At 36.2% G+C, this 257,382-nt stretch overlaps 2 pseudogenes; both read left to right on the top strand.

Moving 5' to 3' along the window:
• Window positions 1-14,090: 14,090 nt before the first annotated feature.
• LOC132674194 (protein S100-A11 pseudogene) lies at window positions 14,091-14,400 on the top strand (annotated as a pseudogene).
• Window positions 14,401-19,693: 5,293 nt separating this feature from the next.
• On the top strand, window positions 19,694-148,111 carry LOC132675910 (atlastin-1-like; annotated as a pseudogene).
• The last annotated feature ends 109,271 nt before the right edge of the window (window positions 148,112-257,382 follow it).

The raw sequence follows: 257,382 nt of genomic DNA, 5'->3' as shown, positions 1-257,382 counted from the left end.
GAGCTGAAATCAAGAATCACATGCTTAACCCACTGAGCCACCCAGTTGCCCCCTAATGCCCTCATTTTAACTTGATGACCACTGTAGTAAAAAATCTATCTCCACGTTAGGTCACACTTAGAGGTACTAGAGGTTAGGACTTTAATGTATGAATTGGGGAGGGGCATAATTCAGTTTATCCCAATGGCCTTGACCTCTCAGAATTTCCTGCCTTCACCTCTTTCTCTAGCAATCCTGAAGCACTTGTAGTCCTCACACACACCACTCACCACCATCACCATTCTGTTTTCACTATCTGATGAGACTGAATTTTCGGTCAGCCCTGCACTATGTAGCAGTCAGTCCTCCATCATCCTTTTGATCTGCTCAACTCCTATAAATTCCTAACAAGACTTTCTTGAGGCTTAGGATACCTGAACGCCCCTGTAAAGCCCAGGGCTTGTGTCTGTCACAGCATGTCCCACATCTAGGAATTAGGGGCTAACATTTATTTGCTAAAATCCTAAGTTTGGTGTATAAAAAGCAAATACTCAGTTTATGTATGAAGATAGAGCTTCTCAAGATATTAATTGGCCTGAGCACAGCAATTCTTCCCTCAGAGCAGGCCTGTGTACAAAGACAGAAAAGAAGGTTGCCTCATGAGCAAAGAGTCAGAACTGAGTGAATCAGATGATTCAGAGTTAGATGGCTCTGGGCTTGGATAGTCTGATAATCCTTTTCTATAACAGAGATAAGGACACCAAATTTGATAGGAGTGGTAGAAATAATAATTGTAAAAAGTATTAACATTTTACATTAATTAGGTACCATAGGCATTTTATGTAAAATGAATTATGTTATATAATCCCTACAGTAACCTAGTAAAATCGATGCTGTTATCTCCAAATTAGATCTAAAGAAATTAACATCCAGAAAACTTAAGCAAATTCTCCAGAATTTGAACAAGTAGTGTCTGACTTCAGATTCCTCAATCTTACCACCTCACTCTGCTACTGGAAGCTCACTGGAACTCTCTTTCTACTGATCAGAGTTTACATGGAAACTTCCAACTACTTCTTTTACGGATCTACTCCTCTAATACTGATCAACACATCTTTTGACAAATGCATGTTTTTTTAGTTTTCAGTTATGTCTTAACGGCACAGAAGCTGTCCTTTGTCTATCATACATAGTTGCATATCTGTGCTATTGTCTCTTAAGTTTTGGGTTTAAATTTCAGACAGCAATTCAGGGACGCCTGGGTGGCTCAGTTGGTTGAGCCTCTGACTTCAACTCAGGTCATGATCTCATGGTCTGTGAGTTCGAGCCCTGTGTTGACAGCACAGAGCCTGGAGCCTGCTTCTGATTCTCTCTCTCTCTCTGTCCCCTCCCCTGCTCATGCTCTGTCTCTCTCTGTGTGTCAAAAATAAACAAACATTAAAAAATTTAAAAAATAAATAAATTTCAGACAGCAATTTAGAAAGTAGAAATTTTAGAAAGACGCCTAACAGTTGCCTGCGGGGTCTGGCACCATCACATTGTATTATAATGATATCTTTTATTTATGTCTATCTCCTCACTAACATGACAGTTGTGTATTCAGAGGACTGTAAAGTATTCATTTTTATGCCCCTAAGTCTAACAGAATTCCCATTGCATGGTAGATATTAAATAAACAATAGTTGAGAATATTAGTTATATGTGCATTCATGTGTATGTGTGTGTGTATTTGTTTGCAAGGAACATAAACACTCTGGCTGGCATAAGAAGAAGAGGATTGATTGGAAGAATACAGAGGAGTCTGCAGACTCAGAGGGGAGACGTGAAACAGGAGGCTTAGAAAAGACATGGGCCAGTGTAGCTCGAGGGGTCTATAGGTATTGATGGACTATCTTTCTCAGATAAAGTATCTGGAAGGAATCAACTCCTACTATTTCTAAGCTTTGTGTCAATCAGATCAAAATGGATGAATAGGGGTCATGCAGCAACCATCTGGCCACAACAGGGCTGATTATCTGGACAGACATCCTGCCAGACTGTAGCCAGTGGAGACAGAATTAGTTTCCTCAAAGCTGGAGCTATTCTGCCTAAAGGTGAGGGAATGTACACTGACTACCAAAGGAAAAACAAAAACGAACACCACTATTCTAACTTATTTAATGATATGAAACTTTCGGAAACCTGAGCTTGGCTGGCATTCTTAGAAGTTATTAGGCATTTGGGGGATTAGAGATATGAATCCAAGAATTATTTACCTATGATTGCTACTTAAGGTTTTGACAAAAAGGAAAATCACAGAAGAACTTTAAAAAATAAAAATACAGAAAGTGAGGAAACCACTAATTTTTAGGGGAAAAGAACAGAAGGTAGGAAACCTTCAGAAAATGATATAACCTTTCTAAACCCCAGTTTATTTTGTTTGGTTTGGTTTTTGTCTTTAGCAAAATGCAAATTACAATATGGTCTACTTCTTTAGTGAGTTATGAGGATGAAATAAGATAATTCATGTAAAGCTCTCACCAAACTGTGCACCTGGTCAATAGATGATAACTCTCCTCCTATCAGTAAAAGGAGAAAACAGAATGCCATGTGTTAGAAACTAAGGAAGTTGGGGAGCTCAGGAGGTTTCATGCTTCAGAGCAATTGAGAAGAATAAGACTGGGCATCTGATGGTTACCTAGTCATTGGAAATATTTAGGAAATATTTTCAGGAAATGAGAAAGTATTAAAAATTGAAAGAGTGGTAAGACAAAGAAAGCATGGTTAGGGCAGACTTTCTTCCAGAAGGCTGAAATCAAAGGAAAAAAGCTGGTAATTAGTCAGATTCTCCTGGCCCGCTGCCAATTTGAAATCTGTCCTGTGATCTGTACCAGGCATTTGGAATATGGATGTCCCCCTCTCTTTCTGTGCTAGAGCCTTGGAGAGGACAATTCTGAAATAAACTCAGACTTTAATTATCTGCAAACAGGTGTCTATTTTTGGGTCTCAGGAGAGATCTTTCTAACTGAAAATTCATATTCAGGCCTAGTTTTTTTAAGTGTTTTTATTTATTTTTGAGAGAGAGAGAGAGAGAGAGACAGAGCACAAGCGGGGGAGGGGCAGATAGAGAGGGGGACACAGAATCAGAAGCAGGCTCCAGGCTCTGAGTTGTCAACACAGGGCCCTATGTGGGGCTCAAACTCATGAACTGCAAGATCATGACCCGAGCTGAAGTTGGGCACGTAACTGAATGAGCCACCCAGGTGCCCCTCAAGCCTAGTTTTTAAAAAATGAAACAAAACAATTACAGTAATAAAAAAAGACAGCTGACAGAAAATAATATTCTCCTCTCCCCCAACACATGTGCCTCTGAAACATCTACTCACAGAGCTCAGGGAGCTTCAATAGTACTTCCTGGTTGCAAGCCAACATAGAATCAGTATGTTGCTTGAATTTCCTTCAAAACAGTTCATCTAGGGCCCCCACCACCCAAATTTTTATTAAAGTGGTGTGTGTGTATGTGTGCGCGCGCGTGTGTGTGTGTGTGTGTGTGTGTGTGTGTGTTTACTGAATTTGCATAGAGATCAAAACCACTAATTGGAAAAAAAGAAATCTTTCCTATTCCTACTACATTTTTGGTGACATAGGGGAGTTTTTAAGCATAGATTATTACAGACACCCCATTATTTAAGCTGAGCTCTATGTATACATTAATGATAAGTGTGGTTTCCTTTTGTGCTTACTACTCTCCTACTGAAATTCTATACATTTTTATCAACTACTCAAATACTTTCTTTCCTTAAATTCTGCCCAAGTCTTCCATTTGCAATTAATCTCTTCCACATAATGTTTTTTTCCCCTCCAAGTCTACATTATCTTCTAGTGAATTTCTCTACACTCCACCAGCTAAAAGTTCCTTGGGGGAAGGTACTTATATTTAGGTTAGTCTTTACAACAGAATCTAGCATTCAACCTAGCAAAGAATCTAGCAACATCAAACCCTTGCTCTTAGTACAAATTCAATAAACACACATGGAATTGAATTTTACTGATGTGTATATTCTTTCTAGATCAAGGACATACTGTTGTATTTATTTTGTTAAGTTCATTTTCCTGAATACTCAAAATTCTATTTACACATCAACTGATGGTAGGGGTGTTGAGGAAATATTCTCCTACAACTCAAGTGACTTCAAATCATTGAAGATGTAAAGCACATGCCTATAGTTATTCCTTCCTTTTTTTCTTCTTCCTCACACCTATTCAATCTAACTACAGTTTGTTGAGCAAGAAAGACCTCCCCCTCCCGCCGAAAGCTAAAGTACTGTGCAAATTAACTTCAGTAGCAGTCAACATAGAATACAAAAAGGCTACTGGAATTATGTTTCTAACAAACTCAAACATGGTTTTAGTGAAAGCCCTTTGTTTCTGTGTTGAAGAAGGGCTACCATATCTCAAAATGTAGTAAAAGCTCTTTATCTTACCATTTTGCCATGGCCTCTGGGACTCATAAACTTTGAGAACACAAAAGAATACTAATTCTCACTAGATCTCTTGCCCATTTTACAGATGATGAAACTGACATACATAAATATTATGTAACTGTCTACACACATAACTACTTATCAAGGATATATTTGACATAATAGCTGCAGTAGCAGAAAACTCACAAACACATTCACAATGTCTGCCCTTAATGAAGGGCACTGATCAAGCTATCTCCCTTAAAAGTGATGGAATTACTTCTGCTCCCCATGGCCAAGTGTCTACTGCTCATCTAGTGTAGTTTCTGCATCATTCATCAACACTAGACTGAAATGGCCACCACCTCCCTGAGAGCTGTACAACCAGAAAAAGTCAAATGGCCCAATCATTGACCTAACTCAAGTTGTACTCATGCCCCTATATCTTCTGTCTATATTGATAAGAAGATTAAACAGTACCTTTTGCTAGGAGAATTATGTCTCCCAGATCCCTTGTCATTGTTTTACTGGTTTTGGGGTGTCAATCTATTTTTGCTGGAATTTCAGGTCAATTATGGTTGCATATCACAATTTTCACACCCTATAAATGTTTTTTTTTGCTGACAATTGCTGCCTCTGATGTTTGTTTTATGAAATGGGTCAATGCAGTAGGATTGAGATATCAGGGTATCAATAGCTGATAGCACAATTACGTGTAGCACTGAAAATTCCATGTTTCATGTAATTCACTACACGTTATCAATGCATCTCAACTCAGCTTGAAATAGTCAACAAGTGGAGAGTGACAGTGCCCATTGTGATACTCTGTCACTGGAACCATTTACATTTTTCCAGAGGTAGTTACCACTTGCCTCATTAGACATTTGTTTAACCAGTATCATCAGTTCTCTGTCTCCAACTTAGCATCGGAAACTAAGGCTTTAATAATGAACACAAAGCGGTTGAAGACTGGCCCAATCTATACTGATCACTAATGAAATACTGATGCTTTCAAAAACTCTTCAATACTTAAATTGGGGAACACACAAACCACGTTTAGTTTACAGAGTACTTAAAATAATTGAGTAGGATAATTGATGATTAAAATACAAAGGATCTGCAATTTGTTCCCTAGAATGGAAATTAGAACAGTAAAGACAATGCACAGATTCCTAAATGAATGATACAGTACACATGAGAATGGGTTTTTCAAAAAATCATAAAGGCAATTCATAGCACAGATAATCCAGCAAAAGGTTATAAAAGAATCAGGACTTTCTTCCCTCTCCATTGGGAAGAGTACCATAGAAGAGAAACATTAGTTATCTCAAAAAGCTATGTAATACCACCAAAAGAAACTGAAAACTGTGTGAGACTCTTAAGAGTAACCAGGGAATACAGTTTCCAGTCATATTTCCCTCCCATGTGCATTAGATCTTAGTTTAATAGAGTATCATGACTCTGTGATATTTCTGGAGCTGGCTTCCTCAGGCAATCACATAATTTAGCTTTTTGAGAAACTCCATATGGGACAGGAGGCAGCTAAGGGAGTAGAAGGACATGAGAATGGCACTCCATGGCATTTCCACAATGGAAGAAGCCATTAACTACCACTAACATAAGGATAAAATCCCTTGCACATGAAACATAAATACAACAGCCTTGATAGAAGACTGCAAACTTATAGTGCTGAACATAATAACAATAGAAGAAAACGAAACTTGTTTTGCTCACTAAGATGACACTACTAAACCATTAATAGGTCAGATACTTATATTTTCTTAACGGAAATGGTGATAAGACTGGACTCAGCTATACAAACCCTGTATCCCATCTTCCTTGTGATAAACAACAATTATTTGTAAGATAATAGCCACCACTAGGTAAAATGCTAACTGGAACATCCAGAGACTAAATTCACATCTGTGTTCTCTTTACCATCGGGCACTTAATAGATTAAGCTATTTCATAACTCCAACATACACATGTATTTTACCTGAAGCAAACTTACTTTCATGCAAAACAGGTCCCACTATTCTCCTCTGTTACCACTCCTGTTTTAATTAATTGATTACATATGTATTTACTTGTTCTATTGTCTTTGTAATCTTCACTAGGTGATAAACTCTGAAGGCAGAAGCTACAATTCTTTTGGTCATCACTCCTTAGTGCCTAGAAGAGTGTCTGCTATAGGGTAAGAGTTAATAGATAATTGTTGAATCAACCAATCTGTAATCAAAAGAAAAATAAATGGTGAAGAGGTTAATTCTAAAATTATTTCCCAGAGGATAATGACACATGAAAAATTTGGTATTTTAGCAATAGATCTAAAACTGAAAAAGAAATAAAAGGAAATCAGTAAACTCTTTAGCAGAGAAAACAAATTTTCTAACTGTAAGCCAGGGAAACCTTGGTTAAGTTTCAAACTAGAAATCACCTTTATACTTTATCTGCAGCATTGGGCTGCATATCATGATGATCAGTAGCCTCCAAAGGCTTTTGAAATATATACCAGCTCCAAACTCCTCAGCACAGCAAACCCCAAATTTATGTCCACTTCAGTCTTTGCCATTTCAGTGATAATTTACTACGTGGTCTGGAGATAATAAGCAAATCCTATATATTTCTACTCACTTACATGGACAAGTGCCTTCAATGACTAGCAAATCATTTATTTTATAATACTGTAGCTCTAGCCAAACATGCTTATTCTCTCATACCACATTTGCATTTGGTGACTTAGTATAATCAATATTTTTTTCATTGCCCATTACTTTTGAATTAGAGTGCTTACTGATGATTTTATTTTTCTGGAGGGAGGTTGAAAGTTGAAAAGTATATGTGTTGAAGTATGAGACGCATGTTTGGAAAATGGAATGTGAAGGTGAAGATAGGTAAAATGAAGAGCTTTTGACTGGGCCTTATAGATTACAGAAAGTATGTCACTTGATACACATTGCTTCCCTAATAGTTCATGCTGTTAAATGAATAATATTCCTTAAAATGTCCCATCTACAAATCATTTGGTGGATGCTTCTTTGGAGGTGATATCACTCCAATATGCAAACAGACCAAGGCAGGAAAACTTTTATAAAAGCCACAGGAAGTTGTCACCTAACCTTAGGTTGAAAACCTCCAGTAAGGAAAAGTGAAGGAACAAAATGTTGTTGTTTCATCTGCAACACATTCCATCCCTTAGCAAGTTCCTCCCATCCTAGCCCCAAACCATACCTCTAACTTACTTCATCTCCATTGCTCATGGCACCCTCTGTCCTTACCAAGCCACTACCAAGCCTCACCAAGCCCACTGTATTTATCTCCTAACTTGTTTATTTACTTCTTTATCCAGCAATTAATTGCAAGTCAAACTAACATTTTCAGAACATAAACTGTCATATCCCTTCCCTGCTTAAAGGTTTCCAGCAGCTTTCCATCTCACCCATAATCAAATTCAAATTACTAAGGACCAACATATCGGTCCTGACCACAGGCTTTGCATGTTTAGTTTCTTCAGCCTGCAAAGTTCTCCCCCTTTCTTCCATTGGCTGAACCCACTATTCCACCAGCATCATCAGCTCTGTCTAGTGAAGAAGAGCATTCATTCACTACCTATTAACACTTGTCTTGCTTGAGAAAATCACATGTGAACCAATGAAATTTAGCATAATACTGACACCCCCCTACTTATCAATCATATATGAGCTAATTTGAGTTACCAAAACACGCAGAATGGCAGAAGAGGCATGGTGGTAGTTGAAACAGTGATTTGGATGACAAACATATTTTGGCTTAAAGGGCATCTTCACAAGTTTTCTTTGGCAGTCAACACTATTTGGAAAAGAAGAATATTAATTGCTTTACCTCAGGATAATGAAGCGTGGTAATGGACTTATGATCTATTTCACTTGGAGGATGCATAACATACTATCTATCTTTCAGGAGGCCTTTTTCTCTATCGTGTTGACATTCTCATGAAAAAGTTTGGACCCCATAGAGGCTTGCATTTGATTTTACACTTCTAAAGCCTAATCTTAGTGATGTTAATATTTAAGGAGTTTTGTTCTTCCTTTAGAAAATGGCATACTTCTAGGTAATTAATGCCATGAACACTATGGCTAGTGATGGTCTTAGAATACAAGCTTAAATGTTAGGAACTAATCCTTTTGTGAATGTACTCACTTGTTTTTGAGTAGCTCTTAATAAAAGATGACTGATGAAATCATGATGGATGCTGGCCCTTTATTGTTGACCTTTCAAATTATGAATCGGTTTCACATTCAACACGTTGATTAAACATCATTCTCCATTGTTAAACATTCCTTTGTAAAGTCTATGCTATATTAAATCAATACCTAAGCTTTATGATTTAATAAATGAATTGTCTATAAGCTAATTAAATATGTGAAAACCTACATAGGAAAAATAAGATTAAAAAAAATTAGGTGTAGGTTTATAAATAGCCACTACTCATTCTTCTAGGCTGAGTGATTAATATTAACAAGTGGTAGGGATGGTACTGGAGCAAAACTTGTCAATCATTGCTGTGTTTTAGATGAGAGATTATGAACTAATAGAAAACTAAATGAGGATGATGGCATTTTCTCTTCATCATCTTGAAGAAAGCTACGTACAGTCAGGTGTTTGGAGATATAAATGTTGAAGTCACCAATGATGTACCATTGAATCATAGATTCTCTGAGTTGAAGGAAATCTTTGAGAATCCACTTATTGGAACTCTATATCTGATAAATCACACCCATTTATAAACCAGCTAATATATTTGTTTTTCAGTTCTCCTTGGACATCTCTTGAAACAGGATATTGATTATAAAGCAGCATATTCCATCTCTGAATACCTCCATCTGTTAGAAACATTTTTCTAAAGCTGACCAGAATCTGTGAACCCACAATTTCCATCCACTAGCAGAGTCACAAAAATAAACTGAATTTCACTGAAGTATAACAATTCTTTTTATGAGTATTTATCCCAGTTAGGAAGTACCCACTGATTTTTCATTTTTCTCACACATAAATATGAGGTCTCTATTTTTTCCCAACTATAGCACTTGGTGGTTTACTAAGTCTCCAAAGTCTTCCTGGGGATTTTCACCCAAGTATACTCAATTTTTATGTATTTTACTTATGTCCTCCCTAGAGCTAAACTCAGTACAGTCTACTTTCATTAAGCTAGAAAGTTTTAGTTCTGGGAATCACTGTATATATAATTGTATATAAAAGGGAACACATATAAAATGTATTTCTCTACTTTTTACACTGTCAAAAATAACAACATCACCAATTATCAACAGCCACATGAGACCAGAGAGTAAGAAAAACATAAATTAGAAGAGAGAACACTATAAGCACATGATGAATGAGCAAATGCAGTAGTGCCCAAACTCTCAACATTGAGTTGCAATTGTATCCAGGTGAAGCTTAATCAAAGGCATGGAAAATGAAAACATATATTGCTCAAGCTGACTGCACTCCCGGGCATGAACTCTCCAGTCTGGACCGGAGTACTGCTAGTAGAAGATCTCACCTATATTTCTCAGAGGAAGGCAAGATTCAAAATGTTCACATTCATGCTCTTTGTAGTCTTGTCCCAATAATGACTCATGAAGAGCTTGAAGCCAACCAAAGCCATTTTTCACACAGAGTGCTATCACTATTTGATCCTATCTGCCTCTTCCTGGATTTTAATTTTTTTGTACTTAATTAGGATCAAATTATCATTTCAATAGGCTGATATGGAATTGGATCTCAACACTTCCAAATTTTTATTACCTTGTTTTGAACCATTTAGGATATAACATCGGTCTTAGGAAAACAGGTAAAATTAGAATTACATAGGAAAAAGGAGAGATCTTCAGTCAGCAACTGTATTTTAAAGTGATCAATTTCAATTAATCACATCACATTTAAGTACATGATGTTGATATTTCTAAAAAATGGGGTCATCTGGAGAACGATAAATCAAAGTAAGGTCAAATGTAATCTGTTAATTATCCACTAGTGATAGTGCCATTATGAACCTTATATCATTTTATGTCTAATGTTGCCCAAATTTTGTAGACACATTTGTTGCTTAAAGGATTAAAAATAATACCAGTCCTCTAATTTGTTCCCACACACAAAAATCTTCATATGTGGTTTCCTATATGAGGTCATGATTCTCACACCTTTACCCAGTGTACCACAGTGTATCAGAGACAGCTGACCATCACTGGCTGTCACACAAATTATGCATTCTTATACACACTTCCCAATGAAACCATTTGCTGTATGCTTTTCACCAGGCATGTTAGAAATAAATGCTTTTGTAAGCTTTTAAATGAAGCAAAGAGAGAATTCCTGAAGGGTAAGATGGTTTTGACAGTGTGATTCATTTTTTTGAAGCCATAAGCACCAAAAGAATAAATAAACAAATAAACAAAACCTGTCAGGTTGGCTGTCAAATATAATTAGACTGTAATGGCTGCTATGAGACCTCCGTTTATTTCTAGCACAATGAGCTGGAATAGAACTTCACTGTGCCTGTGCCGGTGGTGGATTTAAAAGGCCAAGCACAGACACGTGATGAATGGGATAGTCCTTTCTTTTCACACCCAAGGAATGTATCAAAGACTCCCCTGATAAAGATGGTCCAGAATTAAGGTTTGGTATAGAGCAATGTGAAAAGCATGACCTTCCAGTCAGGAGGCTAGAGTTCTTATCTTTTCTCTGTCATTACCTGGTAACTTGAGACAAGGTAACCAAACATGAGGTATGTCCATTTTCAGGCATATAACGGGACTTGGAATGAATTATCTCCTTGCAGGACAACTTTATTTTTTTTTATTCCATTCATTATCTAGGAGGCTTAAAATCAATTAGGCATTAAAAAGAGAATTCAATTGACTCCACTTTTGTTTTGCCTTTCATTGACATTTTGTCTGTGTTGGAAATCAATATTATATTTGCTCTTAATCTATGGAGGTAAGGAAGTGGTAGGAAAAGTTGGTGAGAAAAAAAAAAGATTCAAAGATGTCCTTTTCCTTATTGAATCTAAAAATATGGAGGTGCCCATTTAAGTAACAGATCTCTAATTATTATACATAATTGGGAGTGAAAATACTCCTACTGTTGTACTTTAGTGAATTATGATGTTTTAAATCTGTTCTTCACAGATCTAGAAAAAATAATCCTAAAATTTATATGGAACCCCAAAAGACCCAGAATAGCCAAAGCAATCTTGAAAAAGAAAACCAAAGCAGGAGGCATCACAATCCCAGACTTCAAGCTCTACTACAAAGCTGTAATCAAGATAGGATGGTACTGGCACAAGAACAGACACTCAGATCAATGGAACAGAATAGAGAACCCAGAAATGGACCCACAAACATATGGCCAACTAATCATTGACAAAGCAGGAAAGAATATCCAATGGATTAAAGACAGTCTCTTCAGCAAGTGGTGCTGGGAAAACTGGACAGTGACATGCAGAAGAATGAACCTGGACCACTTTCTTACACCATACACAAAAATAAACTCAAAATGGACGACAGACCTCAATGTAAGACAGGAAGCCATCAAAATCCTTGAGGAGAAAGCAGGAAAAAACCTCTTTGATCTTGGCCACAGCAACTTCTTACTCAACACATCTCTGGAGGCAAGGGGAACAAAAGCAAAAATGAACTACTGGGACCTCATCAAAATAAAAAGCTTCTGCACAGCAAAGGAAAAAATCATCAAAACTAAAAGGCAACTAACAAAATGGGAGAATATATTTGTTAATGACATATCAGATAAAGGGTTAGTAACCAAAATCTACAAAGAACTTATCCAACTCAACACCCAAAAAACAAATAATCCAGTGATGAAATGGGCAAAAGACATGAATAGACACTTCTCCAAGGAAGACATCCAGATGGCCAACTGACACATGAAAACATGCTCAACATCACTCCTCATAAATACAAATCAAAACCACAATGAGATACCATCTTACACCTGTCAGAATGGCTAACATTAACAACTCAGGCAACAACAGATGTTGGTGAGGATGTGGAGAAAGAGGATCTCTTTTGCACTGGTGGGAATGCAAGCTGGGGCAGCCACTCTGTAAAACAGTATGGAGGTTCCTCAAAAAACTAAAAATAGAATTACCCTATGACCCAGCAATTGCACTACTAGGCATTTATCCAAGGGATACAGGTGTGCTGTTTCGAAGGGACACATGCACCCCCATGTCTATAGCAGCACTATCAACAATAGCCAAAGTATGGAAAGAGCCCAAATGTCCATCGATGGATGAATGGATAAAAGAAGATGCGGTGTGTGTGTGTGTGTGTGTGTGTGTGTGTGTGTGTGTGTATATATATATATATATATATATATATATATATATATATAATGGAGAATTACTTGGCAACCAAAAAGAATGAAATCTTGCCATTTGCAACTACGTGGATAGAATTAGAGGGTATGATGCTAAGTGAAATTAGTCAGAGATAGACAAGTATCATATGACTTCACTCATATAAGGACTTTAAGGCACAGAACAGATGAACATAGGGAAGGGAAACAAAAATAATATAAAAACAGGGAGGGGGACAAAACAGATGAGACTCATAAATATGGAGAACAAACTGATGGTTATGGGAGGGGTTGTGGGGGGGGGTGGGCTAAATGGGTAAGGGGCATTAAGGAATATACTCCTGAAATCATTGTGGCACTATATGCTAACTAATTTGGATGTAAATTTTAAAAAATAAACAATAAAACAAGTTAAAAAATAAAAAAAATTAAATAAAAATAAATGTTTAAAAACTGCAAACTCGGGGCGCCTGGGTGGCGCGGTCGGTTAAGCGTCTGACTTCAGCCAGGTCACGATCTCGCGGTCCGTGAGTTCGAGCCCCGCGTCAGGCTCTGGGCTGATGGCTCGGAGCCTGAAGCCTGTTTCCGATTCTGTGTCACCCTCTCTCTCTGCCCCTCCCCCGTTCATGCTCTGTCTCTCTCTGTCCCAAAAATAAATAAAAAACGTTGAAAAAAAAAATTAAAAAAAAAAAAAAAAAAACAACTGCAAACTCTACAACATCCCCTTCCTCCTTCCTTACTGGTGTTATGTCTTGGTTGTGGACCTGATCCAAAGAGGCCTGTGAGAGCCAAGTGTTCAATTTCCAGGAATCTTGCAAACTGGTTATTAAACACAGACATCAAAAATCAAACTCCATAAACTCACAATTAAATTAATTGCATTAAAAGCATTATAGTAAAAGCTCAAAACTTCTAATTATCTTACCAGTGAGTACTATTATCTATTATCTTGAGTTTATTTACATTTATTGCATGTGTAGAGTAGAAATCCTACAGAATGGTATGTCACTGCACACTTCAACTCTATATTTAGGGTTGTCATGTTGGTAGCATGAAACTGGCAATGTTGAGAATAGTTCCACCAAAAAAAACCCAGGCAAATGCTACAACTCAAAACATGATTCGTTGTTTTGCCAATTATCTAGGAGTAATGTAAAAATGTTAATAATGTAGATTAAGTCACAAGTATGTCACATCAGTGCTGTTGCGTTATGAAAAGAACACACATTGTGAACTATTTTTCTGGTATTCGAAGATCTAGCAAAGCAGCACCACAGAGGGTAACAGCCTCCATGCCTGCTTCATGCAGACATGGCAAAAATGCCCAACCTTGCCGAGACTGAGCAGTGCATCGAGTCTCTGATTGCTATTTTCCAGAAATATGCTGGAAAGGAGGGTAACAATGGCATGCTCTCCAAGGCAGAGTTCCTAACCTTCAGGAACACAGAACTGGCTGCCTTCAGAAAGAACCAGAAGGACCCTACTATCCTGACCACATGAGGAAGAACCTGGACTTCAATTCTGATCACAGATAGATTTCCAAAAATTTCTTAATCTTCTTGGCAGCATGGCCAAACCTTGCCATGACTCGTTTACAAAGTCTACCCAATTATGGAAGTGAATCTGAGGGGCTCCTGGGCCTGGCCTCCAGATCACTCCCTTTCCTTCAAAGCAAACTCCCACTGCTCATCTCCTCCTCACATCCTACGCATACACTGAGCCCAGAGCATCCAATGCCCCATGCAGGCCAGTCCTGCTGGTAGGTAATAAAGCAATAGTGTTTTTCAAAGTGCAGACACACACACACACACACACACACACACACACACACGCACGCACACACACAAGATCTAGCAAAGATGCCCTCACATTAATGATAAATAGGTAAAATTCTGACATGCATCTTCACTGTTGTTTGACTTTTGTCTCACTCATTAACTCATATGAAATTATCAATTGACATTCATGCTGAACTATGCTTATGAGCTGCAAAAACAGTGTGATACAAAGCTACAGATGCAAAGTTAAGAAAACGCTTATTGGACATATTATGTATAAATAAATAAGATATAGGAAAGTTATCATAAAGCATACTATATATACTATGGTTATTTGTGAATATTGTGCTACATATCCCTTACAGCAATGAAATTTATAACACCCTTATAAATGTACAAACATGTGGCCCCTCCCAACAGCCATTTGTTAAATATTTACCAACACACGACAATTTTGCCTTCAAACTTGAATCTCAAATCATCTGAAACGTGGATTTCCAACTTCCATTGCAGCTAGGAAGGGCCAGTGATGCTAGTTCTGATCAGGTACGCTGAAGTGAACTTGGCTGAAAGCCGCTGAGAAATATTTTATTAGTTGATAGAAAGGAAGAAATATGTGAGAAGAAAGTCCTTGCTTCTTTCTTGCCTTAGAAATTTTTTGTAGTGGTTGCCACTATGAGCTGCAGCAGCCGTCTAGTGAATGTGGAGGGGGAGATTAAGAGGGTCCCTATAGAAGTGATGTCGAACTCTGATATCATGAAGTCACTACAAACTTCCTTGGAATTACCTCTCACTGCACTTATTTTTGAGATTTATTAATCAACTCCTAGTCTGTAAGTCACATTTTTATTAAGTAACTTTCTTACATGCAGCCAAAAGCATCCTACCTGATACAATGGGGTGCACTTCTCATCTTTGGTGGTTCTCAAGAATCTCCTCCTAAACATACACAATCCTGTATCTAAGGTGCCACACACATATACTGTGTGTGTGTCTGTGTGTGTGCATGTGCGCAACCTTCTTCATCCTTCATCACCTCAAGATCATTTCCTTGGAGGATTCCTGACCCTATGTCTTCTGCTGTCTCTATTGTTATTATTCATTGTTATAAAATATCATCTTTTCTTTTCCAGCATTTATCTTAGTTTTATATTTTACTTTGATTTGTGTAAGTATGAATAGTTAATAATTGGGCTTAACCATTCTTTTTATTAGTAATTGTATTCATTTTATTAATAATATGTCTAATCGTATGTTCTCTCCACTTATCTCTGAACTTACTGATCACTCTGCCATCCCTGAAACAACTTTTGACTTGCCTTCCAGAACACCATCTATTCTTCATTTTTTCACCAACTGACCACTCCTTTTCAACCTCCTTTGGTGGCTTCATTTCAGCTCCTTGACTTCTTAATATTAGTGTCTCATTCATCGCACAATACTTTCATCTCCTCATTGCTTATTATGTCACCCATTCCCTGTGGGATCTCATCCTACATAATTTCTTCAAATAGTATCTATGATGACAACAGCCCAGACTTTTCCTTCCAACCATAGCCTAATGGAAATCTCCACCAGGAACTCAAAATCAACATACTCAAACACAATTCCCAATCTATTCCCACTCCCCACCCAACAAAGCCTTCTACATCTACACTCGTTCCCAACCCAAGTAAGGGCAGTTTCATTTGTCCAGTTTTTCAGGCCAAGTCCATTTGACTTAACCTTAACTCATCTCTTACTGGCTCATTCTAGGGCCTATTGATAAGGAAAATCTATAAGTCTTACCTTTTTTTTTAATTTTTAAAAAATTTTTTTAACATTTATTTTATTTTTGAGACAGAGAGAGACAGAGCATGAATGGGGGAGGGTCAGAGAGAGGGAGACACAGAATCTGAAACAGGCTCCAGGCTCTGGGCTGTCAGCACAGAGCCTGATGTGGGGCTTGAACTCACGGACCGCAAGATCATGACCTGAGCCGAAGTCAGCCGCTTAACTGACTGAGCCACCCAGGCACCCCTATAAGTCTTACCTTTAAACCAGTCAAGAATGCACCCACATCTCCCCAACTCCATCATTACTATCCTATTCCAGTCCTCCATTATCTCTCCCCTGGATTACTGCAACTGTCTTACAACCAGTTTCCCTTCTTCCTCTTTACATGTCTTTAGGCTCTTCTCGACATAATAACATTTGGCTTTTACTTTTCTTGAGAAAGGAAGGCTTTGGGGCATTATGACAAACTTTTACAACAACCTTGATTAACTGCTGCATGGTTCTCTTTGACTGTCCAAGGTGATTCTGATGTAGGTTGAGGATGGTACACTGGGTGAAAATCAGAGAGGAAATAAAGTTAAAAGAGAGGCAATCCCCTTTGTGATTTTTGTCATCTCTCTTTTATTCTAGAGTTTCAACTTGAGTTGCAACTCAAACACATTATGACTATATACATCAGCAACATGTGTTTTATATCTTGCATATTATTTCTTAGCAACATATATGACACATGGCACACAAATGCATGGTGTCTTCCCTACAAAACAACAGAAAACCACTTGAAGCTTTTTATCTACCATCATTCATGTCCAGGGCCAGTTCAATACAGCATCAGTTCTAATGTCAGAACAAGAATTTGTGTTTTGTTTTATATAACTATATTTAAAGGATACTGATTTTATATTTGAGTATGCTGTATGCATTTCCTTAAATTGTCAAAATAACAACGGGGTATCATAAAATATCTACACTTTTCTTGTTGAATTATAATCTTTCCCTCCCTTCTTTCCCCATTTTCCTTTGCTTTTTTCCTCCCATCTCTCCCCCTCCCTTAACTCTCTGTTTGCTCCCCTCACCCCTGCCTGCCTTTCTTTCCTCTCTTGTTCTCTTGTGAAGCTGTGGACATAGAGTGCACAGATGACAGCAGGCGCCAGCATCTTCCCTGTTATACATGGGGTTCTGAGCACAGCATGCCTTTGGCCCAGGCAGGTGGGGGAACTGAGAGAAGCAGGCTAGCCATCTGGAGACAAACATATGGGTGGTGTGGCATACGTTCTCACGATTGGCGGCTGGGAGGATCAGAAATAGAACGAGGAGGTTTTACTCCTCTTAATCAAAGAAACAACAACAACAACAACAAAAACTTGGAAATCAAGGGGGCTACTAATACAGAGGGATCCCAGCTTAAAGGAAAAACATAGTTTTCCTAAATGTTCATACAGTGCTACCTACATAATTAAACTTTTTAAAAATTAGCAGTGTTTCATTTTTATATAAGTATTGAATGGCATTTCTCTCTTGCATCTAATTATTAGCAACAGCACCATTATCATTATTTTAATAGCAACTATAATAGCAGGTTACTAAAATACAAACCATTGGGGCACCTGGGAGGCTCAGTAGGTTGAGTGTCTGACTACTGATTTCAGCTCAGGTCATGATCCCAGGGTTGTGGGATCAAGTCCCGCATCAGGCTCCATGCTGAGTGTGGAACCTGCTTAAGAGTATCCCTGCCCCCTCCCCCACTCATGCTTTCTCTTCCTCTAAGAATTAAAAAAAAATAATAAAAATAAATACTAGTTGTTTAATACATTAGCTACATAAATTGTAAGATTAAAAGAATCACCATGGGATTTTTTCTTCCTTCCTGCTGATAGCCAAATTCCATTCAGATAAAATGAAACAGAATCTTGAATAGTAGGTATAAAATAGGTACAAAATAATGCAAAAAATAGAGTTTTCTTTAAAAGGCTCTCCCAAGATGTTATTCCAATCATTAATCAACATTGGTATATCTTTACATTTTTCCTAGGCTAGGAGTCAGGAAAGCTGTATTCCAGTTCTAACTTTGATGTTTCCCAGGGCCTTGGGCACATAATTTTGTTTTGGATTCCATTTCCTCATCTCAAAAACAAAGTCATCAAAATAAATAATCTTTACATTCAGATATTTACGATTCTAAGTTCACTATAGTTTAAAATGAATAAAGTGAATAAGAAAGAACTATTGTATTGTACACTAAACCGAATTGGGAATTATGTCAAAAATATTAAATAAGTTGCCTCAAAAACAGATTAGGGTGGCTAGTCTAATAATGGTTCCATGATGGCTACTTTATGAGCTAATCTTCGATTCTCTATAAAACTGAATGAACAGGGAAGGTGAGAGACATATGTACAGGAAAAAAATGTTACATAGAATATTGGGTTCATTTCTGGGCATACCACTTCCAGAGTTATCTATATTTCATCTAGACAGTGAAAGGAATACTCAGGGAGGGATGATCAAGATTGTAAGGGGTCACAAAAGCATTTAATATAAAGACTGATTAAATAAATGAAGGAAATTATTCCTGAAGAATGTCCAAGTCAGAATGAGAAGCATGGTGGTTCTCTTCAAATACATGAAGAAATGTTAGGTAGAAAATGAGTTGCACTTCTTTTATGTGTACTAAACAAAGGCTAGTTTTTTTTCCATACATATTTATGGAGTAGATATTATGTCAGACAGTAAGCCAGATGTCAAGGATCGGATATTAAATGAAAACAAATATGGAGCCTACCGTCATAGAAATTTCAGCCACAACCTAATTAATCCTAGAAATAAATGTAAAATGAAACATGAGCTAAGTATCACATAGGAGATAACTGATATAGTTAGTAAGGTTAGGAAGTGTTGTCCATGGAAGAAAGCATTGTAACTACAATCTAAAACATAAATAAATAAGAAGGAAATAATTTTGCAAAAACTGATTTTATGTATGTACATATGTATGTGTGTCAGAGGGTACCGATGAAGATAAGAGTTTTCAGTAGAAGGAACAGTATGTGCTAAAGTCTTATAATAGAAGGGACATGGTCTAATTGAAAAACCAAAAAGGTGTTTGGGACATATAGGTTGAAATGAAGCTGTAAAAAGGAGCGAAAACAAACAGGATTTTATAGATCATATTAGTTGTAACGAGAATCCATGGAAGTGTTTCATGTACGAGATGAAGCATGTGATATCATTAAATATTTATTCAGATAAATTCAGTGTTATGGCAATTAAAAAAGACCCAAAAGTGACTGTGGATTAATCAGTTAGGAAGTTTCCCCCTCCAGACAAGAGATAGTAAACACTTGTTCTAAACTAGTGGTGATGGCCATGGAGATGGACAGAACTGGGAAGAAATGTGGCGTGTTTAGGAATGAACAGCGACAGAATTTTTTGTTGAACTTCACAGTGAGAGAAAAGAAGGATAGCAAGGATGACTGCTGGTTTTCTGGCTTGTACAAGGAGTGGATGGTGATGTTCTTGTCTTTCAATGAGATTACAATAGGGAGACCAGGTTTGGGGACTTGCCCATAGAGATTATGGGTTGAATCCTGTCATAGTGAATTTCTGTGTCATGTTTAAATGTTTAAAACCACTGAGTCCTTACACACACAGAGTGTAGAGAGTTAAGACACAGCTCAGTATTCATGAAAGCGAGAGTGGTGAAAAAGTCTGGGAGAGAAAGGGCAAATGAGAAAAGACCTTTTTGAAAGCAGTTTGGCGATCCTTTCTCCTGATGTTGTTTTAAACCAAGGCTGAGACAAGCATAAAAGAAGCCCTCAGCAAATATTCAGCAAGAATCCCATGTGACATTACCCAGAGGTCTGTACTCAAGGTTAAAAGTGGTACTGGATAAAAAATAAGCTCGTCTGTGTGTTCTTTACTTGGCACTAAACCTCAGTGCCTGCTGATAATTCAAGCTGTTAATAAAAAGAGGTCAATCTTTCCCCCCACATCAACAGTGAAATAAATAAATAAATAAATAAATAAATAAATAAATAAACCGCCATGTGAAGAAATGCATTAAGCAAAATAAGTAAAGAAAGAGCTGAGAAAGGAGAAAACAAAGTCAATGAAAGCTATCGATCAGCGATGCTTAAAGAATGTAAACATTCAATAGTGAAAAGAAAACAGAAACATAATTGTAGAGGCTGTTTAATATTTGCACAGCCATCATTAGAATGCTCACTACAGTTAACATTTCTTGGAGAACCTTCTTCATAAACACAGTATGCCTACAATTTAAACGATGCTTTTTCCAGTTGTCTGAATCACTGAATAAAATAGTTCTGAATTCCCATTGACTGCTAGGATGTTTAAAAGTTATTTTATTCAAAATAGAAACCATAGGACATTGGTGAAGTTTTACTGTTGGTACACAATTCTCCTTTTAATACCTTCAAGTTTTTAAGATGTTGATATCTGGCAGTTCACTATGCTGTGGAAAAATTATAACATGTCTTTCTCAAATATCTTGGGTTTATGACAGGAAGATATCACTAAGAAATCAATCATTCTCCAAGTTGAATCTTTTCCAATTTTCCTTCAGAAAGAGTCAGCAACATCAAGCTTTTAAAACGATTATTTCTCTGGTAGCCTATGGGCTGTTAAATCATGCAAATAATTAAATGATGTAATTAAACACATAAAGCAACACTGGCAAAATTTTGTACAGTGAAAATTAACTAGACTTTTACAATAAATAGGCAATTAATGCAAAAGAAAATAGAAATAAACAAGTACATACTGAGATTCTGTTTTATGTGTGATATTACCACCACCAGGGAGAATTTTTTTAATTGTCCTTCTTGGTGGAAATGAGAACAAAGTAACATAAATATTTATATTACTAACTGATCAGTTTGGTATACTTGATGCTGAACAAAATTATTAAGTCCATTTTCTGACACATCTTCCATTAAGAAAAGACACCCACAATGGACTGCACAGAGAAAGAGGGGGGATTTCATTGGCAAAATAAAGGACAATCACAGAGCTGAAGACCTTGGCTTTAGGCAAACTCTTTTTCAACCTCTGAGCACTGGGAGATAAACTAATTGTTACCTGTCCTAGATCTTCCCCTGACCTCCTGTCAAAAGTAGCTCAGCAACCCTACTTGTTTCTATCACTATTTTACTATCCTCCATTCTTTTTTTAATCTATTTTTTAATGTTTAGTTTTGAGAGAGAGACAGACAGAGACCAAGTAGGGAGGGGCAGAGAGAGAGGGAGACACAGAATCCAAAGCAGGCTCCAGGCTCTGAGCTGTCAGCACCGAACCTGACATGGAGCTGGAACTAACGAACCACAGGATCATGACCCGAGCCAAAGTCGGATGCTTAATGGACTGAGCCACCCAGGTCCCCCCTTATCCTCCATTCTTAGTAGCAGCCGTCCTGGTTGATATTAAACTATGTGTTCAAGATCCCTTTCCTCCAAAAGAACTACATTCTTGTCATGTTTATGATATGTCCTGTTTCCTAGAAAAATGATCACACTTTGTAGGAATCAAGTATTTCCGAAAACAAAACAAACAAACAACAACAACAACAAAAAAAACCCACTCATTAAGTGCCATGCACTGGGCAAAGTGCTTTATATGCATTTTTTCTTATAATCTTTTAATATGCTTAGCTTATAATAAAACACCCAACAAGACTCATTGCATTCGAATGAAACACTCTTCTACTATAAAGCTTTGTTTATATCCCAAATAAGTCCACTTAACTCTACTGGTTGAAATAGTTCCAAATGACTAATTTATCAATAAATGGCTATTTGACCAAATTATTTGACTGTTTTTACTGCTGAATCTGATCAAACACATTAGCAAGAGAATAGAGAAGCAAATATATTTTGATTATACATAAGAAATATGTGTTAAATTAAAAAATAGTTACCACTGCTTTACATTTGTGGTTGTAGGTATATAATTACTCAGCCCCATGAGAAGAAAAATATCTAAATTATACTTGTGCTTATTGCTTATGTCTGGAATCAGAACTCTGCATAGATGCTCATTAAATGAGTCAGTGAAAAAAATGTACAGCATGCCGAAAACAGAAGTGACACAAATAAATAAATATTTCAAATGACAAAGCAGGGGTTATAGACTAGATTGTGTTCTTTTCAAATTTATGTATTGAGCCCAAACCTTCATTGTATTTGAAGACAGGGAATTTAGCAGACAATTAAGGTTAAATAAGGTTTTGTAAGGGGAGATTGGTAATTCTATAGGATTGACGTCCTTATATGAGAAAAAACATGAATAGAATATCTCTCTCTTATCATACCCACCCTGGGATGCCCTGGGAGAACACAGCAAGAAAGGGGCTATCTGCAAGGATATCTGTAAGGAGGTCTCACCAAGAACAAAATCAGTGGACATCTTGATCTTGTACATCCAAGCTCCAGAAGTGTGAGAAAGAAATCTCTGTAGTTTAAGTCGCTCACTCTGGCATTTTGTTATGGCAGCCCAAGTAGACTAATACAGTTGGTAGTATAATCTTCCCCCTCATATTGATGAGACAATTGAGGCACAGAGAAGTTAAGTATTTTTCCTGAGGTCACAAAGCTAGAAGTGGCAAGGCCAGGACTTGAATTTAGGAGACTATAACTCCAGAGCCTGTGCTATTAACTATTTAGCATGCTTTCAGGCAGCAAGTAGATAAAGGGATGCAGATACAACGAAAACATGCCATGAGGAAGAATCATAAAAAAAAAAAAAAAATGAGTATGAACCTGGAGAGGTAAGTAAAAGCCAAATCAGGCAGAAACTTTTTTTTTTTTAAAGTGTCCTATTGTCCTAACAGCACAAGGAAGCCATTGAAGGGGTTTAAGCAAGAAGGACGGTGGGGAAGGATGGGGAAATGGGACCTTGGATGAGATGTGGATTCTGAAAAGGTCACTTTGGTTACAGTACACTAGTTAAAAATATTTAAAACACTTAATCTTGACAGTAAAATAAAAATGGTCATTTAGAGTCTACTTGGCTTTTTTTTTTTTCTTTTCAATGAGTCAGTTCACTGCCTGACACATCGCTAAAAAGGTAGAACTGTGCTAATAAGGCGAAGAGGTGAAACTTCTCCAAAGTGAGTTAGCAATGTGAGGTTTGCCTACTTAAGAATCTCGGGTGCAGGTAAACACAGTGCATTCTCCCCCCATTGTTATCAAAACAAATCACCACAAAATTAGTGGCTTAAAACAAAAGAAATTTATGAGCTGACTGTTCTGTAGAATCCCAAGGCCAGTAAAGTATGTCTGGGCTAACTGCATTAGTGCCATACGGTCATAGGAATGAAGTCCCTACTTCACTGCTGGCTGTCTGACATGGGTCATTCTCACCTTCTAGAGACCTTATTTCCAGGCTACTTACTGACTCCCTTAAAAGCCAATAATGATGAATCTTTGAATCTCCGGATTCTTTTCTCTCTGCCTCATCTTTCTTCCCTGTGGGGAATAAGCTTAGGAATCCCCTGGACTTACACCAATGGGTTGTTAACAAGGCACCTTTTCTTTTGTTAATCATCTCTGCTCTAGGCAGCATACAGCCCTATTTACCTGCTTACCTAATTTGGTCCTTCCTTCCTGTGAAAGCCCCTTTCTATAGTACTAAATTGGGGGGCATTTTCACCCTGAATGCCTAATCTTGCTTACCTCATATATGTTTGTATTGGGGGACTTTGCCCTGTCTCTATCCTGGGTGTCTTTGCACCCCCTCTCTATCCTGGGTGCCTTTGCACACCCCTGTCCATCCTGGGTGCCTTTTCACCCCTCTGCTGTATCTTGGGGTCCTGATCTTGTTTACCCAAAATCAGGTGTGAGCATCCTATGGCTTTGTACTTCTTTATGCCTTGTTAACCACTGGTGTAAGCCTGGGACATTCCTAAGCTTATTCCCCACACTACCCCACTCTTCTGCCTAAATATTCTGCAGTGGTCCTTTGCTTTTAGGGTCCCCATGTGATTACAGTGGACCCACCCTGATAATCTAAAATTACCTCCCCAAATTGAGATGAGTTGGCCAGTAATCTTAGTTCCGTCTAAAAAATCGCTATACAGCAGTACCTAGATTAGTGTTTGATTGAGTAAACAGAAAAATAAATCTAGGGGAACATCTTTAAGATTCTGAATATCATACATGGTCCCCGTTTTCTATACACGTATACCTTAGAATTAATCATATAAGCATGGAGGATGTTCTTGGACTGACCTTTTGCTTAATTTTAGTTATTCTAAATACATATATTTTTTTATTCTTTCTTTAGTCATAAAACGAGAGTCATAGAAAAACATATTCCCTTGAAAGAAATCTAATGCTAGGGGAGTATATGTCATTACATTTGGAGCCAGTATATATGAATACAGATTGAAAGCATAGAAATAAATTTCTTAATATGATAAATTAAGATATTCTACTCATTCCAATTATCTTTCCAGCAACTCATCATTCCTCAGGATTTCATTTTGCTATTTCAGATACAAATGACATATTTTAATTCAGTCAAACCAGCATTAATAATATCTTAGCAAAATATGACAAAAATCAAATACACTTTAGATGATGGATGATGGAGCCTGGCAGTACAAACAAATTCTGATTTCACTTATTTTACTATCTATGGCAATACCTCTAGCAATGAAGGGAACAAGGGTATGTCATGGTAAACATCTGTGTCCTAAAGGAAGGAATAATTAGTCAGTATTGGTATTTTGTGTGAGTATTCATGCTTCATCTAAATCAATCTTTGCAAAAATATTCGGTGCTTCAGAGATGCCCTTAAGGCAGCTACCACACGATATCTCTGATTTTGAAGGAGTTAATGTGTATCCCTTAGAAAATAGCTTATCTGAAGGTAACTGAGGTATTTGAGAAAACATTGCTCTCAAATAGAATAAATATGGATAAAAACCAAAAGTGACATTTAATCCTAAATTCAGATAAAAGAATAAATTAAGTATTATTTAATGGACTTCAAATCTATACTACTTTCCCCCTAGGAAAAAAATAATCAGGTAAGATTTAGTAAACAACTAAATATCTTTCTAATTTCAAGCGGCTTTGAAAAATAAGTGAACACTACAACAACTAATAGGAAACTCATTTTTCTTTCCAAAAACAGAAACAATAAATCTAGGAGCCAGTATGAATTGTAATTTTTCAATTTGCCCTATCGTGCTCCCAAAGTCATATGTCTCCATGTTCAAAGCAATCAACATCTCTATGCTCTCTTTAAGGGGTCAGAAATAATGCAGAGGGCATGCTAATTACATGGTCATTATAGAATGTACAACATGTTGATTGATTACTAGACACTATTGTCTATGCAAATAAGGAGCTGAAGGCCAGAAGTTATGAAACACAAGAATGAAAATGAGGTCAAGAATCCCACATGAGTCTCCTTAACTCTGACTCTTTAACCAGTAAGTGGGGAGGTTATGGATTGAGATGTGTTTCATTTTTGAGTTCATGTTAAATACACAGTGTAACTAAGAGAGCACCAACTTGTTTCTTACATATTATTATGAACATTGTATTTAAGAATAAATATTTATAAAGATGTTAGTGGTAGCATAGGAGGAAAATGTCTTTATCCTCAGCCAAATCCTTGTTACTTCTATGTTGCTTTAGAAAAAAATCTGTAACTTCAACCATCAACTCCAAAGTCTATTTCCAAAACAGCAGGTGGTTTCTGAGCATACATTGCCTACAATTCTTTTAGAAAGTCCAAATGCAGTCACATCTACCTTGCATTTACAGACTCACTCATCTTGCATAATACAACTACTTAACACTGAGAAATGCAAGGATAACTGACAATATATGTTTCCTGATACACACTGAAGTTTATATTTTTGAACTTAAAAAATGTAGGTCAATTTACCAATATTTTGATGAACAGTGTACATCCAATATACCTCACAGACTCTATCTATTAGGTGTAACGGAAGTTGTTTGTTCCAAGTCTTACCCATGAGGCTGAAATTATACATAAACATATATATGCGTGTCATTTAAATGAAACTCAAACACAAGAAGACCCAATGAGCAATGCTTGCATCCTACAAAGAATTTAATAACACCACTGGAGCCAACCACTTTATAATGTATATGGGCCTCAGTTGTCTCAGAGTTCAGAATAAATCAAGGGAGTAGACTGCTATTTATGCCTTCTTCAATCTTCAGCCACGCTGAGGAGAATAGCTACCTTTACTCAGACCATTTCTCAAGCTGTTAATTCCCTTAAAAAACAGGACTGTGAAAAATGATACAGCACGTGAATAAGCACAATCCTGCAACACCATTTTCTAAAATAGGACTGCATTTAAGGAGTAAAAAAGTTACAGTGTGTAAGTCTCCTCTAACGTTTCCAAATATGACATCATTGCTTATTAGTGGATTAAATAAATTTATGGCTATATCACTAACTGGGCAAAATTTTGTAGGAAATTATACAAAGGGGAGGTAAAGGTGTACTTGTTAGAAGAAAATGAAAAGAAATGTGTTTTCTTAGTTTTAGTGTAAAATAACTCAGATTCCTAAACATTCTCTGTCAAAGTTTGGGGATATATTCTATATATGCTAACAATTCTAAAGATAGTTTGATGATGTCATTAAGCAAAACCTCTTTAGAGAAAATCATTTTTTGATTTAAATCCTGGCTTTACCATTTACTAAGAATGTGATATAAAGCTGTAAATATGGATAATAAAATATTTGTTTGTGGAACTCTTTAGGGAATTAAATTAGGTAATATACAAGGAGAATTTAATAGAATGCTTGCTATATATTAGGCATGCAATAGTGTTAGCTAGTCATATTGAGAGACGTAGAAACAAAGCAATTTTAAGACAATAATAGCTAGGTACTAGAGTCGACAGCAAAATTTCACATTGATGCTATTTTGTGTGTGTGTATTTTATATTTATTTCATTTAGGAATTATAAGCTGTATACCCTTGAAAGGACTTTAGACAAATGAGAAAATAAAACAGGAGAAGATAGACTCAATATTACTAAAATTACAATGGACTATTCTTTCTTTCCTACTTACCTTTGCACATAGTATATAAGTGTATAGTGTATAAGTAATCCTTGATTAATAAATAAAGGGATGAAAAAGTGAGTGGATGTATGTATGCATAAATTAAAAACATTCTGGATCATCTGAAAGACACAGAAGGATTGTACTTTCAAGAACTAGTGAGCAGATCGTCATATTCTGGCAATAATTCTAAAGGTAAAGAAAAGTAGAACAACAACAACAACAAGAATGTTTAGTTATCTGCTTTTCTTTTCTTTTCTGCTACAGGAAAGAAAACAGTTAATTTCCCCTGGCATTAAATGTGAACAGAATTTAGAGAGCAAAAGGCTTCTAGTTTCTTCTCCTGGTTTTGCCACTACATAACCATGTGACTTCAATCTCCTCCCAGTTTTAGATTCCTCAGTTGTAAAATGAAAGGGTAGGACAAGGGTACTCCTACAGTTCCTTTTACCTTCAATTTTAAGTAACTTAGATGAAAAAAACCAAAACTGTCTAAAGCCATTGTATCCGGTAGTAGGAGTGGATTGTCTTGTTAAAAATGCCACCTAACTAAGTCAAATCTATTGTACGCTAATGGGATATAACTTGTGATTCTGAGACCCTGGGCTCAGCTAATGACACAGGATTATTCACTCATTGGTTAACTGCAGGCAATGGAACTCAGACTGGATACAATCAGACTGACTTCAAATCCCAGCTCTTGCTACTTACTAGCTGTGGCCAGATAATCTATCTGTTCCTCCTCATCCTCATCTCTTAATAAAGAATAATAATAGCATATATTTCTTAAGTTTGTTTTAAGGGTTTAATGAGTCATTGTCATGTGTTCAGGAATTAGCACGTTACAATAGTTATGTGGCGTAAGTTAGCACCAACAGATGCTACTAGTAAGGAAGCTCAGAGTTCATTAGAGGAGTATTCCAGAAAATGGATGGACAGCTGATTTGTGTCTTTAAGCTTATCCTATTGGACAACTCCCTTGATGGCATGAACTATGCCTTTATTTGCTTTTAAACACTAATTCACAACAGATATTTTCAATGCTACATCTGTGTCCCAGGAATGTATAAAAGCACAGATGATGGGTTAGTAAGCAAATTAAATATGGACCCTGCCCTCAAAGATCTTGAGCTGGATAGAAATGAACAAAATAGTCTATGGCCATACCACCCCGAATGCGCCCGATCTTGTCTGATATCGGAAGCTAAGCAGGGTTGGGCCTGGTTAGTACTTGGATGGGAGAAATGCACAAAATAATCCAACAGGTAAATGCCTTAATTACATTAGATTACTTCATTTGTTTTACATGAGTAGTAAATACAGGAGATTATAACCAATTTTCTGCTTATAAATATTTAAGAAGATACACAGTAAAAACAAATTAATTCTTTAATACGGATACACGTGTCACTTAAACTAATACAATGCATGGCTCTGCCCTCTGCCTTCATATTTTTTCTAAGGAAGTTAACTTGGGCTACCTCCTTCAAGATGGCCTGGGAAAACCACTTTGGAATACTAAAGTTGGGTATTTTTCCATTCAAACAACACTACTCAGCACTGTTCTATATACTAGGGATACTTAAATGAACAAGTCAGAAAAGATTCTTATTCTTGAGAAACTTATGTACTATTTTGGAAAGACAGACAATTAAGTAGTAAATAAATAAATACATAAATATGAAGAGCTACTTATAGTAAACGTACTTTGCAATTTAAAAATAGGTCATTGATGATACAGAATCATGTGCATTGGTAGCTGTATTAGGTTGAGTGGTTAAGAAATAAGTCTCTTGAAGGAAATGACGTTTAAAATGGAAGCTGACTGATGAAAAGCAGCTATTAGTGAGAGGCACTCAATGAGGAAGAAAATCCCAGACAGAGAAAGAAGCTAGTGCAAAGGCCTGGAAGTAGAAATAGCATGTTGTAGCAAGAGAAAACTCAGTGAGGCTGGAATGCACTAGTCAAGAAGTAGGAAGAAAGCGGTTTCTGGTTGTGCCACCTGCTCCTTGCCAGGTCTGGTCCCCTCTCTGCCTGGACAAAGGTAGGACAAGTGCTAGGACCCAGCACCCGAGCACCGCTCCCACCATTAGCATGTTCCCCACTACTGCCTCTGGAACTTCGCCCAATCTCCTAACATCCCCATTCTTTTAGGGTCCTATCTCCCTGAACCCACTGCAGTGCCTATATCCCCTGCACCCCCAAAGGCCTTGCCTACCGCTGGTGACTTCCCAGTGGAAGTTCTTTCCCTCCCTCCATGTCCCACACAGTGATGAGGGTCTCCCCTGGGAGTGCTAGACACTGAAATAACCAAAGGACAGTAGGGTCCCCTAGACTGACCCCTGAAAATGTCACTGGCAAATGGCAGGGGAGATATGCCAAATGTCCTGCTTTACCCTATGCTTTGTTATCTTCCAATGGCCAATTGCCAAATGGCCTCCAACTAGACTACTTAAACAGCTGAGTTTGACTTTCATCAACAGAGATTTCCTGTAGAGATCCCCAAATCAAACTCAGGAAGGCCCTCCTGAAAAGATACCAGCTTAAGACCTAAACAACACTGGGAAATGTGACTTTCGTCACAATTTTTCCAACTATCATCAACATTTGCGATCACTGCCAAGACCACAGTGGTATGTACAGTGTGGAGATGCCCCAGAGACATACAACATCAGCAGGCATCAACCTTAGGAACAGACCGCAGTAACAGTGGGTGTGGGGAGAAGAGAGCTTCTTTCTACCTCATGGCTCCAGGTCTTGCTTCTTAGTACTATGGGGACCTCAGGATAAGGTGTCATTTGTATTCTGCACAGTGTCCTCTGGCTGACTTCGAGATCTTCAATTCAAGGTGAAGATACAGCCTAAGCTGCAAAGAACCACCCCATGCCCGAGGTGATGGTTTCAGAGGGAGTGGCAGTTTCTAATGCACACAAAAGCCTTGGCATGAGTAGCCTGAGACTGGGCTCAGTTCTTCCTCTCCTACCACCTGCAGCTGTATAACAAGCACAAGCTGCCTTGTGGAGGAAGAGGGCAAGGAGACAATGTGCAAAAGAATGGACCAACTACTTTTGCAACATGGAGAAGAAATATGCCTTGGGCTTTATAGAAGCAGGAGACTGTGGTCCTTCCTGGAGCAAACATGAAGATCAGAGAAGAGACTCGCTGAAAGAAAGAGGGGGGGAGAGAGAAAGAAAGAAAGAGAGAGTGAGAGAGCGAGAGAGAAAGAAAGAAAGAAAGAAAGAAAGAAAGAAAGAAAGAAAGAAAAAAGGAAAGGAAGAAATAGATGATAGATATAGATATATAGATATAGATATTGATATAGATTTTTTTGAGAGAGAGAGGGAGAGAGGAGGAGGGGCAGGGGAGAGAATAATCTCAAGCAGGCTCCACAAACAGCACAGAGTCCACTGCAGAGCCCTACTCTGGGTGAGATCTCAAGACTGTGAGATCAGGACCTGAGCCAAAATCAAGAGTCAGAGACTTAACAGACTGAACCACCCAGGCACCCTAGGAAATACCTTCCTATTATTATAAACTCCTAGATAATCAGGATTATTATGTGTAATAAGTACCCCACTCAAAGTGACTTAAGAAAACCTACAGTGGAACAGGCTCATATGCTTAAAATCCCAGAAGTAGATTTGGGGGCGGGCGGGGGAGGAGAAGGAGAATAAGAAGAGGAGGAGGAAGATGAAGAAGTTGTTTTTTAAATCTTTTTTTTTTCTCCAGATGCTCAAAGAATGGTAAGCCTCCATTTCTCTCCATATTGTGGCTGTGCTTTCATTGTATTGGTTTTCTTTTCTCTAATCAGGGCCTAGACTGACAGCTGCAGCCTTACTTTCTGCTCCAACCTCCTTAGCAACTGATCCCATTAGCAAGGAATGAGTTATTGGACTAACTTGGATCCTACACTCATCTCTGAACTAAGCATTATAACTGTGGGTTCAAATATGCCCTTCAGATTGGGGTCACTCGACTCTGTCTGAAAAAGATCAAGAGAACGTTCTGCCTCCCCAACACACATCTACATCACATGAAGTGAGTGGAAGAAAGGAGGTTGAATGTTGAGTAGGTAAAGACCACAGATGATCCACTCCCCACAGCCCCCCATTCCCGACCACACACATACACTCACACGCTCACAGCCCCATAGGAAATGACTACCTCTCTGGGTCCTTCAATAGTCTCAGGACCAGAAGAATGCGATTTGACCTCAGAAGCGTTGTGAAAGTGCTCGGTGACGTTTAACAACCACTTGCAAACAAATGGTGTCTAAGGAGCAGGAAGAGAGCTGGTAGCAATAGAAGGAAAAATAAAAATGATACAAAAGCTGTATGAGGTAGGGACACCTGGGTGGCTCTGTCAGTTAAGCATCAGACATTGGCTCAGGCCATGATCTCATGGTTCATGAGTTTGAGCCCTGCCTCTGGCCCTGTGCTGACAGCTCAGAGCCTAGAGACTGCTTCGGATTCTATGTCTCCCTCTTTCTCTTCCCCTCCCTGACTGGTGCTCTGTCTCTCTCTCTCTCAAAAATAAAGAAACATTTAATAAATAAATAAATAAATAAATAAATAAATAAATAAATAAATAAAAGTTATATGAGGTAGAGAGTGTAGATTTATTCTAAGTGAAATGCATAGCCACCAAAAGTTTTTAAGCAGAGAAAGGACTATCTGATATGTGTTTCACGAACACCTTTCTGTGAATTAAGAAAGGATTACAAAGTAGGAAGGAAACCATTAGCAAGTTGTTTTGGTGCTTTAGGCAACTTATGGTAGTGATTGTATTGGAAATTTTGAAAACAGAAAGATTTGGGATTTATTTTAAAGGTAAAGTCCATAGGAATTGCTGATGCATTGAATGCATGTGGTAAGAAAAAAAAAGAAATTAAGTGTAATTATGAGAATTCTGCTTAAGAAATGAAACAGAAGATGTTTTTATCCAATTAGATAATGACTTACTTGGAGAGGAACAGATTGGATATATAGACCAGCTGCTGACAAGCTTTCTGTAAAGGGCCAGACAATAAATACTGCAATATTTGCAGACCATACAGTCTTGGTGCAACTATTAATTCTACACTTCAGTGTGAAATTGTCTGTAGACAACATGTAAACAAACGGTGTGATCATATTCCAATTTTTTTTTCTTAGAATTATTTGGAAGGTCAGATTTTATTAAAACTGTAGTTTGCCAAAACCTGATATAGACAAAAAAATTGTTCAGGTCATATTAAGTTTGAAATGCCCACCAGACTTCCAAATGGAAGTGCAAGGCTGGGTATATAATTTTAGAGTTCTGAGGAGAGGTCAAGAATTGAGGCCAATAATTGGGATGTAGCAGCAATTCAATGTATTGAATTAGAGTCCCAATGGTGAACATACAGATGAGAAAAAAAGAGAGCGAGAGAGACTCAAGGATAAAGGAAACCCTCCAATATTTGAAATGTTGAGGTCAAGAAGAAGAGATCAGGGGCACCTGGGTGGCTCAATTGGTTAAGCATCCAACTTCAGCTCAGGTCATGATCTCGCGGTCTGTGATTTCGAGCCCCTCATTGGGCTCTGTGCTGACAGCTCAGAGCCTAGAGCCTGCTTTGGATTCTGTGTCTCCCACTCTCTCTGCCCCATTCCCATTCATGCTCTGTCTCTCTCACTCTCAAGAATGGCTAAATGTTAAAAAAAATTTTTTTAAGAAGAAGAGATCAAAGAGATAGGAAGAAAACCATCATTAAGTGTAGCGTCCATTAAACAATGGGAAGAAGTGATTTCCAGAAGATGGTGTAGTTGACCATGTTGAGAACTGCTAAAAGCTTTGGTAAAATAAGAATAAAGATGAGACTACTCATTTTGGCATATGGAGGATATTGATTACTAATAAATGAATCTCTGGAATATGGGAAATGGATATAGCAATAAAAGACAATTTTTTCACAAAGTTTGGCTAGGAAAGGAAGTAGAAAATTTGGGTCACGGCAAAATGTGGGATCAAAGGAAGCCTTTTATTTAAGAATGAATGATGGCATGTGCTAAAGTCCACTTGAGTCAGCTAGAAAGCACCAAGGTAAAATATTAAGGAGTTTTAACTTTTGATAACTTGAAATTGGCCATGCTGTATTCTCTGCAGAGAAGTAGGTAAATCCTACAAATTGGGACTTTTTTTTTTTCCCCAAAGAATACGAGGTGCTGTTATAACTGTTGGTGGCCTGAGGCTATTATAATGCTAAGAAACTATTATAGTAATCCCTTCAAGATGTCCTCATACTTAAGTTTTTCTGTCCAAATCCCACTATCCAACCACTGTGGGCTATTGCTGGAAACTGGTACAGAAGGAAACTCTGATACCAACACAAGAACTAATTCTTGGAGCACTGACTCTTCATGGTTAATGGGAATGTTTTGATACAATGTGGACCTAGAACCTTAAAAACAAGTCAGGACTATAAAAATCTGTGTAGAATGGGAATTAATCAGATGCTTACTCTCATGACCATCTAACTTTCACTCAGTGTCTGGGCTTATGACCTCCAGTTGGTTCATGGATACTAGGTTTCCTGCTTGTGTTGTTCAAATATGACACTTCTCATTGGTTGCTGATGCTGATGCCTTCCCTGACCCTACCTCCATTTGGCTTTCCCAGTGGAGGTGGGGCAATATGATCATTTTTTTCCCCAACAGTGATCCCTGGTTTCATCTCTTGGTGGGCTTTGCAATTCTCATCTTGATGTTGATGACCTGTTAGGGACTGAATATGTATGTTCCTTCAAAACTTTTATGTTAAAATCCTAACCCTTAATATGATGGTATTAGGAACTGGGGCCTTTGGTAGTAAATTAGGTCACAAGGGTAGAGTAGTCATGAATGGGATTAGTGTCCTTATAAGAAGAGACAGAGAAGAGCATGCTTCTACTCTCTGCTCTTCATCATACAAGGATTCAAAGAGAAGATGGTTGTCTATAAAACAGAAAAAGTCCTTGCCACACAACGAATCTGTCAGAACCTTCATCATAGACTTCCCAGACTCTAGAAATGTTAGAAATAAATGTTTGTTGTTTAAGCCACCCAAGCTATGTTATTTTTGTTAGAACAGCCCAAAATGACTAAGATTCAACCTATATCAACAGTGTTTGAGCCACAATTACCCCAGAGAACTTCTGTTTTACAAATGAAAATAATGGTATATACGTGAGACAAACAGAAAATCAAGCTCATTTTCATTTTTAATTACTAGAAAACAGACTAAAACAAATTGCTACCAAGTCTTCAAACTCTATAAATGAAACTCATGCCAGAATAAACAGATGGCCTCCAAGCCTCCTTTAAGAAGCACATCCCAACACAGGCAAGACTCTGTAGCATCCAAGTATGTGCCATAAGGAAGCTTCAAAGAAAACATTTAGGTCTGTGATCCTACCCATTATGGGCTTGTAGGTTTAATGAGTTTGGCATGACCTGTGCATCAAGTCAATTATACTTCTAATAGGGTAGTGGGGAGAAACAGGAGAGGCAAATTAATTTTCCTGAAAGAGCCATACTCCTCTAATTTTTAATGGGTTTCCATAAAATTTCACCCTCACTAAATACCTGGTTGAGATAGAGAATAGAGCAATTTAGGAAGACAGATATGTTATCTCTTTTCTCCAAAAGATCTTTCGATTTCAGGTGAAAGAAAAACCTGCAATGCAAACCTAAGTAATTACCATTATATGTTAATGATTCTAATGGTCAGACACTGTGATTGGATAATGAATAAATTTTCCTTGCCCATTAACCACATCACTCTAATAACTAACAGTAATCTTCAAAAGTGGTAAAAAAAATGAGCGGGGGAGGGAACCTGTTTTCTTTAATTTTATTTTTACTCTTTCCATACGTTTTCTCATTAACCAAGTGCACTAAGTTTATATTGCAATTTCATGTTCTTTAAACTATTGGGGAAATATGAAAATTAAGAGGAATGGCAAGAAAGACATTACCAAGGTGAGATGTAAAGAGGAAAATAAAAACAGATCACAAAGAGTATATTTATTTTCATTGATTTGATCTTGTATATCCTCTTGGTGAAGGATTAGAAGTCTACTAAAAAATGTGAGGATCTAGGAAATTACCTGTTTTTAAAAACTTAATCGGTTGTTATAAATCATGACACTTTGTATTTGTACATGACTTACATCATACAATATGCATGCATTCAATGCATTACAGTTCACATGCATTACATTTCCATTATTTATATTTCACAAACGAGGGATGATATCCAGAGATATAGAACTTACGTTGGATAGAAAACAAGAATGGCAAAATCAAGACGAGAAAGATCTTCTCAACCTGTTATCACTGCTCTTTCCATTAATTCAACTACCAGTTAGAGATTCTAAGCACTCATACTGGCACATATTTATTTATTCAGTTTATACTTAAGAAAAGTTTGAGGCGTTTCTTGGATCCATTCTGTGCTAGTACTGGGTATATGGTGGTGAATAAAACACGAATGGTCCTTCCCTTAGGGGGACTTAGAGCCTCCTTACCTGGAGAGAAAGCAATGACGAATAAAAAAGCATCCAAAAAATAACAAAATATTTAAGATAAATGTCATTTAAAAGTGACCAAGGTGCTCTTAGACAATGAACAGGAGCAGGTCTTATTTGAGGTGGCCAGTAATAAGGGTAGGTTTCTCAGACGATGTAAAATTTAAGTAGAGAGCTGGAAAATGCAAAGAGCCAGGTATGTGAAAAGTGGGTAAAAAATACTCCAGGCGGAGGGAATGTGTGACAAGGAGAGGGTCTGGTATGTCTGAAAAGCCAAAAGTTGTCCCTCGTGACAAGAATGGAAAGTATGAGAGGGAGACTGTTAGGAGAATTTGGAAAGGCTGTCAGGGGCCAGAAGAAAAATAGTGCTGGATATGGTAAGGAGTTTACATGTTACTGTAGGTTCATTGGGAAGTCAGGGCACGGTTTCCAGGGAGAATGGTGTCATTATTTTATGTCACCATCTTAACATTGCTATGAGGTAAGTAGGACAGGTATTAGAATAGCTACTGGACCAGGGCAGGAACAGATGCAGAGAGTTTTTACTCATATGCTAAAATGGCACGGCCATTTATTCATGAACACTCATCCAGGTTTCCCCGCCTAGCCTGGTAGAAGCAGCCAAAATAAACTTTGAGAAGAGAATGAACACCTTCTGGTTTAAAAATAACTAAATGCTTTCTGAAACTCCACTGTCAAAATACATAAGTCCCAAGCAACAGAGAAAAAGTCAACTTTCAGCAGTGGATTCACAGTGCTCTTAGCTTTAGGGAATTTAAAACCAAAATACTTATGTGGATTTCTGGCAACGGACACATCGTTTACAAGGATTGTCATTGCTTTAAAAAGAGCATGCAATGTTTAATACATAAGCTTTATCCACTGCTTAGTATCATGAGGATTAATTAGTTAAAGCTAAACAAATACATTGAGGATAAAGAGTGCTAACATGTCAATACATCATGTTCCTGCTGCTGTAAATCAGACACTCTAAGATTGGAATTTGTTTAGAACCTTTCACTTCCCTGAAGTCAAATTTAAGTTTTGTCTGCTTTTGTTTGCTGTTGTATTCTGAAAGCCTGTAACAATGTCTGACTTGAAATAAATTGCTGGTGCTCAATAAATTTGTGTTCGAGGAAATAAATTAAAATGTGGCTCTAAAAATCCTTTGAAAAAGTGACATTAAGATACTTATTATTTTGAATTTAATTGCTTTCTTATATCACTGATTGTCATTTACACGGCTAGTCCTCTGCATATAAACTAGTGAAAATTAACTGAGTACATATGGATAAATGTGTGCGTGCATGTGTGTGTCATTTATTCAGCACATCGTGAAACAGCGGTAGCATGGCTGGGGAGGAAGGTGTCAAAATGTCAGTGTTTTATTCATGGTCCTTTCTCACCGCACACGAACTTGTAAGGCCAAAGAGAGAAACTCCTTAGAACATGCTTTAGAAATTTAGGATGCATGTTCTAATGTTTATTAAACAGAAATCTTATAAGGATCCTCTTCCTGAAACCTTGATAATTCTATGCAGGATGGTTTTCCCATTTATTGTCTAATTCCTGTGACCGTTTACCTCACGGCAGTGTTGTAAGCTATAAGTAAATTATTTATTTGTCTCCTTTCTGTCTGCCCCAGCAGAATGTAAGCTTATCTTAAAACTAGCACAGATGCTTATGCTCAAGGTGCTGAGGAATATTTGGAGAATGAGTACACTAGGTTCAGATATGTAACTAAGGATTCTATTGTATAAATCCTCATACCCTTTCCATTTAATATTTACATCATTCATTCTTCAAGGCTTCATGTGTCAGATACTGTATTAGGGTTATGTATCAGGATGCAAATCAATGTGGTTCTTGGAGGAAGCAGACTGTTAGGGAGGCAGGTCAAAAATAAGAAAACACACATGAGCACAATAATTATAAATTTTACAAATAGCGTATGGGAATCACACTAAATAGGACAGAGGAGGACCTGGGAGTCAGGAAAGATTTGGAAGAAGACAAAAACTCAGTTACGAGGAGATCCTGAAAACAAGGTCAGGGGTAAATGAGAGGCTCCAAAAAGAGAATCCTGAGATTTCAGAGAAATATAAAGAAGGAAATGAGTTTGAAGTTATTAATCAATCAATACACAAAGCAAAGCATGGTAAGCCTGGCTAGGTAAAAAGCTATCAGATAGGGATGCCTAATAAAATATAGGAAAATCAGTTGATTTCAGATAAACAGTGATTTTTTAATACAAGTACATCCCAAATATTTTGTGAGACATATTTATACTAAAGATTTGACATTTATCTGCAATTCAAGTGGACATTCCTTTGTTATTTTCATACATACAGTTGACCCTCATCATCTATGGATTCCATATTTATAAATTCACCTTGCTAACATTTAATTGTAATACCCCAAATCAGTATCTGCGGTGCTGTCACTGTCACTGGTGATAATCAAAAAGTTTAACTCCCGAAACAGGCACTTTCCTAGCTAGAGTTAAACGAGGCAGTGCTCTGGTTGGAACTCTCATACTGTACATGTGTCCTTCTCATCGTCTATCTAGTGTCACTCTTATTTTTGCATTTTTGCATTTAGTGCTCTTGCTGCTGATCTTGCTATTTAACACAGTCCTCAAGCTGAAGTGCTGTCAAGTGTTGCTAAGTCCAAGAAGGCTGTAACATACCTGAGGAGAAAAATATTTGTGCTAGATAAGCTTCCTTCAGGGATGAATTATAATGCTATTGACTATGAGTTCAAATATTGATGAATCAAGAATATATTTAATAAATATGGATATTTATAGGTAATGCTATAAAATGTTATATTTAATTAATATATAAATAATATAATATATAATTCATAAATGTATAAAATATAGCATTATGTATGTATGTTATATATATTCACATATGCATATATATTTATAATTCATAAATGTATAAAATATAAGTTTTATAGCATTATATATAAATATACATATTATATATATGGTATATGGGGTTTTTTGCTTCATCTGACACCCTGACATATCCTGTAGAGCTTCGGAGAGCATGGTAAGGAGTTCAGGTGCCATTCTGTTTCTAGGTTTAATAAGAAGCTATTGAAGTCTAAATATGGAGAATATGTTGGGGAGGGGTCAAATTTGGAAGCTGAGAAAACAATTAATTGACTATTGTGATAGCCAAGAGAAAAAGTGATGATAAACTGTCTTAAACAATTGTTGGCATAGATGGGAAATAATATACATTTTTAAAGTTTACTTTTAAGATAAAATAAAACTGCAGACATTGAATAACCATATTCATACATGGTCATAGACAGACTGGAGTGAAGGTTCCAGATGGAGGCGGTAGTAGCTATTGTTTTAGCGCATCATCATGAGATCAAAATGAGATAATACACGGAAAAACAGCTGGTATAATATACACACATGGGAAATACACAGAAATGTTAGCGCATTCTCTCACTGTTGTTACCACTCCACAGACTCATCTTATATTTTGCCATAAATTATTAGCCGAGAGGATTTCTTTTTCATGAAAAGTGAGTTCCAGGATAGTTATTTTTAAAGAGCTCATCTGACATCTTTTTAGAATCAACATAGTTTTCCCATCCATGCAAAGCTATTTACAAGTGCCTTGGATGTTCCCTCAGGTTTAGCGGTATAGGCGCATACTGTCAACTGTCCAAAGATTTCTTAAAATTCCACAGGAATAAACATATAAATATTCAGATGCTCCTGTTCTTGGCCAGCATCAGCAGCATAAGGCACTGAAGTCTGCTATGTGATCCAAACCCTGTAGTCTTTAATTCAACACTAATGGGTGAGATATAAGAACAAACACTTGTTCATGTTCCAGAGTCATCTGCTATGAAATCCACTTGGCAGGTCAAGTTGGAGAAATGTTGACACACAAAATGTTAAATAAAGGTTTGCTTTAAACCTCCATACTTCACAGGGCTCAAGTTGTTTCTGGTTTATGAGTGAAAAATACTACAGGATCAGATGTTATACAGACCCTCCCATTGCTAGCAGGCAAATGTTGCAAGAGTCCAAAGAATATAATATGATGGAACCCTTTCCAGATGTCAAAATAGGGGACAGAATGTCAGAAACTAGATTATTTCGGTTTGGAAATAGCTCTGTGTTAAATGAAATTATCTTAATCAACTAGTTCAGTAATTCAACAACTGAATACACATGAACACACGCACACACACACACGTGTGTGCACATACACACAGACCCAAATCCGTTGTATGCATGAAATGGGTAGCTTAATGTAAAGCAATTTTGGAACATTAAGGGGTGAAAGAAGACACAATGAAAAGGAGAAAGAAAACTCTCGGTTCTAAATATCTGCTCAAAGTTCCCAAAATAAGAAATCTATAACAACTCAAGGGGAAAAGAAAACATCAGTCATGTCTGCTAATCAAATTATATACTCAATTAGGAAAAGGAAGAAGGAAAAAGATTAAAATTCAATTTGACTTATGTGCATATGGGCACATGCACCTGCACATATAAAGGGAGTGAGAAATTGTGGATGGTAGGGAGGGTGACAGATTACATTCCTACTTGAGACATGGAATGCTACTTCGGGAGCCACCAGGGTCATAATCTAGTACCCACAGTGAGATAAAACGTCATGCAGAGTGACTCTATGTTCGTGAATAAGAGTATGTCAGTAGACTTAGAAGGGCAACATCATCCCCTTCAAGGTTTTTGCAAGGATGTTTAACATTTTTATTTAACCCAAATCCATTATCAATAGATACAGTGTCACCTAGAGTAAATTTGTGTGGATTGAGGAAGCAGGGAGGAAACATGCAAGACGAAAGCTTTGTTAGGCACAACATCTATACCTCAAAGAGCTTCTGGGATTACAAACTTTTTAGCTTCTTCTGACCCTCTCCATCAAAGTGTTCATTCACACTCAAAAAGCTACTTTCTTCTCATTAAGTATTATTATTTTTGTGATCATTACATTTGAACAGAGTTTTGAGGTTTCCAAGAAATTCTTTCAGATACTGCCTCGTTTTATTTTTCTGCTCTAAATTCATACCACTAAGCATGACCGTAAGGTTCTTTATCACCTGACTTCTACTTTATCCCTCTCTATCTTTCCTCAACACTAATAGCATGTAATCCTTTACTCAACCTTTATTCTTTGCCAGTATTTAGAACATTTTTCTCTTTCATCTTCATCCACACGAAGCTTAGGAATTATAGAGGAACAGAAATCAATGTCTCTAAAATGGGACTTCTCAAACTTGGCACTAATGACATTTGGGGCCAGCTAGCTTTGTTTGTTTTGGTTGGGGGCTGTCCTGTGTATTGTAAGATGCTTAGCAACATCTCTGGCTTCTACCTACCTAATGCCAATAGCAATCCCATCACAGTTGCCAATCAGTCAATATGCCAAATTGCCAAATATGTCTGCAGACATCACATTATACAGCCCTTTTCTCTCATCCACTCACCTCGCAGTTATAATCTATACAGAAATGTTGAAAATCCCTTTACAACAATTAGAGTATACTATAAAAACTGAAAGCCAAGAAACATCTCCCAGAGAATAAAACCATAAGTGTCAAAAATTATTATAAGACTTTTAAATAAAGTTAAATAATTCTCTTAAACCATGAAGAAAGCAAAAATCATTAAAAAAAAAAAAAGACAAAAACAGGTTAGAGTGGGAGAGAGCCAAAGCATAAGAGACTCTTAAAAACTGAGAACAAACTGAGGGTTGATGGGGGGTGGGAGGGAGGGGAGGGTGGGTGATGGGTATTGAGGAGGGCACCTTTTGGGATGAGCACTGGGTGTTGTATGGAAACCAATTTGACAATAAATTTCATATATTGGAAAAAAAAAAAACAAGACAAACTCAGAAGATCCACTGTCTGAGATAATGGAAATAAAGAATAAAAGAAGATAATGAACACAGACATAGTTTGAAATTTCTACACAGTAAAAACAGAAAGATACTCCCACAAGTATCCTGAGAGAAGAAAATCAAGTTTATGACTAATGAAAAGAATATTAGGTTGCTCATCATCTATTCTGTATGCACAAAGGCAATGGACAGATACTACTTTTGGGAAGACTGAGAAGGAAATGAAAGGTCAAGGAAGGGAGGAAAGAAGGAAAAGATATTTTCAGAGACATGACTAAAAAGAAAAGAATCTCCTGTTTGCCCAATCATTTATGGAGGTAACACTCATAAAAACTAATATCGGAAGACTTTGTTTCTGGGGAGAAAAATCAGTGGGAAAGAAATTATGGTTACAGTGAGTGTTATTTTATTAACAACCCCACTGCAACCAATGAATTTGCAACCAGTGTGAAATGTGTCTTGATTCAAGGAAATAATCATTTAACTAATTTGACTAAAAATTAATTTTACCTGAAAATGTTCAACCTAATAGAAGCAACTGATTTTGACTCATATTTATGCAATTTAGACGCATTTTGATGGACCATTTAACTGTGTTACTCTCTCTTGGTTGTCTCTAATGCCAGTTCTGATATAAAAGACTCAGAGTAGTTAGTATGGTTCATAATAAATCCTTTTCTGGTTTGGCATAAATTCTTTCCTGTGGGATACAGTTTCCCTCTCAAAACTGTATCCTAAAGATACCCTCTTCATCATATCTGATGTGTGGCATCCATGGCTAGTATGAGAAGACCACAAACAAAATATGCATAATAAAGCTTGTGGGGAAAAATTTTATTTGAAAAAAATATATTTTATCTTCGCAGGTGGCTGGTTATTGCATCTTGCCATAAAATCTAAATGATGCGCCTGGTGTTAGAGTGTATTTGAAACGATAAATGGACTTGTACAGCCATCAAATACCATGTTTTGCTTCCTCATTTAACTGACTTCCAGAGTGACTGGTAACAATCTAAACAAACATGTTAATATGCTGTTGTTATATAAAAGTACCTCTAATGGAGCACAATTACAGTTTTCTTATTTAATCTTGGATAGGCCATTGGGATTATATAATCCAATTAATTTATGTATCTCTTGCCTAAACAACTGACTACAGAATCAGACTTAGACTTTTGAAAAAGAGCATTAAATACAATGCTGCCCAAGCTGAGAATAACCAGCTTGGAGCTCCTGGGTGGCTCAGTTGGTTAAGTGTCAGACTTTGGCTCAGGTCATGATCTTACGGTTCATGGGTTCAAGTCCCATATCGGGCTCTGTGCCCATAGCTCAGAGCCTGGAGCCTGCTTCAGATGCTGTGTCTCCATTCCTCTCTGCCCCTCCCCCACTCATGCTCACTTGCTCTCTCTCTCTCTCTCTCTCAAAAATAAATATTTAAAAAAACAGCTTAATTATTATTTGAGCTGTGTACAAGGCATATTTTTGGCTCCCAGGATACAGCAGTGAACAATATAGATAAAGTACCTTCCTTCATGGAGGTTTCAAATTCTACTATTTTGGTTTTGCAGAATAACAAAAACAGAAGAGGAAAACAAGAGCAGGGTGTAAAAGTAGCCCGTGTTCAAAAACTAAACGCATCTCATTTGTATTTTTGAAAAAGAGCATTAATCAGGTTAAAAGAAAAAGGATCTCAACTCCTGATTTTACTTAAAGAACACATTCAGGTTTTTCCTCCAGAAAGAAAAAAATATACTTGGGAAAATATTTCTCTGAACAATGTCATCAGTCTTAAGTCTCCCCTTCAATCTCTAGAGGGGAAAGTAATTCATGAGAAATCCTCTCTGTTTCTTTCCACTATATTCAGAGATGGAAAAATGTGTCACAAAGCCTTGAGAAGATGAAGAGTATGTCAGGAGGAAAGAGGATAAACAGAGATGCCCTAAAAGATGAAGGAAAGTAGCTTTAACAAGAAAGAGGCAAGACAAAGTATTTACTCCAGATATCCAAATTCAACAAGAAGCCAACAGGAAGCTGCTGCACGTCTGTGGAGACAATGACAACTCCTTTTTCCTTGACGCCTTCAGGCTACCTATGCCTCACTGTAACTACGAGCCTTAACCTCACTTTACTTTCAGATGTCCATCTAGAGCTGAAGCACTTCATTCCCTTCTCAATTCCTTTTATGTTGATGGACTCTTCCAATCATCAGAATGGTTTTGTACAATTTCTTGCTCATGTCCTTTCTTCTGCTCTGAGAGTCTAAAGCTGAGATGCCTAGGCACTGAAATCCTAAACATTCATGGGTCTCAGATCAAATTCCACTTCGTCTTTCCATTTTCCTCTTTGTGCCCTTGATCCCTCCAGCTTAAAGGATTCGTCACTCATCCTCATGCTTATGTCTTGTCCCCGACAGCAATATCTAGTAGGTATTACTAACAACTTTTCATCTCTTTAAGCTATCAAATTTTCTTGAAGTTCAGAAGTATGTTTTGTTCAGAATGAAAGAGGCCAGATAGAGTTTCAGGAGTTCTGGACTAGACTATGAATGTTGATTGTCATTAACTATCTTTATGCTCGTAGTTAAAACTCTTAATGAATCTAATTCTCAATTTCCAATCTATAAAAGGTGGTTCATCAAAATAACCACATGATCCTACTTCTAGTCTATATGATATAGTGCCTAATATCATACTTTTATTACAGTAGGCTTTTATAAACATTTGTAGAATACTGAATGAATTTATTTCAGAAATAAAAACTACAGGATGATAAAATGGAAAGGACTATATAAAATATTGTCCCAGAAGCATGTGTTTCCAAGTCTGGCACTGACACTAACAGCCTCTGTGGATTTCATCAAGTTCCGATGTATTTTTCTGTAAAGTAGGGTAGGGGAAGACCTAATTACATTCCACTGTGTAAATCAAATGAAGTTATCTATGGTGGGATTACATTTATGTATGTGTGTGTGTGTGTATATATACACACACACACACACACACACACACACACACACACACACACACACCTTATAGATATAGATATCTTATTTTTCTCTCTCTGTATATTGCACTTGTCCACTCAATGAGCTTGTGCTTGCTGGCTTAGTAGATGGATGTAGCTGAGAACAAATCTGACATAGCCCAAATGGTTTCCTGGCTCTTTCTAAGCCTTACTGAACAGAGGCAATGCACTGAGCATAAACAAAGTGCTTGTCTCTGAAATAACGACATAGCAAAAACTATTGGAAATGTTGAAATCACATAATAGTAGGGCCAGGGAAGAGACTCAAAAAAGGCATGAAGACCTGACAAAAAGGGTAGATAGTGCATAAAGATAGGTAAAGGCAGAAGCCATAGATAACTCAGAGAACCAGAAGCCCTGATGTTATTTCTCATATTTAACTGGTGCCAATGACTCACTGACCAGAGCCCACGGTTAATCTTGGCACTATTTAACATTCCATACATATTCACAACATATTTTAAGTTTGGAGAAACCCTGGAAAAAGAAATGAGGTTAAATTTTCCAAATTCTTGGTGGGATTTAGATATGAGTAATATAAAAAAAAGTATGTCACTGTTTTTGCTCGTTTGTTTGCTTTTTGCACATCAATGTACATGAACTTGTTGCGATTCACATCTTCAAAACATGTGAAACGTCTTTATAAACTGCAAATTGCTACTGAGCAAGAGTTACTCATAAAAACTATGACTAGATGGGTACACTGGATGTAACTAGAACACTACCTGAATTAAGGCAAGCAATTAATAATTATTTTTGCTTTTTTTTTTTTTTTTTTTTTAAATTTTTTTTTTTACGTTTATTTTTGAGACAGAGAGAGACAGAGCATGAACGGGGGAGGGGCAGACAGAGAGGGAGACACAGAATCGGAAGCAGGCTCCAGGCTCTGAGCCATCAGCCCAGAGCCTGACGCGGAGCTCGAACTCACGGTCTGTGAGATCATGACCTGAGCTGAAGTCAGACGCTTAACCGACCAAGCCACCCAGGTGCCCCTATTTTTGCTTTTATTGTCACCCCACTACCACTAAACACACACTGTAGATGGAGAGGCTGCACAGACACAAGAAATGATAAAATCAATGAAACATGTATTTCTGGTACCTGCCCGTGTAAAGCTAAATCATAGTATCACTGATTTGAATGTTAATTACATTCCATCCTTACTTGCAAAGAACTAATGAGTCCTAGATTGAAATAAAGGTGGCATTAAAGTAGAAATCAGTCTGGGGCAAACTGTAACCTGAATGACTTTTCTAGAATTACTGTAAGTTTACTGGGGTAAAAACATGCTCCAAATTTGTATAAATAACTTATTTATAAAATGCCTTAAGAAGTGCTGTAGCCTCATTTGGGTGCACATCATGTCCAACTCCAAATTAACATTGGTAGAGACCAAAAATTTCAGTGACAATGACTTGCTGATTAATTTCAAGTTTAATAAGCAATGACTCAACTCATGAAAAACACTTGCTCTATAATATGGCACCCTACTGTTTGGCACAATTTAATTCCAAATTAAATACTGAATTTAACAAAGGAATGTTATAGTCTAATAGATTTCTGACATTCATAGACTAAAAAAGGAAATTCTTCTGTTGAATTCTATTGAATTATATTAAATATATAACAGGCATTTAGAATTTCTTACCCACCCACCTGTGCCCTATGAGGAACACCATAAATCCATAACAGCTTCTCCCTAGGCATTTGTATTTTATTTTTATTTTCCCCTCAGTTATAGTGTCCTTACATCAAAGGTTCCTAGCAACTCTAGCTCTTTAGATCTGTCAGTGGGATCTTTTTGAGTTTTGCTAATCTGAACTGCTTCACCCCATGCCTAACATGATTCTGAGGTATGTGAAAGACTCCCTGTCTACTGACTTATTCAATTCTTATTCTTTATATTGCATTTCTATCAGCAATCCTATGGATAAGCAATGTTGAGATTTGTAGTCAATTCTCTGTAAATCATGCTTACTAATCTTTAGGTATGTTTCCAAAATATCACATTTGCATGGCGGCTTCCCACTTAGTGTGGTTTAACAATGACTCACTTTCTAATTTAACAAGAGGGTGAATTAGTATTTAATTTTGCTTTTAAGTGCACCCAGGCATTAATAGTATTTCCAGTGCACACACAAGTAACATGAGGCTGATGCTACTGCTGGTGAATGGCAAAACTTAGTCGACCAGAAACCCTAAACTAGGCTTTTGTCTGTTAATCCTAGGCTCCTTTTAACTGCATATTATAGCTTAGAAACCAGTCATAGTTTCTCATCTCTTTTTTATTGTGCTTTTAAGAATGGAGTATTCCAGAAGCCATCTAAACTATCCCTAATAGTCAATGCCAGAATGATTTAACATTATAATCCTAATTATAACAAATATTCATGGATACATAATGAAATAAGTGTAGTAAGGAGAAATTTAATTATATTTAATAGATCAATCAATGAATAAAGAGAATAAACATAATCTACATAATTTATGTAGATACTTTCCGCCTACACCTCAAGAAGGTGGCGCATAATGCCCTACTCCTTAAATGTGGGTTGTGTATAGTAACTTCCTTCCAAAGTGTACAGTGAGTACGGAGGGAGGGGGGGAAGTAACTTCACCGTGCAGAAACCTGACAAACATTACCTCAGTCAAGTGACCAAAGTCAAGATAAAGAGTGATGTCACACTGATAGCATTTAACCTTGGGATGAGGTGATGAGAATGGCATTTTTATCTTTATCTATCTCAAAAACCTGGATCTCCGTTTAATCATGTGGAAAACATTACATATACCTCAAATAAGTAATATTCTACAAAATACTTAACCATTCTTACTCAAAAATGTTAAGGTCATAAAAAACAGGGGAGGTACGAGAAATACAGTCAAGAGGAGCTTAAGAAGCATGACAATGAAGGGGTGCAGGACAGCCTCCCCCAGACTGTGTCACTTTGACATGTGGGTTATTTTAAGCTGATGGCATTTGAGACCCTATTGGCTCAAGATAAATTTTTGTCCCTCCTTTAACCACACAGAAGAATCAAATTGGGGGCCTTTCCCAGAATAGGGGTTATTAAGAGAGAGAAATTTTATCTGAGTGACCCGTCTGTAATGGCAGGGCTAACATCTAATTACCAAACATCTGCTCTTATCAACCTGTGAAGTATAGTCCTTTCCTCTGAAATCCCAGACCACTACTCCCTTCTCCTTAGTTCAGGATGGCATATATACCTCATCTTGCGTGACTACCTTTGGAATTTCCATGTCTACGTGGATTCCCCATACATACATGTATTAAATTTGATTTTTTCTTGTTAATCTGTCTCATGACAATTTGATTCTTAGTTCAGCTAAAAGGACCTTTGAGGGAACAGGAATTTTTGCTTCCCAACAACAAAATGTAACATATCCTGAAAGAGAAAAATGACTAGGTTAAAACCAAAGAAATATGAATAAACTACAGCCTTTGTTTACTAATAATGTACCAACACTATTTTATTAATTGTTAACAAAAGCGCCATTCTAATGTCAGATGTTAATAATAGGGGGAACTGGTTGGGGGAGAGGAACTCTCTGTATGATCTTTGTAATTTTTCTAAAAATCTAAAACTACTCCACAGGATGCCTAGGTGGTTCAGCCAGGTAAGCATCTGACTCGGGATTTCAGCTCATGTCATGATCTCGTGGTTTGTCAACTCAAGCCCTGTGGAATGTTCTCTCCTTCTCTCTGGTCCTCCCCTGCTCATGCTCGCTCTCTCTCTCTCTCTCAAAATAAATAAACATTAAAAAAAAACTATCCCAAACATGAAAAAAATATTAATATGGGACATTCCTTTTGTGCAAGGGTCTTCACATCCTCTTTCCACTCTTATGTCTGCTTGGTATTCTATACAACACTTCCTAAATTTTCATTCTTACTTTACTCTTCCTTGTCCTTTTTCTTCATTTCCTTTAGTCGTGACATGCCATGAAAGCCAAAGAATCAATTCATTTTTTAAAAGATGTTGAATATGTGAGGAAAGGACCTCGGGTCCATCTTGCTTTCCTTCCAAGCAATAAAATGCCACATCTTGACAATCACCAAGTACAACAGCGACTCCCCAAAGAAAAAGCAAATCCTTTTAAAACCTTACATATTTGTTTACAAAGCAGAAACCCAAATCCCCTTCTTTCTAACTGCTCCAAGCCACAGAGCATTACCAACAGAGGGCTTAATCCCCTAGCAATCTAATCAATTCCAAACTGAAAACTTCATTTTGCTCTCAAGAGATTAGCTCTGCCCAATTTTGCTTTCTGCCTACACAGATTTAAAATAGATACTACATGTCCATGTCATTCAATTGATTATTAAATTAATCCATGTAAAGGGGACAGGAAAGTGAGTTTGAATGTACTTTTTGCTTTTTAGAGGAAACTCTGGATATAAGATAAAAACAACATCCTCAGAGATTTGAAAATGTATTCAACAGGGCAGAGAGTGGCACAAAATATTATGATCTCAAGAAGCATGAACAGCCTCCTTTTAACACGTTTTCAGAATATACTTTTGCCTCTGGGAAGACAAGTCTTGGTTATATTCAATCCTGTCCCAGCCCTACTTTAGAAATGCAAATTCCATGTGGAAGTGCAATAATAAATGGAGTGTCTTGAAAGATTTGATGATCAGTGTCAAGTCACTGGCTGTTTTGCACAGTTTTGAGTCCCCTCTGATCAAGTAGATGGGGGAGCAGGTAACCAAAGAGATGGGCTGGGATGGCCGGACTCACAGCCTGTCAGCCAGCACAGCTCAATCATGCAGGAGGGAGTTTTTGAGATCCTCTCACAAGTTGCACTACAAAGATTCAACTGCCAGAGAGAAATGGGTTTTAAAGAACAGCTTTCTAACATTTTTAAAAATTGTGAAAAGAGGTGAGAGTTCAAGAACTGCCAGTTTTCCTGTCCTCTTTGCCAGCTTCCTTCAGTGTGCTCTTTATGTAAAACTGCTATTATCCAGGCTTCAGGGTTCTTTTTGTCCACAGTCAATATATTGACAGAAAATAAAATGGTGAGGATAGTCAGCAGTACTGTGTCTTGGGCCAAAAAGTCTATATTTAGACCTGTAGTTAGCTCTCTATAGTCTAGCTTAAGGCTTCTCCAATTTAATGTGCACAAGGATTACCTGGCATCTTCTTAAAATGAAGATTTAAATTCAGTAAGTATGGGATAGGGCCCAATAGTCTGCAATTCTAACAAGCTCCAAAGTAACACTAATGCTGATGGTTTACAAATCACACTTTGAGTGACAAGGGTCTAGATAACATATTTTTATGCACCAAATAAAGACACAGAGTTTACTATTTAACGTTTGGCCATGTGTGGAGAGCATCCCTCAGCGACAACTTGTCTTCTCCACCACACACACACACACACACACACACACACACACACACAGCTTGTCTTTTTTGTGAATCTCTTCTCTTCTCGAGGTCCATCATTTTTTTTTTTTTTAATCCTCTCCTCAATGTTGCTTTCTTTTCTCCTGGCCTGAGCAGTTAATGCATCCCTAGCTTCTCCTTTTATTTTAGAAAAGTGCTTTCATTTCATTTGAATTGTTAAAAAGAAAACTACGGGCCCAAAGTGGAGTCACCTGCCCCCAGGACCGCACACCTATCTTAATTTCAGTGAGTGGGACTTTATACCAATTAATCTGGAATTTCTGTTCTGTACCAATGAGGTAATCATGGGCCTTTTCCATCCCCCAAAGGAAATGAGGTAATTTGCATGATATGACCTGTATCTTTTCCCCTAGGGAAAGGTGACTGTCTGCAACAATCCTTTTTTTTTCTTTCAGTGATAATGTCTTGCCCCACCCTCCTTTCTATAAAATGCTTGTTTTGTACAGCTCCATAGATCACCCCCCTCTACTTGCTAGGTAGGATGTTGATTCCATGAATCATGTAATAAAGCCAATGAGATCTTCAAATTTACTTACTTACTGTATCTTATCTTCTACCTAATATCAGGGCTGTATTACAAAGTATTCTTCCATGAGTCAAACATCAGTAGGTGCCCCTCCTAATTTTCCCTTCCCGCAGTTACTATAATGGCTATCAGAGCAACACAAACATGGTAAGTAACTGAGAGCTACACACACACACACACACACACACTTTCTGGAAAGCATTTATAAATAGGTGGCTAGGTCAGCTTTTAAAATTTTTTCATTTAACATTTAAAAATTAAGGCAATGGGAGGTGTAAATGCGTAGGTATATGGAAGAGGGTGAGAAGAGATAAACAGATTTTACTCTGAAAATATAATGAGTAACTTCAACAAAATTATTTTAAGAAAGAAACATTTAAATTTTTTTGCCCTAATATTTTGCTCTTGGAAATGAGAATAGGCAAGTATAAGTGAAGGATAAGTAAATACCCTCTTCTTAATGGCCTATTCCTGTTTTTCATGACTTTATGGGACAAAAGATTTGAAATCATACTGAGAACATACACTTCTATATTCTGAAGAATAAGATACAATTTCCCTCATAGCATATAAAGAAAGAATGAGAAAACCTCACTATTTTGTGACGTCTGCTTCCATGCAATGACTCCTCATGAATAGTAAAATAAAATAGCCAATCATATCAATTCTGGTCTTATTTCCATTGTTTTAAGTGGTTCCTTCTTTGTGGAAGTTATTCAAATAATGGAAAGATCCCACAGGCAGAATGGATTGTTCTGCATTGTGAATGTACACAGACAAATCACTGTGCAGTGGTAGCTCTTTACCTGAAAAACTGGTCTCAAATAAACATGTAATCAAATCTGCATATTAACTGTATAAATAAATAAAATTCATGGATCTATTATTAGATATGGTTCTATTTGATGATGGTGTTTGAGGTCCTGCTAGTAAGTCAACTAACTCTTCTTACATGTGTTTACTGTTGAGTGGTTTTGTCTCTTAATTACATCTTGCAGCATTTCTTCTGAAGATGAGAGAGCTCACACTGCCTACTGATAGGATCTAAATAGGACCTCAAAGTTGCTTTGATTGGCTAGCACAATATTTTAGAGGTTGGGGGGAGAAAAAGGTTTTGAACACCATGAGAAGGAACTTCCTCTTTAGATCATCCCATTTTCCCCCATATGCCCCATTTTTTCAGATTCCCACATTTCTACTCCCCCATCCATCAAATTTATTCGTGTATCATAGCAGAACTGGTTTCAAGGTATTTCAAGTTGCATCTGTGTTCTGGAGTTGGTCTCAGGAAAGAAATGGAATAAACGCCAGCACATCTGCTGAATAGCATTTGCTGTCCTACCACGATGCACACCAGAGTTTTTAGTTTTTGTTTTTGCTTTTTTAAATTTTTTTTAACGTTTATTTATTTTTGAGACAGAGAGAGACAGAGCATGAACGGGGGAGGGTCAGAGAGAGAGAGGGAGACACAGAACCTGAAAGAGGCTCCAGGCTCTGAGCTGTCAGCACAGAGCCCGACGCGGGGCACGAACCGCGAGATGATAACCTGAGCTGAAGTCGGACGCTTAACCGACTGAGCCACCTAGGTGCCCCCAGAGTTTCTAGTTTTAACTATTTTTCAGTATAAATGTCTATTGTGTTATTCAAGCAATTTGCCCAAAGCCACATAGTAACTTTTCAGTGGTAATGAGAACACCTGATAGAAAAACTGATAATTCAGTTTGGTTTTTTATCTTGTTAATTTAAAATGAAAACACATACTTAGTTAAAAATTTCTTCATATATCTAAAAGATAGGGCAAAACCAATCTCTGAAATATCCTAAAAGACAGAAATTTGTTTAGCTTATCTCTCTTTTCATCCACATATGGACACATTAACCGAGATATACTTAGTACTAGCAAGTTCCACTTTATTTTGACAATTAGTCAAATAACAGTAAAAATGTTCTTTCCTATTTATAATTTTTGATATGAGAAATTTCTTTCTAAACTGAAACTGTCTGTATCAGACTCATCTTAATAATTTTATAAAGTAAGGCAAGATGGTGGAAAATCTACATGACATTTCATATTCCAAGTAGCTAACATTCATTCAACAAATGCCTATTACCTGCTCTGTAAAATGCAGTGTGAGAGGTTCTAAACAGCAGTCACCTCTTTTGCTATGGACTTATTACTTGTTTGGTAGGTTTTTCTTTACTTACATTAGGCAGTGACTCCACACTCAAGCAACAGAAAACTGTTACCAGCTGCAAAGAGTGAAACGAGTAACTCATCTTTGCTTGGTATTCCGGAGATGGAATTTTGTTTAAATACTGGCTCTGTTACTTGCAATACTATGCAAATGACTCAACATATACACATTTCTTCTCTGAAAAATGTGAGTGATAACAATTTCATACAGTTTTATTGGCTGAATTTTGTCCTCTCCAAAAAAGGTATTTTGAAGTCCTAACCCACAGTACTATAGAATGTGACCTTATTTGGAAACATGGTTGCCGTAGATATAATTAGTTAAGATGAAGTCATGCTGCAGTAGGGAGGATTCCTAACCTGAAATGACTGGTGTCCTTATTTTAAAAAAGGGGGGGAGGGAGGGGGGCACCTGGGTGGCTCAGCCAGTTAAGCATCTGGCTTCGGCTCAGGTCATGATCTCACATTCCTGGGTTGGAGCCCTGAGTTGGGCTCTGTGGGGACAGCTCAGAGCCTGGAGCCTGCTTCGAATTCAGTGTCTCTCTCTCTCTCTCTCTACCCCTACCCTGCTCATGCTCTGTCTCTATCACTCAAGAATAAACTTAAAAATTAATTTTTTTAAAAAATGTGGTGACAAGGAGACAAAGACACCCAGGCAGAACTCCAGGAGATGCTGATGGTAGAGAATGGAGCTACCAGCTTCAAGAAATGCCAAGGATTGCAGAGCTTCATTCAAAAGCTATAGCGATCGAAGGATGTGCTCCCCGAAGGATTTCAGAGGAACCACGGCCCCAAAGACACCTTGATTTTGCACTCAAAGCCTCCAGAAACATGATACAATAAATTTCTCTTGTAAGTGGCCCAGTTTGTGGTACTCTGTTATACCAGTCCTAAGAACCCAATATATATACAGTTAAATCAGATAATGTTTTCAGGGTGTTAGGCAAAGAACCTAACACTAACTCTCAATAGAAAATTGCTACTTTATATTTGTAGTTATTTTATCTTTCACATGAGAAACATAATTAACCAGAGAGATATGCCTTACGATTTGAGAAGATTGTGCTAAGTATTTAAAAAAAATCAATTTAAGAAAAGCAAATGTTCTGTTCAAAATGTAATTGGGAGGAGAACGCAAAAAAATAGTAAAAATAGATTAAGAAACAGCTTTTACTTTCTCTGTAGCACAGTTTTTAAACTGTAGGTTGTTAATTTTCTCTGAAGAGAATCTACTTCTAATGTTGACCAAGTGACTGACTACTGATTGATTGAATAAATCAATAGATATACCCAAGGTCCCTGCCTTTGGAAAAATCTCCTCTCTCCCATTTCATGTAATTCATGACATTGACTCTGCCCCATGTATAGTCATGTCACCTAATTTGACTTTACAGGCCATGAGCAGTCTTAGACTAAGAGCCACTAAGACAGGAGAGGTGACTGGTCACCTCCAACCACATGCAGAAAATTATTTATAAAAAAGAATGTAGTCAACATGCAGAGGGAAATGAATCATAAAAGAAGATAAAACATTCTAACATCATGATTGAAGGACTGGATCTAGTTAGGCCTGAAACCAACTGGACCATCGCTGGGACATTTTCATCATTATGGCAGGAAATACAATTAATTTCTTAAGCTAAATCAATGGTTGTTTTGCATCAGAATCACCTGGAATTTGTTTCCAGATTTTATTTTTGTAAGGCATTGTGACTTGGGAACCTCCCCTAGTAATTCAAGTATGCAACAAGGTTAAGAATCACTAAACTAGTTAAGGAGCATTGCTCTTACTGGGAACCTACACAATCCTGAATAATTAAACATCTTAATAAACGGCCAAGTGTAATGTAGTAAAATGTAGTGAAAATCACCAAATCACACGAAAAGAATTCAAAAGTTTTAAATCTTTATATACCCACCTACCCCTCAACCTCCAAAAATTAGATTCCTCACAAAAATTGGATTCTACAAACAACTTTTGGTAAGAGGGGCATTTAGAAGTTTTTAAAGAATACAACTCGTAGCCTATTCACATAGCTGCACAGTGATATTATATTGTGACTTTAATTTGCATTTCTCTAATGGCTGACGATAGTAAACATTCTTTAATGTGGTTATTTATTATATATATCATATACTCAAGAAATGTTTCTTCAAATGTAATCAAATGCTTTAATAAAAATGTAAAGAGACTTCTCTAAGAGGATTTTACTTCCCTAAGCATGAAGCAGAGGGAACAATAACCTAGACCTTCTAGAGTTTTTTTCTAGAATAAACATATATGTCACTGATGCTATAATGGAATGAAGGTCATACAAAAGGTGGGGTGAAGAAGGAGATAAAGAAATAGAGAGGAAGGGAGAGAGGGAAGGCGAGCAGAGGGGAGAGGAGGGAACAGAAGAGAGAAAGGAAGAAAAAACCTGTTACCTTAGTTAAGCTCAGTACCTGCATTTTGACCAAATTTTTGAAGTTCAAGTTTCATGTTGTATTAGATTGACCTTTGAAAATTATGCAAATGCAATCTTCTTTTTTGAGTACATTTCTTGTTCATTTTCCTAACAAACACTTTTTTTTTGATTTATGATAACCCTTCATGGTATGATAAATAGGCATGGTACATTTTGCAAAAATTCTTATCTGAACAGCACCTTTGATTTTTTCAGAAATCTTTGCACAATAGGCAAACTGTTTAGAAGATCAAAAAAAAAAAAAAAAGGAAAAGTAATCACATTTTGTTGTGAAAGGTCAGAAAATGTACTGCAAATCTGGTTAAACAACAGCTTTTGAAACTTAGAAGTCAGGCAGATATAGATGATGTCGGAGAAGATTAATTATTTAAAAAAAAATTTAATGTTTTTTTTTGAGAGAGAAAGAATGTGAATGGGGAAGGGCAGAGAGAGAGGGAGACACAGAATCTGAAACAGGCTCCAGGCTCTGAGCTGTCAGCACAGAGCCCGATGCACAGCTCGACCTCACAAACTGTTGAGATCATGACCTGAGCCAAAGTAGGATAGGTAACCTACTGAACCACCCAGGCGCCCCATGGCTAATTATTTTTTTTAAAAAGGACTCAGACTAGCCTCAGGCCTCACTCTAGCCTTTTAATGTAAATTAATTCCTATCATTTATATATACGATTTTGAGCTTGTGTCTCTAATAGCTAAATTTTCTAATCCTGATAGAAAAAGAGGGCTACCTGTAAACCGTTTGTTACTTGTGACCAGACTGGCTACATAATTTGTGCAGCCCACTGTAATAAAAATGTGCACACATTGTTCAAATATTCTTAAGAACTTCACCATGGAGCCGGAGAGCACTAAGCCAAGCACAGACTCCTAGTGTGTGACCCTGTATATCACATACTCATGAAGCCTAATTATAGCTAGTAAAAATTTAAATGTAGGGGATAAAAATAGAAAAGTGCTAGTGAGAAACCCTGGTTTTAGTGGTTTTTTTTAATTAAACTTTTTTTTTTTTGATCATTCATATGCAGTTCTAAGAATGAATGCAGAGAGCTCTTCTGTATCCTTTAGACCGTTTCCCCCAGTGGTAACATGTTGAAAAACTAGACTGCATTATCACCATCAGGATCTTGGTACTGATACAGTCAGCATACAGAGCATTTCCATCACCGGAAGGAGGCTTCATTTTGCCTTTTTATAGCCACACCCACTTCTGTCATGGCAGTCACTTACCTGGTCTTCTTTTCTATAATTCTGTCACTTCAAAAATGTTACATAAATGGAATCCTACAGCATGTAACTTATGTGATTGGCTTTTTTTCCATTAGCATAATTCATACTACTGAGTAGTATTCCAAATTAATGGATGTACCAGTTTGTTTAGCCACTCACCAGATGAAGAACAGGTTGTTCCCAGTTTGGGGCCATTATGAATAAAGCAGCTATGAACATTCCCATACACATTTCCAAACGAAAATAAACCTTCATTCCTCCGGATAAATGGTGAGTTATATAGTAGTAGTATGTTTACCTAAGAAACTGCCACACTGCTTTCTTGAGTGGCTTTCCTTTTTAAAATTCTCATTAGCCATGTAAGAGTGATTCATTTTCTGTGCATATTTCCCAGCATTTGGTTATCTACCTATCTATCTACCTACCTACCTACCTACCAATCTACCTATCTAAATTTTAGCTATTCACATAGTTGTGTAGTGATATTACGTGACTTTAATTTGCACTTCTCTAATGGCTGATATCAAACATCCTTTCATGTGCTTATTTATCATATATATCATATAATCAGTGAAATATTTCATATCTTTTGCTCATGTTAATTGGATTATATGCTATTTGAGATGTGAGTACTCCATAGTATTCCATCATTTGATATATGATTTGTAAATATTTTCTTCCCATCTGTAACTTTTCTACCTTATTAACAAGAACTTTTGCAAAGAAAACTTTTTTAATTTATCTATTTTATCTTTTATGGATCATAATTTGGTATCAAGTCTCAGAATTCTTGGCCTAGTTCTAGATCCCCAAGAATTTTTGCTATATGTCTTCTAAAAGCTTTATCATTTTATATTTACAATGAAGTCTATGATCCACTGTGAGTTAATTTTTGTAGTGTAAGACTTAGGTAGAGACTTTTTTTTTTGTCTGTGAATGTTCTATTTTTCTAGCACCCTTTGTTGAAAAGGCTGTCTTCTCTCCTTCAAACTGATTTGCACATCTGTATAAGGTCAGTTGGATATGTGAGGGTGATTCAGACTCCAGGTTTTCTATTTGATTCCACTGACCTATGTGTCTACTGCTCTGCAAATACCAAACCAATGTGGTTATTAAGTCCTGAAATTGAGTAAACTGATTCCTCCCACTTTATTCTTCTTTTACACAATTGTTTTGTTCATTTGTCTTTTCACATAAATTTTAAATCATGTTGTTGTATCTACAAACATCTTGCTGGGATTTTGATAGGAATTCTATTAACTGATATATATCTTTTTGAAAAAGTGACAACTTTCCTATGTTGATTCTTTAAATCTATCAATACAGTATTTCTCCATTTTATTTAGATTGTCTTTGATTACTTTTACCAGTATTGTGTAGCTTTCACATATAATTCCTGTATATGTTTCATCAGATTTACACCTAATATTTTTTTAAATTTTTTTTTAACATTTATTTATTTTTGAGACAGAGAGAGACAGAGCATGAACAGGGGAGGGGCAGAGAGAGAGGGAGACACAGAATCGGAAGCAGGCTCCAGGCTCTGAGCTGTCAGCCCAGAGCCCGATGCGGGGCTCGAACTCACGGACCGTGAGATCGTGACCTGAGCTGAAGTCGGACGCTCAACCGACTGAGCCACCCAGGCGCCCCCCTAATATTTAATTTTTAATAGATGTTAGTGATATTAAACTTCTAATGTTGGTGTGCATATGTTCTTTGTTAATTTTTTATTATTTTCAAAGAATCAGTTATTTCATTGATTTCCTCTACTCTTTTTTCTGTTTTCAATTTCATATAGTTATTTTCTTGATTTTATTATTCCCTTCCTTCTGCTTGCTTTGGGTTAATTTTGTTTTTCTTTTTCTAGTTTCTTGAGTTTGTGATCTTAGATCATTGATAGGAGACTTTTATTCTGTCTCTAATACATGTATTTAGTGTTGTTCCAACAAATTTTGATATGTTGTATTTTGATATTTATTTAGTTCATTGTTTTGTTTTGTTTAAATATTCTTTACAACCTCCTCTTTAACCTATGGATTATTTAGAAGTGTGCTGTTTAAGGGCTCCTGGGGGTCTCAGTCAGTTAAGCGACCGACTTTGGCTCAGGTCATGATCTTGCCATCCCTGAGTTTGAGTCCTGCTTCAGGCTTTGTGCTGACAGCTCAGACCCTGGATCCTGCTTCAGATTCTGTACCTCCCACTCTCCCTCTGCCCCTCCACACACACACTCTCTCTCTCCCAAAAATAAATAAACTTAAAAAAAAAAAGAAGTGTGCTATTTAGTTTCCATGTGTTCAGAAATTTTTCTTTTACATTTCTGTTATGGACTTCTACTGTGATTCCATTTTTTTGTCAGGGATCATTTCCTATGATTTCAATTCTTTTAATGTTGTGGAAGTTTGTTACATGATCCAGCATATAATTTATCATGTATGTTTTATGGACAATGGAAAAGAAACTTTACCTCACATGCTATTGTTGGGTTGAGTTTTTCGTATAGATCCGGTTGGTTGATGTTTTTGCTGAATTCTTCTATATCTTTGCTAATTTTACCTGGAGTTGTTCAATTGATGAAAAAAGGAAATTAAAATCTCTGATTATTATGTGGATTTACCTAATTTTCCTTTCAGCTCTACTGGTTTTTGAATCATATATTTTGTAGTCCTGTTGTTTCATGCATACACAGTTTTGGATTGGTAGGCCTTTTCTGTAGGTTGACACATATATCACCCTGTGTAATAATTTTCTTTTCTCTGTAATCTATTTTGTCTGATATTGATTTAGCCACTTACACCTTCCTTTGATTAATGTTTGTATAGTGTAAAATACTCCTTCCTTATGTTTTCAATCTACTTCTGCTATATTTTAAATTATTTTCTTGTAGACAGAATATAGCAAGGTGATGTTTTTTTTTCAATATATGAAATTTATTGTCGAATTGGTTTCCATACAACACCCAGTGCTCATCCCAAAAGGTGCCCTCCTCAATACCCATCACCCACCCTCCCCTCCCTCCCACCCCCCATCAACTCTCAGTTTGTTCTCAGTTTTTAAGAGTCTCTTATGCTCTGGCTCTCTCCCACTCTAGCCTATTTTTTTTTTCCTTCCCCTCCCTCATGGGTTTCCGTTAAGTTTCTCAGGATCCACATAAGAGTGAAAACATATGGTATCTGTCTTTCTCTGTATGGCTTATTTCACTTAGCATCACACTCTCCAGTTCCATCCACGTTGCTACAAAGGGCCATATTTCGTTCTTTCTCATTGCCATGTAGTACTCCATTGAAGGCGATGTTTTTAAATTGACTTTGGTATTCTTTTAATTGGTATTAGACCATCTGCATTTAATGCCATTACTGGTATGTTAGGACTTATGTCTGCCATTTTATTTTTAGTTGTCTATTTTTTCTGTGTACAACAGGGTATAAAATTCTTGGTTAAAACACCTTTTCTTTCAGTACTTCAAATTTTTGCATCACTTCTTTCTGGCTCTCATCATTTCTAATAAGATATCTGTTGTCATTTGCACTGTTCTTCCTAAAAGTAAGGTGTTAGTTTTTTATGGATGTTTCCAAAATTATTTTTCCTTATCTTTAGTTATCAGTGTCCTAAGTGTGATGTTTCTTGGCATAGATTTTTTGGTTTTATCCTGCTCAAGTTTCACTCAGTGTATATGTGTGTTTATAAAATATTATTATGGTATTATTAGAGTAGATGGGGAAATATTTACTTCATTTGTCCAAGGACTGATTATTTAACCAAATGAGAATTGCTCTGTAATATTGTATATAAAGGGCCCATGCAAATACAGAAAACATTTAAGTGTCTATTCAATGAGAAAAAAAAGGGGTTATTTATGGCCTATGTTATTCAAAATAAAAGAACAACTGGCAAATTAACTGTATATAAAATTATTAACCTAGTTAGTACTATGTTTTTTTTTTCTATTAAATTGGAAAAATTGGGAACATTTAAAAGTAAATAGGAAAGAAAGTGATACTGTCTAGTTTAGTGAAGGGTATACATTTTATGATAATATTGTGAATGTAAAATAAATTTGGGTCATGATCTCACCATTCGTGAGCTCAAGCCCCACAGCAGGCTCTGTGCTGACAGTTCAGAGCCTAGAGCCTGCTTCAGATTCTGTGTCTCCCTCTCTCTGTCCCTCCCCTGCACGCTCACTCTCTCTCTCTCTCTCTCTCTCTCTCTCAAAAATAAAATCTTAAAAAAAAATTTAAAAAGGAAAAGAAAATAATTTTAAATAAAATTACACTTTATAAATGTACAGTGAAAGTTAATGCAAAACTCATCCATTAAAAGTGCATTAAGGATCACAGAACTTCAAAGTTCCTGGGCTGAGTGAATTATAAATGGTTTGAATATAACTGCTACATAGCTCTGGCTCCTTAATGAGTGAAAACTAATAGCTACCATTTTTATCAGCGTTAGCCTTGAACAACACAAAGATTGAATTACGGCAGTCTTTCAGAAAGTCCCCTTGGGCCGCCTGGGTGGCTCATTCGGTTGAGCATTCGGCTTCGGCTCAGGTCATGATCTCACGGTTTGTGAGTTCGAGCCCTGCGTCGGGCTCTGTGCTGACAGCTCAGAGCCCGAAGCCTGCTTCAGATTCTGTGTCCCCCTCTCTCTCCACCCTAACCCTGATGTGCTCTGTCTCTGTCTTTCAAAAATGAATAAACATAAATTTTTTTTAAAAAAAGAAAGAAAGTCCCCTTAAACATTCACACACACACACACACACACACACACAAACACACACACACACACACACACACACACACATCGTATCTGTTATACTATGACATAGGTCTTCATAAAAACTGCCATAAGTATACAAAGTCATGAAATAAAAACTGCAGAGCTTATGGGAAACATGGAGTTTCAACAACAAAATACTTACGAACTTTGTGAGATAGGAAACTAATAAAAGTGTTAGCATATGTATGCATGTTAAATGGCTAAGAAATACATAATTAAAAAAATAAATAGGTACTTCACCTTAAAAAAAAACACAGAAATTTTCTTGTGTCAGGTTTCAGCTTATGAGGAACTATGAAATGGTGGGAAAAGGATGATCTGAAAAAAAGATAGAAACACTAGATATTTAAGCACATACCACTTGTGCTGAACTGAAGTAGCTGGTAGATGTTTGAGCCATGTAAGGTTTATGTTGTGTATATTCCCACAGATCTTCAACCAGATGCTGTTTTCTACATCCACATAGTATTTTCCAATGACAAAGTAGCACATAGAAAAATGTGGAATTTATGTTATGTTCAAATTGTCCCTTAATGGGTCAAAAGAAAGGGAATAAATTCACTTCTTCAAAATAAGTGATTAAGGAGAACTGACTGGACCTATGTTCATAATCAGATACATGTGTTTGCAAAGGCTCAAGCGTCATAGACATTCTGTAGTGTAATTTAAAACAATTCCCTTTAATATCAAGTAAATCCCATAAAAATCTGTATTTCATTTGATCCAACATAGTAACTTGTGAAACTTGATAAAGGAAGTTAGAAACAACTTATTTCAAATATATTTACTATGACGCATAAGTGGAAAGACATATGTTTATGGATTGGGAGAATCAATATTATCAAAATGTATATACTATCCAAAATAATCTACAGATTCAATGCAATACCTATCAAAATACCAACAGCAAATTTTCACAGAACCAGAACAAATAATCCTAAAATTTATATGGAACCACAAAACACCCCAATAGCCAAAGCTACCTTGAGAAAGAAGAACAAAGCGGGAGGTATCACAATCCCACATTTCAAGATATACTATAAATCTCTAATAATAAAATCAGTATGGAACTAGCACACAAATAGATACATAGATCAAAAGAAGAGAGAGCCCCAAAATAAAACCAGGCTTGTATGATCATTTAATCTATGACAAAGGAGACAAGAATATCCAATGGGGAAAAGACTATCTCTTCAATAGGTGGTGCTGGGAAAACTGGACAGCTATGCAAAACACGAAACTAGACCACTTTCTTACATCGTATACAAAAGTAAACTCAAAGTGGATTAAGTACTAAATGTGAGACCTAAAACCATAAAAATCCGAGAATAAAACATAGGCAGTAATCTCTGCGACATTGGTCTTAGCAACATATTTATTGATATGTCTCCTCAGGCAAGGGAAACAAAAGCAAAAATAAACTACTGAAACTACAGCAAAATGAAAAGCTTTTGCACAGTGAAGGAAACAATCAACACAACAAAAGGGAAACTTAATAAATGAGAGAAGATATTTGTATATGATATATCTGATAAGGGGTTAGTATAAAAAATATATGAAGAACTTATAAAATTCAACCCCCAAAAACCAATGATCTGATTAAAAATGGGCAGAAGATCTGAACAGGATCTGACATTTTTCCAAAGAAGACATACAGATGAACAACAGACACATAAAAAGATGTTCAATGTGACTAATCGTTAGGGAAAGGCAAATCAAAACCACAATGAGATATTACCTTACACGTGTCAGAATGGCCAGTATCAAAAAGGCAAGAAATAATAAATGCTGGTGAATATGTGGAGAAAAAGGAAACCTCTGCACTGCTGATGAAAATGTAAACGGGTGCTGCCATTGTGGCAAACAGTATGTAGGTTCCTCAAGTAATGAAAAATAGAAATACCATACAATCCAATAGTCTTACTGCTGGGTATTTACCCAAAGGAAACAAAAACACTAAGTTAAAAAGATATATGTGGGGTGCCTGGGTGGCTCAGTCGGTTAAGAGTCCAAATTCAGCTCAGGTCATGATCTTTCAATCCGGTCCATGAGTTTGAGCCCTGCATCGAGCTCTGGGCTGACAGCTCAGAGCCTGGATCCTGCTTTGGATTCTGTGTCTCCTCCTCTCTCTCTCTGCCCCTCTCCTGCTCACACTCTGTCTCTCTCTCTCTCTCTCTCTCTCTCAAAAATAAATAAACATTAAAAATAAAAGGCATATGCATCCCTATGTTTATTGCAGCATTATTTACAAAAGCCAAGATAGAGAAGGAATGTAAGTATCCATCAACAGAAGAATGGATAAAGAAGGTTTGGTATATATATGTACATACAATGAGATACTTCTCAGCCATAAAAAAGAATGATATTTTGCCATTTGCAACAGTATGGATGCACGGAGAGGGTATTATGCTTATTTCTGACTTACTTCACTTCAGTCAGACAAAAAAAGAATTCCATATGGTTTAAGTTATATGTGAAATAAAAAAAAATGAATAAACAAAAAACAGAAACAGACCCATAAATACAGAGAACAAATTGATGGTTCAAAGGCAGGGGAAAACAGGCAAAATGGGTGAAGGGTAGTGGAAGATACAGGCTTCCAGTGATCAAACAAGTAAGTCATGGTGGAGAAAGGTACAATATAGGGAATATGGTCAATGGTATTATGTACTGTTGTATGGTGACAGATGATAGCTACACTTGTAGTGAGCACAGCATAAGGTGTAGAGTTGTCCAATCACTACACTGTATACCTGAACCAAATGCAACACTGTGTGTTGACAGTTCTTTCTTTTTTTCTTTTTCTCTTTCTTTCTTTCTTTTTTCTTTCTTTCTTCCGTCTTCCCTTCCTTCCTTCCTTCCTATTATCTATCTGTCTTTAGTGTTAGTATAATTTAAATACACAAGAGTTAGACCCTCCTTTAATGTCTAAATAAGTCTTTGGTTTAGTAAATTATGGTAAACTCATATAACTGCCATGCAAATATTAAAATACCTTTGTAAAAATTATCTTCTGATTTTTAAATATCCATGGCACACAAGTAGAAAGGAAAAATATTAAAATAATACATATGATGACATATAAGTTGATAATATACACAAAGGTATGTAAAAGAATATCAATAAATTGCTGCCTTGGTGGAATTATAGATTTTACCTAAGTTTTTTGTTGTTGTTCCTTTTGTTTCTAAATGTATAGTGATTGTTTTCATTCTGTAATCCATATACAATTAGCAGTATAATAAAAACATATTATATGATATGTAACTTACAGTGTGATTTCAAAATATTCAATGATTCATTTTTATTAAGTGATTTGCCCATGGCCCAACATTTTGCCATGTACGATCCCTGTATTAGAGTCAGGCCCTGTGACTCTACCTCATTCCCCTCCACCAGACAGCATATCATATGTCTCTACTTGAGTCCCTGGCAGACATTGCTAAATGATCTTTGACTCATAACTTTTATCAACAAAATATTGATATGACTGTCCCTGAGCAATCAGAACTGGGACATAAAATGAAATCTATTGGCTTCCTCTTTATTTCCCCACACTGGTCAAGAGCACAAGTATTATATATTCCCACTGGAACACCCATCATCAGGGTCAGTTGTAAGAAATTTGGTTTGGTTATTTTTAGAGATGGCTAAAATGCACTATATATACACTGCACTGTAATATGTATATTTTTGAAACAAATGTGTCCTACAGAAACATCAGGAAATGATGTCTTTTTTCCAACATATAATACTTATATTGATCCTAATGTATCCTCAGAGTATTCATGTTTAGACTCCACTCATAGATAAAATATTGTGATTGTGGTGCTCTTCTTCACTGATGACATTGAAATAAAACTGATAAGAATCAAGGGGTAGAGAAATAAATGCAGTATATTTTAAAGAAGCTACTTTGACAGCAACTGGGAGGAAACACTGCTATGCCAATGTCAAAAGCAGTCCTTCCTCAAATCCCATCCTTTTTGCAGTGCAGAACAACCTTCATGAGTTATACTTTTCTCAAGTCCCAAGCCAAACTTAAAAGTTTAATCCCACATGAGCTAGAATGAAATCCTTTATAAAAATAGCTCCTGGCCAAAAAGCTCTACTTAAAGGAAGAAAGAAAGAAAGAAAAGAAAAAGAAAGAAAAGCAGGCAGCAAATGGGATAATAAGCCAACATAATTCTAGCACGGTAACCTTACCACCTAGCATTCAAAGACTCTGGGCAGCCAAGTGTCAAGCTATGTTGAGAAGAAGCATGAGTTTCTGGCTCTTACAAACTCAACTTCATTAAACAAATATTTATTGAGTGTCTTCCATGTGCTCCGTAATGTTTTAGACCCCATGGAAGAAACAAAGGAAATATAAGACAGTTACTACCCTGAAGGTGTTTGCAAACTTGTTGAAGAGCTGCCTCTAAAAAAAAAAAAAAAAAAAAAAAAAAAAATTGCTGCTAATGAGTAAGAAATACACGATTCAAAACACCCTGTGGACAGAAAACCCATTCACATGTCATACAGATATCATTTTAGTGGAAGTTCAACCACCCCATTTTCAGTTTACCAAAGGAATCAACCCAGAGCATACGTACATCTTTAGCCTTGTCCGCATTTCAAGTGGATTATTCCAGACAAACAAACTCACTTCCAGGCCCAGAATGTTCCTCATGAGCTGTGTTGGAGCTGCCTGAATTTGCTCCTTGACCTTGTCTGTCAAGTATGCTAGCCATTTTTTTTCTGGGTAATGCATTATCACTGCATCCCATTTTGATGATGTATTATACTTACACATCATTGAAGAGGCAATTTGCTTTGATGATGTACGGACATGCAATATATCACAATGCTGAAAAAGCAAGAGGAGAGCACCCTGGAGTCTATAACTCAAGTAGTGATGCCCTCCGTGGAAGAACAGGGAGACGATTAATTTAAATTATCTGGACAGGAACTGGGCTGACAAAAAGACTTTTGACCCTTCCCTAAATGTAAAATGTAAAAATAGTTACACTAAAAATGCTATCACATGGTTATAAAATAACAAGATCAGAGATCTTGTGTTTATGGAATTTTTCAATGTATTAACTATGATGGTTGGTACACAAACCTATACAGGTGACAAAAATGCATAAAATTTAACACACACGTAGAGTACAAATCAAACTGAAGTAATGTGAGTAAGATGAAGGAATGTCAGTGGATTGTCAAAGTCAATGTCCTGATTGTAATATTATACCATAGTTTTACAAAATACTACCATTGAGGAGAACTGGGTAAAATATTTACATGATTTATATTATTTCTTACAAATTATTCTATAATTTTCTCAAGAATTTTGGTAAAATGTCTTAAAATGTTTTCTCCAAGACAAGAACAACATTACATATGTTTACAGAATTGATTTAAAAAGCTCACTTACCTTTTTGTTAAAAAAATACATTTTAAAGGGAGTTACAAATATTTAATATTTAACTGTGACTCTTCTATTCACATTAAAAACTAATGTTCATTTTATGGAAAACGTTTTATTAATGAAAGAAACTAATAGTGTTTAAATGATTTCAGAAAGGTACATGTATAAACGCAGGAAATTTTAGTGACATCTTTTATTATAAAATAATCAACTTATGTGAATCAGGTCTATGAAGGCACATTTAATTAATAAGTTTATATAAAGGGATGAAGGTGAGATCCATGTATAAGCTCTTCTAGAAGTAGGGATCTTTAGATAGAGCATGTATCTACTTGACATCAGAAATGCCCTTTGGTAAGGAGATGTTTCCATTGTTAGTCACATTTAGCTGCAATGAAATTTATTTTTGACTGAAATTGAAGACATGGTTATGCATAGCTGTTAACCTAAGGGAAGGGTTTGCCTACTAGGAATAGAACACAGATGCACAAATACAAGAGAAAGGAATATAAAAGGCAAAGTGAGGACTGTCATGGGACCCAAATGTAAACAGAACTTACTATAGGCAAATGGAGATGCTAAGCCTGTGAGGAAAGGAAGATACCAGGAGACAAAGACAGACACATTCTCATTAGTAGGAACACAAATGACATCACAGTTATGAATGATCCACAATGCTCAGAAAACCATTCAGAAAATAACAGTACAGATAAAAGTTGCTCACAAAAGAGCCCTTGGGAGTTAGTTGGTGGTAGTTATGAAGATCAGAGATAAGTATGTAAGTTAGTTAGGCTGCTTTCCCAGCTGTACTCTGTAGTAAAGGTGTTCTCTCATTCACTGAGGCCAGAGTAATAGCATATTCCAAAGAAAGTGATCTATAAACTTGAGGTAGGGACTCCCAGAGTGGGTGTTATATCACGGAAAAGAATCAACATCATTTTTACTTGAAGGAGAGAAGGCATGTGACTACTTATTCCCTGCTCATATCCCTAAAAATAGCAACTGCCAGTCATTGGTGACAATGTCTCTTCTTGTTTTTAATGTTTATTTATTTTCAGAGACACAGAGAGGAAGAGAGAGGCAGAGAGAGAAGGAGAGAGAATCTCAAGCAGGCTCTGCACTCTCAGTGCAGAGGCTGACACAGGACTCAATCCCACAAACCATGGGATCATGTACGTGACCCGAAATCAAGAGTCAGATGCTAAACCAACTGAGCCACTCAGGCGCCCTGACAATGTCTCTTCTTGTTTAGAGGTAGAGGCCACTATGTAAAGAGAAAACACACAATAGCTTCCTAAATTTGTTCAGCTACTCATTCCTAAATATAAATAGAGAACTAACAGTAAATTTGAAAAAAGGCAGAGAAGAGTTACACAAATAAACTTAAACTGGGTTGTTAGATTTAAAATCGTTCATCCATCCATCCATCTAAAATTGATATGGTGTTTTTCATTTTAGTTCCAGCAACTGGAGGTTTAAAAAATATACTACATGCTGTTACCATTAATGAGCATAAAAATGAGATACATTAATAACATCTCCCAAGATTCTGAGAGGCAATATGGCCTATAAAGGAAAGATACAGACTGTGGTTAACTCAATCAGCATTCACAATAGGGCTTTACTGAAGATCTTTAATATTTGCTTTAGTATTTGAAAGGATAACATAAATACATCCTTTGCTTGACACAATAAAATAAATGGAATTGAAAAGTATAAAACACAAGAATATTAAAAGCAAAATCATTTATAACATTAAATATTTTCAAAAATGTTATAGAGACTAGTTGGTCTAAATTTTGACTAGTGCTTTACTTTACTTGAATAAAGATTATTACACTAATAAATAAGAATATTCAAGTGGAACGAAGTGTAACTAAAGAGAAGGTTCATTAAAAAGGTTTTGTACAAATGTAAAGATGTGTGTACATAATATATGTGTATATGAATGTGTGTAAGAAACAGTGATTCTGCACGTATACCAAACTTTAGTTTATGCTGCTGTGGAGAAAATTATTAATGAATGATGCAAAGCATTTCATTTCTAAATCCAAATGCTATTGGAATTGACTGGAGTGAAGTAATTTTGCCAGGGACTATCAGAGGTAATAGGATGATACAACAATAGAGAGTATTTTTTTACAGTTTAGTAATAGCCAGGAGATCATATTTCTTGATTTTAGAAGTCATAATCAATTAACCAGGGAGATAGATTAAAGGCAAAACAGAAAGAAGAGTCAAGGAAAAGAAAGGAGAGGCCATTTCTACTAGAGGCTGATACAATTCAAGGTTTCCTTACAACTTCAAGAGGTACACTTTCAAAAAAAATGAGAATAAAAATAACACACAAAAGAGAGAAATATGCATCTGAAATGGCAACCAAAGTGAACAGAGCCGACAGACTGTGTCAGGATATGAATGATTTATGAAGAACCCTGGAAAGGTCTAAATCTAGAGACAAATTAATCAATTCTTTCATCGATTCCCCAATGGAAAAACTCATCTGGGTTTTGTGCTTTAGTTTACTTGGACTTTACATATTTGTTTCTTTCTCTTTGTTGTTGTTATTTCTCACTCTTTTGCTCACTGAGTTTAATTTGCAGGTTAAATAAAGAAATATGGTGGCAGGCGCCTGGGTAGCTTAGTCGGTTAAGGGTCTGACTTCGCATCAGGTCATGATCTAGTGGTTCCTAAGTTTGAGTCTGGTGTCAGGCTCCTGTGCTGACAGCTGAGAGCCTAGAGCCTGCTTCAGATTCTGCGTGTGTGTCTCTCTCTGCCCCTCCACGGCTCATGCTCTCTCTCAGAAATAAAGAAACATTTAAAAAAAAAAAAAAGTATGGTGGCATTAATCCATGAAGACCACTGAATTCTGAGATATATTAATAGAAGTATAATTTTAGGAAGACATTTTCTCACTATAACCAACATTACTTGAAATTGGAAATCAACCACAAAATTGCCCAAAAGAACATATGTTCTAGGTAAGTTATATATTTATGTTTACTGTTCAATCTTCATAATATAATTAGGGATTCTTTCCTCTCAATTCCTTCCCCTCAATGTCTAATAAAGACATTGTTAGCATTGGATTAATTGTTAAACAACATAAAATGGAAAAAAAAAAGAGAATTATTAGAGTCACAGAGGATGTGACATAAAATGCAAATTCTGGTTAAGATTTTTCCGAATAAAAATTAAAGACATGGTAAATTATTACTATCTGGTTCTACATTAAGAATCTCAATCTTAGGGCACCTGGGTGGCTCAGTCAGTTAAGCTTCTGACTTTGGCTCAGGTCACAATCTCACAGTATGTAAGTTCAAGCCCCTTATTGGGCTCTGTGCTAACAGCTCAGAGCCTGGAGCCTGCTTTGGATTGTCTCCTCCTGTCTCTGCCCCTCCTATCCTCATGCTTTGTCTGTCTCTCAATAATAAATAAACGTTAAAAAAATTCAAAAAAAAAAAAAGGATCTTAATCTTACAAAATAATACTCATTTTTAGAATTCATGATTTTTTTTTAATTTTTGTTTTTGAGAGTGAGCGAGCAAGCACGAGTGGGGGAGGGGCAGTAAGACAGGGAGACACAGAATCCAAAGCAGGCTCCAGGCTCTGAGCTGTCAGCACGGAACCTCAAGTAGGGCTCAAACTCATGGGCTATGAGATCATGACCAGAGCCAAAGTCACATGCTTAACCAAATTAGCCACCCACATGCCCCATGACATTTTTAAAAGTTTATTTATTCTGAGAAAGAAAGAGCACAAGGTGGAGGGAGAGGCAGAGAGAGAGGGAGAGAGAATTCTAAGCAGGCTCCACAGTGTAAGCACAGAGTCTGATGCAAGGCTCAAATTCACAAACCATAAAATCATGACCAGAGCCGAAGTCAAATGCTTAGCCAACTGAGCCGCCCAGATGCTCCTAGAATTTATGACATTTTAAGATTGCATAATTTGGGAAAAGCTACAAAAACTGGAGTAGTCAAGTTTAGGCTAAGTGTCAGTGATTCTCAATCACTTTTGAATGAATGAATGAATGAATAAACAAACAAACAAATAAAATTATAGCAACAGATAATGCTAAAGACACAGGTTCTTTAAAATGGAAAAAAGATAACTGGCAAGAGAAGTAGAGGAAAGAGGAATCTGTTGTCAAATATTAAAAGCTTATTACATAGAAGACAGAGAACTCTAGTATAATCTCAGACACAAGAATTAGACCTAAGGATAGAAATGCAGGGAGGTAGTTCCTGAAGATCTTTTTTTTTTTTAAATGGAAAAGATTTTCTCAGATTTTGTTTAGTTTCTGGCCATGGAAGATCTGAGGGGAACTTTCTAAAGGTGCTTCAATCATTTTGTAGGTCATACACTTCCTTATAAATCTGAGACCTTATAATATGATAAGCAATGTTATATTGTTTATTTTTTTAATGTTCATTTATTTTTGAGACAGAGAGAGAGAGACAGCATGAGTGCAGGAGGAACAGAGAGGGAGACAAAGAATCCAAAGCAGGCTCCAGTCTCTGAACTGTCAGCACAGAGCCCAATGCGGGGCTCAAACTCATGAAGGGTGAGATTATGACCTGAGCTGAAGTCAGACCCTTAACTGACTGAGCCACCAAGGAGGCCCTGAGAATCATTGAAGAAGCACATATTTTACAAAAATGTAGATGACACAATTTTAAAAAATTGAAGATTAATATAAGGTTCCAGAATAGCTGGAGATAATTCTTTCAAAAATATTGTACTTTTTTTTAAGCATTCAAATTCCAGTTAGTTAACATACAGGATAATATTAGTTTTAGGTGTACAATTTAGTATTTGAACACTTCCATCCAACACCTGGTGCTCATCACAAGTGCACTCCTTAATCCTCATCACCTATTTCACCCATCCCCCCACCTACCTAACTCTAGTAACCATCAGTTGGCTTTCTATAGTTAAGAGTCTGTTTTTTGGTTTGCCTCTCTTTTTTTCCCCTTTGCTTCTTTATTTGTTTCTTAAATTCCACATATGAAAGAAATCAGAGGGTACTGGTCTTTCTCTAACTTATTTCACTTTGCATAATACTCACAAGCTCCATCCATGTCTTTGCAAATAGCAAGATTTTATGGCTGAGTGATATCCCTGTGTGTGTGTGTGTGTACTTGTATACACTTGTATATACTTGTATACACACACACACATACACACACATGCACACAACCTTTTCTTTATCCATTCAATCCATTCATCAGTCAATGGATATTTGCTCTGTTTCCATAATTTGGGTATTGTAGATAATACAGCTATAAACACCAGGGTGCATGTATCCCTTTGAGTAACTATTTTTGTATTATTTGGGTAAATACCTAGTAGTGCAATTGCACGATCATTTTATTTTTAACTTTTTGAGGAACCACCATAATGTTTTCCAGACTGGCTGCACCAGCTTGCATTCCCATCAACAGTGCAAGAAAGTTCCCCTATCTCCACATCCTCACCAACATCTGTGGTTTCGTGGGTTGTTGAATTTAGTGATTCTGAGAGGCGTGAGGTGATACCTCATTATAGTTTTGGTTTGTATTTCCCTGATGATAAGTGAGTGACATTGAGCATTTTTTCATGTGTCATTTGGCCATCTGGATGTCTTCTTTGGAGAAGTGTCTATTCATGTCTTTTGCCCATTTCTTCACTGGATTATTTGTTTTCTAGGGTTGAGTTTGATAAGGTCTTTATAGATTTTGGATACTAACCCTTTATCTGATATGTCATTTGCAAATATCTTCTCTCATTCTGTAGGATGCTATTCAGTTTTGTTGATTGTTTCCTTCACTGTGAAGAAGCTTTTGGTGTTTATGAAGTACCAATAGTTTATTTTTACTTTTGTTTTCTGTGCCTCAGGAAACATATCTAGAAAGAAGCTGCTATGGCCAATATCAAACAGGTTGATGCCTATGTTGTCCTCTAGGATTTTTATGGTTTCAGGTCTCACATTTAGGTATTTAATCCACTTTGAATTTATTTTTGTGTTTTGTGTAAGAAAGTGGTCCAGATTCTTTTGCATGTTGCTGTCCAGTTTTCCCAACACCATTTGCTTTAGAGATGTTTTCTCCCCCACTGGATATTTTTCCCACTTTGTCAAACATTAATTGGACATACAGTTGTGGGTTCATTTCTAGATTTTCTATTCTACTATGTGTCTATTTTTGTGCCAGTACCATAGAGTATGATTACTACAGCTGTGTAATATCACCTGAAGTCCAGAATTATGATACCTCTAGCTTTGTTTTTCTTTTTCAAGGTTTCTTTGGCTATTTGGGGTCTTTTGTGGTTCCATACAAACTTGAGGATTGTTCTAGTTCTGTGAAAAATGCTGTTGGTATTTTGTTAGGGATTGCATTAAATGAGTAGACTGTTTTGGGTAGTAGTATAGACATTTTAACAATATGGAAAGTCTTTCCATTTCTTTAAGTCATCTTCAGTTTCTTCCTTCAGTGTTACACAGTTTTCGGAGTACAGTTCTTCCATGTCATGGGTTAGGTTTATTTCTAGGTATCTTACTATTTTTGTTGCAATTGTCAATGGGATTGATTTCTTATTTTCTCCTTCTGCTTCTTCATTATTGGTGTATAGAAATGCAACACATTTCTGTACATTGATTGTTTTTATCCTGTAACTTCACTGTATTCATTTATCAGTTCTAGTCATTTTTTGGTGGTCTTTTCAGTTTCCTACATAGTGTATCATGTTATCTGCAAACAGTGTAAGTTTTACTTCTTCCTTATTGATTTAGAATCTCTTTATTTCTTTTTGTTATCTGATTGTTGTGGCTAGGCCTTCTGGTTCTAGATTAAATAACAGTGCTGAGAGTGGACATCCCTGTCTTGTTCCTGAATGCAGAGGAAAAGCTTTCAGTTTTCCCCTTTGAGGATAATAGCTGTAGGTTTTTCACATATGGCCTTTTTTTAGGTTAAGTTATATTCACACTAAACCTACTTTGTTAAGGGTTTTTATCATGAACGGGTGTCAAATTTGTCAAATACTTTTCCTGCCATCTATTAGAATGATCATATGGTTTTTATCCCTCCTTTCAATGTGGTGTATCACAATGATTGATTTATGAGTACTGAACCACTGATGCAACCCAGAAATGAATGAATGAATGAATGAATGAATGAATGAATGAATGATGGAAGGAAGGAAGGAAGGAAGGAAGGAAGGAAGTTGATCGTCGTGAATGATTTTTTAAATGTTGGATTCACGTTGCTACTATTTTATTGAGAATTTTTGCATCTATATTCATAAGAGATATTTGCCTGCAGTTCTCCATTTTATTGGAATCTTTATTGGGTTTTGGTATCAGGGTAATGCTGGCCTCATAGAATGAATTTGGAAGTTTTCCTACCTTTTCTAATTTTTGGAATAGTTTGAGAAGAATATGTTTTAACTCTTTTTTAAATGTTTGGTAGAATTTGCCTCCAAAGCCATCTGGTGCTGGACTTTTGTTTGTAAGGAATTTTGTGATTACTGATTCAATTTCTTTGTTGGCTATCAGTCTGTTCAAATTTTCTCTTTCTTCCTGTTTCAGTTTTGGTAGCTTATATGCCTCTAGGAACTAATCCATTTTTTTCCCAGAGTGCCCAATTTGTTGGCATAGAAGTTTTTATATTATTCTCTTATAATTGTTTGTATTTTTGTGGTGTTGGTTGTTATTTCCTCTCTTGTTTGTGATTTCATTTATTTGGGCCCTTTCTCTTTTATTTTTGATAACTCTGGCTAGAGGTTTATCAATTTTATTAATTTTTCAAATAACTGGCTCCTGGCTTCATTGATCTCTTCTGTTTTGTTTTTAGTTTCTATATCATTTATTTCTGCTCTAATCTTTATTATTTCCTCTCTTCTGCTGGCTTTAAACTTCATTTGTTGTTCTTTTTCTAGCTCTTTTAGGTGTCGGGTTAAATTGTTTATTTGAGATTTTTTTTTTTTTTTTTTTTTTTTTTTTTGCTTCTTGAGGTAGACCTGTACTGCTATATACTTTCCTGTTAGGACTGCTTTTGCAGTATCCCAAAGGTTTTGGGTCAGTGTGTCTTCATTTTCATTTGTTTCCATGTTTTTTTTTTTTTATTTCTTCCTTTATTTCCTGGTTGACCCATTCATTGTTTCGTAGCATAGTATTTAACCTCCATTTATTTAACCTCCAATTTTTTTTGTGGTTCACTTCTACTTTCATAGCATTGTGGTCAGAAAAGATGCATAGTATGATTTGAAACTTTTTTTGGGGGGGGACTCTTTTGGGATATCATATGTGATCTATTCTGGAAAATGTTCCATGTACACTTTAAAAGAATGTGTATTCTGCTGTTTTAGGATGGAATGTTCTCAATATATCTGTTAAGTCCATCTGGTTCAGTAGGTCATTCAAAACCAGTGTTTCCTTGTTTATTTTCTGTTTAGATGATCTGTCCATTGATGTAAGTGGGGTATTAACTGCCCTACAATTATTGTGTTATTATCTACTAGTGCCTTTATGTTTGTTATTATTTTATATATTTGGGTGCTTTCATGAGGAGTGCATAAATATTTACAAAGGTTAAATCTTCTTGTTGGACTGTCCTCTTTATGATTATATAATGATCTTCTTTTCTCTTTTTATAGTCTTTGTTTTAAAATTAGCTTTGGATTTCTTTTGACATCTATTTGCATGATAATCCTTCACACCCCTCAATTTCAATATGCAGGGTGTTTAGGTCTAAAATGAGTCGCTTGTAGGCAGCATATAGATGAGTCTTGTTTTTTTTTATCCATTCCATCACCCTGTATCTTTTGATTGGAACATTTAGTCCATTTACCTTCAAAGTAATTATTGAGAGAGATGTGTTTATTGCCATCTTATCACTTGTTTTGACATTGTTTCTGGAGATTTTCTCTGTTGCTCTCTTGTCTTTGTTACTTTTGGTCTATCCTTTGTACTCAAAGAGCCCCCTTTAATATTTCTTGCAAGGCTAGAGTAGCGGTCATGAACTCTTTCACTTTTTGTTTGTCTGGAAACCTCTTTATCTTTCCTTCTATTCTGAACAGTAGCCTTGCTGGATAGAGTATTCTTGGCTCCAGATTGTTCCCATTTAGTATTTTAAATATATCATGCTGCTCTGGTCTGGCTTGCCGAGTCTCTGTTGAGAAATAGCCATTTAGCCTTATGGGTTTTCCCTGGTAAGTTAAAGACTTCATTTGTATGTTCCTTTTAAGATTTTTTTATCACTATATTTTGAAATTTTAATTACAATAGGTCTTGCGGTGGGCATGCCTTATGTTGATTTTGATGGGAGTTCTCTGTGCCTCCTGGATTTGCATTTCTGTTTCCTGCCCCAGATTAGGAAAGCTTTCTTCTATTATTTCTTGAAATAAATTTTCGGCCCCCTTTTCTCTCTCTCTTCTTCTGAGACTCCTATAATATGAATGTTACTACATTTGATAGAGTCACTGAGTTCCCGAAGTCTATTCTCACATTATATAATTTTTTCTTTCTCTCTTTTGTTCAGCTTCATTATTTTCCATTATTTTGTTTTCTAGGTCATTAATTCATTCCTTTGCTTTTTACACTCTGCTGTTTATTGCATCATGCCTATTTCCAATCTCCTTTATTGACCTCTTCACCTGATTCTTTTTTAACTCTTTTATCTCTGTGGTAAGGTTCTCATTGATATCTTCCATTCTTTTCTCAACCCCCCTCCCCTCCCCACCCCAGTATCCTTATGATTGCTGCTTTAAAGCCTCCATCAGGCATGTTACTTATATCTGTTTCACTTAGATTTCTGTCCTTGACCTTATCTTGTTCTTTCATCTGGGATAAATTCCTTTGTTTGGGCATTTTGTCTTATCTCTGCCTTCTTCTCTGTTTTAGAAAAGCCAGTTATATCTCCTGCTCCGGAAAGCAATGGCCTTATAAAGAAGCAGTTATGTAGTACCTAAGGCCTGGCACTTCAAGGAGTATCTCGAGTGTGTACTGCATGTCCTCTGCTATTTTGTTCTGGCTGCTCTATCCTTCAGGACAGTCATCTGCAGAGGCCCTCCTTACCTGCTGTGAGCAGTGTTTGGTCCCTGGCCTGAATGTGGGGAGTTTTAACTAGGTTTGCTCTGGTCTCCTTATGAAATGAGGTCTCACACCAATTCTGTAGAACTCTCTGGTCGGGAGACATGGTGTGGACAGGGGTTTGTGCTGGTCTTCCAGGGGAGGGGACTGCCATGCTGGAACTGAGGCAAGCTTGACTGAGAGGGGCAGTCCCACCAGAGCACAGGGAGGTATGGCTTAATGTAAGCAAGTTAGTCAGCCAGTAACCATGCTAAGCTGCTTCCTTCAGGTGGCTGTGTGTTTAGGCTAAGGGCCAGGGAGTGGGGAGGTGTGGAAGGGAAATGGTACAGGCCAGCTCCTTTGTTCCCAGAGAAGTGTCTCTGTAAAAGCTGCATCTCAGAGACATACTCTGAGAAGAATGAATAATCTCACTGTGTGCCCCAGGCATTCTTCAGTTAGTGGTTTTCATGCTGTCTGGTCCTGGGATGTTTGCCTACCTTCTATGAAGGGAAGCACAGTGTCCTCTAGGCTCTATGCCAGCCAAGTCCACTGAACTTTAAAACTCTATGCTTTAAGCTCTGCTGGTTGCAAGAACTCACAAAATTCAACCCCTCTCATTTTTCAAACCAACTGTTTTGGGGAAACGCTATCCTGTGTGTTGCCCTGTGTGCTCCTCTTTCTCTCTGTCTTATCCTTCTCTGCAACCATGGCTCCCCACCCTCTCCAGCCTCTTTCATTCTCTTCCCTACACCACATGCCTGAATTTCGCCCTTCTTCAACGTTGCCTCTTCCCTCCCTTCAGTTGTGGAGTTTCTGCTGTCAGTCTTCAGGTTGATTTCTGGGATATGTAGGTTGATGTGATGGTTATCTAGTTGTGTTCCTGGGACCAGAAAAGCCTAGGGTCCTCCTATTCTGCCACCATATTCCTCTTCTCTGATTTTTCTAGACATTATTATTAACCACTGAATTTGAAGTCAACTACAAAAGCTAAATCTTGGTATTTAAGAAATCTAAATGCAGCTGGACAAGTCTTCAGTTAGGTCCACCTTTGCAAATCTGATATTACTAGGATAATGATAGGATTTTTAGGATAATGAATATATTAGCTTTTCTTTTTTTTTTAATTTTTGTTTTAACGTTTTTATTTATTTTTGAGACAGAGAGAGACAGAACATGAACGGGGGAGGGGCAGAGAGAGAGGGAGACACAGAATCGGAAGCAGGCTCCAGGTTCTGAGCCATCAGCCCAGAGCCCGACGCGGGGCTCGAACTCACAGACCGTGAGATCGTGACCTGAGCTGAAGTTGGACGCTTAACCGACTGAGCCACCCAGGCGCCCCTATATTAGCTTTTCTAATGAGAGAATCAGCATGAATTGCAGGAGAGATGGCTGAATCAACACTCCCATGTTCCAAAGAGTGAAACGGTTCTAGAGCTTATTTGGAATCCACCAGCTAAACCAACCCCAATTTACTGCGATTTAATTTAATGTGCCTTAAGCTCTCCCTTTCTCTTTAGTTTTCAGAATTTAGAAATATTTCCCTTCCTAAGTGTGATTCTCTACTTTTCTCACCGACATGCATGATAAATGCCAAGGCCAGAAAAACTCATCCTATTCAGAATGAAGTAGTTAAAGCAATGTTCGTCTGAGACCTATGATATACACAACAGGTTTCCAAGAGGAACTTATTTATTTATCCCTTCCTTCCTCTCTTCCTCCCTTCCTTATTATTTTCATCTCAACATGATTGTTTTGAGTGAAAAATTTAAGTACTTTCATGTAACATTAGCTTGCCTTCTGTAGATAAAGTCATAGTATACATAGAGATGAAAAAAAAATCTTTTTGCTAGCCAAAAGTGTTGCTTTAAACAATATGCTTTTAAAGGCCAGTGGCAGCAGCATTTATTCTAGTCTCAAGATGCTCATCAATTCAAAGAACAAAGGTCCCTATTTGTTGTTTCAGTAGTTCAACACAATAAAGTAGAGCACTATTTTAATAAAGCAAAGTAAGATTAAATATTTCTTCACTCTTGCCTCAAATTCAGTTAACAATAGCATTAAAACTCCCAATTTTTCTATATACACTAGAGATCATCTTTTAATTAAAAGATAATCTATGTTTAATAAGTCAAATAAATAATAACTATATACTCCCAGAAAAGCAGAAATTAAAACCCAAGTATCCATTTTATTATAGATTTACCTTTATTTTCCTATTGAAAAAACTGCTAAGTTGCAAAAGAATGGTATTATGATATGAATTCATACGATATATGTTAATGTCTTATGAGTGACATCTAAATTCTCAAATTTATTTTGAAATTAATCATACCTCAGTAGCTCCAGGATATTGAGAGTCACTGCATCTAAGAAAATCCTGAGGTTTTTTATCTCTTTAGAAAAAAATAAAAATGGATTGAGCTCAAAGATGCCTATCATATGTACAAAGCGATAGACTTTTATACATGTTTTGTGTTGGGTATTTATCCTGGGTTTGTTAACAATGGGATGATGTCTACTTAGATTTAGTTTAGCTGGAGTAATCACTTAGGAGTTAGGCCATTCCAGTTTTGGTTTGTTGTTGCTGTTGTTGTTTATAGCACTGCAAGCTAAAGAAACTGATTATTGAAATTCAAGTATCTTGAAAAAATGTAATATTATACACAGAAATAATAGAATCACAAGTACCTAGATTATTCATATCAATTTTAACATGACAGTTTTTAAAGAGATAAAGACAAAATGGCAAATATTTCATTGTGGTAAGTAATAGGATGACAGAGGTTTCAGAGACTTGACATGTTAGTAACTGCTGAAAGAACTCAGGTTTTAACCTAGCATCCAGATGACTCTGGCATATATTTGAGTAATGTATACAGCACTGAAGAAAGCAACTGGGCCAAATATTGAAAAGCTGCCTGAGGAACTTTTGGGCCCCTATAAAAATGGAAATACTAAACAAAGATATCATAGACTTCTCTAGAACATTTTTGCTTGTTTTATTTTTAAGTTAGAGTTACTTTAAAAACTTAGCAAGATAACAGTTGTCAAGGAACATCTAGAAGAGCTGGTCCTTATAATTCTTCATATCCATGATTCTGAATAAAAATAAAACTGAATGATACCAGGTAGAGGAATGATTGTATATTAAGATAATGTAGCATCAAAATATAATTTGGCTCTAGGGAAACTGATTCCTTAAACTATATTTTCACAGATTTCAGCTAACATACTTAAGTATACATCGTGAATGAAGCTTCATACTAGATTCAATGGAATACACCACATCCTCAAACATAGTGAATATGTACTATATACATAGTACATGTACTCTTTTTGTTATTAGTCCTAATAATAAAATAAATGCAATTCTTATTGACTAATACTAATGCCCTATGTTCTCTTCTAAATACTTTCATCCAATAATGTATTGAATCATTTTAATCAGAGTATTAAAATTCAGGTGATTGTTTAAAGGTCACCCAGTGAATTATAAATGAAAACCCAAGGTTCAGTTTCTCTAAAATGCACAGGATATTTCTCTATTATTTGACAATTGCAACCATGTTTATGTTTTATTTCACTTACACGATTCCAATAATTATTTTCATATCTTTCTTCTGTACAGATAAAATATGAAGGGATTTATCTTAAATATATGTATATAAAGTTTAATATATAAAGTAAAATTTTTATTATACACAATTTTATATGTACATTATATAATAATTTTTTCTTACAATAAAAATAACAATAACCGTTAAATAAGTTTAATCAAGTCTTATTGGGACACATGTATTTATTTTGTTAACTTTTGCTTTCCTTCATGCTTGAATGGGGCACATTTGAGTCACAGATATTTTGGCAAGGTCTATGATGCTTCAACTGGCATGATGAATGAGGCCTTTGAAGATAGGAGGCAATCGCCTCTGACTTTAGACCCAGGAAAATCTATGATCCCTGACACTGTCTGCCTTTTCTAGGAAGTGAGTTTTTCCTTGAGACCTTTGACCCCAGGTAAGTTAATTTGCTTCTCTTTCTTTGCTCCCTAGTGTCTTCTCTGGTCAGAAAACTAAGTCTTTCTCAGTCAAAAAACAGAAGACCATACATGATGTGAAAAGTTTGTTATAGTTTCATATAGGCACTGGATGATCCAGATAATGTAATCTTCTCTGCCTCCATCCATTTCCACACATAAAATGAAAGGGGATTATTGAGATCATTATCCAGGTAACTCAGGCAAATAGTTTTATTTGCAACAATTAGGGCTCTGTGTTAGTTAGCAAAACATATTTAAAGTGATGATTAAATTGGTCAGCAGATTAACCATCTGAGTTGCATAATCATAATTCTCTATCTCCCTCTTTTTTTTGCCTCTCTGCCTTATAGATGAAACTAGCTAAATTTTGACACAAAAAAGCAAAATAATAAGGTACTGATGGTGATGAAGAATTATTCCCTAGCTAGCAAGGGAGTTGCATAGGAGCATTAGCAAAATCTAGAAAAATTACAGTTTCCTGCAAAGAGAAATAGAGACAGTCAAGGAGCTGACACATGTACAGCCTAGACAGCTGAGTAGTGTTAGGGCAAAAGCTTGTCTATGTGATTTCCCCGAATTGGAATTCCCCAGGAATAATAGCTCAGTGATGTGCTGTTCATGGGAGACAAAATGCATATGTTTATTCCACCCTTTTAAACTTCTTCTGCCTGAGGTCAACCATAAATACTATAATTAAAGCAGTTTGAGAAATATAAACTCAGAGAGGTAAAAACAGAGGACTTGCACAGGTAGGGAAATGCCCATAAGGTCGTACTCCAAGAATTTGCAGCGTGACAGCTCAATGTATTGAGTCTTAGCCATCTGAGCAGCTCTGCACCTGCTGAAACACGCCAGACATACTAAATGAGGATGATTCTAGGTAATGCTGAAAACTTGTAGCTTTTGATAAGAAATGGATTTTGAGGTCTCATTTCATAATTTAAAAGTAGCTCAGAAATCAAGATATGCCTACCATCATAAATAATTTGTCATTAAGTTTTTATGTTGGCCACTTGTCTTTAACTCTTTATCAGGATGGCCTAGAAAAAGTACCAGGTGGTCAAAAAGATAAAGTTCATTCTGTTATGTGCTTTCTCTGTCCTAATCTATGTGTTGAACTAAAACAAACACACTAAAAATGTCCTATTTTGTAAACAGTTATGATAGCTCTGCTGTATGTACACAAGTATGACTAGTATTCAGTATCTTCTCTCAAGTCTTGGTGTGAACTTTGCATTATTTATATGGCTATCAAATAAAGGTATTATTTGTGTGCCTGCCTATTTTAGATCAAGTATTATTGTCATGAGTTAATATTTTTTGGTGTCATGTAAATTCATGGAATATAGGAAAGTATTTAATAAATGGTTTTCAAACAACTGAATAACTATTAGAAAATGAATATTTTTTAATATATATTTTGTCAAGTTTATTTCTTTTGAGAGAGAGAGAGAGAGAGAGAGAGACAGCATGAGCAGGGTAGGGGCGCAGAGAGAGAGAGAGAGAGAGAGAGAGACAGAGAATCCCAAGCAGGCTCTGTGCTGTCAGCATGCAGCCCCAGCTGGGCTAGAACTCAAGAACTGTGAGATCATGGCCTGAGCCAAAACCAAGAATTGGACGCTTAACTAACTGAGCCACCCAGTTGCCCATAGAAAATAATGAATCTTTATTCTTATCTCCCTCTATAGACAAAAATAAATTTGGGCCAAATCACAAATCTACATGTAAAAGTTTAACGATAAACCTTCTAGAAGAAACTACAAAAGAATAGCTTAGTGACATTGAACTGTCAGAGTGAAATTTGACATTATATTATTAGTGACACTGAGGTGGACACAATTTCATATGACATAAAATACTATTCACAAAAGAAATTAATATGTATTCAGAATTTAACCAAACTAAAAATTACAGCTAAACAAAAGACAAGTAAATGAATAAGTAAGCCATAAGTTGGAAAAATATCTATAACACATATACCTCACAGAGAAACAGCATCAGAAATATATAAAAACTCCTGTTAATCAACAACAAAGGGAAAGCAAGATGAAAGGCTACTGAAGAGACTTCAAAAAATACTTCACTGAATAAGACAGACAAATAGTCAAAAAGTAAATGAAAACATGTTCGATGTTATGAGTCACTGGAGAAAATCAAGTTAAAGTGACAATGCCAAATCATTTCACACTCACTAGAATGGCAAAAATTCAAAGCACTGACAACATTAAAAGTTGGTAAGGATGCAGATTGTTATTAGTTTCTATTGCTCCTATAACAAACTACCACATACTTAGTGACCTAAAACAATATAAGCTTTTTATCCTGTAGTTCTAGAGGTTCAAAGTCCTAAATTCAGGGTATCAGAAGAATTGTGTTTATTTTGAAACCTGAGACAAATGTATTTCTGTGCCTTTTTCCATATTCTAGCGGCTACCTGCCTTCCTTGGTTCATGGCCTCTGCCTCCATCTACAAACCAGTAGTAGAGCACCCCTACTTTCTCTCCCTCTGTTTTCCCATCCTCACCGTCTCTGAATCCACCATCATATCACCTTCTCTGACTCCCCTCCTGCATCCCTTTTATAAGAACTCTGTGATTACGTTTCATTTACTGGACAAACCACGATAAGTTTCCTATCTCAAGATCCTTAAATTAAGACATCAAAGTCCTTTTATTATATCACCTAACATATTTATAGGTTTTGGGGATTAGGACATCTTTGGGGGGTCATTGTCTTGCCTTCCCCAAAGAGCAACTTGAGGTCTCAAAAACTGATGGTAGTAACATAAAATGGTACAACCTCATGGAGGAGCAGGATGGCAAATTCTTATACAGTTAAACATACAAAGTTAACCTTTATGACCAGGAATTCCAGTCAAGGTTATTTACTCCAATAAAAATAAAACATATGTCTACAAGTAGACTTACTTAAGAATGCTCATGCCAGTCTTGGGGCACCTGGGTGGCTCAGTCAGTCAGTTAAGCATCTGACTTTGGCTCAGGTCATGATCTCACAGTTCATGATTTCAAGCCCCGCATGGGGCTCTGTGCTGACAGCTCAGAGCCTGGAGCCTGCTTCGGATTCTATGTCTCCCTCTCTCTCTCTCTGCCCCTCCCCCCACTCATGCTCTTTCTCTGTCTCAAAAATCAATAAGACATAAAAAAATTTTTTTAATGCTCATGGTAGTCTTAATTACAGCAGGCAAAAATTAGAAACAATTCAAAATCTCTATTAATTGCAGTGAATAGATAAATACATTTTGGTATATTCCTACAATGGGATGTTGTTAAGTAATAAAAATGAACAAACTAATGATACATGAAACAATATGCATGGATCTTAAAAACATTACATTGAGTGAAAGAAGCTGGACAAGAGACTACACATTGCGTGATTCCATCGGTAAGAACCCAAAACAGGCAAAACAAACTGGTTTTAGTGGAAATCCAAAAGTAGCTGCTGTTTTCAAGTAGAAATTGAATACAAATACATAGGAAGGAACTCTTTAGGGTGATGAAAATGTTTTGTCTCGCTTAGGTTCTTGGTTACATGGACACGGAATTTTTTAAAACTCATCAAAATGAACAATTAAGATTTGTTCAATTTTTGAATGAAAATGATATGGCTATAAATAGCCACATTTATGGCTATGATATGGCTTAGTTTTAAAAAGTAAATATGTTCAAAAATTCTTGCCTTGACAAAACTTTAAGACTATGGTTCATTTTTCTTCTACAGGTCTTAATTCTGCCTAAAGATGGTATAAAAATTTCATGATATTGCATCTCTGTAAAGAAAACAACAAACACCATCATAAAACTTTATTAATTGTCAACACACATGTATGAATGGTCTATTTTCCTCTTTCTTGATTTCTTCTCTCCCTTTTCCTGGATAATTAACTATTAAAGTGAGCCATCTGACCTAATAGTAAACTGAGAATTTTTTTTCTTTATTTTAATATACCACTGAGTTCTCCATGGCTAAATATTTTTATTACAGCCAATAATAACAATATTTCAGTTCTGATATAATATTCCTTGCTTCCTTGACTGATGATTTTATTTTATGTTAACTCAAACAAAGACATGTGATAGACCTAGGATCAATCTTTAACTGTGTTCTCTGTATCTATTTACTTAGCTAGCTATCTTCCTATATATTTTTATGGAAAGCATAGGTTATTATGTGTCCCCATTTTTATATTTTCACTAAACTTTCTATTAGTTCCTCTTAAAATGTTCCTTTCAGTATTCTATTGATTGATCAGTATTCTATTTATTGATCAGAATGATTGATTCTGAACAAAGGAACACATGAGTAAAAATCACACCAACTGTTCTCTAGATCCTTGTTGAAAACAACATACAGAGATTTTGTTTCTCTTTAACCCACATGTGCTTCTTACACTGAAATTCTATGGCATTTTGTTCACTAAGGCAGGCAGCTGACATATTCATGTTCATCATTTCAATAAAACCAAAGCAAACATTGCAGTTTTCCAAGAAGACTTATTGGAAATACTGATAAAGGTAACAGTGATGTATAGGCTTTGCATGCAACTTCTTCTTAACTCAAAACCTGTCAAAGTAACAGTGGCTTTTACTTGTGTTTCAGCAAGCTACTCTAGATAATAGTGCCTTCATTGATTCTGAAATTATCTTTCAAAGATGATTTTCTGTGGCATCAGTATAAATCCAGAGAGCCAAATCACCTTGTGAATTATATCTACTTGTTCCCAAGGATTTAATTAAGAATATCAAAAGCTGGCTAATAAAAGAAAAAAATGTCTTAAAATTTTTCACTAAGGGCAAGGTTTGCTTGATGCAGGTACCCTTATTAGGAGTACAAGGAAGATCACTTAATTGGTTAAGATTGATCCTAATATCACAACGCAAGAGAACAGAGAAAAGGGAAGGTACGTAGTAAAGGAAACGTAACTACTGCTGATGCCTCTTACATCTTTTAGACTAAAGATGTGTGGTCTACATTTCACTGGTAGACTGCAAGTGTTTTTCAGAGAACCTAAACTACTACATTTGCTCACAACCACAACTGTGGCCATAAGCTCATTTTATTCATAAATGACCTAATTTTAATCAAATTATTTGCACTAATTTTGGTGATTTTATTAAAAATTTAAAAACTGCAAAATCAGAGCAACTAGATTTCAGATATTTTACATTTTTAAGTTTATTTATTTTGAGAGACAGAGAGAGAGAGAGAGAGAGAGAGAGGGAGCGTGCAAGAGCAGGGGAGGGGCAGAGAGAGAAAGGAAGAGAGAGAGAGAAACCACAGAGCCCACACTGTCAGCACCGAGCCCAATGCAGGGCTTGAACTCACGAACTGTGAGACCACAACCTGAGCCAAAACCAAGATGGATGCTCAACTGACTGAGCCACCCAGGTGTTCCCGGATATTTTATACTTTTATAGTGGGCCAGAGACATAAAAATATTATGCATATTAAATTATCATATTGACATCAAAACATAAAGATCTTCACAAATATTATTTTGAGTCCAATCCAAGCATTTTATAGTAAATACAATGTCTGTAATTATTCCTATTATATATCATAGGAAAAATAACAAAAATATACCATTGCTGAAAAAAAAGGTACAGAGTATTTACCAACTAATCAGATGATGTTACTTTGGTTAACTATTTAAAATGAATTAATAATCACTCAAATTCACCTGTTATTGAAAAGATTCAGCCTGACTGACAAAGTAATCCCTTGGGTTATGAAATGTGAAGATATAACTGATCCAGCTGAAGAATTAATTACCATTCAAGGCTAGATTTCCTAGCTGGTCCTAGTGAGGCCAAAAATCCCGGTTTTCAATCTATGCAGGTTTTGTTGTCTGCCTTAAGATTCTGTACGGTGAATTTAAATTACCTCATTCTTGAGAGCCCATTCATCAAAGACATTGTCCATGCCATTATCAAGATATTTCCCACACTGGCCATCTTTTTAATGAGGGCCTTAACCGCCAGAGAAATAGAAAAGGAAAACCTGGATAGATCAGTGAAACCCTTCACCATTAATGGAAAAAAAGATAACAAAGATTGCTCTCTAGGCTGGGTCCAAAATAGTATGTTCATCCACTGAGGGCATTGCATGTTTAACAATAAATTGTATAAGTCATCATTATCCCTCAACTACAAAGCTGAAAGAGCCTTTTCTCTGGCCTACATAGTTATAGCTTTTCACCCTTCAAAATTATCATCTTCCCTACAACTCATGCTCTCTCTCATAAACAAATGTAAGAATGTAACTTCCTTAAATAAAAGAAAAAAAAAACCCTCTGTATTACTGTATGCTAAGAGCTTCTACTCCTTCACTTACAAGCACAAGGGCCATTTTAATCCGACTTTGTCTTTCCCCATAAGTTCTCCACCTGTTCTGACAACTCTAAACACCCTTTCTTAAGCGTGGTGCATTTGCTTCTTAGGGCTGCTCTTGCAAATGACCACAAAACTGAGTTGTTTGATACAATAGAGATTTATTCTCTCAACATTGGAGGCTAGAAGTCTGAAACCTAAATGTCAGCAGGGTCGGTTCCCTCTTGGAGGCGATAAGTGATAACCTGTTCCATGTCCCTCTCTTAGCTTCCCGTGTATGCTTACCATCTCTGATGTGTTTGGCTTACAGCAGCAGTCTCTGCCTCCACCATCATGTGACCATCTTCTCTCTGCATGTATGTGTCTTCACATGGTGTTCCTTCTGCCTCTGTGTCTCTCCCTTTTCTTATAAGGACACCAGTCACATTGCTTTGAGGGCCCACTCCACTCCACTATGACTCTATTTTCCCTTAAATCTTCATCATCTCTGCAAGATTTTATTACTAAGTCATTTTCATAGCTCCTTGGAGTTAGGTGACAACATATTGGATGGTGGGGTGGACACAATTCAATCCAAAACAAATGGGATATACATCATGCCTCCCTGCTATTTTCATTACTCTATCAGGTCTTTCTCCTTTACTATTTGGAAAAGCTTCTTCTAATTTTAAAATATCAGTTCATATATCCACTCCCTTGATAGATGTCCATACCCTTCTTGAGGAAGCCTTGTTCTGTACTCATTGTAATTTTCACACAAGTCCTTAGAACAAGAGTCACAGCACCTTGTCTAGTACATGGCATGTCCTAAATAAATGGTTTTTAAATGAATAAGTGCTACTTAAATTTTGTCATACTTATAATAATCTATTAGGCTAAATATCTTTGAGCATATGAAACTATATATTATAAACTCATGCTAGTTTTTGATAATATTTATCCATCTGAATTAAATAATTTTGTAAAAAATGAATACTGAATCATTTATCTGGATGTTAAATATTTCTGAATCATTTAGCCTCTTCCTCTCATTTCTAGAAATAGACCAAAATCACCTCTCACAAATAAAAAGGCATAATTTCTAGGATCTTTCCCTTTCCCTATTTGTTTTAATATATTTTCCTGAAGATACACAATGAACATAATGCCTATTGCAACAGAATATAATATGGAAAAATGCAAAATATTTTACAAGTATCTTAGCACGTGACAAATAGTATGATTACTGTTAAACACAGAAAATGATTAGAAGTTCATCAACAACAAAATATTATTCAGAAGCCATTATGGTCATTCCCTGGGTGTGTCATCCAAAGACCAATTCCATCATTAGTATGCCATTAGACATTTAGCAATTTATGAGGGAAGGTTAGAAGGTCCTGTTCAACAATTCTGTGAAAAATTTAAGTTCCACCACACTTAAGTTTACAGAAATACCTTCTCTGACTGGTTTACATGTTGACACAAAATCAATTGGTTCCACTTACAATGCCTGGGAAGTGTGAAGGAATTAAATAACCAATAGTAATGTTTGTTATTTAAAAAAAAAATCACTACATTTGATATAAAAACAGGTAGCAGTGTTTTTCACATTAGTCTAATTGGCATGAATTCAGTTTCCAGCATCTTAGCCAGCTTTTCAAAATTGTAGGCAATAGTACTAGCCATATTTTCAGCCTACTGGTATACTACCTACTAGTCCATATAGATACATTATACTATAATAACATCAACTCTGACATGTAATTATACTTTATCTACAGGAATGGTTCAAGTGTTACTTTGGTGGCTACACTTGCCATAGAGTTTTTTTATATTTATAGCACACTTGAAGATTCAAGGAACAGATTTCCTCCAAACTTACCAACTATAATCCAAGTAGTTTCTTCTCATTTAAATTATTAGCACACTATATGTATATAAATACATGCATATATATATATATATATACATATACATATATATATTAGTATATATGTATGTGTGTGTGCATTATTTTCTAAAAATATCTTTTTTTTTCTTTCTAAAATCTACTGTTGACAATTTTTATTGGTCTTTAAGACTCCACAACTCACTTTATCATCTCCTATTCTCAGAATTGCACTCCACGCTTTACTTAAACAAACACTCCCTTTCCCATCTCCTTCACTTTGCATTCATATCCACCAAAGTTGAACTCATCCTCAACGGACCACTGCCAATGTTACCACTTCCCTGAAATTTTTATTAATCATCCTAATTAGAATCATTTTTTTTTCTTTTAAATGGTCTCAATGCTTTCATCTCAGTGCATGAAAAACAGTATCTGCTTTAGATTGTATTAATGATCATAAAGACACATCTCGGCTGTTAAATTATAAACTTCAGGACAGCAATTTTCCAACTCATCTTTACGCTCTATATGGTAGCATATGCCTGGCCCAGAATGGATACTGGATATTCAAAAAATATTTGTTGGATTGAACTGGATAGAATTATTTAATGCAAATTCTGAAGTTAGCACTTATTAGTAAAAAGCTGTGCCACAGAGAATCTGCCTTGAGTTAATGAGATATAATTTTATACACATGTCCAATAGTGAACACAAACAAAAATTGCAATTAGAAATTAAAACAGTATTTAATAAAGAGTGACAATATAAATTATTTATCTTTCCCTAATTTACTTAACAGATAAAATCAGTATTTTATATTCTGGATTCTAAATTATTTTTAGTGTCATAATAGACAAATGTAGCTCTTATACTCTATAATTATGGTACTGGGGAGGCTTCACACAGGAAGAAGAAAGCAACACCAGCTCACAGATGTTAGATTTTCATAAAAATATAACGTCTTAGATTATACTCTACTTACTCACCTACTATTCCCTTAGACTAGAACCAGTAATTAGAATTACTAAATATTAAATCCAGAGACCTCAGAAAGGTATTTCTGACATATTTTTATTTTAGCAATAACAACAACAAAAAGTAGACCACAGCTTTTTAGTAGCTACTCTGACTTAGGATTTAACAAAGGCATAAAATCTGTGATTAAATCTACAGACACAGAGTTAGTGCCTTAGTTCTCCTTTATGGCAGAATTAACCACTCTGTTATCCAGATTATTTTTTTAAGCAAACAGATTATAATAATGAGGAATCCAAAGAGAACAACAAATCTTAAAAAGTACTTCCTCCTCATTTACCAGAAACAAGAGATATTTTACTAAGCTCATGTTAACACATGTTAGAGACATTTAGGTAATTAAGTATATAAAGCCTCTGGACAAAACAAAACCACCCAGGAATTTGGCCAATATTTAAGTAAAAGAAAGGCAAGAATATCTATAATGACAAGTCACTAGTAATGAATCATAATTCAAACAAAATTGAATAACTGAAGCTATGCAAAGAAATTAATGGGCTAAATGTTTTTCTTAATACGTAGGTTATTTGAAAGGCTAGTAACACTGTCCATTATTTAAGGAGGAAGTCTGGCTCAATTTGTAAAGTTGCTGATATTTCTTTTATCTTCCTCCATATAAAGTCACACATGTTACACATTTTCCATAGATGAATTGCAAGTAAACTGAATGATGATATCAATTAAAATGAATCTGATTTAAAGAATATATTTAAAAATTTTTAGAAAATGTAAAAATGGGGCACCTGAGTGGCTCAATCAGCTGAGTGTCCAACTCTTGATTTTGGTTCAGGTCATGATCCCGGGGTGGGATACAACCCCGTGTGATGCTCTGAACTGAACATGGAGCCTACTTGGGATTCTCTCTCTCTCTCTCTCTCTCTCTCTCTCTCTCCCTCTGTCCCTCTCCCCACTTATTCCCTCTCTTTCTCAAAAAAATAAAAATAAAAATAATGTTCAAGCACAGTGTTCTTCTGCATAAGAAAAAGACATACACATTTATTTGAAGCAGAAATTTCTAAGTTTGTTTTTATTTTAATTACACTTAGTTCACATACAGTGTTATATTAGTTTCAGGTGTACTATATAGTAATTTAACAATCCCACACATCACCTAGTGTTCATCAGAACAAGTGCACTACTTAATTCCCATCACCTATTTAACCCATTCCCCACTCACCTCCCCTCTAGTAACCATCAGTTTCTTGACTATAATTAAGGGTCTGTTTCTTGGTTTATCTTTGGCTCTTATTTTTTTACCCTTTGCTCCTTTGTTTTGTTGCTTAAATTCTACATAGGAGTGAAATTGTATGGTATTTATCTTTCTCTGACTTATTTCACTTAGCATAATACTCTCTAGCCCTATCATGTCATTGCAAATGTAAAGCAGAAAATTTTAATGATAGTGACATTCATTCACTTCAGTAACCTTGGCTCCCAGTTGGACACACAAAGCTTTTTTTTTTTTTTTTTTCTCCTAGCAGAACTAGAGAAAACTAGAAACACTTTTCACTTTTAGAAGGTAGATGATATACCAAAGAATGCTCTTTCGAGAAACTTACTCATGTTGAAGACAATGGAATGATTAAGTATCTCACGATCATAATGTTAAACTATATTAACATTTGTTTTATTAGACATTATTTTTTCTTAAAAGGCCTTAATGTCACAAGTTGTTTTTTTACCATTATGACTATATTTTAATGTACATAAAATAAAACTCATCTTCTGATGGTATCCAGACCTACAAGTTTAAACACATACATAGATTCTTGTAACCAGAACCAGTAAGAGGATAAAGACCAAATCCAACATTCTGGGGGATTTGAGGATGCTACCCCTCCCCCAGTCAGATGCTCCCTCTAAACCTATCTGTTTAGACAGATAGAACCAATCTGTTCCCTGTTCCTAATAGTTTTACTTTTTTTCATACTGGCTCTATCTACACAGAAAACCAAGTATTGGAATTACATTAAATCTAAAAGCAAATTTGGAGAAAACTGCATCTTAACTTTATTGAGTCTTCAAATTCATAAGTATGGTATTATCTATCCATCGGTTTAGGTTTCTTTTGATTTCTTTCATCAGCAATGTGGTTTTTTATCAGATAGATCTTGTACATATCTTGTATATTTATGCTTGAAGATTTCATTTTTGAGAAACTATGATGAATGGTATCTTTTAAGATTCTGGTTTTCAATTTTTCATTGTTGGTACATAGAAAAAGGTTTTTCTATGTTAATCTTGTATCTTGCAAACATGCTAAATTAGGTCTAAAAATGTTTTTGTAGATTCCTTGAAATTTCCTACATAGACAAGCATCTTGTCTATCACTAGGGATATTTTTATTCCTTGCTTTTGAAATTTCATGCCATTTATACATTTTTCTTGCCTCACTATACTGGCTAGAACTGAAAGCATTATGATACTGAGTGAAAGTAGTTGGGAATGTATATCCATCACTTGTTCTAATGGGGAAAATCATTCAGTATTTGTCCACAAAGTATAATGTCAGCAATTTTTTAAATATATATTTTGTTTTTCAGATTGAGAGTGGCAACTTCTGCTCTTAGTATGCTTTTGTTTTTTGTTTTTCTCAGTCACAAAGGGATGTTGATTTTGTCTAATGCATTTTCTTCACTTATCGATATAATTATGTTTTATGTTTTTTTTCTTATTTAGTCTGCTGATGTGATGAATTATTACAGTGATTGATTTTTGAAAGTTAAGTCAGTTTTGCTTGCCCCAGAATGTGGCCTATTTGGTGAGTACTGCAAGTGTGATTAAAAACCTTATGTATTGCTAGGTGGAGGGTTCTATAAATATTAATTAGGTCAAGTTGATGGATAGTGTTAACTCTTCTATCTCTTTGCTGATTGTTCTGTTTGTTTGTTCTATCAATTCATGAGTGGAAATCATTGTACTTATCAAGACTAATTGCGTATTTATATATTTCTCCTTTTAGCTCCTTCAGTTTTTGTATCATGAACTGGAAAGCTTTGTTGTTAGATGAGTACTCATATAATTACAATACAAAAAAAAAAAAAAACTGAAAAAGAAGAACCAAACTGGAGGATTCACACTAAATTATTTCAAGATTTACTAGCAAAAAAGCAGTCAAGGATATTAGTGGTACTGAATATAGACTTCAGGGATAGGCCCATCCTTTTATTATCAATTTGACAAAGATAGAAAGAAAAATCAGTAGAGGAAGGACAGTCACCCACCTTTGGTGCTGAAACAATTGTTCATGAAGATGCAAAAAAAAAAAAAAAAAAAAGGAAGAATAAAGGGAAGGTAAGGCAAGGCAAGGCAGAGACAAGACGAGAAAATGGTGCTCCACACCTCACATTACATACCAAAATTAAGTCAAATAGACTGTAAACTTAAATATAAAAGCAAAAAATTATATAACTGCTAGGAGAAAAGTTAGAGAAAAATCTTTGTGACCTCATTCCTGGCAAATAATTCATAAATATTACAGAAAGAATATGATTCATAAAAGAAAACATTATTTGTTTTTATTAAAATTTAAACTTTCATTTCTTAAAAGACACTGTTAACAAAAGATGGCAAGTCACTAAAGAAAAATATATTTAAAAATTCACAGCTGATAAAAGACTTCTTCTACAAGGCATATTCAAAGAATTTAAACCTCAATAGTAAAAACATAACCCAATTCTTAAAAATGAGCAAAATATTGGAATATATACCACACCAACTACATATATATGTGTGTGTGTGTGTGTGTGTGTGTGTGTGTATGAATAAAGAAGCATATGAAAAGATCTTCAATGCAAACTATAATCACATTAATATCTAGGAGATACCCTTACAGACCTGCTGGAAAAGCTAGACACACACACGCATACATACATTGGTGCAAAGGTGTGTGTGTGTGTGTGTGTGTGTGTGTGTGTGTGTGTGTGTGTTTATAATACCAAATTCTAGTGAAGATGTGGAGCAACTGGAAATCTCATACACTGTTGATAGAAACAGAAAATGGCAAAACGCTTTAGAAAAGAGTTTGGCAATATCTTAGTAGATATACATTTACTATACACTCCACAAATCACACACTTAGGTATTTTCTCAAGGGAAATGAAAACTTACATTTACAAAAAATTCCGCATATCATTTTTTATCAGTTTTATTCATAATTGTCAAAATCTGGAAAAAATAGTCTTTAATAAGTGAATGGATAAACAAACTATGGTCCATCCACACAAAATGGTATCACTCAGCAATAAAGTTTAAAAGCTCAAACTACTGAACAGGAAAAACATGGATAAACCTCAAATGCATTCTGATCAGTGTAAAATGCACATTCGGGGGCACCTGGGCCGCTCAGTCAGTTAGTCATCTGACTTCTGATTTTGGCCCAGGTCATGATCTCACTGTTGGGGCGATGGAGCCCCATGTCCGGCTCTGTGCTAAAGGCACGGAACCTGCTTGGGATTCTCTCTATGCTCCACTCTCTCTGTCAAAATAAGTAAATAAGCATTTAATAAAACGCATACTCAAAAGGCTACAACCGGTATGATTCCATTTACACGCACTTCTGGGACAGTCAAAATTAAAGGAACAAAAAAACCCAGATCAGTGGCTACAACTAGGAAGTGACCAGCTGTAAGAGATACAGAGGGCATTTTTAGGTGATGGAAGTATCCTGATTATAGCAGTGGTTCCTCATTATCAAACACATAAAACTATTCACCCAAAAGAATACATTTTATTTCATATTATACATGAAACGACCAATTGTAAAAATGAAAAGTGGTTGAGAAATGAGTTGCCAAAGAATTTGAGAAACAGAAAAACCTGTTTTGCTTTTTATTTTGTAAGTTCTGGCAACCACTTGAAAGCTGTAAGGAAAAGTTAAATGAGTAGAAATGTGCTGAGTAATGGTTTCTCTGTATGAAGCATGTAGGATGGATCATTCTATAGATTAGAGGGAATGCCTGTTATAATTTTCCTGTGGTGCTGTTGCTAAGGAAACATCATGCCCGATAAAGCTATTTACTTTTCTGTTCTGGAAGAAAGTGGACTTATCAAGGAATGGATCTATCTATCACCTATCTATTTTAGCTTATACCATTTGCAATTTAGCAAATAAAGAAGGAGTATTTTATTTTTATTAACTACTTTTATTTACTCTATAAAATTTCAAATATAATACTACAGTGTATTATTATTACTGAAATTATCCCTTCATACCTAGAAATAGAACCATCTAATCAACATTTTAAGAATTCAGGTCTTAGAGGGAGGTAACTGGACTTATTGTACAAATTATGGACAAGGGAGCAAAACGACAGGTTAAATAAGAGTTCTTTTCTGCTCTACTGATTGATTTTGTGTAACTATATGTAGCTTATTTGTCCCACCCTATAAATAAATCATAATAATGTTAATAAATTTTCATCCCATAGGTTTGTCTCACTTTATCCACAAAACAAACCAGTGTGGTGAGAATTATTACTATATGCTAAATATGTATGTATATCAATAGAAACATGTGGAGAGACTACTCAATATACTATTTATCCTACATTACTCCTTATATGTCAACTCCTTCCCCATCTCCTAAGCCTCTTTGCTAACCAGGACAACTAAGAGGGTTTAATCCTATTATGTACTCTCAAAAGTCACTTATTTGACTCAATTCATTGCTAAGAAAGAAACTTAGTAATTAAAGTCTACATACTATGTTCCATATTTTTAGGAATTAAATTTTACATCTGGACTTTAATACATTCATTTATAGTACAACTTATCATAGATATTTGCAAATTTTATATCTAATAAGTGGTAAATGTTCAAAATACATGAAGAATTTATATAACTCAACACCAAAGACACCCAAATAATCTGATTAAAAAATGGGCAGAGAACCTGAATAGACATTTTTCCAAAGAAGACAAACAGATGGTCAACAGACACATGAAAAGATACTCAACATCACTAATCCTCAAGTAACTACATATCTAAACCACAATGAGATATCACATTACACCTGTCAGAATGGCTAGTATGAAAAAGACGAGAAATACCAAGTGTTGGCAAGGAGGTGGAGAAAAAGGAACCCTCCTACACTGTTGAAGGGAATGTAGATGGTGCAGCCACTAGGGAAACTATATGGAGGTTCCTCAAACCGTTAAACATAGAACTACCCTAGGATCCAGCAATCACACTACCATATGTTTCCCCAAAGAAAAAAAAACACTGATTTAAAAAGATATATACACCCTTATGTTTACTGTAGCATTATTTACAATAGCCACGATATAAAAACAACCTAAAAGTCTATTGACAGATGAATGGATAAAGAAGGTAAGGTATATGATGGAAACTTTTTCTAAGACTCAAGAAAGTGAGAGGTCAAGTCAATTACACTAAGCTGGATAGGCTGTGGATTGCCATGTCCCATCACTTACGATGTTGAAATTAAACCAACATAGAGGAAAACAGAACTTAGACACAATAAAAACTAGGTGATGATGACATTTTAAGCTCCTAAAACTAGTCCTGCCTGGAGTTATTTTACATGAGAATTGTTAAGTTCCATGCAGCAGTCCATATATATATATATTTTTTTTTTCAATAGATGAAATTTATTGTCAAATTGGTTTCCATACAACACCCAGTGCTCATCCCAACAGGTGCCCTCCTCTATACCCATCTATACCCATCACCCACCCTCCCCTCCCTCCCACTCCCCATCAACCTTCAGTTTGTTCTCAGTTTTTAAGAGTCTCTTATGCTTTGGTTCTCTCCCACTCTAACCTATTTTGTTTCCTTCCCCTCCCCCATGGATTTCTGTTAAGTTTCTCAGGATCCACATAAGAGTGAAACCATATGGTATCTGTTTTTCTCTGTATGGCTTATTTCACTTAGCATCACACTCTCCAGTTCCATCCACGTTGCTACAAAGGGCCATATTTCGTTCTTTCTCGTTGCCATGTAGTACTCCATTGTGTATATAAACCACAATTTCTTCATCCATTCATCAGTTGATGGACATTTAGGCTCTTTCCATAATTCAGCTATTGTTGAGAGTGCTGCTATAAACATTGGGGTACAAGTGCCCCTACGCATCACCACTCCTGTATCCCTTGGGTCAATTCCTAGCAGTGCTATTGCTGGCTCATAGAGTAGGTCTATTTTTAATTTTCTGAGGAACCTCCACACTGCTTTCCAGAGCGGCTGCACCAATTTGCATTCCCACCAACAGTGCAAGAGGGTTCCCGCTTCTCCACATCCTCTCCAGCATCTATAGTCTCCTGATTTGTTCATTTTGGCCACTCTGACTGGCGTGAGGTGATATCTGAGTGTGGTTTTGATTTCTATTTCCCTGATAAGGAGCGACGTTGAGCATCTTTTCATGTGCCTGTTGGTCATCTGGAAGTCTTCTTTCGAGAAGTGTCTATTCATGTTTTCTGCCCATTTCTTCACTAGGTTATTTGTTTTTCAGGTGTGGAGTTTGGTGAGCTCTTTATAGATTTTGGATACTAGCCATTTGTCCGATATGTCATTTGCAAGTATCTTTTCCCATTCCGTTGGTTGCCTTTTAGTTTTGTTGGTTGTTTCCTTTGCTGTGCAGAAGCTTTTTATCTTCATAGGGTCCCAGTAGTTCATTTTTGCTTTTAATTCCCTTGCCTTTGGGGATGTGTCGAGTAAGAGATTGCTACGGCTGAGGTCAGAGAGGTCTTTTCCTGCTTTCTTCGCTAGGGTTTTGATGGTTCCTGTCTCACATTCAGGCCCTTTATCCATTTTGACTTTGTTTTTGTGAATGGTGTGAGAAAGTGGTCTAGTTTCAACCTTCTGCATGTTGCTGTCCAGTTCTCCCAGCACCATGTGTTAAAGAGACTGTCTTTTTTCCATTGGATGTTCTTTCCTGCTTTGTCAGAGATTAGTTGGCCATACATTTGTGGGTCTAGTTCTGGGGTTTCTATTCTATTCCATTGGTCTATGTGTCTGTTTTTGTGCCAATACCATGCTGTCTTGATGATTACAGCTTTGCAGTAGAGGCTAAAGTCTGGGATTGTGATGTCTCCTGCTTTGGTCTTCTTCTTCAAAATTACTTTGGCTATTCGGGGCCTCTTGTGGTTCCATATGAATTTTAGGATTGCTTGTTCTAGTTTCGAGAAGAATGCTGGTGCAATTTTGATTGGGATTGCATTGAATATGTAGATAGCTTTGGGTAGTATTGACATTTTGACAATATTTATTCTTCCAATCCATGAGCAGGGAATGTCTTTCCATTTCTTTATATCTTCTTCAATTACCTTCATAAGCTTTCTATAGTTTTCAGCATACAGATCTGTTACATCTTTGGTTAGGTTTATTCCTAGGTATGTTATGGTTCTCGGTGCAATTGTGAATGGGATCAGTTTCTTTATTTGTCTTTCTGTTGTTTCATTGTTAGTGTATAAGAATGCAACTGATTTCTGTACATTGATTTTGTATCCTGCAACTTTGCTGAATTCATGTATCAGTTCTAGCAGACTTTTGGTGGAGTCTATCGGATTTTCCATGTATAGTATCATGTCATCTGCAAAAAGCGAAAGCTTGATTTCATCTTTGCCAATTTTGATACCTTTGATTTCCTTTTGTTGTCTGATTGCTGAAGCTAGAACTTCCAGCACTATGTTAAACAACAGTGGTGAGAGTGGGCATCCCTGTCGTGTTCCTGATCTCGGGTAAAAAGCTCTCATTTTTTCCCCGTTGAGGATGATGTTAGCTGTGGGCTTTTCATAAATGGCTTTTATGATCTTTAAGTATGTTCCTTCTATCCCGACTTTCTCGAGGGTTTTTATTAAGAAAGGGTGCTGAATTTTGTCAAAGGCCTTTTCTGCATCGATTGACAGGATCATATGGTTCTTTTCTTTTCTTTTATTAATGTGATGTATCACGTTGATTGATTTGCGAAAGTTGAACCAGCCCTGCATCCCAGGAGTGAATCCCACTTGATCATGGTGAATAATTCTTTTTATATGCTGTTGAATTCTATTTGCTAGTATCTTGTTGAGAATTTTTGCATCCATATTCATCAGGGATATTGGCCTGTAGTTCTGTTTTCTTACTGAGTCTCTGTCTGGTTTAGGAATCAAAATAATACTGGCTTCATAGAATGAGTCTGGAAGTTTTCCTTCCCTTTCTATTTCTTGGAATAGCTTGAGAATGATAGGTATTATCTCTGCTTTAAACGTCTGGTAGAACTCCCCTGGGAAGCCATCTGGTCCTGGACTCTTATTTGCTGGAGATTTTTGATAACCGATTCAATGTCTTCACTGGTTATGGGTCTGTTCAAGCTATTTCCTCCTGATTGAGTTTTGGAAGAGTGTGGGTGTTTAGGAATTTGTCCATTTCTTCCAGGTTGTCCAATTTGTTGGCATATAATTTTTCATAGTATTCCCTGATAATTGTATCTCTGAGGGATTGGTTGTAATAATTCCATTTTCATTCATGATTTTATCTATTTGGGTCATCTCCCTTTTCTTTTTGAGAAGCCTGGCTAGAGGTCTGTCAATTTTGTTTATTTTTTCAAAAAACCAACTCTTGGTTTCGTTGATCTGCTCTACAGTTTTTTTAGATTCTATATTGTTTATTTCTGCTCTGATCTTTATTATTTCTCTTCTTCTGCTGGGTTTAGGCTGCCTTTGCTGTTCTGCTTCTATTTCCTCTAGGTGCGCTGTTAGATTTTGTATTTGGGATTTTTCTTGTTTCTTGAGATAGGCCTGGATTGCAATGTATTTTCCTCTCAGGACTGCCTTCGCTGCGTCCCAAAGTGTTTGGATTGTTGTATTTTCATTTTTGTTTGTTTCCATATATTTTTTAATTTCTTCTCTAATTGCCTGGTTGACCCACTCATTCGTTAGTAGGGTGTTCTTTAACCTCCATGCTTTTGGAGGTTTTCCAGACTTTTTCCTGTGGTTGATTTCAAGCTTCATAGCATTGTGGTCTGAAAGTATGCATGGTATAATTTCAATTCTTGTATACTTATGAAGGGCTGTTTTGTGACCCAGTATATGATCTATCTTGGAGAATGTTCCATGTGCATTCGAGAAGAAAGTATATTCCGTTGCTTTGGGATGCAGAGTTCTAAATATATCTGTCAAGTCCATCTGACCCAATGTATCATTCAGGGCCCTTGTTTCTTTATTGACCATGTGTCTAGATGATCTATCCATTTCTGTAAGTGGAGTGTTAAAGTCCCCTGCAATTACCACATTCTTATCAATAAGGTTGCTTATGTGTATGAGTAATTGTATATATTTGGGGGCTCCGGTATTCAGCACATAGACATTTATAATTGTTAGCTCTTCCTGATGGATAGACCCTGTAATTATTATATAATGCCCTTCTTCATCTCTTGTTACAGCCTTTAACTTAAAGTCTAGTTTGTCTGATATAAGTATGGCTACTCCAGCTTTCTTTAGGCTTCCAGTAACATGATAAATAGTTCTCCATCCCCTCACTCTCAATCTAAAGGTGTCCGCAGATCTAAAATGAGTCTCTTGTAGACAGCAAATAATTGGGTCTTGTTTTTTTATCCATTCTGATACCCTATGTCTTTTGGTTGGTGCATTTAATCCATTTACATTCAGTGTTATTATAGAAAGATATGGGTTTAGAGTCATTGTGATGTCCATAGGTTTCATGCTTGTAGCGATGTCTCTGGTACTTTGTCTCACAGGATCCCCCTCAGGATCTCTTGTAGGGCTGGTTTAGAGGTGACAAATTCCTTCAGTTTTTGTTTGTTTGGGAAGAACTTTATCTCTCCTTCTATTCTAAATGACAGACTTGCTGGATAAAGGATTCTCGGCTGCATATTTTTTCTGTTCAACACATTGAAGATCTCGTGCCAATCCTTTCTGGCCTGCCAAGTTTCAAAAGAGAGATCAGTCCCGAGTCTTATAGGTCTCCCTTTATTTGTTAGGGCACGTTTATCCCTCGCTGCATTCAGAATTTTCTCTTTATCCTTGTATTTTGCCAGTTTCACTATATGTCGTGCAGAAGATCGATGCAAGTTACATCTGAAGGGAGTTCTCTGTGCCTCTTGGATTTCAATGCCTTTTTCCTTCCCCAGATCAGGGAAGTTCTCAGCTATAATTTCTTCAAGTACCCCTTCAGCACCTTTCCCTCTCTCTTCCTCCTCTGGAATACCAATTATGCATATATTATTTCTTTTTAGTGTATCACTTTGTTCTCTAATTTTCCCCTCATACTCCTGCATTTTTTTATCTCTCTTTTTCTCAGCTTCGTCTTTTTCCATAATTTTATCTTCTAGTACACCTATTCTCTCCTCCGCCTCTTTAATCTGAGCCGTGGTCATTTCCATTTTATTTTGCATCTTGTTTAAAGTGTTTTTCAGCTCCTCCTGACTGTTTCTTAGTCCCTTGATCTCTGTAGCAAGAGATTCTCTGCTGTCCTCTATACTGTTTTCAAGCCCAGCGATTAATTTTATGACTATTATTCTAAATTCACTTTCTGTTATATTATTTAAATCCTTTTTGATCAGTTCATTAGCTGTTGTTATTTCCTGGAGATTCTTTTGAGGGGAATTCTTCTGTTCGGTCATTTTGGATAGTCCCTGGAGTGGTGCGGACCTGCAGGGCACTTCCCTTGTGCTGTGGTGTATAACTGGATTTGGTGGGCGGGGCTGCAGTCAGTCCTGATGTCTGCCCCCAGCCCAGTGCTGGGGCCACAGTCAGACTGGTGTGTGCCTTCTCCTCCCCTCTCCTAGGGGCGGGATTCACTGTGGGGTGGCAAGGCCCGTCTGGGCTACTTGCACACTGCCAGGCTTGTGGTGCTGGGGATCTGGCGTATTAGCTGGGGTGGGTAGGCAAGGTGCTCGGGGGCAGGAGGGGCAGGCTTAGCTCGCTTCTCCTTAGGTGATCCACTTCAGGAGGGGCCCTGTGGCAGCGGGAGGGACTCAGACCCAATGCCGGAGGGGTGGCTCCACAGAAGCACAGTGTTAGGTGTTTTCGCAGAGCGAGCAAGTTCCCTGGCAGGAACTGGTTCCCTTTGGGATTTTGGCTGGGGGATGGGCGAGGGAGATAGAGCTGGCAAGCGCCTTTGTTCCCTGCCAAACTGAGCTCTGTCCTCCCCGGGGCTCAGCAACTCTCCTTCCCTTTGTCCTCCAGCCATCCCGCTTTCTGAGCAGAGCTGTTAGCTTACAACCTTCCAGAAGTCAAGTCCTGCTTGCTGTCGGAACACACTCTGTCCGTCCCCTCGGCTTTTGCAAGCCAGACTCGGGGGCTCTGCTTGGCCGGAGGGCCGCCCCTCCGCCCTAGCTCCTTCCCGCCAGTCCCTGGAACGTGCACCGTCTCTCTGCCCTTTCTACCCTCTTCTGTGGGCCTCTCGTCCGCTCTTGGCTCCGGAGACTCCGTTCTGCTAGTCTTCTGGTGGTTTTCTGGGTTATTTAGGCAGGTGTAGGTGGAATCTAAGTGATCAGCAGGACGCACGGTGAGCCCAGCGTCCTTCTACGCTGCCATCTTCTGCCGGTCTATTTTTTTTTTCTTAGATTAATGTATTAGAGTAGTATGGAATATGTATATGTGTATATTTTTAATTCACAGCCGAGGTCCACTTTTGCAGGTTTGGACCAGACAATCATCCAGAACCCTTCCCACTCTAAAATTTTCTATTTTTTCTAAAATTTTCAATGAAATTCATCAATTAATAACCAAATGTTCATATGTATTAAATGAAAAGATGGAATGTCCTTTTAATGGCTAAATTACCTAATATATTTAAAAACTTGTGCAGAGAAGGAATAGCTTCCCTTTGCAAATTTGACAATTAAAACAACAGGCTAGACATCTCACCAAAGAGGATCACAGAAGGCATATACACGTATGAAAAAATGTTCCACATTATATGTCATCAGGGAAATACAAACTTAAACAACAATGGGATACCACTACATACCCTGACACACACCTTGGCCAAAATCCAGAACCGTGACAACACCAAATGCTAGTGAGGATTTCAAACAACAGGAAGTCTCACTTATTGCTACTGAGACTATGAAATGATACAGTCACTTGGGAAGACAGTCTGACAGTTTCTTAGGAAATAAAACATACTCTTAACTATATTAACCCAGAAAACACACTACTTGGTATCTGCCCAAACTTGTTAAAAATGTATGTCCACATGCACAAAAAAATAAAAATAAAACAAACAACCTGTACACCTTATTTTGTGGCAGTTTTTTTTCATAATGAAAAAAATGAGCTATCATGTCACAAAAAGACATGGAGAAACTTTAAATTCATATTACTAAGTGCAAGAAGCAAATTTAAAAGGCTACACATTGTATTATTGCAACTATATGACGTTTTGGAAAAGGCAAAAATATGGAGACAGTAAAAAGATCAGTGGAGTGGGGAGGAAGATGAATAGGCAGAACACAGAGGATTTTTAGGGCAGTGGAAACACTCTATATGATATTGCAATGATAGATATATGCCATTATACTTTTGTCCAACTGTACTGAATATAAAAGATTGAAAAAAGAACCCTAATGTAAACTACAGAGTTTGGGTTATTATATGTAAATGTGTAGGTTCATTCTTGGGGAAAAAAAAAAAAAAAAGAAGTATTCTGGTGAGTGAGGTTCATAATAAGGGAGACTATGTGTGTGTGTGGTTGGGGGGGTGGGGGCAAGAGACACATGGGAAATTTTTGTACCTTCCAGAATATTGTTGTAACCAAATTCTAAATACTTTTTAATTTTTAAAAAATACACTAAAAACATGTTTCCTTTAATTTATAATGTATTTTTCAAAACGGTAATCATACAAAAGGATTGCAAGATTCAAATCTCCAATATTATCTGAATTTAATAGGTGTTTCAATTGCTGGGAAATAATCATGGCATGTGTTAAGCCTATGACTTAAAGCAGTAATCTAAGGCATAATGATGGACTCTTTAAAGATCATCTTTAAAGATCAGAAAATGTGTTTACTATGAGATTTTATGTCAGCTTTTATTCTCTCCTTATCCATGTTTTGGAAATGTGTTGGAAGATTTTGGCGAAGGGGGAAGTGGCGGGAGGTCAAAGCCAAGATTTCTCACACAAGGCCATTTTGAAACTAATTCTAATATTTTTTTCTGAAAAACTTAAAAATGAGGAAATTAAATAATCTGGCATATCTTCACCCTTAATAAGCTTTTATATATTTTACCTATATCTCTCTGGGAGGTGGGGTGGGAACTAAGAGTCATTGTAGATACATGCATACATGATTGTTATTTCATATCCCAGAACAGGCATTTTGTGCTGAATTACTTGATTTTCTGGTCTGGCTGACTGAATTTGTTGCATCATTGTAAATTCATTTCCTTAGACAATGTTTAAATTATACTCTTGTAAAGCCTGATTGATTATAATGCTAAGCTCTCATGATGGGTTTAATAAATACATACTCAATTGAATAAATACTGACCTGCATAGCCCCACTGATGGGATAGTGACCTACATTATACACTTCATTAGGAGAGTGGCATGAGTAATCCTCCAATTATACAGGGGCCAGCAAACCACGGCCACATCAAGCCAAATCCCAATCTCACTTGTTTTTATAAAAACAGATTTATTGGAATAGTGACACATTTATACCCATTTCTTTATACGTTGTCTGTGGTTATTTCCACCTTACGGTAGTTGACAGAGTTGAAGAGTTGCAATAAAGACCATAAAGCCCAAAGAACTGAAAATATTTGCTATCTGGCCCTTTACAGAAACAAAAAATCACTGTCCCTGCCTCAATATATTTATTTCTCATATCGTCTATCATAATGAAAACTTAACATCATACTTTATCCATATAAGCTTAATTTTTAAAAGATCAGAACATAGGGAATAAGCATCAAATGACAGAGTAAACTACACAAATGGAAACTCTATGTGTTTATTTTTTTTACTTTAAAATCATATTATAATCACATTATAATTTAAAGTATGAATACCTAGTGGATTGTACAAGATTTTTTAAATTAAGTGGTGTTTTGCCTAGGCATTAAAATAATGATACCATCTTTAAAAGACATGTAGTAAGGAATGAACCCCATATATTAAATGAGTTCTTTGTAGCTGGAAATATTCAAACCCAGTGAGATGTAGAAGGAGTATTAATGAAATCGTTCCCCATAGGGTTAACAAGATTGAAACTAGCACGAAGTTTAAAGCTTGTTTTCCATAGAATTGTTTCCCCCTCATCAGCTATTATGTCTTTTCAGACCCTGCTAACAAATCCACTAAACTCTTCTACAGAAGCTTGGACTCAAGGTTAACTGAAAGGTTCTAGCCTATGAACAAGCCAGGCCTGATACTCATCCAAGATAACTATAAGGAGCTCAAGAGCCCATCCAGTTTTTACTGGCTCTCAGAGCATACATATAGCCCCTTCCTTCTTGTCCTAAGATAACCTCCTGGTGTCAGGGGATAAACACTCATTCTGGTGTCAAGTCTCCACCCCAAAGTGAACATGGGACATATGTTATGTATATGTTTGCTCAATGTACATGCTCCATCTTTCCTCATGAATAGTCATAAGGGATGCCTTTTGTATCATTACGTATGTGACCTCATTCCCTATAATTACAAAAAATTTGTTGTGTCCCTCTTCAAGGAGGTGGATTTGAAAGTTGTCCTCCCACCTTCTCTTGTGGAGGCCTCTTTTAGTAAACCCTTTCCTTGCTACAAGACTGATGTCTTAATGATTGGCTTTGCTGCATATCAGGCAAACACAGATGTGGATGCAGCTACATTATGAGAAGATTACAAAGATTCTCTAGATTGCTTTCAATTGAGATTTAGTGATGTTTGGGCAAAATAAATAGGACTGAAGGGCCTCCACTTAAAATTAAAAGCTTGGGTGCCTGAGTGGCTCAGTCAGTTAAGTGCCCAACTCTTGATTTTGGCTCCGGTCATGATCTCACAATTTGTGAGTTTGAGCCTTGCATCAGGCTCTGTCCTGGGATTCTCTCCTCTCTCTCCCTCTATCTCTGCTCCTCCCGAACTCACTTGCATGCTCTCTCTCTTAAAATTAGTCAATAAAGTTAAATAAAACAAAATGAAATAAAATAAAAATAAAATAAAATAAAATAAAATAAAATAAAATAAAATAAAATAAAATAAAATAAAATAAAATAAAATCTTGTGTGGGGGCGCCTGGGTGGCTCAGTTGGTTAAGCGTTGGACTTCAGCTCAAGTCATGATCTCACGGTTCGTGAGTTTGAGCCCTGCTTCAGGCTCTGTGCTGATAGCTCACAGCCTGGAGCCTGCTTCAGATTCTGTCTCTCTCCCTCTCTCTCTCTCTCTCTCTGTCTCTTTCTCTCAAAAATAAAAATAAACATTAAAAAATTAAACAAAAGGTCAGGCATGAAGATAAAAAAATCAGAATTCCTTAGAAGAACTAAGATTTACACAGGGAGAAATGGCACAGGAGTAAGAAAAGGTATATTACGTTTCTAGAAGAAAACAATTCAACCACTTGGGCTGAAATCAAAAGAAGTGAACATGTGGGACACGTGGAAAACTACCATGTAGTAAACAATCTGTAGTCATACTTTGGTATCTGAATTTCTGGTCTTTTCTTGTATCTGTACACTTCTACACAATCAAGGCTTACTGAATATACAATTAAGTCACTTGCTTTTTCCATTTAGTAATCAAAACAATGACCATTTTCCCGTAATATTAGATACTCTTTTTAACAGCATACTATTACATCTTGCATCATTGAATCACAGTTTATTTAATACCAGCTTTTGCTATTTCCACTAAGATGGTCAAAGAGGAACATGATTTATTTTTTTTAATTTTTTTTAACGTTTATTCATTATAGAGACAGAGAGAGACAGAGCATGAATGGGGGAAGGTCAGAGAGACAGGAAGACACAGAATCTGAAACAGGCTCCAGGCTCTGAGCGGTCAGCACAGAGACGATGCGGGGCTCGAACTCACGGACCGCGAGATCATGACCTGAGCAGAAGTCGGTCACCCAGCCGACTGAGCCACCCAGGCGCCCCAAGAGGAACATGATTTAAACAAAATTCTATTGCCAATAGATTAATCTGATATTTGAAATTTAGACGGTCACGGACAAATTTTGCAATGAAAAGGGAGAAGGGGTAATGCTATTTGTGAGACACTGATACTGCCTTTAAATTTACCTGACGGATTTGGTTAAGGAAAGAAACTAAGAAAGAGGATCCATAGACACATATACTATGCCGTGTTTTATATTTGAATACCAACTGTGGCATATTGTGTTAAATGATACCTTACAAGCATTAAGTTTTCCTTTTTGCTGTAAGCCTATGACAGAATTCACTTTTTTACTAATGTGTGTCAGAAGAGATGGCAGAGTCCATAATTAGCCAAGCTTTCTCTGATTATTTCTGGATATTGAGGGGATAGTTCACTTTTACATTTCCTTGTGCCATTAATATTATTTTTGTCTGAAGAGAAGGAAGATGAGTTGTATGCCTATAACTTTGTCCAAACTTGTCTCCTATGCCCCATTACTGGATTATCAGCTTTCCTTTCTCTTCTGTACTTTTCTGTGAAGATTTCATATCTTGTGTATTGGGAGAATAATATTTCTGGAAAGAGTTTTTTATTTCTATTTTGTATAAAGAAATACAAGAAGAATTCTGTGTTGCTTAAATATGTATATCAATAACTTAACAGAGAATGATACAAGATAAAATTACTTTTTAAAAGAATGTGGTGGTCCTCAAAAGAAAACAATTCAGAGTTAAAAAAAAAACAACACATTTTTTATTGAGTCTATTTCTGTAGCACTTCCATGTTCTTTAATCTCTTTTCCTTTCTTTTTATCACTTGGTTTTTGAAAACTTAATTCTCTGTGCTATACTTCAGGCAGTAAAAAGTATATCCAGAATGAGAAAACTTCTTAAATTTTGGTTTTTACTAGAGCAAAGATCCTTGAATGGAACAAGAGAGAAACAAACCCTATAAGATTGATGGAAAGAAAGAGAAAAAGAAGTTGAAGAAACAGAGGTGCTAGTAATGAGGATTTGTTTGGTCCCAAATGACAAACTATTCTACCAGGCAAGCACAAATATCTCATCCTCATATGCTAGGTCAAAGAGGCTCCTCTTTTTTAAAAAAAAAAATAATTATGTTTATTCATTTTTGAGAGCACGAGAGAGAGACAGCATCAGCAGGGGAGAGTCAGAGAGAGGGAGACACAGAATCTGAAGCGGGCTCCAGGCTCTGAGTTGTCAGCATAGAGCCTGACACAGGCTTTGAACCCATGGAATGCAAGATCATGACCTCAGCCAAAGTCAGATACTTAACTGACTGAGCCACCCACGTGCCCCTTTAAAGGCACCTCCTAATCCTACTATTGGTTCTTGGCAGTTGTAAACACAGTGTTCTATCAGGAGATGGGAAGAAATTATTAAATTACAAGTGAAATTTCTGATCAGTTTTCCTGAACTCAAAAAGATGTTCCTGACACATGGCCTTTCTTAGTAAATTAATAACATGCGATCTTAATTTATTTTCTGGTATAACTCACCATATATGTGACAATTTGATTTAAAGTCAGTTTTTAAAAAAGTAGTAGGTTAATTATCTAGATAAAATTCACAGGGTAGTGATGTGCCAAATCAACGTTGACTAAGAATCACCATGCATATGTTTGGTGAACTGTATTAGATCAGAAAGCCATGCTCCGAGTCGTTCTCTTACAAATACAACATTTTGGAATAACAGGTTCAGTGTGAATTCTTCTACTAAGAGTAAATCAGTGATAGTCGATATGAATTATTTAGTCAATTAGTCTATCTACTTGCTAATAGGTTGCTATTTCTTTCCTAAGCACACAAAATGGATTCTGAAAAGCACGCCTCTTTCTGTGGGTCTCCAATGCCCTGCTCTAGCTGCAGTGCTCTGTTAATGGTTGTGCAAAAGCAGAAGGATAATTCAGACCAGACATTAAGGACTTAATGCTTTAATTATGTGATTATTTAACATAGTGTTTTTAAAAGAGATTTTCTTATTGAGCAAATAAATCACAATTACTAGGCTAGTGTCAGAGGAAATATTGTAGCTTTGCGGTTTGGGGTTTGGATTCAGATGTTAAACCTGTGTTTGTGGATTAAGAATGTTGTTGTGTTGGGTAAGTCAATAACTTCTTCAACACCTGGTGCCTCATTTATAAAATGGAAATAATGATATCTAATGTATATAGTTGTTATTAGGAGTAAATAAGATAATACCATGAAGTAACTTAATCTACAGTAGCTTAATGCATAAGAGGTCTCAAAATCCCCTCTTAAAAGCTCCTCAAGACCATAAGTTCTAAATTTTTTCTTAGGTTTATTTATTTATTTTGAGAGACAACATGCACAAGGAGGGGAGGGGCAGAGAGATGGAAAGACAGAATCCCAAGCAGGCTCCACACCATCAGCACAGAGTCCATTGCAGGGCTTGAACTCACAAACCCTGAGACCATGACCTGGTATCATGAGTTGGATGCTTAACCTACTGTGCCACCCAGGTGCCCCAAGGGCGGAGGTTCTATCACACTCCTACAGAAGTATGTAAAGAAGAAGCTTCCTTTAGAAACTGCCCCATATAATGTCATACAGATTAAGGACAAGAAGGCTAATTTGTCAGTACGAACACAAAGAAAAATGGGAAGATAAAGATTTATTCACATCAGGTTCTGCTCATGTTCCAATCCTTAGTTTTATTTTAAATCCTTTAAGATTTTATTTATTTCAGGCCTCACAGCTGTTATCTTAGGTAGTACTGCAAAAACTTTTAAAAACATCATTAAATTAAGTTAAATTTAGAAACAGTTACACATAACACTTTTCCAGAGCTCACTTGCTCCTTCCTTCTTTTCCTTCCTCTCTCTTTTGCTCATGAAAATGTGCATATACATATGGAGAGTGTTTCTTTCTCTCAATCTTTATCTGGTATTAAGTATCTTCAAGTAAACAAAAATATATACGATTCTCATCAACCACTCTAAATATGTGACAAATTGCAGGATATGGCACTTACAATTAAATCATACTTGAGACTTTCAAACAAAAGTAGAAAAGTAATACATATATTACTATTACTAATAGTCCATATACTGAAATGAAATCTGATCTGGTGAACAGTAATCCTGTGTGTCAAAATGTGGTATTTAGAAGATAAACAGACCAATAGAGTTGCTCTCCATATGTTTGTTAATTTGTTTTCTCTTGTATTACAAAAATTGAAGCAGCTTTTAAAACATATATGTCTAATACTCATGTTCTATATTGTTTAGCCAGTCAAATTACCTGTTTTTAATAAGCATGAAAGTCTAGTCTGCACTGAAAGAAACCATGGTGTAAAATCTAAATCTTGGGAAAATTATGTTTATGTCAAAATAATTTTAGATTATTTTTAAAATGTGCTTCCTAATGCAATGACAATTCCATAATTAAAAATAAAAATTATATCTATGGGTAATTTTCAGAAGATTTAGCAGGTTTTAAAATTGGTGAAAAGCTAATGTAAGATAAGTATAAAATAATCATTTTCCAAATCCCAGCTAAGGATGAGTTACAAGGTTTTCATCTCTTTGCTAGGAAGCAGAATTATAATAGAACAAATTAAGATTATTTTAGGTCAAATTGATCAATCTCCCTTCTCTGTCACAGGTTGTATTTGGGATGCTCTATATTCTAGGTCTCTGTTGATTGGGCCATTTGTAGAAATCCCATTACATCTCATTGATGTGTTCAACCAAGAGTTCCAGCTAAGACACAGCCTAGATCAACTAAACCATGATTTTGCAATATTCAGCTAATCTTAAAACTTATAAAACCTCTTGGATATTAATACAATGCTTCTGAATTCCTGACTCCCAACTTTTGCTTAAGGATTGTGTTGGAGAATAGGGAAAATCCTTTGGTACAACCTGGCTAACAAGTGTCCCAACCCGAATAGAAAGTTAATTGTCTGGCCCATGCTTCCTTTACCAGCAATGACAATACAGTAAATATCAGCCAGGTTCCCTCATCATCATGGCAGCCATTCATGTGGCTACATCTTAGATTATAGTCTTTCCTTTGAGGAAGAAAGAGACTGTGGGTATGAACTTCTGTACTTTGAATCAAATATTCAGACTCCTTATAAGACTGCATGGCCTGACCCTTAGCATTCTGTCCAACTTCATTTTATACCACTTTTCCTTTTATTCAAACTCTCTCTGCCAGTGTTCTCTAGGTTCTTAGAAAAAAAACAGCATGTTCTTGCCTCAGGACTTTGCACATGATGCTAAGAGAGAAGAAACCAGCAAGAGTGCCATTTCAGGTCAAGGTCTATTGAAGATAGCTTCACCCTGATCTCACAGGATGTGGGGACTTCATACTCCCATGACCAAGGACCTGGGGTGACATGGGATGTAAACTCTAAAGGATTCTTGATCTCCATGTCTATGGACAAAGTGTCTCTGACAGCCTTAGGAGAGTCTGCCAAGTAAGATTGCAGGTGAAGGGGACTGAAATCAAAAGCACATTGAAGATGGAGGAGAGCCACTCAGAAACAAGAAGAAAGAGTCTGGACAGTGCACCAAAGGGGTCTTATGACATTCATCACATCAACAGCGTTTTATCTCTAATAATGACCTATTCGTTTTTTGTGTTATAACTCTTCTAATCCATACTTATGATTCTGGGGCTAATTACTAAAAGGAAACGTGTTACACATCAATGACTTGTCCAAGTAGTATTGGTAATTGGCCTCAGAGTTCCAAATATGGAGTAGAAGGTAAAGGATTAAAATACAAAGGAGGAAGCAAAATATTATCAATTTCAACAACAAAAGCAAAAGGTTATATAAAGAACAGTGCAACTAAATCTTCTTAAAAATCAAGGGTACAAGAAAACAGAACTGATGGGGGTAAATGGAAGTGCACACCACATTGATTCTCAGCTTAGCAGGCCTTTTCCTCTGCTAGAGGGAAAACTCCTTAATCATATTGATAGTCCTGCTAGCAAGACAGATATACTAATTGGATGTCTGGCCCAGTTGTGTAAGATTGAGGAAGTATTTCATTTCATAAACTTTTTCAAAAGAAGTCTCCATAAGCAAGAAGAAAAACGACACTATTATATATTCCAAGTAGGAACTTAGAATGTAATAGAGACTTGGTAACATATACTGCAAAAAGGTAGAGCCCTGGTTTAAGTAAATGGATGGGTGATTTGTTTTGTCATTCCACATTCATTCTGCCTTCTTTTGGTGACAGCACAGTAATTTCCTGTTAAAGAATTACTTCTCTTCCTTTGTAAGCAATATGGTGGAACTGCCAGTCAAGGTGATGCACTTTTCTTAACCAAGGAATGAATATGTGATGCCTGTCAGGTCAATCCAACATTCTCTTCATATCCTGCTGGCCTACGAGTCAAGTAGAGGAACACAAGAATGAATAATAACTCAAGTTGATACATTCTATTGTCAGTATTCAGGTAAGTTGGAATCCTGGTAGCGGAATGAATGGAATAGTCATTGTTTTGTCTCATCTATGGTACCCTAGCCATTTGTTTGATTCTGTGACCAATGTAAACTTATAATAAAATTAATTGGCATGAGTAGCAAGGGATGCCCACCTCCTCTCTGCTAAGGTACAAACTTCAGTATCAAAGCTCTTTATAATTTGATGCAGTTTAACTTTAAATGGCTTGGATTCTATGTGACTCCCAGAATACGTGTCACTGGAAGTATTCTTTATGACTGCATTACTCTGTACCCAGAGCTTTATAGGCAACTGCTTTTTAGCAGGTGCTTAATAAGCATCACATTTTATAATAGTAGATTGTGAAGATAAATGAAAATTATATAAATTATCATGAATATGTCATTTAATGCTTTGGAAATTTTTTTCTCTCAGCAATGAGATGAAAAGACTGGATTTCAAGGTGTAAAATCCTATAGGCTTCTTTAAAATTTCTTCCTCTCCCCCGTGTAACCAATAATTATTGCTTAGTATGTGCTGGTTTCTCATCTTAATTCTTTATACACATTATTTCATTTAATCTCTATGATAACCATATGAGAAAGACATCAATATCACTTGGGGAATTCATTTGGTCACAAGTGGCAGAAAACCATTTACAATGGTTTAGACCCAGTAATTTATTTACTTCAGACACACACAAAAATCTAAGCTTAGGCAGCTGGTGTCTTGTTGATGTCATAATTAGAACTTTTGAAATGCTCTTGGGTTTTCTGGACATGTTCACAAGACTGCCTACCCAGCTCCTTGCACTGTGATCCTGTTCCAGGCAAGTCAAACAGAGAAAGGCGGGAATGTCCAGAACTCAGATCTCTTTCTTCCTGCATCTAGAAGAAAAAACATACTTTCTTCACAACCCACAGCCAACTTCTACTTACATCATGCTAAGTAGAACTGTTATGAGGCAACTCTCAGCTTTAAGAGAACTAGATAAACAAAGTTTTTAGCTGGAACTATTTCCAGACCTCAAATTGAAGTCCTGTTGGCAATGAAAACAGAAAAATAAATGTTTGGAAGACAAATGATATTGTCAGCTGCAAAACTTTCTCCCCCTTTTATTTTTTCTTATTTTTTTATGTTTGTTGAGGTTTAGTTGACATATGTATTATATATGTTTCAGGTGGACGACATCATGATGCAACATTTGCATATATTGCAAAATAATCACCATAGTCAGGTTAGTTCACATCCGTCACAATACAGAGTTAGAATTTTTTTTCCAATGAGAACTTTTAGGATCTACTCATTTATCAACTTTCAAATATGCAATACTGTGCTATTAACTATAGTCACCGTGCTATATATTAGTTATTTATTTTATAACTGGAAGTCTGCACCTTTCGATCCCCTTCTTCCATACTTTTTGCAGAACCTTTTTAATTTCCATTTTACGCTTGAGGAATGAGGGCGCCAAAAGGAGAACAGCAATCTTTCACAGATAGTAAAAGGGGAAAAGAGGAATTGGAAGCTAAGAAGTCTGACAGAGAATCCAAACTCTAAATAATGGTTTTATCAATACAGTATAGAACCACAAAGAGGCAGCCAAAACTATTTAGAATGTCAAACTGTTTTAATAATTAAATGTTCAGAGACCAATTGGATCAATGAGGCCAGATTTTTAAATGATGACTTATAAGTCTGTGTTAATTACTGCAAAACTATTTTTTGTCACCTTCTTATTGTGTATATTGGGTCGTAAGCTTCCATTTAGGAAGCTGCATTAAATCTTTCAGGTTCTTATATTTTAAGAGCATATGCCACATCTTTTATCCACCTATCTATCTATCAGTCATCTATCCATCCATCCATCCATCCATCCATCCATCTATTATCAAACTTTTGAAGAGAATGTGGGTTGATATAAACAGGTTCATTTGAGGAGACCAAAACGAAGGCTTAGAAGCATGACCCAAACTTATGTAAGCTAATAAATTATGAGACACAGTTTATTCGTGTGTGAAACAAACTGATAGTAGATAAACCGTTTTTCAGAACAGATTAAATGCATATAAAACTTCTAGCAGAGTACAAGCCACAGTTAATGTCTATTAATTTATTTTGCAAGAAAAAAGGCATGAGCGGGGGAGGGGCAAAGAGCTAGGGAGAAAGAATCCCAAGCAGGCTCTGTGCTGTCAGCGTAAGGCCCAATGCGGGGCTCAATCTCATGAATCATGAGATCATCACTAGAGCTGAAATCAACAGTCAGAGGCTTAACCAACTGGGCCATCCAGGTGCCCTGGCACGTATTATTTTAATGATTTATGAATACTTTGGAGTTTCTCTTTTTTCCTTACCAAAAAATATGTATACATTATATCAAATGTTTTAAAAATAAGAAGTAAATCAAGAAAATACAATAAAGACCAACATGATCCTTACATATTCTATCACATTTTTCCTATTTGATTAGTTAATAGAGTAATACAAGTTCCTGGTAACTAATCACATCGTACAGAAAAGCCACGATCTATAGTCCCACTCCTCCTCAATCCTAGTTTCACTTTTTAATGAAAACTCCCAGCATTTAGATAATATAAATCTGCAACTATTTCTTGACCTATCAACTGTAGAAAATTTCTATGGACTCCCCCAATGTGAATAATAAAGATTAAACTAAAACTACTGATACTATCCTTTATTTTCTCCTTCGATACTGCATAATAATTCTTCTATCGATTATATTTTCATCTTAAATAATATACTTAAACCTCAACTTCTTGTTCCATTAAAATTCAGCAGTATTTTCTGGCATTTTAAGATAGAATTTTCATTCCCTTAGTCTTGCTTCCACTTTTCTCTGTCCACTCTCTCTTCTAGGTTAATGTACTACCTTCTGTAAGTTAGGTTTTAATTTTAACATTGTTGACACTTTTAGTATTAATATTTTATATTGCACCTTCAACAAAATGTATCACACATTGTCCTTAGGGTGATGTTAAAAAGTAGTTTCGCATTTTATGATTATATAAATATGTTTTGGTTATCTAAAAAAGTACCATGGAAAGACTGTGTTTCAAATCTTTAATTATAAACTGGGTTATTTTAAGTTCTCTTCTGTTCTGTGAGTTACTTATATTTGCTCTTAGAATAGATTTTATATCTGAGTTTCTAATTCTTCTTTTTGATTCTGCTAGCTCTCCTCAGAAGCATGCTTTAAATTTAAGAAATAATGATGCAGGTAATGTGTTCTATTGTTGCCTGATCATTAGTACAGTTTCCTTTTGGTTTTCCCTACTGATTTGGGACTATGACCAGAATGTCTACATGGGGTAAAATAAGGTCCAACCTGCTGGCTGGCTGACTACAGAGCTCCTTCTACCAAATGCCAAATGACCATGATCTTGTTAGTAATACTGACAGCCACATTTGGTGCCTTAACTTTCCTCAAACTGTTGCTTGGCAGAAAAACCCCACTTGGGGTCTTATCTCAGGGTAACTAACAGATGCCTATGGCCTGAAACTAAGCATAGGAATGCTACTTGGTTTAGTTCTGCATAATGACCATTTGGGATCCCATTTGCCCTTTGCCCTTGACTGTGCCTACTGTCTCTGACACCACAGCCTCTAGAGACCCATAAAACAGATTGGCTCAAAAATCCTCCACCTTCCATATTCTGGGATGTGCAGCTTTCTTTGTATTCATCCTCAACCCACTCCTTTGTGATTTTTAGCTCTTAGTCAGTTATAAATCACCTCCGTTTATCTTCCTTGTATATATTAACTTGAATCATAGGAAATAGCCCATGTTTAACCCTTTTTAACTAACAAAAATGGCAATATTCAACGGTTCAATCAAGGCACTACATTCTGTAAGCCATGCTGTTTCTTCAATTTTTTTATTTCACTAAGTTCTCACAGACAACGAGGCATAATGATACTAAAACCATCCAATATTGAATTAGAAGCTTATATTATTTTCATTTTTTATTTTTTTAATGTTTATTCATCGTTGAGAGAGAGAGACAAAGAGCGCAAGTGGGGGAGGGGCAGAGAAAGAGGGAGACAGAGAATCTGAAGCAGGCTTCAGGCTCTGAGCTATCAGCACAAGCCCAGACACAGGGCTGAAACTCATGAACTGTTAGATCATGACCTGGGATGAAGTCGGATGCTTAACTGACGGAGCCATCCAAGTGCCCTACGAAGCTTGTATTATTTTTAATAGGAATATTCACAGGGATGTAAATTAAGTCCTGCTGGATTATGGACCTGCCAGAGCCAATTCTTTCTAACCTAGGAAGGCTGAAATGGTTTACAATAAGAAAGAGGTCTTATTCTACTCAGCATTTTTCCACCTAAGACCCTGAACATTTTACAAATCTTACTTAAAATGATAATGGGTAATTTTGGTCTGGTAATCCTTCTTCACTGAAAACAAAGCAAAACAAGAAAGCCCCTCAAACACAACAAACAAAACTCTCATATACTTCCAATACATGATTTTTCCACCAAAACTTAAAATCAGATTAAGTCCAAGGTACAAAATATAGACTCTCTTCCTTGAAGGAGCGGCATAAACTTAGCTGAAGGTTCTCTTGAAAAGACACAGATAGGAAAACACACTACGATGTAACCGTGTGGTTAGAGGCCAGGAACACAAAGCAGACGGTCCCTGTTTCGCTTCCCTTTTCCACGTGCTGGACAAGCTGCAAAAGCAGTGAGACCAGCACTGACAGGCCAGAGTGTCAGATTTAGGATTCCCACACGAGGCTGCCCTGCCATCATCTCCAGATTGCTGTACAAGATTTGCAGCCCTGCTCTGCTTTCTGCTGCCAATAAGAGAGACATCAGGGAGGCAGCTCTGAAGAAGACAGGATATGTTTGCATGTTTACAACTTCAGATACTGCAGTGGCCTCTCGAGGGGCATAGCAACAAGGCCCGGATACTCCTCAGGATCCTCAACACTCGTGCCCTGGGAGTGCGAGGTGTCTGAAAGAATGCGACTGACTCCATGTGCCAGGAGAAGGATGAGATACTGTGCTCTCATTAATGCTTCATTTATGGACCAATTTATGTTTTGTATAGAGCTGATGTTTTCCCTTTCCTTTCAAATACATTCTGCAAGGTTCAACTCATTTTTTCTATTCTACTTGAGATGGCTTAATATCTCATTTTAACCTTTATTCTGCCAAAATAAAGGGATTGTCTTAAACTGATTAACTTCCTAAAGTGGGAACGGATATCATATTCTGATTTTTAAAAAGGTGTGGTGGAGTGTTGGATATGTAGATCTAACTTACACTACAACAGTGTTGTAGATTGAACGCCCTTTGTAATAGGCTATTTTTAAACTGCTTACCTTTATAATATAAATTTGCTGCTTTTGCCAATCCACATCAATTTTCCTGTATTCTGGTAACAACTCCCAATTTTACACTGATGGATTGGTTATTTTGTGCAATTGTCCATCATGGTATCCTGCAAGTATGTGGGCACATACTCCACAGTTGTCGTTTCTTGCTCACTAGAGAATCTCAACCTTGAGCACAGTGATCAAAAAACTGAAGATGGGTTTCACTGATTCATCCCAGGAGTAATGCCCTGAATAATCTGACCAAAATTTCCTGTTCCCCAGACCACTGGATCTGTCTCTATTTTGTCCATCCCCAGCCTTTTTCTTCAATACTTCTTCAATTTTCTGAACTACCCTTATATGTCAATAAATTTATCCATCTATTTATCTATCCATCTATGTATGTATGTAGGTATGTATGTATATATGTATGTATGTGTCTGTCTGTCTAGCTAGCTAGCTAGCTAGCTAGCTATTTTTGCTTAAGAAAACCAGAGTCAGTAACTGAGAAACTGTTAGGAAAAAAAATGTAATGATCTATTTAGATTAAAGACATGCAAAAATATCCAGAAAACATAGTGGCAGATCTGGTATACAAGTCTTTTAATTAGTAGAATCTTTTTTTGGCCAATTGTGACACTGTCAAATGAACCATGTGGTTCAACATTGCTAATTCAGGATTAATTCTTCCCCAAGAAACAGCCTGTTCTTAATGAATTGTGGCTCACTCAACTCAAATGCAACAGATTCAAATAAACCTGTGACAGGATTTTCACATCACATACATGGTCAGATTGACACAAGGTCAAGAGAAAAATAACAAGAAAAAACAAGGCTTCAGAACAATGTTACCCTATTTCTTCTTTCCTCACTCCCTGCATAAAAACATTATAGTGATATTGACAGTAAAAAAATGACATCATTATGCAAACGCTGCAGCTGAGGAAGGAACAATAATTTTAAAGAGGGCAGAGCTGAAGCAAGTGCATATGTGTTAAAGAAATGGGGAAGGAAAAGTATGTGTGCTTCTCCAGGGAATGAGAGTGCATCTGATTTAAAGCAGACCTTTAAAAAGAAAGCAAGACCTGTCCATCAGCTTTGGCTTCAGGAGAGGTATCCTCTCTGGAGAATATGTTCTCTGGTAGGAGAATGGTTAGGATGTCAGGTGCTATATAGACAGAAGGAATAGTGTACAGATTCATCAGTTGTTTGGGGTAGGAAACTAAGATGGATTAAACACTGTGAAACATATAATTAATTGCATTATGAAAACAACCTGAGGATCTGACATTAACGAAGTGGGGAAAAAAGTTGTATTCAGTGAATTTTGCTATTTAAAAAAATTTTTTAATGTTTATTTTAGGGAGAGAGAGAAAGACAGAGAGCAAGTGGGGGAGGAGAAGAAAGAGAGTAAGACATAGGATCCAAAGCAAGCTTCAGGCTCTGAGCTGTCAGCAGAGAGCCTAACACTGCACCTGAACTCACAAACAGTAAGATCATGTCCTGAGCAGAAGTCAGCACTTAACTGACTAAGCCATCCAGGAGCCCCAGTGATTTTTTTTAATCAAAATCTACCAATAAAATTTCATTGAGCTCCCTAAAACATGTTCTTTATTGACATATATACATTACCATATTAACACACATATGATTATTCTGTATACATATAACATATACACATTAATATAACATATACCATAAATCTTAATACACATAAAATGTATACAGCTTGCAACTGTGTGACCTTGGGTAAATATTTTAACTGTTCTGATTCCTCATCTGCAAAATAAATTTAAGTATAATACCTACCACATCTAGTTATCTTGAGGATTAAATAGGGTAATATATGAAAAGTACTCAGAAAAATATACATGCTATTATATGAATGATAAATCTCATTTTACTTTGGTAGAAAATGTCTCTGATCCCTTTATTATCCTTGCAATATTGTGTGATAGAATTAGTGACAGGAAAATTATCTCATCAAAATTCTTCTGAGTTTAAGATGTAAAATTTTGGGTTTTTTTTTTATTTGTTTTGTTTTTTGAGAGAGAGATAGAGAAAGAGAGAAAGAGAGAGTAGCACAGGAGCAAAGGGAGAGACAGAATTCAAGCAGGCTCCACACACAGCATGGAGCCTGATGAGAGGCTTGATCCCATGACTGTGCAATCATGACCTGAGCCGAAATCCAGAGTCTGATGTTTAACAAATTGAGCCACCTAGGTGCCCCCAAAACATGAAACTTTGTATTATATAGCTTTTGATATGGTAATGTGCTGACCTATTACTATAAGCTGTCAATCATTCTAATAAATAAGTTTAAGTAAATATTTTGTGCCCAATTCTGTGCTCTGTAAAGCAGATGCAAAGACGAAAACAAGTGCATCTGCTACAGAATCTCATGATCATACCCCCATTAGTTGAGAAAAAAGCTTAAAAGATTTAGATGAAAACTCTCTGTATGCTGTGTGAATATAATTTGTGTGTATGACATGTTGACAATGAACACATGAAGCTATCTATCCCAGGAATAGCTTTGGTTCTTTAAGATACACTTACTGCTCCTTTCTTTGTACCATTGTTCAATTATTTATATTAAGAATTGGCATTAGGGGCACCTGGGTAGCTCAGTCAGTTAAGTGTCCAAGTTCAGTTCATGTCATGATCTCATGGTTTGTGGGTTTGAGCCATGTATTGGGTTCTGTGTTGACGGCTCAGAGCCTGAAGCCTGCTTCGGATTCTGTGTCTCCCTCTCTCTGCCCCTCCCCCTCTCACACTCTGTATCTCTGTGTGTCAAAAATGAATAAACACTGTAAATATTTAAAAAAAGAATCAGCATTAAAAATAAAGCTTGACTATGTGAGTCAAATGAAGAACCATGGAGCCTGGGTGGCTCAGCCAGTGAATGTCTGACTCTTGATTTTGGCTCAGGCCAGTATCTCATCGTTCGTGGGTTTAAGTTCTGCATCAGGCTCCGTGTTGAAGGTGTGGAGCCTGCTTCAGATCCTCTGTCCTGTCTCTGCCCTTCTCCTACTTGCTTTCACTCTCACTCAAAGTAGATGAATCAACATTAAAAGAAAATCATGGCATTTGGTTCCCAAAATATTATAGGTAAGTTGTAAAGAACTTAAAATGAAGTGGGTCCACAGGTAAGACATTTGTACTAAACAAAAGCATTTCTACTGTCTTTCCAAAATATATTCATTATTCTTGTTAATAACCCTCTCCCTTTACCAGATAGAAGGTATTTAATTTTTCCTCTGTTGTCAATGACTTCCCTTTAGATTTCCTTTCTAATCCTAGAAAGCTGCTCACTTCAACAGAAGGGAACTACCAATCATCTTAGTCCAAAATGTTCAATAGAGAGAGTTTACTATTTTGATCAACAAAAGGTTTGCGTTCTCCAAATTGACTATTTATACTAACTAAAATAATCTTTGACCAGTCAAATTATATAAACCATATAATCATATCCTCTAATATTTAATGGATATTGATTAGTTCTTGTCGTTGCTGAATATCATTTTAATTGTTTTTTTTTTTTTTTGTCACCCCAACAAAATTGTATTCTTTCTGTGTTTGAGGATCACCAAAAATTTCTAAAGACTTGGTAAAAAAACTGATGTCACTGAGCTAAAAATATAACATACCTATTTACTGCCTGTTTCAGGAGCCACATTCTCCAGGCTTCCTAATAATTCCAAAAAGCACCTGTATCTATTTAATGAATTCCTCCTCCACCTAAATCAGCTAGAACATATTTTGTTTAGTCACAAATTTAAAAAAATAGGACTGATACTGAAAGAAACAGATGTATTCTAAGTCCCCACTATGAGTTAGGAACTGGTGAAATTCTTTTGAGGCCTATTAATGACAATAACCAGTAATACTTTGTTATTTGTAAAAATTGTTCATTTCCACAGTGCACAAACTGAAATGACAGGAACTTACTCTAAATCTTAAAAAAATGATTACAAATGATAGAATATCCCCTATCATCAAGCACAACAAAGCTTTTCGTTCTTTCCAAATGAATGAGAATATACCAAGCTTTGCCCAAGTTATACTAATGAGGAAAGGAATTTTTTTCCCCAATGAAGCCAAATCAAGTCCACTTGTTAATATTGCTACAAGTTTTTTTAGTCTTTTCAGCCAATTTCCATTTATGATTCTTCTTAAAATGATGGCTGGGAGGATGTGCCTAAGTGGCTCAAGCATCCTACTCTTGGTTTCAGCTCAGGTGATCTCATGGTTCATGGGTTCAAGCCAATGTGCTGACAGCAAGGAGCCTGCTTGGAATTCTCTCTCAAAATAAGTAAATAAATATTTTAAAAAGAGAGAGAGAGAGAGATGACTGGCAAATTTTTGCAAGACTTCATCATTTTTTCATCTTTTTTTGTACGTCTCAGTTATTCTGAAAAGTTAAAATAAAGTAGATCCTTGGGGTTGCTGCACAAATATCCAACCTGCAGTATTAGATGCGGAACAATTCTGGGCCGCTTGTGTTTTACATTTGTTACACATTTCCAGAGCCTGACCTCGGCTGATACGCTGATAAACATTTTTCACTTTTAGTTGAAAGTAAAGGAGCTAAAAGAAGGCTAGTCTCATTTGGGGGATGATACGGTCACAGCTACTTAATGTTCCCAGTGCCTTTCTTCACACCTAGAAATGTGTGAAGCTACCTTGAGAGTGTGCTAGATCCTTTCATTTACTTATTACTATTCTTAACCATGAGTTTTTCCGTCAATAAGAGAAAGAATTTTGCTTGGAAATCACCAATAAAACAGAAATCTCCTCCTAATCATCTCTTATGTTAAAGCGAGTCAGAGCTATGATTACAGGAAGCTGGTGGTTTGTTCTTGAGATTTTTCTTCTTTTTATTTTATTTTATTTTTTTTATTTTGGCTTCTTTGTAAAGGATTTCTGAATTAGGGCTTAGGTAACCTTTTCAAATTCAGAATCTAATTCCAAATAGGGAGAAACCAAATCAAGTACCCGGCAGGGAGAAGAGAGAGTTTGTTTCTCAAGGCTAGGCCACTGACCCTCAACACCTCACTCCCATGTTTTTCTTAACCTATTACTTTCTGTTGATGGAGGAGCATCCTGAGAATAGAATGAGACATTCTTGGAAAGTGTCAATGTTTTTGCAACTGCAGTAGTAGTATAAGATAAAAAAAAAAAAAAAAAAAAAAAGGCCATCCTAGAAAACTTCAAATTATACCTGTGACTTGTTTAAAACTGTTATTCAATTTGTGGTGCTATTTAACACCTGCACTTAATCTCAGTTCATTCTGCAGTGAACCTATGCTTTCAGAAGGAAAAGCCTCTCAAGCAAGACAACAGAGAAGAGAGGTAAAATCGACAGCAAGCAGTCTGAGGAGCGTATATCTTCTTTGCAATATACAGGAACCATGTTTTAAAAGGCTATAAATCTCCAAATCACCCATGACATACTGCAGTATAAATCCAGTCCAGAGTAAGCAGAGGTATCAATGTGAAGGTCAGCTTTTTTTCCTTCAATTTGTAAGTTTATTTTTTTGAGAGAGACAGAGAATGAGCAGAGGCAGAGAGAGAGATAAACAGAGAGAACCCCAAGCAGGCTCCATGTTGCCCAATGCACGGCTTGAACCCACAAAACCATGAGATCATGACTTGAGCCAAAACCAAGAGTCAGGCATTTAACCAACTAAACCACCCAGGCACCCCTGTGGAAGTCAGTTTTTATCTAATATCAACTTGATGGGATGGGGAACACATGGCATTTAGAATTAACATACTTCTTTATGACCATGAGACCACAGAGGTGGACAATGAAGAACTAACAGCAGATTTCTCCACAGTGAAAAAAAAATATCATTTTGCTAATCAGTTCTAGACTTTGGGCAGTTCATCCTTTGAGCAACAAGAAAATAAATTTTTCATTATCTTAATTAGAGGGTGATCATTGCCAAAAACAAATGAATACTTGAGTCCAAAATAAGGTGACTTAAATCATTTCAAAACATAATTGTATAATAAAGAATGTAAGTTAAAGATATCTTGAAAAGCATAACGAGATATCACTATATCTCCACCATAATGGTAGTTTATGAATTTAAAAATTAAAAAGACTGACATCATCAAGTTTTAGTAAAACTCCACAGAAAATGTCAGCCTTATAATAGAAAGAGTAAAATAATCTCATGATTTTAGAATGTTAGCCATTTTTTTTTACTGTATGACCCACGAATTCCACACAATATATAATGAAAATAAATACATATGTGTATGCATCAAAAGACATACACACACACATAAAATTCATGGTAGCATGATTTGTAATAGCCCCAAACTGACAACATCCAAAGTTTCATCAACAGTTGAATGGATTAAAAAATTTATATAATATTGTAAGGAAAAGGAAAACAGGTCCCAAAATAAAATATATTCATGTTTTCATTTATAAAAAGTTCAAATTGAATAAAAAATTAACTGGCTTAAAACAACAAAAATTTATTAATGGTTTTGGAAGTTAAAAGTCCAAAACCAAAGTGTCTTAAGGACCATACTCCCTATACCAAAGTGTCTTAAGGACCATACTCCCTATACCGCTCCTAGAATAGAATCCTTTGCCTTTTCTAGCTTCTGATATGTGCCAGGATTCCAACATATCTTTTTGGAGGGACACAACTAAACTCAGAACACACCGGAAATTCTTAGGGTAAAAATGTTGAAGTGAATTGAAAAATAGCTGGGATTGGATACAAAGCTTCATGCATCCCCATGTAATATATACCTACTGCCTTTATGATGCCATGTTGGTCAGTACTAAATCAGGAGCCAGCGTTCAAGGTAGTTTCTCTGAATACAACCATATTTGGCTTTCCAACCGTCTATACTAGTGTATAAGGAGATAAAACGGCCCAAGTCTTTAACGTTATTAATATTCCTGGTTCAAGTATTAAACAGTACAGAGTCAACCCATGTTTTTTTTCTGTCACAGAACTGTAAGTGAGTCTATGATATCAAGAGTCAAACATCAAGCCATGGAAATGTTAACCTAGTGCAGGGGTAACACATATGTGGATCCTGTAGATTGTTATAGTCTACATCCATCACAGACCTTGATAAGGGAGAGGAGAGTATAAGTTGGTATGTGAGATGAAATATGATTAGCGCATACTAAATATGGAAAGACCAGCCCTAAGCTACACAATCAGGCCAGGCAAGTTTGACTTCTGCAACATCTTTCACTCCTTCCTTTTTGGCTCCTTTTTCTTCTCTTTTTATTCTCAGTGTTATCTGGATGTCTCTAGTTTTCCATGGCTCAATGGTTTGTAGTCTCAAAACAGACTGCTCACCTTGGTAATTAGCCACATGGACTATGTACATGCCTCCACTCTCAGCTGCTAACTTTTGCCACTTCTGGATTCAATTTTTCTGCTTATATGATAATGTGTACATAATAACCATGAATGCTAATGGAGTTGTTTAGGACTGCCACTATGGAAAATTGCCTTGACCTCAAGGCATTTGCTCGATTTGATAACAGAGATGTTGTATTATAATGGTTGTAATGGTTATGGGCTTTGACTCTTGATTCAATCAGTCTGACTCAGATGCTGATTGGGACTCATTCACTTTGGGCAAATAACCGTTCTGTCCTGTACCTTCGTTTCTACCTTTGTGTCATGTGGACAAATAAAAGTGCCTACCTCAAAGGGTTGCTGAAACGAATGAATGAATTTATACAGAAATCCTTTGGCATCCCTTTGGCATATGGGAAGCAGTTTACACAAGTTAGGTGTTTTAATTGTATAATTAGGCAAATCTGAGTTTTAGATTTGATGATTAAAATTTAAAGGTTAAAAACAAGAAGAATTTCTAATTGTTTTTCACCTATATATTGGGCATTGGGTTAGATTCTGGAGATATAGAGTTGTGTCTTTAAGGAAAATTTAATAAAGACACAAAAATAGAAATTAAAATGGAATATGGTAGGTGCTGTAATTATTTACTGCTTATTATGAGAACATGACGACATGATTTCATTTTTTCTGTTTTTTCTTTTTTTTTTTTTGCGGGGTGGGGGAGCTATTTGCTGTTACTAGGTGTGATATTTTCTTTGATACTATACAGGAGAGAAATTGTCCACTTAAACCAATGAAGTACTTTTTACAAATGTCTGATTATCCTGTCTTCCTGTCTCCTCTCTATCCTATTCTTTCCTACTCTATGCTTTTCTACCCCAGATTACTACATATTCTTGGACTTATACACTTTATAGATGAGTGAAATTCTTTAATATTTGACATTTGGTTTCTAAGAAGCTTCCCTGTAATTCAAAGTTAGGTTTGTTTATGAGAATTTATGAGGTTTTGCATTAATTCATTTATACTTTGAAAAAAATGCATGTATGTATATGTATCATTTTTATTTTGGTTTACAAAAAAAGGACATCTTATTAGACATTGTAGGTACTTTATTACAAGCATGATATATTTTTTCTCATGCTTTAGCTCTGAAACTCTATTTTTCATAATTCCTAAATAAAAAACATCGGGTCAATTTTCAATGATTTTTTAAAATCCAAAATTGCTTTCTAGTCGGTGAAGAAAATATAAAGAAAAATATCATGAAGGTGTTTTTCATATTTAAACTTGCCTTTTTAATCTAATAATGAAATACATGCATTTTAAATTATCACTTGATAGTCAACCAGATCAAGAGGTCCAGGTAGAATAGCATGTCTTGGGCTCTAAAACTTGGGCTCTAACTCACATACACATCATCATTCATAAATAAATTTCAGAGCATCCAGTTGTGTGAACATTTTCTAGAAATATCTTTAAGTTTAAAGTCCACACTTCATTGCTTTAGGCATTAGCTAGAACTCTATGGTGACAAAAAAAAGTGTAAAATACTCACGGTATAAACTAATATCCGAAAATATTTTCCAAATACTCCACCAGGCCTAACACTATGTAAAATATTGATTTCAATTTCTTAACAACAGACCTATTTCTGTGATTAATATGAAAAGAACTTTAAACTTGCCATTTGCTCTCTCATTACTGGAAAGTCTTAAAGAGTTCAGGCTGGAGCCATGGATCTGTAAGTCACTCTAGTTTCATCCTATTGACAAAATTATTCATGCAAGTAGAGAATGAGTTCAGCACATTTCTTCCAAATATAATCTCTTTAGCATCCCTATGCTTGTCTAAACCCTTTAGCTATCTTTAAACTTAGCTCTCTATAAACTTCTTTATGCACAGTTCCAACAACAGATGTTGCCCTTTGAAATCTGCTTTGAAATCACTTCCAAGATGTAACCAAAAGTAAGCAAGTTAGGGAAGGAGGGCTGACCTTAGTTTGCTTTTTATTTTGCAATAGCATCAGACTATTATAAAAGCAAGGTTTCTTACCCTGTTTTGTTTGAGACACTGACCTCTCTGTAGCAATTAAAGCAGAGTATGTGGTTTCTACTGTGTAGAGTTTTAAATTCACTCTTTATGTGTGTTTGCTGAGTACTTTCAGGACTGGCCTGTGCTATTTTCAATTTTATTTCAAGTTAATGTAAGAAGGTCTTGAGTCAACCTTTAGAAATAAGGATGTGTTATAATAAACAATACAAAATGGTATTCAATAACCATTCGGAGTGAAGAAATAAGTAACATTGAGCACAAATACCGTTTGTGAATAAAGGATGTCAAATGTTTTAATACTATGTAATGAAGGTAAGAATGTTATTATGTTGAACATAATAGTTTTCTTATACTGAAAATATTTGAATCCATCTTGGATTCACCTAAGCTTAGATCAGTTTTGTACTGTTGTCATCATTGAAGCCATGGTTTAAAAGCAACCAAAAATCAAACAGTGTCAAATAATGTCTACATGTAAATGTTATTTTTCATTACTAGTTAGAAATTTTGGACTAAACAATATATATTTCAGAAAGTATAATACTGTCATGAATCAATAGTTTGGCAGGGCTACCTTGGTAAAAGATTTTAAATATCTCAATATTTTTTCCAAATATAGTAATAATTCAGTACAACACAAATTTTCAGAAGTAAGGAAACACAAGCTATAAGGCTATTTATATGTTATACTATTCAGTATCAATATTATGAATACATATGTTTTATATAAGGTGATTTTTTTTTCTATTTGGATCCCTCTTAAAACTGTACACAAGGGAAAATAATAGATTTTTGTTTTGGGATTTTGCTTTCTTTTCATGATTTTCATAAATGTGACTTTCCTTTACACATACTTTAAATGCCACCAGAGAATGAAATATGCGTGGAATAAATCCAAAGAGAAATCTTTTGAAAGGTCTGACATCATACAAATTGTATAGAGAATTGTGAATGTTTGGACAACAGAAAACAGAAAGGGATAGCAAAGGTTATCTTCAAAACTAAAAACTGCAAGAAAAGATTAGATTCCAGCTACCACAAGAGTTGCAGAAAGGGAATGAATGTATCTAAGAACGCTGTAATGATTAAAGCTCTCTGGAGATGCTATGTGCTGCCTCAGTAGGTAGTAAGTCCCTGTGACTCTAAGTATTCAAGTAGATATTGGATGGCAGTGATTAAAGCTATCTGATCTTCAAGGAGTCTTCCAGCTCTAATGACCTGTGTTTCCCTAAGTGAGTCTAAGATATATATGGCTTAATATTTCAAATGTTTCCAGTTTTAGTGAGATAACTGATGTATAGCATTGTATTAGGTGTATAAGGTGCACAACATAATGATTTGATATATGTATGGATCGTGAAATGACTACCACACAAAGTTTAGTTAAGACCCATTACCTCACATCATTACAAGTTCTTTTTGTGATGTGATCTTTTAAGATCTACCATTAGGTATAAGTTGTACTTATTTACTGATGTCTGTTTCTCATTAACACTTTGAGGAGAGGAACCATGTCTGTTTCTTTCAACAATGCACACGCAAATGTAAGATAGTTCCTGACATATTGGGCACATATACATAAGCAGTTTTTAATGATTTTTAGTATTTTTACAGCTTCAATGAGATACTCACATACAGCATACATAAATTTAAAGTATACAATGTGCTGAAGAGATAGTATATATATTGCAAAATGATTACCGGTTAGTTCACATCTCTCTCCCATCACATAATTATAATTGTGTGTATGTAGTGGAGGGGGGGATAACATTTAAAATCCATCCATAGTCTTAAAAACTTCCAAGTATATGATACAGTGTTATCAATTATAACTACCACATGTGCACTAGATCCCCACATCTTATTTATCTTATACCAGGAAGTTTGTATCCATTAACCAACTTCTCCCCATTTTTCTCACCTCCTAGCTCCTGCTAACCACCAATATACTCTGTTTCTAAAGTATGGCTTTTTTAGATTCCACATATGTGAAAACATATAGTATTTGTCTTTTACTCTCTGATTTATTTCATTTAGCATAATGCCCTTGAGGCCTATCCATGTTCTCCCTAGAAAACATAACCAATTTAAGAAAATGACCAAATTTCATTAAATTGATTAAAATTAAGTTCTTAAAAAATATTTATTTTTGACAGAGAGAGAGAAAGAGAGAGCAAGAATGCAGGGGAGGGGCAGAAAAGGAGAGGGGGACAGAGAGAGATTGAATCCTGCAGAATCCACAAACCTTGAGATCATGACTTGAGCCAAAATCAAGAGTCTGATGCTCAACCACCTAAGCCACCCAGAGACCCCAAAACTAAATGTTTTTTTAAATATCATCCCATTTTGGTATCAAAAAGGCACAAAAGAGTAAAGCGATGTTAACTGGTCTCCCTCCTTCCCTCCCCCATCTCTATGGAAAAGAGAAAAGTTAGGTATACAGAGCAAATAAAAGACTGACCCTCACAATGCCCAGAGGTCCTTCAAGACCTGCTGTCTACCAGTTTTAAGCAACAGAATCATTCAGAAGCTTTTCTCATCCTCTGCTTCTCTTTGTTCCTGTAGACACAGACTTAGGAAACCCACACTGCACAACACTGCATCCAACTGAGAGAAGTCTGCCTTCCACCAAGGCATCGCCCATAAAAAGTGGCACATATGTGTATGATTTTATTAGCAGGAGATGTAAGTATTAAAATAAGCCTTTCATAGTGAGATCATACTCCCACATATAAAAAGCACTTTAATACATATAGCTTTTTGGTTTTACCTTCAGTCTCTATGAAGAACTAATGTGTGACAATGACATCATATGGTGTAGAAATCCACAAGGAGAATTTTGGCATTATTTATTTTCATGTCTTTTTGTGTTTTTCTAAAGGACCTAATCTGGAAAATAGTGAATCAAAGTACCCAGAAAAACCACCAGAAGACAATAATGCATTGTATGGAATGAATGATGAATAAAGTTCTTTTATCTCCTGACTTTTTAAAATGACACTCTATTCTCTATTGGCGATTCATTGAAATTCCCTACCTCTTCAGATCTTCTCAGAGATTTTTCATCAGTTAGAAAAGGAATAAATACCGGAAACAGTAAGGATTGAGCTAAAACACATTTAGAACCAACAGAGTCTAATATTTGCTTGTGTAAATTCACTATCTTTAATAGCAATAATGAGGTTCTTTCAACTTGTTTCAAGGAATTCTCTATATTCTAAGATTAATGACTATGTAGGCAGGAGCTGGTATATTCGTTAACTAATAATGTGCTTTATTGTGTTATGGGTTTAAACATGGTGTTTAATTTTTTTTAATGACAACATTGTTTCAAGAATTACAATTAAAAAGCCCTTCAAAACACGACAAAGAATTCATTAGTCTAGTACACTATATTTTTGTATAATTGATGATAACTGTGTAATGATGTGGTAAGCTGGTAATTAGGCATAATTTGCTTATGCAAGTGAGTCTAAAAAAATAGGGATCAATATTCAATTTACACCTATGTGAAAAGCAATTAGTTTAATTGATGGGGAAAAAACCCTCAACAATGGCTAATTATTCCAAAATGACCTGAAACACTCATACAAATTATTAGAATTAATTTTACATGAATGATTAGATTATATAAATCATTTTTAAAGACTTGAAGTTTCTTTAGTTAATCATTCATAAAACATAGTAGAAGAGGTGATTTCCTAATATAATGGATACAATTTAGAGAATAATCACCAGGTTTTCCCTACAATGCTGGCACGATGCCACCTCAAAGTAGACAATAATGAATATAAACAAAACAGGTGCCATTATTTCTCACTCAGGTATAACAGTTCAACAAAGAAACATTTACCCAATAAAACACTATTTTGTATAATTATTATTTCTCTCTCAAGTCCTACTGAGCGTCTACGTGAATTCCTGAGACAGTTGTAACATTTTATATTCCTTTCAAAAGTAAAACTCAAGTATCATGGATTTACTTATCATCAATCCTGGTTTTTGTTTATGAAATAGATGATTTAATCTTCTTATTCTGCATTCTATTCTTCACATAACCATGCCATTCTCATCATTACTTCTATGGAAGAAACAGTGTTTCATAAGTATCAGGAAACAGCATGTTTAATGTCCATCTGAAATTTCTTTCACTTTAGGATGGATTGTCATTATCAGCACATCAATCTATTATTGAAACACATATAGATTCATTACTGACCTTACTAATCTCCAAGTGACATGATAAAATTTAAATAAATTAGGGGCAGTGTCACAAAACAAAAGCGAGTACTTAGGTCTGATTTCATTCTTCAGGACAAATTTATAAAACTGAAGTCCAGTTGACACAAGAAATTTGTTTCAGCTTAAGTTGTTTCTAGCTTATAAAGGTAATATTTTTGAGGAAGGAAAACACACACATATGGAAGATGGGTGATGTTCTAACTCAGGCTGCCTATTTTAGTAGACACTTCACTTTTTGGAATATATACTGATTTCAATGTCTTTTCCTACAGCAAGTCAATAAACATCTCACACAATGTTTGTTTCTTGTTTTTGTTTTTGTTTTAAGCTTGCCTTGACAATGCAGCTTGAATATCATTCTAAGACAGGCCTAGACGTTTTTAATATTTTTAATTTTTATCACTCTACCCCCAAGTCATCAATGGCCTCTATTAAGCCTTGTTTTTTAACTTGCAGTTCTCGTCTTCATCTTTGCCTTCGACATCATAGCTTTGTCCTTATGTAAGTGGGAAGTGTGGTGCTGCACGGCGGCATAATACAATGTTATTAGCATGCTATAAGGACTCTGCACACATTCTCACAAATTATAAAAAGGCATTAAGCATGAATCTCAGAATGCCCAAGTGGATTTTATAATGGCTCTGATAACACTCTGAGCTATATTACATTTTTGTTCTGAACAGGAACCCCTCAGAGAGGAGGTAAAAAGTTATCTGCTGTCAAAATGCCTTGATGTGTTTCCAGTCATGGAAGTTTCACACTTGAGAACTGAACACAGTTTTGTATAGAATATTCTGACCTTCTCTAGAGAATGAACAAGTATGAACACAAATAACAGAAGCTGTTGGGCTCTGAGCTCTGCTACTGGCTCCTGACCATTGCAGGCCTTTTCATAGCTAGTTATTGAACCCATAAAACTTGCAGTTATCAACCTTGTGATTCACCAGAGACATGTAATCTGGACCTTGGAGAGTGACTAGGGGCACAAGTTTCTTACTTAAGCATTGCAATAAGAATTTCAAATTTGTGACCACCTTTCTGAATTTGAAGTGGAAGTCATAAGCCCTTTTATGTTTTTATAGTAGGTTTTTATTTTTGTATACTTTTATTTTGATTTTCTGGTACTGTCTTTATCACAACTATCTGACATGAGTATCTCAATGTATGTATGTTCTGTTGAGTAATAGATGGAAAAAGAAAATGAGACCCAGAGTAAGAAAATGACTTTCCTGGGTTACATAAAATATTTGCCCTAGAAATAAGATTAATCTGTGATACTTTTTTAGATTGGGTAGACACCTAAAGAGTTGGTATGATTTGTTCAGCTCAGCAAGCAGAGGTACAAAATTAATGCTTCTGCATCAATCCCAGGTCCCCATATAAAATTACACACAATTTACTGAACCTCTCCAATCTTTAGGAGAATCAATGTGAGAATTCTAAGAATCTTAGAATTTATGAAACAGGAGGTATTTTAGAGAATATCTAAGCAGTGATCTTCAACAGGAGCTGTGCATCAAAATGCCATGGAAGATGTAAATGCTAACACCTGGGTTCCACCCTCTACTGTAATTGGTCTGAAGTGCAGCTGGGAGATTGAGATTTTTAAGATCTCCACAGAATTCATCTGTATATCCAAGGCTGGGATCTCATCAAGATAAAAAGCTTACACTTATCCTTTGCACTGCAAAGGAAACAATCAACAAAACTAAAAGGCAACTGACAGAATGGCAAATGATATTTGCAAATGGCCTATCAGATAAAGGGTTAGTATCCAAAATCTATAAAGAACTCACCAAATTCCATACCTGAAGAACAATTAATCCAGTGAAGAAATGGGCAGAAGACATGAATAGACACTTTTCCAAAGACATCCAGATGGCCAACAGAAATATGAAAAGATGCTCAATGTCACTCGTCATCAGGCAAATAGAAATCTAAACCACACTGAGATACCACCTCATGCCAGTCAGAGTGGCTAAAATGAACAAATAAGGAGACTATAGATGCTGAAGAGGATGTGAAGAAATGGGAACCCTCTTGCACTGTTGGTGGGAATGCAAACTGGTACAGCCACTCTGGAAAACAGTGTGGAGGTTCCTCAAAAAACTAAAAACAGAACTACCCTATGACCCAGCAATAGCACTGCTAGGAATTTGCCGAAGAGATACAGGAGTGCTGATGCATAGTGGCACATGTACTCCAATGTTTAGAGCAGCAATTTCAACAATAGCCAATTTATGGAAAGAGCCTAAATGTCTAACAACTGATGAATGGATAAAGAAGATGTGGTTTATATATGCAATAGAATACTACGTGGCAATGAGAAAGATTGAAATCCTGCCATTTGCAGCAACGTGGATGGAAATGGAGGGTATTATGCTAAGCAAAATAAGTCAGGCAGAGAAAGACAGATACCATATGTTTTCACTCATATGTGGATCTTGAGAAATTTAATAGAAGACCAAGGGGGAAGGGAAGAGGAAAACAAAAGATACAAACAGAGAGGGAAGGAGGCAAACCATAAGAGACTCTTAAATACAGACAATAAACTGTGGGTTGATGGGGGTTGGGGAAGAGAGAAAAATGGGTGATGGGCAGTGAGGAGAGCACTTGTTGGGATGAACAATGGGTGTTGTATAAAAGCCAATTTACTAATAAATTATATTTTAAAAATCTTTAAAAAAAATAAGAAAAAACCAAAAACCAGGAGATCTTTATGGTCCAAGTGACGTGTGGAAGGAAAACAAAGTAAATGAATATCTACTCCAGTCTTTTTTAAAACCACAGGTTTGCAGTGGAAGTCCAGGTTCCATGCATTGTCTCCACTGACTACAGTGGGAGAAAGAAGCTCATTACTGCCTGACATGGATGAGAGATTCAATTTCCTACTTTATCGCCTCTGACACTACCCTGGTGGGGGTCAGAGAACCTCATTACTACCTCATAAGGTAGTGGTCTGGGCTCCCTGCTTGGCTTTTGCTGGTGGGGGTGGGACTACAGTCTTTCTGGTGGTGTCTGACCAACTTAAAAGTTTTCTTTCTGGGGTGCCTGGGTGGCTTGGTCAGTTAAGCATCTGACTTCGGCTCAGGTCATGATCTCACGGTCCGTGAGTTCGAGCCCCACGTCGGGCTCTGTGCTGACAGCTCAGAGCCTGAAGCCTGTTTCAGATTCTGTGTCTCCCTCTCTCTGACCCTTCCCTGCTCATGCTCTGTCTCTCCCTGTCTCAAAAATAAAACATTAAAAAAAATTAAAAAAAAAAAAAGTTTTCTTTCTCGTTAGGCTCTCCTTTTACTACTCCTCTGGCCAGAGAGAGAAGGATTCTAATTAGCTATTCCTCCCCCAGCCCCCTGGATTGCTGACCTTCCTGGATTGCTGTATTCTTTACCTCTAAGTCTCAGTGGTGAGATTCATAAAGAAAGCCCAAGGCTAAGCGAAATGAGTCAGTTAGAGAAAGACAAGTATGACATGATTTCATATGTGGAATTTGAGAAACACAACAGATAGGGGAAGGGAAGGAAAAACAAGATAAAAGCAGAGTAGGAGCAAACCATAAGAAACCAAATCCAGAGAACAAACGAAGGGTTGCTGAAGGAGAGGTGAGGTGAGGGAATGGGCTAAATGGCTGAAGGGCTTCAAGAAGGGCACTTTTTGGGATAAGCATTAGGTGTCATATGTAAGAGATGAATCACTGTGTTCTACTCTTGAAACCAAGACTACACTGTATGTTAACTTGAGTTTGAATTTAAAAAAAAAAAAGATGAAATAAACAAATAAACACAAATGTAATTTAAAAAAAAGAAAACCAAGGAATTCACCACCATGTTTTCCCCTGGGTCCCAAGATCCTCAGCCAGTCTGCCTTCTTCCCTCCACTTTCAGAGTCTGATGTTTATTTTGTATAAAATGTCCAGGGTTTTTGGCTTTACTTAAAGGGAAGAAAAGTAGAAAGTATGTCTATTCTATGTTTCTGGAAATGGAAGTCTGTTATAATATGATTTTTTTTAACTTTTTAAATGTTTATTTATTTTTGAGAGAGAGACAGAGTGCAAGAAGGAAAGGGCAGAGAGGGAGACACTCTGAAGCAGACTCTAGGCTCTGAACTGTCAACATAGAGCCTGATGTGGGGCTTGAACCCATGAACCATGAGATCATGACCTGAGCCACAGTCAACTGCTCAATTGACTGAGCCATCCAGATGCCCCTACAATATGATTTTTAAAGGGGATTCTAGAATAACATTTAGCAACTCTTATAATATCTAGTAGCTCTGTTAATAAAAAAAAAAAACATATCTTTTTTCCTAAACAAGTTGGTTTTTTTCCCATTAAAAACTATATTATCACTCCTGCTGGTGGCTATTATTTGGGGCTTATAAAATGCAATCCTTTTCAGTGCTTTGCTTTTAGTTCTATAGTATGAACCTAGTAGCCTCACCTCACTACTATGGTCCTTGAGAAATTTAGCATACACTACTTTCTGTTAACAAAGTTCAATGACAGGATTAGCCTGGCTCTACTCAGTTGGATTACATTAAAAGTTCTGCATTTCTATGACATTCTTACAGATTTCCCTTCCAGTGACATCTGAAATTTTACCCAGAGCAAAGAATCTGGAGGAGAACCAATTAGAGCAAGTAAAATATAAATTAGGGTTTAGTCGCTGGATGCAAACCCTAGAAAAGCTGGCAAATGCAAGTTCTCATTGGTATTTTTAAAGTTATAAAAAATGTACACCATAAAACAATCTCATAAAACTTTTATAATCATTATTATAAAATGTATTTTCTAGTCAATAAAATAGTTTAGATATAAAGCCCTCTTGGAACTTCAAAATCAGCATACTGTGCCTTCTTTATGATCATCGTAGTATTTTAATAAATTTGTGGTTATGCCATTGTCTAAAATTGTGCATTGTGTACCCAAAACATGCTACCAAAACATTTCCTGTCTCAAAAGAAGGAAGAGATAAATGCCTGGTGACTGAATGTTGGATGAATTAAACATGCATTGTTACCCCAGGTTCTCATTCAACTATTGAAGAAATGTCCCCAAAATGTCCCCAACATTCTCGAATAGTACTACTCAGATTCTTGTAACTGTAGAAGTTAGTAAATGCTTTTCAATGCCAATATATGTGCATATATACTATTTAACTTACAGAGTCCCCATCTTAATTTCCTGTCTCATTTTGACATCACTCTGGATATGTCAATTCCTTAAAAAGCTACATTCTACACATGTGATTTGACTTTCCTCTTGATCTTATATTTTATGACTCTGCAAATCAACATCTGCCCTCATCAGTTTTCCATTACCATGCAAACTGTCAAGATTATTTCATTCAGCCATCCCCATGTGCCACCATGGGTTAAGAAGTATATTGTAGTAGAAGACTACCAAAATCTTTTGACTAAAGCTATCCCTTCAATGTCAATGGACCAGGACCAAATCTCTCACGATATGTAAAAATACAGCAATCAAGCAGCTTCTTGATGTTGTAAGGGCACAAAGAATAAAAACAAAAACAAAAACAAAAATATAATCCTGTCGTAAGAAAATCAATGATAACCTGATTAAGCAAGTCAAAATATGATGGTATTCTTCAGTTTCATGAGGTGACTCCACTTACAAAAAGGCAAAAAGGTCTATCATAAATATGCAAAGGACTGTCTTGTGAAAAAGGAATGAGACTCAGGCTAAATGTTAACACAGGTAGAGTTTATGTCAACATTTAGAAACTCAGGTGGATAAACTGAGTCTCCAGTTGAGGAATAACTGACCATGTTGATTTGTTGTAGAAAGTCCTCCCTCAGATGGTAATGAGTTCTCTCACTAAAGCTATTTAAGTTCAGAAGAGGTTTCAAATTCCAGAAGTAAACCTCAATTGATTCAAAGGGGAAAAAAAGTCTTAAACAGAAATTGTCAAGGTTAGGTTAAAATTCCTCCTAACATGAGCATTCGGGGACTCTATCACAGATGATCTCAGACAGTGCTGTTTGACGGCAAACTCTCACAGAAAGAAAGAAACAACGAAAAAAGCCAAAGCATAAATAACTGAAAATAGATGCTAACATAGAAGTAACACCTACTCTACAACTAATTGCTGGTGTGATTCTCCTCTAATTGCATAGCTGTGAATGTGTCTTTTCTTTTTAAATCTTCTGCCAAGATGGCTAAATCCAAGCATAGTTTATAGCAGCTCTTATAGGGGAATATATTTTGGAGTAGAATTTGTAGAATTTCCATCACAATACCTGTCATTATTCTATTTGATCTTATTGACTTCAGTAGCATTCTCAGGTGATACTTTCCAGATTCATGAGTGGATTGTTTGCAGAGAGGAAAGTAAACACTTTTCTCTTAATGAAATGTGTTAAAGAATTAACTTTATGTCTGCCCATTTTATAGAAGTGGTATTTCTAAATCCTGTTAAAATTGTTTTATAGACTTCCTAACCGCTGTAACACATTAGGGGGTAATCACATTAGATGCTGCTTGCCGAGCCTGGCAAGACTTGGTCAGTAGTTTAAAGGGACTGTTCCAATAATACAGTCAGCTCACTAGTAGCTGGATGACTCTAATTGAAATAACTGGACTGTACCATTAGTCCAAATAAGCCCTTCAATACCATTTTTTGCTTCATTTGAAACCAAGATTAAGAAGATGCCACTTATAAAAATGATCTTCATTATAATGTTTTCCTCAAGTGTCAGGATAGTTGGAATATATTATAAGTGAAACCTCATATTGATACAGATTTTTAAATCATTTGTCTGTTAGTTTTGATTATAAGTACCAATTACCCACACAAATTGCAGAAATTCCTATTACATAATAAATCTCAATGTATTCATTTCAACTGACCACTATTAGATGAAGATCCAGCAGACTTCATGTTGATAGTCTTGACAAAGCCCAATCGCTATGGTGTTGATGGAGATTATACCTTAATAGCTGTAGGAGCTAGACTCAAAGATTCCCTTATCCCACCTCTTGCTTCTAGACCCTTATGAAGTCATCTCCTACACGGTACTAGGATTTGTCTGTGTGACTATAGAATACAGCAGAGGTGATAGCATATCACTTGAAAATGACGTTAGGTCCTGTCTTTTGGATCATTCTTCCTGAGGGAAGCAAGCTAGCTGCCATGTTGTGAAGATACTCAGAGCCAACAGAGAGGGCCATATGACAAGGGAGTGAGTTATCCAACCCCAGCAAAATTATAAATGTTTGTTGTTTTAAGCTACTAAATTTGTGATCATTTTTTCATGAAATAATACGTAGCTAAATTCAGCAGTAAGAAATGGGATGCTACAATGACAAAAATTCTAAAATAGGAGAATGACTTTGGAAGCAAGCAGAATGCTGGTAAAAGTTTAAAGTGCCTAGAACACAAAGACTTAAAGGAAAATGAAGAAAATCTTATGCAAAAATTGAGCTTAGCAATATGGTTGCCTGTAGTAATGTGTAAGACAAAAAATGTGCTAAAGAATTTTGCCTAAACATTTTCCATTCAAAGTGTTAAGAATATCCCTTGTTTCTCCTTGCTGTATATGAGAAAATTTATCAGGAAAGATAAGCTAAAGGAAGAACTGCTAAACAAAAAGAGGTCATTATCATTGCTACTGATATTCTATTAATAAATATGTAAAAACGAGATGACATAACAATTTCATCAAATATTCAAACAGAAACTTTGAACAGATTAATATAAAGTAAATTGGAATGGTAAAGGCATGTTTTCCATTGCAACATTCCACCCCACCCTACAATTAAATCATCATCATCTGTTGCAGACTGTTAGTCTGGAGTTCTCTCTTGTCCAGCAAGAGAGCAGATGCAAAATTAAATACGAGAGAGGCTAATGTCTGGGACAGCCCCAAACACGGATTTGTCTCCATATTTATTGAGCTCACAAGATCTGATACACATGGTGGACATGAAGAAAACAAGATCTTACACATGTGAATGTGGAGAAAACAATCAGACAGTAATCTTTAACTTGCATGTGTAAGTTATGTAATATGTATACTTATGTAAGTGTAAGGAATTCTTGAACCTATTTCCCAACAATCATCATTATCATCATCCTTAACATCATCATCATCATCATCATCATCATGACAGATATATTTGTAAGTGAGAATTACCAAACCATCCAGGATAACTTATCTATGCTTATTCTTAGTTTCCTAGGGCTACTATAACAAAACTATAAAAAAATAACACAAAATAGGTGGCCCAAAGAAAACTACAGAAATTTATCCTTTCAGAGTTCCAGAGCTAGAAGGCCAAAATCAAGGTGTTGACATGGCCATGCTCTCTCTTCTAGATTTGGCAGACTTTTGTTTTTAATGGACTTTATATTTAGAGCAGTTTTAAGTTCAAAGCAAAACAGAGTGGAAAGTACAGAGATTTTTCTATAAACTTCCTTCCCCCACACATGTATAGCCTCCCCCATTGCCAGCATTCTCCACCAAAGAGGTGCATTTATTACAAGTGATGAATTGTACATCATTATTATCCAAAGCCCATAGTTTACATTAGGGTTCACTTCTGGCATTGGGCAATGAGCATTCTTTGGGTTCAGACAAAGGCACATAACATGTATCTATTGTTATAGTATCAAACAGAATATTTCACTGAATTTTTAACACTCTATTTATGCCCCCCTCTTCTCTAACCCCTGGCAACCACTGATCACTGTCTCCATAGTTTTGCCTTACCCAGAATGTCATACAGTTAGTAACACACAGTATGTAGTCTTCTCAGGTTTGTTTCTTTTACCTAGTAATATATTTAATTTTCTTCCATGTCTTTTCATGGCTTGATGGCTCACTTCTCTTTTAGTGAGTAACATTCCATCATCTAGATGTACCTACTTTATCCATTCACTTACAAAGGGATGTCAATGTTGTTACAAGTTTTAGCAATTATGAATAGAAATAGTATAAACATTCAAGTGCAGGTTTTTGTGTGGACATAGGGTTTCAACTTCTTTTGGTAAATACCAAGCAGTATGACTGGTGGATTGTATGGTAACAATATGTTTAGTTTTTAAGAAACAACCAAATTGTTTGGCATAGTAGCTGTGCCATTTTACATTCCCAACAGTGATGAATCCAAGTTCCTGCTACCTCATATCCTTGCCAGTATTTGGTGTTGTCAGTGTTCTGGAGTTTGGCCATTCTACCAGGTATGCGGTGGTATCTCATTGTTGTCTGAACTTGCATTCCTTTAATTATACACAATGTGGAGCATCTTTTCTTATGCTTATTTGTCATCCATATATCTTCTTTGGTGAGGTATCTATTAAGGTCTCTGGCATGTTTTTATATCAGGATGTTTATTTTCTTATTGCTGAGGTTTGTTTTAATGTTTGAAAAAATTTTAATGTTTATTTGAGAAAGGGAGCATTGGGGGAGGGGCAGAGAGAGAGAGAGAGAGAGAGAGAGAGAGAGAATCTGAAGCAGGTTCCAGGCTCTAAACTGTCAACATAGAGCCAGACACAGGGCATGAACTCATGAACGGTGAGATTATAATTTAAGCCAAAGTCGGATGCTCAACCAACTGAGCCATCCAGGTACCCCAGTCTTATTGTTGAATTTTAAGAGTTCTTTGCATACTTTGTATAACAATCATTTATTAGACACATCCTTTGGAAAATTTTTCCCCCAGTCACTGTTCTTTTCATTCTCTTGACAATGTATTTTGCAAAGCAGAAATTTTTACTTTTATTGAATTCCAGTTTACCAATTTTTTTTTTTTTTTTTTTTTTTGCTTTCCTGGATTATGCTTTCATCCTTGAATTTAAAAAGTCATTGTCAAACTCAAAATCATCTATATTTTCCTGTATGTTAACTTCTAGGATTTTTATGTTGTTGCTGTTGTTGTTGTTGTTTACACTTAGGTCTTGAATCCATTGTGCGTTAATTTTTGTGAAAAGTCCTGCCTTTTCCACTGGATCCTCCTCTTCTGAGCTATATTCATTTATTGTTGTTGTTGTTGTTGTTGTTGTTTTTCCTGAAAATCCACCTGAGCTATTTTAGTCCCTATAATTTCTGGCCATGGTGGTCTGAACACTGATGGTGGTGAGGTTCTGTCACTGTAGGACCAGTCCAAGTCTTCACTGTCAAAGATGACCATTCCTCTGAGATAGATGAGATCACACTAAATCAAGTGCTTCCCCTGGAGGCTTTCAGGGTCACGGAGATCATTGCTGTATCTGTTGCTGGAGCATTATCAAAGGAAAATCATTTCTGAAAGAGTTCATGTTGAAATACATGTACAATCAGGTATTAGTTCATTGGATTGGACATTATAATGAACCACTGACTGGTTTTTCACAGAGAGGTCTAACGAGAGAGCAAAATAATTGAGATATGGAGTCGTCGTTTTCCTTTTCAATAAGCCTGATGGTAAAACGGTTGCAGTGTTATTGATAGTTGCTCAGGGAACCTTTGACAGTCAATTTGAAAGATTCATCCACAGTATTTGCCCTCAGCAAAATGATCAGCTTCATACAGGTATATAACCAATTCTAAAATGTCTAAGAGAATGATCTTCAGAATCTCCAGCTTTTTGATGAGTATGGCTGGGAAATATTCCTGACGGGGGAATATTCCTGAAGCCATTTCAAGGCCTGATATTATTTCTTTGAGAACTAAAGTTCCCCGCATGAATTTGGGGAAGCTGATGGTGGCACCAAATTTTTGGAAAACTTCCTCAAGTTTTCAGAGAACCAACATGAATAACTACAGAATGTTTGAAAACACATCTGCTCTGTTTGAAAACATACTGTTTTCTGCTACCTCATCTTGGTTTAATAGCTACCAATCCATACTTTGATAGAAAATTTAAAGAAATAGATGATGAATTCATCAAAACTTGAAAACACAGATTTCTTGTATGCCTTAGTCCTGAGAGCCTAGATTTTAAAGAAATCAAAGGATGGAAAGATCCAACATGGTGGAGAAGTAGGGAGACCCAAAGTTCCCTTGTCCCCCAAACACAGCAGTGTTGAGGCCAAAGGACTTTGAATTCCAACAGTCCAGGCTTCCGAGGGACAAAGACATCTCAAGGGACCCACGGGGACAACCTGGTGGGCCACAGGTACGTGATTTTGAACTGGGAGAGATAAAATGGGCTGCATAGACACAGAGGGGAGAGATCCCCTTCTACAGAGAGACAAAGGGAATAGAAAGAGAGGCTGAGGAAAGGCAGGATTGTGTCTGCACAAGAGAAAAACCTCCTACCAGACAGAGAAAGATCCAATCTCTAACTGTGGGGCTTCCTCCAGGTTGGGGCCAGCTGCCCAGTTCACACACCTGGGGAAGAGATAAGCCAGCCCCGAGCTCAGTAACCAGTTCAGAGGCACAGTCTGCAGTGGGAAAAAGCGATCCCCTTCCTGGAGTGCTGTGGGAAGAAGGTATATATCTGTTCAAAGGACAAAGACTGCCTGCTCCTGCCAGCCAGATGCAAAATATCAGCCTTGTGGAGTGGCACTCCCCAGTACTGGGGCACACAGAATGGGATACTCTAAGACACTGGGGTTTAAACCCCACCCGATTGCCAGCGAGGTGCGAGAGTGGGTGGAGCAGGACAAACCACACATGCAGCACTGTGAAATGGGATGGCTTTTCCCTGAAACCAGAAACCTGCAGTGGGATTCTTTAAGACATTGGGGTTCAATTCTTTAAGACATTGGGGGAGTCAGCAAAGTGGGACAAACTGCCTCATTTGTGGCCATAGCATTGTGAAGACAGCCTAAACAGAGTGGTTTGGGACACGTGGTCCATGGAAGGGAGACTGGGGTGTCACCATTTTTCTCCCCATCACCAACAAGGTGGGGCCTCAGGGCACCAGACAGGGAGCCCCCAGTGGAGGTAGAACCTGCCTACACCAAACCACACCCCTCCACGCCTGGTAAGAATGTGTTAATTGCAGGGGACAGATCATCCAGACAGAAAATCAATAAAGAAACAGTGACCCTGAATGATACATTGGACCAGATGGACTTGATAGATATATTCAGAACTTTTTATCCTAAAACAACCAAATACACATTCTTCTCGAGTGCACATGGAACCTTCTCCAAGATAGATCACATACTAGGTCACAAACAGCCCTCAATAAATATAAAAGAATTGAGACCATACCATGCACATTTTCAGATCACAATGCTATGAAACTTGAAATCAACCAGAGCAAAGTTTATAAAACCTCCAAATGGATGGAGGTTGAAGAACATCCTACTGAAGAATGAATGGGTCAACGAGAAATTGAAGAATAAATTAAAAAATATATGGAAACAAATGAAAATGAAAACACAACAGTCCAAACACTTTGGGATGCAGCAAAGCAGTCCTAAGACGAAAATACATTGTAATCCAGGCCTATCTCAAGAAGCAAGAAAACTCCCAAATACAAAATCTAACGGCACACCTGAAGGAACTAGAAGCAGAGCAACACAGAAACCCCAAGGATAGCAGCAGAAGAAAAATAATGAAGATCAGAGCAGAAATAAACAATACAGAATACAAAAAAAAAGAGAGAAGGAAGGAAGGAAGGAAGGAAGGAAGGAAAGAAAGAAAGAAGAAAAACCAGAACAGATCAATGAAATTAAGAGCTGGTTTGTGAAAAAAATAAACAAATTGATAAACCACTTGCCAGAGTTTTCAAAAAGAAAATAGAGAAGGCCCAACTGATAAAAATCACGAATGAAAATGGATTTACCACAATCAATCCCTCAGAGAATACTATGAAAAATTATATGCCAACAAAGTGGCCAACCTGGAAGAAATGGACAAATTGCTAGACACCCACACACTACCAAAACTCAAATAAGAAGAAATAGAAAATTTGAACAGACCCATAACTAGTCAAGAAATTCAATCAGTTATCAGAAATCTCCCAACAAATAAGAGTACTGGCCCAGATGGCTAACCTGGGGAATTCTACCAGACATTTAAAGCAGATTTAATACCTACCCTTCTCAAGTTATTCCAAAAATATAAATGGAAGAAAAAATGCTGGACTCATTCTATGAAGCCAGCATTACCTTGATTCCAAACCAGACAGAGACCCCACAAAAAAAGGAGAATTACAGTATCCCTCATGAACATGGATGCAAAATTTCTCAACAAGATACCAGCAAATAACATTCAAAAGCGTAGAAAAAGAATTATTCACCATGATCAAGTGGGATTCATTCTGGGCTACAGGGCTAGTTCAATATTCACAAATCAAGCAATGTGATACATCACATTAGTAAAAGAAACCATAAAAAACATATTATCCTATCAATAGATGCAGAAAAAGCATTTGACAAAACCCAGCATCCTTTCTTGGTAAAAACCCTCAAGAAAGTTGGGACAGAAGGAACATATCTAAACATCATAAAAACCATATATGAAAAGCCCACAGTTAATATCAATATCATCCTCAATGAAGAAAAACTAACAGCTTTCCCCCTGAGATCAGGAACACGACAGGGATGTCTACTCTCACCAGTGTTGTTTAACATAGTGTTGGAATTCCTAGCATTAGCAATTAGACAAAAAAAAGGAAATAAAAGGCATCAAAACTGGCAAAGAAGTCAAACTTTCACTTTTCACAGATGACATGATACTCTACATGGAAAACCCAAAAGACTCCACCAAAAGCCTGCTAGAACTGATATTTGAATTCAGCAAAATTGCAGGGTGCAAAATCAACATACAGAAATTTGTTGCATTTCTATACACAAATAATGAAACAACAGAAAGAGAAATCAAGAAATTGATGACATTTACAATTACACCAAGAACCAAAAAATACCTAGGAATAAACTTAACCAAATATGTAAAAGATCTGTATACTGAAAACTATAGAAAATTTATGAAGAAAATTGAAGACACAAAGAAATGGAAAAATATTCCATGCTCATGGATTAGAATAAATATTGTTAAAATGTCGATACTACCCAAAGCAATCTACACATTCAATGCAATCCCAATCAAAATTGCAACAGCATTCTTCTCAAAGCTAGAATAAATGATCCTAAAATTTGTATGGAACCACAAAAGACCCTCAATAGCCAAAGTAATACCGAAAGAAAAAAACCAAAGCGGGAGGCATCACAATCCCAGACTTTAGCCTCTACTACAAAGCTGTAATCATCAAGATAGTATGGTACTGTCAGAAAAAAAGACCCATTGACCAATGGAATAGAATAGAGACTCCAGAATTGGACCCACAAATGTATGGCCAACTAATCTTTGACAAAATAGGAAAGAATATCCAATGGAAAAAAAGACAGTTTCTTTAGCACATGGTTCTGGGAGAACTGGATAGCAACATGCAGAAGAATTAAACTAGACCACTTTCTTACACCATTCACAAAAATAAACTCAAAATGGATGAAAGACCTAAGTGTGAGACAGGAAGCCATCAAAACCCTAGAAGAGAAAGCAAGCAACAACCTCTCTGACCTCAGCTGCAGCAATTTCTTGCTTGACACATATCCAAAAGCAAGGGAATTAAAAGCAAAAATGAACTATTGGGACCTCATCAAGATGAAAATCTTCTGCACTGCAAGGGAAACAATCAACAAAAGTAAAAGGCAACTGACGGAACAGGAAAAGTTATTTGCAAATGACATATGAGATAAAGGGTTAGTATCCAGAATCTATAAAGAACTTCCTAAACTCAACACCTGAAAAACAAATAATCCAGTGAAGAAGTGGGTGGAAGACATAAATAGACACTTTTCCAAAGAAGACATCCAGATGGCCAACAGGCACATGGAAAGATGCTCAACGTCACTCATCATCAGGGAAATACAAATCTAAACCACACTAAGACACCACCTCACACCAGTCAGAGTGGCTACAATGAACAAATCAGGAAACTACAGATGCTGGCAAGAATGTAGAGAAATGGGAACTCTCTTGCACTGTTAGTGGGAATGCAAACTGGTGCAGTTGCTCTGGAAAACCGCGTGGAGCTTCCTCAAAAAATTAAAAAAAAAAAACAGAATTAACCCTATAACCCAGCAACAGCACTACTAGGAATTTATCCAAAGGATACAACAGTGCTAATGTATAGGGGCACATGTACCCAATGTTTATAGCAGTGCTTTCAACAATAGCCAAATTATGGAAAGAGCCTAAATGTCCATCAACTGACAAGTGGATAAAGAAGATGCGGTTTATATATATACAATGGAATACTACTTGGCAATGAGAAAGAATATAATCTGGCCATTTGCAGCAACGTGGATGGAACTGGAAGGTATTACGCTGAGTGAAATAACTCAGTCAGAGAGAGATATCATATATTTTCGCTCATATGTGGATCTTGAGAAATTTAACAAAAGACCATGGGGGAAAGAGAAAGGGGAAAAAAAATGGTTACAAACAGAGATGGAGTGAGGCAAACCATAAGAGACTCTTAAATACGAAGAACAATTTGAGGGTTGATGGGGGGCTGGGGGAGAGGGGAAAATGGGTGATGAGCATTGATGGGGGCAATTGTTGGGATAAACATTTGGAGTTTTATGCAAGCGATAAACCACAGAAATCTACTCCAAAAACCAAGAGCACACTTTACACACTGTATGTTAGCAAATTTGACAATAAATTATATTTAAAAAAAAAAAGAAAGAAAAGGTAAATAAAGGCGAAAAAATATTCAAAGGGAATAAAATCACTTTCCAAGGTCTGGCAGACTACTTCAAGGTTCATATAAAAATCTATCAAGGTGAAGAATTACCAAATCCCAAATCCATGTATAGGCCACAGCAGAAACTAACAATTTAGTGTCCATAGCAACTGGTAAAGGCACATACAACACAACAAGATTTGTGGTTACAAGAAACCATTTCTGGTCCCAACTGACTTGCAGACCAAATATCTGGAGCTTAAGGAAGAATTTGTAAAACTATATTGAAGGGTGAAAAAGATGTATGAAGAAGAATGTAGCTACTGTTATTAGCAGCAGTTAAGGAGTAAAACAGATAAACTCTACATCCAGTATATCAAGCATAATAATAGCAAAAATATCTTCCATACAGCTCATACCACACCACCCTGTTTATTGGCATCTTTATCATATGAGCAATTGCTGGTTTAACTAGATTCATTGGTTTGGACATTACAGCTCAACTATGCAATATGATAATGGAATTGACCCTTATCACCCTGTGCTCCAGGGCATATATTTGCTACTCTGGAGAATACCAACAGCTGGGTGCTGTAAGAGATCAGGTAGGTACACCCTTGTGGGACTTGGGCTTTTTACAAGCTTTATAGTATGGCAGCAACTGATAAAAAAATCTGTATCATCAATGTTTTCCTGCTCCAAAGTAAGATTCTACTAAACCACCAGCAAGGGAGAAAATTTAATTCAAATTTTTTAAAATGCAGATGTGTAACCATTTTTCAGTTCAATATTAAGTTTTTATATCTCTATGCAAACATTCAAATTGCTTTTATCAGAACAGAGTAAAACACCAAACACCTCTGAAGACTGCAAAATGTTACAGTTCTTTTACTTCAGTGTTTAATAAGCAGATGTATGTATACATGGTTGTATCATTTTGTTAGTATGTTATTTCCTGATTTTGTGTTCAAATAGGCTGTCATAACTTAAAGTATTTGTCAATCTACAACACTGGTACTTCTGTTCTCAAATTTACTAAATTCTATCACGGGGTTATAATTAAACCATATTTTTAAAGGTTGTGAAAGTTATTAAGTCTGTGTAGAAATTCATGTTTTTGCATATGGGTGATGAGTTGTTTCAGCACCATCCATTGAAAAGAAAATCCTTGCTCTATTGTCTTCTCTCTGTGCCTTGGTGAAAGATGAGTTGACTCTACTTACAGGGGTCTAATTCTGGGTCTATTCAGTTCCAGTGACCTATTTATTTTTTATTTTGCCAACATCACACTGTCTTGATTGCTATAACTTGTAGTAGGGAGTGTAGCTGGGAATGATGACATCCATGAACATAGAATATCTATTTATTGAGTTATTCTTTGATAGGTTCCATTAGAGTTGTGTAGTTTTCCTTATATGTATGTATACATATTTTGTTAGATTTATACCTAATTGTTTCATTTTTGTACATTAATGTAAATTATATTGTGATTTTCTTTATATTTCAAATACCACTTGTTCACTGCCACTATATAGGAACACAATTAACTTTTTTATATTAACCTAGCATCTTGCATCTGTGCTATAATCACTTATCAGCCCAAGAAGCTTTTTGTATATTTTTAAGATTTTCTACATAAATGATCATGTTATTTGCAAAGAAAAACAGCTTTATTTTCTTCTTTTAAATTCTGCATACATTTTGCTTGCTTTTCTTGTCTTACTACGTTATCTGGGACTTCTAGTATAATACTGAAAAACAGTGGTGAGAAGGAACATCCATACCTTGTTACTTATGTTATTGGGAAAGTTTCAAGTCTCTCAAAATTTAATATGATACTAGCTGCAAGTTTTTTTTTAATCGATTTTTTCTTTATCAAGTTGAAGAAGTCCTCTTCTATTCCTAGTTTACTGAGAATTTTTAAGCATGAAGGAGTATTGGATTTTGTCAAAGGCTTTTTCTCCATCTAATGATATGATCATGTGATTTTTCTTCTTTAGACTGTGATGTGATGGATTACAATAATTTTCAATTGTTGAAAATTCATTGCACACCTGGGATAAATCCAAATGGTTGATCATGTAGAATTATTTTTATACATTTTTGGATACGATTTACCAGCATTTTATTGCAAATTTTTGCATCTATATACATTAGAGATATTGTAGTTTTCCTGTAATGTCTTTGGTTTAGGTATTTGAGTAATGCTGTTCTTATAAAATGAGTTAGGAAGTATGCCCTCTGATTCTATCCTCTAAAAATATTATAGAAAATTCATATAATGTTTTTTTCTTAAATGTGTGGTAAAATTCACCAGGGAACCTATCCAGGATTGGTGCTTTCTTTTTTGAAAGGTTATTAGTTATTATTTTGTATTTTTAATAGATATAGGGCTATTCACACTATGTATTATTTTTTGTGTAAACTTTAGTGAATTCTATCTTTGAAGGAACTGGTCCTTCTCATAAGTCATTAAACTTGTGGCCATAGAGTTGGTCTCAGTATTCTCTTATTATATTTTTTTAATGTCCATCGAATATGCCGTGCTGCCTTCTCCTTCATCTCTGATACTTACAGCTTCTTTTCCTTTTCTTTTTTTCTTAATTTGCCTGGCTAGAGTCTCCTCAAATTTATTAATCTTTTCAAAGAAACAGTGTTTGATATTGTTTTCTTTTTCTATTGATTTCTTGTTTTCAATTTCATTATTTTTTTGCTCTAGTTTTTACTACTTACTTGCTTCTGCCTATTTTGGATTTAATTTGCTCTTTTTTTTTTCCACTTTTGTAAGGTGGAAGGAAGTTCAGATTATTTATTTTAGATCTTTCTTGTTTTCTATTAGATACATTCAATGCTACAAATTTCCCTTTAAGCACTGCTTTTACTGTACCCCATAAATTCTGAAAATCTATGTTTTCATTTTCATTTAGTTCAAATTATTTAAAAATTGCTCTTATAATTTCTTCTTTGACCCATGTGTTACTTAGAAGTGTGTTATTTAATCTTCACGTATTTGGGGAATTTCCAGTTTTAATTCTGTTTTTTTATTTCTAGTTCAATTTCATTGTGGTCTGAGAGGAGACAGTCTGTGATTTCTATTCTTGCAAATTTGTTAAGATGTGTTCTACATTGGTCAATGTTCCATGTGCTGCTGAACTTTTGGGGTGACACAAACCAACCCATAATCATCCTCTTTGTGTCCACTTCCCCCAAACTGTAACTTTCCCATGTGCAAAATACATTTACCCCATTCCAACATCTTCCAAAGCATTAGCCTTTTCTCTTATTACCTCTAAACCTAAAATTTCACCTAAATATAGTTAACACAGAAAGTCCCAATCTCATCATCTAAAGCATCTAAATTATGTATAAGTGAGATGATGGATATCCTGGGGTAAAAGTCCTCTCCATCTCTGGACATTTAAAACAGAGAAAACAAATGATCAATTTTCAAAATGTAATGGTGGTCTAGACCTAAGAGTCACGTTCATATCCAAAAGGAACAAGTTTTAAGAAAAAAGAAAAAAGAAAAAAAAAAAAAAGCTTACAGGTCCCAAGCAAGCCTAAAACCTATCACAGCAAATTCCATTAAATTTCAAGGCCTGAGAGTAATCCACTGTGGCTCTGTCTATTGGGCCCTATGAGGACAGTCCCACACACTCAGTCCTCCATGGCACTATCTCCGCCCTCTGCGCTCACAGCAGTATCCACCCCACTGTCTCAACCTTTCAAGGTCTCTCTGGCCTCTGAGCTACTCTGTAAGTCTTTCTTCACTTTTCTTGAAGGTTAACATGTATTTGCAGCTGAGGAGCTCTGTGTGGAATATTCCAGAAGTCCAGCATCTTCCTTCTTTCTTTTCCATCTCTGTCCTCTTCAGTCCAAATGGAAGCATTTCTGCTGACCGTTGACTGGATCCCTGTCACGTACCCAATCCTTCTAGCAAAAGTGTAACCAGGAACACTTTTGTAGTTTTTCTCCAGAGCACACATTTGGATTTTTAAAATATGGATAGGCTGTCAACTTTCTAAATCATCAAGCTCCCTGCCACTTTATAACAAGGATCATGTTTACATCATTGTCTGAAATCATGTTTTTCATTTCATTTTGAGATCATACGAGTAGTACCTTTAATTCATATTTTTACCAACAGTTTCTTCAAGGCAAACTTAACTTTTTCTAGTGTGCACCTCAAAAACTCTTCTACTCTCTACCCATTACCCAATTCCAAAGCCACTTTCAATTTTTTTTTTTTTTTATTTGTTACAGCAGTGTGCCATTTTCCAGTACCAAAATCTTTATTAGTCCCTAGGGCTGTTACAATAAACTACGACATATTAGATGGCTTAAAACAACAGAAATTTATTCTCTCATCCCCCTGGGAGTTAGAAATCCCAAATCAAGAAGTTGGGAAGGCCACATCCTCTTCCCTAGCTTCTGCTGCTCGCAGTCCTTGCTGTTTTTTGGTTTACGGCTACATAATTTCAATTTTTTTCCTCTGTTGTCATGTGGCAAACATTCCTTTGTATGTCTGGGTCTTCACACAGCAATCTCCTGTCTGTGTGCTTGTATCTATGTCTTTTCTTCGTTTTATAAGGTCACCACTTATATTGTGTTAGAGACCACCCTAAAGACTTTGTCTTAATTTGATTATTATTATATTCACGGGTACTAAGGCTAGGACTTCAATATGTTCTTTTGTGGGGACACAATGCAAGCCAGAACATATGCATTTTATATTTTATTCTGGGAAATTAAATAAAAGAATGAAAGTTTCCAAGATTATTTTATTCAAAAATGTTTAAAAAACTATGTAAGACTGAATAAGAAAATATTAATTATATGAGAAAATAAAAATTCAGCCATTTTGCTTATTAATAAAAATGCAAAAATCAACAGTATTAGCCAAATCAATCCAACAGCACACCTACACAATTTGCAATAGCATCTCAGGTATAGCACTGGGTTCTTAAGCTTAAGAGTTCCAGGGTAGCTTCTTTAGAGATTGTAGCTAAATTTTTGAAGTATTTGAATATCATTCTGGTGTCATTCCTGGAACCCCATCTTACACTTTTTTTCTGTATCCATTCAATGATTTTCTTGAAAGCACATAACTACTTGTACTAAACCATTTCTCTTTTAAATACATAAATGAGGTATGCCTGGCTGGGTCAGTTGATAGAGCACGTGACTCTTAATCTCAAGATTGTGATTCCAAGCCCCCAAGTGGATGTGAAGCCTACTTAAAAAAATAAAAAAATTAATAAAATACATAAATGTATTTCCATTTCCTGCATTAGAATCTGATTGAAACCACTCGATAACGATGACTTTGTTAGATGGTGAGGGCAGAGGAATCTCATGGATTCCTCTTGTATACAAATAGGGTCATTCTGGAGAGGCATTCCTCAATCCCTAGTCAAATTCAGTATATAAACATCACATTCCAACTACATCAGGTCCTGAGTTTATAAGCTAAATACATGCTCACACAAGTCTACAAGACAATGTTGGCAGAAATTTGATGCAATGATACTGGTGATGGTGTAAAACTACAATCAAAATGAGAATCTATTACTGAGGAAGTGATTAAGAGGAGATACATGCTTATATTAGAGAATTGCACAACATTAAGAAGAAATGAACTGAGTATGTCTATACCAATATAGATGTCTCATGGAAACATACTGTTAAGTCCAAAAGTAAGAAATGGAATATGATGAACAGTACATTTATGCACATGTAAAACCAGAAAACAAATGTTATGAAACATGTATTCAAAAAACAGGTATCTATCAAATGCATTAAAAACTTTGCTTTCCTTTATTAGGGTAGAGATAAGAGAAAGTGAGTTATAAGGATAAAACCGAATGAAGTGATAGTTTTATTTATCTATCACATAGAAGTAAGCTTACATGTACTCAGTAGTACATTAATTTCACCCCTCTATGCCTGCAATCAAATGAACAGAATTCAACATACCTAACACAGAGCAGTTACACACTAACACTTAGTTGTAGTATATATTATGAATGTCTCCACAGAATTGATGGCACTCTCCCCCACTGTATAAGCTCTGTGAAAGAAGATTCAAAATGAAGTAAGCATTGCTAAGAGAGTCACTCAAAATAGAGCCAAAAGGACATCAAGGAAGTAGGGCATACATACAACTCCTGTTTCAATTCTCAGAACACCATGAACTTTCGACTTTTGTCAACTCTAACTTGTCAGTTGCCACTCTACCACCTCCAAGAACACATCCTCCTACTCAGCACTGAGATAACGTAATACCTTTTAGCCAAACAGCAAACCATGTATTAGTCAGTTTAAACTCTTCCAGCAACAATCATAATTCTTTCAAAAACAATGTATGTAACCTGGTGGGTTTTGCTTTTATAAACCTGCACTAGCAGCTCACGATTCTGAGTACATGTTCAATTTTGGTCTACTCTGGGTCTTTCAGGTTACATTCCCTCAAGCTTTTGGTTGCTTTACAGCATTTTCTTGATTGACAAATCCTTGTAGTTAGATAGAATTGACCATCACCCAGTAGAATGCCAGGGTATAACTAGCTAATTCCAAACAGGATATTCTGATTCACCTTTGCCATGACGATAACTTCAGCTAATCCAAGTCTGAATGTCCTACCCTTGGCTACAAGGATAGCTTCATGGCTGATCCAACGTGCAACAAAGTCAGGATTTACACTGGGTCACAGATCTCCCAAAACTGCCACTGACTTTTTGCAAACATGAGGGATATCTACAAGTAAATATGGTACACTTGAGGACAAACGTAGAGCCCTGGACTTCAAGTTTCCATCAGCCAATAAACCTTCTTCAATGTTTAAGCCATTGAGAGTGAACTGCACAGGACAGAGGACATCTGCATTCACCCAGAAAATATGTGTTGCTTGATATCTAATTACTTATCTTCCCCTCTTGCTGTCTACTTGTGTATGCGCACACACAAATGTACCGACATATGCGCATGCATGCGCTTTATCGGCAGTAGTGAGACTGCATAGTACAGAAAGTACCAGCCATGACGTCTAAAGAAATGGCCCCAACATGCACCTATATTCCTATTTGTCTTGCAATTGTGAGGCAAGTACTATTAGATTCTCCAAGTCCTCTTTGGAAAACAAAGAGTAATACCTATTATGACAGGACTATTTTGAAGTTTAAACGGAATTTTGTAAGTGAATGCATTTTTTAAAACTCTTTATATTAGTTATTATTATTACTTTGTATATGGTGCATCTATAACAGCATTAAAAAAGTAAAATCTCCAATCTCCTTCAGTTTATCCTGTACTCTACTCAACTTCCTGCAGCACAACAGAAGGACAAAATGTCACTTTCAACTTTGAATTCCCTATCTTTTGTCAGTGTGTTTCACAACCTTAACTTCATTTAAACATAGTTCAGTGGTAAATGTCTCTATATATCTACACTTTCAAGTTGCTTAAAGATATAACATAATTGGGTGTACCTTTAACCCAATGGTTTCAAGTCCTAAAGGAATGGCATGCACACAACATCTTCCAGTATTAAACAGCCTGGGATCAAATAAAATGCAATGAACATGTCTGCTCCTACTGAACTGGAAATGTTGTTAGTGAGATACTGGACACAGATGACACTGCTACCTCAAGAAACATAATGAGGGAGTTTTATCAAGCCAGACCTTTTATAATGTTTGAACTCCATAAAAACCTGCAGGCGTGACAGATTAAATGTAATGCTTACCTCTGATTCCGAGCTGCAGTTTGTATCGTCTAATTCCTGTAAATAAGAACAGATGTGCCGTTAGAAGTTTTGATTTGTGTTTTTATTTTTCAAAACCCATCTAGCATAGTGAGGTTTTTCCATTTGGGGGATGGTGGAGTAGCTTTGTTTTCTCGCTCAAGCATGTCAGAAATGGGAAAGCACGTCTCAACTCTATCCTATTAAAAGAGAAGCTTGCAACAGTTTACAGAGATAGCTGTGGGCTTTAAAGATGGATGAAAAGAGACTGATCCATCCAAACCTATCTTCAAATATTTAGAGCAGGAGAAAAACATTACTTTAGCAAGTTTAGAAACATAACAATTATGAGTTTCAACTTGCATTCACGTTATAGCAGCAGCTACTTGAGAAGTCAATAATCACCTAGAGCAAACCAACAGGGTAAAGATAATGCACAGCAACCCATCTCTAGGCAAGCTTGCTACTCCTATAAATCACACACCCTCCACTTGAAGGATACATGTTGTTATTTTTTAACAGAGCGATTTCTTTAGCAAAACCTAGAAGTCTCAGCTTTGGCACATATAAAAAAAGATAATTTACAAGTTTGGCATTTTCATTTCTGCTGATGACAGTTTCAGGAGAGCCTCAAAAAACTAATTAAACAGTTCACAGATACACAATTAAATGTGTTCACATGATGATGATATGGGAAGGATGATGATAATATCACTTACTTACACTGAACATCTTCCTCAAAAAACCCAGAATAATGCAGTAAAGATTGCATAGGGTCATAGAATAACATAGGCTCTATTAGGATTACACTTATATAGCTACATGTAATAAAATATTATGTGGGGGTCTTTAAAGTGTTCTTTTTCTGAATGATCATGTTTATATACAAACTATAATCTACATATCAATATTATAAGAAAATGAATCTTCAGCTCTCTTCATGTGATGCCACAAATGAAAAGCAAAACTATTCAACTTACGTGTCTTTCCCCACTATGAAATGAATCACTTTTTAACATTACATCTTTTTAACTTTTTTTTTTTTTTTTTTAATTTTTTTTTTTCAACGTTTTTTATTTATTTTTGGGACAGAGAGAGACATAGCATGAACGGGGGAGGGGCAGAGAGAGAGGGAGACACAGAATCAGAAACAGGCTCCAGGCTCTGAGCCATCAGCCCAGAGCCCGACGCGGGGCTCAAACTCATGGACCGTGAGATCGTGACCTGGCTGAAGTCGGACGCTCAACCGACTGCGCCACCCAGGCGCCCCTCTTTTTAACTTTTTTGAATGTTTATTTATTGAGAGAGCGAGAGAGTGAGAGAGAGCACAAGCAAAGGATGGGCAGAGGGTAAGAGGGAGAATAACAATCTTAAGCAGGTTCCGTGCTCAGCACGGAGCCCTAAGCAGGGCTTGAACTCATGAACCGTGAGATCAAAACCTGAGCTGAAGTCAACAGTCAGATGCTTAACCGTTTGAGCCACCCAGGTGCCCCTAACATTACATTTAAACATAAAAAATTTTTTTCATGTTTATTTTTGACAGAGAGAGACACAGCACGATTGGGGGAAGGGCAGAGAGAGAAGGAGGCACAGAATCTGAAGCAGGCCCAGGCTCCGAGCTGTCAGCACAGAGCCCCACTGGGGGCTCAAACCCACACACCGTGAGATCACAACTTGAGCCAAAGTTGGACGGGGGCCGAAGTTGGACGCTTAACCGCCTGAGCCACCGAGATACCCCAAACATCACATTTTTAAAAGTCAAATCACCAGGGGTTTTTTTGGCACTATGCAAACACAACTCTTGTCCACATATATATATTATATTGAAAATTACATATTTTAACAATACTAAGCAACCAAGAATATAGGTAAAATAGAGCCAGAAAGGAAAAATCCATTTTGTGGTATTATTATTTCTGTTTGTGATTGTGGATTGTGAAGACTGTAAAGCAAATCATTCAGATCATCAATATTATATTTGGTTTTATTGTATTAATACCTAGTATCTTTGGGTAGCAGGTACTATAGAAAGGCATACAGTGCCATCATTTCAGATGATTAATTGGATGATTCATGCCATCTGTACATGAAATATGAGTCATATTTCTGCCATGTTTGAAGCCCTCATTTCATGCAAAGTGAAACAATTACTAAATATTCCAGAAATGTTGCTAAATAAATTTAAACGTATATCCAGAAATATAAATATATAATGAAGAGCTGCTTATACACAGTAGCATGACAGACAAGAGCATGGGCTTTGGCATTAAAATGATCGTAATCTGACACCACTTATCATGTATGTGATTTTTGGCAAATATTCTAAGTGCATAATTGTCAGTTTACCAATCTGCTACACTAGCATCATCTCCTATATAGGGTTGGCAGAGGAAATGAAATAAGACAATAATACATTTAAGTGCTTTGCCCTATAGACACTAAGAAACGCTAGCTATAATTCAGAAAAATTCCTATTATTGGTAAGTCAGCTCTCAATCATCCGCTCGTAATCCTACTAAAGTATTATATTTCAGAACTATTAATAATCTATAATCCATGTAAGCATGGACTTCAACACAGAAAAGGTTTGTCTTGGAATGGGGACAGTTATGGGATCAAATTTTTAAAAAAGGAACAAAAAAAGGCCTCATTAAGTACTTGCAAAGTCACCAGTTTTTGTTTAGATCCAGAAAACAGCAATTGCATGGGGTCAATAAAATAAGATTTTCCTTCAGAGGAACACATAACGGATTCCTCTTTGGTCTGTTATTCTAAAACTGGCGGTGCCCATATCAGGCCAGAAGTGACATATCAATTTTTCATACTTACTTTTAACCTTTCCTGAAAAATACATATTAGGCCCATCTGCTCATGACGCTAATAGACAAACAAGGTGCTGCTTCCTGCCTACTCTCTGTGAGTTCACAATCTGAAGAACCCCAACTCAACACAAGGGGCTCCTGGATGGCTCAGCTGGTTGAGCGTCTGACTCTTGATTTTGACTCTGGTCATGATCTCACCATTCATGAGATCGACCCCTGTGTCGGGCTCTGTGCTGACAGCATAGGGCCTGCTTGGGATTCTCTCTCTCCTTCTCTCTCTCTTCCCTCCACCCCCCCCAAAAAAGCATATACTCTTCAGAAAAACTGGGAAAGACAGAGCAAGGAAGATGCATTTTAGGATTTAAAGCAATTATCATTGGAAGCAACACCAAAATAACAAAAAGATCAGAAAACATTATATTTAACTTTCTAAGTAGACTATATAGTCATATGGATCAAAACCTCAAAATATAACAAAGGTACACACAGAAAAATGTTACCCTATCCTTGTTCTCCATCTGCAATTTCTACCCTGCTTAAGAAAAACTACTATCGGTGTCCAATATTTAATTCCTGAGTTCCTTTAGATAAAGACACACAAATATGAACATATATCCTTATTCCTCCCTTCTGTGCACAAAATGTAATCTAATATCTATTGAATGGTTTCTATGTATTATGCAATTTGTCAGTAGTTTTAACTCCACCAACTCATTTCATCTTTACAGCAACCCAATGAGGCAATCTAAAATTTTACATAATCATGGAGTAAAATCTACTTGCATCAAAACCATACATGAATATCTAACTCTGTGTGAGATTACCTACTATGTCTAGCCACTAAGTACTAAAGTCCAACATGCATGGAATAAAATACACTGCCCTCTGCCCCCACATCTTACTAAATGGACAAGTGTATTCAGACTAAGGCCATTACGTTACAGCAGAAACATTATTGAAATTATCTTTAAAATATGCAAGAGATGTGTGCATGTAAGACCTATCTATCCTTCAGTTAGAGCCTAGTCTCTCAATAAGCATTTATTTCTCTGTGTTATGTGCAATACTCAATGATTGAGAAAGAGGAACCTATTAACCTGAAGAGGAAATGGAGATTGGATAGGGAAGCCTGATCTCTGCCTTCAGGCACACATTATAAGCAATGATCAGTAAAATTAAAGCTTACTCTATGCAAGAGAAATGATCATCAGCTTAAAGCGGTGTCTTACCATGTGTGGGGTGAAAATGAAAACGACGACTATTAGAATAGTATGAAAATAGTTCCATGGATCAAAAAAAAAAAAAAAAAAAAGAAGGTATCATCATGAAAAACTACACTGCAGCAATTTGCAAAAAGTTGCATTTTTAGTTAGGTTACAAACATTTCACAAAAATCATAATTAAATTTTCATCTTGAGATTACACACATAACACATTTTTCTCTACCCAAGACAGGCAGAATATTCCATCAAGATTCCTCCCAATTTCTCCCCTCAGGGCAAATTTGTGACAAGGAGACTGAAGACTGTATGGAATGCTCTCGTGTTTCTAGTTTGAGTTGATGGAGAATTGAATGTATTAACACTGTGTACACCCTCATGCTTTCAAAATTAGCCACTTTTTTTTATGGTGTTATATTGCTTGAAGCAGTTTACATTTTTCAATAAATAATTAAAACATAACTCTTCCACAACTTATTCTGCTTCTGGGGGAAAATAATACTCAAAAACAAATGACACATATATTTTACCTTGGAGTCACGGGGCGGGGGAAGTAAATAGAAGTTAAGGAAAACTAGGGCTTTGCCATCTTTAAAAAAGACAAAAAGTGTCATTTGCCCTAGTAATCCAATTTTCCTTTTTAAATGAACATTCTAAAATGTGTACTATGTGGTCTAGGATACCTGCTAAATGTATATCCATTTGCCATTTCATTAATCCCTTGAAATCTAACTTGAACACTATCATTCTCAACTCTCGTAGCTTTGTTGAGATATAACTGACATACAATAAAGTGCACATATTTAAAGTGTATAATTCAATGACTTTTGACATGTCATATACCTATGAAAACACCACAATTAATATAATGAACACATCCATCACCCCAACAGTCTTTTGTGCCCTGTTATAATCTATCTTCCTCTCTACAGGCAATCGTTGATCTGCCTTCAGTCAACAGAGGTTAGCTAACTTTATAGAATACTTCATAAATGGCATCATAAAGTAAACGTTTTTATAGTCTGGAGTATTTCAGCACTATTATTATTTTTTTTTAATTAAAGGATTTTATTTTTTTCCCAATATATGAAATTTATTTTCAAATTGGTTTCCATACAACACCCAGTTCAGCACTATTATTTTGAGACTGATCCATGCTGTTTCATGGTTCCAAGGTTGGTTAGTTCATTCCTTTTCATTGCAGGGTAATATTCCATTGTGTGGATATACCTCAGTTTGTTTTGCCTTTCACCTGTGAATAGCTATTTCAGCTGTCTTTTCCTTTGAAGGTAACTGGAAGCCAATGTTTTACAAAGTCTAACAGTCTTTTCCAGTTCTCCTATTCCTAGACTATAGTATTTGATGCTGTTAACCCCTCGCTGGAGCAGTGAGATTTCTCTTTCTCAGGTTTCAGTTCCCCCATGCTAGGGCTGTTCTGTTTCTTTCATTTCTGACCATCCCCCTATGCTCTTCCACACATGTATTATTTTTCTCACTTCCAAAGGAAGGCCATCCTTTTCACTGCCTTCAGTTCTCACTCTGACCTCCCTCTCTGTAAAGAATCAAGTACTCCTACTATCTCACTCATTGAGTCATGTGGAACATTCCTTGAATCTGAACTTTGAGACTCAGACTTTTTAGTTTCAAACCAACATCTTATTTTCTCCCTAAAAATAGTCTTGATTTTTAAAAAATTGTTTATTTAATTTTGAGAGAGAAAGAGAGAGAGAGAGCGTGAGCAAGCAGGGGAGGGGCAGAGAGAGAGGGAGACACAGAATCCAAAGCAGGCTCCAGGCTCTGAGCTGTCAGCACAGAGCCCAAGGCAGGGCTCAAATTCACAAACCATGGAATTTCAGCTGAGCCGAAATTGGATGCTTAACCGACTCAGCCACCCAAGAGCCCCAGAATGGTCTTTAATTCACATCAGTCAACTGAAATTTCATTTGCTGAGGTAACTGATGGTGTTCTCGTTTGCAAATGGATTTACTCATTCCTCATCCTTTTAGGACTTTATTCCATCTGTAGATACTGAATTGCCCAAAGAATAGATCGTTTTAGTTTACTATCATTGTGACCAATTCAACCAAACTTACTACCTTCAATTCATAGTTGCTTCTTTAACTAAAATTTTTCAGGTTTTTTTTTTTTTGGGGGGGGGGGAATTACATCATGTTTGAAGTATCCCAAGCTCAGCATTTCAATTGATCTTGGGGGAGAGGGGACACTGTGTGATGGGCTTTGAGGAGGGCACTTGGGATGGATGTTGTATGTAAGTCAATTTAACAAAAAGTTATATTCATAAAAAAATTAATTAACCTTGACTCTACCCATTTCTTTATCTTCTATGACCAATCTCAGGTCATATTTTCTTTTGAAATTTGACTCAGAATAATTCCTTTTCCCCAATATTTATATGCCCCATTCTTTCATGATTTGTTGATCCCCTCTTTCATGTTCCTTTCTGTTCTTCCCTGCTTACTACTAACTAACCAAACTCTCTGAACAAAACTTTATCTTGCATTCTCTGACTCACAACAACTCTTTAGTGCTGCTCAATTACTTTCTTTATAAAACAAAACAGAACAAAAAACAAAAAATCCAACTGCCATTGTCTTTGTTAAGACTAGTTCTCTTGCTCTAAATATAAACAGTATTGGCTCTACAGTCAGACTCTCCAGGCTAGAATACTGACACTACTAATTGCTGCTTATGTCACTTTGGTTTGATACTGTGTCTTCATTTTCATACACAAAGTGGAGTCATGGAGATGAGAGATCATTTGTAAAAGGTTCTGGCATATATTAAGTGATCAAATGGTACCTATCGTTAAGTAAATCTTGTTTTCACAGACAAGCGCAAATTTCAAAAATTGAAGTGACTTAAGCCTAAAGGTAGTCTAGGGCAATGGCTCCCGACTATCTGGATTATCTGGATTAAAATGGGTTAATCCATTAAACTATCTGGATTATAGACTATCTGGATTAAAAAATGTGGCTTTCCCATTCTCTAGCTATGTAGCTAGGGAAAATTCTTCAGCTGTTCATGCCTCAGTTTCCCTATTTGTAAAATTGAGATGATGTAACTATTCACGTCATAGGCTTTCTCATCCTTTTTTCCCCACAATACTATTTATTGAAGAGACTCTCCTTTTCCCATTGCAGACTCTTGGCTTTTTTGATGTAAATTAATTAACCATATATCTGTGGGTTTATTTCTGGGCCTTCTATTCCGTTCCATTGACCTATGGAACAGATGATTTGGCCATGGCCATGCGGTTCCATAAAAATTTTTCTTCTGTGGTTCCATAAAAATTTTAGATATGTTTGCTCTATTTCTGTGAAAAATACCACTAAAATGTAGATAGGGATTGCCTTAAAACTGTAGATTGCTCCTGGCAGAATGAACATTTTAACAATATTAATTCTTCCAATTCATGAGCATGGAATATCTTTCCATTTACTTCTGTATTCTTCAATTTACTGCATCAGTGTTGTTTTTTTCTTCTAGTTTTCAGTGTACAGGTCTTTCATCTCCTTGGTTAAATTTATCCCTAGGTATTTCATTCTCAGAAGGATTTTCTGAAGGAAAAAATAAGATTATCCATGGAGGTACCGAGAAAAGTATCTAGCACAATCCTCATTTGTTATTACAATTTTATGTTTCATGAAATTCAGCTCTATGGTAGTTTCTGGACTTATGTTTTTGTGGGATGTACTCGTCTTTAAATTGTATTCATCTTTTATTTAAGTTAAATTGATTTTTCTCTTTGCCCTTCAATATGAAAGATATATAAAAACAGAATTTTTGCTTACTATGAATTCAGCCCTGAGTTGGGAGGATCAGTACCGTAACGCACAGTTCTGGTCCCTGTATGGATTCCCGTGGATGGTTTAGAGTAAACATTTGGTAAATGTTCATCTTTATATGGTGGTGTCCTAGTTATGTAATAGTGTTCTTCAACTTCTCCCACACCTGTTCCTAGTAATCTTCTAGAACAGGTTCAGCAAATGAGTCAAATCTGGCCAAATCTGGCCCACTTCCTGACCTCATAAAGTTTCAATGGAAGGCATCTATGACCACTAATTTGTATACTGTCAATGGCTACATTCTCTCTGTAAAGGCAGAGTAGAGTAGTTGTGGCAGAGACCACCTGGCTTACCAAGACCAGAATATGTACCACCGGACCCTTTAGGGAAAAATTTTGTTACCACTACTTCTAAAAAACTAATTTCCTCCCTAGTGACAGAGGGATGTTCTACCAACAAACGCTGCCATATATGGAATGTCATTAGCTGAAATTTTATTATGTTGATAGCTGACCCTACTATGGTCGTATATACTCCAATACTAAGTGCATTTATACTTGCTTCAAATCAGCCAAGTAATTCTTTGTCACTAGCCATCTGATTTTAAAGATTAGAAAAAAAAAATCAAGAAAACGATTTGTCTGGGACCACGTAGTAAAATAAATGGTTGAATGAAAATGTTTTACTGGCAGCTCTCATGTGCAGAAACAACCTTAGAGTGAGCTATACCAGCTATCAGCATTTATACTAAATTATTTTTAATGACTCATAAAGTCAAATGGATAGTAAAGCAAATCAGAATTATTAGGCTGGTATTCATGTCCCACCAAGATATTTTTAACCACATCTCTCAATTCTCCCCAACTCAATGCATTCTCCCACTGTCTCAGACTCTTCCTTGAACATTAAAGCAATCTGTCATTTTCATATCTTCACTGAAGTCACTTCTCTGCTTGAAATTCCCTTCCATCTAACACCATTTTTATCCCTGAAACACTCTATTTATAAAATTCCCACTCAAATGTCATTCACTCCATGATATTTTTCTATCACTTCAGCCAGTTTTATTTTCAATCTACTTACTTCTATTTTATGTTGTAGGAATTAGTGTACATGTTTCTCTTCGATGATTACACTGTAAATTCCTTGGGGGCAAAAATCCTATGTTTAGGCATCAATGGGATTCAAACACTAGGAGATTAATTCCAGAGTCCATGCCTATAATCCTCCCAATAACCCTGAGACTGGAAAATAAATAAATAAGAGAGGCTGACCAGTTTCCAGATTAGACATAAGAAACATCTAAAAAATAAAAACTTTGAGGTAGGGACCAGTATTGGAGGGAATCACAAAACAGCTTCCATATTGTTAGAAATCTTCCTAAAACTATCCAGATACCATTGTAGAGAAGCTAAATAAGACATCTGCTCACTGTTTAACAACTGACACATCAGTAAATATGACTGTTAGGTTCCATCTAGTGAGATTTCAACAACTTTATGTAAAATGATAAATTTCTCTATGAACATGGGTTTAGTATTAGCCAAGTAATTTGAAAAATACAGCTGGAATAAAATAGCAATATAAAAACCTGTTCCTAAAAAAAAAAAAAAAGAAGAAAAGAAATATTCAGAGCTTCTTCCATGTCTTCCCTCTTCTAGGCCAATATTTTTAAACATAGCTCAAAAATGAGAATATATAGGTTTATGTGTGGGATAGGATATACATATATACCTATGAGATATTATCAACACATACTCATTCCAATATTCCCTACTGCATAATTTCTATCAGCATATAAATTTGCTATAATATCTGTGATATGAAAGCAAAGATAAAAATCTTCACTCCACACATCATTCCATAGTATACATATATGTGTATATCCCATAATACACATTCATTAAAAGTAATTACTTAGGGGCGCCTGGGTGGCCCAGTTGGTTAAGTGTCTGACTTCGGCTCAGGTCATGGTCTCACATTCCCGGGTTTGAGCCCCACGTCGGGCTCTGTTCTGATAATCCGGAACCTGGAGCCTGCTTCGGATTCTACGTCTCCCTCTCTCCCTGCCCCTTCCCCACTTGTGTGCACGTGCACTCACTCTCTCTCTCTCTCTCTCTCTCTCTCTCTCTCTCTCAAAAATAAACATTAAAAAAAGTAATTACTTAAAATTAAGCTACGTGAGAAAATCAGTATCATGCATTATGCTACCATACTAATAACTACAGTTAATATTTTGTTAGATATATACAGAGTTCCCTGTTTCAGTAACACTGGCCCCTCCCAAAGCTTCCACACAAACCTAGGCAGGAATAAGAAAGGAGAGCCCAGAGCATCATGGTCTCCTAGTAACATCATCCTCTTTCTTCTGTAACACACGTTTGCCATTCCACCACAATCTGGCTCAAGACCAGAGTACATACAATCATGTCTCACATGTCTTTTTTATGCCAGTGACTGCAAAAAGACTTTACCAATAGGGCTCTTTTCTCTGTAGGGCACTAGAGATCTCTGACTGACTCCATCTCCTATTTCCCTTGAACCCTAAAGCTCTTCTGCTTTTGCTCAGCCCCTGTGGACTTCATGGGTCCAGTAAATTAATTCATATATTCAGCCTTTTTTTCTGAGCATCCCCTTAACATGTAGCAGTATTTGAGTCCTAGATCTTCTCTTCCATGGTTTCCCCACTGACCCTTTTCAAATTGTGACAGTTTTTTTCCCCATGCCCTTGGCAACTCTGGGACTGAAGGTAGGATATATCCTCTTGGCGCTTTAAAGCCTCTTTCAGACCATGATTTCTCTCTGCTCTGTAAAATGCCTGGATTTGTAGCTCATGTCATAAGATTCTACCATCTGCCTTCTGTCTATGATCTAGGCAGTGATACACTCTTGGTTTCCTTCTTTCACATCCCTGAAGATTTTAGCACATGGACCACTGTTACTCTTTCCAACCAAACTTCAGTCATAATCCTTGGAAATTTTAATAATAATCTGAACTGTCTTTCCAGAATTCTTGCTTCTCAGTTCCTTGACCCTCTGAGCTTCAATAATCTTGTCATCCACACTATCTCAAGCCATCTCCTCTCATGTTCACAATCTAGAGGTTTCCATCTCTAATAACTATGTATCCTCTATAATCTTAACTTCAATCATCTCATCTTCCAGCCATCAATTCTTTATCCATCCAGCAGCAATGGTCTTTCAACCCCACAGGATTTATTATATATTGATCTTAGTGTTTTTACTGTTACAAGGTAAAAACAATACAATCTCTCATTTGCATAAACCCTCGACTCCTTTATCAATACCTCTTTCTCTGTTCTAACTCCTTTGCTCATCCTCAGCTGACAGCCTTTCTTTCTATTCAGTTCTACCATGATTACAGATCATCTGTCTGAATTCAAAATAAAGACCACCTTCTTGCTTCTGCAAAGGAGCCCATCTCCTTTCATGCTCTCCCAATCATTGTTTCTTCTATCCTGAGTTTCCTTAATTTTTCCTCCCTATTGCCTTATCACCATCAGCATAAAAGCATGGTATATTATCTATCATGCAAAAGCAAAACTAAAAACCTTCCTTCACCCCACATACCTGGCTATCCATTGTTCCCAGTTTCTCCTCCTTCACAGAAAATCTTTTCTTACTCTTTCTACATCCTCTTTTTCCACCATTTTAAAACACCACAATTAGTGTTTCATTTTTACCACACCACCAAATGCTCATACACACACCAACACCGTGTGGCCAAATCAAGTTGTCAATTTTAGCCCTCTTACTTGCCTATAATCTTTGAGAGTTTATCAAACTCCCCACTCAAATACCCACTCTTGTGGTATTTGGGTGCCACTCACTCAGTTCTCTTTCAGTCTCACAATTGCTCCTTTTCTTTATTATTTGCTGGTAAACAATACCTCACGTCAGCAAGCTCTACATGTAGGAGTACTTCAGGATTCAGTTCTTGGATGCCTTCTTTATCTGTCTATATACCCTCTAGATGATCATCCAGAGTCATTACTTTAAAAAAACTTCAATGCCATCTATTCACTGATGACTCCAGAATGTATAGTTTTAGTCACTGTCATACATTCAATTGCCTGACATATGCTTTTGATGCAAAATAAGTCTTAAAATGCCCCCAAATAAATTTCTAATTTTCTCATGATCCTATTCTTTCCTCAACCTTTTCCATGCACCCTTACACTTGGTCAGGTTAGAGACTTAGACTCAATGTTGCCTCCTTTCTTTCTCCCACTCACAGTATCCATTTTAATGATTCTGCCTTTAGGGGTGCCTGGGTGGCTCAAATCTAAATCTTGATCTCTGCTCAAGTCATGATTTCATGGTCTGTGAGATCAAGCCCAAATTCTGCATCGGGCTCTGTGCTGACAGCACAGCATGGAGTCTGCTTGGTTTCTCTCTCTCTCTCCATCTCTCTCTGCCCCTCCCGCACTTGCTCTCTCTCTCTCAAAATAGATAGATATTTTTAAAACTTTTTTGAGGGGCACCTGGGGGCTTAGTTGGTTAAGTGACTGATTTCAGCTCAGGTTATGATCTCCTAGTTTGTGGGTTCAAGTCCCACATTGGGCTCTGTGCTGACAGCTTGGAGCCTGGAGCCTGCTTCAGATTCTGTGTTTCCCTTTTTCTGTGCCCCTTCTCCAATTGTGCTCTCTCTCTCTCTCTCTAATTTTTCACCATTTCATCACCATTATTATACCTGTTTTAAGTGATCAACATCCCTTATTTTGCTTCAAAGAGGCACCTAAATAGTCTTCTTGCCTCCCATCTTGCCATTTTAGTAAATTCACTATTTAATGGGCAAAGTGGCCCTTTTAATTCGTTATTTAGGTCACGTCACTCCTTTGATCACTTCATCAAACAGGTTTTGAATCTCACTCATAGTCTTAATTCATGGCCATCTATGATTTGGCCTGCATTATCTTGCCTTTCATTATCTTCTCTCTAGCTAACTCTATCACAGCCTTAACATTTTTTTTTCTTATATATATCCAACATTCTCCTACTGGGAGATCTTGTACTTACTCTGTTTTCTTTCTGTAACATAACTTGATTGTATGTGCACACCATAATTTACTAAAACTATTCCCTATTTATAAGGAGTTTATCTTCTCTAGTTTTACAAATGATGCCATAGTGGGGCACCTGGGTGGCTCAGTTGGTTAAAATCTGACTTTGGCTCAGGACAGGATCTCATAGTTCATAGTTGGTGAGTTTGAACCCTGCATCAGGCTGTCTGCTGTCAGCAGAGAGCCCACTTTAGATCCTCTGTCCCCCTCTTGCTCCGCCCCTCCCTGGCGTGGGCACTCTCTCTCCAGCATAAACAAACATTTAAAACAATACAAAACAAATGATGCTACAGTGATTATCTTCAAACATTTATCTTTGTACACTTTTTGAATGTTTCCCCAGGATATAGTTTCTATTTTTAATTTGCATTAATGTTTTTTAATTAATCTCCAAAATATTTGTATATATTTGAGTTAAATCAACTCCATTCAAGTCCACCTCTTCCACTAACCCCTCGTTAGTTTTTTATCATCTTTTAAAACATTATTTTGCAAGTTGGTAGGCAGATATACTTGACTTTTTTAATTTCCTTGAGGAAAATGTGAGTCAACATTTTTCTCAGAGGTTTGCTGGTGCTGTTTTTTTGTGTTTTTTTTTCCCTGGTTTATATTATGGCATTTACACTTTTTAAAAACTGATTTGTAAGAGTTCTTAATAAACTAAGGATGTTAACTCCTGTCATAATCTCTGCAAATTTATTTACCAGGCTTTCAACACAATATATTTGTGATTTTTTTTCTTTTAATGATTTTTTTTATCATAGGCATATTTATCTATTTTATTTTTACTTCTTGATTTTATGGAAAGTGTGGAAAGGTGTTCTCTTCCAACCAAGTTTTACATTATGGAAAATTTCCCAATAGCAAAAATTTCAGGTTTACACAATAATGTCTATCACATTACTAGTTTTCAATAATACCTAGTTTCTCTCCCGTACACCTCTCAAAAAACTGAAAGCTTATTAGCCTTACTGGAGTGTGTTTGAGTCCTACGACCAGCTCGGGCCAACAAGCTAAGAGGAGCTTAGTCAAGACAGTCCATATTATGCCAAAGTAACAGACAACTCCAACCATTTCAGAGGCTAAAACAACAAAAGTTTATTTTCCCTTGTTCAACACATCTTTGGTGGATCTCTAGTAAAGCTATGTTCATCACAGGGCCTCAGAGAGCCATGCTGAGGAACCAGTCATCATCATCTACATTGCTAGTTGCAAGGTCAAAGAGGTCAGGAGGTTTAATTCTGCAATTAAATGTTCTACTGTAAAGCCCTTCTTCTTACACAACTTTTGCTTACAAATCATAAAGAACTAGCCAATTTTCCAGTACAAACTAAAAAAAAAAAAAAAAAATGCCTGTAAATATAATCTTACCGTGTTCTTAAGAGGAAAGTACTAAAAATATTTTCTGAATAGGACTAATAGCACTAGAATAAAGCAGGGCTTCTAAGCCAACCTGGACATGTAGCATGAGTGAAAAATTAAACTTTTGCTGCGATATGCCATCATGATCTTGGCGTGTTCATTTGTTACTGCAGCATAACCTGGCATATCTTGATCAATACAAATGAGAAAGACACAAATAAGAACAAAACAAGTAATCTTGAGTCTGGCACACCCAATCAGAAGTCATGAATAAAGAACTTTATCTCAAAAAAAAAAAAAATAGAAAAAATAGGAAGCAGACTGATTTTGCTGGAACAAAGTCTGTAAAAAAAAAAAAAAAAAAAAAAAAAAAAGGTGAGACAAAAACCTAAGGGGAAAAAATTGTGAAAATGCTAGTTTTAGCCTACCTATAGAAAAGGTTATTTATAAAGTGTAGTTTTCCACCAAGTATGTAGGATAAAAATAGAGGGATGAGGTTCCTATCCTCTCTAGAGATTACCTTGAGAATAAAGATATCTAAGTTCTGATTCAAGTTCTGTTGTTAACTAGCTGTGGAATGGGGGTGGGGAGGATTATGTATCTTCTCAGGATCACAATTTTCTTATATGAAAAACACATCTTTTAAATGGAAAATGGTCCTCAAATTTTCATGTGTATAAGAATTACTTAGAAAGTTTATGAAAAATGCATAGCCTTGAATTGCACTCAACAAAGGTTCTTATTTAGTAATTCTGGATAATGTCAAGAAATGTCTTTAAATGAAATCACTATCCTCAAAAATACCTGTGCTCTCATTTTCATTTGCTGTAGTATCTAAAACAGCTAACATATGGAAGCAACATAAGTGTCCATCAACAGACGAATGGATAAAGAAAATGTTCACACACACACACACACACACACACACACACACACAGGAATATTACTCAGTCATAAAAAGAAGGAAATATCACCATTTGCAAAAACAGAGGAAAGTTGAGGGCATTATGCTAAGTGAAATAAGTCAGAGAAAGATAATACTGCGTGTTCTCATTTATATATTAAATCTAAAAAAAATTTTTTTTTTAAATCCAACTCATAGGAAGAGAGAAGAATGTTAGTTGCCAGGGGAAGAAGGGTGAAAGTGGTCAAGGGGTACAAACTTCCAGTTCCAAGACGAATGAGCTCTGGGTATCTAATATATAGCAGGGTGACCACACTTAACAATACTGTATTGAATACTTGAAAGTGGCTAAGAGAAGAGCTTTAACAACATCAACAAAATGAAGCTATGTTAGGTGATAGATGTGTTAACTAAATTTATTGTGGTAATCAGTCTGCAATATATACATATTTCATATCATCATGTTGTACACTTTAAACTTAACACAGGGTCATATGTTGTATATCTCAACAAAGCTAGGGAAAAAAGACACAGAAACTCTAAATCATCAGGCCAGTTGATTAAAAAAATAAATAAAAAACAACCTACCTTTTTAAGCTATTTTTCAATTTATTATGCAGGTAATCTATGGATAACACTTTGAGGACTGCTGATAGAGATAATGTCTAAGAAGCATGTGTCATGAAAAACAAGTGTTGATGTTTCAAACAATGGTAGTCTATTTCAAGAGGGAGGTCACTATTTTCTTCCTTTCAATGTGGGGTAACATTTTTTTATAAAAATTATAAACGGTTTACTATCATTATTTCTAAGGGCTATTATAAGGAATTGCAAAAATAAACATGCTATGGTGCTATAAATCACAAAAACCTTTGGTTAAAGTCACACAGCCAAAGGCTAAAATTCAACAGCTTTAAAAAGCAATAAAATAAATGTTTCTGTTTAAAATGAAATATCCAATTATCCTGCTGACCATAAAACTGATGGAAAAGAAAAGGAGAAAATTCTCAAGCAGGTAATAATATATTCCATAAATACATACTATCAAGGGAAAACAATACAAAACAACAAAGTATTCACAAACGAAATAAGCCCAATTGTTGACTCCTTCTCTACTACATAATTAGGCCAGGGGTGGGCCAACACTTAGCACTGAGCGAGTTAGCACTAAATTACAGAGCTTCATAAAAGCAGAGTCACCATAGAGGATCCCATCTCTCCAGGGTTTATAAATGCAACTTGTCAGGGCAAGCACTATTTGTTTTTGATGTAATATTTATATTACATGTCCAATGTTGTCTCTAAATTAGCACAGATCACTTCAGCTGGGGCCATGACCTCTAATTTCCACCTGCTTGTGTACATAAGTTCCACTGTGAATATGTAAACTTGTGAAAAGGTGGGGTTTTGCTGTCATAGGGAAATGTAAAGGCACAGAAACAGTTTCAATTGCACAATGACTTCTCATTCAAACATTTTAAAAAATTTAACGTTTTATTTATTTTTGAGAAAAAGAGAGTGTGAGCAGGGCAGGGGGAGGGGAGGGGGACAGAGGATCTGGAGCAGCTCCACACTGACAGCAGCAAGCCCGATGCGGGACTCGAACTCACTAACCACAAGACTGGGACCTGAGCTGAAGTCAGACGTTCAACTGACTGAGCCACCCAGGCACTCCTTCATTTAAACATTTTAAAATTTACTATTGTGTACTTTTGTTCTCCCAAGCATTTGTGATGTCTACTTTATATTCAGTTTATTAGTGCTACCAAAGTCTTTCCTATTACAGAAAAGAACAGTATTATTATTTATGGTAATCAGTATTTTGAAATGTATTATTTAATTAAATCTCACAATTCTTCACTTTATCGGTTATGTTGGCCCATTTCAGATTACTGTGGCTCATCTGTGACCCACAAAACAAGAAATACCCTGAGTTATCCCTAAATCTATACATTATTTAGCAAAAATGCAAACAAAAACAAAACATTTCACTGTAAAAATAATCAAATTTCACGGTGAGGCTAAATACACAAACTAGTCTCCATCTCAGGTAGAAACTATCCCCAACTACAAAGAGTGTTAAATAACATTAGCCCCATGACTGACTAGAATTCACACAATGAATCCTCTGATTTTACATGTGAGAAAACTAGGATTCAGGAAGCTAAGTGACACATGCTCATTAGTGACAAAGTTGGGGGGGAGAATCAAGGTTTCTTAAAACTCATTCTAATAACATTTCCAGTTTGCCATTCACAGCAATCAGTCTCGGTGTCCAGTTTCAGTATTTTTATCATGGCCACATAACCAAAAACATTCTAGCACCCAAGAAATACTAAAATATTCAGTAAAGGTTTTATGGTAGTATTCAGTGCAGAAGACTATGTAGATCTTAGAAAGTGAGTCTACTTCTTTCAGAAGAAATATCCTGAGTAAAAATGTTCAATTCACCAGCTAACATAGAAATATCCTTTAACCCCCCCCATCTCTTTGTTCACAAAATAAAATTCTAGTCTATAATTTGATAAGCCGAATGGATTTTCTCACCAGAAAGGTTATACCGCATGAAGACAAATAGTTCTGGATCACAGGCCACATATATTTCCAAATTTATATCAACTGCCATTCTTTATTTTTGAGATGGTCTCTGGCGGATCTGATTTGTTTCAATCCCCCAGATGACTGCTGAACAAACTGATAATACAGAACATCTCAATTAAAAGTCACTTCACAAAGCCATGGAATGATTTACCACAATGTTGGGCAGGAAAACAGTAAAGACATTTTCTTATGCTTGAAAAGTTCACAAAAATAGTGAAAGCCTATCTCCTAGTAATAGTGCACATAATATGCCACAATGGGGAGAAGGTTAGATTTGGATTATTTTTTTTAGACTTCTTTGAATTCTGAGCAATCAAGGACAGGAAATCCCTAAGGATTAGTATTATTAATGTCACATTATGTAATGTATATAATCAAATCAGCTTGATCACTGGGTCACCACTGTTGGATTTTATAAGACTTTCTTCTTGATTTAATCCACTTGGTGATTCTGTGGCAGATAAGGTCTACACATTATTATTTGTCAGATAAAAAATGGAGATAAAAACAAATGGTTTACTCAAAGAATACAATTCAGTCTGCAACTTTTTATTTGTAGTTTTCTACATGTTCTGAATGAAATGCCCCCTTGGCATTTTGAGAGATTTCAGTACAGATTATATTTCTTCCAATACTTTTTTGTGAATAGTACCGGTCTTTGCACTATAACAGAATTTTGATATGGGGGAAAGTTGCTCTATTTTTTTTTGTTGTTGTTAAACAATCAAAACTATTGATTAAATATATATTTATATCTCATACTGGTAATATCAATTTCTTGTACTATACTATCAGCCCATGAAGCCAGACCTCATGTCCACTTGGGTCAGTATTATATACTCAGTCTATTATACTCTACATAATAGAATTCAGTAAATAGTTATCAATGAATGAATGAAAGAACAAAGAGAACCTTAATATGTGGGTAATTAAAACCAGTTCGAAGTAACACACTCTGTGTCACAGAATTCCTTTTAGTTCATGTAAGTGAACAATTTATTTATGCTTTAACCATTCTATGTATGCTTTCAAGAGTGAAGAATCTTGCCCAAATTAAGAAACAAAAAGTGTCATGAAAATGTAACAATTTGCATCTGCATTGCTTAACTGAATGTAAATGATATTCATTTAAGACATGACCAAAGACAAAACAATAAAACCCTTTAAAAGTTATGTCCAGTCAGACACATATATCAATGGAAAAGAACAGAGAACCCAGAAAGGGACCCACAAATGCATGGCCAACTAATCTTTCACAAAGCAGAAAGAATATCCAATGGAAAAAAAGACAGCCTCTTCAGCAAATGGTGTTGGGAAAACTGGACAACGACTTGCAGAAGAATGAACCTAGACCACCTTCTTATACCACAAACAAAAAATAAACTCAAATGAATAAAAGACCAAAGCCTAAGGCAAGGAAGCCATTGAAATCCTAGAGAAAAAAAAAGGCAGCAACCTCTTTGACCTCAACCACAGCAACTTCTTACTTAACATGTCTCCAGAGGCAAGGGAAACAAAAGCAAAAATGAACTATTAGGACCTCATCAAGATAAAAAGCTTCTCTGTGTAGAAGGAAACAATCAACAAAACTAAAAGGCTATGGAAGGAATGGTAGAAGATATTTGCAAATAACATATCAGATAAAAGGTTAGTATCCAAAATCTATAAAGAACTTACCAAACTCAACACCCAAATGACAAATAATCCAATAAAGAAATGGGCAAAAGACATGAACAGACACTTTTCCAAATAAGACATCCAGATGGCTAACAGACACATGAAAAGAAGGTGAACATCACTCATCATCAGGGAAATACAAATCAAATCCATGATGAGATACCACCTCACACCTGTCACAATGGCTAAAATAAACAACTCAGGAAACAATAGATAGTGGTGAGGATGCAAAGAAAGAGGATCTCTTTCGTACTGCTGGTGGGAATGCAAACTGGTACACTCTGGAAAATGGAAAACAGTATGGAGGTTCCTCAAAAAATTAAAAATAGAACTACCCTATGACCCAGCAATTGTATTGCTAGGTATTTATCCAAGGGATAGAGGAGTGCTGATTCAAAGGGGCACATGCACCCCAATGTTTATCGCAGCATTAACAATAATAGCCAAATTATGGAAAGAGCCCAAATGTCTATCGACTGATGAATGGTTAAAGAAGATGTACGTATACTTCTGATTGTCACACAAATAATTGTACTGTAGCCAGCTTGGGAAGTCAGGTGTTAGGATGCCAAGCACATTTTTTCCACTACCTCAAGACATCCAAGATACCAGCGGGTCTTGGTTCAAATTTTTTAATTCCCATTTCAAGAGTAATTGTATCACTTTCATGGTAAACAAATATATAATGTTCAAGTTCGTTCTCCTTCTCTGGTCTATAAAAGCAACAGGGTATATGAGATTTCCCTAATGTGGAAAATTAATTTTATTTGTAACTATAATACAGGTTTGAAGCTACAAAAAAAAATCTAAGAAATTACCAAAAAAAAAAAAAATACTCTAAGAATGTTGCAAAGAAAAATGGAAGGAATAGTGGAAGGAAGCAAGGAAAAAAAAGTGAGTGTGAGAGAGCATAAAAGAGTAAATAACGAGTTCAGGATAGATGAAATAACTTAACATTCCCTAAAAGACTGCTACTCTTCACTGTTTATATGATAGTAAATTATAGATATTATAGATAGCTATATATTGTATTTTTATTTATTAAAAATGAAAATGTGCCTGCCCTAAGGCCACCAGTGTTTGTAAAGTGTGTTTGCTATAGTATTTTTGTTGTAGGAAAAAAACTGATAATAATTTGAATGTTTTTGAGTAAGATGTGGCTGAGAAAATTATAGCATATATTTCTCATGAAATATAAACTAATTATGACTTTAATAAGTTAGATTCATATGTACTGATCTGGAAAACTGTAATAAAGTGACAAGCTAAAAAACAAAAGGAGTTGTAGAATAGTCATCTTAGTATATTCATATTTATGTGTACAAAAATCTTAAAGATAGAAAAATGCATTTGTGTTACCAGAAACACAGAGGAAAAACTGGCAGCACGAGTGCCAATATGTTAACAACAGTTATTTTAATAAATTTAGTTTGGAACAAAGACAAGTATATCGTATTTTGTTCTCTTTATATACCTCTGTATTGTTTGAAATGTTTTAAGCCTATGTTACTTTAATATTAAAAAGTAAATTAAGTGCTCCAAACCAATTACTAACTTGAGACATTTAATTTATTTTAATCTTTTTTGAGACTGGGTGATTCCGTAGGTTAAGCGTCTAACTTAAGCTCAGGTCATTATCTCAAGGTTGTTGAGTTCAAGCCCCCCATTGAGCACTGTGCTGACAGTGGGGAGCCTGCCTGGGATTCTCTCTCTCTGCCCCTTACCCGCTCTCTTTCACTCAAAATTAATATAAATAAACTTCAAAGAAAAAAAAGAGAAGAAAACCTCTATATATTTAAGCTTCTATTGAAATCAAGCCTAGACTGTCATGGTAACATGATACACATTTATTATATAGTAATATAAATGAAATAAGACTCCAACTATCTTTTTCAAAAGTTCTAGGACAAGCTCCAAATAATGAGATGAAGACACGCACATATACAAAACTGCAATTGCGTCCCTTGGCCGTTTGTTTCTTTTTTTAATTATTATTATTTAAGAGGGAGAGAGAGAAAGAGAATGGGAGGATGGGAGAGGGATAGAGGGAGGGAGGGAGAGAAGCTTAAGCAGGCTCCACACTCAGCATAGACCTTGAGGCAGGGCTGGAACCCACTACCCTGGGATCATGACCTGAGCCAAAATCAAGAGCTGGACATTCAACTTCCTGAGCTACCCAGGTGCCTCAGTCATTTGTTTCTAATAATAAAACTATCTGAATACTTTCAGAATATGAACCAATGTTTTATTAGGGTTTTCACAACTGTCATTCAGTAGATAGAATTTATACCCAAACTTCATTTAATGTAGCTACACTACACATCAGTGCACAAGTTTTGGGGATATGTTGAAACAAAGATGATTTCAGATACATATACCATACAAGAGAGTAACATCTGTGATGAGCATAACCCCATCTCACAGGCTTGGGGAAATATTTGGATGCATTCTTCATTTTCCTTTCGAAAATTTTATTAATTGGGTTTCCTACTTTAAAATTAGCTAGAGATTGCAAAAAACTCATAACACCACATTAAGGGGGGGGGCAAAAACATACATAATATTGCTCTTCAGATGTCTTCTATTATATTAAAAATACTCTAACATTTAAACCATTGAGAAAATATCCATATTCACCCATATTTCACTATCATCCCCTGAATATTTGCCTCATCTTGTGTATACTGAAAGTCCTCATACCACAATGCTACTTATGAGATAGAGAGTGAGAGCAAGAGAGACAATGACAAAAAGAGAACAAAAGAGACAGAGTCACGAGGGAGAGAAAGAGGAAGGGAATGAGGAAGATAGAATGAGTGTACTCATTTTAACACTCTTGCAAATAGGAAATGTCTTAAAGATATCATTCAACCCACTCATTAATGAGGAAACAAGTAATATGTTAAAACCATTTCCAAGAACATTTGAAGACATGGGTATTTATGGACAACAACAACAACAACAAAAATGTTAGGATAAAAAATACTTGGTTAAATACAGATCTGATTAATACTCAACAGAGTAATAAAAGGTAGCTTTCTATATTTACCACTGGTCATAGTTATGTGTCTCTACCACACAAACATTTACAATTTAACATGTCAATTCACTAAATGAACATGTCAATTCAGTTTCAGAGCCACAGGGGATATGTAAGAATGTATACATATGAGATGAGCACCTAGTAAATCAATTATTTTAGTTTAAATGCTTCATAGTATCTCCATTCTCTAAATTGGCAATTACAACTTAAAAAAAAAAAAAGAACACTGACAAACTGAAAAGGAAGTCAATATCCCACAGACAGTGAATGCTTAAACAACCAAAACAGAACTATAGTGCATCCATCCATTGAAAAGTGTTACAGAAATGCATGGAAAGACATGAATGCATATTCAATATATCAAAGATTAAAAAGCACATTAAAAATATAAACAGTATCATCTCAGTTTTGTTTAAATCTATGTTTTGAAGGATGGGAATAAAAATATTGATGGTAGTTATTGCTATGTGGTCATGTATCATGTTTTTTGCTTATGGCTCATCAGCATTTCTGGATGACTTACATTACTTATTAAAACAAAACAAAGTTACAACATTACCTTAAAAAAATGGGAAAATAAAATCTTCATGCGGATGTAATATCTGTGTAGTCTGATAAAAAACCAAGTTGGAAATGTGTGTGTTTTGCACGGGGACAGATGAGAGATGGCGATGGAGATCTAGGAGCATTTAGATCACCATGTGCCCCTTGGCTGAATTTTGGAATGACTGAGAAAGATTTTAAGAAAACTGATGTCTAGGTCTCAACCTCCAGAGATTCTGATTTATTTCATCTTGAGCTGAGGCTTGAGAGTGAACCTTTTTTAAAAGCTCTGCCAGAGACTCATGAGCAACCAAGGCTGAAAAACACTACCTTAATGTTTTCTTTTTTTTTTTTTTTTTTAAATAAACCTCATCCTGTATCAGGACCTCTTTTCTCATTTAAACAGATACCCAAGTAGTAACCACAGTCCAGTTATTCTAAGTCATGTCATCTCCTCCTCCAACACACCTTCATCTCATATATTCTTTTATTTCCTGACTCACACCTTGCCTTCCTTTCAAAATACAAATTCCTTTCTGCACCACTCCACAGTATCACAAAACCTTTCAAAGTGCTTCCCACAGTGTTAGTTTGCCAATTACTTTTCTCATATTATATTGATATCACTTGAGCCGCTCCCGCTCTCCCACACAAGTGAGCCTGTGCTAACGGCTTCTATATCCCAAGCATACCCACATCACCCAGTAATACCCAGAAACGCACATTTCTCCTCCAATGGGACTGAATATTCAAAGTTCACTTATCAGCTTCTTAAGTCTAAAATGTATACCCACATCAATCAGGTATAGATACCTAATTTTAGATAGAACTACATTTGAGAGAAATACAAAAATTTCTTAAATTCTATCTGCCTTATACTACCCTCAAATCACCTAAACAGATGTTTCTTAGCCACGAAGACCTTTATGATAAAATAAGAATTCTGTAGCATGCTAATGGTAGGGCTGAATGAAATTACCAATTCTCTCTCTCTTGCAATGCTTAGAACTCTGGTGTACAAAAACTGAGAACAATTAATCTACCCATTCACCTCACGAACAACAAAAATACCTAGTACTCAGGTAGCACTCTTTATCAAAACGGCTCCCAGCACTTTACACACACGTATTTCAGTAAAGCCTCAAGACAGCCTCAAGCACGAGATACACGGTTAGCATTACACCCATGATCCTTACTGAGAAACAACAGTATAGAGAGGTGAAGACACCCTCAAGCACACTAAGCATGTAAATGTTCTTTGTTGTTGTTGCTTGTTTTTTTTTTCTCTCCAACCAAAGCTCATTATACTAAAATCTCTCTTTCTACTTTAAAAAAAGTCCAGCACGTCATCATCTGGAATATGGTTCAAGAGTCTAGGAAAAATCACTTTTTATGTTCTCTAGAAGCCCTATCACTTAAGAGACTTTAGATGCAATCTGCAATTACTTTTTTCACTATTATGTCTAATTTAAGATAGAGCATATCACACTGGCTGCCATTGTCTGATGTCACATTGTTGCTCTGCTGCCATATGTGCATGTAAGTGATGCTTTACCTTGTCACAACGTGTTTTTCAAAATCATTTGTAGGATTAACTGTTTGCTTTACAGACTCCAAAATAATTATATTTATAGTAAGAATTTTCATTAAACTGTATCATGGAAGAAACTATTTCTTTTCCATAGAGGCAAAGGTTAATAACCAGCCATAAATAGCATCCAATGTCATTTTAGGGGTAATAAAAGCAATAAAGGAAAATGTGGGTATTCATTTGTCCAGTCTTTTAGAAGGAAAGTATACCATCCTAAATTCAAAGACATCAGCCTTCCAGCTTATACTTTTTCCATCTCATTGAATACCTGCATTTGATTGGAGATAACTATGTGATTTTAAGTTCATTTGGTAGAGAGCTCTGATTGTATTTCAAAATGTCTGCAGGCCACTTAAAGTTGGAAATGTATTATTTCATTTATACTCATACACCACCTATATAAAATGTCCATATAGCATAATGCTCAGAGGGAAAAAAAAACTGTACTATAAGAAAAAAGTATTTTTAATCACATCCCATTAATCAGATAAATGTAAAACTACACTTTTAATATCAAATCTAATCTGTTATGTATTTTATTACCTTATTGCAACCATGGATATGCAAGTTCTATAAATCAAGGAATGCATCTAATTTATCTTTACAACACACACACCTGGATATTTTCTTTCATTCATTATTCATTCATTTACTAATTTATTCAAATATCCTCTGTGTGCCTAATATATGCTCATCAATCACTTTCTGTCCTCAAGGAACTTAGGACGTTCTTTAGGAAGCTATATCTGAATCATAACCATATAGGTGAAATGCAAAGTTTCAATTTTCATACATATCAAAAGGGATAAGTGATGCTTTAAGTGTATAAAGCTAATAAATTTGACATATTCTCAGTCTATATGACCCTAACGCAACATCCTTCAGGTCCCTTCCCAACCACCTCAGAGCTGGATAGGGTGGAAAATATCATGTGATTTTGTGACATTACACAAAGTGGACAAAATAAATGTGCTACTGCTACCTTGTCTCTTTTGTCCATTCACAAAAATAAATTTCCCGATATACAGATTTAAACACATAGAATTAAAAAAAGGGGGGATAGATTTGAAAGTACCTGAGGTGAAAGAGAAGACAAACAGCCCTTTAATAACAACTTTTATATTAACATGACAATCAATTTCCACTGGTTTCAGACTTTAACCAAAACTTAAAAGGCATAATAATTTAAAGTTGAGCTTCATAGATTCATTGGCTTTTTTTTAACTGGAGAAGTCAGTTCAAGTTTCCAAGTCATTGGAGGTAAGTTTTCTATTGTGCATCTATACAGAGATCCAAGAAAAAATGCAGTAGTGATTTCTTCGCATTATTTTTTTAAATGTTCCAAAGATAATAAACAAAAGCTAATTATTAGTTATAGATAATAAAAAAGCTAATTATTCTGAGTTTGTAATTACTAGAACAGTATGAGAATCAATCTTAGTGATGATAAATATAATGTATTCCTTTATCCACAAAACTTATTTCTTAAAGGAGGGATATTATGGCCAGAGAGACTAACGATGTTAAGTAGATCTGAAAAGGATAAGAATGAGCAGGACATGACAAATAAAATAAAATAAAACAAAAAAAACTTAAAAAGTGTGGCTGGGAGTCAGGCAGATACAGGCTTAAGTCCTCGCTCTGTCACTCACGGTGCTTTTTGTCTCTATTTAGAAAGTCTTTCCAAACGACAGACTGCATTCTCATTTTTCAAGCTTCATCCCAAGTTTCACTTATAGAAAAACTTTGTGTTCACTGTTGCTACTCTGCTCTTAGAAACCATAGCATTTGTTTTTGCAGTTAGTCACATAAGCATTAGTTCTCCCTGTCAAGCACTCAAGGGCAAGGCGTTTGTGCTATTTATCTTATTATGCATGATTTGGCTTTGTATTCATTTTACCACTCCTGCAAATAGGAAATGTCTTAAAGATATTATTCAACCCACTAATTAATGAGGAAACAAGTAAGATGTTAAAACCAGTACCAAGAACATTTGAAAACATGGGTATTTATAGACAACAATAACAACAAAAATGTTAGGATAAAAAATACTTGGTTAAATACAGACCTGATTAACACCCAACAGAGTAATAAAAGGTAACTTTCTATATTTACTACTGGTCATAGTTATGTGTCTCTACCACACAAACATTTACAATTTAACATGTCAAATCACTAAGTACAAGCCTATATTTAAATAATAATATGAGTTAAACAAAATGCATTACTTAATACTTGGGTGAGTGTATATGTGTACATATAGAGACATAAAGATATGAATATATTAAATATAATGAAAACTATGCATCCACATTTTCCCTTATTTCAAGGGATGTTTTTTCTTAACATATAAGAAGGTGTGCCCAAATAGTTATCAAATGGATAAATGTACAAATGAATCAACAAAGTTAGTGAATAAATATATCTGAACATCAGTGTTCTTATCTTCAATGAGAAATTATAGATTTATCTTCTGGGGAAGATAAAAAGGATTATGAATGAATATCCTATGCCTAGTAACTTCTCTCAGTAAGTAACATTTTTTGTGCCCACTTCTTTCTCATCCTTTGTGAACTGTTATTTCCAGCATTCCTGTTGCTTCTCTATGAATTCTCCCTAATTCATGACATCTATTTTTCCATTTATAGATCAAGTCCAGCTTTACCATGCCTTTTCATGGTGGCAGAAACTCTCGAAGTATGAAATACATGAGGCAGAGCGAGCTGGAGGGATGCGTATCACAGCTGTAGATTATTAGCTCATTAGTGCAACATCATGGCACCTTGTTTCTTACTTCTTATATTATCTACTCAACGCTACCTATATTTTTCCCCTCAAGTTCTCTGTTAGTTTACTCACACATCCCACAGGATTTCATCTCAGCCATACACTACTTTTTCTTAATTTATTATGCTCCTAGCTGTGGAACAAAGATGGCCTGGAGCACTTTTAAATCAGGGGCATGTGATGGAAATTATTTTTTCCCTCATGTTTTGTCAGCAGCACAACTGAGCCTCCTGTTTGTTTCCCATTAAGCATATGGAAACGCTAGTCATCAATTCAGAGTACCTGTGTTTTCATGGGAGGGGGTGGTGACGGTGGTAACAATTAGCTGGTCATTAACTCTTGCAATATGCCTCCTCAGCCTGCTTCTATTTGCATAATAAATGAATGGCTGCAAGGGTAGAGGGAAAGGGGCATGAAAGAAACCATTACCTTGGAATAAAAATGATGGCCTTGCTTCTTCAAGACATTAACACTTAGGATTTTTTTTTGTAGTACATCAAAAAGAAGAAGAGGAAGAAAAAAAAAAGGAATGGGGATCATGGAAGCAGGACATGGCAATGATGATCTCAAAAATAATCTAGGTATAGATTTGTTTTTCAATGTAAATCATTTGCCTGTTTAAGACTGATAATGCTGATTCAAAACTCAAAGAGCAAAAACTGAAAACTGTTACCCTCATTCCCATTAGTAGTTATACATAGGATTTTTTTAAATTTATTTATGAGAGAGAGAGAGAGAGAAAAAAAAAAGAGAGAGAGAAAACGTGCCTGCCAGGAAGGGAAGGGCAGAAAGACAGGGAGAGAAAGAGAATCCCAAGAAGGCTGAAACGCAACCGTGATCATGACCTGAGCCAAAATCAAGAGTCGGAAGCTTAACCAAGTGAGCCGCCCAGGAGCCCTAACAGGATATTTTAATTGGCCGTTCTTCAAAATGGTGCAGAGGTAGACACAGATACAAGGTGTTACTTTCAAGTAAATCTGTGATTAGCTATAATTATCATGGGCATGACAGTATTTAAACACCAGGATAGACAGACGTTAAGATGTGGATAAAACAAGTAAATAAAACCAACTGGCTACTTGGTGGGATTAAAGACTAGTATGAGTAAGGGCTGACTGCAGGGGATTGGTCCATATCCTTTCAATCCTTTGGTAAAATTCAGGAGTGTAGATGTGAAGAACAGAGACTATAGGGTCATAAGAACTAAAAACACCAACAAAAGAAATATTTACTTTTCCTGTCCCAACAGTCTACAACAAATTACAATGCTTAGGTAAGATTTGTATCTTACATAAACTTTTACAGGTGGAATTTAAATTGATTTCCTTCTCTACTACAATAAACTGGTGAACAGTTGATTATCATACAATAAATATTTCAACTACTTGGAAACAGTTAAGTATCCCCTTAGCTTTCTTTCTGCAATATAAAATTACTTATAAACTAACTTATGAATCATGCACATACCTTCAGAACAAGAGCAGTACATAAATTAACAATTCCCCTTGAGGAATAAACTCATGTGTTCTTTGAAAATATATGCAACACTTTTCATTTGTATAACATTTTTCTGCCCAAGTGCATGGGGAGTTTCACATATATCATTCTAATAGCAAAGCTTTGTTTACATTTACCATTTTTATACAAAGAATGCATACCAGTTTGGGGACAAATTCACTCTTTACAACTTTTCTAGAAAACAGGGAAAATTCTCTGTAAATATAAGAAAAGTATATTTTCTTTTGTATTAGATTTAGTGTTCGATTTCCATGAATCAAAATTCAGGGTCCACTGGGGAAAGAAGGTGGGGCGGGAAACAGGGACAGAAACAAAGAAAATAAAAAACACCACAACCACCCACAAACACTAGATCATTTTTTTTTCTTCACTGTCAATTCTTTCTTCTCATTCTCTCCCATTTTATCTTTCCATGTCAGTGGCTGTTCTGATTTTTCCTTGTCCTCAAAATTATCCTTTCTAAAACTCGGGCTCCCTCTCAGCTTATAGCCCACCCTTCTTTGCATTGTTTAATCTAGTGTAAAATCCACCTCTTCAATACTGACAGATTCCTTTTCATAAGTATTCCTGAGTTGCATGGCACATCAGAAGATAATTTCTCAACCCTGACCCTGTAAACATGCTTTTTCTTCAAACCCTTTCTGACTTCTTTATCGTAAGCATAATCCTTAATTCCCTGTACCTCGTTCAACGTTATTTTAATTTCTTCACCTACCTTCCAGGTCTCTCTACTCTTCTGTCATAGTAGGCCCTCTTCCATACCCCAGATTCCTTGGTTTTCCCGGAGGGCCTTGTCTCTTCTTTTTCTGTCTCTTTAATACAGATTTCATCAACTTTAACAGCTTTAATTTTCACCAAACATTAGACAATACAAGTCAAAATAATTCAAATATTGAAAAAAAAACAGTAAAGAGGGATTCTTTCAATATGTAGTTATTATGTGTTCTGGTTGAAAGAATGGCACTTATCGATATTTAACACATAAATTAATAGACTAGAGAGCTGTTTCCAACTTCTGAAGGTGCCACCCACACTCCTTGGAATATGGTCCCTTCCTTTATTTCAAAGCCAAAAACAGTAGGTCAATTCCTTTCCATTTCTCATTTCTTTGATGTACTAAGGGCTTATCATTAGATTGGGATCACCCAGATAATCTCTCCATATCAAAATATGTATATTTAATAACATTTGCAAGGTCCTTTGGACAGGAAAAGTATATATTTATAGGTTTTGTAGATTAGGGCATGGTCTCTGTATGTTAGGGGTTGAAAGGGCCATTATTCTCACATTCACACATTCATTCATCAACTATTTAAAAAGTTATTTATCACCAACTATCCATCTTATGTTTTAAAAAAGTGTCATATGAATGAGTTAAAAAACACAGATAGTTACATATATATTATACACACATATATGATTACATACGTGTGTGTATTCTATTTGGCCTCAGAGTAGACTTTCCAAATATGAAGCCAGCACTAAAAATCATAAAGGAAAAGATCAGTTGACTTCACTCCTGTAAGTTAGCATGATTTTCAATCCCTCTGTTCTCATAAAGGTTTTGAATCCTTATTCACCCCAGCTGGAAAATTTCACTTAGCCTTGAGTTAATACTAAGTTATTGAGCAATATCCAATCACATCTTTCTCAAGAAAGACAAAGGACTTGTGTTCATCTTCAAATCAAAAAAAAAAAATCCTGTTTTGCTGAATGTGCATGCAAGAATGAATTAAATTGTCTCTGCTTTCCATTCTCAGAATGACATCTATTTTTTGGTCACAGTGGGTCATACTTCAAAACTTTGTAAAATCTATTCCCTATAGAATTGATGAAACAATTTCTTCTTATACATCAGTTAATAAAAAGAACATGTACCTTCCTTCAGATTTGCTAATCTACTTCAAAACTACATGAATACTTATTTATGCATCAAAAACGACAAGCATACCAAGATAAGCAAGGCCTTTTCCTAATCTAATACCTCACTCTCCCAGAAAAAGAATATATATATATATATGAAGAAAAATAAAACATAAATAAAAATTAGTAATAAAATTCACATTAAATATATATAAAGGTCAATACATAGATAAATTTTTATGGTAAAGTGCCTGGGTAAATGCACTTCCCCCCCCCCCTTCGGTGGCAGGGGAAGGGGGGGAGGAACAAAGGGAAAAAAAGCCCAATGACCCACTTTAACAATGATTCCACTTGTAATCAAAGAAATTCAAATATAATCATCAACATTTATCTTTTAATGTAAGTGTTAAAAGTTGAAACACTGGTAATTCTCATGTTTTACAAGAATATAATGATCACTGCCATCTCATACATTGCTAGAAATTACCTGATCTTTCAGAGAAGAATATGGCAATATATATCTAGAAAAAATCTGTGAAACCATAATTTCATTTCTAGAAACGTATACTAGAGGTACCATCATAAATGAAAACCATGATTTATGTACAACATGTGCATTATAAGTAAAATATTGGCGGGCAAGGGTATGCAATGTTCAAAAAATAAGGCTTGCCCTCTTGCAACCCTCCCTTGATGCATTTCTAAAAGCCAGTTTTTCATTTTTATGTATTTATTTTTAAATCTTAAGGGCATGCTCATTGTCCCAGGCACTTGGAATCAAAATTTCTAACACATCCCTGATTTCAACACTGTATCAATGCTACCAAATTCTCCTGGTCACAAAATCACAATATTTAGCTCCTCACTCCCTCCCTTCCAATTTCCACAATGATCAAACTTGTTTAATCTGTGTTTCTTCCCACCTCGATAATAACAAATCTTAAGTTGATGCCTGTTCAATTTGTCTTTCCCATTATCAAACTGTGCACAATCCTTCTCTATTAATTTCTTAGATTTGAAGATGAAATTCTTTTGATCCTTTAAGATTATGTATAAATTACTGACCCTGGCATGTATGACTTTTAATAGTATTTCCTTCCTTTATGTCTTTAGGCATGAAGTACCCTCTATCAGAAAACTCTTCTCCCTTTGACAAGTCTAAACCCTCTATTACTAGTCCTTATCAACTTAAATGTGTTTTTTTTAATGTTTATTTTTGAGAGAGAAACAGCGAACAGGGGAGGGGCAGAAAGAAAAAGAGACACAGAATCTGAAGCAGGCTCCAGGCTCTGAGCATTCAGCACAGAGGACAACACAGGGCTCAAACTCATGAATTGTGAGATCATGACCTGAGCCACCCAGGCTCCCCAAGTCCTCATCCACTTAAATTCTAGCCTGCCTTTGCTTTTTAAAAGCATGATCATTCAATAAATGCTCAAAGTTTTCCTAATCCCCTTATTTTTTTTTTCTTCACTTAAATACCCATACCATTAGGTTGGTACTTTTAGGAGGTACTTAATTTTACCGATCTGTCCTGTATTTTTGTGAACTTTTCTAATTCCCTTTATTAAATCTTAGAACCATTGAGAATAAGGATGTTGAGAAAATACTTGTTATTGAAGAAAATATCTGTAGTCTTGCGGTAAACCCTGTCACTCTCAAGCATACACACAGGAAGAAATACAGAAGATGGGAAAATGGGAAGCCCGTTTGGTTTTTGCTTTTTAAAAAAAAAATGTATTCTGATATTGGGTTTAGAGTTGTGGGACTTCAACAAATGTATGAAAGCAAACAGTAAATCCTTCAGCAAAATGTTTTTTCAGCTAGAAAAGAGAAAGGCACACAGTATGGTCATTATAGTTTGGCTCAAAATCAAATCCACGGTCACCTCTGTGGTTTCACCCATGCATCAAATCATGCTTTTCAAGACAAAGCACTATTACACCTGTATTCATGTTTGCATACTAAGAACACATATCTAGTTATCAATCACGGAGGTTTGCCTCCACCATTTCCTTTGAATCCTGTTAAGACGGAGGAGGCCTACCTGACAGAATTCTCGAGGCAATTGTTTCTCTTTGCAGCCCAACATCATACTACAAACTACTTTAAAATGTTTCTGGAAGTAATAAATCATTAATTTAAAATGAACCTTCATTACAAAAGCTTGAATGTACTTGAAATATATGAGAAACCCTTGAAGTTATGAATATATAAAACCTCAAAGCTAGTCATTTTATAAATAAAAATCATTAATTTTTAATCAAAAGAAGATTTCTTCAGTGTAGGCTTCTAAATGTTTCATACCCGATATTCAGTGAAAGGTTTGCTCTTTTTGGATGCCTCATCCTCGATGCCCTGCTCATTCTATTTGCCTTAATCTCAGGTGCCTTTCCAGCATGTGTATATAATTGATTTTGTGGAACTTTGAGTCCAACCCAGCATCCAGTCTGACTTTTGTAAAAAATACTGCAGCCTGATCATTTTAATTATTTTGTTTTTATTTTATGTGGTTTCTGAACTATGTTAAAAACACTGACTTTGACTTCCAAAAGACAATTTCAGAAAGGATATTTTGAGATGAGATTTCTCTTTTAAATTCAAGCAGATTTCATGGTCTTCTAAGATTCCTCTGGTAGATGATAGCACTGAATTTGCTGGGGTTTTCTATTCCAGGTGACAAAATACTACATTAGCTTAGTATTTTCAAAAGAATTCCCTTTTATTATTAAGAACACATTTATTTAATTTCCATTAAGAATGCATTTTTAAACTCACATATTTGTAGTCCGTTTCTCAATTGATATTTGGGGTCCAGTTTAAAAATATATTTAATACCTTTTAAGTCCATGAAAAGATAAATAATAAGGAAAGCCCATAGAAGATAATTTTAAACATCATCCTACTATCAAACTCTGGTCTATAAATTCTACTTCTTTAAAAAAAGTGTTTATTTTTGAGAGAGTGAGAGAGAGAGAGAGAGAGAGAGAGAGAGCAGGGGAGGGGGAGAGAGAGAGAGAGAGGGACATACAGAATCTGAAGCAGGCCCCAGGCTCAGAGCTGTCAGTACAGAGCCCAAAGCAGGGCTCGAACCCACAGACCGGACCACACGATCATGACCTGAGCTGAAGTCACATGCTTAACCGACTGAGCCACCTAGGTGCCCCTATAGAATCCTATTTTTAATGAGGCATAGTCTAAAAAGAAAGAGAAAACCAAAACCTTAAACTAAGAAAAATGAATTTAAAAAGCAGGTACTACAATATTAGAATATTCAAAAGAATAGATCTAAAACTATTACGTGATTGTACATCCATGATTACAAGCAACTTGGGAATTTTAAACTCTTCATAATGTAGTTATACATTAAATAAAACTTGTATTATTTTATCCTGACTTCAAATATTTTCTTGTAGAAAGGTCAGCCTATGTTGCCTAATTAACTCTGGAAGTGAGCAGAGGCTATAAGAACAAAAGCAAAATGAATTGCAAATATGGACTGTACTCTAATTGGTAAAGTTGTTTCCCATCAGGGTAAAGGTTAACAATTCAGAAACCCCTATCCATGTATCCTGGAATTGAACAAGTAAGTAAACGGATGGTGGATAGTGGGAGCCAGATTTCTAACTGTTGGCATGGAGTATTCTAGACAAGCAAGGGGGAAGGTTAGAATGACAGATACAGATGAATATATCTAGAATTATCTATAGTTAATTTATACACGACATGGGTTAGTATACACACATATATATTTCCTCCTCTATCAGCTCCAAACACTTAGAAGCACCACACTCAAATAGCAACAAGGACACCCTGCACCCACATCTTGGTTTCTCCTATAAAAGGAACTCCTTGGAGGAAGAGTTGATTCTAGAGCTTGAAGAGGGAATATAAAAAATTATCCTGGAATATCTTGTAGTGACAGAGATAAACCAACAAACAAACCAACCCTAAACCAAATTTGCTAAAAATAAAACGAATCCAAACAATGGGGATACGTCAAAGGGACATAGGAGTCAACTGAAAGAGCTCCTGATACCCAGAGCTGTAACAATATGAGCAAAAAATTTGAAAATGCAGTATTAGATTATAACTTCATGTAAAAAAGAAATGTCCGGGGCATCTGGGTGGCTTAGTCGGTTAAGCGTCTGACTTCGGCTCAGGTCATGATCTCATGGTCCGTGAGTTTGAGCCCCATGTCGGGCTCTGTGGTGACAGCTCAGAGCCTGGAGCCTGCTTCAGATTCTGTGTCTTCCTCTCTCTCTGCCCCTCCCCTGCTCATGCTCTGTCTCTCTCTCTCAAAAATAAATTAAAAAAACATCAAAAAATTTTAAAAAAAAAGAAATGTCTGAGTCCATACTTATATAAATCAATGACTGAATAAATAAACAAATGGGAAAAGACAAATAACCTGCACAAAAGAATCCTAAATAATGTATGTGGATACATTCCCACTAAAAGAGGTGGAGCATAAGTTCCCACCCCTTAAACTTTGCATAATGCATAGTGACTTCCTTCTAAAGAATGCACAATGCTAAGTGGAGAAAAGAATAACTTTACAGTAGAGAGACATGACAAACACTATGTCAGCTAGGTGATAAAAGTCAGTATCAACAGTGATAAGTCATGTTGATGGTATGTGCTCTTGATGTGATGTGAGAAGGTCACTTTAACTCTTTATTCTTTCTCCTGAAAACCCATAACCCCAGTGTAATCATGAGAAAAATCATCAGACAAATCCCAACTGAGGGGCAGTCGACATATTATCTGACGAATAGTCCTCCAAACTGTCAAGGTCATTAAAACCAAGGAAAGAAAAGTCTACACAACCGACATAGTCCAGAGGAGCCTGAAGGAGACATGATGACTAAATGTAATGTGGATCCAGGATGCAATGCTGGAGCAGAGAACGGTAACAAACGCCCACAGTTACTCGAGATGCTGACAACAGGGGAAACTGGGTGTGAGCTCTATGAAAACTGTCGGTACTACAATCAAAACTTTTCTGTAAGTATGAAAAGGATTCTAAATTGAAAGCTTATTTTAAAACTATATTGACAACACTCTTTGAGGTGACAGAAATGTTCTGTGTTTGACCTTAATGGTGTTGATACAAATGTGTCAGAATTCATAGAACTGTATGCACAAAAAAGGTGAAATTTACTTTATGTACATTAGATCTTAATAAATTTAACTTTGAAAAATGTTCCATGGTTTAAGGCTGTCAGGAAATCTGTGTAAATGATAAGCTTCAGAGCATGTCTCTCTTTATTTAAACAGCAATGATGAACAAGAAAAAGATGTAACTGTGTTGCATTATCTGGAGGCACATCAGTGATTATATTTGAGCACTTTTAATTGATTTAAAATACAGTGCATATAGAGTTCGATGTCTGGGACTAATTTCAGGCCCTCTCAACTTGTTTTAAATGCACTGCAATACAGAGTAATGCTGCAGCATAGGGTGTTAGAGTTAATCCGCCTGAGATTGGAATCCCAGTTCTTCCACGGACTAGGTGTACCAACCTGAGCAACTCATCTCACCAAACCCTCAATTTTCACATCAGTACAATGAGAATACTAAGTTGGATCATATTTTATGGTTATTATGAGTATTTTAAGGATTCATTAAGATAAATAAAATTTAGAGCTAAGTATCATACGCAAATTGGAGGAGGTGCTGTATTAGTGGTAGAGCACCAACCATTATGTTTATTACACTGCAATTTATGTTTCTAGTAGTGTGCGTGTATAATGGAGATGAATAGAGGGAACACTCTAATTATAAGGCAGGCCAAACACTTCCAATAGTTCTCAAAATACAGTCTATTTTTTACCCTGGCTTCTGATGCAATATTAAGCTAAAAACTAATGTTACATGCATGTTGATTAAGTTGTAACAATCCCATGTCAGTTTGAAGGAATAAACAGCCTAATTAGTGAACTTTTGCAATGACCAATTTGCTTCTTCTGGAAATCTAGGGTAAAGGGCTCACTTAGCAGTTTTTGCCCACACAAAAGAAACTATTTTTTCCTTTCTGATAAATTGTGTAACTCAAAGGTCAATAATGGTATCATGCATCACAAGTCCTTTCTCGTGCCTCACAGCGCCGCAGGGCACCCATTCTAATGTGACCTGTCAGCCCCTACCTAACAGATTTAGTACTTATTTGTAATATATTAATGGCTTCATTTTTAGATTTTGCTTTCTTCCCAGAGAGCACTAAGAAATTGATTGCCAGCTCACTGAGTTGAGAATGGAAACAGATTGTTGAGTATGAATTACGATCACGAAAATAGCATCAGGATTGCAGATTTGAATATGATAAATAAGAGATAAGTTACACAGGAATTAGGGAGCCAGCCAGGGTGGTTTTACCATTAGAAATGGATGAGATAGGACTTTGTAATATGTTTTAAGCTTCAGAAAGAGTTGCCAAGGCGTGCGATAAGACATTTCCATCAACCTCAAAAGATGTGAGCATTTATTTTGCTTTTGTTCTAAAACATGGTGGTTTGCACAGGTCTTTAAAAATGCACAGAAGACAAATGGTCCTTATTTAATCTACATTAAGTGAAAGAGTAGAAAATATATCAGATATGGAGTTAAAAGACGCATATTCTTACACTGCCATCATTACTCTACCAATATAACATCAGGGATGGTAAAGTCATTTCATCTGTCTAAATTATCAGATTTTCTACAGTCTGCATCATGAGATTTCTGTGAGCTCCCAGTCAGTTCATGAAAGAAAGAAATGATAAGCAGCCCTCATTAAAATATTCTGCTCTGCAAAAGACACCGTGAAGAGAATGAAAAGACAAGCCTCCGACTGGGAGAAAATATTTGCAAAAGACCTACCTGGTAAAGGACTACGATCCAAAATATACTGAAAAAACAAAAACAAAACAAAACCCCCTTAATACTCAACAATAAGAACATGAACCTGATTACAAAGTGGGCAAAAACCCTGAACAGACATCTGACCAAAGAAAATATATGGACGACAATAAGCATATGAAAATATGTTCCACAAATAAATGAAGAGCACAAACAGAACTGTAGATACAGAGAACAACCTCTGATGTTTGCCAGAAGAGAGCGGGGTAAAGGGATGAGCAAAATGTATGGAGTAGGAAATACAGGTCTTTAGTTATAGAATGAGTAAGTCATGATAATAAAATGTACAGCACAGGAAGGAAAGAGTCAATAGTATAATAATGGGGTGGTATATGATAGTAGCTACACTTGCAGTAAGCACTGCATAACATAAGTCCAAACACCGTGTTGTACACCTGAAAATAATGTAACAATATGTGTCAACTATACTTCAGTTTAAAATAAAATAGAAAAAAATATATCTTCCATGGCATACGTCATTAGAAATTTGAAAATTGAAAAAACAATGGGATACTACTACACATCTATTAGAATGGAAAATCTAAACACTGAGAATAGCAAACCCTGATGAGATCATTTGGCCCAGACATACCAAGAGCTCCCAATAGCTTTTGGACGCTATGGAAATCGAAATATACTTTTAATACAGCACAACCAAAAAAAAAGCGACCAATTACCTCAGTTTCTTGGGTTGAAGAAGCATGAGTAACGTGAAGTACCCTTCCGGGATCAGAAAAGAACATCACGGAGCAAGGGCATAGATCCAGAAAGGCTTCCTTTACTGAAAAGAAGCACTTTTTCAGGCCCCTGGAAAGACGAGTGGCAAGAGAGGAGGAAGGGCTGTTGACTGAAGGCACCTAGTTAAAATGGACGCAAGAAGATATTCACAGCTGTGAATCCAGGTTCCTCCTGTAAGGGGTGGGCCTCGCGAAGGGGTAGCTGGGAAAGAAGCGGTGGATGTCAGTGCCTCCAGGGGAAATGCATGCCCATTTTGTAAGGCCTCAATATGGGTTCTGGAGCCAGGAAGCACCCTGTCGCTTGAGTGAAATCAGACACCATCAGCTCTGCTGTTAGGTTTGGTGATCACCCTCAGAAGTGGTCCTCAAGTTTCTAGTCCTTGACCTCTATTCTCCTAAGTAATATCCTCTTCATCTAATCTCTTTCGGGTCAATTCCTGGAAATCAGGCTAATGTCTTAAATTGTTAAGAAGGTTTCATGATGGCGAACAGAAAGGGCAAAAAGACTGGTCACAATACAATAGTATTAAGATACACGTTTTGGAGACAAGCAAACGTAGGTTCAAATCTTGCCTCTACTAAGTATCAGCTGTGGAGTCTTTCCTTTGTTTTCTCATCTGCAAAATAAAAGACAAACACCTGCCATAGAGTTGTTGTGAACATTGAGAGAAGACGTGAAATTGAATGGCATCTTAGTTGCTTAAGCAAATTATTGGTATAGTTAGTACTATAATAAGAAAAAACTGTAGGAGTTTTGATACCTATTTAAGAAAACAGAAAGCCAAAGGGCAATCAAGCATGTAGAGAATAACCTGGCAAATGAGTGATCAAGAAGACTGAGTAAACAGGAGCTCTCAATGCCCAAAGGTCTGTGCACAAGCAGGGCAGGGCATTAAAATAAGTGACTGATGGCAGCATTCTGTGACCATCTCAAGTGAATTCAAAGAGTCAAGAACAGGAAGTTAATTAAGCAGGGGTATGCAAGCAGTAAGTTTAAACCATCAAATTTTGTAGAAACATAATGTATTAAAGTGATCTATGGGTCTTCCAGGTGCTTATGTGGTTATCAGTAAACCTTCATTTTAACAACTATAACAAATTATCCCTGTGACACAAAAGTATTTGGAGAGATGTTTGCAAGAACATGAACCTTTTCCCCCTTTTTAATATATAAAATCCATTGCAGCTAAAAATTTCAGGGCAATTCTTCACAGCAATCTTAAAGATTTTCTTGGGCTATATTCCCCAGGAAGACAAATAAAGCATTTACTAACAAATAAAGCATTTGCCAACCTACTCTGAAGCTGGTTTTCTTTCAGTTGACAGATCTGAACCAAAATCCCACAGAGGACTCTCTCAAATAGAAGATAATTAAGTGTTGATGACTAGATAACCAGGTGGTGAATTCAGAGCTAGAAAACAGAAAGATGTAGTTAACAGTCCAATATAACTCCAAAGGTCTACCAACAATGGAGGTTTAAAAAGAAGTAAAGATGATTCTTTTGAGCTTTCATTTTGTTTTAGGACTCTGATTTCATCTGTATACTGGTATTTGTGATTTGAGGGGTGTAGGTGGTTTTGTGTAAACACTGACATTTGCATATTGGTATTATAGGATTCCCAGGGAACAATAGTTTCAGTTATCAAAAAAAAAAAAAAAAAACCTGGGGAAATGCTACATTTAGAATATTTCCTTAGGGAAATATTAGGGATTCATGTGTTAAAGATCTGTGAAGTCATAAAGCAAAGTTTAACGAGACATTTACCAAATATTTGGTCACAGGATATGTTATACAAGAAATGCTTGCATCTTCAGCACTAGAACAGGTTAGATGAAACCTGTATGTCATCTGGTCTAAATCATTCATTTACATGTAATTGACATTCAATCATTCAACTGAGTTCTTTTACCTAGATTTAAAAAGGCATATTTTAAAACTGCATTATTAGCTGTAACAGTATAAAGATCAGAGGGTGTTTTACCAATGTTTTTATAATAGAAGTAGTTTTGCATAAAAATGGTTCACTTAGTTCAGCATTGTCCACAGCGGCATTTGGCTGACATAGTTACCTTTCTTCCTAAATGTTCCTAGACTTTCTCATAACAAACTTTTGTGAAAAGCCAGGTTGCCTTTCTGTATTATACAATGATTTTGTTGACAATTTCCCAGTCTTCTATTTTGCTTTGTGTATGCTTTGATTTAGCATACTTTTCTTTGTTTTTTTCTATAAATGCACTTAACATGTCACCATTATATTTTTTCTTCTAATATGTAAAATTGACATTTTTATGAAGTTGCCAGAATTTTTTCTTAAGTGTCTATTTTCATCCCATTCATAACTGGTAGTATTTCATATAATTAGACATGATTTTTTTATATTCTTTACAGTAAATGAAACAGCTTTCTGTGAGTTTCTAGATCTCACTGCATCCATTAGTTTGGAAGATTTTCATTTGTTTGCTTTGACAATAATGTTCGTATGATCTTCTTAAGAAATGTTCTGAATACTTGCAAAGAAAGAACTATATATAATAGAGCCCCTTTCTTAAGCAATACTATTTCTATTTAATTAGATCCATTTGAATTTTTCTCCAATTAACAATTTCTCAGACCTTGTCATCCTACTTCTCTTCTTTATTCCACTTGCCTAATTTGCTGAAAAAATAGGCTACACCTGCTGCTTCTATTTCTCATTTGTAACTCTGTAATAGATGGCTATATTTTTTACCAAAGCTCTATATGCATGTAAACAATACTCATCTGTATTAGTTTCCAACTGCTACTATAACAAATTGGTACAAACTTGGTGGCTTACAACACAAATTTATTATCTGGAGATCATAATTTCAAAATGGGTCTCATTAAGCTAAAATCAAGGTGTCAGAAGGGCCTTGTTACTTTCTAAGAGAATTCATTTTCTTGTCCTTCCAGACTCTGGAGGATAACTACTTTCTTTGGCTTATGGCCTCTTTTCAACCTCAAAGCCAGAAATAGCCAGATGAAATCTTTTTCATATTGTACCAGTCTGATACTCTTCTGGCTTCCAAATCCCTATATAAAACAGCCTTGTGATTACATTGGTCCTACTTGGATAATTCAGAAAAATCTCCTTATTTTAAGGTCAGCTGATTAGCAACCCTATTTCCATCCCCAACCTTAGTTCCTCCTTGCCATGTAACACAGCACATTCACAGGTTCCAAAGATTAGGATAGGGCATCTCTGGGGCCCCTTTATTCTGCCTAATACACCTTCCTATCCCTAAATTTAATGATCTTTCTTCTATTCGTCTTAGACGTTTTTTACCTCAATTGACTTCCTCTCCCTTCAAAACCTCCACTGGAGGGGTGCCTGGGTGGCTCAGTTGGTTGAGCGTCCAACTTCGATTCAGGTCATGATCTCACGTTTTGTGAGTTTGAGCCCTACGTCGGGCTTTGTGCTGACAGCTCAGAGCCTGGAGTCTGCTTCAGATTCTGTGTCTCCCTCTCTCTCTGCTCCTCCCTCACCCGTGCTCATTGTTCTCTCGCTCTCTCTCTCTCTCAAAAGTAAATAAACATTAAAAAAATCATTTAATTCTCCACTGGATATGTCCACTTTGTTCTTACATTGTTCTATCTTAATCTCCATTGCTAATAATTCTTATTTTTTAGAACTCCATTGTGGAATGTTGTGTGAGATTTTCTGTAGCATACAACCTCCCCTGCTTATACTCTCCTTTTTTGAGAAACTCTCTATTTTTCATATAAAGATATAATTTTTAACCTATGTGGATGATTTCAAAATATACATGCTTAGCACTAATATCTCTCTCCTCCTTTCTTCCCTTCTTCTCTCTCTCAATTCAGCCCTATATCTTTACATTTTATTGGAAAATTTCACTTGGTTAGTCTGCAACCCTCTCAAATTTATCTATCCGTTGCCAAGACTTCAGTTTCACAGCTGTGGCTTTTAAAACTGTGGAATAACTTTTTAAAAAGACAAGAAAAAGTTTAGACTCCTAGAAAAGATTATTGATAGAATTAAGTTTAGAGCGACATGAGATATGAATTTCTAACTCAAAGATTTATTAAGAATAAAGATTTTAATATTCCTTTCTTCCCTTGCACAATTCCATTCAAGCTTCATAACATTCCACAATGTAAGACACTGAATGAACAGGGATATTTCCATAAGGGTGAGAAAAATTGTTTGGCCCTAGATTATTTTTTGTCCATCTTTCAGGAACATTTGTCCTTGGAAGAACCCTAATTACTTTCTTTATATTGTGCCCTCACAGTATGTCATGTTATACCCCAAAGGACTAAAGGATTCATTCATTGATCTTGTTGTTGAAGCATTCTTCCATGCCAATCATCAATTGACCAGACACATAGTAAGACATGCTTCTACATAACAAATAGGCAAAAGATGACACAATCCATGTCAGAAGAAGTGTTTATCATCTTTTAAGTCTCTTTACTAGATTAGAAAATGCAAGATAGAGAGCTGTTTCAATCCTTGACAAATTGTGACTCCAGAAAACTTAAGTGGAGACATCAGAATAAATCCTACAATTTTTAAATTCCTAAAATATTCGCAACATTCTTCCACAAATAGCCATCCTCTGGATTTGATTACTTCAAGAACTACCTGATACATTGTATCCACTTCTCAAATTTGGACCCTTCTGCCAGTTTAAACTACTTTCAACTTGCTTTCTCCTTTCCCATCCACATCCATTAGTCACCAAATCCTGTGAAGTAATCTCTTCCATTCTACATTCAATGCCTTCATTCTAATTCTTAATTATTTTCTTAAAATTGAGATATTACAACAGCTTAATAATGGATTCCCTTGCCTCCACCTCTGTGCCCTTTGAAATAAAAAATATGTACCGTTGCCAATTAATCTTTCTAAGTCACTGATTCCTTTTATTCTACCTCAAAAATCTTCAATAGCTCTTCAGGGCCTAGAGGGTAAAGCATCAAATATTTACACTGTTTTCTAGGAGTCTTCACAATTCATCAGACTAACTTTTCCAGTTTTGTTTGTCATTACTGAATTGTATCTACCATATAACTTGGATCATCACAAAATGTTTGAAAACAAATCAAAACAAACTAAGGTAAAGAAATTAGGTTGCCCCAGATTGGGAAAAATAAAGGTTTTAGAAAACTGAGACCGGGTTGTTTACTCTGTGACTTTTCAGAATCTCTACTATTTTGCATGGTAAATAAATACTCAAGAAGTAATCCAAGTAGGGATGCTGATGTCCAGGTAAGTAGGGATGCTGACATTTTTGTTCATAAAATACTACTTCGAACGGTGCTAATGTCCCAAAAAACAAAGTTTGAGAAATCTGCCCTATATTCCACTGGGCTGGATTCACCTCTTTGTGCCCCTATATGATCTGTTGATTTTGAGATGCTCATAGTTTGGGGCAGCTGGTTTTTCTTCACACTCACTTGTTCCTCTTATTAGTTGCCTATAGACTCCTATCTCAGGAACAACATAAAATCCTACTTAAATGAACAGCAGTAACATGTTATTTGTTTGTTTACCAGAAGACTCCTAAAACTTGACTTAGTACCATCCTAATACACTCCAACATTTTTAAAGATCCAGATTCACTCACAATTTTAATCACTAGATGTTAAAGGCTACGTGCATATCATTTTAAAAGTGAGAACTCAGTTAACAGGCATAATTTTGAGAAAAGAAAAGCAAGAAAAACTAAGAGTCTAGCTGAAATTTAACAGTCAAGATTGGTAACTTGCACAGAGAATACAAATAATACTTGTAACATCACAGGCAATATTGAGACTATATAATTACTAATAATGATTACTATGCACTATACTGAATACCTACTATGAATAGCATGAAAACTGTATTAGGGTCTTTGCTAACATTACCTTTGCTAACATTAGGGTCTTATAACAATCCCGTAAAATTAGGAATATTGTCCCCAATTTACAGGTTCACTATGGAAAATAATGATTCACTGATTTACTAAAAGTCATGCAACTACTAAGTAGCAGAGTTAGGCTTTACATTTGTATCTTGATCTGATTTTAAACCACAAGGCTGTACCAAGTACTGAGTATTTTCCCCCTCCCCTATTGAAGAGAAACAAAGAGGTTCTGATGATGATTCAGAAGACAGTTAAAATTATGACATAAAGGCATAAGCCGTATGTGAAAGGCTACACAAGTATTTCTTAACTAGCAAATATACTGCACATCCACAAGTTGTGCCAAGGGAGTGTTGCTGTATTTGTGACAGCTCTCAGTTGTAAGCCACTTACTCTGTTGCCCCTGACACTCACATATTTGCGCTGCCCCTTCAGTAGATTCACAGCCAGTCTCAATTTATTTGTCTATTTATTTATTTATTTATTTATTTATTTATTTATTTTAATTTTTGCATTATCACCTTCCAATGTTAAGACCCGGTTGGAAGCATCTCACTGATTGGCCATGTCCTAGTGGCAAGGGAGGATGAAAAAGTTAATACATGCTGTTTTCAACTTCTAAAGAAAGAAAGAATCTCTACCTTCTACTGAGACTCTTAAAATAGTGAATTATCCAAACTTAGGATGGATGGCACTAAAGATACTAAAGTTTAAAAAAACAGCAATTACCCTTTACAGTCTATAATATCATGTGACTTCTGTTTACTTAAAATGTAGTGTAGACTCCATGCCTGTGAGCCACAGCAACCACTTGACATGGGAAGTTCATTCTATTCAGGTAACTGGTAGTCACCTACTTTTTATTTAGCAATCAACTGTCTTGAACTGAGGATCATTTCATAAGTAGTTAAGAATAGACTTACCATTATGAGCACTGAAACATATGGAAGTGTTGAATCGCTGTATTGTACATCTGAAATCAATATAACATTGTGTGTAAACTATACTGAAATTAAAATTTAAAAACTTAATTAAAGAAATAAAAAAAGAATACATTTAAGGGAACACTAAGCATTGTACTAAAAGGCATTGTTGAGGTAAACATATAAATTAGTACAAATATAGTTTGAAACAAATTAAATATGACAGACTCTAATGAAATACTTAGGCAAATTTGCAGAAAATGTGTATGTGGCAAACTATATATAGAACTACAAAAATAATTCTGTAGACACTAAGAAAGCCTTTAACAAAAAATAACAGGCATTTGTGATAAAAGCACTCAAGGAAATCTGAATTAAGGGCTTCTTTCTGAACCTGATAAAAATGTATTTACCTTAGTCTTAAAGTCAGTATATGATGTGGAAATACTACAGATATTTCGAGTAAGATTAGGAACAAGGTAAGAATACCCATTATCACACTACTACTTCACATTCTTCCACAGTGTTCACCAACTCAATTAGAGGAGAGAAATCAATAGGACATAACACCTATAGAAGAAGTAAAACTATCTCTATTTACTATTATTCAAGTATTACACCTGAAAATCCTAGAGGCTCTATATACTCTCTAACAGTGAGATATTAGAGAACTTAGGAGTAGAGAAGTCCCACTTACCACAGTAACGTTCATACTAAATATTTAGCAATAAATTTAATTTCAATATCATATAAATGTACAAGAAAAAGTTTAGCACTCCTAAAAGGCACTAAGGAAGACCTGAACAAATGTAAAGACACACTGTGTTCTTGAATAAAATGACTCAATGCTGCAAGAATGTCAGGTTCTCCAAAAATTGATTTATACATTCGATGCAAATCTAATTGTACCAAACAAATCATAAAGTTAGGTGAAATGATACTAAAGTTCAGATGAAAGAAGACATGCAGGAGTAACTAGAAAAACTCTGTAAGAGAAGAAATACACGGGACGACTGGCCTTAGTAGACACGAAAAGATACCGCAAAGTCTCTCTCTGTAAAACAGTGTGATACCAGGGCACCTGGCTGGCTCAGTCTGTTAAGCATCCAACTCTTGATTTCAGCTCGGGTCATGATCTCACGGTTTGTGACTTCAAGCCTAGCCGCAGGCTCTGTGCAGTCAGCTTGGAATTGATTCTCTCTCTCCCTCTCTGCGCTCCCCTTCTGTCTCTCAAATTAAATAAACATTTTTTTAAACTGCAGATTAATAAATAAATAAATAAACAAACAAACAAATAAATGAATAAAACAGTGTGGTACCCACACCTGAAACTAATATAACATTATGCGTCCACTTCAATAACAAAGAAACAAACAAGTGTGGTACCAGTGTATGAATACACACACGGACCAAGAGAATAAAATGCCCAGAATTAAATCTAAATACATATGGCAATTTCATATATGACAATAGTGGCATCTCAGACCACTGACATAAAAATGTACTTGTTAATAACAGGTACTGAAATAGCTGCAAAGCCATTTGGAAAGAGATAAACTTAGATCCACATCTCACACGTGTGTGATAATAATCACCAAACAAACAAACAAACAAATGAAAGTCTAATGAATGAAACCAAACGAGTACTTGAAAATACAAATAAATTTCTCTTTAACCTTGGTATTGGGAAAAACTTTCTATTACTCAAATTCACAAGCAATAAAAGGAAAAAGTTAACAAAATTTGACTATATATACATATATATGTATATATAGTCAAATTTATATATATTTTATATTTTATACATTTTATAATATTTACATATATTATATATATTTATATTTTATATAAATATTTTATATAAATATTATATATATATATTTTATTTCTGCAGAAAAAATCCACTATAGACAAAACAAAAAACTAACAACCCAGGGTGCCTGGGTGGCTCAGTTGGTTGAGCATCCGACTTTGGCTCAGGTCATGATTTAATAGTTTGTGAGTTTCAGCCCCCCCTCAGGCTCTGTCCTGAAAGCTTGATGGATCCTGGAGCCTGCTTCAGATTCTGTGTCTGTCTCTCTCTTTGTCCTACCCCTGCTCATTCTCTCTCTGTCTCTCTGTCTCTCTCTCTCTCAAAAATAAATATTAAAAATAATAATAATAAAAAAACTACAGGCCCGGAGAAAATAGTTGCAGCATATACCATAGACAAAGGACTAGTGGTATATACAGATGACCCTTGAACAATACAGGTTTGAAATGTGTGGGTCTACCTACACATGAATTTTTTACATTATAGTACTGTACATATATTTTCTGTTATGATTTTCTTAATAATATTTTCTTTTCTATAGCTTATTTTATTGAAAAAATACAGTATATAATATATACAACATACAGAACATGCATTCATTCACTTTGTTATCAGTAAGGCTTCTGGTCAATAGTACGTTATTAAGTTTTTAAAGAGTCAAAAATATATATACATTTTTTTACTATATGGTAGGTTATCATCCTACCTCCTGCACTGTAATATTTATCATAATAAATACTAATTTTATGTATATATAAAACTCTACTAACAACTGGTGGACAAAATAAAAAATAAAAGGGGGAAAATACATGAATACACAATTCACATGAAACTATATAAAAATAGCTCTCAACATACGAAAAATCCCATAAAAAATATCAAACTCACTCATGATTAAATAACTATAAATTAATGCCACAATGAAGTACTATTTCTTTGGTAAATTATACATGACAACATATTGGTGAAACTGTGAATAAAATTTGTATATCTCTTCTGGAGGGAAGTTTAACAATAGCTAACAAATTTACCTATGCATTAGACCAAGGGAAGATGGTGGAATAGGAGGGTGCTGGGCTCACCTCGTCTAGCTGATCACTTAGATTCCACCCACACCTGCCTAAATAACCCAGAAAACCGTCAGAAGACTAGCAGAATGGACTGTCCAGAGCCAAGCGTAGACAAGAGGCCACAGAAGAGGGTACAAAGGGCAGAGAGGTGGTGCGTGCTACATGGCAGGAGGGAGCCGGGGCAGTGGAGGGGCAGCCAGCCCACCCGGCAAGGCAGAGCCCCCGAGTCTGGCTTGCAAAAGCAGAGGGGCTGGACAGAGTGTGTTCTGACAGCTAGCGGGCCTTAACATCTGGAATGTTAAAAGTCAACAGCTCTGCTCGGAGAGCGGGAGGGTGAGAGGACACCTGGAGGGAGAGGTGTTGAGCCCTGGAAGACAGAGCTCAGCTCGGCAGGAACAAAGGTGCTGGACAGCACCATCGCCCTCTCCCATCCCCCAGCTGAAACCCCAAAGGGAACGAGTTCACCGAACTTGCTTGCCCCGTGCAAACACACAACGCTGTGCTTCTGTGGATTCCTCCCTCCAATGGGTCTGCCTGCCTCCCTCCCGGTGCTGCAGCCTACTGCAAAAGGAGCTAAGCCTGCCCCTCCGGCCCCTGTGCACCTTGCTGATCCACCCCAGCTAACACGCCAGATTCCATCAAAGCAGCACCACAAGCCTGGCAGTGTGCAAGTAGCCTAGACAGGGGCCACACTGCTCCACAATGAGTCCTGCACCTGGGAGAGGGGAAGATAAGATACACACCAGTCTGAATGTGGCCTCAGCAGTGGGCTGGGGGCAGACATCGGGTCTGACTGCGGCCCCACCCCCCAACACAAGTTACTCCAGACAGCACAGGGGAAGTGCCCTGCAGTTCAGCCCCAACCCAGGGACTACCCAAAATGACAAAACAGAAGAACTCTCCTCAAAAGAAACTCCAGGAAGTAGCAACAGCTAATGAACTGATCAAAAACGATTTAAGCAATATAACGGAACAAGAGTTTGGAATAACGGTCATAAAATAGATCACTGGGCTTGAAAAAAGTATAGAGGATAGCAGAGAATCTATTGCTACGGAGATCAAGGGACTAAGAAAATAGTCATGAGGAACTAAAAAATACTATAAATGAGGTGCAAAATAAAATGGAGGTGACCACAGCTCGGATTGAAGAGGCAGAGGAGAGAATAGGTGAATTAGAAGATAAAATTATGGAAAAAAAGGAAGCTGAGAAAAAGAGAGATAAAAAAATCCAGGAGTATGAGGGGAGAATTAGAGAACTAAGTGATGCAATCAAACGGAACAATATCCATATAATAGGAATTCCAGAAGAGGGAGAGAGAGAGAAAGGGGCTGAAGGTGTACTTGAACAAATCATAGCTGAGAACTTCCCTGGTGAAGGGAAGCAAAAAAAGCACTGAAATCCAAGAGGCACAGAGACCTCCCTTCAGATGTAACTTGAAATGATCTTCTGCACGACATATCATAGTAAAACTACCAAAATACAAGGATAAAGAGAAAATTCTGAAAGCAGCTAGGCATAAACACGCTCTAACATATAAAGGGAGACCCATAAGACTAGTGATGGATCTATCTACTGAAACTTGGCAGGCCAGAAAGGAATGGCAGGAAATCTTCAATGTGATGAACAGAAAAAATATGCAGCTAAGAATCCTTCATCGAGCAAGTCTGTCATTCAGAATAGAAGGAGAGATAAAGGTCTTCCCAAACAAACAAAAACTGAAGGAACTCCTCACCACTAAACCAGTCCTACAAGAGATCCTAAGGGGGATTCTGTGAGTGAAATGTTGCAAGGACCACAAAGTACCAGAGACATCACTACAAGCATGAAACCTACGGACATCACAATGACTCTAAACCCATATCTTTCTATAATAACACTGAATGTAAATGGACTAAATGCGCCAACCAAAAGACATAGGGTATCAGAATGGATAAAAAAACAAGACCCATCTATTTGCTGTCTACAAGAGACTCATTTTAGACCTGAGGACACCTTTAGATTGAAAGTGAAGGGATGGAGAACTATATATCATGCTACTGGAAGTCAAAAGAAAGCTGGAGTAGCCATACATACATCACACAAACTACACTTTAAATTAAAGTCTGTAACAAGAGATGAAGAAGGGAAATGTATAATAATTACAGGGTCTATCCATCAGGAAGAGCTAACAATTATAAATGTCTATGTGCCGAATACGGGAGACCCCAAATATATAAAACAATTACTCACAAACATAAGCAACCTTATTGATAAGAATGTGGTAATGGCAGAGGACTTTAATACTCCACTTACAACAATGGATAGGTCATCTAGACACAGGATCAATAAAGAAACAAGGGCCCTGAATGATACATTGGATCAGATGGACTTGACAGATATATTTAGAACTCTGCATCCCAAAGCAACAGAATATATTTTCTTCTCGGGTGCACATGGAACATTCTACAAGACAGATCACACACTGGATCACAAAACAGCCCTCCACAAATATAAAAGAATTGAGATCATACCATGCACACTGTCAGACCACAATGCTACAAAACTTGAAATCAACCACAGGAAAAGTCTGGAAAACCTCCAAAAGCATGGAGGTTAAAGAACACCCTACTAAAGAATGAATGGGTCAACCAGGCAATTAGAGAAGAAATTAAAAAATATATGGAAACAAACAAAAATGAAAATACAACAATCCAAAGGCTTTGGGATGCAGCAAAGGCAATCCTGAGAGGAAAAGACATTGCAATCCAGGCTTATGTCAAGAAACAAGAAAACTCCCAAATGCAAAATCTAACAGCACATCTAAAGGAAATAGAAGCAGAACAGCAAAGACACCCCAAACCCAGTAGAAGAAGAGAAATAATAAAGATCAGAGCAGAAATAAACAATATAGAATCTAAAAAAACAAAAAAAAAACAAAAAAACTGTAGAGCAGATCAATGAAACCAAGAGTTGGTTTTTTGAAAAAATAAGCAAAATTGATAAACCTCTAGCCAGGCTTCTCAAAAAGAAAAGGGAGATGACCCACATAGATAAAATCATGAATGAAAATGGAATTATTACATCCAATCCCTCAGAAATACAAGCAATATCAGAGAATACTATGAAAAATTATATGCCAACAAACTGGACAACCTGGAAGAAATGGACAAATTCCTAAGCATCCATACACTTCCAAAACTCAATCAGGAGAAAATAGAAAGCTTGACCAGACCCATAACCAGCAAATAAATTGAATCAGCTATCAAAAATCTCCCAATAAATAAGAGTCCAGGACCGATGGCTTCCCAGAGGAATTCTACCAGACATTTAAAGCAGAGATAATACCTATCCTTCTCAAGCTGTTCCAAAAAATAGAAAGGGAAGGAAAATTTTGAGACTCATTCTATGAAGCCAGTATTACTTTGATTCCTAAAACCAGACAGAGACCCATTAAAAAAAGAGAACTACAGGCCAATATCCCTGATGAATATGGATGCAAAAATTCTCAAGATACTAGCAAATCGAATTCAACAGCATATAAAAAAGAATTATTCACTATGATCAAGTGGGATTCATTCCTGGCCTGCAGGGCTGGTTCAACATTCACAAATCAATCAATGTGATATATCACATTAATAAAAGAAAAGATAAGAACCATATGATCCTGTCAATCGATGCAGAAAAAGCATTTGACAAGATTCAGCATCCTTTCTTAATAAAAACCTCGAGAAAGTTGGGATAGAAGGGACATACTTAAACATCATAAAAGCCATTTATGAAAAGCCCACAGCTAATATCATCCTCAATGAAGAAAAACTAACAGCTTTCCCCCTAAGATGAGGAACACAACAGGGATGTCCACTCTCACTGCTGTTGTTTAACATAGTGTTGGAAGTGCTAGCATCAGCAATCAGACAACAAAAGGAAATCAAAGGCATCAAAATTGGCAAAGATGAAATCAAGCTTTCGCTTTTTGCAGATGACATGATATTATACATGGAAAATCCGATAGACTCCACCAAAAGTCTGCTAGAACTGATACATGAATTCAGCAAAGTTGCAGGATACAAAATCAATGTACAGAAATCAGTTGCATTCTTATACACTAACAATGAAGCAACAGAAAGACAAATAAAGAAACTGATCCCATTCACAATTGCACCAAGAACCATAACATACCTAGGAATAAACCTAACCAAGATGTAAAAGATCTGTATGCTGAGAACTATAGAAAGCTTATGAAGGAAATTGAAGAAGATATAAAGAAAAACATTCCATGCTAATGGATTGGAAGAATAAATGTTGTTAAAATGTCAATACTACCCAAAGCTATCTACACATTCAATGCAATCCCAATCAAAATTGCACCAGCATTCTTCCCGAAGCTAGAACAAGCAATCCTAAAATTTGTATGGAACCACAAAAGACCCTCAATAGCCAAAGTAATTTTGAAGAAGAAGACCAAAGCAGGAAGCATCACAATCCCAGACTTTAGCCTCTACTACAAAGCTGTTTTCATCAAGACAGCATGGTATTGGCACAAAAAACAGACACATAGACCAATGGAATAGAATAGAAACCCCAGAACTAGACCCACAAAAGTATGGCCAACTAGCCTTTGACAAAGCAGGAAAGAACATCCAATGGAAGAAAGACAGTCTCTTTAACAAATGGTGCTGGGAGAACTGGACAGCAACATGCAGAAGGTTGAAACTAGACCACTTTCTCACACCATTCACAAAAATAAACTCAAAATGGATGAAGGACCTGAAGGTGAGACAGGAAACCATCAAAACCCTAGAGGAGAAAGCAGGAAAAGACCTCTCTGACCTCAGCCATAGCAATTTCTTACTTGACACATCCCCAAAGGCAAGGGAATTAAAAGCAAAAATGAACTACTGGGACCTTATGAAGATAAAAAGCTTCTGCACTGCAAAGGAAACAACCAACAAAACTAAAAGGCAACCAACAGAATGGGAAAAGATATTGGCAAATGACATATCGGACAAAGGGCTAGTATCCAAAATCTATAAAGAGTTCACCAAACTCCACACCCGAGAAACAAATAACCCAGTGAAGAAATGGGCAGAAGACATGAATAGACACTTCTCTAAAGAAGACATCTGGATGGCCAACAGGCACATGAAAAGATGCTCAACGTTGCTCCTCATCAGGGAAATACAAATCTAAACCACACTCAGATAATCACCTCACGCCAGTCAGAGTGGCCAAAATGAACAAATCAAGATACTATAGATGCTGGAGAGGATGTGGAGAAACGGGAACCCTCTGGCACTGTTGGTGGGAATGCAAACTGGTGCAGCCGCTCTGGAAAACAGTGTGGAGCTTCCTCAAAAAATTAAAAATAGACCTACCCTATGAGCCAGCAATAGCACTGCTAGGAATTGACCCAAGGGATACAGGAGTAGTGATCCATAGGGGCACTTGTACCCCAATGTTTATAGCAGCACTTTTAACAATAGCCAAATTATGGAAAGAGCCTAAATGTCCATCAACTGATGAATGGATAAAGAAATTGTGGTTTATATACACAATGGAATACTACGTGGCAATGAGAAAGAAATATGGCCTTTTATAGCAACGTGGATGGAACTGGAGAGTGTTATGCTAAGTGAAATAAGTCATACAGAGAAAGACAGAAACCATATGTTTTCATTCTTATGTGGATCCTGAGAAACTTAACAGAAGACAATGGGAGAAGGAAAGAAAAAAAAAAAAGGTTAGAGAGGGACAGAGCCAAAACATAAGAGACTCTTAAAAACAGAACAAACTGAGGGTTGATGGGGCGTGAGAGGGAGGGGAGGGTGGGTGGTGGGTATAGAGGAGGGCAGCTGTTGGGATGAGCACTGGGTGTTGTATGGAAACCAATTTGACAATAAATTTCATATTTAAAATATAAATAAAAGTAAAATAAAATACTTTTAAAAAAATTATGTATGTATTTACCCAGCAATACCACTCCTGTACCCTACCAGGTACCCCTTCCACAATACATAAGTACATACACATAAGGTAATCATTTGAACTGTTTCTTTAATTTTTTTATAATTTAAAACATTGGAAATAGCCTAAATACCCATACATGAAAATGGTAAAATAAACTGTGGTGCTTATACACAATGGAGTACTATACAGCTATAAAAAATCTAAGATTGAAGATCGCTTTGAACCTAAATTGAGAGACTTTCAGAAAATACTGTTAAGTGAAAAAAGCCAAGCACCCAAAGCATCTGTAGCATACTGTCCTTCATGGAAGGAAAAGAGTATATTAAAACTATACAAGTATCTTCTCATTTGTGTCGAAGTGATTGCTTATTTACAGAACTGGTGGGAAAGGGGAAGAAGGGTGGCCAACAGGACAGGAATAAGAGTAAAGAAGTAAGGATGATGAGGTAGTCACACTTCTTTGAGCATATCTTTTTGTATAACTCTTAAAACTATAGTAGTGTTTCACATACCCTTTACACACATCCCAAATAAATCATTAAAACCAACCAGAATGTGAAGGGACAAGGAACCCTAATGGAAATCAAACACTAACAATTAAACTGTATTACACTGAAAATCATGACCACATGCTATAAAGATAAGGGCTAAAAGAACTTGACATAAATGTTGCAGTCTGGTTAGTAAAAGTGTTTGCTCCAGGAATATGGGTTAGCAATTCTGAAACTATTCTATGTGAAAATTAGATCTGATCAAACGACTGTTGGACATGAGACCTGTATTTCTCATTTATAGGCAAAGAGGAAAGGCTAGAATAAACCCGGTGTTGCTGTGTTGGAATCAAAGGTATCAGTATAAACTCATGCTTTTATATACTAAGTACAGATATACAGATTAAGAAACAGAGATACGTGTGTATGCATGGGCTACTATATACACATCCCTAATAACTATGAAGACATCCAACACCCATATCTATTTTCAAAAAGTCATGCTCCAATAAAAGAAACCCTAGCTCCTAAGAGAAGGGATTGATTCCAGTGCTGTGGTAGAAAATACTCAGAATGAGCCTAGAATATGTTGTGGTGCCAAAAAGTATTTAAATACTCAAAAAAAAAATATGGCAACTTATTCAATAAATATCAGTAGCTAAATGGCCAGCTCTTAATGGCCAGAGCTGGAATGATTGGAACAAAAAGAAGTGATGTTATATTGAATATTAATACATAGAATAAAATAAGTACCCATGGATCCATACTGGAGAATAAACAATTCTTCCTCACAAGAGAATTCTAATTACTAAATGTAGAAATAAAATAGAAGTATAAATTAATCATTAGCAAAACACAGCAATAATAGATATTATGGGCGAGATCCACTCAAGGATGATAAAATTGGTAAACAATGCTTAAAGAAAAAAATGTATTTTCTCAAGTTATCTCCCCAAAGATACTTAAAAACTATAAAGGGAAATATAATAAGTTGATAGTGGAGACACCCTGCAGATCCCATCATAACTAAGTATTCAAGGTAAACAAGTAAAATGAGTAAAAGACACATAATATCATGAACCTCTAATATGCTGCATTGAAAAGGACACAAACTCATTTATCTTCTATTCTTACAAAAAAAATGCATAACCTCACTTCAAACATGGGAAAACATCAAACCAACTCAGACTGAGGGACCTTTTATAAAAAATGAAAAAATATATAAAAAAGGTCAGTAAACTTAAAAAGCATCAAAATCATGAAAGATAAAGGAAAAGAGGAATTATCAGATACCAAAAGAGACCAAATAAGTGTGACAACTAAATACAAGGCAGGATGTCATATAGAATTCTGTAATTAAAAATAAAAAAAGATATTAAAGGAAGAAAAAAGATATTAATAAAAACTAGATGGCAATTTGAAAAATAAATGTGCTTTAGTTAATAATATTGTACCAATGTTAATTTCCTGTTCTTGATAATCATATGGTTATATGAGATGTTGATATTAAGGAAAGCATTATGAGAGATCTAAGGAAACTCTTTGTATCATTCTATTTTCTTGCAGCTCTTTAGTACGTCTAATATGACAATTCAAAATAAGTTATATGTTTATTAAAATATATATAATATTATATATATATTAAATTATATATATATATATATTTTTTTTAAAAATTATAAAATTTTCCTGGTCTCTAAATAGCCACATTACTAGAAGCTACCATATTGAACAGTGCCATAAAATAATAAAGGATAACTTTTGAGTTTTTTTTTTACCAGCACTATACTAAGCATTTTATGTGTATTATCGCTTTAATCCACACAATAAGCTTTTAAGTATGTACTAGTGATAGACCAGTTTTACATGTACAGAAACTAAGGCGCTGAAATTTTTATTAACTTGCCCAATATAGCATGGACAAGGTAACTAACAAAAAGTGACTAATGTTCAAATCAGAGAATTTAAATCATCTGACCAAGTCACGATACAAGAAATGAAGTCAAGTTTGCACCCAGTTCACCCAGACATGAAAATATTTGTTTTACTCTAGCTTACCCAGCTATCAATCTAACAACAGTAAGAAAAGATGGAGAAGTGTTCATTAAAATTCCTGCCTACTTCTTTCACTAATTTCTGCACTGAAATTAATAATGAATAACACCTTCCATATATCACATACTATTAATATATTATAGGCTTGACTTTCATAAATCAGCAAAGTACTTAAAATGCCCTATCTCTACTGAGAAACAAAATGCAATTTAAACACATTACTACAAACCTTAGAATGTCACACAAATGGACCTTTGTTGAGTGCATTCTTATAACTCTTAATTGTGTGGTAGTTCAGCATATATATTATTCTGCATATATACAGCTCCGGGCTAGCTCACCTTTAGTGATGGAGGTCTCCTACCATTTCTTTGTTCCCAAAATGTCAGGGAATTTGAAAAATTATTTTACCCTATATATAAAATCATTTTAAGACCACTTTGCTTATAAAGGATGTAAACCCAAGATACCTAATAAGAACCGCCAGTAAATAACCAATAGGCAAGGGAAGGAGATAAGCATTAAGGTCTAGAGAAGTCAACATTCAACCAGGAGAAGAAATCCCTGGTTTCTGCTGCCTTCTCATCATATCATCTATAGTGTATGCCGCTGAAGTCTATATGTGAGGGTCTTCCAAAATAAAGGAAGTGAACATGAGATGACTATTAAAATTCCTAATAGTTTTAATATCTAGAGCATTGTTTTGTTCTCAATACATACCAATAAAATTTAATACGAATTTTTGGAAAAAATCCAAAAAGCACAAAGAAGTAAATCCAGAATTGCATCACTGTCACCATTTCCGTTTCCTTCAACTCTTCTATTTCTTCCCTTTCTCCACCTATTTATCTATCTGCTTGTCTATATATCTACTCATATTTTCAACCACTTATTTTTGAAATTAGGATAAGTTTTAACCGACTCCATTTTCACCTAAAATATATTGTGAATATTTTTTCATGTGATTCTGTATTTTTACGAACATTTTCTATATGATTGCATATTATTCTATTATAGGAAATTCTTCATGGCTACATGGTATTTCACTGATTAGCTATCCCATGGCTATTTAGTCAATGCCTGTTTGTTAAATAGTTAAGCATCTCAAATTTTGACTTTTGATTTTACTTAGGGTGAAATTCTAGAACTCAAATTCAGTCATTTATATTTTACAATCAGGGCTTCATCTCTTTAAATTCGGTAGTTTTGGATCATATTTTGGATGTGAAATTTGACAGCTATGGCATCAAAATCTTTAGAAACCTGATAACATGCCTGACATATGTCTATGTAAAACCAAACTGAAGCTAAATCAATCTCAAACGATGGTTTTAACACCAAAGAAAAACAATGTGAGAGAATTTGCAACACAAAAGTCACATACTTCATGTACTAAATGTGGGTGTCATATTAAGGGAAACAGCTATCCTATTTTCTATTTCATGAGGATTGTGTTATACATTACAGGTGCCATTGATTTTTCTTTTTAACAGCCATTTTAGAGAGATATTAGCTCCTAAGCTTTAAAGCACCTCAGTGAGCCACTGTTGAGATCCACAATGGTCAATTCAGCTGAAAAGATACATGCTAAATACCTTGACTTCTAATTCTATCAGTGACCTGTTATCTAACACTGATCTTTTTAAACAATAAGAGTGTGATCATAATGTAGTTGAAAACAAGTTATTTAAAGCCATTTAAATCTCTCCAGAAATTTTAGGCTTAAAATCTGTATGTCAAAGTAGGCAGTTCAATGAATTTATCTCAGTTTTATTTTAGGGCAATGGAAATTGCAAAACTAAAGTAAATGAGAACCACTGTTAACATGAAATTTAGCCAAAGGGCACTCTTCTTATACAATATGAAATGATGGCAGAATGGCCCTTAATTCATTTTCTATATGCAACACCTATCAAATGCATCATTACAGTTTCCATTAAAACAGAATCTTATGAGTCCTCCTGTTTGCTGTCTCTGGAGCAAGGGTATTTCTAATTAGCATCACTGTGTTTAGAAACCTGTACAAATGACTGGTGTCTTGTTAATTCTTCAATGTCCAGTTACAAGAACATTTAATTCAGAGTAAATCCTTATGGCTGTTAAATTCATATATACAAAAGTGCTTCCAGGATGATCTGCCTGCCATGATATCCTTATAAAATTTTCCATTTGCTTGTGAATTTTGTTATGCAATTATATCCTAGGAAATTAGTACAATGAAAATAGGAAACACTTGTATATTCCAACAGATCACAAATGGAAATCTTTTAATCATGTGTGTAATTCCATTCATATTCCATCAACAACAAAAACAACAACAAAACACAAAACAAAATAAAAAGACTTACCTACTTTCTATCATCCTCAATTATGAGTTGTTAAAAATCATCTTAGATGATATACTGAAGAGACAAAACTTTTTTTTTTTCATAGAGGACTTGACTCACGCAAACTATTTGAAATTTTCTAAATATAGATCTTGATATATTCTCAGATGACCAAGATATGTGAGTGCCTCAATGTCTGAACCGTGAGTGGTTTGGGATGATCAGATTGGACCATGAAGTTGTTATTATATAGAAATTGAAATAAAAATCATTCACAACTAAAATTTTCATATGATGTGTTTTCTAAGTTTTACCGAATAAACTGCTTTAGCCTTAACATTTGAATATATAATACCAGTCTTATAATTATCACCAAATCCTTCTTGAATGAGGCCGGACTAAATTCCCTGAGCCATTATTTTAATGGTTTTGAATAGTTGAGAAAATTAGCTAATTTCTCCGAGCCTCAGTGGTAGCTTAATAATATGTGCATTCTTAGAATCTAGTGAATTTAATACCAATTAAATAATACATGGAAACCACCTAGAACTGTTCTTTTCACACTGTGAGCAATCAATAAATATTAGTTAAAACTGTTGTGTTAAAATATCTTCCTTAAACTAGTATACTGCCCACAAAAGTTATTTCCATAGTTAAATTATGCAGAAATTTAGGTCAGTCCTTTTAAACATGGATTTGAAGAAATGGAAAATTAGGCTTTTCTAAAATGTGTTTACAAAATATTCAGAAACAGCATTATAAGATAAACATTAAGACAAATATAAAAAGTAAAGAAATGTGCAAAGAAATGTTTAAGTTACATATTTATTCCACTCTTAAAAAGGAGGTGCATAACTGGCCATTCCATAATTGTGGGCTGTGCCTATGACTGGCTTCCAAAGAGGACAATGTGGAAATGTGACCTAAAGAGTAACTGCACAGTAGAGATACCAGAGAAACACTAGTTTAGCCAGGTGATCAAGTTCAATATCAAGACATAGATAATATAGATGGTATGTACATTTGATATGATGCAACGAATGGCACTGTACCTCTGTGACCTTCCTCTCAAAAACCACACTGCAGCTTAATAATGAGAAAAACACCAGCCAAACTGCAATAGAGAAGAAGCCAATAAAATACCTAACCAGTAACCCCCTACCAAAACAAAACAAAACAAAAGGGCCTAGGTCATGTTAAAAAGAAAAAGAAAAAGAAAAGTATGAGAAACCAGGACAAAATGAAAGAATCTAGGGAGACAATGTAATTAAATAAAACTAATCGGGATCCAGGAACAGAAAAGGGAATTAAGTAAAAATCAAGGTAGTTGAATGGACTGTGGAATTCACTTAATAACAACATATTCAGTAGTGGTTCATTAATTATAACAAATATACCAGACTAATGCAAAGCATTAATAATAGGGAAAACTGGGTGTGAGATATAGGGAAACTGTTTTATCTCTGTAAATTTTTGGTAAATCTAAAATTATTCTAAAAAATAGTATTAAAAATAATATCTGCTCAAAGCAAAATTGGAAGCTGGGAAAGACTCCGGAAATGAAAGTATTCTCTATGCAGAGCAGTGTGCCAGGGATAGGTCCTAAAACTCCAGGGGCTCCTGCTGTAGAAAGATAAGTCCCTAAGTTAAATACTGTTTGTTTTGCCAAGTATAAAACTGTATAATCAGAAAAAATGCAATTATGTGGGATTTAAGATATAAGACCAAAATTAACATTCAAAATCAGAAAGATAAATAACTGTTTAATTATGCTGTATACTCTAGGGCTTGTTTTAGGACTTTTTTTTCCTGGTAATATTTTGACTGTTTTACCTGCTAAAGAGTGACATATCCTTAACTCAAAAGCTACTAAACAGTATGAATTTGGAAGTTGCCAAAGAGATAAAAATGGTCATTGACTTGCATTAATCACTGGGTTGCACTGAGATGATTCATTCAGCTATTGAAAAAGTCATGATGAGAATTTAGAAATACACTTTACTGTATCTTACTTTGTGTCATTAAATGGGTGGGTTAAGTAAAAAGATGAAAATACAGTCAACTTTTGGATATCACCCGTACAATGGCAGTAATAATAAAAAGACAAAACAGGAGTCATTTTAAAAAGTAAGACTTTTTTTTTTTTCTCACAGAGCAGTTCATAGGTTAGCAATCCAGAGTTGGTTTACTCATCTTTCATATATGGCTTCCTTATTTTTGGTTCCAACTTAGACACTCAAATTGTCACCATCTAGCAGGAGGCAGCGCATGGAGAAGACAAGGGCTCACTTGCACTCACTTACCAGGCATAACGTAGAAATCATAACAAAGATTCTAAGCACATTCCATTGGCCAGAAACTTTGTCCCATAGCTACACCACGGTGCAAGGAAAACTGAGAAATGTATTCTCTTGATGGTTAACTTGGTAACCAGCTAAAACTAAGAACTTAGACTATTAAAGCAAAAGATATTGGTAGATATCTAACTATCTTTGCCACAGTAATATCCATGTCTTACATGACCAAACTTTGCATACAAAGCACTTAAGGAACTTAGTAAAATGTAGATTGTGATTTATTAGATCTGAGACAGTCTGAGGTTACCCTTCTAACAAGCCCCCAAGTGGTAACAGTGTTAATTATCAAAAAGCCAAACTTTGACTTTCAAGATAGTAGCTTATTTCTTACCTAAACAACAACAACAACAACAACAACAACAACAACAAACAACAAAACACTACTGTTGGCCAGATCTGGAATAATTTGGTATTTGGCTTAATTAATATTTTTACTTTTAGGGTTGCCTTTCATCCCCCTCCCCTTGCCTTGTATGTGGGGTAGTGATGAGGACAGAGAAATCACAAAAAAATGCACTAGTTTGTGAATAAATTAAAAAGAAGTGGACCTTATACAAGAAAAATTTGCAATAGAATTATTAAAATAGTGTACTTAATTTATCACTGTGATGGTTAATCTTAATAATGAAATGAGAAACAGGATGAGATTGTGGCAAGGTAGTATATGGGTGAATGTATGCTAGAAAGGGTGAGAATGAAAATTTAAATCTGTATATGAATTGAAATAATATAGTATGTTTCAAGGGGCAAAAGATGAACTGTTAAGAGTGAGCTGCTACCCAATAATAACATATTAGATTTTATATTATACTTTTCTCTGTATGGCTGAAAACTCTTATTTTTGCACTCAGCATATAAATAATAGTAGAAATATCAGATATTTTCCTCTCTGTTTTGCAAATATATACCCTAGGCCCAATCAGTAAAAACTGAAATGGATACAAACACATAATACAAACACATCCACAGGATATGAATCCCCCCTTGGAGTGGGGGATAACTCTTAGATAATGGCCATGGTGTGAGGACTACAAAAATTCCCTTAATATTCTACAATGTGAATGTAAACATTTCCAGTTCACCCAAATAATTAACCTAAAGAAAATGTATATTGCTATTTATTTACTAACATTGAAACTTCTAACATATGGTCTCTAGAAATAAGATAAACGAATGGGTTTTTATATGTATTTTCTGAGGGAAATATTCACTGATAGTAGGGACATGTAGTGCCATATGGCCTATGTTCATGGTCAATGGAGCTAGGTTCATCATATACTCGGTACCTGTTAGGTAGATGAAGAAAGTAAAATGAAACTTTGTGAAGGTCACTGAAAAATGTATGGACTTGTTTTAGATACTTATAGTTCTTCCTGTAAGCAAAATACTGGCACTCTGAGATACAGATTGAATTATGGTACATCTCTGCCTTTTGACAATTTATCATCTAGCAGAGGAGATGAGAAACATATGTATAAAATTTCCATAGAATATAAAAGTGCATGTGATTGGTTCTAAAATCCTAGTTAAAACTTTGTATGTCACAGGCACTTTCCAAAATGATCAATCCTAGCTGGACTAATTAGGAAGGAGTTTATAGAATCACAGAATAAGAAGACATTAGGAAGTCTGGATATTCAATACACTACTCAACGAGTCTCCCCTGGATAACTCCACCATACTTTTGCCAAACTTGAACTTAAAACCATACAGGAATGGCAAACTAATCACCTCCAAAGTAATCCACTTGGACAGCTCTAAGATTAAACTTTCTAATAACGAGGCTTAAATTTGAATGCTGTCTTAAAGAATAAATGAAAATTCAATAAGCCAAGATTATTCTAGGTAAAGGGGCTCAAGGAAGCTATGTAGAATACACAAGAACATATCAAAGGAGAGAATCTGATAACGGGTGTCAAGAGAGGAGAAAAAGCATAATAAAACTAATCTATATGAAAGTAAGGAAAGACTATGGGCTGAATCTTATAATAAAGAATGCCCGAGAGATGGGAAAATGGAGGCAGAGTAGGAGGATACTGCGCTCACCTCATCTCAGAAACACAACTAAGTAACTATCAAATCATCCTAAATACCCCAGACACTGACCTGAAGACTGACTGAACAAACTCCACAACTACAGAAAGAGGAGACGCTAGAAAATGGCTTAGAAAATGAGGGGGAGGGGATGAATTTCTTGAGTCCATGCAACCAGTGGGGTTTAAAGTCTGAAGATTTAAAAGTCAGCAGGCATGGCTGGAACACAGCCAGGAGGGCACTGAACTGCTGTTGGAGATAAGGCAGGCAAACAACCCAGGGATAGACAGCATGGAAACAGCAATCTGAAAAGTGTCTGAGAGATGCGGTGGGGAAATTATTTGATCTTCTTGGAGCATATTCCTGAGAACCAGAGTTCACACAGTGACCTCTCTCTGGGAACAAAGACGCTGACCAGTGCTATTCCCCTCGTGTTCCCCTCAGCATAAACACAGAGACACCTGCAGAAAGCAGCATGGCACAGGCACTGGCTGCCTAAGTTGCTTACACCAAGCTCGACCCCCCTGCAGTCCAGTGGAACTGTCCTTTTCAGTCATGCTTGCTCCAGTTCCAGGGCAGTGGGCCCCTCTCCTCAGAAGATCAGCACAAACCCTGCCCACACCTCAACACCATACCAGAGAGTTTTGTGGAGGTGGACGTGTAACAGGTCTTATTTCACAAGCAGACCGGAGCACACCTAGTTAAAACTTGCCACATATATGCCAGGGACCAAACACTGCAGGCAAGGAGAGCCTCTGAGATGAATGGCCTGAGAGATAGAGCAGCCAGAACATAACTGCAGAGTGCACACACACACAACCGGAGACACTCCCTGAAGGGCCAATTTCTGGGCACTACATGACTTCTTCATAAGGCCATTACGTTCATGAGCAGGAGACTTAAGCGGCTTTTCTAAGACAAAGAATCAGGGAGAGACTTAGATAAAATGAGAAGACAGAGGAATTTATCCCAGATGAAAGCACAAGATGAGGCCACAGCCAGAGATCAAAGTGAAACAGATATAAGTAACATGCCTGATGGAAAATATAAAGCAACAATCATAAGGAAACTCACTGGACTTGAGAAGATAACAGAAGATATCACAGAGACCCTTACAACAGAGATAAAAGAGTGAAAAAAGATACGATCAAAAATGAAGAGTGCAATAACTGAGATTAGAAACACACTTCATACAATAAGCAGTAGGCCTGAAGAGTCAGAGAAATGAATTAATGACCTATAAGAAAAGTAATCGAAAGCAACAATGAAGCTAAAAAAAAGACAGAAAGAAGAATTATGTAAAATAGGAATAGACTTAGAGGATTCAGTGACTGCATCATATGTAATAACATTTGTATGACAGGAATTCCAGAAGAAAAGAAAAAAGGAAGAAAATTTATTTGAAGAAATAATAGAAGTAAACTTCCTTAATCAGAGGAAGGAAACAGACATCCAATTCCAGAGGCACAGAAAAGTCCCATCAAAATCAACAAAAGCAGGCCCACAGAAAGATGTATTATAATTTAATTTGCAAATACAGTGATAAAGAAAAAATCTTAAAAGGAGCAAGACAAAAGAAGTTTTTAACCTATAAGGAAAAACCCATAAGGCTAGCAGGAGATCTTTTCAACAGAAACTTTGCAAGCCAGAAGGGAGTGGCATGATATATTCAAAGTGCTGAATGGGAAAAATCTGCAGCCAAGAATACTCTATCCAGCATAGCTATCATTCAGAATAGAGGGAGAAATAAAAGAGTTTCCCAGACAAACAAAACTAAAGGAGTTCATGATATTAAATGAGCCCTGCAAGAAATAATAAAGGGGAGTCTAAGTGGAAGGAGAGACCAAAAGTGACAGTCTAAAGGTAGAAAACACAAAAGTGGTAAAAAAAAATGTATATTTTTGTAAAAAAAAAATCAGTCAAGGAACTCACACACACCAAAAAAAGAATATAAAATATAATATCATATACCTGAAACATGGGGAGAAAAGGAAAAGAATGGTTTCAAACTTAAATGGCCATCAACTTAATATAGACTTCTATATACAGAAAGGTTATATACCAAACCAATAGTAACCATATATTAAAAACCACTAATAAACATGCAAAGAATAAAGAGAAAGAAATCTAAATATATCACTAAATAAAAATCAGATAAAGGCAAAATACAAAAGAAAGAGAAAAAAAGGATGAGAGAAAATCTCCAGAAACAATGACAAAACAAATAATAAAATGGTAATACACACATATCTATCATTAAATACTTTAAGGGCACCGGGATGGCTCAGTTAAGCATCCAACTTCAGCTCAGGTCATGACTTCACAGTTCATGAGTCTAAGCCCTCATCAAGCTCTCTGTTGTCAGCACAGAGCCTGCTTCAGATCTTCTTTCCCCTCTCTCTCTGCCCCTCCTCTCTCTCTCTCTCTCAAATATAAACATTTTATATAAATAAATAAAAATACATACATACATACATACATACATACTTCATAAATGGATGAAACACTCCAATCAAGACACAGAGTGTCAGAATACATAAAAAATAAGACCTATCTATATACTGCCTACAAGAGACTTATTTTAGATCAAAAGACACCTGTAGGTGGAAAGTGAAGGGACAGAGATACATTTATTATGCTATTTATGTCAAAAGAAAGCTGGAGTACCGATTCTTACATTGGACAAACTAGATTTTAATAGAAAGATTGTAAAAAGAGACAAAGGCACTAAATAATAATAAAGAGGGCATTCCAACAAAAAGATATAACCGTTATAAACATTTATGCACCCAAATACATAAATAATTAATGAGAAACATAAAGGAACTAATCAGTAATAATACAATAATAGTAGAGGGCTTTAATACCCACTTTCATCAGTAGATAGATCAAATAAACAGAAAATAAACAAGAAAACAATAGCTTTGAGTGACATATTGGACCAGAAAGACTTAACAGATATATTCAAAACATGCCATACTAAAACAGCAGAATGAATATACATTCTTTTCAAGGTGAATGTGGAACATCCTCCACAATCACCTATGTGTCCACAAACCAGGCCTCACCAAATTCAAGATCAAAGTTACTCCATGGAACTTTTCTGAACACAACGCTATGCAACTAGAAGTCAACCATAAGAATAAATCTGGAAAGACCACAAATACACGGAAGTTAAATAACATGCTACTAAACAATTAATGGGTCAACCAGGAAATCAAAGAAGAGAATTTAAAAAAATACATGGAAACAAATGAAAATGAAAGCACAACACTCCAAAACCTTTAAGATGCAGCAAAAGGAGTCCTAAGAGAGAAATATATAGCAATACAGGCCTAACCAAGAAGCAAGAGGGGTGCTTGGGTGGCTCAGCATCTCACTTTGGCTCAGGTCATGATCTCATGGTTCCCGAGTTTGAGCCCCGCGTCTAGCTCTGTGCTGACAGCTCGGAGCCTGAAGCCTGCTTCAGATTCTGTGTCTCCCTCTCCCTCTGCACCTCCCCTGCTCACACTCTGTGTCTGTCTCTCTCAAAAATAAATAACCCTGCTCATGCCATGTCTCTCTCTCTCAAAAATAAACATTAAAAAAATATATTTATTAAAAAAAAGCAAGAAAATTTTCAAATAAACAACCTAATCTTACACCTAGAGGTAGAAAGAGAACAGCAAAGTGTAAAGCCACCAGAAGGAAGGAAATAATGATGATTAGAGCAGAAATAAATGATATAGAAACTATAAAAACCAATAGAACAGGTTGGTGAAACTAGGAGCTGGTTCTTTGAAAAAATTAATAAAATTGATAAGCCTCTAGCCATACTTATAAAAAAAAAGAGAGATGGCCCAAATAAATAAAATCATAAGTGAGAGAGGGAAATTAACAATCAATACCACAGAAATACAAATAATTATAAAAGTTTATGAAAAATTACATGCACACAAATTGATAACCTAAAAGAAATGGATAAATTCCTGGAAACATATAAACTACCAAAACTGAAACAGAAAGAAATAGAAAATATGAACAGCATAGACGCAGATGGGTGGCTCATTCAGTTAAGCATCTGACTTCAGCTCAGGTCATGATCTTGTGGTCCATGAGTTCGAGCCCTGCAATGAGCTCTGTGCTGAGAGCTTGGAGCCTGGAGCCTGCTTCAGATTCTGTGTCTCCTTCTCTCTCTGCCCCTCCCCTGCTCATGCTCTGTCTCTCACTCTCTCAAAACCAAAAAAAGATTAAAAAAAAAAGAAAGAAAGAAAGAAAATTTGAACAGCTTGATAACCAACGAAAAACTCAATCAGTCATCAGGGGCACATGATGAAAGCTCTCTCTCTCTCTCTCTCTCTCTCTCTCTCAAAAATAAATTAACATTAAAAAATTTAATCAGTAATGGAAAAATTCCCAATAAACACAACTCCAGGATAAGACACCTTCAGAAACAAATTCTCCCAAACATTTAAAGAAGGGTTATTACCCAACGCAGGAAACAACAGATGGTGGCAAGGATGTGGAGAAAGGGGAACCCTCTTGCACTGCTGGTGGGAATAAAAACTGTTGCAGCCACTCTGGAAAACAGTGTGGAGGTTCCTCAAAAAGTTAAAAATAGAATTAACCTAAGATCCATCAACAGCACTACTAACAGTTTATCCAAAGGATACAGAAGTGCTGACTCCTAGGGGCACATGTACCTCAATGTTTATAGCAGTGCTATCCACAATAGCCAAATTATGGAAAGAGCACAATGTCCTTCAACTGATGAATGGAGAAAGAAGATGAGGTATATATACAATGGGATACTACTCAGTGATGAAAAAGAATGAAATCTTGCCATTTGCAATAACGTGGATGGAAGTGGAGGGTATTATGCTAAGTGAAATAATTCACTCAGAGAAAGACAGATATCATACAAGTTCACTCATATGTGGAACTTGAGAAACTTAACAGAAGACCTAGGGGAAGGGAAGGGAAGGGAAAATAATTACAAACAGAAAGTAAGGCAAACCATAAGAGACTCTTAAATACAGAGGATAAACTGAGGGTTGATGGGAGTTGGGGGCTGGAGGGGTGGGGAAAATGGGAGATGGGCATTGAGGAGGGCACTTGTTGGGACAAGCACTGGGTGTTGTATATAAGGGATGAATCATGGGAATGTAATCCTGAAGCCAAGACTACAACTGTATACACTGTATGTTAGCTAACTTGACAATGTAATACTAAAATAAAAAATAAAGAAGAGTTATTACCTATTCTTTTCAAACTATTCCAAAAAATTGGAAAAGGAAAGTAAACTTCCAAATTCATTCTAGGAGGCCAGCATTACCCTAATACCAAAACCAGATAAGATGCCACAATAAAAGAGAACTTAAATCCAATATATCTTATAAACATGGATGCAAAAATCGTCAACAAAATACTAGCAAACCGAATCTAACAACACATTAAAAAAAAAAGCATTCACTATGATCAAGTGGGATTTATTCCTGGGCTCCAAATGTGGTTCAATCTTTGCAAATCAATCAACATGATATACCACATTATACCATATGATTATTTCAATAGATGCATAAAAAGCATTTGACAAAGTATAACATCCATTCATGATAAAAATCCTCAATATGTTTAGAGGAAACATACCTCAACATAATAAAGGCCACATATGAAAAACCCTTAATGGGGGAAAACTGAGAACTTTTCCTCTGTGGTCAGGAACAAGACAAGGATGTCTACTCTCACCATTTACTGAACATAGTACTGGAAATCCTAGTTACAGCAGTCAGACAACAAAAATAAACAAAAGGCACCTAAATTGGCAGAAAAGAAGTAAAATTTTTATTATTTGCAGATGCAATGATATTGTATACAGAAAACCCAAAAGACTCCACCAAAAACCTGATAGAACTAATAAATTCAGTAAACTCTCAGGATAAAAAAATAACATACAGAAATCTGTTGGATTTCTCTACACCAATAATGAAGCAGCATAAAGAGAAATTAAGAAATCAATGCCATTGACAATTGCACCCAAAATAATAAGATAGATAGGAATAAACCTAACCAAAGATGTGGAAAACCTGTATTCTGAAAACTATAAAACACTGATGAAAGAAATAGAAGATGACATAAAGAAATGGAAAGACAGGGGTGCCTGGGTGGCCCAGTCGGTTGAGTGGCTGACTTCGGCTCAGGTCATGATCTTGCAGTCCGTGAGTTCGAGCCCCCCATCGGGTTCTGTGCTGATAGCTGGGAGCCTGGAGCCTGCTTCTGTTTCTGTGTCTCCCTCTCTCTCTGCCCCTCCCTCATTCATGCTCTGTCTCTCTCTGCCTTTCAAAAAGGAATAAATGTTAAACAAAAAAACAAACAAACAAAGAAATGGAAAGACATTCTATGCACATGGATTGGAAGAACAAATAGTGTTAAAATGTGTATATTACCCAAAGCAATGTACACATTTAATGCAATCCCTATATAAATACCAATATCTTTCTTCACAAGGCTAGAACAAACAATATTAACATTTGTGTGGAAATACAAAAGACCCTGAATAGTGAAAGCAATTTTGAAAAAGAAAAGCCAAGCTAGAGCATCACGATTCTGGACTTCAAGTTACATTACAAAGCTGTAGTGATCAAAACAATATGGTACTGGCACAAAAACAGACACAAAGATCAATAGTACAGAAGAGAAAACCCAGAAATGAATCCACAACTATATGGTTCATTAATATTCTACAATGCAGGCAAGAATATTCAATGGGAAAAAAAAATAGTCTCCAACAAATGGTGTTGGGAAAACTGGACAGAAATATGCAAAGGAAAAAAAAAGAAATATGCAGAGGAATGAAATTCCTTTCATAAATAAATTCAAAATGAATCAGAGACCTAAATCTGAAGCCTGAATCATAAAAATCTCAGAAGAGAGCACAAGCAGTAACTTCTTTGATACTGGCCATAGCAGCTTCCTTCTAGATATGTCTGCTGAGGCAAGGGAAACAAAAATAAAATAAACTATTGGGGCTACATCAAAATCAAAAGCTTCTCCACAGCAAATAATTAATTAATTAATTAATAATCAAAAAAATCAAAGGCAACCTGCAGATTTGAAGAAGAAATTTGGTAATGACCTACTCAGTAAAGGGTTAGTATCCACAATATATAAAGAACTTCTAAAACTCAATGCCCAGAAAGTGAATAATCGAATTAAAAATGGGTAGAAGACAGGATTACACATTTTTTCCAAAGGAGACATACAGACAGTGAACAGACACATAAAAAGATGTAGGGAAATGTCAATCAAAACTACAATGAGATATGGCCTCAAACCTGTCAGAATGGCTAAAATCAACAACACAAGAAACAACAGGTGTTGGAGAGGATGTGGGAAAAGGGGAACCCTTTTGCACTGTTTGTGAGAACGCAAACTTGTGCAGCCACTCTGGAAACAAGTTAAAAACAGAACTACCCTACAATCCAGCAATTGCACTCTTAGGTATTTGCCCAAAGAATATAAAACTTCTAATTCAAATGCATGTACCTCGTTGTTTATAGCAGCATTATCTATAATAGCCAAACTATAGAAATGGCCCAAGTGTCCACTGACTAATGAATGGATAAAGAGGAAGTGGTGTATATATACAATGGAATTATCACTTGGTCAGAAACAGAATAAAATCATGCCATTTACAATGATATGGATGGAGCTAGAGAGTACTATGCTAAGCAGAATAAGTCAGTCAGAGAAAGGCAAATACAATTTAATTTCACTCATATGTGGAATTTAAGAAGCAAAACAAAGGAGTAATGTGAAAAAGAGAGACTTTTTAAACTAGAAACAGATTCTTTTTTTTGAATTTTTTTAATGTTTATTTTTGAGGAGAGAGAGAGAGAGACAGAGAGAGAGACAGAGCTCGAGAGGGGAAGGACGAGAGAGGGGGGGAGACACAGAATCTGAAGCAGGGTCCAGGCTGCGAGCTGTCAGCACAGAGCCCGATGTGGGGCTCGAACTCACGAACCGTGAGATCATGACCTGAGCCGAAGTCAGACGCTCAACCGACTGAGCCACCCAGGAGCCTCTAAAACGATTCTTAACTACAGAGAAGAAACTAGTATTACGGTAAAGGAGGAAGGTAGGGGATGGATTAAACAGATGATGGGGACTAAGGAGTGCGCTTGTTGTGATGAGCACAGGGTGATGTATGGAAGTGTTGAGTCACTATATTGTACACTTGAAACTAATATTACACTGTATGGTAACTAACTGGAATTTAAATAAAAACAGAAAAAAAGGGACAGAGTCATTGAGGACTGTTGAGAATGCACATTAACATGAGGGAGACATACTTTAGGAATACTCATCTGTCAGTGGTATTCCAGCAGGACTGTGGAGGAGCACAGGCTGATGACCAGTAAAACAACTATTAGACAAAGGTGAGAGAGAGAAAAAAGAAAAACAAACAAAAACAAACACTTGAGCTGCATGATTACAGTAGTACCAAGACTCAGGTAAACTGTAGCAGATGCTATAAATGTCTTGCCCTTATACCTTATATGTAAAATTTTTACACATGCCAGATCCATCTGCCAATATCTGCATATTGTTGTCCGGAAACTTTTCTCAGAAGGCCACTCTGCTTGATGTATCTCTGCTAGAAAATCGACTCTCTTCCACATTAATCCTAAACTAACGATGAGGAAGAATATATTGTTTTCCAGTCTTCTTAATGGGATTCAGCCATTAGAATTACTGGCTACCTACCCTTCCCTGTACCACTTTCCCTTTATGTTCCTCATACCTCGTAACAAAATACTTTCATCTGAATATTCAAATTAGGGTCTGCGTCTGAGGAAGCGCGAGTTAGGCATTGACTCTTGATGAATATTTGCATTTAGAAGATCCTGGTAGCAGTTTAAAAGGTTTTGAAGAGTCTAGGTACATGGTAAAGTATAACTATGAGAATATACAGCAAAAGAAATGGGGGTCAGAAAGGCTGGGTAAGAATTTGAAAAACAAACAGCATTTAGATCCAAAAGAAAAAAGTAAAATGTGTACAAAAACTTTATGTTAAAAGGAAATATGTGGCATGACGGAGATAGAAAGAACAAGAGTATGAGCCAAAAAAGAAAAGAGTGTTTAAAAAGGCCAGGTTGGCAGAATCTTACATGGTATCTTAAGGGATGGGTTTGTAGCAGACAGTTAGCTGTCCACTTAAAATTGCATCTAACCATTCATAATGGCAAACTGTCCCCAGAAGTGGATTTGCGGTGAAGCAACATATCCCCAGACAAAATTCAGTAAGATCCAGATTATTTCTGGCCAATGGAAAATGTTAAAATTGATGTGCGTGCTTGGGATAACACGTTTAAGAAGCAATGTGACTTCTTCACCCTTCCTTTACTTTTCCATCAATATGCAGAGAAGTCTGAGTCATGAAGGGATGGAACCTGGATTCTTATATCATAATTGGGCTGAATCTTGCCTACCAGAAACACTTGTTTTGTTCTATTGCGTGAATGAAAATTATCCTTCCACTCTGTTAAAGTGAATAAAATCTGTTACAGTAGCTGCTCTTTAACTACCTAATACAGTATTTATTCCAAGAGAAATTCTAAGCCATTAAAGGGTTTTAAGCAATGGAATAGATGTCGGTATGGTTGGTTTTGGAAAAATATTCCTTTTGCTACAGGCTGAGGATGCAATTTGAGAGGAGGCAGAGTTGGTGCAGGTTTTCTAATTGGGAACCTTTCAGAGTAGTTATGATAAGAGTTGATAATAACCTGGAACTTGTGTAAGACCAATTCTTGGTTAGCAACACCTACACTTAAGTTTTGCTTACAAAGGGAAGAAAACAATTCATGACTTACAACATGTTCTTTCTTGATGCAAAACCCCTCATTATTCTTTTGCCATGATATGTGTACACTATAACTAATGGGAATACCATTAACTAATGAAAGCTGTTGGCAAAGAAGACTCATGAGTCTGTGTTTCACAGTTTGTAAAATGTAAAACATACATTCACTTATTCATCTCATTTCTTCATGTTATTGCAAACTGTCAATAAAGGCAATGTTTCTAAAAATCATTAATTTAATGAGATGGTATATGTGCTAGAAGTGATAAAATGTTTATTAAGATGATAAAGCATAGAATCATATTCTTTAAGCTTAAAATATACTTCAGTTAGTCACTGATGTGGCAATTAGTAAAACTGACATCAAAATGACACAGTGCATGTTGACGATATTAAATTCAGGAAACGAATGCATACGGGTAATTCTAAATTTGCACTGGTTGATTGGAAATATTTTCAGAGACCTTTACTCCACAATGATATGAACGAGAATGTTGCTTCCTATCATTTGGTAATATCATGAACAGTGTGATACTGTAGATCCGACAGCATAGAATTCCTACCGCCTGGTGACTAAACATCCAAATGTCACTGCTTCTCACCAATGAGAGACAGATCTGACAGTTTTAAACTGTGCGAATTAACCTGTTTCCTATCTAAATCAACACATTTAATTACTTATCCATAAAAGCAATAGTTTTCTTGAGGCTTGTCCACACCGTCTGTTTAAAGGATTACCTCCAGGGGCACGTGGGTGGCTCAGTCAAACATCTGACATCAGCTCAGGTCATGATCTCGCAGGTCCGTGGGTTCGAGCCCCACGCTGGGCTCTGCTGACAGCTCAGAGGCAGAAGCCTTCTTAGGATTCTGTGTCCCCCCCTCTCTCTCTGCCCCTCCCGTGCTCACGCTCTTTCTCAAAAATAAATAAACATTAAAAAAAATGTAAAGGATTATGTCCAAATGCATAAAGATCAATTGAAAATTTTGGGAAACATGGCATGTTAAACAGTATACCCCATATGAACTAGTAGGTGCAAAGAAATACCACTTGTAAGAAGACCTGGAGTTAGTTATTTTTCCATTCATTCATGCATGCATGCATGCATTCCACCAGTAGATAGAATTATCATCTCAACTCTTTCCAACTGTGTGATCTTGATTAAGTTCTTTAACCTCCCTGGGGTTAGTAACTGATCTGCCTAATTACAGGCTTTTACTAGCAACAACTAAATCAAAAAAATATGTGAAAGTATTTTGTTAAACTGTAAAGATCTGTACTAACATGTTTGCATCTTAAATCATTATGTGAAGCACCAAAACTTACTTGCATGCCCTCTCATCTACAACATAATAATGGAAGACAGATTTCAAAGGGAATTCTTTTGTGAATCTTAGCCTACTAACAATTGAAAAAAATCTAACTGTATATAAACTCGCCATGAAGCTGTGAATGTAAACTCTGTATATTCTGAGTCATTCCCACCAGAGTAGTCCCTAATCCTGTAGAACTGTTATCTCCTGTGTTAGTAATACAAAGCAATTCTTCCTAGTCTTTAAAGTGAATTAATTCCTGAGATTCATAATGAACACTGGACAACTTCTACATCATAGTATGTTGTAATACATTAACACATCAATGCACTTAATGTGATCGTGCATCTTCTGTTGCAGAACATCTACTTCAGTTCCATTATCTTGAAACAACAAATGAATGTGAAGGTGAGATTAACAAGATATGACAATGTAAATTAGCTGCCAGATCCACCCGCACATGGGAGGTACCCACGCAGAGACATTTTAACATATAATAAAGGGAGTTCTTCCCTCTCTCGTTGCTCTCCCATTTTGCCAACACACAGAAAAAGATATCATTCCTCTCGTTAAACATAAATTGATTTTTTGGCTTGGAAGGAGGATCTCCTAGTAAAAGCTGTGCATTCAAGAGTATAATGAGATTGATTCCATGCTTTGTGAATAAAAACACATGGCATTTAAAGTTGGCTACTTCAAGGATGAGTGAATGATTAAGATGAGTGCATATGTGGAAGAAGCCAGTTAAGTGAGAAATTGTTAAAGAGGAATACCATGACATGTCAAACAATTGAAATGTCATTTAGAAATGACACTTAACATGCAAGGTTTAATCTAGAGCCCGATCTATATTGTGAGCCAGACAAGACCAGCTTCAATACTACACGAAGATCACCAGTGTTTCCTTCATACATAATAATTCTCACTGTCTGGTATCATATGTAACATGAGAATAGGTAGGCTATTTATTTTAAATAAAATTAATGATAAAGCCGTTGGGTTGTATTTCTCATATACTTTGGTGATTAGGTAACTATTAGTTGTTTGTTTTTTTTCCATCACTGGAATTTTCATATCTTGAGGAGAAAAAATTTGCCAAACAATGAAAGCACCCACACTTGGGATTAAAAGAAACATTTCTTTATACTCTACTGAATATCTTTAGTCTTCTTTCCTTTATATATGTTGTGTTATACATAGAGTGCACTTATTAATATTTATTTACTCTTTTCTCTTCACTAGGTACTAGGAGTTAAAAATTTAAGAATTAATATAAAGTATGGCCTAAATGCCAAAAGGGATAATATCAACTGCACAAACCACACTTCATGAAAAAATATATACAAATATGTGCATTTATTCATTTTTATTTATTTACTTTTATTTGGAGAGAGAGCGAGGGCACATGTACAAATGAGCAGGGCGGGGGCAGAAAGAGAGGGAGAAAGAATCTCAAGCAGGCTCCTGGAGCCAAACACAGGGCTCGAACTCACAAACCATGACATCATGACCTGAGCCAAAATCAAGAGTCAGATGTTTAACTGACTGAACCACCCAGGCGCCCCTAAATATGTGTATTTAGTTTTATACAATTGCATCATGCACGTAGCTTTGTGTATTCACCACCACAGTCAGGATACAGAACACTTGTATCAGCACAAGGATCCCTCATGCTGTTTTCTCCGTATCAACCATATCCACCTCTCCCCTTGTCACCTCTTCCTCCCTAAACCACTGGCAACCACTAATCTGTTCTCCGGTTCTAAAATTATCTTTTCAAAATAAAATCAAAACAGTTTTACACAGTATGAAACCTTTTTGTATTGTCCCTTTTTTTTTTTTTTTTTACTCAGCAGAATTACCTGGAGAGATATGCATCACTGCATATATCAACAGTTTATTTTCATTATTGAGTACTATTTCATGGTACGGATGTATAGCTGTTTGCTCATTCCCCAATTGAAAGATCTCTATAGGGGCACCTGAATGGCTCAGTTAGTTAAGCATCCCACTTCAGCTCAGGTTTGTGAGTTCAAGCCCCACATCAGGCTCTGTGCTGACGGCTCAGAGCCTGGCGGCTGCTTTAGATTCTGTGTCTCCCTCTCTCTCTGCCCTTCCCCTGCTCATGATCTGTCTCTCTCTCTCAAAAATAAATAAGCATTTAAAAAAAATTTAAGATATCTATATTATTTCCAGTTTGGGACTATTATTAATAAACTATATGAACATTTGTGTGCAGATGTTTGTGTTAATAAACATATAAGTTTCAGGGTACAATGGCTGTATTGTATTGTAACTGTATGCATGGTTTTATAGCAAACTGCCAATCTTTTCTCCAGATGTCTGTAACATTTTACATTCCTAAAATGTATAGATGATCCAATTTCTCTAATTCCTAAAATTCACATAGTCTCGTTACTATTTATTATTTTATCTATTTTGATAGGTGTGTAGTAATACTGCACGTTTTTAATCTGCATCTCTCAAATGGTTAATGATGTTGAACATCTCTTCATATGCACATTAATCATCTGTATATCCTATTTGGTGAAATGTCTCTTTACATCTTTCACCCATTTCCAAATTGGATTGTTTTTTTCCCCTGCTGTATTTGGAAGGTTCTTTATATACTTACACACTAGTCTTCTTACTGATATGGGGTTCACAAATATTTTCTCTCAGTCTGTATCTTATATTTTCATCTTTTAACAGGGTCATTCACAGAACACCATTTTTTAACTTTCATGTCAAATTTCTCAATCTTTTCTTTTATGGACTATGTTTTGATGTCAGTCTAAGAATTTTTTGCCTGTCACTAGATCCGGAAGATTTTTACCTGTGTGTGTGTGTGTGTGTGTGTGTGCATGCACGTGTGTGTCTTAAGTTTTATAATTTTTCTTATGTTAGTCTATGATAAATTTTTAGTTAATTTTTGTATAAGGCTTAGGTCAAGGTTCAATTTTTATTCCTTATGTTCAATCCTATTTGTTGAAAAGGCCATCCTCCCATTGAGTTGTGTTAGCACCTTCGCCAAAAACCAGTTGGACTTCATTGAGTGACTCTAATTCTGGTTTCTATTTAGCCATGGGTCTATACCTCTGTCAATACCACACTGTCTGGATAACTGTAGTTACAGAGCAGACTTGTTTTCAGGTAAAGTAATTCATCTCAATTCTTTTCTTTAAGATTGTTTTAGATGTGTAGTTTTATACCTTTCCATATAAACTTTAGAATCAGTATTTCTATGTCTATAAAAAAGTTGCCTGTATTTTTATTTTTCAATATATGAAGTTTATTGTCAAATTAGTTTCCATACAACACCCAGTGCTCATCCCAAAAGGTGCCCTCCTCAATACCCATCACCAGCCCTTGCGTCCCTCCCACCCCCCATCAACCCTCAGTTTGTCCTCAGTTTTTAAGAGTCTCTTATGCATTGGCTCTCTCCCATTCTAACCTCTTTTTTTTTTTTCCCTTCCCCTCCCCTATGGTCTTCTGTTAAGTTTCTCAGGATCCACATAAGAATTGAAAACATATGGTATCTGTCTTTCTCTGTATGGCTTATTTCACTTAGCATCACACTCTCCAGTTCCATCCATGTTGCTACAAAGGGCCATATTTCATTCTTTCTCATTGCCATGTAGTACTCCATTGTGTATATAAACCACAATTTCTTTATCCATTCATCAGTTGATGGACATTTAGGCTCTTTCCATAATTTGGCTATTGTTGAGAGTGCGGCTATAAACATTGGGGTACAAGTGCCCCTACGCATCACCACTCCTGTATCCCTTGGGTCAATTCCTAGCAGTGCTATTGCTGGCTCATAGGGTAGGTCTATTTTTAATTTTTTGAGGAAGCTCCACACTGTTTTCCAGAGCGGTTGCACCAGTTTGCATTTGAACCAACAGTGCAAGAGGGTTCCCGTTTCTCCCCATCCTCTCCAGCATCTATAGTCTCTTGATTTGCTCATTTTGGCCACTCTGACTGGCGTGAGGTGATTATCTGAGTGTGGTTTAGATTTGTATTTCCCTGATGAGGAGCAACATTGAGCATCTTTTCATGTGCCTGTTGGCCATCCGGATGTCTTCTTTAGAGAAGTGTCTATTCATGTTTTCTGCCCATTTCTTCACTGGGTTATTTGTTTTTCGGGTGTGGAGTTTGATGAGCTCTTTATAGATTTTGGATACTAGCCCTTTGTCTGATATGTTATTTGCAAATATCTTTTCCCATTCTGTTGGTTGCCTTTTAGTTTTGTTGGTTGTTTCCTTTGCTGTGCAGAAGTTTTTATCTTCATAAGGTCCCAGTAGTTCATTTTTGCTTTTAATTCCCTTGCCTTTGGGGATGTGTCAAGTAAGAAACTGTTATGGCTGAGGTCAGAGAGGTCTTTTCCTGCTTTCTCCTCTAGGGTTTGGATGGTTTCCTGTCTCACATTCAGGTCCTTTATCTATTTTGAGTTTATTTTTGTGAATGGTGTGAGAAAGTGGTCTAGTTTCAACCTTCTGCATGTTGCTGTCCAGTTCTCCCAGCACCATGTGTTAAAGAGACTGTGTTTCTTCCATTGGATGTTCTTTCCTGCTTTGTCAGAGATTAGTTGGCCATACGTTTGTGGGTCTAGTTCTGGAGTTTCTATTCTATTCTAATGGTCTATGTGTCTGTTTTTTGTGCCAATACCATGCTGTCTTGATGATGACAGCTTTGTAGTAGAGGCTAAAGTCTGGGATTGTGATGCCTTCTGCTTTGGTCTTCTTCTTCAAAATTACTTTGGCTATTTGGGACCTTTTGTGGTTCCTATGAATTTTAGGATTGCTTGTTCTAGTTTCGAGAAGAATGCTGGTGCAATTTTGATTGGGATTGCATTGAATGTGTAGATAGCTTTGGGTAGTATTGACATTTTGACAATATTTATTCTTCCAACCCGTGAGCACGGAATGTTTTTCCATTTCTTTATATCTTCTTCAATTTCCTTCATAAGCTTTCTATAGTTTTCAGCATACAGATCTTTTACATCTTTGGTTAGATTTATTCCTAGGTATTTTATGCTTCTTGGTGCAATTGTGAATGGGATCAGTTTCTTTATTTGTCTTTCTGTTGCTTCATTATTAGTGTATAAGAATGCAACTGATTTCTGTACATTGATTTTGTATCCTGTGATTTTGCTAAATTCATGTATCAGTTCTAGCAGACTTTTGGTGGAGTCTATCGGATTTTCCATGTATAATATCATGTCATCTGCAAAAAGTGAAAGCTTAACTTCATCCTTGCCAATTTTGATGCCTTTGATATCCTTTTGTTATCTGATTGCTGATGCTAGAACTTCCAACACTTGTTAAACAACAGCAGTGAGAATGGACATCCCTGTTGTGTTCCTGATCTCAGAAAAAGCTCTCAGTTTTTCCCCATTGATGATGATGTTAGCTGTGGGCTTTTCATAAATGGCTTTCATGATGTTTAAGTATGTTCCTTCTATCCCAACTTTCTCGAGGGTTTTTATTAAGAAAGGTTGCTGAATTTTGTCAAAGGCCTTTTCTGCATCGATTGATAGGATCATATGGTTCTTATCTTTTCTTTTATTAATGTGATGTATCACATTGATTGATTTGCGAATGTTGAACCAGCCCTGCAGCCCAGGAATGAATCCGACTTGATCATGGTGAATAATTCTTTTTATATGCTGTTGAATTCGATTTGCTAGTATCTTATTGAGAAGTTTTGTATCCATATTCATCAGGGATATTGGCCTGTAGTTCTCTTTTTTTAATGGGTCTCTGTCTGGTTTAGGAATCAAAGTAATACTGGCTTCATAGAATGAGTCTGGAAGTTTTCCTTCCCTTTCTATTTTTTGGAATAGCTTGAGTAGGATAGGTATTATCTCTGCTTTAAACGTCTGGTAGAACTCCGCTAGGAAGCCATCACGTCCTGGACTCTTATTTGTTGGGAGATTTTTGATGACTGATTCAATTTCTTCGCTGGTTATGGGTCTGTTCAAGCTTTCTATTTCCTCCTGATTGAGTTTTAGAAGAGTGTGGGTGTTCAGGAATTTGTCCATTTCTTCCAGGTTGTCCAATTTGTTGGCATATAATTTTTCATAGTATTCCCTGATAATTGTTTGTATCTCTGAGGGATTGGTTGTAATAATTCCATTTTCATTCATGATTTTATCTATTTGGGTCATCTCCCTTTTCTTTTTGAGAAGCCTGGCTAGAGGTCTGTCAATTTTGTTTATTTTTTCAAAAAACCAACTCTTGGTTTCGTTGATCTGCTCTACAGTTTTTTTAGATTCTATATTGTTTATTTCTGCTGTGATCTTTATTATTTCCCTTCTTCTGCTGGGTTTAGGCTGCCTTTGCTGTTTTGCTTCTATTTCCTTTAGGTGCGCTGTTAGATTTTGTGTTTGGGATTTTTCTTGTTTCTTGAGATAGGCCTGGATTGCAATGTATTTTCCTCTCAGGTCTGCCTTCACTGCATCCCAAAGCATTTGGATTGTTGTATTTTCATTTTCGTTTGTTTCCATATATTTTTTAATTTCTTCTCTAATTGCCTGGTTGACCCACTCATTCGTTAGTAGGGTGTTCTTTAACCTCCATGCTTTTGGAGGTTTTCCAGACTTTTTCCTGTGGTTGATTTCAAGCTTCATAGCATTGTGGTCTGCAAGTATGCATGGTATGATTTCAATTCTTGTATACTTATGAAGGGCTGTTTTGTGACCCAGTATGTGATCTATCTTGGAGAATGTTCCATGTGCCCTCGAGAAGAAAGTGTATTCTGTTGCTTTGGGATGCACAGTTCTAAATATATCTGCCAAGTCCATCTGATCCAATATTTCACTCAGGGCCATTGTTTCTTTATTGACCGTGTGTCTAGATGATCTATCCATTTCTGTAAGTAGAGTGTTAAAGTCCCTGCAATTACCATATTCTTATCAATAAGGTTGCTTATGTTTGTGAGTAATTGTTTTATATATTTGGGGGCTCCCATATTTGGCACATAGACATTTATAATTGTTAGCTCTTCCTGATGGATAGACCCTGTAATTATTATATAATGTCCTTCTTCATCTCTTGTTACAGCCTTTAATTTAAAGTCTAGTTTGTCTGATATAAGTATGGCTACTCCAGCTTTCTTTTGACTTCCAGTGGCATGATAAATAGTTCTCCATCCCCTCACTCTGAATCTGAAGGTGTCCTCAGGTCTAAAATGAGTCTCTTGTAGACAGCAAATAGATGGGTCTTGTTTTTTTATGCATTCTGATACCCTATGTCTTTTGGTTGGCACATTTAGTCCATTTACATTCAGTGTTATTATAGAGGATACAGGTTTAGAGTCATTGTGATGTCCATAGGTTTCATGCTTGTAGCAATGTCTCTGGTACTTTGTCTCACAGGATCCCCCTTAGGATCTCTTGTAGGGCTGGTTTAGTGGTGATGAATTCCTTCAGTTTTTGTTTGTTTGGGAAGACCTTTATCTCTCCTTCTATTTTAAATGACAGACTTGCTGGATAAAGGATTCTCAGCTGCGTATTTTTTCTGTTCATCACATTGAAAATCTCCTGCCATTCCTTTCTGGCCTGCCATGTTTCAGTAGAGAGATCAGTCACGAGTCTTATAGGTCTCTGTTTATATGTTAGAGCACGTTTATCTCTAGCTGCTTTCAGAATTTTCTCTTTATCCTTGTATTTTGCCAGTTTCACTATGATATGTCGTGCAAAAGATCGATTCAAGTTACGTCTGAAGGGAGTTCTCTGTGCCTCTTGGATTTCAATGCCTTTTTCCTTCCCCAGATCAGGGAAGTTCTCAGCTATTATTCCTTCAAGTACACCTTTGGCACCTTTCCCTCTCTCTTCCTCCTCTGGAATACCAGTTATGTGTAGATTATTTCTCTTTAGTGCATCATTTAGTTCTCTAATTTTCCCCTCTTACTCCTGGATTTTTTTATCTCTCTTTTTCTCAGCTTCTTTTTCCATAATTTTATCTTCTAGTTCACCTATTCTCTCCTCTGCCTCTTCAATCCGAGCCATGGTTGTCTCCATTTTATTTTGCAGCTCATTGATAGCATTTTTAGCTCCTCCTGGCTGTTCCTTAGTCCCTTGATCTCTGTAGCAATAGATTCTCTGCTGTCCTCTATACTGTTTTCAAGCCCAGCCATTAATTTTATGACTATTGTTCTAAATTCACTTTCTGTTATATTGTTTAAACTTTTTGATCAGTTCGTTAGCTGTTGTTATTTCCTGGCGGTTTTTTTGAGGGGAATTCTTCTGTTTTGTCATTTTGGATAGTCCCTGGAGTGGTAGGGAACTGCGGGGCACTTCCCCTGTGCTGTCTTGAATAACCTGCATTGATGGGCGGGGCCACAGTCAGACCTGATGTCTGCCCCCAGCCCACAGCTGGGGCCATAGTCAGACTGGTGTGTGCCTTCTCTTCCCCTCTCCTAGGGGTGGGATTCACTGTGGGGTGGCGTGGCCCATCTGGGCTACTTGCACACTGCCAGGCTTGTGGTGCTGGGGGTCTGGCGTATTAGCTGGGGTGGATCAGCAAGGTGCACGGGGGCGGGAGGGGCAGACTCAGCTTGCTTCTCCCTTGGAGATCCATTTCGGGTGGGGCCCTGTGGCACCTGGAGGGAGTCAGACCCTCAGGAGGGATGGATCCGCAGAAGCACAGTGTTGGGTGTTTGCGCTGTGCAAGCAAGTTCCCAGGCAGGAACTGGTTCCCTTTGGGATTTTGGCTGGGGAATGGGCGAGGGAGATGGCGCTGGCGAGCACTTTTGTTCCCCGCCAAGCTAAGCTCTGTTGTCCGGGGCTCAACAACTCTCCCTCCCGTTATCGTCCAGCCCTCCCGTTCTTTAAGCAGAGCTGTTAGCTTATATCCTTCCAGATGTCAAGTCCCGCTTGCTCTCAGAACACACTCCGTCTGGCCCCTCCACTTTCGCCAACCAGACTCGGGGGCTCTGCTTGGCCGGCGGGCTGCCCCTCCGCCCTGGCTCCCTCCCGCCAGTCTGTGGAGCGTGCACCGCCTCTCCACCCTTCCTACCCTCTTCTGTGGGCCTGTCGTTTGCGCTTGGCTCCGGAGACTCCGTTCTGCTAGACTTCTGGCGGTTTTCTGGGTTATTCAGGCAGGTGTAGGTGGAATCTAAGTGATCAGCAGGATGCGCGGTGAGCCCAGCGTCCTCCTACGCCGCCATCTTCCTAAACTCCTTGCCTGTATTTTTATAAGAATTATACCAAACATCACTGAAAAACACATCCTTTCTGAAAACAGATAAATGCCTAAAAACTTAATTTGGTAAAACTGACATTTTTGCACGTTTAGTCATCCAAACCATGAACATATTTCACAAGTTATGTAGGTGTTCATTGATCTCTTTCCTCATCAATTTATAATTTTCAGCATACAGACCTTTAAAATGTGTTGTTAGAGTTACACCTAAGCATTTCATGTCTCTTGGATCAACTGTAAAACAGTGATTTGATACTTTTATTTTTCATTTTCAGTCATGCAAATGGTTTTGTGGTTGGCATATAGAAATGTAATTATTTCTTTCTTTACAATCTGTACACCTTTTCTATTTACCATTATTTTTTATTTTCTTATTGCCACGGCTATAGCCTCCATCACTATGTTGAACAAAAATGCTAAGAGAGGAGGGGCGCCTGGGTGGCTCAGTCGGTTGAGTGTCAACTTCAGCTCAGGTCATGATCTCATGGTCTGTGAGTTCGAGCCCCGCGTCAGGCTCTGTGAAGACTGCTCGGAGCCTGGAGCCTGCTTTGGATTCTGTGTCTCCCTCTCTCTCTGCCCATCCCCTGGCTCATGCTCTGTCTCTCTCTGTCAAAAATAAACATTAAAATTTTTTTCAAAAAAAAAAATGCTGAGAGGACAATCCTTGCCTTGCTCCCAAACTTGGGCTATAAGCATTCAGTGTTCTACCATTAAATGTATTTTTTTAGTGTATTTGCAATTATTCATTATTAATTTAGGAGATTTTCCTTCTATTACTAGTTTGCTGGAAGATTTTATCATGGATGGACTGAATTCTGTCTACTTTTTTTTTCTGCATTGATTGATACAATCATGCACACTAGCATGCAACTTAGCTGATATGGTAGATTACACTGTTTGATTATCAATGTTCAACCAATTTTCCCTACCTGGAATAAATTTCACTTGGTGATTGGATATAATTTTCTCTATGTATTGCTAACTTTATGTGCTAGCAAGTTCCACCACAATATGTAGACATACCTCATTTTATCGCAGTTTGCAGATATTGTACTTTTTACAAACTGAAGGTTTGTGGTAACCCTGCGTGAGACAAGTCTACCTGTGCCATTTTCCAAACAGCATTTTCTCACTTCATGTCTCGGTGTCACATTTTATTAATTCTCACAATACTTCAAAATTTTCATTGTAATTATATCTTTATGGTGTCAGTTGATGCAATAAACGACATTGTTGTCTAACTTTAAAAAGTTGTCACAGCCACCTCATCCTTCATCAACCACCACCTTGATCAGCCAGCAGCCATCAACACCCAAGACCAGCAAAAAGATTATGACACAATGAAAGCTCAGATGATAGTATAAAGTATTTTAAATTAAGGTATGCACATTGGTTTTTTTTTGACATAATACTATTGCACAGTACAGTATAAATATAACTTTTACATGCACTGGGAAACCAAAAAATCCCTTTCCCTCACTATATTGCAATGTTAGCTTTATTGCAGTGGTCTGGAACCAAATCAACAATATCTCTGAGGTATGTCTGTATTTTGTATGAGTAGTAGAAAACTAGTCTTTGATGTCAGAGACCTCAGGATAAGGAGGAAACATATGCAGTACTCTTTGGAACTACAGCCCCTCACCCAGGTATCCTAAACATTAATTTTGTGCTATGACTGTGTGACTTGAGAGTTATTTCCTTCATAAACCATGTGAAAGTCTGTTGTTGTTGATGTTGTTTATGTAGAAGGGAAAAGGGAGTATATCCAATATGTGGTGACCAGAAGGGCAGACTTTGGTGGTCATTAGGGATAATCACAAATACCCCAGTTTTTCTCTTTCCAAGCACATGGTGGAATTGTGCTTAACTGGCCCAAGTGAAATTAGGCATAGCTTTGGCCATTGCAACAGAACCACAAGTTAGATGTGTCATTTTTCAGGTAGAAGACATAAAGCCAGTATTGATTAACTATGTTTTCTTTTTCCTGTCATAGTGATTGTGGAAGAAGAGTTTTCAGTACTGGTTCCTTGAGTGTTTGCAGTAAGAAGAGAGTAACGTGCCAACCCCTCCTGGACATAAAGCTTGAAAACAGAATATTGGGGTTCCAAATTACTGAGATCTTGTGAATTATTTTTTTTGCAGCATAAACCAGCCTATGCTGACTGACACATTGTATTTTAACCAAGTTTATTATTAAATTGAATTTAGAAATTTAATAAATATGAAGTGGGAATTTTTACAGATGTAAAGCTTTACCTTAAAATTATTTTTAAAGCTGAAAATATCTATCAAGCGTAATTAATAGAGCCAGGTTTTCACTGAAAATGAACAAAATAGCATTTCTTTGCACTGAACTATCTAGTTAATGAGGTGTGGTAAAAGTTGCATGTAAACCAAGAGGACAGAGACAAAAGCAATCTCAATTTAATCTCACTAATTTGCACTCATTACAAGGAGGTCAGCTTGAAATAGTTAAAAGTCTTAATTATGAAACTCAAAAAGCAAAGGTATTTTTATTATATTTAAGAGCGCATCATAACTATAAGAAAAAAAAAGCAGAGTCCAGTTGGAACCCCATTTTGGCAAACCCTACAAAAGTGTTACATAGAAAAAGAAAATACCAGATGAAACAGAATTATTAACTGGATTGAGGTAAAATATGCTTCAAAATTCCACACAATCTGCGTTAAGTGGATCATATTTACACTTGAAACTTAGCACGAACTTTATTATGAAGCAATGTTTTCCGCTAAAAACACCTTATTTCCCATTTCTGATCAAATTAGCACATACTTAAAATTAGTGCAACAATTTAAATCAGTAGAGCAGAAGTTAAGGCAGGCTCAAGGTATAAAAAATAAATTTCTAAAAAGTAATCAGAAGGCCAAAATAGAAAAGAGTATGTACTATATTTAAAATATTTAGGGTTTTGAATTCTCTTACTAGCAGTCCAATTAGAGATACGTTGAAACCTGTTTAACAAATATGAATATTTTCTGGCAACTGAATAAAAATCAATTAAATCCGTAATGGTATATTTATATTTTTATATATTAATGTACATTTTACTGAATCATCACTATTTATATGAACTTCCACTAATTAAGTGGTGAGATCATTTTGCACATTTGCACACCTTAATTAAATACCTTTTGCAATTAAACCTAAACGCACTTAGAAGTTTTTAGAAAGAATTATGGGCAATTAGGATTAGAATTAGGGGCAATTGTGGGTAATGCTTTCTTATTGTTTGTGATTTAACTTTTTGTTGTGTCATTAATTTTCCAAATTATCAATTCAAACCAGAATTATGCCCAATGACAGTGCTTTACTATACTGCCCTTGAATTTTCTACCATATTCAATACTTGTTAACAAGCACTCAGGACAAATGAGCACACTTATAGAAAATAGAGAATGTTTTGTCCAACTAGACTACACAGAGAGTATGGTATGGGCTACACAAAACCCTATGACTGCCTGTCTCATGAAGGATCTAAGCCCTTGCACCATTTGGAATCCATAATCCACCATCAAACAATCAACCACAGGTGGAATTCAATAACTGTACCATATCACTTTTTCGAAGGAAGATACCAAGTTGTCATATGGGCATAATATTTCATTAAAAAAACTAAAATCACATCATTAAATATGAAGATGCCTGTATATTTCTTACACGTATACATTTCTGCACGTGACCCTTAATAAACTCTTGGAAATTTTCATATTTCCATTAAGGACATAGTCTTCTATGCACATATGAAGGGACAATGCTAGAGATCAAAGGTGGTCAAAGTCAGAAAGGTTTTCTCAACTTCTATAAGAGATCAAGAGTTTGGCTTAATTCTAAGATTTTTTTTTCCACATTTGGCATGTGACAGTATCTATTTAAAGTGCTAAATTTATATTAGCAGTTAGATAAATAGAAATTTAAAAAGTGTATAAATGCTGTTTAGTGACATATATAAATGCTTTTATGTCTTAAAATCAGGAAGGAGGTAAAGCATCATAGATCGTTTTTAATATATATTAAGTATCAATTTTATTTTCCCATAATACCTAACATTAACTGATCATTGACTATATGCAAGGCACTAGAATTGTATGTATTTAAAATGTGTTAAATAGATACTATTATCATCCTCTTCGTTGGCATCAGAACTGAGGCATTGCTACACCCTGAATGTTTGCATTTCCAACATCCATATATCGAAATCCTAACCCCTCAGGAGTGATTATATCAGTGGGGCCTTTAGTAGGTGATTAGCTCATGGGGGTGGAGCTCTCATGAATGGGATCTGTCTTCTTATAAAAGAGATCCCACAGAGCTCCCTAACCCTTTCCACCAAGTAAGAAGACATGAAAAAATCTCTGTCTATGAACTAAGAAGACCCTTCTTCACCCCTACTGGTGTCTTGATCTGGGACTTCCCAGCCTCTAGAAAGGTGAGCAATAAATGCTTGTTGTTTATAGGTTACCTAGTCTGCGATATTTTGTTAAAGCAGCCCATAAGGATTAATAAGGTAGTCCTTTAGTAGTAACCCACTCTAAATCACACAACTAGTAAATGGTGTGTTTGGGATTTAGACCCAGACAGTGTGGCTCTACCCCCAGCATAGTGACCAGTACATATCAATGGAAATCAGGGATAAGGAAAGATTATCAAGACCACAAGGCCATCACTCCCACCCTTCAAAAAAATTTCGACTCACATAAAATGAGAGAAAATCGGACAAATACTGTGTTTGAAAGGATGAAAAGGACTATAAAAAGTGAATATTTTGGAGAAGGGCTGGGCCAGGGAACAAAGAAGAAAATGATACAGGTCTGGCTGGGGGTGTGGATGGTAAGATGTATTTGGAAAATCAGGTTGGAAAGGATTGCAAAGCTCGTGTGATACTCTTCTCAGAAGGACTTTAAATGGGAAAATGACCTCTGGTACCAGTACTGCACTGAGCAGACTGGCAGAGGAGATTTTGAAAGTTTTACAGTGAATTGGTGATATTTGAAGAGAAATACATGAAGAAGATTAACTTAGTTGTTTGGGGATAGCGTTAGCAGTAGGTGATCAAACTGTTTAACTACCACTTGATTTTGAAAACGGATAACTCTGTGCAACTCACGTGGTTAAGAGGATAGAACGTGATCAAAAAAAAAAAAACTTTTTGGTTTCTATTTTTGTGAAATGCTCTGGGAAACATTTTTTTAAAAGAAAATCCCAGATAGCTTACTTCTTGCCATTTGTCATAAAAAATCCCCCCCAACTTATTATGATTTTTTTTCTGGTTGATGTGGATTGTGTGTATAGTAAATAAATCATATCTGTCTAATTAGCTGTGGAAACACACAGACCAAAATCAATCACAAATATACAATTCCCATCTTTAGATAATTATGCAAATTCTATCAAATAAAATAAGTTCAGCTGCAAAAGGCAGCATATAAGTAAGTGTCTAAATAATAAAATGGCATAGAAATAATTCCAAAATACTAAGTATCACAATGGATGGCTGCATTATTCATGTAGTATAACAATACTTAACACATATCAATACAATTCTCCTATAATAGTGAATCCCCCAAGCAAAGTAACCATTCCATTTTGCTGTGAGGAGAAATTCCATTTTACAAACTTGGCTACAGAGCCTCATACATATTTTATAGCTAGTAATAGGTATTTTACCAATATAAATTTCATGTTCCAGTGTAAGAAGCAGTTTGTAGCAGCTGTTGTATAATTTTTAAATTACAAAGACCTTAATCTTCATGATGTGTAAAAAAGTAAGTGATAAAACATAATGCAAATAAAAACAGTTTGGAAATAGCTGTGTCTTCAAAAATTAACAATCTGAATGTTCTACTATTTTGGCAATTGTAATAGAAAGCCTACATTCCATAACATTTTCAAATTGTGTCAGTGCACATTCATTGCAGAGTAAAGCAAAAGAAAAAAATGTTTGACCTTCCAAATTATCACCAATGCAAATCCCCAATAAGAATGGAATTTGTTTACACCAGTTCATGATTCTGTCATTTTAAAATCATTTCTACTGTATAAAAGGGAAGGACTGGGAAATGATATCATCTTACAGTTTGAATTTCAGCTTTGTCCCCACCAGACTGAGCCAAAGGCTTAGCAGGCATCATTATACCTCTTGGGGTCTCTGTTTCCTTATTTGGAAAAGATTCAATTAGTCTGTAATAGTTCACTGGAGTTCTAAATTCTTCTAATTTTATGAATTCGGCCTCTGATTCCTATATGTTATGTATTTCTGCTTTCCTTTTACCATGGTTGTTTAATCCTATTAGTAAAAGTCAGGCCAGAGTGATAATGAAGTTAAAAGCACAGTTACAATTCCACAACCAAAGACAATTCCAGTCATTGTGAACATTGAAGATTCTAGTAATGTAGAATCCGGAAAAGATATTAATTGGAAAACTCAAAGCATGTTTTATTAATGATTAGTAATCACTATATGTTTAAAAAAATGTTTTAAGTTCATTTATTTATTTAGAGAAAGAGACAGTACAAGTGGGACAGGGGCAGAGAGAGAGTAGAGAGAATCCCAAGCAGGCTCCGCACTGTCTTTGCAGGGCCCGACACAGGGCCCAAACTCACAAACCGTGAGATGATGACCAAGGCCAAAATCAAGAGTCAGACACTTAACCCAATGAGCCACCCAGGCACCCCTAGTAATCACTGTATCTTTATAGGTAAGAATCTACATCTTAGAAATATCATTCTCCATATTTCTACTCTGTGCAGTGAAAGCCTACAATTATGTCACCATCTTCTACCAAATCCTGATACACAATGATTTCCATAAATAAATACATGATTGACATTCTATTTAATTTAAATACAAAGACAAAGTTAAAAGGAAAGAGGGAAAGAAACACTACAAAGAAAGCTTTCCATCACATATTTCTGAGTACCTCTTGTATGTGTACATTGATGCCCTAAGGTGTATAGAGTTCACTTTTATTGTGTAGTGAAAAGAAAAATACTTTAAAGATGGCATTAAGGTAAAAGCAATACTGTGATATTTAAATCCTCTTTTGCTACACAAAGACATGTCCCTGTCCTTCCCGACTTGCCTCCTTTACCAAACATAATAACATGCCCGCTCTCCACCTTGGTTTGCTCTACAAATTGGAATGACCTTTCTCCTGTTATTCAGCCTATAGCTCTGTGAAGACTTGCAGATTTAAATGTGTTGTGTGAAAAACTGTTCGGCCTTCAAGAGGAACTTCTCAACAGGCCTAACTGTGATGAGTGAATACTAATGATGTGTAATTGAATGTCTTGTTGAAGATTGTAAATGGCAAAGAGGGTAATCACTGCTGTTTCAGGGGGAAAAAATAAGCAGTCTATTTGAAAAAATGACTTGGGATACAAACACCTGGTTCAAATTCCAGCTCAATCCTTAACTAGTTGTGTAACTGTGAACAAATTACTTGACTTCTGTGAATCACAACAGCCTATCTGCAAAGTGCACAGCTGAATTAAATAAAAAATGGCAAGGAGGTGACCCATGTGCCGTCAACATTCCAGTTCCTAAAAATGTGATCTTTTGCTAATTGTTTATGTTACACTTTATGTGTAACTGCACGTCAACAGAAGCTGCTATGTGCTATATACACTGAATGTTTTGTCCTCCCCTACCAAATTCATGGTGAGCTAGAAGTCCTAACCTGGATGTGATGAAATTTGGAGGTGAGGCCTTTGTAGATTAGGTCATGAGGGCAGAGCCTTTATGAATGGGATTAGTGAGCTTCCTCTCCTATGTGAGGACAGCATCCAGACAGCCATTTGTGAGGGAAGCAGGCCCTTGTTAGACACCAAATCATTCACCACCCTTGATCTTGGACTTCCCAGTATCCAGAACTGTGAGAAATAACTCTCCTATTTATAAGCCATCCCGTCTATGGTACCCAGTTATAGAAGGCCAAAGGGACAGCATAGGAACTGAAACCTATCTATTGTGACTCTAAGTTCTCCTCCAAGTGGAACATTTTCCAACTCCATGGGTATGGTTCACTGCCCTTGAGTCATACAGTCATGGCTCTTAATTTACTCAGTTATTTGTTTTACCATGTTACCCTACTGTAATAGTACATTTTCCCTCATATTAATCCAAAAGCTGGCTTCAAGTACCTACTCACTGATCCTTCATCTGATTTTTTTTTTTTGAGAAAGAGAGAGAGAGAGGGAGGTGCAGAGAGTGAGAGAAAGAGAGAGACAGAATCCCAAGCAGGCTCCATGCTGTTGACACAGAGCCTGCCTGATGCAGAGCCTGAACCCACAAACCATGAAATCATGACCCGAGGCAAAACCAAGAGCTGGAAGCTTAACTGACTGAGCCACTCAGGTGCCCCTCTCATCTGATTTTTAATGGGAATGTTCTTTTTGTTTTTCACTACTATCCAGAAAGTACTCTAGCCATGGCTTGGCATAAGCCTGGGGAAAACAGTTGGAGGTTCACTAATGCCAGTGGCAATCCTAGCTGATCTTGCTAATAGCTTTTCTTTATAAATATCCTCAATACTATTAATTTCTATATTGGTGACAGAAATAGTAACTTTCAAAGCTGTACTTAGATATCCCAGGGGAGGAATGCACTACGTGGTATATATTTGTTTTTCAGTGTTATTCACATTTGCACTGCTGTACTTAACCCTCAGGTATCTACAAAGGTGAAGGAGGATTAGCTGATAAAAGAGCTCAAGTGATTATAAACAAATTTTACTTCAGTCTCACTTTCCAGAAGTAAGTGTACAAGAAGCCTTTCCCAAACACGATATTACAGAACACAAGTTCTGATAAATAATCTAAGTAAAAAAAGAAGTGGTAAAAACAGTAAGAAGATACAGCATACCGTACCCCTCTCTTAAAGACTGATCGTGCCTATCGGTATGGTTTTAGAAGTCCTAAAGAAACACATTTCTCTTGATTTAATTAACAGTTTTCAAACAAATTTGACTGCAAAAACTTTTCTCATAATACTTCCTAACATCTCACAAAACTAAGAGTATTCTAGCACATCCAATGTGTGGAACCCAGATACTGTACACAGTAATGTGTACCTGAGTATGTCAGTAGAACAACAGTAAAATGGGACAGCTGCACTTTTTCAAGGAGAGCTATTCAATGAAATCTATTTGCATTATTTCCATTACTTTAACCAGTTGAAGTCTAAGGGGAGCTCATCAGACAATGTGAGGTCAATGAGAAGAAGATACCCAGTAGCCCAACCTATTAAATAATAAATTGTCTTTACATTCTAACAATGAGTACAACTCTTATGGGAATCCTATTCATGTTTAATGTAAGATAATTAAAAGGAACAAAGACAGATAAAAAAATCATGTTTGTATAACATAAATTCTATTTGTAAAAGGAAACGAGTCTCAGGTTACCCAGGCAAGGTAAAGAACTATTTCAATTCTCCAATTCAAATGCACAGAAGGGCAGACAGAATATGTAACTATTACCTGGATCTTACTGAGTTTGAAAAATTTGTAAAAGTTTACTGTAAATTCCTTTCATGCCTCAGAATAAAAGACAGCGCTCCTTGCTCATGCCCAGTGAAATTTAGTAAGTGAAGATGGTGAATTTGGATTGGATCAGTGATCACTAAGGCTGGACTGTCATTGGCATCACTTTAAAACTTTGTAAATATTTTTATTCCTGTGGCCTTCCACAAAAACTCTTGAGTAAGAATATCTGAGCCTGAAGCTTTCTATAGCATTGGCTTTATTAAAATTTTTAAACCCTGCTTTGAGAAATCCAACTAATTCTACTTGTTTCCAGCAAGAAACAGACTTTGATTATTATGTGGAGCACGGGGAGTATGGAATGTAGGGCTTGTACTAGTTTTGTGTTTCATTGCATTAACCAGCTAGTTGGGCACTTCATATACAGTAATGCATTAAAGTTTCTGAAAGAGTAATAGCAAAAAGCAAAAAGATTTATTTATAGTGAGGCAAGAGAAGAGGTAATTCACAAAAATAAGTGGATATTCCACCTCATTTTCAGTCAGAGATTTACAAAAGCTTCCAGCATATAATGTGACTACTGATATAAACACATTTTCATGTCTTTTAACTTAACAAATACTTATGTGATATTTAATATATGGCAGGTAGAATTCTAAGAGTTTTATACATATGAAACTAGTTTTCCCTCAAAGCACTCCTTGGTACTATTACTTGGTACTAAACTCTGTCTGTTTTACAGAGGAGGAAACTGAGGAACAAAGGTTAAGTCACTTTTCAATGGCTCTAAGCCAGTAAATGGTTGAGACAGGACTTGAACCCAGGAATTCACTCCAGAAAGTCTATACTCTTAAACACCAGGTTATATTATTCAGAGCAATGAACTCTTATGCTATACTATTTTTTAAAACAAAACTCTGTGTGTGTGTGTGTGTGTGTGTGTGTGTGTGTGTGTGTGTGTGTCTAGAATTCAGGTCAGAAGAAGGCTTGCAAAATTCTTACAACTGGAGTGAGTCATGACAGCAGGAACTTCAGCTAAAAGACCAACTCTGGTTTTGTGATTATAAAGCAGAGGTTTACAAAAACAATTTGTTTGATATGTTAAAGTACTACTATTAGAACAGCTTGTTCTAGAACATACAAACTTATTTTTACGACATGTTTAAGTAAATTATTTCAAATGTAACTCAAAATTAAACATGAGTATTTGGAAAGACCGGCTGGTAGATTGGGCACTTAGAAATTTGGAATCTAACTTAGTATCAATCAAACCAAGATTTCACACACTACATTTCTGCTGAATAAAACACAAAGTAACCACTGTTTTCAATACTTTTATTTTTAATGTACAAATTTCTAGATGCATAAAGAGGTGATAAAAATTCAATTTCAAAATGCTGATAATAAAACAAATAGTATGTTAGTTGGAAAACCAATTTTGCCACCTTTAGTTACCCAACTGATCAGGGGGAATGAACCTAGCAGATGTTTGCTTTATAATCTGCATTTAATTAGGCAGAAATCAACAAATAACACTGCAGAACTCCATGAAAAACTATAATTTTAAATTATCTTTTTGAAGGAAAAAATTTGCCTTCACTGATAGGTTTTGCAATTTACTATCCTATTTTCCTCTTGCTAATAAATGGTAAACATTAGAAATGTACCTTCAGCATATCTAGAAAATTCAGTCTAGCTAATGGATTTATTTATTACATATAGAAGCCACATAATTTGAAAACCATAGAAATCAGAGTAGAATATTTTAGGTCCACTTCATGTCAATAAATATTTTTTGAGTTCCTTTTTTGTAAAAGACAATGCAGCGTATGTTGGAGAAAATCAAGGTGATCAATATAGGAACAAATAGGAACACTCCCTATTTGTGTATCTAAACTGGAAGTTTTATAGAATATATACATATACCACAAATCTATATGTTTACTTATATAAGTGTACACACACATGCGCACACACACACTAGCGAATACACACAGACATATTTGTCTATTTGCCAACATCAAATTTAAAGAATATGTATCACTGGCTTTGAAAAAAACCTCAGGGATAGCACAGCCATGTTTTTAAGAAATGCCTCAAAACCATTAGTTTTGAAGCAACGGTAGAGGTTGATCAGCAGTGGTATATGGAAAAAAACAAACAGCTATAAGTCTAAAAGTTATCTGGAAAATTGGACACTAAATGGGAAAAAAACTTTAGAAGAATCTTACATAAATTTAGTTTCCTTATTTTGTTTCTTTTTGTGACATATGATAAAAATATTTCTAAATAAGCTTTAAAAAGCTTTTCTAATAACTAGAAAATAAAATAATAATTGGTAATAAAGTATTTTATCAGTTTAAGCTGTAACTTTTTATCCTTTCTCAGTAGAATATAAAAAATGGTCATCTTTCAAATAATAGCATCTCAGATTTATTTACCTTATATGCTTCTAGAAGTTCTCCTGATTGAAAGAATAATGAACTGCTTTAGTAAAAAAACAATACTATGGACCACAATTATAAATTTATAAATCTGGTCCAATAATCTCATTTTAAAGATTTAGAAACTGAGGCCAGAAAAGGGGGTGGGGGGAAAGGTGGCATTCCCACAGTCACACTGTATTTTAAGGGCAATATGGTACCAGCAATAATAAATATTCTATAGTCCTTGCCTATACTTTTTCCATCAACCATGTGCCATTCCAGAAAGGTCACAGTTTCTACCTATGACTTGTGCAATCAACTAGACTCCCGAATATCCACTGGAAAGGTCAATCTTATTTTGAGAGGCAATGTCCTTTAATAGAAAACCCAAAACAGGAACACTGGAGTTAGAAATAAAATTGAATCCTGACTCTGCATGAGCTCTGTATGACCCTGGGAAAGACAATTAACTTCTCTGAGCTTCATCTATAAATGGGAATGATAATAATATATGACAAGGATTAAAAACTTTAATTTTAAAAAGACTTCTAGAGCTGGACATATAATAACACTCAGGAGATGGTAGTATCCTTATTTCATTCCCTACCCATTATTCTTGCACAACTTTTACTCCCCCCCCCCCCCATACACACAGTCCCCTTCCATCAGGAATATGTCTGAATCTTTTCAATAATGTCACATTGGTCCTACATTATGTTTGTTATGGGATTTGGCTGTACTCATTCTTTGTTGTTTTTATTTTAATGCCAATGTTTCAGTAATACAGGAAAAATAAGTCTTATCTTACAATGGGAAACTACCTAATTTCTTATCAAATTCATGTAATTTACATTTGGTTTTCAGTTGCTTTAGGTGATTCTAGAGTTTATTTAATATTCTTACACTTCTATGTCCAGATTTAGTTTCACCCAAAGACCAGATCTTCAGTGAAAAGTTGTCTTAGACTTTAACAGACACTTAATAGGACGTAGGCCAATATTTTTGAGTAAATAGGCTTTCTAAAACTACATATATATATACACATATGCATATACAGGTACATATGCATGTTATATATGAAAGTTATATACACATATATATGGGAAATTCATTTTCTCAATCTTTTTTTAATCTTTTTTTTTTTTGAGAGACAGAACGCAAGCAGGGGAGAGGGGGGAGAGAAAATCTCAAGTAGGCTCCACACTCAGCACAGAGCGCCCGACGTGGGGCTTGATCCCACAACTCTGAGCCTAAATCAAGAATTGGACGTTCTGTCAAAGCAGGAAAGAATATCCAATGGAATAAAGACAGTCTCTTTAGCAAGTGGTGCTGGGAAAACTGGACAGAGACATGCAGAAGAATGAACCTGGACCACTTTCTTACACCATACACAAAAATAAACTCAAAATGGATGAAAGACCTCAATGTAAGACAGGAAGCCATCAAAATCCTCGAGGAGAAAGCAGGAAAAAAACCTTTGATTTTGCCCGCAGCAACTTCTTACTCAACACGTCTCCAAAGGCAAGGGAAACAAAAGCAAAAATGAACTACTGGGACCTCATCAAAATAAAAAGCTTCTGCACAGTGAAGGAAACAATCAGCAAAACTAAAAGGCAACCGACAGAACGGGAGAAGATATTTGCAAATGACATATCAGAAAAAAGGTTAGTATCCAAAATCTATAAAGAACTTATCAAAGTCAACACCCAAAAAACAAATAATCTAGTGAAGAAATGGGAAAAAGACATGAATAGACACTTCTCCAAGGAAGACATCCAGATGGCCAACTGACACATGAACATATGCTCAACATCACTCATCATCAGAGAAACACAAATCAAAACCACAATGAGATACCACCTTACACCTGTCAGAATGGCTAACATTAACAACTCAGGAAACAACAGATATCAGCGAGGATGTGGAGAAAGGATCTCTTTTGCACTGTTGGTGGGAATGCAAGCTGGTGCAGCCACTCTGGAAAACAGTATGGAGGTTCCTCAAAAAACTAAAAATGGAATTACCCTATGACCCAGCAATTGCACTAATAGGCATTTATCCATGGGATACAGGTGTGCTGTTTCAAAGGGACACATGCACCCCCATGTTTATAGCAGCACTATCAACAACAGCCAAAGTATGGAAAGATCCCAAATGTCCATCAATGGATGAATGGATAAAGAAGATGTGGTGTATATATACAACAGAGTATTACTCGGCAATCAAAAAGAATGAAATCTTGCCATTTGCAACTACGTGGATGGAACTGGAGGGTATTATGCTAAGTGAAATTAGTTAGAGAAAGATAAAAATCCTATGACTTCACTCATATAAGGACTTGAAGAGACAAAACAGATGAACATAAGGGAAGGGAAACAAAAATAATATAAAAACAGGGAGGGGGACAAAACAGAAGAGACTCATAAATATGGAGAACAAACTGAGGGTTGCTGGAGGGGTTGTGGGAAGGAGGATGGGCTAAATGGGTAAGAGGCATTAAGGAATCTACTCCTGAAATCATTGTTTCACTATATGCTAATTTGGATGTAAATTTTTAAAGAATAAAAAATAAAATTTAAAAAAAAAAAAAAAAGAGTTGGATGTTCAACTGACTGAACCACCCAGGCACCCCTCTTTTTTCAATCATAAGAGAGAAGAGGAAAATCATTCTTTTCTCTCAGCACACTTAAATCCTTTCATATTTGTCATTTAATGTCAAAATTCTAACTTCTGCCTAATGGTCATATTCACAAATAGTTATTCTGCTAATCTGGAACCAAGTATTCTCAAATTACTTTTCTGGCCATATCAAAGTATAATTATCAAAATGGTGAAAATACGATTTTAATATACATGTAGCAAAACTGGTTTTCCTCATTAATGAGGTAATCAGCAGGATGGCAAAGCTGATTTGAAGAGAATTATTAGAACAAGGGTTATATATGCATTGAAGAAAAAAACAATGTATACTAAGACTGCTAGATTAGATACACAACTGGTTAATGTTCTGCAGGGTATTCTACCATAAACTTTGAGAAATATAATGATTTGCATCTCTGCCAGACAAAAATCTAGATGTTAATTAACATGTAAATTCAGAGAATATGGATTTTAATTCGCAGTAAATATTAAGTTAAACAATGGTATATTCCTCAAGTGTAGATACTTAAACAATCATTGGTTGGACCTGTTAAACAATGTTTTAATCTAATATGTCTATAAGGCTACATACTGTTCTCCCTTGGCCTGATTTCTAAGTTTGGTTTATCTTTCTTACTCTCTGTGTCTGACCAGCTTCCAATAACAATTGACACCTAGAATGACAGCAAGAAATGTTTGCTTCTTAGATAGAACAGTCTGAGCCAAGCAATAGAAACCCACTATTGGCAACTTAAGTTTAAAAATGAAATTATTAGGGGGCACCAGTGTGGTTCAGTTGGTTAAGGGCCTGACTTTGGCTCAGGTCATGATCTCACAGTTCATGGGTTCAAGCTCTGCATCAGGCTCTGTGCTAACAGTTCAGAGCCTCGAGCCTGCTTCAGATTCTGTCTCCCTCTCTCCCTGCCCCACCCCTGCTCACGCTATATGTATCTCTCTCTCTCTCTCTCTCTCTCTCTCTCTCTTTCTCTCAAATAAACATTAAAAAAATTAAAAGGGATTCATTAGAAAGATCATGGGATAACTCAATATAGGAGAACCTGGTAAGTTAGGCTTGGAAATGCAACAGAAACAAGGCACATCAGTTGATCAAAGGAGAAAAGGCAAAAGGAAGGTATATTATTTTCCTAGGCTAATGGAACAAATGACAAGCTGGGTGGATTAAAGCAATAGAAACTTAGCTTCTCACAGTCCTATACTCTAGGAGTTTGGAAAAAAGGTGTCGACAAGGGCTATACTCTCCCCAAAGTCTCTAGGGGAAAATCCTCCTTTACCCCTTCCAGTCTCTGGATGCCCACACATTCCTTGGTTTGTGGCAATAACAATGTGTGCCTCTGCCTTCTCATGGCCGTCTTACCTCTGTGTCAGTGTCCACTTACACTGGATCAGAGCCCACTCTAATTCTGTATGACCTCACCTTGATTGCATCTGCAAAGACCCTATTTCCAAATAAGGTCATATTTCACAGCTTCTGGGAGTTAGGACTTGAATATGTTTTTGAGTGGTAAATAATTCAATCCACAACAGAAAGTCTCCTCATTCCAAAGGTGAATTGGCTCCAACTATTTTTCTATCTTACATGACTGTATTTGAGGCTCAAAATCCTGGGAGAAAAATTCAGGACAGCCAAGTTTGGATCACATGTTTCAAGAAATCCCATGCAATTAGTTTGTTGTTTTCCAAAGTATAATTCCCTTATCAAAATGAAGGCTATGATTGCAAACACACAAAAAAGCCCTACATCATATTGTAAAAAATCTATACTTTCTCTAGTCCCCCATTCTATTTATCACAAAGGTTTCAGTAAATTATCTCAACTTGTTCAATCGACAACTTTGTAGGTTGAATCCAGATAAATTTGTTGAATGAAAACAAAAATCTGTCTTTTACTCCAGGTTTTTCCAATATCTTTTATGAAAAAGTTCTTTGCCATAAAATTGCTCTTGTAACACAGTTTACAACCACCTGCTGTATATTTAGAAGGAAAGGAGGCAGGTAAATGGACCACGTTGCTTGACTTTATTTTTGTCATTGCAGGCTGGCAAAGAAGTTTAAAAATAAAAGTTAAAAGCACCTTCAATTTGTGTGCAACTTAGAGATATACAGCTGAACTGTACCATGCTGAGTACCCTTAATTTTACTTATTTGAAAAAGAAATAGAAATCCTGCTGTGATGGTGGCAGCCATGATACCAGCAGACATAAGTGTCAATCCACTACCATGGGATAAAGAGATGACTAATCTGAGAATTGCAGATGCTGTGCTTCTTATCTCTGTTGTGGAGCTGGATAAGAATAATATGAAGAAGTAGGAAGAAAGAGAAAGTAATTCCCACAATACTCATTCTGGCTGGAGTTATGTTTCCATGAAGATACCCAGTTAGCGTTTTGTTTGGAGTGGATTCAGGATATTGAATTGCTTACTTGCAGCTCCTAATAAGGAGTAGAACTAATTCCCTGAATGGAAAGCACTCTCAACTACAGTACATTAAGCACCTTCTTAATTAGCTACTTACAGTGTAATTATAGAAGCACTTGACTGGAGGCTGGGTTAAGGTGTGAGGTGGTAACATTCTTAATAGAGAGTCACACTTAGAATGGGTTAAAACCCCCAAATCATTAATCCTTTCTAAGATGTCATTTAAATAGAAGAGATGTGGTATCTTCAAAAGGGCATTATGCATTCAAAGAGTTTCAAAATATAAACAGAAAAAAAAATACCACATGCCTGAATTCAGCTGTCACTACTATGCAATATTCAAGGACAGGAGAAGCATTCCTAAGAATGCAGCTTCTAAGATAATTATTTAGAATTGACACTTCAAGAAACAGCTAGCAAGTATCTGGATGACTCTCCTACATATATGATTTACTGGATGTAAAGTGGAAACTAGGATTTATGCCTCCGAAATAGATTTCAGGTAAGGAGAACTCTTTTACACGGTCAGTCTCTGTCTTACAAGGACTTGGTTTTGGAGAAAGAATGCATAGCGTCATGTTACTGCAGATTTCTAGTTTCCAGTTCTGCATGTAAGGGACTTGGAAGTCACCACTGTCTTAACAACACATAAAAAGCCTAACAGATTGAAAAATCAACAACTCTTCTTGAATCCATAGTGAAGAAGAGGACACAGGGTAAACCACAGCCCCAAAGAGACAGACAAGGGAATCCAGGGAGTCACAACTTACAGGAGTAGGAATTCACTAGCAGAAAATGCCCAAAGTACCGTGCTAGCACAGGAAACCCTGGGCTGTAATTGACAAAATTGCTGGAGGCTCATTGTGGGCAACTTTGAAAGTTAAAAACTCTAGGTCATCAGGAGGCCTCCACGATTTGGAGAGATTGACCTCTATGGGCTTAATCAGGTTCCCACAGTAAATATCAGAGAAAAAAAAAAATCCCATTTAGCTTCTGGCAGAGGGAAAGGGGAAAAGGAACCATTCTGGAAAATACCAGTGTGCTCTGTTCTTATAAGGCCTGCCCTCAGGGGAAACTAGTTACCAGACACTAAGGTGATGAAGTTTTATCAGCAGCTAACTGACCCGGTGAAAGGAAACTGGGAAACTCTTATGAAGTTCACATTACAGAGGCAGAGACTCATGAAAAGGCAGAAACCTCATTTTAGAACTACAGAACGTTTCCCCTCCGCCTACATCTCAACACATTACTACCACCTATTTACAGTAGTTCTGTTTACTCACTACATCATGTCTGGCTAACAAGAAAAACATTACAAGGCATACCAAGAGGCAAAAAACAAAATTTGAAGAGAGTGGAGCAGGCATCAAATCCAGACGTACCAGGGATGTTGGAATTATACTGGGAATATAAAACAACTCTGATGAATATGCTATGGGCTCTAATGAATAAAATAGACAGCAAGTAAGAACAGATGGGAAATGAAAGCCAAAACATGGAAATCCTAAGAAAGTACCAGAAAGAAACGCTCAGGATTA

The sequence above is a fragment of the Panthera onca genome, chromosome A2, assembly GCF_046562875.1.
Source record: "Panthera onca isolate mPanOnc1 chromosome A2, mPanOnc1 haplotype 2, whole genome shotgun sequence".
In the NCBI taxonomy this organism is placed as follows: domain Eukaryota; kingdom Metazoa; phylum Chordata; class Mammalia; order Carnivora; family Felidae; genus Panthera; species Panthera onca.
This window is presented reverse-complemented; position numbering and strand designations above follow the sequence as displayed.